The sequence below is a fragment of the Manis pentadactyla genome, chromosome 3 (genome assembly GCF_030020395.1).
Source record: "Manis pentadactyla isolate mManPen7 chromosome 3, mManPen7.hap1, whole genome shotgun sequence".
Classification (NCBI taxonomy): Eukaryota; Metazoa; Chordata; class Mammalia; order Pholidota; family Manidae; genus Manis; species Manis pentadactyla.
In genome coordinates, this window is record NC_080021.1 from 16,648,608 (window position 1) to 16,891,528 (window position 242,921).

Below are 242,921 nucleotides of genomic sequence, written 5' to 3' on the forward strand. Positions count from 1 at the left end.
AAAAATCAATGAAAAGATTTAGCAATTAAAACATTTTAGTTCTACCAAAATAGCGCCATAGTTCATCTATAATTTAAAACCAGTACTGTTTGGTAACAAATCATCGGGTTGAGAACTCTAAGTGGGAGGGAACCAGCCTGAGAGAGGGCCTCCTGCTTCAGACAGCACAAGCACAGCTCCCACATCCTCACCCAGCACAGCCCTCATCCGGGGACAGAGTGGAGTTCCAGGCCCCAGGGCTCCGCTGAAATGGAGGCATGCAGTGATACGCAGCAGGATTAAAGGATGTCTTAAACAGATGCAATGAAATTTTAATCACAAAAATCTTGCAACAACTTTAGAAAATTACACAGCCAAAAAGACTGCTTATTTTCATATAAGCTCAATCAAAACCTAAATTTTGCCAAAGAAGGGTAATAATTTATTAATGAAAAGAGTCAAAAGACCCCTTGCCCGTTGCCCTTATCTTTTAAGGAAGGACAAGATGATAGTGGTACAGGTGGTATAAAACTTGTATTAAAAATTATGGAAGACCAAACAGATGTGTCTTTTCTATTCTGTGTCCATGGTCGTCTTCTTCCTGTTTCTTTGTTGCAGCTGCCTGCCTGAGAACCTACCGAGATTTGTTTTTCCTTTTTGCTTCATAAGTTCCAAAATGAAGTTAAAAAAAATAAATTTTATGTGTGATCACAATATGCTTAATATGATTTTCTATGCTGTGGTGAGCTTCCAAGGTCCCAGTATATATAATAAAGGCTTAAAAATGAGCTTCAATATATGCTTTCAAACTATTTTTTGATAGCCATTCTAGTTTATGCCTTCAAATTCTCTGCATCCAGGTATTGTTTGACACACAGACCCCAGAACCAGATGACAGCAAACAACATTCTGTGCTGCAGATAGCTGTTTTCTAGTTACATCTCTATAGCATATCTGACTCTTGCTGTCTGTAGACTGGTCAGTATCTATGCTATGTAGTTCTTTGTTTTTATGTCAATTACACATTAAGGGAAATGGCAAAGTTCTTCTTACCACTTCAAATACTTAATTCTTTTCAAAGATCACAGTACACATGTAAGCGAAGTACATAGTACAGCAAAGAATAATGTATGCTTAATTTCATACTTACAAAATACAGTAATTTTGTATTTACAAATAAAATTTAATGTGTTTGCACACACTCTTATACTTACCCCTTTTACTCCCTTTTTCAGCTTATCATCAATAAATAATGATAAACTCAGGGGACCTGGAGTTGCAGTTGAGAAAATATTCCAAGTCACCTGCAATAGTTTGTTTAAAGAGCCGGTCATTATTAAATGATTCCTGGAGGAAGTGATCAAACCTACTCTTCAGATCCAATAAGCCCTTTCAAAAAGCAAAAGAAATTTAGGATATATTATTAACAATATTTCTATTAACAATATACTTGTGAGCATGTATGATTATTATCATTTTGCTGATACATGTGTGTATTCAGTGTTAAACTCATAGATTCTGTTTTGTTTTCAACTTCTTTTCATTTCATTGTCTCAACTAATGGGTGAATCCAACAAGAGCTTTAAAAATATTCAAAAAAAGCTTCTTATTTATACTTAAAACATGGAAAAACTGCAGCATAATTTATACATAATACTAACTGAAAGCAAAACCATTTTGAAATAAACAGTAACAGTTTTTCCTCCTACACAGGAGGTGTATGGCCACTAAGGCATGTAAGGGCTTCATCAAATAGGTCAGTAAGTGAAAAGAGCAGCTGAGTCCTGCTACCCGATATAAATAGGCCTACTTTGCAAAATTCTAAAATATTGAGGATAATTTACACATATTAATTTACCCTTGGGACAAAGTCAAAAATACATAATATATAGCTTAGTAAAAGTGACCTTTTAGCACTTGTCAAAACCACTTTGTCATAAGCTTAAAGAGAATCTTCTGTAGTTACTGACCTGAATATAATCAACGGGGTTCTTTCCTTCTCCTTCCTCAGAAACAAGGGCTTTACCTTGTTCCCTCAAATAGGAACTCACACACTCACACATGGTCTTCAAACCATTGGCACACGACTAAATAACTTGTACATGCAAGCAAGGTCTGTAATCAGAAAACACAAAAACCAGCTACATTAAAGATTAGGAAAAATATGTTAATCTCTCATCATGCTGATCTGTGATACTTGAAGAGGCCTTGGCACAGGAGAAACTACTAAAAGGAAAAAAAAACCTCCACCAAACTGGAAAGGGAAAGAAAATCAGGGCTAATGATTATTATTTCAACTCATGAAATGCAGCTTTCATATTAGTGCTTTGAAATATTATTAAAATATAATTAACAAATTTGTTTACATGGAAAAGATGATGCCCAAAGAGTGTAAACAATAAAGCCACAAATAAATGAAAACTGTTTTGAGTTTCTATGTAATTTATCCTATATAATTCTAATCTACAACCTGGTTATTCTACAAAATGTCAATCAAAAAGACAACTTCAATTATGGTAAAACTGGTAGTCAACCTAATAAGGAAGAAATTTAAAAACCAACTTAAAATCTTACAGATATTTTTCAAAATTCCTATCTCAAAAGTACAAACACCAACCAGGACAACAAACCAATAAAAATATACTAAGGTTTATTTCATTATACATCATGGTAAAGTCTATATGAAATTATGAATTAAAGCATAAGTTCCTATTCTTTAATATTTTCCTCAGAGCAATTCCTAGTTATTTCCCAGGTAAAGGCCTAAGCCAGTAACATCTGTTTTTTAAAAAATGGTTTATCTCACTATATTGTTTTTATTTAAAATGAAAACTCTGGACTCTGTCCATGTTTTAAAATCAGTTTCACAAGTTTAAAATATGGAGTTAAAATACTTTTCTATATGTCTAGTGTTTCTCTAAAGTAAGAGCTTACTGGGAGACTATAGTGTCAGAACATGACAATCATATAAAAAAGTTTTACAATCAGGAACTTTTGAAAATGGGAGTTAGAACAGTGGTTACCAGATCAAGGATTTTTTCTATAAAGTACTAGGTAGTAAAGACCTTGACACACTGCTCAAGAGCATGGCCCAGCACAACTAAGACATTTTGCACTTAGATTGCTAGTAGAAAGTTAGGACAACTGGAACTAGGATTTAAAACTTTAATTTAGAATCACAGGCAACTGGTTAGTTGCTGAAAATATTTAGTACTAAATAGAGAACTATAGTAAGTAGCTATGCTGCTATTTCTACATTTATGTACTTACTAAGTGCTTGCCATGTGTTAGGCAAACTCAGTGCCTTTGGCACAAGTCTCCATACAGGTTACAGAGATGCTGTAAATTCAGGCATGTGCAACAACCTCTCCATCAAACATTACCTAGTTTCCTAATCTTCAACCCATTTAATCTTTCCCCACCCAGCTCTCTAAAGTATGTAAGAGAACATTAACTCAATAACCAAAAAGTATATATGAAAATTATTGATTCTCTAATTCTTTAATTGGAGGAAATAGCTTTACATAAAGTCCTAGTCTGCCAGCAAGCACTTAGACTGAGGTCAACTATACAGCCCATGGACCTATGCCCACTGCCTGTTTTTGTACAGCTCACATACTAAAAATAGTTTTCACATGTTTAAGTGCTTGGAAGAAGAAATCAAATAATGTTTCATAGGAACATAGTGAAGATTTATTCATTTGTGTTATTGTGTATGCCTACTTTCTTTCCTATTACAGCAGAGATGAATAGTTTACTGTATGACCCACATGACTAAAATATTTACTATCTGGCCCTTTGCAAAAATTGTGTGCTAACCCAACTTAGACCTTAGACATCTAGAAGAAAACATGACAAACACACTTAAAAATGACTGATTTTTATTTTTGTTTGCTTTTACAAAACAGCAGAAGTGTCTTTGAAAATGTAACTTTCTCTGTTTTAATAAAGCAACAAATTTACATACAACTTGTCAGGAACTTAACACAAATATATAAATAGTAGTCTTCAAAACACAAAGCTAGGATTCCACTAGAGGTACAACCTCTCCACAATTTTTCTTTTCCCTTCTCTTATATACTTCTCTCTTTCTCACTTAACATTTTTATTTTCATTCCCTAGGTATATTTCCTTTTTAAGAAGTGAGTGGCTAAAACAGTAACACTTCATTAAGAAGGAGGAAATGAGTTTAAGAGTATCATGTTTATTTTCTAATACTATACATCAGTGATTTAAAGAGCCACAGTTTTAAAACAAAGCTGTAGAAAATTAAGAATGAAGCCATCCCTGTTAATTATTCTAGTTGAAATTTCTTCTGAAGTACTTGTCACAAAAATATTGTTTTCAGGAAAGTAAAGGGAAATACCCCAAAAGAGTCAAGGCTACAGTTACTCCAAATGTTTATTTTTACATAATTCTCTTTTCTCCTTTTTTAGTCTGTGACTTCAGAGTTCTTCTTCAGGGTTCCCAAAACCAATCCACCAATTTATCTAAATACACTGACATGGAAGACACACATTTTTCCATTTTTGGTGCTCTCATCACAACTAACTCCCAAAGAAAAGAAAACAAAAATGTTAAGATTAGAAATTCAGATTTTAAAAGAATCACAAAAATTACAGGAGCATTACAGGAATGGAGAGAGTCCAAACCCTATGGACTATGAAAACAGAGTACATGAGTAGATGAGGAGCTCATGGGCCTCACAAAAAATACTGGATTTACCTCTGGATTAAAATGCAAAATGAGGAAATATAAGATGAAAAAAAAGAAAAAAAAAAGCACCAATTCAATTCACAAGAAATACCTAAAATTCTCTTAAGTATAAAGCTTTACTGTTAAAACTTATCAAAGTAACAATAGTGAGAAATTAATGATAGGACATTTACAATAATTTTAATTGTAGGAAAATAAAAAAAATTACTGAGAACCTGGTAGAATTATAAGGATTTACTTATGTTCAATTGCCAAAATATAAATGTTAAAATCAGGAACCTGGCAGTGGCCATTACCACTATCTAATTCTCAGAACTCATTCAAGTTTTGTCAGTGATTCCAGCCAAAGGATCTAGTTCAGAAGCACACACTGCATTTAGTTGTCAAGGCCCTTTAATCTCCTTCAGTGAGGAACAGTTCTTCTCTCGACTTCCATGACCTTGGTATCCTTAAAGATTACAGGCAAGTTAGTGCACAGAATGTCCATCATCTGGGTTTCATGTGTTTCCTCATGATATGAATCAGGCGGGGTATCTAGGGTGGAAATATCATGGAAGTATTGCTGTGTTCCTCTCATTGCTGCTGTCAGCTGAGGCGCGACTTCCGTCTGTCCTGCTCCTGCTGATGTTCACTTAGATCACTTGGTCAGGGTGGCATCTGCTGGCCTCTCCGAACAGGGAACTAGGAGTAACTTCCAAGTTACTCTTCAACCTTTTGTAATCTGAGGCTCTGTTCACGTTTGTTCATTCTTTTTCCTCTCTCTTCTGCAGATTGCACACTCTTTACTGAATTATCTTCAAGTTTGCTGTTTCTTCTTCTCTCAGTTCAGAGATAGTGTTGAGCCCCTTTAATAAATGATACATTTCAGTGATTGTACTTTTCATCCCCAGAATTTCCATTTCATTTATAATTTCTAGCTCTTTATTGATAGTTTCTATTTGTTGTGATGTTGACATCACACCTTTACCTCTTTTATCATAGTTTCCTTCAGTTCTTTGAACATGTTAATAATGGCTACTTTGAAGTCTTTGTTAAATCTAACATCTGGTCCCTCTCACAGACTATTTCTGCTGCCAGCTCTTTTTCCTGGGTGTGGGTCACATTTTCCTATTTCTTTATGTGTCTCATATTTCTTTGTTAATAACTGGGCATTTCAGGCAATATGTTATAAAAATTCTGGAATCCCCCCTCTCCTGAGCTTGCTATTGTTTGCTTACTTGTTTAGTAACTGAAGGGACCACTGTAGTGAAGACTGTGTTACCCCTAGAATGTAAAGCCTCCTCTGAGGTTCTCAGCCTTGGGCATGTGTACTGCCATCCTGGGGTGGCTGTTTTTTCAAGCATGTAATTGGGCCAACAAGACCAACACATGTGAAACAGTTAGTGTAAGATGTAAAAGGTGTTAAATTGTTTTCCTAAGGCTTTTTTTCTCCCTCTCCAAATTATAAATGAATCCAGAGCAAAGATTACATTTCCCACTAATTGTATCTTTTAAAATGCTTGGTGCTTTCCTGGGCATAAAGTGAGCACCCAGTATATTGGTGTTAGGAGACAGTGAGTATAGAGGCTGGATAATTATGGAAAAAGTAGAAAGTCTGGACTATTAAGACAAGTTCAGGTTTCACTAAATGCCAGCAAAAGACAGAATCTGAAACTCAGAGGGGCAGTGATCCTCTCAAGATCACATAATCAGAGACAGATGAGGCAGAATCCCCAAATCCTTGCCCAATACATCTTCCCCAGAGCCTGCTGCCTGCCTACAGCCCACATGGAATCCACCTCACAGATTTCCATCTCATGGGACTAAAAGGCTCCACCTCCTTCACCCCAAAACGTACTGCATTTCTCCTTCTAACTGACTCTTACACACAGAAATTTAGCAAAAGAGTCATTTGTTGGAAGTCTGGCCAGAACCCTCTAGTCTGATTGAGATGCCCCTTTTGTCTATCCCTTGGCACTCTGAGTATCCTTCTACCATAGCATCCTGGTATGGGTCACCCTCACTAATTTACTTGTCTGTCTTCCCATTAGATTAGAAAGTTTTGAAGGCAGGAGCCATGACCCCTTTGATGTGGTGAAAACAGTGCCTAACATAGCATTTGGCACATGGATGGTTAGTAAATCAATGGCAGTGATCCAGCTAACCCAGTGTGCAATGTGAGGGTCAAGCTCAACAATAGCTTCTTGGGTCAGGAGGCAGTTGACATGAAATGAAGGATGAGTCCAGTTACCAGGTAGTGGCAGTGAAATAACCCAATATGTTCCTTCATTTCACAAATAAATGGGGGCCTGCAGCAAAAAAATAAATAAATGAAAGAAACACCCGGACCAGTAGGTTTGGGCTTGGGTAGCAGAAAGGGAAATTTTACATCTAATTACAGGTACCCATTTCATTGTATAGGCAGCCCCTTTGTCATATAAAGTTTTATAGCTCAGACCTTTCAACAGTATCTAATTATATTGCCTAATTAACATCTCTACAGCACTTACCAACATGTAACTCACTCTTTCCTTGATTCCAGCATCAGGACCCTACATGGATTTTATTGGTAATAGGGAACCAGCTTGAGGTACTTCAGATGCACTGCTGAAAAGCATCAGGAAAGATTTTATCCTAATAGGTTGTAGAAATTTCTGGACGCAGAGAGACCAGCTGAAAAGCTAGTGTGACAGTCCAGGCCCCAAGTGCCCATAACTTCGGGCAGTTGTGAAAAGGACACCACCAACTTGAATTGGAGGGAAAGAGCAGGTCCAAGGCTCTTCATAATTTTCCTCTAGTCTTTCTACCTGGGTCACAAATACTGCTCTGCACAATTTGAAGGGACATACATATTTTTTAATCTCCAAGTTCATTAATGCCATGTATAGCATGTGATAGTTACTTGGCAGAGGTTATCAAATAATTCTTTGGGAAAGAAATAGACCATCCAGCTAACTGAGTAAGCAAAAATTGGTCATTGAGTGAAGACAGATGGGCTGCCGGCCAGGGCTCAGGAGCCTGCAGGGGGCCACCCTCTGGGACACAGGGCAGTACCCTTATTGGACCAAGTTAGTGAGAACAGCCTCTATCCAAAACATGCTAACCTCATGCAGAGGGAAAGGAGACAGAGAAGAAATATGTAATGACCCTTTAAAGCTTCTGTGTTACATGGCACATTTCACGTCTCAATGTCATTGGCCAAAGCAGGCCACATGGCTGGGCGTGGCATCAGGGATGCAACCTGGGGCAGTTAACAGTTAACAGTCGGCAGTTAAACAGTTGGGAGGAAAACATTCACTCCTGATCCTACTCTTGACAGCAGAGCTAAGCCTGCAGCACAGACAGCAGACAGAAAAGCATCAACATGTCAGAGTTCCTCTTTACTGTCTTTATTGACTGATATTGTAATTAAACCCACAGTTTTTTGTTTTGCTTTTCTGTTTTTCCTGTCTAGCCTTTAAAAACAACCTTTCCTAGAGCTAATATAATGAAAGTATTAGAATTAGTGTCACTCAGTGGTTCTATAATACTGGGAAACCTGCATAAAAATGTTAGCAAATGGGAAAGCAGCTTTCATGACAACCCTATGAGGTACAGAGATGTTGCTCTCCTTTGGGGGTATTTTTGTGGAAAAGCCATAGAGCCTGAAGTCAGACACACCTAAGTTTGAGTCTTGCCCTGCCACTTACTACCTGTATGATTTTGAGGAGTCATTTGGCCTGAGTTTAGTTCCTTCATCTATAAAACAAGGGTGATTGTGAGAAGGGGAAATTGTAAACAGTGAAGCACTATTCAAATGTGCAGTCTTGGTAAAATTGTGATGGAAATGTCATAAGCAGTGGGCAGTTCATTTTTTTTCCATTGCAGTGGGAAGCTGGTGCACAGAATAAGTTGACTGACAGCAACTGATGTGTGCCAAAGCTGGTAATTATCTGTGAGATGGGCTGAGTTCTGATTATAACCGTGCCTGGCAAACCTATCAATGATACTTGTGCCTTGAGATGTGGACAGTCTTATTTATGCAGAGGCAGCTGTGATACAAAGAATGAAAGGTGTGCTGGAGGTCTAAGCTGTTATGGAGGCTATGACTTCCATTTATCTGTGTGGTTGATTGTTCCAGGATGGCAAAAATCTGATAAATATGAGCAAGAGTTACTGAATTTTTATGATAGCCAATATCCTTAGAGATGAATGACGCCTTGGCAGCAAATGAGTCCGACTCCTTGTTGGCACAGACAAGGAAACCGAGATGCAAAGAGCTTAATTAACTAGCTTTTTTTTTTTTGGGGGGGGGAAAGCTTTCTGTTTCATTGGTTCCAAATTACATGATCATTTCATCATGCTGCTTTATAATGTGTATTCATAAAAACAAACAGCATCGGTTATAACAATTATAGTTTTATATCTACAGGATGAAATAACTTACTTTAAAAATTACTATTACCATAAGAGTGTAATATTTGTTATGTATTAAGATTCACCACCAGAGCAAACTATTAATTATACATGGCATAGCATAGATTATTAAATTGTAAGTAATTATTAGAATTTTTCCTTTGCAACAGCTACTCCTAGTTGAAAAGTTTCAACTGCTTTTTCCTGTGCTCATTAGTAGAGATAGTAAGGCTTTGTAAAGTGAAATGCAAGAGAACTGATGATCAGTAATAGAGCCAGAGGACTTGGCTCTACACAATCAAGGTTAATTAGCTATTTAATAAATGAGATGTGCCACTATGGATAAAGACTTCAGACTTCGGCCTCAGATTTGCTTTTGATGGAAATTATGATTTAGAATGTATTCTATTTCATTTATATCCTTATTTTGTTTTGGATTTGATATCTTAACACTTTTTATTTATTTATTTATTTATTTATTTAGATAATTAATTTTATTGAAGGGTAGTTGACACACAGTATTACATTACATTAGTTTCAGGTGTGCAACATAGTGATTCAACATTTATATACATGACAATTCTAGGTACCAGGTATCACCATACCAAGCTGTTACAATTATCTTGACTATATTCCTTATGCTATACATTACATCCCAGTTATTTATTTATTTTACCATTGGAAGTGTGTACTTTTTTGTTTTTTGTTTTTTTGTGAGGGCATCTCTCATATTTATTGATCAAATGGTTGTTGGCAACAATAAAATTCTGTATAGGGGAGTCAATGCTCAATGCACAATCATTAATCCACCCCAAGCCTGATTTTCGTCAGTCTCCAGTCTTCTGAGGCATAACAAACAAGTTCTTACATGGGGAACAAATTCTTACATAGTGAATAAGTTACATAGTGAACAGTACAAGGGCAGTCATCACAGAAACTTTCAGTTTTGCTCATGCATTATGAACTATAAACAGTCAGTTCAAATATGAATACTCATTTGATTTTTATACTTGATTTATATGTGGATACCACATTTCTCTCTTTATTATTATTTTTTTAAATAAAATGCTGAAGTGGTAGGTAGATACAAGATAAAGGTAGAAAAAATAGTTTAGTGTTGTAAGAGAGCAAATGTAGATGATCAGGTGTGTGCCTGCAGACTATGTGTTAATCCAAACTAGACAAGGGCAATAAAATATCCACGGATGCAGAAGATTTCTCTCAGAACAGGGGGGGTGAGGTTCTAAGCCTCACCTCTGTTGATCCCCAATTTCTCACCTGATGACCCCCCTGCGACTGTGCCTGTCTTAGGTTGTTCCTCCCTTGAGTAATCTTACCCGCCTCTGGCTAACCAGTCATCTTCCGGGGCCATACAGGGAAATGTAAAGTTGGTAAGTGAGAGAGAAGCCTTATTGTTTGAAATGGTTAGCTTTTTACTTCTTTGCATATTTATGCCCTGTGGCTTCTATGCCCAGCGTTTGTCTTGAGGTATCTTTACCACTTGGAAGAATTATGATACTCGGTAAATTTGATATGAGGCACGAATTCTATTTAAGGGTTGTAATTAGGAAGGAAGAAGAAAAGCTATAGAAGTAGCAGGTGGAAGAAAACATGGGAAGATTGATTATTTCTTTGACATATCTTCTTGTAGAGTAACTTCAGCATGGATAGGTTTTAAGCTACTACTTAAATTGCGTACACACATTAACATAATAGGAGTATAGTTACATAACCAAAGCATACCTGTAATTACCAGCCATCTCCAGTGAAACCAAGAAAACCAGTTAGGCACCTTAGGCATTTGTGAAAACTTATCTATGATATGGTGGATTTTGTCCAACTGAACTTGAACAGTCTGAGAGAAATCAGACAAATTAAAACAACCCATTCCTGGGGAATGTTCACATCCCATATGTTCTTTAAACAGTAAATAGTCTGTAGTTGTAAGATTTTGGAGCGCTACAGTTTGCACTTCTCCTAATTCTTGATTGAGTTCCAACAGTATAGATCCAGTCAAATTTGTTGTTTTACTGTATGCACAGGCCAGCTTAGATATCTCCTTCTTCATTCCCATGGCAAGTCTAGGAACTGGTGGGATGAGTGCATCTACAGCTGTAGCAGTGCATGGATCTTTGTAGGGGTTTTTTGATTATCATCCTCTGGCGTGAGTCTTCCAGAGAGTGCTGATGTTGGAAGTTCTCTTTCTTATCGTATCTTAGTTCATTTTCGGGGTAGCCCAATTAGGCTTTGATCCTCTGTATAAACACAAACAGACCTTTTGCCTACACTTTCATACGCCCTTTATACTCTTGTGTAGAACTCATTGGAGGTTACCACACAGGAACTGCCCTTTTTTTTTTTTTTTTTTTTTGGTATCACTAATCTACACTTACATGACGAATATTATGTTTACTAGGCTCTCCCCTATACCAGGTCCCTCCTATAAACCCCTTTACAGTCACTGTCCATCAGCATAGCAAAATGTTGTAGAATCACTACTTGCCTTCTCTGTGTTGTACAGCCCTCCCTTTTCTCCTACCCCCCCATGCATGCTAATCTTAATACCCCCCTACTTCTCCCCTCCTTATCCCTCCTTACCCACCCATCCTCCCCAGTTCCTTTCCCTTTGGTACCTGTTAGTCCATTCTTGAGTTCTGTGATTCTGGTGCTGTTTTGTTCCTTCAGTTTTTCCTTTGTTCTTATATTCCACAGATAAGTGAAATCATTTCGTATTTCTCTTTCTCCACTTGGCTTGTTTCACTGAGCATAATACCTTCCAGCTCCATCCATGTTGCTGCAAATGGTTGGATTTGCCCTTTTCTTATGGCTGAGTAGTATTCCATTGTGTATATGTACCACTTCTTCTTTATCCATTCATCTATCAATGGACATTTAGGTTGCTTCCAATTCTTGGCTATTGTAAATAGTGCTGCGATAAACATAGGGGTGCACTGATCTTTCTCATACTTGATTGCTGCATTCTTAGGGTAAATTCCTAGGAGTGGAATTCCTGGGTCAAATGCTAAGTCTGTTTTGAGCATTTTGATGTACCTTCATACTGCTTTCCACAATGGTTGAACAAACTTACATTCCCACCAGCAGTGTAGGAGGGTTCCCCTTTCTCCACAGCCTCGCCAACATTTGTTGTTGTTTGTCTTTTGGATGGCAGCCATCCTTACTGGTGTGAGGTGATACCTCATTGTAGTTTTACTTTGCATTTCTCTGATAATTAGCGATGTGGAGCATCTTTTCATGTGTCTGTTGGCCATCTGTATTTCTTTTTTGGAGAACTGTCTGTTCAGTTCCTCTGCCCATTTTTTAATTGGGTTATTTGTTTTTTGTTTGTTGAGGCGTGTGAGCTCTTTATATATTCTGGACATCAAGCCTTTATCGGATGTGTCATTTTCAAATATATTCTCCCACACTGTAGGTTTCCTTTTTGTTCTATTGATGGTGTCTTTTGCTGTACAGAAGCTTTTCAGCTTAATATAGTCCCACTTATTCACTTTTGCTGTTGTTTTCCTTGCCCGGGGAGATATGTTCAAGAAGAGGTCACTCATGTTTATGGCTAAGAGGTTTTTGCCTATGTTTTCTTCCAAGAGTTTAATGGTTTCATGACTAACATTCAGGTCTTTGATCCATTTTGAGTTTACTTTTGTATATGGGGTTAGACAATAGTCCAGTTTCATTCTCCTTCATGTAGCTGTCCAGTTTTGCCAGCACCATCTGTTGAAGAGACTGTCATTTCACCATTGTATGTCCATGGCTCCTTTATCAAATATTAATTGACCATATATGTCTGGGTTAATGTCTGGATTCTCTAGTCTGTTCCATTGGTCTGTGGCTCTGCTCTTGTGCCAGTACCAAATTGTCTTGATTACTATGGCTTTATAGTAGAGCTTGAAGTTGGGGAGTGAGATCCCCCCTACTTTATTCTTCTTTCTCAGGATTGCTTTGGCTATTCGGGGTCCTTGGTGTTTCCATATGAATTTTTGAATTATTTGTTCCAGTTCATTGAAGAATGTTGCTGGTAGTTTCACAGGTATTGCATCAAATCTGTATATTGCTTTGGGCAGGATGGCCATTTTGAAGATATTAATTCTTCCTAGCCACGAGCATGGGATGAGTTTCCATCTGTTAGTGTCCCCTTTAATTTCTCTTAAGAGTGACTTGTAGTTTTCAGAGTATAAGTCTTTCACTTCTTTGGTTAGGTTTATTCCTAGGTATTTTATTTTTTTTGATGCAATTGTGAATGGAGTTGTTTTCCTGATTTCTCTTTCTGTTGGTTCATTGTTAGTGTATAGGAAAGCCACAGATTTCTGTGTGTTGATTTTGTATCCTGCAACTTTGCTATATTCCGATATCAGTTTTAGTAGTTATGTGGTGGAGTCTTTAAGATTTTTTATGTACAGTATCATGTCATCTGCAAATAGTGACAGTTTAACTTCTTCTTTACCAATCTGGATTCCTTGTATTTCTTTGTTTTGTCTGATTGCCGTGGCTAGGACCTCCAGTACTATGTTAAATAACAGTGGGGAGAGTGGGCATCCCTGTCTAGTTCCCGATCTCACAGGAAATGCTTTCAGCTTCTCGCTGTTCAATATAATGTTGGCTGTGGGTTTATCATAGATGACCTTTATTATGTTGAGGTACTTGCCCTCTATTCCCATTTTGCTGAGAGTTTTTATCATGAATGGATGTTGAACTTTGTCAAATGCTTTTTCAGCATCTATGGAGATGATCATGTGGTTTTTGTCTTTCTTTTTGTTGATGTGGTGGATGATGTTGATGGACTTTCGAATGTTGTACCATCCTTGCATCCCTGGGATGAATCCCACTTGGTCATGGTGTATGATCCTTTTGATGTATTTTTGAATTCGGTTTGCTAATATTTTGTTGAGTATTTTTGCATCTATGTTCATCAGGGATATTGGTCTGTAATTTTCTCTTTTGGTGGTGTCTTTGCCTGGTTTTGGTATTAGGGTGATGTTAGCTTCATAGAATGAGTTTGGGAGTATCCCCTCCTCCTCTACTTTTTGGAAAACTTTAAGGAGAATGGGTATTATGTCTTCCCTGTATGTCCGATTAAATTCCGAGGTAAATCCATCTGGCCGGGGGTTTTGTTCTTTAGTAGTTTTTTTATTACTGCTTCAATTTCGTTGCTGGTAATTGGTCTGTTTAGATTTTCTGTTTCTTTCTGGGTCAGTCTTGGAGGGTTGTATTTTTCTAGGAAGTTGTCCATTTCTCCTAGGTTTCCCAGCTTGTTAGCATATAGGTTTTCATAGTATTCTCTAATAATTCTTTGTATTTCTGTGGAGTCCATCACGATTTTTCCTTTCTCATTTCTGATACTGTTGATTTGTGTTGACTCTCTTTTCCTCTTAATAAGTCTGGCTAGAGGCTTATCTATTTTGTTTATTTTCTCGAAGAACCAGCTCTTGGTTTCATTGATTTTTGCTATTGTTTTATTCTTCTCAATTTTATTTATTTCTTCTCTGATCTTTATTATATCCCTCCTTCTGCTGACCTTAGGCCTCATCTGTTCTTCCTTTTCCAATTTTGATAATTGTGACATTAGACCATTCATTTGGGATTGCTCTTCCTTTTTTAAATATGCTTGGATTGCTATATACTTTCCTCTTAAGACTGCTTTTGCTGCGTCCCACAGAAGTTGGGGCTTAGGGTTGTTGTTGTCATTTGTTTCCATATATTGCTGGATCTCCATTTTGATTTGGTCATTGATCCATTGATTATTTAGGAGCGTGTTGTTAAGCCTCCATGTGTTTGTGAGCCTCTTTGCTTTCTTTGTACAGTTTATTTCTAGTTTTATGCCTTTGTGGTCTGAAAAGTTGGTTGGTAGGATTTCAATCTTTTGGAATTTTCTGAGGCTCTTTTTGTGGCCTAGTATGTGGTCTATTCTGGAGAATGTTCCATGTGCACTTGAGAAGAATGTATATCCCACTGCTTTTGGATGTAGAGTTCTATAGATGTCCATTAGGTCCATCTGCTCTACTGTGTTGTTCAGTGCTTCCGTGTCCTTACTTATTTTCTGCCCAGTGGATCTATCCTTTGGGGTGAGTGGTGTGTTGAAGTCTCCTAGAATGAATGCATTGCAGTCTATTTCCCCCTTTAGTTCTGTTAGTATTTGTTTCACATATGCTGGTGCTCCTGTGTTGGGTGCGTATATATTTAGAATGGTTATATCCTCTTGTTGGACTGAGCCCTTTATCATTATGTAGTGTCCTACTTTATCTCTTGTTACTTTCTTTGTTTTGAAGTCTATTTTGTCTGATATTAGCACTGCAACCCCTGCTTTCTTCTCGCTGTTGTTTGCTTGAAATATGTTTTTCCATCCCTTAACTTTTAGTCTGTACATGTCTTTGGGTTTGCGGTGAGTTTCTTGTAAGCAGCATATAGACGGGTCTTGCTTTTTTATCCATTCTATTACTCTGTGTCTTTTGATTGGTGCATTCAGCCCGTTAACATTTAGGGTGACTATTGAAAGATATGTACTTATTGCCATTGCAGGCTTTAAATTCGTGGTTACCAAAGGTTCAAGGTTAGCCTCTTTAGTATCTTACTGCCTAACTTAGCTCGCTTATTGAGCTGTTATATACACTGTCTGGAGATTCTTTTCTTCTCTCCCTTCTTCTTCCTCCTCCTCGATTCTTCATATGTTGGGTGTTTTGTGCTGTGCTCTTTCTAGGAGTGCTCCCATCTAGAGCAGTCCCTGTAAGATGTTCTGTAGAGGTGGTTTGTGGAAAGCAAATTCCCTCAGCTTTTGTTTGTCTAGGAATTGTTTAATCCCACCGTCATATTTGAATGATAGTCTTGCTGGTTACAGTATCCTTGGTTCAACGCCCTTCTGTTTCATTATGTTAAATATATCATGCCATTCTCTTCTGGCCTGTAGGGTTTCTGTCGAGAAGTCTGATGTTAGCCTGATGGGTTTTCCTTTATAGGTGACCTTTTTCTCTCTAGCTGCCTTTAAAACTCTTTCCTTGTCCTTGATCTTTGCCATTTTAATTATTATGTGTCTTGGTGTTGTCCTCCTTGGAACCTTTCTGTTGGGGGTTCTGTGTATTTCCGTGGTCTATTCAATTATTTCCTCCCCCAGTTTGGGGAAGTTTTCAGCAATTATTTCTTCTAAGATACTTTCCATCTCTTTTCCTCTCTCTTCTTCTGGAATCCCTATAATACAGATATTGTTCATTTTGGATTGGTCACATAGTTCTCTTAATATTGTTTCATTCCTGGAGATCCTTTTGTCTCTCTCTATGTCAGCTTCTATGCGTTCCTGTTCTCTGATTTCAATTCCATCAATGGCCTCTTGCATCCTATCCATTCTGCTTATAAACCCTTCCAGAGTTTGTTTCATTTCTGCGATCTCCTTTCTGGCATCTGTGATCTCCTTCCGGACTTCATCCCATTTCTCTTGCGTATTTCTCTGCATCTCTGTCAGCATGTTTATGATTCTTATTTTGAATTCCTTTTCAGGAAGACTGGCTAGGTCTGTCTCCTTCTCTGGTGTTGTCTCTGTGATCTTTGTCTGCCTGTAGCTTTGCCTTTTCATGTTGATAGGAATAGTTTGCAGAGCTGGGACGAGTGACGGCCAGAAGAACTTCCCTTCTTGTTGGTTTGTGGCCCTCCTCTCCTGGGAGAACAGCGGCCTCTAGTGGCTTGTGCTGCGCAGCTGCGCGCAGACAGGGCTTCTGCTTCCTGCCCGGCTGCTATGGAGTTAATCTCCGCTGTTGCTGTGGGCGTGGCCTGGCTCTGGCAGCTACTCCAAAATGGTGGAGTGGCGTTGGAGCAGGAGCTGCTGGGAGGCTATTTCTCTCCGTAAGGGGCCTCCCTGCTCCCTGCAGCCCAGGGGTTAGGGTGCCCAGAGATCCCCGGGTTCCCTACCTCTGGATTAAGTGTCCCGCCCTGCCCCTTTAAGACTTCCAAAAAGCACCCGCCAAAACAAAACAACGACCACAAAGAAAAAAAAAATTTTTTTTAATTAAAAAAAAATTTTTTAATTAAAAAAAAAAACAAAAAAACGGTGGCCACTCGTTTTTCTTTATTCTCCAGTGCCAGCCTCAGGCATCAGCTCACCGGTCTTGCTGCCCTGTTTCCCTAGTATTGTGGTCCCTATCCCTTTAAGACTTCCACAAAGCACTCGCCAAAGCAAAACAGCAAAAAAAAAAAAAAAAAATGGTCGCTTGTTTTTCTGGTGTCCTCCAGCGCCAGGCCACCGGTGCACGCTCACTGTTCTTGCTGCCCTATTTCCCTAGTATTGGGATCCCTATCCCTTTAAGACTTCCACAAAGCGCTCGCCAAAACAAAATAGCAAAAAAAAAAAAAATTGATCGCTCGCTTTTCTTATGTCCTCCGGCGCCCAGTCTCCGGTGCCCACTCAGTGTTCTTCCTGCCCTGTTTTCCTAGTATCGAGGGCCCTGCGCTCTGGCCCGGATGGCGGGGGCTGGGTGTTCGGCAGTCCTGGGCTCCGTCTCCCTCCCGCTCTGCCTGCTCTTCTCCCGCCGGGAGCTGGGGGGAGGGGCGCTCGGCTCCCGCGGGGCCGGGGCTTGTATCTTATCCCCGTCATGAGGCGCTGGGTTCTCTCAGGTGCAGATGTGGTCTGGATATTGTCCTGTGTCCTCTGGTCTTTATTCTAGGAAGGGTTGTCTTTGTTATATTTTCATAGATATATGTGGTTTTGGGAGGAGATTTCTGCTGCTCTACTCACGCCGCCATCTTCCGCCCATCCAAAACTAGCTTTTTTATCTTAGACTTCTTCTTGTCTAAGCATAGCTATTCTGAGTATCTATTCAAACAGAGAGAAAACTCACCTTCTATTTGGTGAATGTGCAAACTCATCAATCTCTAAAACAGCATTTCAATATTTAGCATTCCCATTTCTAAATATTTATTCACTATTTGCACATAATCAACCAAAGCATAAAACCTTAGCACGTAACATTAAATTTTCCCGGACATTTAGACATTGATTACAAATTCGTAATCAAGCTCTTATATAAACAAATAATTAAAACTACGAATCCAATAAATCATTCTTTTACATGTTCTAAACCCCTTAAGAGGCAGACGACACATGCACAGAATGCAACTTTGATTACAGAAATGATGACACTGTGGGGAAATGGTTTTCTGACATGCTGGAAAGCCAGAGGGAAGACAGTGCTCACGGATGCCAGAGAAACTACATTGTTATCTCCTCCTCCTGGGGGAGGCAGGGCCTTGCTGATGCCATGTAGCTCAACAGCTAGAAGGTGGTCTGTGAACTTAACTTTCAATTAAGTGCATGGGTGGTTGGCATAAGTTCTTCCTGAAATGGTAAAATCCTGTAGCAAAACATTCCCACAGCAGAGGCTGTGGTACCCTGGTAATGAGCCCCTTAGCTCTATCAGTCCCCAACTGGGAGGACAGCACAGCTGACCTTTGAACAACTCAGAGGTTAGGGGCACCAACCCCTGCAGTCAAAAATCCACATACAATTTTTGACTCCTCTAAAGCTTAACTACGACAGGTAGCCTCCTGTTGACTGGAAGCCTTACTGATAACCCAGTTGATTAATACATGTTTTTTATATTAGATGTATTACATACTGCATTTGTACAATAAAGTAAGCCAGGGAAAAGAAAATGTTTCTTCAAATTGTTGCAAATCTCAAAAAAAAACCTTCCAATACATTTATGGGAAAAAAATCCATGTTTAAGTATAGGACCCGTGCAGTTCAAACCCATGTTGTTCAAGGGTCAGCTGTACTCCCAGAGGGGCACACTTCTATTGAGAGCTCTGGGGCCAGGGGCTGTGCCATCCATGTGCTTAGCCACTCCAATTCGTGATGGCCTCAGACTTGTGACCACATTCTGGGTCAGTGGCTAATTCCCTCAGGAACTTAGCAGAGAGAGGGAGGGCCAATGTGAGCCTGAGAAATCTGTTTTCACTAATATGTAGTCCACCTGAAAGCTGCATACACTTCAACCACTAAGACTGGTAATAAAAGGGCTAATAACATGAATTGAACTTCTTTATTCTCTCACTGTAAACCTCATTCTTAATTTTACAATTTTCCAAATTTGCCACCTTTATATCTTTCCAGTATTACACTAATTTTTATAGTATATGATTTCTATACTTCCCAGACCGAGTTCCTGAACTTACAAAACCAAAAGATGAAAAGAATACAACCTGTGGCCAGCTAGTTGGGAGGTTTGGGAGTTGAGACACAGAATCATCACCATCCCTAGGGTTACCCTAGGCTGCATGTCCAAATGATTCCCAAGCCCATCTGAGCTCCAGCAGCACAGTGGGGGGAAAGCGAGAAGAAAGGGGCAGATGTGCCCCTTCCCTGTAAGGGCTTGTTATTTACCTCACTTCTGTTCATTTTAATTTGGGCACTTGGCCACACCTGGCAGCAAGGGAGGTTGGAGATATTCTGGCCAAGTGCCCAGACAAAAATCCAACTGTCTTATTAGCCTAAAAGAAGAGAAGCACTAGCTCTGGGTGCTAACAGGCACTTTTGGCCCCCAAGTGTTTAAGGGAACTCCTCTTCCAAGGCAGACACATTTATCCTGTCTCTGGGGGGGAACAGGTCCCCCATCTCAAATGCTTTGATTGAGATGTAAAGCTAGGAACTCTTGAGTGCTAAGCAATCAGGAGGGTGGGGTTCCTGGTGGTTGGTGGTACCACAACTGGAAGAAACAAGTGGTTCCCCTCACATCTTCCACCGCCAATATCCAGTGGTTCATGGGAACAGGAAAAGTGAAATAGAAAGTCCCCTTCAGAAAGGGAGAAAAGGAAAACACAACCTAAGTTACTGGGCCATAGCATAGATCAGATTCCACTGGGCAGGACGTGAAAAGACCCACATCTCTGTCAGTAAGGTGGACCCACCTGGTCACCCCGGTTCTGCCCCCCACCCCCAGGTAAACAAACCCTCCATGACTGACAGGCTCGATGGCTTTTGACTTTTCCCTTTGGGAGGGTCCTCCCTGTTCATCTGAAGTGGCATTTAGAGAGCCTGGTGGGGGCTGCTGGGCTATCACAGTCCCTTTCTGCAGGCCTGGGGTTGGAGCCTAGATCTGCACCTGGTGTTAAGGGCTTTGCCAGGTCAGACTTGTAGTTCCCTGGGCAATGTAATTCTCCAAGAAACTCCACGTAGGCTTTAAGTCTATTTGCTTCAGATCTATTTCCTGTGAAAAAGAAAAAAAAAATAGACAAGATCTGGTTGGCATAGGTCAGCCTAAAAATGTAACTTACAAACCTCCGTGCTCTGCCCCAGGGTCAACATAAGAGCAGTTGTCTTGAGCCCATCTGAACAAACAGGCTTGGGTTGGGAGGCCCATCTTTAGTTCCATCTCTGTTGCTGCTATCTAGCAGAGAACTCTGGGTGGCAGTGCTTGAGATAGGCTTGGGGATGAAGCCTAAGTTTTTGCTACAACTCCTTAGATCACCCCCTAGGGACCCGAACTGTGTCATCAGATTAGTTCTCTCTCTCCATCTCTTAGCTGTGCTCTGCTCTGGGCGTTTCCTCACTCAGGCAAGCCCCACCAACAGTTCTAAGCTTACAGAGGCTCTGATTTTAGAGGAGGACATATACAATCTCTTCCAGCATCCATATAGAAAATCTCAGGGAAGTTCCTGATTGGTCCGTGATGTCACATGTATACCCTGAAGCAGTCTTTATGCCCAAGAGACAGAGTTTTGTGGTTAGCCTGAGTCATTTAGCCACCATAGTGTGGACCACATCAAAGGCAGAAGAGTCAGCTTCCCAATAAATGAAGGGAGGTGCTCTCTGATGAAAGGGGAAGGTTGTGCTGCAAGCAAAAGTGAAAGACACCAAAGACATCGGGCCACCGGCAGGGCAGCAATGCTCTTCAGGACCCGGAAGGCTTGGTAAAGACAGTGGAACTACTAAGTAATGCTTGCTTCTGCTTTTATTCAATAAGATGTGCTAAAGCCCAGGCCGTACTTTTTAACTGCGCCTTACTATGAGTTCACTGCTACTTCAGACAACTAGGGCAGGCCAGGAGAGAGACCACATGGAGAGAAAGAAGCTACATTTGCTCTTCAAAACTGACGGCAGTCCATCTGAGTGTGGTGCGTTCCTGCCCATGGCCCACGCCTGGTCCTGCCCCTGGCCAGAGGAAACTGAGGACCAAACTCCTCCCTCCTTCCTCTCCTCTTTCTCTTTGCCTCCCTCTCCAAAAGAGTCGTTCTCATACCAGTGTCCTTACCCTGATCGGGGCCATGGAGTTGGGCTCTGAGCAGAAAGAGAGGAGCTGAGCTTGGCAGAAACAAGCAGAGATAAAGTTAAATCCCCTGGAGGGGATGGGGTTGGGCAGAGGCCAGCGCCTCCCACATCAGCCTAGCTGGGAGTGTGCCAGCCTGCACCCACTTCTCTGTGCCCGTAGTCTGTCCACTGCCCCACGCGACCCCACTTTCTCCAATTGGATCTTCCCCTCCCTCCGTATTCGGTCTTACATGCAGCATGCACCCACAAAGCTGTGGGTCTCGATGTGGTTGAGAAGCTGCCAGATGGTAAAGCACATGGACAGCCTATGTTCCTTTGAAGTCATGCCCTGCCGCCCTCCCAGCTCCTGCGCCCACCTGCCCCAGGTTCCTCAGGCACCTGTTATGCTCTAGCTGTCCAGTTCTGCCTCATCTTCCCTTCCCAGCAGGACTGAGAGGCAGATGCGGGCCCGCAGGCAGAGCAGAGCAGGGCAGTGCAGACGCTGAGTGCTTTTGAGAGGTGGGCTCCTGGCCCAGCTGTTTTCTTTCATTGGCAGCCCAGAGGCACCCTCACCGTTGTCCCGCAGGTCAGGAAGACAGCCGGTCCTCTTCTGGTCTGGCGTGTCTACGCTCAGTCTCCCCCATTGCAGTGCTTCTGTGGATTTCTCCTCGGGCCCCCAGTACTGCCCACTCAACCACACTGCACGTGGGGGAAATGGAGACAGGTCTGGAAATCAGGAGTAACTCAAAGTTCTGGAAGACTCTTGATAAACCTGAAAGGGTTGGTAAGCTAATGTCCTGAGGAAAGTGGGCTGGAAATTTTCCATTACTTGGGTCAGAAGCCCTGCTTGTTCCCGGAGTCAGAGGTTATCAGTGGGAAGGCTGGGCCCTGCTACCCGCTCATGCACCACCGCCCTGTGGTGGGCTGTTTTCCGAAGCTGGCCGTCCCGCACCCCACTGTAGGTCCAACCCCTCACACTCTTCCGCACTCTGACCTTGCCGCTTCACCTTCCGGAAATAGCGTCTGTTTTGTCGCCGTGAAGGCAGGCAGGCCTAGGAGCCACTTTGACTAATAGAATGCAGTGGAAGGGACGCTGTGCCCCATCTAGGCACAGCCTTTAACTTGCCTGGGGCTTTGCTTTCCGCCTCGGAAGCCGGTTACTGTGTAGGAAGTTCCTCTAAACCCCTGGGAGCAGCCCGCACAGCCCCGAGGGACAGGCCCTGGACGATGAAGTGCCCTTGGAGAGAAAGGCTGAGGAGCCCTGGGACACCAGGCCCAGCAGTGCTGAGGATCACAGAGTTTTGACTTGATTTTTCACTGATTTTATTCTTGTATCTCTGTCTCTTATGCTCAGAATCTTGAATCTTAATGATATTAACATAACCACTTATTCTCTTTATCTTACAGTATACCTGTACACGTTGAAAATAGCAAGAGAGACGTCCAGATTGCTAGCAGAACATTGAGCTTGTGATCTTGAGAAGATATCTTTAGTTCTTTTTGTTTGTACAATATATTCCTTTATGGCAGGACTTCTCAGTCTCAACCCTACGTTTTGGGCCAGGCAATTCCTTTATTTATTTGTTGTGGGAACACCCCTGTGCATTGTGGGCTCTACTCTCCATGCTGCTAGAGGCCAGTAGCCACCCTCCAGGTGTGACAGCCAAAAACACCAGGCCCTGTGAAATGCCAGCTGGGAGACACCTCTGCCGTGGGCAGACCACTGCCTTAGGCATGACAGCCAAAATACCAAGTTTGAGGTCATTTGAAGTTACTCCTTTCTCTGTATGACTCTGCACCACCTTGGGGTATAGCTAGGTTCTCTTGTTTCAGTGATTTTTAGATTTTAGAGATTGCTTTTTATTTGTTTAATATTCTTTAAACGTACATAAAAACCTTTACATTGTTTGATAGTCAAAATAGGTAGCCTGGTAGTTTTTATTTTGTTTTGTTGAGTTTAATTTTGCCTTTTAATCCTGCAAAACGTAATACTGAATAGCTGGTACTGTCAAAGAAGTTTCAGTTCCATCTCTCCTCCCTGTGCCTGCCTCCCTCTATGAGAGCCACTTTCATTAGTTTTGGGGCTATTCTTTCATTACTGCTTTTTGAAAATATAAGTAACTCTGTTTATATATGCATATTGATGTGTATGTATCTACACCATTTTACACAGAATTTGTCATTACCATGCGTGCTGTTGTGCACACGGAAAGCAAGGTTTCTGTCCGTCTGTAGAAAGTGAAGTACCAGAGGGGCTGCTCTATGCGAAGCTCTGTGCCAGGCACTACGAGCGCCTCCAGTGGAGAGGAAGGGCTGCTACGGGAGATACTTCCTGGGCTCCATGCCAAACTGTCAGAGTTTCAAATCCTATGGCTGGCTTCTCCTGTGTGGTTGGGGGCCACCCTAAATTTGGCCTCTGATGAAGCGTTTGTCTCTGGGCATAAATGTGCCTGCTGAGAAGCTGTCATGAACCGTGAAGGAGGATGTATTTGATTAAGTTTGCCTGGAACACAGAAAATCCCTTTAGAGAATGTTCCTTGACTTGCCTGGAATGTGTTCATAAAGATGCCTGAAGGGAGGCTTAAGCAAGTGTAGAAATGAATGTAGGAGGGACCGAGCCTGGGACCCTTGCCCTTTAATGCTTGTTTTGGCTACTGGATTCTATTCCACGAGGTATCAGGAATCTCAGAGTCAAACTTAGCCACCTAACCTCTATATTTCTTAATTGTCAAAATAACTATGGATGAAAATTACATATGAATAAATCTGTTACTTTTTATTATGAAAAATTCCATCCATAAACAAAAACAGAGGACAACAACCTGGTCATTCCTCCAGCTTCGACATCCATCAACATTTTGCCACACTTGTTTCATCTATCCCAACTATTTTTTCAGAAGTATTTTAAAGCAAATCTCACATAATAAATAACTTCACTCTTAAATACATCTTTTTAAAAAAGTAGGTAGGGAGGCTGAGCATTTTGTTGCATAACTCCAATATCAGTATCACACCTATTAAGAAGAACATTATTTTGTTAATATTACCCAACATTGCAGTCCAAATGTATATTTCTCTGGTTATTGAAAACAAAACAAAACAACAAAAAACCCCAACAACTGTCTGTGCCACTAGTTCAGATCAGGGTTTAAACAAAATCCATTGATTCAATCTGGGGAGCCTGCAATAGAGCATGAACAGACAAAACATGAGGCCAGAGCACTTTGGGTGTTGCAAACAGTTGAGCATATATACTAGTTCCTGGTTGGTTTGATCCCAGAGCCTTGGAGTTGTTGAAAATACCTGCATTTTCCTTCAGACATCTCCAAGTGGAACATTCTCAATTCCTCCCACTGTTTGCCTGTGACATGGTTTCTTCCCACTCTTCTCCTCTTAGCATGCTCCAGTTGGTTAATGTCTCTAGTAGACATAAGGAGTTGCTATCGTCAATTATCAGCCTCCACATCAGGACTGATGTCCTTATTTTAGAAATAGCTTCACAGGTGGATGACCTGGTCTTCAGCCCCATGTTAGCTGCAAATTCCACAGCTGGGCCCAAACCTCAAAGCTTTGCCTGGTTCTCTTTAGAATGTGAACTGACCATTTTGGTTTTAACCACTCTTTGGTCCCTACCACAGTGTGTCTCACCGTTCAGTCACTTGCCAATATTCAGATGCCCAGCCAGCACAGTACGGTTGAGCTTGGGTCCTGGAGTCTCAGAAGCATGGCCCAGTGGTTAAATGCATGTGCTTTGCAGCCAGACTTTCCAAGTCCAAATTCCAAGTCTGCCAACTATAGGCCAGGAAACTTGGACAAAATATTTAATGTTTCTCCATTTGTAGCTCTATAAAATGAGAATGGTGATAATGCCTACTTTATTAGTTTGTTGTGAGGATTAAATAAACTAATATATGTAAAGCCCATGATATTGTGCCCAGCTCAGTAAGTGGTCTATGTGTTTGCTATTATTACTCTGTATCCATCACTTAGGTACTGTAAGACCTCAAACAAGTCATCCAGCTAGAATATGTCTCCAATTCCTCACCTCTAACTTGTTGATTACAGTGAGACCTACTAATAGGACTATTGTGAAAATTAAAAGAGACGATTCACCTAAAGCTGAAAGGACACTGTCTGGTACAAAATAAGCACTCAATAAATACTAGCTATTATTAATTGGGCACTTTGTACTTACTGTGGTATGAATCCCAAGCCAGAAAGTCAAGTGTGTCTGAAATACTGGCATCTCTTTAATTTAAATAAATCAACCTGACTTGGTCCCCAACCTCCTACTGCCTTGGTCATTCTTGAGTTTTGTCCTCCCCAAGTCTTCCAGGGTTTGCGCCAGGGGACTGAGGTCTTATGTAGTGCCCAGGTTTCTGGAGAGCCCTGTGGGTTCTCATCCCCCATCCACTCAGAAGTCCATTATGTCAGCCCTGGAGGTTTCTGTGCTGGTGTGCCTCACTTGGAACCCAAGGTCTTGGCCATGCCTGTGAGCCTCTGCCCAGGACCAAGTCTCCTGGCGCATCCTTTCCAGCCACGGCCTCGGGAGACTCCTGGGAACCACCCACCTTTCTGTTATCTCTTGCCCAAGTCTCTGGAAAGCTCTCAATCCAGAGGAAAATCCTTTTGCTCTCAGACCCTGTTCGTCTCAGTGGACTTTTGGAAACAAGAGTCTGAACATGAGTCTCTGTGCAGGGCCTGCTGCATGCTTGAGTGGGAAGAGAAAAGAGAGACACCAGCAGGAAATTCACAGGTCACCCTCTGACTGAGGTCGTCATCACGTCTCTGCCCATGCGCCATCCCCCAGAGGAGTTCATAGCACCATCCCCGAGGGGACATTTACCAAGTGCCAGGCATTACGTGAAGCATGGAAAGAAACTCAGAGCTGAACTAGATATGAACCCCATGCTTAGAGAATTCTCCCTGGTTCTCAAGAAGGTGCAATTTGGGACCCCCGGGGAACATTGGCCATGTCTGGAGATATTTTTGGTTGTTCCACCTGGAGGGGTTGGTGCTACTGCTGGCATCTAGTGGACAGAGGCCAGAAGGGCTGCTAATTGCTGTACAGTGTGCAAGGTAGCCCCACAGTAAAGAATGACCCGGCCCCAAACGTCAGTGTGAATGAGGATGCCCTTCACGCAGGGCAGAAGGAAGTGATGAGACACTTGTCCAGAGGCTCTTCCGACACAGATCACTGAGGGGAAACTCCAGCCAGGGATCTTTCTGAGAATTCTCCACCATGGAGAGATGAGCTGGGATAGGGAGGAGCCAAGACTGTAGCTCACAGCCCTTCCCACATAATTTCAGATGTCAGTGGTCTAGAAAAGATGTGGAGAGGCTGGCACTACTTCCTCAGGCCTGGCAGGCTGAGCTCGAGCAGGCTACTGTCATGAGGTCTGGGGCCAGAAAAGTAGCTTCTCCCCAGAGACTGGGTCCCAGGACCTGGGGGTGTGCAGCTGGGCCTACCCTTCTCCACCCAAGTATTGGTGCCATCACCCCCTCGGTAAGCAGTCACCAGGCTACTCAGGTGAGGAAAACTGGCTCCTGATGGCTCTTGATCCTGGCCTCACAGCAAGTCCCCTCAGGAATTCTAATAGCCTCACAAGAGATCCCAGGCAGGTGTATCTTTTTTAAACTCCACAGATAATTTCGATTTGCAGACAGATTGAGATATTTGTTTTACTCAAAGTCACATCTCATTGCTTTTGCTGTGGGACATAAGTCAGAATTATTCCCATGTTCGCTGCCTTGGGTGGGAGAGGAAGTGCGTAGAGGAGGGGCATTTGTGGTGGGTCTGAAGAGACAGGTGGGCTCTGGCTCAGCAGAGAGGGGAAGTGCTTCTCTGATGACCTTGACAGCAGAGGGCATGGACTTAAAACCAAGGCACAAGCAACGCCCTGCTTCAAATTTCAAATGTTAGAGTCCTGATACCCAAGATATGAAGATCTGTATTTAGAAAATAGACCACACTAAGAGTTCATTATCCACTTCTATTTTCAAACTCTTCTAGGGCAGGGAAGATGAAGTTTAATTTACAGAAAACCCAGCATTCCTAATGGCCGATGCAGCCAAGAGCTTCATGGGGCTCTTTATTTTCTGCTCTGGTTTCGGACGAGGGAACATCTCAGCCCACTCCCTCAAAGATTTTGGCGAGGCTGTCTCCGAGCCACACACAGTCCCTGAGCCCTTTTGTCTTCCCTGATGTCTTCAGCTGCCGGCTGTGCACTGCTGACCCTCAGGGCTGTCCCCAGATGACCTTTCTCCAGGGGAGGTATATCGTGTACACCTCACTGCTTCCTGCTGGGTAGTCAACATTCTTAAACTGAACATGTCAACAGCTACTATGCCATTCCCAAGCTGTCTTTTCTATCTCAATGACTAGCAGGCAAATCAGCGTTCCTCCTTCTCCTTCTCCACCTCTACTACAAGGGCCACTCATTCCAGAAGGTTCTCTGTTCTCAACATCTCCCATTTAGTCCTGTGCTTTCTCCAGTGCCTCCATGTCAGTTTAGGCCATCATCATTTCACACCTGGGCCATAGCAATGGCCTCGCATGTGGTTCCCTTGATCTCTTCTTGCTCCTTCTACGTTATTCTTCACCTATAAGCTAGAGTGATCTTTCTAAAATGCACTAATGATAAGAGTTTATGACTTGTGGAGCATTTACTATATGTTAGTCATCATGTTGAGCTCTTCACATGTATAATTTCTTTTAAAAACCTCTCTAAAAGCTCCAGAAAATGATATTCTCATTATCCTCAATTCACAGCTAAGGAAAAAAGTGCAGAGAAGTACCTCGCCACTGTCTTGCCAGTGGGTTTCAGCTTCAGACAAGTTTCACTACAGATTCAATGAGACTGAAAAAATGACAGTGGAAGATTCTTGGGGTGAAAGGGTTTATATCCAACTTTATTCCCACAGTGGCAGGTCAGTCACTAGAGTCCCGTCCACTCAGAGTGAGTCTGCATGAAGCAAGCCGGTCTCTGCCTCTGGGCCTCTCCGCCCCTGCAACCATCTCAGTCTCTGTCCCAGCACTGCCACCACTCCAGTCTCTGCTCTCCTGCAGCTGCTGCAGCGGCCCAGAGCCCTGGGCGGAGCTCTTTGTATAGAGTCTATAACAACATATTGCCCACATGTGTGTAGTGAGCAAGCAGGCCAGTGAGAATCCTGGCTATAGGAACCTTCACTTTCTCCACATCGCACATCCATTAAATGCTCCATTGTTACCCTCTGGTTTAGAACACTTAATGACCCCAAATTATGATCTTCAAGGTAAAATGCACACTTTCAGCTTGGACACAAGGTCCTTGTGACCCAGGCTCTTTCTGTCCAGGTTGTCACTTGCTGTGCTTCACCCTGACACCTCCCAAGGCATGAGTCTTGTGTAGCCGCCTATAGCTGTTCAAAGGTGCCCGTGCCTCATGCTCCTCTACTTTGTTTAAGTTGTTTCTTTTCCCAGGATGCCTTCCCCATCCAGCTTGTCTGGTAGACACAGCTCCCAATAGGCAACTTAAAGGATACTTTCTGAATGAAGCTGTCCAGATTGCTCCCGTGCCCACCCCTTGCCGAACTGACTCTTCTTCCCTTGGGCTTCACTGTAACAAGGCCCATGGATTATGACCTTGCAAGTAACTGAAGTTTAATTTACAGAAAACCCAGCATTTCTAATGGCCGATGCAGCGAAGAACTTCATGGGACTCTATTTCCTGCTCTGGTTTTGGGTGAGGGAAGGCCTCCTGCTCCTCACTGGGTGAGGTCAGAGGCTGAATCATGAATCCTCTCCTTGCACCAGTGCTTTATGGATACTGTTACTGTGGATGCTTACAGCCTCATTAATTCATGCTGCCTGGAGAATGTGTTTCTCACTGTTTCCGTGGTGTGGTCGATAATGATTGGGTGTGAACTTAACGACCCTTAGAATGTGCATTGGTGGCTCACTGAGACCCCTGGGTTGTGGCATGTCCTGGGGACCAGGGAGGCCCTCAGAGCCTGAAGAGCAGCTTACCTGGGACAACAGAAAGGTGGGAAGAATTGGCCACTGCCCTCTAGGTTCTCAATTCCTCAAATTCTCAGCGGGCTCTTGCAAGACTACAGCCAGCGCTGTATGCAGTGGCAAGTGCCAGATGGGGCCTCGGGGTCCAGGCTCTGCTGTGGCTCTCCCCTAAGGCCCTGTGGCCTCACAGCGCCTTCCTCGTCGGGTGGGGTCCATCCCTCCAGTCCCTTCTCAGGCTGCTCCTTTGGGATTCCATTCCCGGGCCATCTCTGAAGGGCTTTTCTCTCTGGCTTCAGAAGCCCACCTTTACTCCTTAATTCACTGCTGGGCCAAGGCTGCTACTGCCTCCTGGCTTCAACGTCCTTCATTTTAAAATGGTGCAGTTAACTCGCTCCTCCGCGCAGTGCCCTTGGCAATGGGTGCCGGGGTGGGGGCGGATGTGTAAGAACTATTTTCATTTCCTTAGGACTAAAGAAGCTCAACAGAGAAGGACTAACATTAAGCAATAAATTAAGCCCAGACTGTCGGGAACTGGGGATGGAGAGCGTGGCTGTCCGTTGTCCCCTTTGCCCCCCTGTGCTTCTCCAGCTGGCCTTGGGGCTGCCTGACCCTGAAGGAGTCCAGCAGGATGCTGGGCCAGCCCGCTTTGCCCCGGCCGGCCACGAGCTGCCCGCCAGGCCATCTCTCCCGGAGCTTGCAAGGACGCAGCGGGACTGCCCTTTCCTCTCGGTGGGTCACCAAGACCTGCAGGAAGGGTGTTGAGAAGGACCGGACCTGTCTCTACAAAGAAGTGTCTTTGTTGACCTCAGATCGCCTTGGTCTCTTAGATTTCTCAGGGCCCTGTGTGTGGCCGGTAGTCCCTCCGGATGGCTGCATCAGTGCCCCACTTTGGCCTTCTGAGCCCTTGTTGTGTACCCCTCTCAGGGACTCTGCTACTGAGTCTCCTTATAGCAATTTGTGGGTATGCCTTAGCCTTAGCCCCTCAAATCCTTAGCTGTTTACAAAGAAAGACCATTTATGCTACTAATCTTTGTATTCTCAGCCCTTAGTACAGAGCTTGGCCCCTGATAGATACCCCATACTTGTTGAGTGAGAACAACTATGAGATGTGCAACTTAGTAACACATTTCAGATTTTGTTTTCAATACTTCTCTCATTTTTATTATTATATTACTGATTATCACCATATATATTATGAATTACACCAAAATTACAATAGACACAGGCACTAACAGAAGTTGATGCACATAAAAGGGAAATAAGCATGACTCTGATAACACAGGTTTTTCTCCCCTTTTCGCCCTCCCTTTGGCCATGTCTCCCTCTTGTTGTTTGGATCTTTGCATATGCTGTTCCCCCTTCCTTATAACTTCCTTTCTTTCCTCCCCTGGCTACTTCAACTCACCCTTTTGAATTCAGCCCAGATGTCATCCCCTTTCCCGATCTCTACCTCCAGCTGACTGAATGTGCCTCCCCGGAATTTGTAAACCATCTTCTGCTACAGGACACAGAATTATGTTTCTTTATGTGTCTGTCTCATCCACTAGAATGGCAGCTCCTGAAGGCAGGGCATGAGCTCCTTGCTATGCCTAGTACAATAACATGTACCTTTACTCACAGCTCAGCAAATGCTTTTGAATGCCCACTATGTGCCAGGCACTGGGATTACAGCCATAAGAAACTGTCCTTCAGCAGCCAGCCTCCAGGATGGCTCCTACTGGTCTGCACTCTTGGCATTCATGCCCTTTTATGGTTTCCTCCCAGCTGAATCGAGACCAGACTGTATGACTGACAGAATATGGGGGGAGTAATGACTCCAAGGCCCTGTATCAGAACATTCAGTCATAAAGGTATTTTCAGCTTCCTTCACGGTCTCTTGGATTGCTTGCTGTAGGGGAAGCCATCTGTCATATCAGAAAGATAGGTAATGCAGTCCCAACAAATATCCATGGGGTGAGGAACCGCAGAGTCAGCAACCGTGAGCAGTGTGAGTGAGCCACCTTGCGAATGGGCGCTCCAGACTCCATCCAGCCTTCAGGTGACAATAGCCCTGCTGGCATCTGACATGCAACCTCATGAGAGGCTCGGAGCCAGAGCTGCCCTATTAAGCAACTCCAAAATTCTGATCCCCAAATGCCATGGTTCTTGTTGTTTTAAGCCACTAAATTTGGGGGTGATTTGTTATGCAGCAATAGGTAACAGATAAACAATCCTATTGTTATGGAGTTTACACTCTAGTGGAGGAAGTTAAATGAACAGAATTTATTGGTTCAATTTTTTAAATAACCACCAGCTACTGCTGAGTGCCAAGACTATAGTGGCAAACAAGACACCAGACAAAGGCTTTGCTCCCAGGAGATTCATGTTCCAGGGTGGGAGACACAAAATAGTAAAAACAAGCCAATTCTGTAACAGAGTGGAAAAGCTTGGCATCTCTGCCTTCATGTATTATGTCTGTCTCCTGCCTTAACCTTTTCTTTTTCTATTAAGGTATCATTGATATACAATCTTATATTGGTTTCAGATATACAACACAGTGATTTAACAGTTACCCATATTATTAAATCCTCACCTCCTCTAGTGCGGTTACTATCTATCAACATAGTTGTTACAGAATCATTGAATGCATTCTCCATGCTGTACTACCATCCCTGGGACCAAGTTATATTGTCATTGAGAAATATTGTGCCCGTTTACCCCACTCACTCTCTCTCCACCTGCCCCAACCACTCCCCTTTGGTAACCACTAGTCACTTATCAGTAACTGAGTCTATTACTGTTCCCTCTGTTTTGCTTTGGTTTATGTTCTACAAATAAGTGAAATCTTATGGTATTTGTCTTTCTCCACCTGCTGCCTTAATCTTTGGATCAAAAAGTTTCTGCTCAGCCTTGCAGCCCTGCATACAGGCATGTTAATCATTGAAAGGAGTTTTGCTCCCAGTTTAAGATTGATGCAACCAATCACTTACCTGAAACCAGCCTCTGCCCAAAAGATAAGGAAGGTTGCACAAGAATGGCGATCGGATTGTCAAGGACTTAATAGGTGCATCATCGCCAGATCCATGTCAATAAAATGATTGGAGTCGACTAACCAAGGACAAGAAGTCCTCCTCAGCCCCTTGCTGATATCCAGATGTCTGAGGTCCACTGTCACCTACCGACCCCAGTCCCCTCCTGCTCCCCTCTCCTTAGCATAAAAGAAGTTTGAAATCAACACTGAGTTGAGACAGGGCTTCGTTACATGAGTCTGCCATCTTCTCGGTCTGCTGCCTTTCCGAAAAAATCACTTTCTTTGCCCCAACACCTCGTCTTTACTCATTGGCCTGTCGTGTGGTGAGGGGAGCAAGCTTGGACTTGGTAACAATTCTAGAAACTACTAGGTCGTAAATGCTAAAGATAAGGGAAAGCAAGCAACTTGGATAAAAGGGAAGGAATCGCAATTTTGATTGTCTATTTTATACTAAACACTTCCAACTTTATTTCAGTTAATACTCCAAAATATTTCAAAGTAGGTTTTTCAAAATATTTCAAAGTATATCCCCATTTTACAGATGAGAAAATTGGAGGCCAGGGAAGTTAAATGATACAGCCAATGTCATCCAGGTGGTATTTGGCTCACCCAGAGTGCAACGCAGGCCTCTCAGACTGCAAAGTCCGCGCTCCTCGCAGCTCCCCTGACTGACCATTTTGGATTTCCCTTTTAGTCCCCACCCTGGGGCCCACCCATTGGCACAGCCAAGATTCAGTGTTGACTAGGTGCTTGCGATGTTTTGGCAGATGGAGGGCAGGGAAATGGCCGTTAGATATGACTGCCGCAGACGGGAGGGGGCCTAGGCCTCCTCTTTCTTTCTTCTGAAAATACCTCAGTGCCTACAGATCCACCTGCTTTCTGGGAATACCCTCCCAGCCCTTTAAATCCGGGCTGCTCTACTTGTTTATAAAGTGAGGGCCACTCCAGCAAGCTCCTCCCTGCCCACTTCCCTGTTTGCCTTTCTGTGTCCACTTCATTTGCTCTGGATTGAAGGAGCTGCAGTTCTTCCTGCAAAGCTCACACTGTCTGCTCCTCCTCACCCATCTTCACTCGCCTGAGGGAGACAGTCTTGCCCCTCAGTGGTTTATTTGCCTTCCTTCTTTGCGCCAAGGCCAGTAGGTGAAGACATACTAAAACTTACCGGATGCTTACTATGTGCCCAGCAAGAGTGTATGTGCTTTCCCTGCATCATTTCATGAATCCTCATGACAACCGTTTGGAGAAGTCCCAATACTCTCCTTATTGAGGTTAAGGCTGAAGGTCCTTCAGCTACTAGAGTCGGGATTCAAACCCATGTTTCTCTGAATCCAGACATGGTTCCTTAGTCAAGCTCACACACTGAGCTGGAAGAACTCTAGAATGGGTGATTTCAGAGGTCACTTTGTCCTTTCCTAAGTCTCTGGGCAGGGCCAAAGCCAAATTATCTCCAGAAAATTACAAAAACTCAAGTGCTAGAGAAAAGAAAAAAAAAATCCCTTACAAACTCATTCTTTGTACAAGAATTTGCAGGTTTAACATTCTTATTAATGTTTAACAAATTCATTTGATAAAGATTAAGTGCCTCCTTATGCGTTCAGCCCTGTGTTGTGATATAGTTAGACGGATTGTGATGGAAGTACAGAGAGGGGGCACAGGTACTGCCAGGTTGCCAGGTGAGGCTGAACTGAACCTTCACAATCTTGTAGGTGTCAGGCAGCATAGAAGGGCATCCAGACAGATGGAACAATATGTGCAAGGTTAGGGAGAGGTGACTGAGAATGACTTGGTTCAGCATATGGCTGCAGTTTACAGAAAGTGTTGGGGAGGGTTAAACAATGGGATTAAGAGGCGAGCAGGGGCCAGATCAGGGTCAAGGTAAGGGATTTGGTCTTTATCTGGATAGCAATGGAGAACAATTCAAGGGTTTTAGGTAAGGTGCTGATATAATCAGATTTGCATAGTAGAAAAGTTATCTATCAGTGTGGTATGGATAAGTGGAAAAGACCAATTAGAGATGATATTGCAATGGTTTGAGCAAGTGATGATGAGTATGAGAGAGGGAAAGGTGGAAGAGACATGTAGGAGAGACTTCTGAGTAGACTATGAAGAGCTGGCAATTGATAGGGTCTGGGGGCAGTGAAGAAGGAAGGCACAGAGTCAGAACCATCCAGTTCCCTGGCTTGGACACATGGGTGGATGGTGGTACCATGTGCTGAGATGAGAACCAGGAGGAGGAGCAGAACTGGGGGAGAGATACTGATATCTTATGACTCCTAGGCTCTTTAGGGCAAACCTTATTTCAGATGAGGAACTAGACACTCAAAAAGCTTATGTGATTTGCTCAAATTCACGTAGTCAGTATAATGTCAGAGGTGGGACTCAAACCTAGGTCTTTCTGGAATTATTTTCCTATGCCTAAGAAGATTTGCCTTACAAGGAATGTAAAGCTTAGTACCGAATAATGTGTGTCAAAGCAAACATTTACCTACGTCAATTTGCCATTTGATATTCATTCATTCAAACAAGATTTATTGAGCACCTACCATGCACCATGCTTGTGGGGATGCAGCACTAACCATGAAAGGCAAGGACCCTACCCACAGTGAGCCTATGATCTCACCATTTTTAGGGAGACAGGCAATATACAAACAAGCAAATACTATACAAAATAGACTATCAGAATATGTGAGAGAGAAGCAAGAGAGTGGGATGCTATTTTGGAGGGATCAAGATAGGCCTAAGACATGATATTTGATGAAGACCAGGGTGATGACGGAAAATCATGCAAAGGGTTGAGGAGAGAGGGTTCCCAGCAAGGGACACTTCAAATACAAAGGCCTTGAAAGTTCTTGAATAGTCAAGGAATCACAAGAAGGCCAGTTCCAAGAAGAGCGAGTGAGAGAGAGAGAGAGTGGTGGGAGATAAAATTGGAGGTAGGGACCAGACTCTGTAGGACTTGAAAGGCGCGATTTATTCTAAGCACAGTAAGAAATGCTTGGAGGTTTGGAGCAGGGTTGTGATGTCATCTATTTATTTATACTTTTTATCTCAAGAACTTATAGATCCACATGCAGCTGTAAGAAATAATACAGAGAAATCCTGTGCACACCTTCCCCATTTCCCCCCATTTGTAACATCTTGTAAACTAGGGTACACTCTCACAATCCAGATAGCTCATGGTGGTTTCAGTTTGCATTTTCCTAATGCAAATGACATAGAATAGCTTTTCATGTTCTTATTTGCTATCTGTATATCCTCTTCAATGCAATGTTTGAGTTTTACTCATTTCCTGTTTTTCAGTTTCTAACATTTTGTTGTTCAATTTTGAGAGTTCTTAATATATTCTAGACAAAGCCGTTTGTCAGTTGAGTGACTTGCGAGTATTTTCTCCTGGTATGTGGCTTGTCTTTTCATCCTAACAGTATTTCAGAGGTTCGATGAGTTCTAATTTACTGTGTCAAGTCTAAGAACTCTTTGCTTAGCCACAGAGCCCCTGGTGTTTCCCCCACAGTTGTTTTAGAAAGTGGGAGAATAGGCTGACTGCAGAAAGGCAGGGTTTCTGGGCAGAACGGAGGCCCACTTGAGACTCAAGGGAGGGTGCAAGGGATGGGACAAGGAAGAGGCTTCAAGGCACTGGCTACTCGCCGGAGGGGGCACCACGTGGTAGCAGCTCCCTGCCCGTCTAGCTGGGCCCACATGGGCACAGCGAATGGTCACCTTGGCAATGTGACCAGAGGCCTAGGTTTCTCCCTCCCTTGGGAAATACTCACAGACCCTGAATGAATTGTCTTTTTATTCACCCAGAGCTTTATCCACAGCAATGAGCTTTTTTTTTTTTGTCAATATTCTTTTTATTTTTTATTTTTTTATTTTTTTATCATTAATCTACAATTACATGAAGATCATTATGTTTACTAGGCTCTCCCCTACCCCTGTCCCCCCAACAAACCCCATTACAGTCACTGTCCATCAGCATAGCAAGATGTTGTAGAATCATTACTTGTCTTCTCAGTGTTGCACAGCCCTCCCCTTTCCCCCACCCCCCCACATTATAATGCTAATCATAATACCCCCTTTCTTCTTCCCCACCCTTATCCCTCCCTACCCTCCCATTCTCCCCAGTCCCTTTCCCTTTGGTAACTGTTAGTCCATTCTTGGGTTCTCTGATTCTGCTGCAGTTTTGTTCATTCAGTTTTTCCCTTGTTCTTATACTCCACAGATGAGTGAAATCATTTGGTACTTGTCTTTCTCCTCTTGGCTTATTTCACTGAGCATAATACCCTCTAGCCCCATCCATGTTGTTGCAAATGGTAGGATTTGTTTTCTTCTTATGGCTGAATAATATTCCATTGTGTATATGTACTACATCTTCTTTATCCAATTAAAAAATGGGCAGAGGAGCTGAACAAACAGTTCTCCAAAGAAGAAATTCAGATGGCCAACAGACACATGAAAAGATGCTCCACATCGCTAGTTATCAGAGAAATGCAAATTAAAACCACAATGAGATATCACCTCACACCAGCAATGAGCTTTTACAGCATCATCGTGACTGACTCACTCATAACAACTGCATAAGGAAGACATTATATTATTACCCCTTTTACAGAAGACAAAACTGGGGCCCAGAGAAGGGATAGGACTGAACATAAACCTCTTGATATTAAGAATCGCAATTATTCTGGAGAAACACCAATCTGGTCCCGACTCTTCATCTTACAGATGACCCCATTAGACTTGCCTTTCAGGGAAGATGCCATATATTCAACTTTGTTCTGCCAGGAACTATCACAGTGTCTGGCACTCAAAAGAAGCTTAGTAATTGTGAGGTGTGATATCTTTAAACAATTCATGTGCTTAGGCATTTTACCTTTCCTCTCAGTTCACATGAGCCAGTCATCTCCTCGGGGGGGATATCAAGACTCCTTACTGAAGGACTGCAAAGTGACAGACTAGGGTGATATTTAGCTTTTGTCATTCAAAAATAAGGTTTTGCTGCAAGACAATACTGACATTCTTCGCCAGGCTCTTGTCTTAGCATATCGATGGCCTGGTGTGGTGTTCTGAGTTCTTGCTATGGGAGTTCCAGAAAGATGAAACCCTCTGTCTGAAAGTGAAGAGTTTTAGATTTAAAAAGTGACCCTAGTGGGGGAGTGGAGGTGCTATTACCCCCTCATCCCTTCCCTGGCCACCTAGTCTCATATGATTACCTGGCATTCCATTGTATATGTCTTTATTTCTTTGTGTATTGTTTTCTTCTTTGACAAGATTGTCAACTCCATGAAGAAGTTCTTTATCTATTTAATTACTGCTGTGTTTCAGTCTCTACCCGGCAGGTCAATAAATATGTATTGAATCAATGAATGAGTTTTCTTTTTTCTTCATTCCCTTCCACATCAAAAGAAGGAGAGCATGAAGTAATTTAATTAGAGAGGCTATCTTTAAAGCTTGTGAGCTCATTCACTGGATTTCCCCTGCTTGCAGAGGAAATCCCAAGAACTGGCTCCTTACAATCACATCCTGAAAGGTCTAAGGACAGGCTCATCTCTGACTTATTCCTCATTGTTCTGCACTCCAAGTTATTTCCTCTGCAAAGTTTGTAGGGTGGCAAATGACATCTCTTATGGCACTGAGCTACTAATTCTTCAGAAAATGCCCAGATAAAATAGAGCCAATGCCCTGGGTACTTGCCTGTTTCTGGTAAGCAAACCTAGGAATTTTTGCCATGGATGCTGACCCCTTCTCAGTAGTGAAACCTAATAGGTACTAGATCTTAGCAGACCTGCCCAGAGAAGCACATCACATCATTACAGGAAGTCAGAACTCCTTTCCTATATGGTGAAAAGGTGAACACAGGATTTGGCATTAGAAGACAATTCTATTAGGAAATTTGTGCAGTCAGATCCCTGAGTTTTAGCAACCAATGTTCAGACTTTTCTTGGCCACAGAAGAATACAGGTCCTAGAAAACTTCAGGCCCAGTGACCAAGAATGTACACCTTCACAAAGCATTTGGACCATCAAGTTCTTTGATAGTATGCAAAAATATCAGCCATGTTGCTTTGGGATGAATTCCATGGTGGCCCTTTATTAGGGTGGGAATGGGAAGGAGATAGAATTTGCAAAAGGTGGGAAACCTTACAGTATGACATCTGCACAATGTCAGGTGTAGACAAGTCATTTGTTCTCAGTGGTAGTCTATTCTAAAATGGATTCTTCTCAACTGCATAACAGAAAAACCTCCAAGTAAGTTATTGGATAATACAATGAAATTATGGACTCCTGATCTATAGTGCCATCCTAAAAAGATCTTTCATCTAAATTTAGTGGTCCAAAGCTGATCAAGTGCTTTCATACCAATATGCCACTTATTCCGCACCAAATCTGTGAAGACAACAGCAGGAAACATGTCCATTTTGCAGACAGGAAAGCTGAGAATCCAAGAGGGGAAAGGAGTTGCCTAAGTTCCTGGAGCCAGTGGTGGAGCCAGGTTTAGTGCCCTGGTCTCCCAGCCCCCACTCTCAGTGTGTCTGCACCACCCCCGGATGCAGCATCCCAGAGAGGATCATAAATGGAATGACCACATGATTTATCACCCAAACCACAACACTTTGGAGAGTGGGAAATGCTCTGTGGATAATTATCTTGAGACAATAACTGGACCCCACGACTGATGAATAATCACCTTAATCACAGGGCAGAAGCCTGGGGGACAGGCCAGTCTGCACATTGCTCTGCTCATCTCTTTCTTTGGCAACAGACATAAATCTTCAACTCTCCTTTTGAAAGTGAGTGACTTTTCAGTCTTGAGCCACGCAGTTCAATAAACAGACTTGATTGAGTCAAGTAATGAGGAGCCAGTTCTCTCTTTTGTTTGGTGCCACTGTGTCTGATCAGTTTGGAGACTAAAGCTTGGGAAATATGGTCAGTACTTGGGAGATGCAATCAAGAATAAAGGAAGGAAAGATAAAGCCGTGTGGCTTCTGCAGGACAGAGAGTAATGGGCTGATGAGAATAGTCAGAAACAACCACCTGGGCAATTTAAGGTCTGACAGCTGTGCGTTAGGCAGCTTGTCAGTGTCGTGCGCTTCTGCTGGGGAAGGCAGATTCTATTGTGTGGGTAGGGCCACAAGGCTTCCTAGAGTTAGTATAGCTTGTCCCATCTGCCTACCTAGATCATTTGTTTCCTGGTCACCATTACTATCTCGGTGGTCACTGCGATATCTTGTTATAGCAAGAACCTGCTCTGGATATAATTTCCCATGCAAAAGGGCATGAGAACAATAATTAGTAATTTTATTTCTAATAATCGCATATTACCTTCACAGAATGTTTTTTGTAAGTTTTAATGTTTTACCACTGTTACAAGTTTATGCATGTAAAGTGCTTAAAACAATGCCTAGCATGTATTAAGTTCTATGTAAGTATTTTCTATTATTGTTATTATTATTTAATTTGATTCTTACAAACACCCTACAAAATAGTTTGAATAGGTGAGACAAGGAGAAAACTAAGCATGATTGACTAAGTTTGTTTTCCTTCATTACTCAGTCTGTCTGTTTCAACAATATGACCCTGGTCAGAATTCTTTTGGTTCTGCTAAGAGCAATATCTTCAGTCCCATGATCCCATAATTTCATCATTTAAATCCAGACTCCTTCCTGGTCCATGTCACAAGGTAACATATTCCAGGAATACTTGGATATTTGGAACCTTGAAGCAAGTTCTCCTGCCCCCAAAAGCTCCTGGGCATCCTGAGGCTCCAGTGTCCCTGGGTGATTGGCTGTGTTGGTATATGCTGCACCCTGTCTAACTCCTTCTCCATCACCAGGTGGTAAAGCAACATCTAGTCACAGGGGCCACTTTTTGAGCAAAGGCATCAGTCAGAATACATTTTTGCTGCATTTCCAAAAATGCTCAGTGAGCTAGACAGAGTTGACCTCTCTCAGTCACATAGCAGGGCAAGGGCATTGCCAATCTCTATTGGCTTCCAGCGCTGAAGGTGAAGTGAAAACAGTACACAGGCAAGTTGTAGTTGTTTCTAGGGTATATATGGAGAGTTTGCCAAAACCATGTCTTTAGAGTAAAAGAAGAATCAAAGGGGAAGGTCACTGTGGGTTTGCCCATTGAGAAAGGTCAGATCTGAGTAGGGCTAAGCCACATGGTAGCGAGCCCAGGGTCAAAGCCTTTTGAGAACTAGATGTGGAAACCAGAGTAGTGAGTCTTGTGTTTGATTCGGATGAATTTACAAGGATGGTGACATCTTCTCATGGACTTTTTCTGGAAAGGCCCAGTCCTTGGGCCTGGAGGTAAACCTTTATTGGTGTATAAGCTAATGTTCTGCAGAGAAGAACAAACATATATAATTTCTTATAAGGAATTTACTCATGCAATTACAGAGACTGACAAGTCCCAACATCTGCAGTGATTTTGCAAGCTGGGGATCCAGAAAAGCTAATGGTTTAGTTTTCAGTCTGAGTTAAAATACCTGAAACCTAGGAAAAGCCAATGTTTCTGTTTGAGTCCAAGACAGAAAAAGCACTGATGTCCTAGTTCAAGATTGTCAAACAGGAAAATCCTCTCTTACTCAGGTGGTGGTCAGACTTTTGGTTCTAAGTAGGCCTTCAACTGATTGGTTGAGGCTCACACACATTACAGTCTGTTTTATTCAATCTACTGATGTAAATGTTAATTTCATCCCCAAACACCCTCACAGAAACATCCAGAATAAGGTTTGCCCAAACATTTGGGCTCTCCATTGCCCAGTCAAGTTGGCACATAGAATTAATCATCACAGTTGATATCAAAGGTGCACCAGAAATTACAGTCATTTGGAAACAGCTATAAGCAGAAGTGGATGATCTCGATACACACACACAGGGAGATGTGCAGCTAGCCAAGGCCTCTGCAGAGTGCTAGAACTCAGAGAAGGCATAAAGGAAATGGAGAACCACACATCAGCCCACCAGGGAGAAGTGGTACTGCCAGAGAATATTGCTAGAATCCTTGGGCTGAGAGCTCTTCCTAAATTGGACTGTTTAGAAAGCACATCTTAAAAATGCACTGTGGTTAATTGGGCTACCCCCAAAATGAACTAAGATACGATATGAAAAAGAACTTACAACATCAGCACTCTCTGGAAGACTCATGCCAGAAGATGATCATCAAAAAACCCTAACAAAGATCCACGCACTGCTACAGCTGTAGATGCACTCATCCCACCAGTTCCTGGACTTGCCATGGGAATGAAGAAGGAGATATCTAAGCTGGCCTGTGCATACAGTAAAACAACAAATTTGACTGGATCTACACTGTTGGAACTCAACCAAGGAGAAGTGCAAATTGTAGCACTCCAAAATCTTACAACTACAGACTATTTACTGTTAAAAGAACATATGGGATGTAAACAGTTCCCAGGAATGGGTTGTTTTAATTTGTCTGATTTCTCTCAGACTGTTCAAGTTCAGTTGGACAATATCCACCATATCATAGATAAGTTTCACAAATGCCTAAGGTGCCTAACTGGTTTTCTTGGTTTCACTGCAGATGGCTGGTAATTACAGGTATGCTTAGGTTATGTAACTATACTCCTATTATGTTAATGTGTGTGCACAATTTAAGTAGTAGTTTAAAACCTATACATGCTGAAGTTACTCTACAAGAAGATATGTCAAAGAAATAATCTTCCCATGTTTTCTTCCGCCTGCTACTTCTATAGCTTTTCTTCTTCCTTCCTAATTACAACCCTTAAATAGAATTTGTGCCTCATATCAAATTTACTGAGTATCATAATTCCTCCAAGTGGTAAAGATACCTCAAGACAAATGTTGGGCATAGAAGCCACAGGGCATAAATCTGCAAAGAAGTAAAAAGCTAACCTTTTCAAACAATAAGGCTTCTCCCTCACTTACCAACTTTACATTTCCCTGTATGGCCCCGGAAGATGACTGGTTAGCCAGAGACGGGTAAGATTCCTCAAGGGAGGAACAACCTAAGACAGGCACAGTCGCAGGAGGGTCATCAGGTGAGAAATTGGGGATCAACAGAGGTGAGGCTTAGAACCTCATCCCCCCTGTTCTGAGAGAAATCTTCTGCATACGTGGATGTTTTATTGCTCTTGTCTAGCTTGGATTAACACATAGTCTACAGGCACACACCTGATCATCTACAGTTGCTCTCTTACAACACTAAACTATGTTTTCTACCTTTATCTTGTATCTACCTACCACTTCAGCATTTTATTAAAAATAATAATAATAAAGAGAGAAATGTGGTATCCACATATAAATCAAGTATAAAAATCAAATGAATATTCATATTTGAACTGTTTATAGTTCATAATGCATGAGAAAAACCAAAAGTTTCTTTGATGACTGCCCTTGTACTGTTCACCATGTAACTTATTCACTATGTAAGAATTTGTTCCCCATGTAAGAACTTGTTTGTTATGCCTCAGAAGATTGGAGACTGACGAAAATCAGGCTTGGGGTGGATTAATGATTGTGCATTGAGCATTGACTCCATTATACAGAATTTTATTGTTGTTAACAACCATTTGATCAATAAATATGAGAGATGCCCTCACAACAACAACAAAAAAAGTACACACTTCCAATTGTAAAATAAATAAGTAACCAGGATGTAATGTATAGCATAAGGAATATAGTCAAAATATTGTAACAACTTGGTATGGTGATAGTTGGTTCTTAGAATTATCATGTATATAAATATTGAATCACTGTGTTGTACACCTGAAACTAATGTAATGTAATACTGTGTGTCAACGACCCTTCAATAAAAAATATTTATGTACAAAAAAAAATGCACTATGTTTGCTGGTAAAATGATTAGAAAATTGAGGAAAGGAATTGCAATCAGAATTCTATTAATATGCTGTCTGAAAGCTGCTTCTGGTGAGGTTTCTCCCTGAGTACTAGGTGAAACCTCAACCTGGACAGGGGGGGATTTGGAGGGACAGGAGGTTAGGGGTGTTGGGAGGGGAGGGCTCTTGACTCTGAACAAGAAAGAATTCTCAAAGAGGTCGAAGGAGTGTAGGTAAGGAAAGAACCATTAAAGGGAGAGTAGTAGTGAATTCAGCCGTCCTGCAGGCAATAGAGATCAAGGAAGAGCAGAGGGAGAACAGGGATACTCACTGAACTCCTGCTCGGCATAAGGCAGATCCCTTGCTAACTCGTGAAGCCAGGTTCTCCTGGCATCCAGTGTCTGCTTGAATCTGCACAGTGTGGGAACAAAGGCCCTACCACCCCAGGATTTGGGGGAGCCACGGAGCCATGGATGGACTGAGATTATGTTCTAAGACCTTCCAAAAGTCAAAGATTTTCAGGCAGGCTACTAAAGAGCATGATCATACAGCTGCAGTCCTGTCCCGGCCACCCAGGGGACGGTAACTTGTAAGCCCAAATCAGAAATCTCAGTAGCCTTTCCTTTCTTGTCTGGAGTAGAACAGAGACAGAATGAAGACATGTACTTCAGTCTGGAAAATAGAATGAAATAGCCAAGTAACAAAAACACTTACTACTGGAAGAGCATGAAGACAAGACACAATAAGTTGAGCAGTGAGATGTCTTTATTTAAGGCAAAAAGTACACACTTGAAGAAAGGAGAGTGTGGGCAACCTCAGAGAGGAGGCAGACTTAAAGGCTTATTCTGTCTTTTAAGGCTTTCAAGACTGGGGCAAAGGGAGGTGGGGGTAGGTGGTGCAGGCTTGACATGTGGTCTCATGATGTCTATCTCTGGTGAGTGTCCTCATCTATAGTCTATCTTCTAGATATTCTGTAAGATAAACTTAACACAGCGAATTTCTTAATCCTGTTCTTCTCCAAGGTAGTGGTTGCCCTCAAGCAATGGGGACACATCATTTAGGACTACTTGCCCTGCCTTAAGATAGGGTCAGTTATTGACTGATTACCATAAAATATGTTAGGAATCTCACCTCCTAACTCCCACGTTTAAAAAAAAATGGAATCTTACCCTTAACATACAGTTCCTCCTGTTCTTACTATACTATTTCTATCTCAGCATTTTTAGGAAATTTAATCATGATGCTTGTCCCATATCCCTGCCCTACCTCAAATAATTATGGCAAGTAATACTTCCTCATTGTTTCTCCCAATTTTTATTCTTTTCAATATTGGTTTTTACGTAGTTGTAGTCAAACTATATATAGAATATTGTGTTATATGTCAAATACACAATATGCTTGACCAAAGCAAGCCTGCCCCCCAGGGGATATGTGGCAACATGTAGGGATGGTTTCAGTTATCAAAACCAAGTAGGAGGGTGTGCTGGCCCACTGGTGAAAGTCAGGGAGGCTGTGAAATATCCTGCAGTGTACAGGACAAACCCCTGGCCCCCACGGAAGCATTACCTGATCCAAAATGTAAGTGACGCGACAGTTGAAAAACTGTTATACTTTTTGCAACTTATTTTACTTCACATATAGAGTTCAATATTACTGCAGGGCCTTTGAACTAATTTAGTCTATGTGCTAGCTTGCTGGCACATTGTGGGTACTGAAGGAAACTTATTAATGGATGCATCATAGTCCATTAAGTTAATGTGAAGAAATTTCCACAAGTATTCACCTATTGTGGGACATTAAGGTTAAGAGATTTTGCTCCTAAAAATAACACTGCAATGAACTTATGAAAGTATCTTAATTTTGAATTACTTCCTTTAGATTAACTCCCAGGTGTGAGATAGTCTGCTGCAGAAAAGGAGACTGTGAATGTTTTGTGAGTAATACCACATGTTTTAGGTCTTCAGAGCAGGATTTGCTTTATTTAATGTTTGAATCACTAAAACATAATACAATGCCATGCATATGCTGTTTCTCAATAAGTGTTAATTAAATATAAATTTTTATCATGCAAAGGAAGTACTTCTCAAGATTCAGTTTACTAAGACTTTAAAAACTAGGATGGTCCTATTATTCTCCTTTGATCTATGAAATATACTTCATTAATATTAACCAGTTTTCTAATGTTACACTATCCTTATCTTCTTGAAATTCATCCTTCTTGATAATTCATGTTATTCTTATTATATATTGACTGATTGGAGCTGTTATTATTTCATCTAACTCTTGCTCTCCAAAGAGATTGGTTTATAATTTTGTGTGTGTGTACTAACTTTTCTTAGGCACATAAAAAGGGAGGGGTATGGTGGCAAAATGTCCACATAGTTGGAGTGGGGAAATCACAGAAGAAAGTATGGGAGAAAATCACATGGAGAGGTAAATGTATGGGGAGAAAAAAAAGCAAGAATCATAGCCTCAACACCTGTCTCCTTTTCCAGTATCTTTAAGGTAACAGCAGTATTCACAATAGCCAAAAGATGGAAACAATACAGAGGTCCAGCAACAAATAAATGGATAAACAAATGAGGGTATGTGCATAGAGTGGAATATTATTCAGCTATAAAAAGGAATGTAGTACTGATACATCCTATACAATATGGATGAACCTTGGAAACATGCTAGGTCAAAGAAGCCAGATACAACAGGTCACATATTATATGAAACATCCAAAATAGATAAACCATAGACAGAAAATAGATTGGTGGTTACCAGAAGGGGAGATGGGGGAGCAACTGCTTAAAACATACAGGGTTTTCTTCTGAAGTATTATATATGTTTTGTAACTAGATACGGGCAGTCTTGCAGAACATCATGAATATACTAAGTACTACTGAATTGTTTACTTTAAATGATTAATCATACATTATGTGAATTTTGGCCCTAACAATCCAGTTTGTACATTTTTTCATTATAGTCAGTGTTTTTTGTGTTCTACCCAAGAAATATTTGCTGACCCCAAGGTCATGACAATATTCTGTGTTTTCTTCTGCTGTATGATTCTGGATTTTAGGTTTAGCTCAAGTGACTCTTTTCAAATTAATTTCTATATATAGCATGATTAGGCATTTATTTATTTTGAATACAGAGAACCAGTTGCTACAGCAGGATTTATTAAAAACTTTCCTTTCCTCTTTGAATTAACTTGACTTTTTGGTAGCAAATCAATTGACTGAATATATGTGAGTCCATTTCCAGATTTGACTGTGTTCCTTTGCTCTATTCAGCCTGTCCTTATACCAATACCACACTGTTTAGATTACTGAATTTACAACTACCAACTTTTTATCTGCCCTCAAAATTTTGGCTATTCTAGGTCCTTTACATTCCCATTTAAATTTTAGACCAGCTAGCTTGTCTGCTTTTTCAGATGAAATTTTATTAGAAGCTGTTGAGTGGGATCTCCTACATGAATTACCTACTTAGTTGACAGTAGACTGGTCTAAGATGGTTTTGAAGGAAAAAGTTTTGCTTTACTTCATTCTTTCCTCTCCATTGTTGTAGGTTACAAGGGAAATGCCAGAACATGAGCAGGAAAGTCAGCTCATAGAACAATGTCTGGCTGTAAGAGAATGACACAGCAACATCAGAAACAGCTGGTGAATCTGGAAAAAAAGTTAAAGGCTGAGATGGATGAGCATCGCCTCAGATTAGAGAAAGATCTTGAAACTCAGCTTAACAACTTTGCTGCAAAAATGAAGAAACTTATCAAGAAACATCAGGCTGCAATAAAAAAAGAGGTAGTTGACCAGTATTACTAATGTATTTATTCTAATTTGTGACTATTTCAAAATTAACCAAGATGGCATTTTGATGTTAGGGTATCTGTTCCCCAGAACTAGCAAATCAATTGGGGAAAGGGAGAAATATTTATGTAATAGGTAAAATATCAAGTGCTGAGTTGGGAACCAGTAGATATGGAATTATGTCCTGATAACTTGATACTTTTATCATGTAACAGTGGTTAAGTCAGGTAGATCAGATTAAACATGACGATGTGAGAGGTGAGACAGAGGCCTCCTCCCAAAACCACATATAATACGAAAATATAGTTAATACAACTAACCCTAAAAGATCGACAGGAAAGAAGGCAGCACAAGACTGCTTACACCTGGAGAAAAGAACAGACCTCAAAAAGGGTAACATACCAAAGCCATGATCTGGGGGGACCCATGTACTTCTCCCACCCCAGCTCACTGGCAGAAGGAAGAGAAATGGAGTGGAGGTGGGGTGGAGGCCTAGGACTGCTGAACACCCAGCCCTGGAGATCTGCTGTGGGAGCAAGAACCTATATTGCATGGTGCTCAAGATTAGTGGGGTTGGAAAGCTAAGACAGGAGGAATAGTTGGACAGACTGAGATTCCAGCTGTTGTGGAAAACAGGGATTCACATCCAGCTGCTCTGGGACAAAAGGAAGGCAGGCAGTATGAGAGACTTCCTAACAGTGAGATGGCTACTAAATGGACAAGGATTGCACAGGGCTTGCTGCTCAGGAAAAAGCACAGGTAGAGAAATTGTCGATGCACTGTGCCCAGCAGGTTGGGAACTTTTCAGGAACTTCAGGCATTCCATCCCCCTGACTGACTACAGAGCTCTGAAGCCTTCCACCATGATATGCAGCCTACTGCACCTTCTGGCCAGCTGGCACTGGCTTGCAAACCAGCTGCCCTTCCCTGGCATCAGTCCAGCCAGAGGGAGGTCCTGCCTACAGCAGCTACAAAGGCAAAGCACAGAGGGTTACACCTGTGTGCTTGGCCCACTGGTCTGTTTGTGGAGAGAGGCACAGTAGCTGGGAAGCAGGAAACAGCTCCTCCCAATCCTCAGTCACCAGTGCTGCCCCCCTGTGACTGCTGACATTGCTCCATGGGCTAAGCAGCTCCAGAGAGTAGACCTTCAGGGTCCTAGAGGGTGCCACATACAAATATGAAATGTCAAAGGAGCCTGGTTCAAACCAAAATCCCCAAAACACCAGAAAAAGGGTCAAGTGAAAATGAAATGAACCCATCAACCTTCCTGAAAGAGATTCCAAAAGAAAATCATAAACATGACCATGGAGGTACAGAAAAACAGGCAAGAACTCAGGAAAGAAATCAGCACAGAGATCCATTCATTACAGAGTACAACAGGGGGATTTAAAAGTGGATTAGATATGGTGGAGGAGAGGACAAATGAAAAAGAAAGTGGAGAAGAGGAATACAAAGAAGCTGAGGCACAGAAAAAAGGATCCTTAGGAATGAAAGAATATTGCGAGAACTGTGTGACCAATCTAAATGGAACAATATTCATATTAGAGGGGTACCAGACGAAGAAGAGAGAAAAAGGCAAAGTGTCATTAAGGAGGTAATTGCTGAAAACTTCCACAATCTGGGGAAGGAGATATTCTCTCAGGCTTTGAAGGTGCACAGATCTCTCAACACAAGGGAGCCAAGATAGACAACACCAAAACATATAATAATTAAAATGGCAAAGCTCAAGGGTAAGGACAGAGTATTAAAAGAAGCCAGAGAGAGAAAAAAGATCACATACAAAGGAAAACCCATCAGGCTATCATCGGACTTCTCAGCAGAAACCTTACAGGCCAGAAGGGAGTGGCATGATGTATTTAATGCAATGAAGCAGAAGGGCCTGGAACCAATATACTCTACCCAGCAAGATAATCATTTAACATTGAAGGAGAGAACAAACAATTTCCAGATCAGCAAAAGCTGAGAGAATTTACCTCCCACAAACTGTCTCTGCAGTGTATTTTGGAGGGACTCCTATAGATGGAAGTGTTCCTAAGGCTAAATAGCTGTCACCAGCGGTAATAAAAATACAGTAAAGAAAGCAGAACAATTAATTACTAAGCAAATGCAAAATTAAATCAACTACACCAATGTAGGTTAAGGGATAGAAAAAGAGTACAGAATATGATACCTAATATATAAAGAATGGAGGAGGAAGAAAAGGAAGAGAAAAAAAAACACAACCTTAAGATTGTGTTTGTAATAGCATACTAAGTGAGTTTAGTTAGACTCTTAGATAGTAAGGAAGTTACCCTTGAAACTTTGGTAACCACGAATCTAAAGCCTACAATGGCAGTAAGTACATACCTATTGATAATCACCCTAAATGTAAATGGTTTGAATATACTAATCCAAAGACATAGAGTCACTGAATGGATAACAAAACAAGACCTGTCTATATGCTGCCTACAAGAGACTCACTTCAAACCCAAAGACATACACAGACTGAAAGTAAAGGGGTGGAAAACGATATTTCATGCATCTAATAGGGAGGAAAAAGCAGGAATTGCAGTACTTGTATCAGACAAAGTAGACTTCAAAACAAAGAAATTCACAAGAAACAAAGAAGAACATTACATAATGATAAAAGGGTCAGTCCAACCAGAGGATATAACCATTATAAATATCTATGCACCCAACACAGGAGCACCTATATATGTGAAACAAATACTAACAGAATTAAAAGAGGAAATAGAATGCAATGCATTCATTTTAGGAAACTTCAACACACCACTCACTCCAAAGGACAGATCCACCAGACAGAAAACAAGTAAGGACACAGAGGCACTGAAAAACACACTGAAACAGATGGAGCTAATAGACATCTATAGAACTCTACACCCAAAAGCAACAGGATACACATTCTTCTCAAGTGCACATGGAACATTCTCCAAAATAGACCACATACTAGGCCACAAAAAAGAGCCTCAGTAAATTCAAAAATATTGAAATTGAACCAACTTCTCAGACCACCAAGGTATGAAACTAGAAATAAATTACTCAAAGAAAATGAAAATGGCTACAAACCCATGGAGGCTTAACAACATGCTCCTAAATAATCAATGGATCAAAGACCAAATAAAAACAGATCAAGCAATATATAGAGACAAATGACAATGCTAATTCAGCACTGCAAAATTTGTGGGATGCAGCAAAGGCCGTGCTAAGAGGGAAGTATATTGCAATACGGGCCTGCCTCAGGAAAGAAGAAAAATCCAATATGAACAGTCTAAAGTCACAATGAACAAAACTAGAGAAAGCAGAACAAATGAGGCCCAAAGTCAGTAGAAGGAGGGACATAATAAAGATTAGAGCAGGCCTAAATAATTTGATGAATGGAATCTTGACATTATGTAATGTCTCTCTCTACTCCTTGTAATTTTCCCAGCTCTGAAGCTCTGAATATTTCATGTAGTATTAATATAGCCTTCAGCTGTCTTTTGTTTAATATTTTACATTTCCCTTAATGGAGGTCAGATTCTCTTAGCTTTCCTTCATCTAAGTCTTTCTCTCTCTCTCTCTCTCTCTCTGTTTTTTGCATTCATTCTACAAGACTTTTGCTGAGATAAAGGATTCTCTTCTGGGTTGGCAGTTCTTTCCTCACCTTAATCATTCAACATTCTGTGGCCTCTATTGTATTTTATGAGAAATCTGTGATCATTCAAATTTTAGTTTATCTTTGCTTTTTAGCATTATGACATGTCTAGGCTTATCAGGCCTAACTGTTTGTTACTGATTTTAATTTTAGGCCCTATCAGACCTAAACTCTTTTGAATTTGCTGTGTTTGGGGCTTGCTGAGCATCTTGAATCTCTAAATTTATGTTTTTGTCAAATCTGGGCTCTTTCCTGCTTTTAGGAACAATTATTTTCTCTAAAAAAATAAAATTTTCTTTTCTTTTATAGAATACCTATAATGTGAAATTTAGACAGTTTGATACTGTCCCACAAGTTTCTAAGGATGTATTCATTTTTTCCAATGTTTTTTCCTGTCTTTTCTTCAGTGTAGACAATTTCTGCTGCTCTGTTATCTTCAAGTTTACAAACCCTTCTATCATCTCTGTTCAGTGATTGAGCCCATGCAATTTCTATTGTAATTTTTGGTAATTATATTTTTCAGTTCTAAATTTCTCGACGTGGATCTTCTTTTATAGATTTTATTTTTCTGCTAAGAACTTCAGTCTTTCCAATTATTTCAAGTGTTACCCATTACCGTATTTGCTATGGTTATAATAGCTGCTTTAAAGTCTGATGTGATAATTCCAACATTAGGCATCTCAAAATAGGCATCTGTCCTTTCTTTCCCTTGAGAATTTGTCACATTCTCCAGTGGTGTGTGTGTGTGTGTGTGTGTTGTTTGTTTTAGCATGTGCAGTAAATTTTGGATTTTATTCTGGTCTTTTTGAATATGATATTGTCATTTCTGAGTCATGTTTGCATCTTCTGGAGAAGGTTGATTTGTTTGTTTTAGCAGACAGCAACCAGTGTAGATGACAAGTTCTGTCTCACTTTCTGTGGGTGGTGGTTCTAATACCAGTTCTACTTTCAAAACTTTCCCTGTGCTCTTTGCATTTGCCCTGTGCTATGTCTCTCAGTGATAGTCTAGGACTTAGGCAGTAGTATATATCATACATTATTAGTTCTTTCTCATAGCCTTTGCTATACTTTCTGAGTCTATTTTAAACAAACACAAGTTGTTATTTGTATTACTTTATACCCAGAATAGGGATGTCTTTTCCAGTTTTTTCTTCTCCATGATTTCCCCCATTCTCTTCAGTTTCCAGTGGCCTTTTCCCAGTTACTTTGATCAGAAAGACACAGACACCTTTGGACTTCTGCATTGTACAGTTCCCCCGTAACTGGGGCTGTCCTCGCATAAAGTTCAGAAAGAAGAGAGAAAAGGAAAAAGAACATAATGGTAATTCCCCTCATACTGTTTGGACGACAGAGGCCCTGTTTGTAGCTTTTCTGGCCTGAGAGAAAGGTTTTTCTCATATGGTTTTTCTGTTCCTCTGGCCCTGCAAGTCTAGGAATAAGAGGAAAAAGAGTAGGAAACAATCCCAGCATATTTCTTCACCATCTCCAGATCACAGGGTCCCCTTTGGGATAGAAGAAGGGGCCTCCTTTTAAGGGTTTTCTTGTCATTAGCACTATCAAAATACTCAGGCAACTCTTAGGTCACAGCCAGGAGACAGAGGAAAACGGAATCAGAAAACTCATGACTATACCCATTATGCTTCAGGTTTTGACTTCTCCTCCCAATTATTTATATTACCTGTTTATGGAATGTTGATATCCTTTGGCCATTTATATCTTGGTGGGTTAGGTACTTTCTGAGTGATTTAAATGATATGTATATATTTAAGGAATATTAACCCTTAATCTGGATGTTTCCATTCTCATGTTTGGTTCAAATTTTCTGACATAGAAATTTTTAGAAATGCATTAGTCTTTTGTGGATTAAAAAAAATTTGCTAATAGCTATTTGGGTTGTCTCCCTAATTAGAGTGTGTTGTGGTTTTTAAAATATTCTGTTTTATTTTTCTCAAATTTAGAACAAAATTTCTTAAAATTATGAGTGATTGCTACAAAAATTTAGGTAATACAGATGTCTAGGCTAACAGCTAATGCTCTTCACAGCCCTACTTACTTTAAGAGAGAAATATCAGCATTTCATACAGATCCTTCCATACTTTGTTCATAAGTTTGCATTATATATATATAATTGAGGTATGACTTGTTGGGAGCGAGCCTATGGACTTTAAGCAATACCAGTTATGTAAGTTAAGACAACAGCAATCATTTCTGCAGTATCCTAGAAAAAGCAAAGCTGCTCTCCTAGCCAAATCAATATAGATCTTGCAGTCAGATTGCTAAGCAACGTTTCCTTCTCTGTTCTTTCCACTGGACCCTGCCAACACCCTGCTTCTCAAGAACACCCACTGCCCCAGGGGAAAGCCCCCCCTTAAAACCTCCCTCCCACAAGATGGCGAACTCCCTGCTTCTCTTCCGGGTCCTCCGCTCCTGCCAGCGCCAGCCAAGGCTCAATCACCCCTCTGCACCTTCCCGCCGGCGCCACCTAAGGCCCAATCACCTTCTGACCCACCCCTTCCTCGCTACCTGTATAAATTGAGCCTGCAAACAATAAACTGTGTCAGCTTGATCAGATATCCTGTCTTGCTGTCCGTTCTTTGTGTCCCTTGCCCCTTCATTCTCTCCTCCAGGTCGTCGACCCCCGTTGATAGTCCCGCGGGTCGGGACAATGACTTACATGCAGTAAATGCATGTACAGTTGGAGTTTTGAAAAGTGTACACTTGTGTAATTCACTACCCCAATAATATGTAGAACATTCTATCATCCTGTGAAGTTCCTGTGGTTCCTTTTGTTCTCACATTCCCTTTTCTGCCCCCTACTAGCCCCAGACAACCATAGATCTATCACTTTAGACAAATTTTGCCTGTTAGAGAATTTAGGGAAATTGTATAGTATTTACTATTTTGTTTCTGGATTTGGCTGAACATAATGCTTTCCATAGTCACCTGTGTTGCTACCATGTATCAGTACTCTACTCCTTTTTATTATGATGCATAGTATTTCATTGTGTGAATATACCATAATCCTATAATACATTAATTTATTGATAGATATTTGTATTATTTGCAGTTCTTGGCCATTATGAATTAATCTGCTGTGTACTAGTTCCTGAGTGCCAGTGTTATAATTTCTTTTGAGTAAATGATAACTGGTTAAGGACTTACTCTATCATAGTAAATGTTTATTAAACTTGATAAGCATCTGTTAAAGAGTTTTGCAAAATAGTTGTACCATTTCACACTCCCATCAGCAATGTAATGAGTTTCAGTTCCCCACCTGGCACATTTATCATTTCTTTTTTTTTTCTATTTTAGTTATTATTTTTGGTATCATTAATATATACTTACGTGGACAACATTGTGGTTGCTATACTGCCTTCCCCGTGGCTGCCCCCCCACATTATGTGTGGTAATCACAATGCCCCTTTTTCCCCTTATCCCTCCCTTCCCATCCATCCTCCCCAGTCCCTTTCCGTTTGGTAACTGTTAGTCCTTTCTTGGTAACTTGTGATCTGAAGACTACCATTAGGCCAAATGGTTTCTCTTCCCTTGTATGAGTGAGAATTTGTAAATGTGAATATAAATGAGGGAAAAATCAGTCAACGTGACTATAAAGAGGGCTACCAGAATTCAGTAGAAATTGTAAATGCACAATAAAGGAAGAGTTCTAAGCTTCAATCTTTTTCTAGACAGTGTTCAATAAAATTAGTTTTTCACAAAGAAGCATTTCCAATGCAGACCTATTGTAATGATTTCATAAAAGTTCAGACAACATAACCAGACACACAGCAAAATAGACTTCAATCAGTAGTCCTTGTGCACTAGAGGCAAGTCTGCTAAATGTACAGCACACTCTTCATCCTTTTAAGGAATCTGAGCATGGGAAACTTCCAGTTCTTACCAACTTAGGGGGCCTTTTCAAAGGCAGTGCTACAAACCGGTAGGAGCCCTATCATGTTAGATGAGGAAAAACAGAATAGCGAATTTGTTTTTCTTTAATAATGATCTGTGTTTTGGTAAGCAGCTCAAAGATGGCACCCCAAGATGTGACTTTTCCCCTTAGAGGAATAAGTTTATCTAAAGAACAGAAACCTCCTTACATCACTAATAGAGATTCATACTTATATACTTAAACATATAATTTCCTGAATTGAATACACACTAGACACTTTACATTGGGAGAATGGGACAAAAATATGCAGGACCATATAAAATTCCTAGGAAAGGGCTGCTGTGTTGGGCCAAATCTGTGCTTATATAGTAGTGGCTCAGAAGGGGCAGAAGGTGCATGAAGAACTATTAGCAAGCAAGAAGAGGCAGCTAGAGAGAGAAAACCCCTTGCCAATACCATATCCCTCTCTCCCAGTGGCCATTGCCTGTTGATTTTAGTTTAGGAGAACCTTAGATGCCGTAGCAGTAATTCCTTTCTTGGCTATTTTGGTCCTTAGCAAAATTAATACTTATTAGTATTAATGGAGCACAGAAAGTACAAGGATCAACGGCATCACTAAGAAAAATGTGTAGATAGCATACATGAAGATTATGTGATTGGTTATCATCTTTGCAGAGGAATCACCACCAGTGTTTTTCAATTTCCATGGTTCATTTCTCTCTGCATCACTTATTTTTTACTCTATCACGACACAGACCCATGGAAACACTAACTGGCTCCATCCCCAGTACTTTTTTCTGCATTGCATCTTATGGATCCACATTTTACCCAGCTTTCTTTCCACCCACACAAGTGTGAAGAGGGTATTAAAAAAGAAAAGATAGCATCTAATGACCATCTTTTCATAAATATCAACCCAGAGTACTCACTCTTAAGAAACACATGCATTCTTGCCTTAACTGAGGACAGAAATAACCAAGTAACAGAACCTTAAGTGCCCTGATGGAAATGTACAGTATGAGATACATCCCCTATCTATACACACATATAGGCAATCGTGTATATACAATATATACATACAAATAATAATAGCTATACCAAAAATATGCATACTTAACAGGTTTTTAAAAAGCCAGTAGATCATGGTATAATACAATTTATTTCCACTAGTGAATGGCACAAATGGAGAAATGCAAAAGAGGTGTTTCAAGTACAATAAAGTCATATTTCACAGGTGAAAATGAAAATAAAGAGTATTATTTCGGTGTCCAACACAATGTACTCTATGAAAGTTTAAAATGCCAGACATTTAGTACTTAAAGCAGAAAGTTACTAAAGTCTGCCTTATGGTCTGAAAAAGACACTCATAACAGAGTTTTTGGTTTTTGAAAAGGGGATGAGGAAACAGGCGGGAGTGGGAAGGAGTGTCAAGGACAGTTTCTTAGTGTGCTGAGTGGTGTTTACCTGATGTCCAGGCAGCTGAACACAATGATGATTATGCTAAAAAGTTCAATTTACTGGTAAATCCTTGGCTCAGAGTACTAAGCATATTATACCTGTGGGTGTGGCTTTAAATGCAGGGCTATTCATCTCCAGGTATAGAAATTACTAAAAAGAATGGCAGTTCTGAATAAAAATAATATAAATGCATTTTCCAGCTAACCTTACGTACCAATGAAAATACCTGTAGATACTGTAATTTGGGGATACAGCTGATTTTAATAAAGGGAGAGAAAATATGTATGAAAGGAAGGGAACCCAATTAAGGAATATCTCAAGGTATGAGGTTTTACATTTTCAAAATGTTCACTTAAAAAAAGGGAGAGATAGTGAACACAGAAAACTTTTTACTGCCAAGTTCTGGATACCAGATGTAGCATTTAAAACTTCTGATATGCTGGACAAATTTCCCATATTCTTTATTTTCTTAAACACATATATATTAAGTGAACACCAACACCGGGGAGGAGGTAGTATTAGTTTAAACTAAGGCTGACATTTGTACGCTGATGGAGAAAGTGCCTGCTTCTTTCTTTAGGATCTTTCAAATTCCTTAAAATTTTCCTGCTTTTACTCTTTGATGATTCCTACCATGATTGAGATTCCTCAGAAGTTAATCTTACAAACACACACGAACCAATCTGAATGATTAACCTGAATTAATTTGAATCTTTTTGCAAACTATATATATTTTAATTCAAATTAACTTAATGGAATAATCCAGGTATAGTGATGTAAAACTGGTTGCCACACAATTCAATCAGATTTGTGTGGCAAAAACAACGCCCTACTGGACAGACATTTGGAGTCAGTATTCAATCACGATTTCACAAGTACATATATATAGTCTGCATGAACTCAGTAATTCAGTTTGACTAATTTAAGTCCATTTCGATTTTAGAGTTTTATATGCAAAACTGATCTGCTTCAGTAGTGTAAAGGAGACAGATCTCATAAGAATTTTTTAAAAGGTATCAAATTCCATTATATTTTTGGAAATTTTATAAATTCTAAAGCTTGGTCCCATCATTTTCCTCTAAACATGTAGATATCTCAATTTGTCTGAGATACTGTACAATATTTGAATGCAGAAGAGATATTGAAATAATTAAAAGTCCCTTTCAGTAGAATCAAGTACATGTTATGTCCACCTAAAAACTGGTGATTTCAAATGGCCAAGAGGACGACGGACCAGAGCACTACATGTAACACACCCTATGATTGTGTGTGAATTCTACTGTGATCTTGTTTTTAAAAATATTTACACTAAAATATTAATTTTTCTCCCAGTTCCCTTTAAAGGAATGCTAGAAACTCCTACAGGGGTGGATTCAGGCAGACTGGACTGACATACCTGGAGAAGACAAATTGGTTGAGAAAACCAAGATTTCAGTGGTGATTAGTCTGGTCCAGGTGGAGAGCATCACTGCGAGGGCCTTGGAGAATCTGACCTTGGGGCTCTCTGGGAACAGCAGGAACCTGTCAGCAGCAGGGCTCCTGGTGCTTCAAGACAACTGGGGAGAGGGCAGGACAGTAACCTAAGGAACTTTGAGTGCTCACTGGGAAGGACATTTTCTCCCTTCAAGTCATATTCATGGCTCCCCACCCGCCTGCAGCTCAGTCTCCACACTGGCGGTGGGACCCCAAGTCACACCTGTCAGCATCGGGTGGATTTTTCATTGCAAAACAAAGCAAAATAAAACAAAACACACCCCTCTCTGGAAAAGAGAAGTTAGCTTTCGTCAAGAGATTTCCTGACCACCATAGCTCACGTTAGTTTTTGTTGTGTTTTTTTTTTAATTTGCCAAACTTGCTGGTTCCTTTTCAATAGTACTTTAGCACCGAGGCTTTTGACTTCTGGAAGTGGTGTTTTCTGTCGTGTGATGTTAACATGATGCCAAGCAATCACTAAGTCTCAAGGAACTATAAGTTTGTAAAGTATTGCAGCAACAAAAACAGCAATTAAAAAAAAAAAAAGAAGAGGACCTGCACTTGCAGCAAAACCTACAGTCATGCTGAGGGTTAGTCAGCAGCTGGTAAAGTCACAGGCTCAGTGACTCCTGGCTCACTATGGCAACTAAGCACTTAAATAACAGGCTATTCTACTTGTAAACAGGAAACCCCATAAACCAAAAAGGGGTCATCGAATTATGTCTAAGTAGTGTGATGAGAATTCCAGGAGATGGCGGTCTGTAAATACGGCATCATTCAAATACCTCTGGCCTTTGATTTGTATTGGCTATATGTCTTTGTTTTTGTATAAACAAAGTAAAAGTACTGCTTGGAATCTTGGAAGTTAACAGAGCTTAGCTCAGCTAGGATGACATATCACAGCATAAGCAACAAAACGTCAGGATATATATAGGCTTCATCTCCTCACTCTGCTATTGAACATACCCATCATATGACCTTTCAGGGGCCCCTCTCACCCTTTTTGTCTTCCCCTTTGGAGGCTCACAGGTTTGATGATGCAATTTCCACAAAACTTGTGATCTCCTGAAGCACCTCCATCCCACCATGCCACAAAGAAGGCACAGTTGAATGGACCAAAAAAAAAAATCACTGACAAGCTTGCAGCATTCAGAAAAAGAATTAGGTTGTCTTCTACTCTCTGATAGAGTCAATGCAACCCTTTAGTGTTCATGGATTTCCACTTTTTTCCTACTCCAAATGAGGCCAATTTAATCAACAAAAGTCAGACAGAATACATTTATTTAATAAACAAAATACATAGGTGAGGGGATACAGGTGTGTTTCCATAATAACTTGTTTTAGCATATGCTGCCTGCTGTGAGCGGCTCATAAGAACCTGGGGTATACAGACAAAGGCTTTAGATCTTTTCACAAATTTCTTAGGGTAGAATTGTCCAAAAGTGATGACTCAAGCCACGTTGCTGAATTGTTTTTGCAGTTTTCAGAAAATACCCCCACCTAACCAGTTTCTTTTTACCATGTGCACTGTATGTGTGCATATTTGATAAACACACATACACACCAATTCCCCTTTACATAAAATTTACCCAGAAGTTAAAAACAAAACAAAACACAAAACCTGACAGCTAAATACTATGACATCCCAATTAGTAAACACAAAACAGAACGCTTGACAAAAATGAATAAAATATACCACATGCACTCAGCTTCCAAACGGTAGCACCCAAGCGAGGAGGCCGCTTGTGATGACGTCTATGGGGAGTTTCCTTTGGTGGACTGTCCCAGCGGAATGGCCATTCTCAATTATTTTGATTTGCTTGTTGATCCATTGATTATTTAGGAGCATGTTGTTAAGCCTCCATGTGCTTGTGAGCCCTTTTGCTTTCTATGTGCAATTTCTAGTTTTATGCCTTTGTGGTCTGAGAAGTTGGTTGGTAGAATTTCAGTCTTTTTGAATTTACTGAGGCTCTTTTTGTGGCCTAGTATGTGGTCTATTTTGGAGAATGTTCCATGTGCACTTGAGAAGAATGTGTATCCTGTTGCTTTTGGGTGTAGAGTTCTATAGATGTCTATTAGGTCCATCTGTTCCAGTGTGTTGTTCAGTGCCTCTGTGTCCTTACTTGTTTTCTGTCTGGTGGATCTGTCCTTTGGAGTGAGTGGTGTGTTGAAGTCTCCTAAAATGAATGCATTGCATTCTATTTCCTCCTTTAATTGTTAGTATTTGTTTCACATATGTTGGTGCTCCTGTATTCGGTGTGTATATATTTATAATGGTTATATCCTCTGGTTGGATTGACACCTTTATCATTATGTAATGTCCTTGTGACTTTCTTTGTTTTGAAGTCTATTTAGTCTGACACTAGTACTGCAACACCTGCTTTTTGCTCCTTGTTTGCATGAAATATCTTTCTCCATCCCTTGACTTTCAGTCTGTGCATGTCTTTGGGTTTGAGGTGAGTCTCTTGTAAGCAGCATATAGATGGGTCTTGCTTTTTTATCCATTCTATTACTCTGTGTCTTTTGATTGGTGCATTCAGTCCATTTACATTTAGGGTGATTATTGAAAGATATGCACTTATTGAGATTGCAGGCTTTAGGTTTTGGTTACCAAAGGTTCAAGGTTAGCTTCTTTACTACATTACTGTCTAACTTCACTCACTTATAAGCTATTATAAACACAGTCTGATGATTCTTTATTTCTCTCCCTTCTTATTCCTCCTCCTCCATTCTTTGAATGTTAGGTGTTTTTTTTCGTGTGTGTGTGTGTGTGTGTGTGTGTGTGTGTGTGTGTGTGTGTGTGTGTGTGTGTGTGTGTGTGTGTGTGTGTGCTCTTTTGTGTTTCCTTTGACTGCTTTTTTGGGTAGTTGATTTTATTTTTTGCCTTTAGTTAGTATTTGATTGGTCCGCTTTCTTTGCTGTGATTTTATTTTCTCTGGTGACATCTGTTTAGTGTTAGGAGTCCTTCCATCTAGCACAGTCCCTCTAAAATACCCTGTAGAGGTGGTTTGTGGGAGGCAAATTCCCTCAACTTTTGCTTGTCTGGGAATTGTTTAATCCCTCCTTCAAATTTAAATGATAATCGTGCTGGATACAGTATCCTTGGTTCAAGGCCCTTCTGTTTCATTGCATTAAATATATCATGCCATTCTCTTCTGGCCTGTAAGGTTTCTGTTGAGAAGTCTGATGATAACCTGATGGGTTTTCCTTTGTAGGTGACCTTTTTTCTCTCTCTGGCTGCCTTTAATATTCTGTCCTTGTCTTTGATCTTTGCCATTTTAATTATTATGTGTCTTGGTGTTGTCCTCCTTGGGTCCCTTGTGTTGGGAATTCTGTGTGCTTCAGTGGTCTGAGAGGCTATTTCCTCCCCCAGTTTGGGGAAGTTTTCAGCAATTATTTCCTCAAAGTCACTTTCTATCCCTTTTTTACTCTCTTCTTCTGGTACCCCTATAATGTGTATATTGTTCTGTTTTGATTGGTCACACAGTTCTCTCAATATTGTTTCATTCCTGGAGATCCTTTTATCTCTCTCTGCGTCACCTTCTCTGCATTCCTGTTCATTGATTTCTATTCCATTAATGGCCTCTTGCATCTCATCCATTCAGCTTTTAAGTCCTTCCAGAGATTGTTTTATTTCTGTATTCTCCCTCCTTAGCTATTGCATATTTCTCTGCAAGTCCATCAGCATGTTTATGACCTTTATTTTGAATTCTTTTTCAGGAAGATTGGTTAAATCTATCTCCTCAGATTCCCTCTCGGGGGAGGATGTCTGGGTTAGTCTGGTCTGTATCAAATTCTTCTGCCTTTTCATGGTGATAGAGGTAGTCGTAGGCAGTTGGCATGTGTGTCAGCTGGGAGATCAAAGTCCCTTTCCACTTGCTCCTGGCCTTCCTTTCCTGGGAGAACGGTGACACCCAGCGGCTTTTACTGGGCAGCTGCGTGCAGACGGGGTCTGTGATTCTTGCCCCGCTACTGTGGAGTAAGCTCCGCATGGTTGTTGTGGGCATGGCCACTTTTAGGCTGCTGCTCTGCGCTGGTGGGGCCGCACCAGAGGGGAAATGGGTGGGAGGCTGTTTATCACTGTGAGGGGCTCCGAGCTGCGTTGTCGCCCAGGGCGTTGGGGCGCCTGGACTTCCCCGGGATTCCCAGCTGCTCGGCTGAGTGTGCTAGGATGCCTCCATCCAGCTGTGAGGCCCCTGTCCCTTTAAGACCTTCAAAAAGCACTTGCTTTTCTTTTGTTCCAGGTGCGCTGGCTGTGGGGACCCGCTCGCAGGTTTTACTCTTCAGTTTCCCTAGTATCCAGCACACCACGCACTGTGTGTCCGTGCTCTGGTGCGGATGCCTAGGGCTGGGTATTTAGCAGTCCTGGGCTCCCTCTCCCTCCCCGCTCTGACTCTCCTCCTCCTGCCAGGAGCTGGGGTGGGGGGCACTCGGGTCCTGCCGGGCCACGGCTTGTAACTTAACCCCTTCGGGATGCACTGGGTTCTCGCAGATGTAGATGTAGCCTGGCTGTTGTACTGTATCTTCTGGTCTCTGTTTTAGGAATGGTTGTATTTTCAAAAATATGTATGTTTTTGGGAGGAAATTTCCGCTGTCCTACTCACGGCACCATCTTGGCTCCTCCTCGCCATTCTCAATTATTAAGTTACGTGTGAGACATGTGTGACCCATTGGATATTTGTCAAGTGACACTGGTGCTTCAGTTCATGCCGTGTTCCGTTCATCCTCCGGCAGCTGTCCGCCTCAGAACCCGAAGGCTATTGCGAACTCCCAGAGTGCTACCTCGGGGTACCCCATGCATTGGCTCAGAAGGGTGACCTGCATGGCCGGGGACCCACCTTGCACTGGATGGCCCCAGGCTTGTGGTAGGCCACCTATGGGATGCCCCCTGTGAGGAGCTCTGGGGGAGCTGTGGCTGAATGCTTCAGGGGCAAGGTTAGAATGGATGTTTCTAAAACCTAGTCCCTCACTTTCAAAGTCAACAGCTTTCATCTCTTTTGCTCGACGCTCCAGCAGGCTTCGTATCCTTTCAGTGCACTCATTCTGTGATGTCAGTTTCTCTTCTTCAATCTGTTGTGGGTTGGTGGGGGGAAGGAAAAAGAAAGCTCATTTATTTAAAAAAATTTATAAACTACAGAAACAATAATTATTCTGGTTTAAAGTGAATCATAAAAATGTCCACTCTGGCTATTTTAAAGTATGTACATTTAAAAACCAAAGAGATGTACTGTAGGAATCATATATAAATTATATTGCTAAAATGTGTAAAATCAAGTTCTTAAAAGCAAAGGTAATAATCTCTATTGAAACAATAAATCAGGGCAATTATCATCAATGGCTACCAAATCCATTAGGTAAAAAGACTGAAAAAGAAAATGTGTAAGGAGAATCTAGCCTCATTAGATACACCATAAGGTCACTCTATATAATAAATATGGTATTGGTGTAGGAACCAGTAATTAGTAACATAGAAACAGAATGAAGTTTTTAAGTTTTTAATGCAGGACAAAAGCACTAATTAATTTAATGGGAAAAACAACACAGGCACAAGTGGCTAACCATCTGGAAGAAAATAAAAATGGAACCTCATCTGATACCATATTCCAGGAAGATCAGAGCATTGAGTGAAAAACAAACAAAAACTATAAAATTTCCATTAGAAAGTTAGGAGATGCTATGTACTTAGAAATCAGTGGTTGGGTAGCCGTCATAATCAGTTTTGGACAACTCAAGGTTTACAAATATATATAGCTGACTATAAATAGATTTTAGTGTGAAAAATACACAATAAAGTCAATGACAATGGGAAAAAGTTGATGGAGAAATTGTTAATGAATGAGAATATCTGAGCCCACTCATCAAATATGACTTCAAAGTGGGACAACTAGACATTATATATCTTTTGATGTGATGCAAAAGGAAGTGTAACACAGTAACCCTTATGAAAATTCCTCAAAAAAAATTTTTAAAGGAAAAAAAATTTAAAGTAAATATAATCATGCCCCTAGATCTAATTACCAGTTTACAGGAAATGTAAAGTAAAGAGGAATGCATTAAATGACACCATGAGGATGGAATCAGCCAAATTCAAATGTGAGAATTCCTACAAAGCAAATGACCCAGTCCACAATAATAAAAAAAAGGGCACGGGAGACTAAAAGGCTTAAAAGACAATCAAATGCAATGTCTACACCATGTTTGGGCCCCAATCTAAATAAACCAAGAAGACCTTTTTTTAGATACAAAGAGAAATCTAAGTATGGACTGAGTATTAGGTAATCTTAAACATTTATTATAATTTTGTTAGTTAACACAATGGAATTATGACTATGTTGAAGTAAAAGAGTCCTTATTTCCTTATCTGTGTTGGGAGTGAAATGATTCTATGCTGGGATTTGCTTTAAAATATTTCAGATACTCTGCCCCCTATTCTGCTCCCCTAAAAAGCTGCATGTGGAGTCGGGAAACAGATGAAATATAAACAAGATACTGATAACTGTTGAAGTTGGGTAATGAGTATTTGGGGACTTAATTGTACTAGTTCTTCATAATTTCACTAATACTTTTTCTGTATGTTTGAAAATTTCCATGATACAAAGTTTTTAAAAACTAGGAAATAAAGAGTATTTGTAAAGAAGTATTAAATTAGGTTTCAAGATACTTGAGGACTTAAGCCAATAGTCATTGTTCTCTACACAGAAATCTAGCTCAACAAATGTGCTTAATTTTTATGTATATATTTTTTACTAAGTTATCATTGATATACAATCTTATGAAGGTTTCACATGAGCAACATTGTGGTTACAACATTCACCCATATTATCAAGTCTTCTCTTATGTGTTGTTTTTTAAAGTGCCCTTTTAAAAACACACGATTTAGCATGGAAACACATGCAAATAAAAAACTGCCACATAATATGATAAGATGTAATAACAGATTTATAAGGTAAAGCAGAAATACAAAGGGATGGAGTACTTCACTGTACAGGGGAAGAGGAGTAGGGCAAAGAAGTCTTCTCAGAGAAGGTGACAGAAACTGGATTCGGAAGGAAAAGCACAAGTTTACCAGAAGACAAGGGAAGGGGAAGATATATTCAGCAGAGGGAACATGGGCAAAGACATGCAAAATGATAAAATGTGTGTGGGCAATTACAAATCGGCCAGAATGGACTTTGGTAGGGTGAGTTTGAAAATTATTAAACTCTAAGTACTAAAGTGTTACAAAGGTTTAGAGAGGGCACTTCCTAATGAAGGTTGAAAGAGAACCTAGATTAGACACAATGCTTCTTCTAAGGGAAAGATATCAAATTGTTAACTGGTGATTTCTGAGTGGTGAGATTAAAGACATTTTAGTTTCTATTTGTTTCTCTATAATTGCCAAATTTAAAAAAATATGCATTTGTAAAGTAACTTTTCCACTTTTAATATCTACATATAAACTACCCAATTCTTATAGAATTAAATTTATATATCTGTAAGGATTCAAATAACTTCAAATTTTTCTTTTAAATCTTTTCTATTTTAAAATTTCAAAAATCCATTTATTAAGAACATTTCATTCAAAGGACCTAATAAAGGATAGGCTTGTACTGAGTATTTAACTAATTTGAATGCCCTGTATATTATTTGAAGGAAACTCCTGATAAAAATATTACACACATTAATGCTTATCCACTTTCATCTAGTAAGCATAGCTTCAATTTTCGTTGCTGAATTAGTTTTGTCATTTAAGAAACTCAAAATATTTTTCAATAAAAATTAAAACTAAGATTTGTGATAGGTTATATTAAGCCCCATTTCTTTGAAAATATCTTATTTATTGCTGTAAATAAGAAAGGTGGTTTCACTGGATATAAAACTTCTGAGACTTCTCTCCTAACCTATCTTCTCTGAAATCAAATGTGTGAATATTTTCAGTTCGGAAGGTCCTGTAAGATATTCCAATTGTCAATTCTTATTTAAAAACTACCAACCATCTTGTTGATATTAAGTGAAATATTCAGGGAAAATTAAAGGAAATAAGACAGAGAAAAGCCCATTTGTACTTTGGAAATATTGCCACTTTTTATGCATGTATGGAATGCACATAGAATTTAACATTTATAGTTATGTTGTCATTTTGCTGAAACTTTAACGTAAATGAAGCACAAGGAAATTTGCAGTAAGACCTCATGTGAGCCTCAACTGAGGCATCCTCTGTTGGTGTCTCGACCTGGAGGAAAATTCTTGGTTCATTTGGAGGCTGAAAGCAATCTTCAAACAGAATTATTATTCATCCAGAAAGAACTAACATTCTCTCTGGTTCCACCTCTATTTTCAGATGACTGTTTCTTATCTGTACAACCAGTAGGCACAAAGTACAGAAAATACGGATGTTATGATGTTTTCAAATCATACCATGGGTATATCACTGCCTTGGTAGTTGCCAACTGACTGACCCCAAACTGCTTTATAGTCATGCACTTCACTTGAAATATAAACATGAGCCCTAAAAATCAAGTAGCAACTCAAAGCACTGTAGATTTATTCCACTGTTTTATTATTTTTAATACTAAATAATCTTATGCATGTCTATTATCAAATACAAACCACCTCAACCAATCTACCATGTTAATATAGCCATTATAAGTATTAGTACAACTCACTTTAAGTGCGATTTGTCTTTATTTTATTCAACACCTCATAAGCATTTTTCCACATTAATACTATCTTTATAGCCATTATTTAAATGGTTGAGTAAGATTTTATTAAGTGGCTTGGTCATAAGCACTTAATTATTTTAGATGGTTAGGTGTTTTAAACCATTATAAACCATGCCATAGGTAACATATTGATGCGTATTGCTTTTCCTGTATTCAGGATTTCTTTTCTCTAAATTCTCTAAATTCTTTGCTTAACATTTTCAAAGATCAGTTTATACTTCCAAATTGCTGTCCAAAACGCATTAACAATGGATGAGAGTGCCACTGCACTTCCGGCAATGGTATCAGCCCCATGCCAACATTTTACCTGATTTTGTAGAACATGAAGGCCTTAGTTCATATATTGAAATAAGACTACACCTAAGATACTAATTAGCTCTCTTTAACTCGGAGCCACTAGGTGGAGCTAAAAATACAAATAAAACAGTACCAATATTTCTCTCATAACACTGTTACTGAAATACTATAGGTTTCTCTTTTAGTGATAATTTTGAAGCCTAAGAGATGGAACTTTAAATTAAATTTTAGATATGCAAGTTGAAATCAGGCAGATTTAAGAATTCTGTACATGGGACAACTACATTTTTCTAAAAATTTATATGTGTTTCTGCCTTCCCATCTTAAATGAGAAACACAATTGAGATAGTTTTTAGAGGCAAGGAACTCTTAAAGGAGCCAGTCATAAAGACAGCTGTGCCAGAGAAATAGCAACACCTTATTTAGGTGGAGTTTTTAAGAACATATTTTTTTTAATAGAAATGCGGTATTCTATTTTTATCACAAGAACTGTAGAAAGTAGAGGAAAATCTATGGGCCAATTAGTGGTCCAGAAGCAATGACAATTTTTAATAGACAAAACCATTAGGCACGTGTTAACTCACAGGGGACCTAACACCGTGCCAGCTGCTGGGAACTTATGGCCCAGGAATTCTGGAACATAGCGTTCCACCCTGGATACAACTGATATCCTGCTGCTACTCAGGACAAATGCCTTTCCTCTCCTTCTTTCTCAAAAGCTTCTACCCATTGTTCTTTCTCCAACACACACACACACACACAGCCTCAGTACCTTAAAGGACACAAGTGAATTCAGGGATTCTGGTTCTAATATACATGACAAAGAATAAGTAAAATAAATAAAGCTACAGCTAGAAATAATATTTTCAGCCTGACTCTTCAACTGTGTAAAACTGGTTTCACCTTCTCTTTTCTAGTAATGCATCAATCTGTACAGTTTCAGACCAGGGATGAATGAACAAAGTATATTCCTGATCCCTTTTCCTTGTCTCTCTCAAGCAATTACTAAAGTTTTTTCCTTCACTATCCAAGTTTCTCTCCAATTTCTGTAGGTACAACTAGGTACACAAAAGAAGTGAGGAAGACGGAGCCAGAGCTATCCTTTTACAATTCAACTGTCTTCACATAACTCCACATCATTCCTCTAGCAATTACTACTTAAGTATATTCCTTTAATATATCACACTCATTAATTTTAAGGTTCATTACTGAATCAGTAATTTTAAAGAAAAAGAAAACACTACCAAAACTAGAATTAAGGAAATATGGTATTGTGAAAACAATCTAATGCCACCTCTGTCATGATTTTGATGAAAGCAAATACTGGCACAATTACTTTTTTCTATTACGTATACCTGTTGTTTTAAGAGTGCCTTGCGGAGAGAGACCCTCTGTTCAAGCTCTCGAAGCTCCTGAGCGTCTTGTGCCTCAGCCTGCATTTTGATCTTGCTCTGAAGTTCAGTCAACAGCTCCAGTTCCTGCTGCAGCTGCGTTTTCAAAGCCTGGCACTCTGCCTCCTGTGCTTCATCCAAATGCGGCTGAAAGAGAGAAAGAAAACAGATATATCCTCCTGTGAGCTATCTTTTCATGACCTATGGAAAGGAGGAGGTGTAAGTTAAGACAGACTACTCTTCTACAGGGCACAACTGTTCTCTTTTACATCTTGGAGTAAACATCTCTGGAAAAGGAAAACACAGCAACCAATGACGGCATTATAAGGATAAAGCTATCATAAGCTATTCGGATGATGACTAAATAATCATTATTTTTTAAAGAAAAACAGAGAATCTGATTGATATAAGACTGTGAATCTCTTCTCTCCAATGGAAATAACTACAGAACAGGGACAAGCATGCCACAGCTTATGGGCCAAATCTGAACAGCTACCTGATTTTCTGTTTTTGTTTTTCAATAGTCCACTAATTAGGAATGGTTTTTTACATTTTGAAATGGTCACATTTTAAATGGCTATGTAAATACCCACATAATAACCTCAATTTTTCCTCCTAAAATATTTACTATCTGGCCCATTAAGAAAAAGTCTGTAAACTTACATAGCAACTATTTTGTACCCACACTCAAATGTGACCATCTGGATTCCAGATAAAGTACTACTTTTTGAACACTGCTTAACAAAGTTGCTTCTCCAATCTTGATACACTGTTGGTATATGTACTAAACCTCTGCAAGGCACCAACAGAGAGCCTATGTGGAGCCTCATGTCCAAATGTATCAAAGAGAATTACATATGCATCATGCACATTTCCAAGCAATGCTGAGAACAAGAAGAATATGGACCACCATCACTATTTCCCAAGGTGCAGCAGACTTTTCATTTCCAACTTAATATTTCAATTGTTGGGATTTTATTCAGGCGGTGGAAGGAAAGGGGCACTAAATTTGTTTTGCCTAAGCAAAGTAAACTTACAGCTCGAGTGGAGAGCATTTCATTAATGTTGTGGTCATACTGCTCAGTTAAGATGGCTAAGTTTTGGGTCTGCTTCTCCTTAGGGTTTACTCTTTAGCACTACGAGCAAAAACCTGAAAGTCAGCTAACTAATCTTTCAAAGGTCAAAGAAAAGTTATGAGGCAAGAGAAGGGACAACCCTTCTTGTGGTAATGATACCAGACATGAACTATATAAACACTTTTGAGATAAAATAATTTGAGTTCAGAAACAGAATAACTCTGGCTTTAAATCACAGGTTAATTATTCTATGAACTCAAGTTTCAACAAAACTTAGTAAGATGAGATATATTTTATAAGGTATACCCATCAAGCCTACAAGTAACAACACTCATTTGCTACACAAAGGCAGAACCTATAGTTGAAATTATTTACCTCAATATATATATACTGCCAGATATTGAATGGTTGACTAAGTGTGCAAATGCATGTATGACCAAACACTCTTGTCAAGGAACTAGTTCACACTCTTTGCTCCCATACTGCAAAATCAAATATATATCCTTTTCTGCATTTTACACCAATTGAGGTACTAAGTCATAGTCATGTACCTTTATTCTGTGAAGGGTCAAGAAATGTCTAGCTAGAAAGACAAACTCTTGGTTTAGTTACGCTTAGCACTGCTCTTAAATACTGCCCTTGGTTAATAAAATTCCTCCAAGTTAGGCAGAAATGGAACAATGAAATTTAGAATTCTCTTCTGACTTTGTGAAACAGCCTCCATTCTTTAAAAAACTTTTAAATATTCAAATATATTGCCAAGAAAACTAGAGGCACTCCATATCACTAGCTAATGACAAAAAGGAATACCCTGAAATTTTTTCTCAACAAGATTAATACTTATACCAAGAACAAACTATATTCCTCAATGTTTCACTCAAGTGAAAGCAGGATAAACATGTTCCAGTTGTTTCTTAATCACTTAATACTGACAAAATGTCACCTAATGGCAGACAAACAATAGGTGTTTACCCAAGTCATTCCTCAGAAATGGTGCCCCAATGTCTACAAATACTGTCAGGTTACCTAAGTGTGCAAACTGAAGTCCTCCTATCCCCCTTAAAGTCTTGGAGAAAGTTGGAATAGTTGCAACTACTGAAGTTGAAGTACTACTTAGCAAGTACAAATTTACCTAAAAAGGTTGCAACTATTACTTACATAAATGAAATGACATGATGTTAAAATAGAGTCTGTTTTCTCCAAGAAGGGACTAGGTTACCAAAGGGAATGGGTTGGGGAGCGTGGGTGGGGAGGGAGGGAGAAGGGGATTAAGGGCACTATTATTAGCACTCACGATATAGTGGGGTCATGAGGAATGCAGCACAGCACGGAGAAGACAGTAATGACTCTATAGTGTCTTACTACGCTGATGGACAGTGACTGCAGTGGGTTGGAGGGGACTGGATAGTAGGAATGAATGTTGAAAACACAATGTTGCTCATGTGAAACCTTCTTAAGATTGTTTATCAATGATACCTTAATTTAAAAAAGGAATCTGTTTTGTTCAAGTTGTGCAAGTATATAGATATATACAACTAAGAGGAACATGGTGATTTTCTTTCCCACTGAAGTAACAGAACAATTTCTTTTACAGAAAATCTTGAGCTTATGTATCATGAGAAGGATGCTTTCTATCTGAAGTCTGACTACGACTGTGAGACATCATTTTTCCCCTTGATTTTTTAACAGTATCTGTGAAAATCAGACTAGTGTCTACAAGCTTTCAAACTGAGAAGGCTGCCACAACAGGGAACAAAAAGGAAGGGTTAAACAGCAAACAACTAACCTCTTCCAAGCCCCAGAGAAATGAAGTCGTATCAGATTTATGGTCTGACCAAAGACACTAAACAAGCTTTCAGTTTGGTTTACTTCTGGGTGCTGCTCACTTTAAAACTGTAATTCATTTTATACACATGCTTTAAATATCTTTTGGTGGGAAACCCTACTATGTAACCACTACAAAGACAAAATAAATCTGGAAAATCATTATGAATTCTGATTGTGATAAGCATTAACTAATGACGGTTATGAGGGTAGTCAACGTACGAGCCACTCTGTAAACGATGTTCATTAGCTGTTTTGAAGATACAGCAAAGTATAAAATTTTACTTAGATTCACAAGGAGAGGGTGAATCTTAGCTTTGCTTCTGTGTTTTGTTCAGGACAACTTGTATGAATGGAGTTGAACAGGAATCAGAGATACCACTAGGTGAGGTTTAGCTTCTGGTTTGGACACAGATTACTTGTGAGTGAATTTCACTTCACTTCAGGAGAGTTATTCAGGTAAGTGTTGTTACCTGATAGTTTTATAGTTAAATGGTCAAAGAGTTTGAAAAAGGGTATAAAGAAGATAGTGTGGAACCGGGGCCTTATTGGATGTAAATACAAGTTTACAACGTGCAGACGTGTACAGATTAACTGAGGTACTACTGTGGGTGACAACATATATAGTGGGTCATTTTGGGTTTTTGTTTATTAAGATTCATGTGATTATACTTCACATATTCATTACAAGTGATAAAATTTGAAAATTCCTTGGAATTGTTAACTCTGGTTGATTTTGGTAGAGGGGGCTGGACCAGGTAGCCTAAAGAACAAGGAAAGGGAAACCTTTAACTTTATAATAAATATACTTTGGCATCTTTTGAATTTTGTATCATACAAATAAATTTCTCTATCAAAGCAAATACAAAATTTAAAGTCCTTTGATATTATATATCACCAACACTTGTCTTTCCTTATTTGTCTACAAGACAGCATATAATACCTTGCTTCACTCTGATGTACTAATTAAAAAAATACACTCCAACTACACATGCCCTGGTCTTACCTATGTTATCAAACACAGAAAGAATGGGAGTAACAGTGTGATAATTCCACTATTCCTCTAAAGATGAGTATTGACAATGAAAGGAGAGGGGGTAAAAAGGCATTTTTCATTCACTGGTTTCTGTACTAATTAAGAACTTACTGCCTCTTTTGGATACAAATCACATTCAGAGGAAATAAGATTCCAAAACTATAAAACTTGGAACAACAGAGAGAAGCCAGCAGGTTAGTATGTTGATATGTAGATTATAGTACCAACACTGGACATTTGGGTGCACTTAAAATGAGAATTTTGACTCTTATTTACGACACTTTCCACAGTTAAAAAGTTCTGGCCAGTTTTTGGTACTCTGCTGAGAAATACACAAGCAGAAGTCTGTAGCCATAGACCCTCTACACCAACACTAACCCAACATGCTGAAAATGAAAAGAAAAAAAGCTTATTCAATTTCTTGATGACAGACATCTGGCTTAGACTTTTACTGTTTACATGATGCCTTTTATCTGTCCTCCTTTGCCAAGAAGCTTAGGCTAAAGGTACCTTCAGACTCTTCGGCTGCTGTCGAACCTGCATGACATGCTTCCGCCTTAGTTCTCGCTCTCTCCGTTTATTACGCTCCAGCTGGTCAGTGAGCTCGGTTTGATGCTGCAGACTCATCAACTCACAGCGCATCTTCTGCACTGTGTTGAGGTGGCGGAACTCCAGTTCTTGTGTGGATTCATGCTGTCGCAGTAGCATTGCATGCTCTAAGTCCTTTTGATCCTTTCTTTTATTTAATTCCTAATCCATAAAAAAGACAAAGGTGTAATTTGCTGATGTACAAGGCCAGGAGAAAAAAAATCCTAAGAAACAGAATAACCAGGATATATAGATGTAATCCTCTGATTTAATAATGGCTGCACAGTGAATATTAGAATTTTATTACTGGAACTGTAGAAAATGGGCAATTAGTAGTACAATTGCCTTATCTGTTCATTTACTATTTATACTACTTTTAGCAATAAGCTTAAGACATATCAAATCTGTCCCAAGAGACTTAATGTCCTTTCTACTCTCTTTCCATCATTTATGTTTCCTAATTCTGTATTGAACAGGATTTCTAAGTCATCCTTTGAATTTCTTCAGAGTATACTTTCAATTCTATTACATGCAGTATACCCAGTATAGTGCAGTGGTTAAGAACACAAGACTCCAGGGCTAGGCTGCCTGCTTTCTAAATCCTGGCTCTGTTACTGACAAGCAGTGAGTCCTTAGGTTAATTACTTAAACTCTCTGTGCTTCCATTTCATTACTTCTCAAATGGAGACCATAACATAGCTGTTTCATAAAATTAACCTGAGGGTGAAATGAGTTTATAAGTGGAAAGCTGTCAGAATACCTACCTCATGATCAATAAATGTTACTACAATTTTTTTCAGTTTAAAAGATCAAATGTACAACACACACACACATACACTCACACACACTCTCTCTCTTTTTCTATGTAGAAGGCAGTCAGACGTGCCCCCTTTGCCTCTGCTGCCCCTTCTCGAGGGGCCAACATTTGGTGCATATGTTTCCCAACCTTCCCCACACTTATCGTGACACAACTATTACACAAAAACATACAGTTTTAAAATTGAATAACAATATATATTATAGGCATGTAATATGCTTTCTTTACCCAAAAATATAATGGACAAATACAGATTTAAAAAAAATTTTTATAGGAAGCTTGTGCTTTCTGATGCCATAGTTTTTCTATTTTTTGTTTTATGACAAATTTTCAATAAACATCTACACATGATACACCATGTAATTATGTTACTATTTCTTTAGGATAGAATTCTAGAAGCGGATTCGATGGGTAGAAGATACATGCAAATTAAATTGTTAAAGCTGATGAATTATGCTCCAAAATGGCAGTGTCAATTTATATTCTTACCAACATTGACCACTTTCCCATGCCACTACTAGGACTAACCAATTTTTTAGACCGATCTTATCTAATTGATGCAATTGTTTTCATTTGAATTTCTTTAATTATTAGTGAATTTGAATAATTATGTTATACTTGAAGTTTATTTTAAGCCACTCTTGGAAATAAATTGATCTATGCTCATAGGTATACCTGATAATGAGAACCGTTGTTTTCATTGGCTAAGTTTCTACATATTCCCAATGAATAATTTCATGATTATAAAACTATGTTAAATGGTAGTATATACCTTCATGGCACCCATTTCGGATGAAAAGGCATAAGTTATCCTATTAATTTTCTCATATTTAAAAATTAACAGTTCTTCCATTCATGGAATTAATATTTATTATATATTTACTTATTACATATTTATTGAATACCTATTATGGGCCAGCCACTAGCTACAAGGCCTGGATATATCTAGCCACTGGATATAACAGCCCTGAACAGAACCTGGGACTTCATCTAATTTCCATTCTACTTGGGGAAACAGAGATCCCCATAAAAAGTGTGTGCACGTATGTGTGTGTGTGTGTGTGTGGTGTGTGTGAGAGAGAGAGAGAGAGGGAGGACTGCAAGAATATTTACAGAAGGGAGGAGGATTTGGAGATCAGAATTGAGGAGATATGAAGTGAGGGAGAAGGTGAACTGTGTGGGTTGGGTTTCCAGGGAAGAAGGACTTAGGCAAAGGCAAGCAGAGGCGCTCTAAGGCCCTGAGGGTGGGATGTGACTGACATATTTTCAGGAAGATTCTGATTTCACACCATTTACACATACCTCCCTGACAAGGTCCTGCTCCAAGTTGTGGCACCCAAGTAACAACTTTCTTTCGAAGAGACGGCATTGCAGCTCTAGGTACCGGCTCTGATGCTGAAGAAGATTGGTCTTTTCCTCTTCTTGGAAATGCTGTATGTTCTCTTTCTGCTTTGAAAGCCATTCCTCTCTTTCTTTTCTTGGGGTGCTCTTGTTTTCATTCAGCTCCTGGCAAGATAAAGAACAACTGAGTTCAGAATACATAAAAATTAACTACATGAATATACTATTTGGTAGCTGGTAATCTTCAGTAAAAGTACTTAATTTGTGCCCTCTCTCATGGGCAGGCAGGTCAATTACCTTAAAGGAGGTAGGTAGTATTTTTCTGTTTCTGGAGTTATCCATGAAGTAGGACAAGAAAAGAGAAAACATACACTAGAAAACATGCATACTTTTTAGCTTTGCACAGCTATATTTCGGACGGCTCATAGCTTTGAAAGCACGCAATGATTGGTAAATGAAGTAAAACATCTTTCTTTAAAGTCCTTCCAAAAAGGGGAAGAAGACAGTGCTTTCAAGTAAAAATCACACTTGAATTAAAATTAAGGTTAAAATATAGATAGGTCTCACTTCTTGGTTTCAACAATAGAAATACTAAGTTTTTGGCAAAGTTAAGGATGGGTTCAGTATAAAAGACCGGAAATTAAATGGAAAATCAACAAAACCAAAGGAAAATAGAGACCTTTTAGAATAGATTTAATATTCAGCATTATAACCACTGAAGGCAAGACCAATGTTTTTCTACAGCATTTTAAATATCATCTCACAAACTACCTAAAAAAAAATGTATTTATACTGGACAAGATGAGAATATTGACAATACATTCAATGATGCAAACCCGAGGATGCTAATTAATACTAGCATATTGCAACCTAAAATGCATCAACCTTGCAGAGAATATAAATCAGCCATCATTCCTAGGTCTAAGATGATTTTTTAGAGACTGTTAACCTATGGTTCTTCATCTGTTGTTCAAGAAAGAAACCAATTATTCATTACTTTCATTGATAAGATATTCAAACACATAAAAATCAATACACAAAGAATCATTTGACTATGTTTTTCAAAATCTTTTGCCAAGGAAATTCCCCACCCACCAAGACTTCCCCAGTTTACACCCTCTTTTACAGACTGATGGACTGAAATTTTTAGTCCATGTAATTATTAGCACATAGATAAACTAATCTTGATAAAATAATCATAATCTCTTTGGTATAGTGCTTTTTTTGTGTTTAGGAATTTGACCTATAATTAGACATATAAGTCTTATTAAGGACATTGGTGGCACAAAGCCTTGCTATATATACCCTGCCGAGTGAGGTTCATTGATAAGATTTTTCCAACTTTAAAGAATATAACCTGCTATGTATTCCCATTACTATAATCTAAAAGCTAAACTCAATACTAGAACATGGGATTTGAAAAGATGGTAAGTAGGATTCCCAACTGCAAATAAATATACAACAAAATGCAGTTCTATTGTTGTTTCCTAGTGAAATCAGGTTTTAGTTTTATAAATGAATATGTTGTTTTAGATAATCCTTTAAGCATATAATTCATAGTCTAACTAATAAGTTCGTTTTCTGTTAGAAGGTAGTTTTGTGTCTGCGTGTGTGTGTGTGTGTGTGTGTGTGTGTGTGTTCATTTAGAATGATTATCAGTATAGAGGAAGGGACATACTATAGTCTTTGTAGGTAGGAAATTTCCTTGGCAAAAAATTTTGAAAAACATAGCCAAGTGATTCTGTATATGCTTGTATTATCCCTGTCTTCTCATTGACATTCTTAAGTTGAGAACTACAAGTTTATGTGCTTTTTATATTTATGTGTTTGAGTATTTTATCCACAAAAGTAATAAAGAATTGGTTTCTTTCTTGAATAACAGACGAAGAACCATAAGGTCAATAGTCTCTGAAAAATCATCTTATACCTACAAAAGATGGCTGATTTATATTCTCTGCAATATAATAAATATGCTATAGTTGACACATACCATTTTCCTGTCCTGACCACTATCTTGAATAATAATCCCCTTTCAGAAATTGCCTTAGGACAACATGGCTTTCCTCACAGTTAGACTAGATCTGCGATAAAAATAAGTTCAAGAAAGCAGCACATAAAGGGCAAACACACATGAAATCCTGTAGCCATAACGACATAATTAGCATGCTTTCCTATTAAAGAAAATGGGATGAGAAGAAATGCCTCTTATCCTTCTTCTGTGTTAAAATCAGAATAAGAACAAATTATTGTAATCTGAGCCCAAAGTAAGAAGGTATGATTTACTTTTAAAGGAAGAGATGTACGGTTCTTTTTCACAGCTAAAATATTTTTATTTCTAGTGACTCAATTACTTAAGAAGTGCTTAGGAAAGCTACTAAATAACAGCTTTATAAAATAATTCACATTTTCAAGAGATCACTCTTTTTAGATCCCACTCAACTGAGGATCTCAGCCATTGAAAAGTAATAGGTTATAATCAATGTCCTCACTTAAACTGATATATTGTTAGTGGCCACAAACAAAAGAAAAATTTATCTTAATGGTTCTATGAGTAGATCAATATTGGATATAACCAGTAAGCAGGTAAGTGGCTTGAAAATTTTTATAAAGTAAATACCTCCTTAAGCTGTTCCTTTCGAAGTTTGTATTCTCTCTTCTGGGTCTTCAAAAGGCTATCCAGTTCTTTCTTCTGCTCAGCCTGGATACGCTGCTGAAATTTTTTCACCTCGTTGCACATCACTTTAGCCTATAGGAAAATTTTTAAATGGATCAAATTAGCTAAGTAGATAAGCTTCAAAGCAGCAGTTTAATACACATTAGCAAGGATATTTCCTCCCACCTAAGATTATAAAATCAGTATAATCATTACCAAAACAAGAATATCCAATAAATTATTAACAAGTATTACTCAGTACCCTTATGATTTGAATTTCAGAGAACCACTAAAATGGAACTCATCTTTAAAATGCTGATCTTTTACAGGGTCAGTGTTTTCACCTTTTTTCCCCCATTTAAGTGGAGTATGCTGCCCGACACCCCCCACTAATAAAACAAAACAAATGTAATTAAGTTATGACCTTTTATCTAGCTTGACTTGTGTATTAAACAATGTAATACGTTCATCTTCAAATTAAACCCTGACTTTTAATTTGTATTTTAAATAATATGAAAATGTTAAATATTAAATACCTGTATATTATTATTTTATTTCTGATGATACATGCAATAGTTGACCCTTAAACAACGTGGGGATTAGGGGTGCTGACTCCCAACAGAGTAAAAAAATCCTCCTATAACTTTTCATTCCCCAAAAACTTAACTACTAAAAGCATACTGCTGACTGGCAGCCTTACTAACAACATGAACAGATATTCACACATATTCTGTATGTTGTATAAATTCTATACTGTATTCTTACAATAAAGCTAGAAAAAAGAAAATGATCTTTTAAACTGTCTCCCAAAACATTTTCCAAGACCTTTATTGAAAAAAAAGTGTGTATAAATGGGCCTGTGCAGTTCAAACCTATGTTATTCGAGGGTGAACTATACATATCCATTGTAGAACATTTAGGAAATACAGAAAAACACAAAGAAGAAAAATCTTGCATGATTTTACCACCCAGAGATGACCAATATAAACATTTTGGTGCATACCCTTCCTAATTTTTTCTAGGCATGTATAGATATTGATATAAATATATAAAACAAATCTAAAATCATATTGTACATCCTGTTTCATGAATTCCTTTCCTAAAAAAGTTAGTATCTACCTCTTTACAAAGTATTCAAGAAAGTACAACACCAAACAGGATTCTAAATATTTCTACATTCTTTCACCAAATTATTTCAAAATCAAAGAGTTCATTTACACCAGAAATTATTTTGCTAAATTCTCTGTTCCTGTGAGAGAGTGATTCTTCTTTTCTTTGCAGGGAAGGGTGAACAGGGTAGCTATAAATGCCCCAGGGCAGACTAGCCAGACATATTTGAAGATACGGTGTAAATTTATTGAGAAGTTTACATTTTACTTGACAACTGTGATTATCAAAATAAATTGAAACTAATGGGACACCAAGGAAATTAGAAACCAGTTTTCACAAAAGACTCCTAAAAATTACACCTTTATCATACAGTAGAATGATACTTATTTGTAGTAAACAAATGGGCTAAATCTGAATCTGAAACCCTCTTAATTCCTCTTAATTTAACATTCTCTGTATATTACAGTACTCTTCAATTCTTCTGATATAAAAATGCTACTATAAATTTAAGGTTTCCAAAAAGTACATAGAGAATGATGAATGTTTTTTTGACACCTAAAACACCTACTAACTGATTTACCAAACTTCTCAGATAACCAAAGTACCCACGGCCTAGAACAGAATACTTAATGACTTTTTTTTTCATGAAGGTATCTTTGATATACACTCTTATGATGGTTTCACATGAAAAATAATGTGGTTACTACATTCACCCACATATATCATCGAGTTCCCCCCATACCCCATTGCAGTCACTGCCCATCGGTGTTCTAAGATGCCACATCACTACATGTCTTTTCTGTGCTACACTGTCCCCATGATCCCCCCAACACCATGTGTACTGATCGTAATAGCCCTCAATGCCCTTCTCCCTCCCTCCTCAACCACCCTCCCGCACCCCTCCCCTTTGGTAACCGCTAGTTCCTTCTTGGAGTTTGTGAGTCTGCTGCTTTGTTCCTTCAGTTTTGCTTCATTGTTATACTCCACAAATAAGGGAAATCATTTGGTACTTGTCTTTCTCTCCCTAACTTATTTCACTGAGCGTAATACCGTCTAGCTACATCCATGTTGCTGCAAATGGTAGGATTTGTTTCTTTCTTATGGCTGAATAGTATTCCATTGTGCATATGTACCACTTCTTCTTTATCCATCCATTTACTGATGGACACTTAGGTTGCTTCCGTATCTTGGCTATTGTAAATAGTGCTGTGATAAACATAGGAGTGCATATGTCTTCTTGAATCTGACAACTTTTTTTCTCTGGGTAAATTCCTACGAGTGGATTCGTGGGTCAAATGCAATTTCAATTTTTAGTTTTTTGAGGAACCTCCATATTGCTATCCACAATGGTTGAACTAGTTTACATTCCCACCGGCAGTGTAGGAGGGATCCCCTTCCTCTGCATTCTAGCCACCATTTGTTGTTCCTAGTCTTTTCAATGTTGGCCATGCTAAATGGTATGAGGTGATATCTCATTGTGCTTTTAATTTGCATTTCCCTGATAATTAGTGATATGGAACATCTTTTCAAGTGCCTCTGGGCCATCTGAATTTCTTCTTTGGAGAAGCGTCTGTTCATATCCTGTGATCATTTTTTAATTGGGTTATTTGCTTTTTTGGGTGTTGAGGCATGTGAACGCTTTACATATTTTGGATGTTAATCACTTGTCGGATATGTTGTTTACAAATATATTCTCCCATACAGTAGGATGCCTTTTTGTTCTCCAGATGGTGTCTTTTGCTGTACAGAAAAGCTTGATGTAGTCCCATTTGTTCATTTTTGCTTTTGTTTCCCTTGCCCAAGGAGATGCATCCAGGAAAAAGTTGCTCATGTTTATATTCAAGAGATTTTGCATATGTTGTCTTCTAAGAGTTTTATGGTTTCATGACTTACATTCAGGTCTTTGATCCATTTTGAATTTACTTTTGTGTATGGGGTTAGACAATAATCCAGTTTCATTCTCTTGCATGTAGCTGTCCAGTTTTGCCAACACCAGTTGTTGAAGATGCTGTCATTTCCCCATTGTATGTCCATGGCTCCATTATGGTATATTAATTAACCACATTTGCTTGGGTTTATAACTGGGATCCCTACCCTGTTCTATTGGTCTTTGGGTCTTTTCTTGTGCCAGTACCAAATTGCCTTTGCAGTAGAGGTTGCAGTTGGGGAGGATAATCCGCCCCCTGCTTTATTCTTCGTTCTCATGATTGCTTTGGCTACTTGGGGTCTTCTGTGGTTCCATATGAATTTTAGAACTATTTGATCTAGTTCACTGAAAAATGCTGTTGGCATTTTGATAGGGATTGCACTGAATCGGTAGATTGCTTCAGGCAGGATGGCCATTTTGACAATATTAATTATTCCTATCCATGAGCAAGGGATGTTATTTCCATTCATTAGTATCTTCTTTTTCTTAAATGTCTTGTAGTTTTCAGTGTATAGGTCTTTCACTTCCTTCGTTAGGTTTATCCCTAGGCATTTTATTCTTTTTGATGCAGTTGGGAATGGAATTGTTTTCCTAATTTCTCTTTCTGCTAGTTCATCATTAGTGTATAGGAATGCAAGAGATTTCTGTGTATTTATTTTGTATCCTGTCACCTTGCTGAATTCAGTTCTTAGTACTAGTAGTTTAGGGGTGGATTCTTTAAGATTTTTTATGTATAATATCATGTCATCTGCAAACAGTGACAGTTTAACTTCTTCTTTACCAATCTGGATGCCTTTTATTTCTTTGTGTTGTCTGATTGCTGCAGCTAAGACCACTAGTACAATGTTGAATAAAAGTGGAAAGAGTGGGCATCCTTCTCTTGTTCCTGACTTAGAGGAAAAGCTTTCAGCTTCTCACTGTTAAGTATGATGTTGGCTTTGGGTTTGTCATATATGGCCTTTACTATGTTGAGGTACTTGCCCTCTATACTCATTTTCTTGATATTCTTTACCATGAATGGATGTTGAATTTTGTCGAGTGCTTTTTCTGCTTCTATGGAGATGATCATGTGCTTTTTGTCCTTATTTTAGTTAATGTGGTGGATGATGCTGATGGATTTTCAAATGTTGTACCATCCTTTCACCCCTGGAATAAATTGTACTTGATCATGATAGACGATCTGTTTGATATATTTTTTACTATGATTTTGTTGAGTGTTTTTGCACCTATGTTCACCAGAGATATTGGTCTAGAATTTTCTTTTTTTGTGGTGTATTTGCCTAATTTTGGAATTACAGTGATGCTGGCCTCATAGAATGAGGGTGGAAGTATTCCCTCCTTGTCTACTTTTTGGAAAGCTTTAAGGAGGATGGGTATTAGGTCTTCACTAAATGTCTGATAAAATTCAGCAGTGAAGCCATCTGGTCCAAGAGTTTTATTTTTAGGTAGATTTTTATTACCAATTCAGTTTTGCTACAGGTAATTGATCTGTTCAGATTTTCTGTTGCTTTCTGGGTCTGCCAAGGAAGGTTGTACTTTTCTTGAAAGACTGTACACTCCTTCTGGGTCATCAAGTTTCTCAGCATACAATTTTTCACCATATTCTCTAACAATTCTTTGTATTTCCGTAGTGCCCATAGTGATTTCTCCTTTCTCATTTCTAGACACTCTTTTTTTCTTGGTAAGTCTGGCTAGGGTTTTTTCTATTTTGCTTATTTTCTCAAAGAACCAGCTCCTGCTTTCATTGATTCTATGTTTTATTCTTCTCGATTTTATTTAAGCCTGCTCTAATCTTTATTATGTCCCTCTTCTACTGACTTTGGGCCTCATTTGTTCTGCTTTTTCTAGTTTTGTTAATTGTGAGTTTAGACTGTTCATATCGGATTTCTCTTCTTTCCTGAGGCAGGCCTGTATTGCAATATACTTCCCTCTTAGCACAGCCCTAGCTGCATCCCACAGATTTTGCATTGCTTGATCTGTTTTTATTTGGTCACTGATCCAGTGACTATTTAGGAGCATGTTGTTAAGCCTCCATGGGTTTGTGGGTCTTTTCATTTTCTTTAAGTAACTTATTTCCAGTTTCATACCTTTGTGGTCTGAGAAGCTGGTTGGTTCAATTTCAATATTTTTGTATTTACTGACATTCTTTTTTGTAGTCTAGTATATAATCTATTCTTGAAAACGTTCCATGTGCACCTGAGAAGAATGTGTATCCTGCGGCTTTTGGGTGGAGCATTCTGTAGATATCTGTTAGGTCCATCTGTTCTAATGTGTTGTTCAGTGCCTCTGTTTCCTTACTTATTTTCTGTCTGGTTGATCTGTACTTTGGAGTGAGTGGTGTGTTGAAGTCTCCTAAAATGAATGCATTGCATTCTATTTCCTCTTTTAATTCTGTTAGTATTTGTTTCACATATGTAGGGGCTCCTGTGTTGGGTGCATAGGTATTTATAATGGTTATATCGTCTTGTTGGACTGACCCCTTTATCATTATGTAATGTCCTCCTTTGCTCCTGTGGCTTTCTTTGTTTTGAAGTCTATTTTGTCTGATACAAGTATGGTAACTCCTGCTTTTTCTCCCTATTGTTTTCATGAAATATCTTTTTCCATCCCTTCACTTTTAGTCTGTGTATGTCTCTGGGTTTGATGTGAATCTCTTTTAAGTGGCATAGGGATGGGTCTTGCTTTTTTATCCATTCTATTGCCCTATGTCTTTTGATTGGTGCATTCAGTCCATTTACATTTAGGGTGATTATCAATAGGTATGTACTTATTGCCATTGCAGGCTTTAGATTCATGGTTACCGAAGGTTCAAGGGAAACTTCCTTACTATCTAAGAGTCTAAGCTCACTTAGTGTGCTATTACAAACACAATCTAAAGATTCTCTTTTTTCTCCTCCTCCATTGTTTATATATTAAGTAACAGATTCTGTACTCTTTGTCTATCCCTTAAGCTACTTTGGGATAGTTGGTTTAATTTTGCATTTGCTTAGTAATTAATTGTTCTGCTTTCCTTAATGTGGTTTTATTACCTCTGGTGACAGCTATTTAGCCTTAGGAACACTTCCATCCACAGCAGTCCATCCAAGATACATTGCAGAGACAGTTTGTGGGAGGTAAATACTCTCAGCTTTTGCTTATCTGGAAATTGTTTGATCCCTCCTTCAATGGTAAATGATAATCTTGCAGGTAGGGTATTCTTGCTTCTGTTTCATTGCATTAAATATATCATGCCACTCCTTTCTGGCCTGTAAGTTTTCTGCTGAGAAGTCTGATGATAGCCTGATGGGTTTTCCTCTGTATGTGATCTTTTCTCTCTCTCTGGCTTCTTTTAATATTTTCTCCTTATCCTTGATCTTTGCCACTTTAATTATTATATATTTTGGTGTTGTCTTCCTTGGGTCCCTTGTGTTGGGAGATCTGTGCACCTCCATGGCCTGAGAGACTATCTCCTTCCCCAGATTGGGGAAGTTTTCAGCAATTACCTCCTCAAAGACACTTTCCCTTTTCCATTCTCTTCTTCTTCTGATACCCCCATAATATGAATATTGTTCCGTTTTGATTGGTCACACAGTTCTCTCAATATTCTTTCATTCCTAGAGATCTTTTTGTCTGTGCCTCAGCTTCTTTGCATTCCTCTTCTTTAATTTTTTTTCATTTATCGTCTCCTCCACCATATCTAATCTGCTTTTAAATCCCCGCATTGTATTCCGTAATGAATGGATCTCTGTTCTGGATTCGTTCCTGCATCCTTGAGCATTTTTCTGTACCTACATGGATGTGCTTATGATTTTTAAAAAATCTCTTTTAGGAAGATTGATGAGTTCATTTTCACTTGACCTCTTTTCTGGTGTTTTGTAGATTTTGGTTTAACCAGGTTCCTCTGGCATTTCATATTTGTATGTGGCACCCTCTAGGACCCTGAAGGCGTACTCCCTGGAGTTACTTAGCCAATGGAGTGATGTCAGGGTCTCAGCAGAGCGACACTGGTGACTGGGGGTTGGGAAGAGCTGTTTCCTGCTTCCCGGCTACTGTGCATCTCTCCACAGCCAGACTAGTCAGCTGAACACACAGGTGTAACCCTCTATGCCTTGCATTTGTAGCTGCTGTAGGCAGGACCTCCCTCTGGCTGGACTGACACCAGGGCAGGAGCAGCTGGTTTGTAAGCCAGTGCCAGCCTGCCAGAAGGTGCAGCAGGCTGCATATCATGGTGGAAGGCTTCGGAGCTCTGTAGCCAGCCAGGGGGATGGAGTGCCTGAAGTTCCTGAAAAGTTTCCAACCTGCTGGGCAGAGTGAATCTGGACAATTTTGTCTACCTGTCCTTTCTCCTGAGCAGCAAGCCCTGTGCAATCCTTGCCCATTTAGTAGCCATCTCACTGTTAGGAAGTCTCTCATACTGCCTGCCTTTCTTTTGTCCCAGAGCAGCTGGATGTGAATCCCTGTTTTCCACAACAGCTGGAATCTCAGTCTGTCCAACTATTCCTCCTGTCTTAGCTTTCCAACCCCACTAATCTCGAGCACCATGCAATATAGGTTCTTGCTCCCACAGCAGATCTCCAGGGCTGGGTGTTCAGCAGTCCTAGGCCTCCACCCCATCTCCACTCCATTTCTCTTCCTTCTGCCAGTGAGCTGGGGTGGGAGAAGTGCATGGGTCCCCCCAGATCATGGCTTTGGTATGTTACCCTTTTTGAGGTCTGTTCTTTTCTCCAGGTGTAAGCAGTCTTGTGCTGCCTTCTTTCCTGTCGATCTTTTAGGGTTAGTTGTATTAACTATATTTTCGTATTATATGTGGTTTTGAGAGGAGGCCTCTCTCTCACCTCTCACATCGTCATGTTTAATCTGATCTACCTGACTTAACCACTGTTACATGATAAAAGTATCAAGTTATCAGGACATAATTCCATATCTACTCGTTCCCGACTCAGCACTTGATATTTTACCTATTATATAAATATTTCTCCCTTTCCCCAATTGATTTGCTAGTTCTGGGGAACAGATACCCTAACATCAAAATGCCATCTTGGTTAATTTTGAAATAGTCACAAGGGAGAATAAACACATTAGTAACACTGGTCAGCTACCTCTTTTTCCACTGCCGCCTGGTGTTTCTTGAGAAGCTTCTTCATTTTTACAGCGAAGGTGTTACGCTGAGTTTCAAGGTCTTTCTCTAATCTGAGGCGATGCTCATCCATCTCAGCCTTTAACTTTTTTTCCAGATTCATGAGCTGTTTCTGATGTTGCTCTGTCATTCTCTTACAGCCAGACATTTGTTCTCTGAGCTGACTTTCCTGCTCATGTTCTGGCATTTCACTTGTAACCTACAACAATGGAGAGGAAAGAATGAAGTAAAGCAAAACTTTTTTCTTTCAAAACCATCTTAGACCAGTCTACTATCAACTAAGTAGGTAATTCATGTAGGAGATCCCACTCAACAGCTTCTAATAAAATTTCATCTCAAGAAGCAGACAAGATAGTTGGTTCTAAAATTTAAATGGGAATTTAAAGGACCTACAATAGCCAAAATTTTGAGGGGGGATAAAAAGTTGGTAGATGTAAACTTCAATAATTAAAACAGTGTGGTATTGGTATAAGGACAGGCTGAATAGAGCAAAGGAACACAGAAAAATCTGGAAACGGACCGACATATATTCAGTCAATTGATTTGCTACCAAAAAGTCAAGTTAATTCAAAGAGGAAAGGAAAGTGTTTTTAACAAATCCTGCTGTAACAACTGGTTCTCTGTATTCAAAATAAATAAATAAATGCTTAATCATGCAATACACAGAAATTAATTTGAAAAGAGTCTCTTGACCTAAACCTGAAATCCAGAATCACGGAGCAGAGGAAAACACAGAATATTGTCATGACCTTGGGGTCAGCAAATATTTCTTGGGTACAACACAAAAAACACTGATTATAATGAAAAAAATGTACAAACTGGATTCGTGAATAGAGGCAAAATTTAGATAATGTAAGATAATCATTGAAAGTGAACAATTCAGTAGCATTTAGTATATTCATGATATTCTGCAACCACTGCCCCATTGTAAAGAAAAAAATGTACAAACTGGATTCTTAGAGACAAAATTCACATAATGTATGATTAATGATTTAAAGTAAACAATTCAGTAGTATTTAGTATATTCGTGATGTTCTGCAAGACTGCCTGTATCTGGTTACAAAACATATATAATACTTCAGAAGAAAACCCTGTATGTTTTAATCAGTTGCTCTCTAAGCTCCCCTTCTGGTAACCACCAATCTATTTTCTGTCTATGGATTTACCTATTTTGGATGTTTCATATAACATGTGACCTGTTGTGTCTGGCTTCTTTCACCTAGCATGTTTCCAAGGTTCATCCATATTGTGTAGGATGTAACAGTACTTTGTTTCTTTTTGTAGCTGAATAATATTCCACTGTATGCACATACGCTCATTTGTTTATCTATTTATTTGTCGCTGGACCTCTGTGTTGTTTCCACCTTTTGGCTATTGTGAATACTGCTTTTATGAACATTTGTGTATATGCATTTGTTTAAGTACCTCCTTTCAATTGTTTTGGGTATATAACTAGGAGTAGAATTGCTGAGTCATGGGGAACGCTATGTTTAACTTTTTGAGAAATCATCAACTATTTACCACAGCAGCTGATATTTTACATTCTTACCAGCAATACACAGCAAGAGTTCCAATTTCTCTATGTGCTCCCTAGTTGTTATTTTCCATCTTTGTTTTTGTTTTTCTCTTTAAATAGCTAGCCATCTAACAAAACAGCACCAGACTCACAGAGTCCAAGAAGGGACTAGCAGTTACCAAAGGGAAAGGAGAAGAGGACTAAGGAGCATTATGATTAGTACACATAGTGTAGAGGGGGAAAACAGGGAAGGCAGTAATAGCTCAGAGAAGACAAGCAGTGATTCTATAGCATCTTACTATGCTGATGGACAGTGACTTCAATGGGGTGTTAGGTGGGAAATAGTATGGGTAAATGTAGAAACCAGTATTGCGCATGTGAAACCTTCATAAGATTGTATATCAATGATACCTTACCAACAACAACCAAAAAATAACTGGCCATCTTAGTGGCTGTAAGGTGGTACTCATTGTAGTTTTGATTTGCGTTTCCCTAATGACTAATTATATTGAGTATTTTTTCATGTGCTGTTGGCCATTTGTATATATTCTCTGGATAAGTGTCTATTCAAGTCTTTAACACATTTTTTAAAACTGAGGTATAGTTTATATATTAATTTGAATAGTTTTTTGGTGGAGTCTTTAGGGCTTTTTTTATTTAGTATCAGGTCATCTCCAAACAATGACAATTTCACTTCTTCCTTAGTAGTGTGGATGCCTTTTATTTCTTTTTCTTGCCTGATAATGTAGCTAGGAGTTCCAATAGTCTGTTGAATAAAAGTGTTGTGAGTAGGCATCCTTGTCTTAGTCCTGATTTTAGAGGAAAACTTTTTAGCTTTTTCATGGCCTTTACTCATTTTTAGTGGGTTGTTTGAATTGGATTTTAAAACTAAAAATTTTGATTTATCACAGATGGAGAAAAAAATATTTGCAGGACATATCTGAGATAGAATACCTGTATGTTTCTTATGAAAGTTAAACATACATATGCCCTATGACTCAGCCATTTTATCCTATGTATTTGTCACAGAAATTAAAACATCATGTTCAAAGACATATACATGTTTGTAGCATCTAAGTATGCTGATGGACAGTGACTGTACTGGGGGAGGACTGTAATAGGGGGAGTCTAGTAACCATAGTGTTGCTCAGGTAATTGTACATTAATGACACCAAAATGATAAAATAATAAATAAAAGTATTTATTTCATCTTCCACTTGTCCCTTAGCAACCTCTAACCTACTTTCTATGAATTTGCCTATTTTAGATATTTCCTATAAGTGGAATTCTAATAATATTTTTCCTTTTGTGTCTGGCTTATATCATTTATCATTTTTTCAAGGTTCACTCACATTGTAGCATATATTAGAACACCGTTCCTTTTCACAGCTGAATAATATACCATTGTGTGTATATATATATATATACATACTATGGTTTGTTTATCCATTCATGTGTTTATGAACACTTGGGTTGTTTCCATCTTTTAGCTATTGTGCCGAGTAACTTTTGGTAATACTGAAAGCAGTGAAGTTAAAAAGGAAGCATTCTTATCAATTGTGAAAAGGAGTTACCTGACCTCCCAATGTTTTCAATAAAATTTAAAATCTTACATGTGAAAGTGTAGCAAACATCCACATTTCCCAAACTGAGAAGATGTAATTTTCTACAATTACACCCAGTTTTATTTTTTAAATGTAAACATTATGGAAAATGCAAAAAACACTTTTCATCATCACCCACCTTAAAACTTTCTCCATGTCCCAAAGGCAACCATTATCATTAATATCATGTTGTATACTTACTATTTTTAAATACCTTCGTTTTCATCTAAGTAACTTCAAATAATACATTATGTGGTATTTATTTATTTATTTATTTATTCTAAGATTTTAAAAATATTCTTTTTGCATTCTCAAAACATGTCTCCTAAATGCAGACATTAAACTGGGAATTAAAAAGCCTTTTGCCATTTTAAAATAAGTTGCCTAAATTATGTTCCAAACTTCTGATACATCAAAGAAAAAAAACCCAAACTCTTAAACTAACCAGACTAGGAAAATTAGTTACCAAAGTTGAAATTTTTTTCACTGAAATCCAAATACTCACAGGTCTTGAACGGATGGCAGAATCATTAGACGTAATTGTTTCGATTCCCTCCATCACGGGTAGCTCATCCTTGTTACCCGAGGCATCCTGAAGAATGTCAACCCCACCGCTTTGACTCCTGGTCCTGCTGCACATACGGGGAACAGACTGATGACTTCCAATATTGTGCACTGCTCCTGCCTGTCCAACACCGTGATCTTGGTCCTGAGGGAAAGGAGTATTAGATTCAAATATCTTTATCTCCTGAATTCTTGATTATTAGCACCTAGCACACCGCTTGGCACACACAGTCTTCAGAATGTTAGTGGTCGATTTTGAGAAATTCCTTGTATTTGCCAAGACCAGAAAGTTTATCAGTTGTTAGTTGACAGATTAAAAATGTGACCAACGAGTAAATACCAAAAAGCCAAACCAACTCTGTGAAAAAGTTAATCAGACTTATTTCCAAAGTGTAGTCTTTTTCTAAAATTTTTGACATTACTTTGAAATCCATTTCTGCTACACATCTCATGGGGTATACACAGAGATGCTGCTCATTTCTCAATGATTCCAATGGTGAAAAAAAACCCCAAACTTTTTCTTAATCCTATAAACATCCCTTTTAGTTATTTTTTATTGAAGCCTTTTATATTTCTTTTCTTCTCAGAATACAGTCTTTAGCCTAAACTTCTTCCACTAAGTAATTTAATATTAATTCCTATCTATTTTTATGTAAAATTAAAAATTGTATATATATTTAATCATAACTGGAAGACTGTTCTTCCCAAGAAACCCGGCAAGCTTTGGTATCCGGGCACCAATATTATAGTCTTACCATACCAAACCTCTTTAAGATAGGCAGAATAATAATAAATACAGACCCATGGAATATGGAGGATCCTTTCTTACATCCACAGCCTTAAAAAGTTGCTGTTATTCTAATGTTTAATGACATTAGAATTTTATTAATTTCACTTTACTAAAGCATTTCATATACCTAAAGTAGCCCCAATTTTCTAGTGACTACTGTTAGAACTAAAAAACAATATAAAAAATACCAAAACTGTATGTAAGAAAGTCTTCTATTTTATAGTTCATTAATTATGTAGTGTTATTAAAAAGAAAAGTAACTACTACTCCTGTTTTCAGAATGCAAGGATCTTTCTCAATAGAAAGCAATAAAAAAGAATCAAAGCTTTGACATTGGGACATGAGCAAAGAAGAAAACAGAAAATACTTAGACTAAAAAAGATAGCTCCACAAATCATAAGCTTTATATTTTCCTTTGAGGAAGTTCTGTAACATTTCTACTGCAAATTTGGAAATATGGCAACTTGGAAACAACTCGGTCTCAAGAGTAATACATGAATCCGAACCCATATGCTTCTACAGTAAGTTAGTTAACCACTCTGAGCATTACTTTCCTCACCTATGAAATGAGTATTTTAGAACCATGTAGAGGAATGAATCCCTATATACAACTGAAAAGAATGAAGTGTTCTTAGTAACAGAATAAGAATGCTCGGTAATTTTTTTCCCCCAGGATAAATTTAGCTAAGTCACATGTTTATTTTATTTATTTATTTAGTTATTTTTTAAAAAGCAAGAAATTTCCAATTTAATAAACATATGTCAAACATTACACAAAAGGCACTGGGGGAAAGGTTTATACAATAAACAAGACAAGGAGAATGGTTGGTAATTCTACTGACTTCTCTGTGAGCACCGTCAACTTCCAAAGCCTGTAATTTCAAATACTTCCAAAAGCGTGTCCCATGCCATCAGACAATCAGGCAAAAAAGTGTTCAGTAGACCAGAATTTTGAGAGGGACGAGATTAAATAAAAGTTGAACAGGTTTCTCTCATGAAAGACTTCACAGAGCTTTCTAGCTAATGTACACTACCAAGAGGTTCGTTTAAAGAATGCAAAACCTTTTTCTCCACCTGGGACCTTAGAGAATCACTGTGAAGACACAATCTGGAAACCAATGATATAAAAGATTCTTGGCAAGAAAAGTTCCATAAGGAAAGAAGCCAATAAGGAGACCCCAATACTTGAGCCGTTTCTAAGTTATTACCTTTTCTTCCTGTGCTTCTACCGCTGGCCCTTTATGTGCCTCCTGGGAAAGGACCTTCTTCGTCTTTCGATTGCGCAGATTGTCCAGCACTCCGTTTTTTTCTTCCTTTGCCCTTTGAAGGAGATCTGCTAACACTGTTGTAGGACGCTCCCGAAGAAGAAATGGGTGCTGGTTAAGAGTAGAAGGCAAAAGTCAGGTTGAGACCTATATATTTTTTCATTCAGATCAAATGAATCCCTTCTTGGACCCTAGAGTTACTATCCTAAATAATTATAGATAATGCATGTAATCTATAGTTATCTAATTCTGCTATGCTTTTTACTTCTTAATTTATAAAATTTAATTTACATGTATACACTCTGTGCCTACATAACTTCCCCTGTACTTTTTACGAAAACTTTGAACATGGCACCTTTGTTGGCCAAATGAAAAGGCAGAGTTGAAATAATCAGAGTCTAAGTAAGCATGAAGAATTAAGTCCAAATAGAGCCCTAAGTAAACGCTTACAAATTCTTAGAACTGGTTTCATAGCGGAGACACTATCAGTTCTGAATTACATTAGATTTCAACAGGAATGTATATACTGATGGTGAATTACATAACATACTACTTGGGTATAATGGGTTCTTTATGTTGCTTAAATGAAACTTCATAAAACACTAGCAGTTGATTAAAAGACGTTATGCATTAGTGATTTTTACCATTAATATTTAATAAAGCTTAACATTATCCAATACAGAAAAGTAGAAAGAACAATTGAACTATAAGATTATCATTGTTACATTTGGTATTTTTTGGGTATTTATTTCTTCTCAGAAATTTTCCATGTATAGATTTTGTTTTGTAGTTAGCACACAGATTGCAGAAAGATGACTTGTGCACTGGAGTTCAGGAGATGATCATGAATTCTTTTAAGACTTTTACCTCCTTTATTAGCTCAAATTTATTTCTTCTCTGAAGAGTTGTAACTATATATTATTCTCTTTTTATTGCTGTAAGTATTATGTTATTTCAACTCATAATGCCTACAGATAATTTCATCAAATGTTCATGCCAAAATTACATAAGCATTACTCTAATTCTGGATAATTATTTTCAATTTTTCATTCTGAGATAAATAGCTTCATACAGTAAGTCACTTTTTTCCATTTTATTTTTTTTCCTTATGACAGACTGCAACAGAAATGTGATTAGGCCAAAGGGAAGGATGCACTTGACAGATTCTTCCTATCACTTCCAATAATGTCAATATACAAAATGGACCAGGTACATGAATACATATGCACGTTTGGGATCACCCAAGGTCAAGTATCCACTCCTGGTGGGTTGGGTTATTACCAAAAGAGCTTCTTTTGCCTTCATTAGGCAAATGTAAGAAGCCAGTCACATTCTTCCTTTTCCTGAACCTTAGCTTGGTATGTACCACTATTTATAATATTTGGTCTTTTTTATCCAAAAATAATATATCTTGTAATTCTAAGTTATTTAATAGTTTTCTACAAATGGATCCTGCTTGTTTTTCACTTACATAATTCATAGCTATACTAAACCTTTTGTTGCTATTGTGAATACCTAGTTTTTGGGCTTTCATTTGAGACTGTAAGTGTGCTTAGGGACTAGAATTCCCTAAGTGTTACTGAAACTTTATACTGCTCTTCTACATACTGTAGTTGCAAATAACCCTACTGAATATGTACATGATCCTTTCAATAGCCTTGCATATTGAACTGCGTGTTGGTGAGAATAAACTGAACTTCTTTGAAATTCTAAAACATTCATGCTGAAAGTCTAATTTTCTCGTGAAAAATCCACAAAATTCCTTAGGGTCACAAAAAGATAGTCAACTGCTACTCACTAATGCCTTATCTAGATGTTTTTAAGAACTATATTAAATTGAACAATACTATTATTGCTATCAATAAGATGTCAACCTCAAAATGAAAACATTTTTGAGAACAGAAAGCATATACTAATAATTTATTTAAATTAGATAACCAAACCTATTGAAAAATGAATAGAATTCACATTACTTTTAAAATATTTTCACTGCTAAGTTAGAAAAACATATTTCTCAAAAGGAAATAAAAATGTGATATCCATTTTTAACAGTTCTTTTGAAATCTCTTTTCTCCCAAGGTATTTATGTAAATGTATTACACATCATTTCTCTTCCTTTCATATTACTTTATATAGGACAGATCGATATATAAAGTATGGTAGATACAAAAATTAAATCCAAAGTTAAACTATGCTTTGCCACCTCTGAAATGACATTGTTCCACGTGAGTTAAAATTTGTAGTTGTAACTCATGAATATATTCTTGCACATATAAAAATCAAGTAATTTAGTACTACTATATTGAATATTTAACTATATATTCTATTCAGACATGGTAAAAGCAGTTAATTTTGAAAAACAAACGAAAAATTTAGCAACTAAGAAAATTTCCAAGAAAGAATGCTATTATGAAATTAGTATTTTAGCAAAACCCAGTACAGCGTACTTAACACTGATTCGGAATCAAAGAAGGATAAAACACATTCTTTAAAATAATTTCTTAGGTGTACATAACAGAGTAGAACTGACCTTTAAAAGTGTCTTTGATGTAGGGCGATCTTTAGGGTTTTTCTGGAGGCAAGCCTCTACAAAGTTGTGAAAAGAACTGGACCTATTGTAAAGGAAAGTATTAAGTGAACATATTGCTATTTCCTTTAAAAACACATCTACAAATCAAGGCATGTCCCTATGGGTGGGAGGGAGAATAGAAATAATAAAAAGAAAGCAGACACAACACACTATATATTTCATCATGTAAGTCTATAAAAAGCTATGCAAAGCAACTAATGAATCTTTACCATTTTCGAAAGATAGATTTGCACACATTATTTTAAAATCCTGCTCTCACATACTGAAGTATCACAACTCATTCTACCTTGCGGTAAATTAGGGAAGTCAATCATTTTCCTTTTTGCATTCAAATCTAAGATAATATGCTTCTTAGTATTTTTTTTTCTTTTCTCTAGCCACGTCTCTTTCTTGCTTGACCCTTGGATCATCTTCCATATAGCATGTTTCAGAACATCACGCTATTTGTTTTGGAAATAACAATTTTTAAACCTAAGTATTTAGTGTCCTTGAGCAAATGGACAAAAGTTCCAGAAAACAGTAAAATTTTTTTAAAAAGTAGAATTCTGTAACATACTATTATATAGTGTCACTGATGAGAGTTCAGGAAGGCAGTAAGTAAAAAATATTCCATCAATGTTTGTCATCAATATTCAAATAAGATTTAATTCTTTTATACAAGAATTCTTTTTTGAATCCCCAAAGTATCAACCAGTGTAGACAGCCTGTGTTTCGTGTATTTATTATTCAGATGTACCATAATAAACTCTGAGCCAAGATTTCTTCAAAACATCTCTACAGAAGCAGCAAAGACCTGTGAACTTGCCTTAATAATGTAATGATAAAAAATAAATTATTGCTAATTTATGCATCTTACTTGTGAATATTAAAGTATTTGTTAAGTATAGTAGGTAGTCCCCTAGAATTTTTCAAATGCTAGATACACCTGAAGACTTTCCCATTAAAATTTTCTATCACTGATAAAAATCCTTCTTTCCTAAAATTGTCCATTTGTTCTCAACAAACTTCCTTACATGAATAACAGTATTATTAAAGAAGCACTAGGAGATGCAACATCAAAGCACATTCAGAATAATAAATAACAATTAGAATCAGCCAAAAATTATGAATTATCTGGTAATTCTGATAAATTATCAAATTATTTTTACATATGTTTATATCACATCAATTATAAACCATTCCCCAATTAAACATCTGTACAGGTTGTGGCAGTCTATATACTGCAGTTTTAAAATATGAGTGTTTAAATCATGCTATTTATTATATAATCAGGGTTGTATGTGTCGCTAAGGTACAAAAAGTATATTACTTTTTATACAAAAGCCATCCTTTTTGCTCCCATGTAGGATCATCTATCTTTTATTTCTGAACTGAGTTACATACATGCTATGAAAAGTAGAGATAATAAAGGATAAACATGATGTAAGGATAAAATTAAGCTATTTTAATATTTCTTCAGGTTATATACACTTCACCTCATTGAAATGAAATCCTTTTGATAAGATTATGAAAAAGTATTTAATTTTTATCATGTTGAACAATATATCTCTCAGCCATACTCACCATTCATTAGACTGTAGTGTAGGGGGGTTATTTCTGGTAATGAGCTTTAAGGCACGCTTTGCATTCAGAGCAAATAAAGGAGGCTCCCTTTCCGCTATAAAAGAAAGAAAACTTCCTGTTAAATATGTGCCTGTTATATAGGAGCATGGAAGCACTGTTAGTTTTTTTTTTTAAATAAACCCCAAATTAGGAAAAAAGTTGCAAGTAGAGTTCAAAGAACTTAGTTAAGTGAGTCAATAGAGAGGAAATTGCAGCCCTGATGCACAACATCTCCAAATAGTGTATTTTTCCAATAAACAAGAACATTCTAAGAGAACCTAACACAGTCATTAAATCAGACCATTAATATGAATACATGACTATTATCTAATCCTTAAGCTCCACTGTAGTTTCAATCAAATGTCCCAATAATGTCCTTTGTAGCAAAAATGACCTTCAACCATCTGCATCCTTAAAGGAAATTGTCCATTTTTTCTAAGTTTTAAACTTACATAAAATTGTTCATAAAATATCCCTATAATCCTTTCAATATGTGTAAAATCTGGAGTCATGTCCCCTGTCATTCCTGATATTGGTTGTTTGTATCTTCTTTCTGTTTCATCTAGCCAGAGGTTTATTAATTTCATTAATTTTCCCAAAGAACTAATTTGTGATCTCATTGATTTTTCTCTATTGTTTTCATTTTCTATTTAATTGATTTCTGTTTTGATCTTTTCTGGGTCTCTTTGTTTTGTTTACTGTGGATTGAATTCGCCCTTCTTTTTCTAGTCTTAAGGTGACAGTTGAAGTCATAACCTTGACAATTCACAAGCATACAATTTTGACTCTCAAATATCCCTCAGTTTGGCTTTGTGCTGTTATTAAATTTAGTTTCCACATCTCTGGCAGGAAAATCACGGAAGCAAGTGTCTCGCTTTTCTCAGTGTATTCTATGATGATCCTATAGAACAGGTCCATGGTTTCAGACTGTCTTGTCATTGATGGTGTTCACTTTGATCACTTAAGGCCATTCCACAAGGTTTCATGGTGAAGTTTCACTTTTTTCCATTGTAACTATTAAGTATTCGTGAAAGATACTTGAGTCTATATAAATATTCTGTTTTGTATAAAGATCATTTTATTCTCTTATTGTATAGATTTAGATTCTTCATTTAATAATTTATAACCTGCTACTATCATTTATTTTGATGTTGAAATCATTTCATTTTTGAGCAGTTGAGAATCATTTTAGCCGACTTCTGCCTTTCCGGCATGGCTCCATCATTCCCTGCTCAGCTCCTTGCTCTCTGGCCCACTAAGATGTTCCAGGATCATCTTATGCTTTCCCTACTGTAGACACGGCTCCAAGGAGCTGTGGCAGGCAGTGTGCTCACTGCTACTGCCCGTGTCACTTCTCTTAGATCCTGTCAGTGGACAAAGGAAGGGAACACACACGTCCCTCATGTATTTGTATTCATACTTGCACATTAAATATCTTTAGTTGTTTACTGAAAACAACTGAGTTCACTACAATATCTCAAATCCAATGCTATAGTACTATTTATTCGAGCCTTCTCTTTCCATTATTTGTAGCACTCTTCTCTGACAGTAAGAAACCTCACTCTCATTATCCTTAATATATTTGATGACTCGCCCCTGTACATAGCCAGTCTCCCATCTTGGCCACCACCCTTTCCCCTTTTCCCCATCAAGTTTTCAAACCCCATTCCAAGCCTGTCTACAGTGTGAATGTCCACTTCATCCACTCAGTTTCTGACACCCCATCTAAACTGGATCACTTTCTGCAGTGAGGCCCTCCTCATCAGCCCTCAGGAGGGAAGCCCCCTTCCTTTCAATCAGGCACTGCCACTGTGTCAGGTGACCCACCCCCAAATGTGGACGTGCTCCTTGGCCTCTGACACCCCATGCTGGGCTACTTCCAGGTCTGAATGCTTTGGTTACCCCACCACGACTCTGAATCTCCAAACTTGACTGCCGCCCTCCCTGGACAGGTTCTGCTTCCACATACACGGCATTCTGACTGCGGGAACTCCCTCCTCTCCTCACAGGACCCTGACACGCCACGCCGGGCTACCATGGCTCAGCAGGTGACATGGACACCTACTTTACACTGTCCTCCCAACAGCTTTAAGAATGAGTAGTTTGAAGATGGCGGCGTGAGTAGGACAGTGGGAATCTCCTCCCAAAAACATATATATTTTTGAAAATACAACAAATACAACTAATCCTAAAAGAGAGACCAGAAGACACAGGACAACAGCCAGACTACATCCACACCTGCGAGAATCCAGCGCCTGGTGAAAGGGGTAAGATACAAGCCCCGGCCCAGCGGGACCCGAGCGCCCCTCACCCCAGCTCCCGGCAGGAGGAGACGAGTCAGAGCGGGGAGGGAGAGGGAGCCCAGGACTGCTGAACACCTAGCCCCAGCCATCCGGGCCAGAGTGCAGACACAGTGCATGCATGGAGTGCTGGAAACTAGGGAAACAGGACAGCAAGACCTGTGAGTGGGTCCCGAAGCCAGCACCCCTGTGACAACGAAAAGCGAGTGCTTTTTGAAAGTCTTAAAGGGACAGGGATGCCACAGCTGGACGGAAGCATCCTGGGTCACAGTCCAGCAGCTGCAAATTCCAGGGAACTCCGGGCACACTAATACCCTGGGAAACAGCTCTAATACCCCTCACAGAGGTAAACAGCCAAACAGCTCCCGTCCATTACTCCTAAAGGGCCCCACCACAGCATAGCAGCAGCCTGAGGCTGGCCACTCCCACAGCAAGGGAGCTTCCTCCATACCGGCAGCGCAAGAGAGAGAGACCCAGTCTACACGCAAGTACCCAACACAAGCCACTAGGGGTCGCAGTTGTCCCAGTAAAGAGGCCAGGAGTAAGTGGAAAGCCTTAGCTCTCCCACCTGACAGAAGGATATCCAATAGCTCACCACTGCACCTATCAACAAGAAAACGCAAAAAAATTTCATCCAGACAAGACAAACCCAGACAGCTTTGACATCTGCTACATCTTCCCCTGAAAAGGAACATGGGGGGATAGATTTAACCAGTCTTCCTGAAAAAGAATTCAAAACAAAAGTCATAACCATGCTGATGGACTTGCAGAGAAATATGCAAGAACTAAGGAGGGAGAATACAGAAATAAAACAAGCTCTGGAAGGACTTCAAAACAGAATGGACAAGATGCAAGAGACCATTAATGGACTAGAAAACAGACAACAGGAACGCATAGAAGCTGATGCAGAGAGAGACAAAAGGATCTCCAGGAATGAAAGAATTTTAAGAGAACTGAGTGACCAATAGAAATGGAACAATATCCGCATTACAGGGGTACCAGAAGAAGAAGAGAGAGAAAAACAGATAGAAAGTGTCTTTGAAGGAATAATTGCTGAAAACTTCCCCAAACTAGTGGAGAAAACGGTCTCTCAGACCACAGAGGTACACAGAACTCCCATGAAAAGGGATCCAAGGAGGGCAACAACAAGACACATAATAATTAAAATGGCACAGATCAAAGACAAGGACAAAGTATTAAAGGCAGCCAGAGAGAAAAAAAAAAAGGTCACCTACAAAGGAAAACCCATCAGGCTATCATCAGACTTATCAACAGAAACCCTGCAGGCCAGAAGAGAATGGCATGATATGCTTAATGCAATGAAACAGAAGGGCCTCGAAGAAAGATTACTGTATCCAGCAAGATTACATTTAAATATGAAGGAGGGACTAAACAATTCCCAGTCTAACAAAAATTGAGGGAATTTGCCTCCCACAAACCACCTCTACAGAGCATCTTACACGGACTGCTCTAGATGGAAGCACTCCTAAAAAGAGCACAGAACAAAACACCCAACAGATGAAGAAGGGAGGAGGAGGAATAAGAAGGGAGAGAAATAAAGAATCCTCAGACCGTGTTTATAATAGCTCGATAAGTGAGTTAAGTTAGACAGTAAGATAGTAAAGAAGCTAACCTTGAAACTTTGGTAACCAGAAACTTAAAGCCTGCAATGGCAATAAGTACATATGTTTCAATAATCACCCTAAATGTAAGAGGACGGAATGCACCAATCAAAAGACACAGAGTAATAGAATGGATAAAAAAGCAAGACCCATCCACATGCTGCTTAGAAGAGACTCACCTCAAACCCAAAGACATGCACAGACTTAAAGTCAAGGGGTGGAAAAAGATATTTCATGCAAAGAACAGAGAGAAAAAAGCAGGTGTTGCAATACTAGTATCAGACAAAATAGACTTCAAAATAAAGAAAGTAACAAAAGATAAAGAAGGACATTACATAATGATAAAGGGCTCAGTCCAACAAGAGAATATAACCATTATAAATATATAAGCACCCAATACAGGAGCACCAACATATGTGAAACAAATACTAACAGAATTAAAGGAGGAAATAGAATGCAATGCATTCATTTTGGGAGACTTCAACACACCACTCACTCCAAAGGACAGATCCACCAGACAGAAAATAAGTAAGGACACGGAGGCACTGAACAACACACTAGAACAGTTGGACCTAATAGACATCTACAGAACTCTACATCCAAAAGCAACAGGATATACATTCTTCTCAAGTGCACATGGAACATTCTCCAGAATAGACCACATACTAGGCCACAAAAAGAGCCTCAGTAAATTCCAAAAGATTGAAATCCTACCAACTTTTCAGACCACAAAGGCATAAACTAGAAATAAACTGTACAAACAAAGCAAAAAGGCTCACAAACACATGGAGGATTAAAAACACACTCCTAAATAATCAGTGGATCAATGACCAAATCAAACTGGAGATCCAGCAAATTATGAAAACAAACGACAGCAACAACACAAAGCCCCAACTACTGTGGGATACAGCAAAAGCAGTCTTAAGAGGAAAGTATATAGCAATGCAGGCATATTTAAAGAAGGAAGAACAATCACAAATGAATAGTCTAACGTCACAAATATCAAAATTGGAAAAAGAAGAACAAAAGAGGCCCAAGGACAGCAGAAGGAGGGACATAATGAAGATCAGAGAAGAAATAAATAAAATTGTGAAGAATAAAACAATAGCAAAAATCAATGAAACCAAGAGCTGGTTCTTCGAGGAAATAAACAAAATAGATAAGCCTCTAGCCAGACTTATTAAGAGGAAAAGAGAGTCAACACAAATCAACAGAATCAGAAAGGAGAAAGGAAAAATCACGACAGTCCCCACAGAAATACAAAGAATTATTAGAGACTGCTATGAAAACCTATATGCTAACAAGCTGGGAAACCTAGGACAAATGGACAACTTCCTAGAAAAATACAACCTTCCAAGACTGACCCAGAAAGAAACAGAAAATCTAAACAGACCAATTACCAGCAATGAAATTGAAGCAATAATCAAAAAACTACCAAAGAACAAAATCCGCAGGCCAGATGGATTTTTATCAGACATACAGAGAAGCCATAATACCCATTCTCCTTAAAGTTTTCCACAAAATAGAAGAGGGAATACTTCCAAACCCATTCTAAGAAGCCAACATCACCTAATACCAAAACCAGGCAAAGACCCCACCAAAAAAGAAAATTACAGACCAATATCCCTGATGAACGTAGATGCAAAAATACTCAACAAAATATTAGCAAACCGAATTCAAAAATATATCAAAAGGATCATACACCACAACCAAGTGGGATTCATCCCAGGGATGCAAGGATGGTACATTTGAAAATCCATCAACATCATCCACCACATCAACAAAAAGAAAGACAAAAACCACATGATCATCTCCATAGATGCTGAAAACGCATTTGATAAAATTCATCATCCATTCATGATAAAAACTTTCAACAAAATGGGTATAGAGGGCAAGTACCTCAACAAAATAAAGGCCATATATGATAAACCCACAGCCAACATCATACTGAACAGCAAGAAGCTGAAAGCTTTTCCTCTACAATCGGGAACAAGACAGGGATGCCCACTGTCCCCACTGTTATTCAACATAGTACTGGAGGTCCTAGCCAAGGCAATCAGACAAAACAAAGAAATACAAGGAATCCAGATTGGTAAAGAAGAAGTTAAACTGTCACTATTTGCAGATGACGTGATATTGTACATAAAAACCCTAAAGTCTCCACTCCGAATCTACTAGAGCTATCTTTCCTATACACTAACAATAAAGTAATAGAAAGAGAAATCAGGAAGACAATTCCATTCACAGTAGCACCAAAAAGAATAAAATACCTGGGAATAAACCTAACCAAGGAAGTGAAAGACCTATATCCTGAAAACCACAAGACACTCTTAAGAGAAATTAAAGAGGTCACTAACGAATGGAAACTCATCCCATGCTCTTGGCTAGGAAGAATTAATATCGTCAAAATGGCCATCCTGCCCAAAGCAATATACAGATTTGACGGAATCTCTATCAAATTACCAACAGCTTTCTTCAATGAACTGGAACAAATAGTTCAAAAATTCATATGGAAACACCAAAGACCCCGAATAGCTAAAGCAATCCTGAGAAGGAAGAATAAAGTTGGGGGGATCTCACTCCCCAACTTCAAGCTCTACTACAAAGCCACAGTAATCAAGACAATTTGGTACTGGCACAAGAACAGAGCCACAGACCAATGGAACAGAACAGAGACTCCAAACATTAACCCAAATATATATGGTCAACTAATACTCGATAAAGGGGCCATGGACATACAATGGGGAAATGACAGTCTCTTCAAAAGATGGTCCTGGCAAAACTGGACAGCTACATGTAAGAAAATGAAACTGGATCTCTGTCTAACCCCATACACAAAAGTAAATTCGAAATGGATCAAAGACTTGAATGTAAGTCATGAAACCATAAAACTCTCAGAAAAAAACATAGGCAAAAATCTCTTGACATAAACATGAGTGACCTCTTCTTGAACATAGCTCCCCGGGCAAGGGAAACAAACGTAAAAAATGAACAAATAGGACTATATCAAGCTGAAAAGCTTCTGTATAGATAAGGACACTATCAATAGAACAAAAAGGTATCCTATAGTATGGGAGAATATATTCGAAAATGACAGATCCAATAAAGGGTTGACATCCAAAATATATAAAGAGCTCACACACCTCAACAAACAAAAAGCAAATAATCCAATTAAAAAATGGGCAGAGGAGCTGAATAGACAGCTCTCTAAAGTAGAAATTCAGATGGCCAACAGACACATGAAAAGAAGCTCCACATCACTTGTCATCAGAGAAATGCAAATTAAAACCACAATGAGGTATCACCTCACATCAGTAAGGATCACCATCATCGAAAAGACAAACAACAAATGTTGGCGAGGTTGTGGGGAAAGGAGAACCCTCCTACACTGCTGGTGGAAATGTAAATTAGTTCAACCATTGTGGAAAGCAGTATGGATGTTCCTCAAAATACTCAAAATAGACTTACCATTTGACCCAGGAATACCACTCCTAGGAATTTACCCTATGAACACAGCACTCAAGTTTGAAAAAGACAGATGCACGCCTATGTTTATCGCAACACTATTTACAATAGCCAGGAATTGAAAGCAACCTAAGTGTCCATCAGTAGATGAATGGATAAAGAAGATGTGGTACATATACACAAGGGAATATTACTTAGCCATAAGAAGAAAACAAATCCTACCATTTGCAAATACATGGATGGAGCTAGAGGGTATTATGCTCAGTGAAATAAGCCAAGCGGAGAAAGAGAAATACCAAATGATTTCACTCATCTGTGGAGTATAAGAACAAAGGAAAACTGAAGGAACAAAACAGCAGCAGAATCACAGAACCCAAGAATGGACTAACAGGTACCAAAGGGAAAGGGACTGGGGAGGATGGGAGGGAAGGGAGGGATAAGGGCGGGGAAAAGGAAAGGAGGCATTACAATTAGCATGTAGAGTGTGTGGGGGCACGGGGAGGGCTGTGCAACACAGAGCAGACAAGTAGTGATTTTACACACTCTTACTACGGTGATGGACAGTGATTGTGAAGGGGTATGTGGGGGGGACTTGGTGAAGGGGGGAGCCTAGTAAACATAATGTTCTTCATGTAATTGTAGATTAATGATACCAAAATAAAAAATTCAAACTGTACAATAAGGTATGCAAGCTGATAACCTAATCCTCATACCGAACATGAAGTATTAAGTAACCTTAGTAGCGGTACTACTACTCTAAAGCATTCATGAATCTATAACCATAGACATATTCTAGGTGTTTAACAAATACTCATTAAATTTTAGACACAGATACCTCAAAATTAATACCACAGTAGAAACTATTTTAGACCTAATTTAATACAGCAAATGTAATATACCTAAACTAGCATATATATATATACAAATTGCCAAATAACCAAAGTGACAACCTTGATAGATTTATTGCTCCCCTTAAACACTGACATAAAAATGAAAAACTGTACTTTGGTACAGAAATTGAGCTGAAACATTGATCGAAACTTACTACACAGTAATAAAGAGCAATGCTTACCTATTTCAATACATGTTATCCCCAGAGACCATACATCTACTTTGCTATCATATTGTTCTTCATTCCTGCCTAAAATTATTTCTGGGGCCATCCTAAAACATAAAATGTTACTTAAAGTTAAAAAAGAAAAGAAAAGTATACTATTCTTTAAAAACATAATGACTGTCCACATGGAGAATACCTGTGTGAATTCCAGATGATATGTCTGGACATAAGAATTCTTATAATGGGAAATGAATGCATTATGGGTTGTGAGGTGAATATTTACCGTTGCGTACACAGTGTTAGACTTATTCTCACCAGTTGTCATGATCACGTACCAGCGTCCTGGAGGAAAGACTCCCCCGAGCAGGGGTGCGTTCTGCATCAGTTCAAGTTTGCAGATTGTAATATTGTATATCCTTTATGCCAGCGGTTCTCATACATTTTGGTTTCAACATCTTATTACAAAAGTCTAAATTTTTATCACTGGCACTTGTTTTCTTGAAGTAAACAAACTCACTACATTTAGCTGAGAAAATATGTGCCACAATAAGCAACAATGAATAAGCAGTTTGTCAGACTTTTCTGCAAATAGAAGTACTTTTCTGTGATAAAAGTGGCTAGGACCGCCACTCATAACTAAATAAATCATACAATTATTAACTTTGGAGGCATCTTGGCTATAAAATGAAACGCTAATTCGCATCTTCAGCTAGACTAATGTTCTCACTCTTGCTTTACCTTATACTTCCTTTCTACTTGTTAAGCACAGACAAACATTTAGAACAGTTTCTGACTGCCTAATATGATTGTCACCAGGCGTATGTGAGTTCCTGTGTGTAAAAATATGTAAATATGTACATAGTGCTGTGTTCCTAATATACCATATACAAATTTCAATTGCCTATAATAGAGGGCTTCTAATGTGTTAAGATGTTGAAGTAAGCTTGGGGAGTCACCAAGTTCAACAAAGTTAAAAAGGTAGTTTTGTTTTTAATGCACAACTTTCTAGCTCCTTTCTAGTATCTAATATTGATCACTGATTTGTAAAGAGGGTGACCATTAAGAAGCATTATTTGTCCAAAGAACCCTTTTTTTATACAGGGGAAGAGGATTCTATCTAAACTAGGGTTCTACATAAGAAATTTTTGGTCATACAGAACAGTGGTCTTCAAACTTTTTATTTTCTTACTTCCAATGAATTTATTTAAAAAATGTATCCGCTTGTACATTTTTGAGTTGGCATCTAAATTTTATAAACTTAATAGTTGCAAAGGATATAATGCACACATATGTATATGTGCTTTACAGATATTTACAACTTGGAGCTGAGGACCTCGCTCATTCAATTCATTAAAAACACTGCTGTATAATAACCTAATTAGCAAACCCAGTCTGCACGGTCATATGAACCATTCAGATCAGAATTATTTTCTGTCAGGAAATGCCAAACTTCATTTCTCATTGTAAATAACATGTTAATGTGTCCTCACAACGATTGTCCCAGTTGTAAATGAGATAATTTGTGATTCACTAGAAAAGAAGATGGGAGGAAAGATAATTGGGGAAAAGAAAGAGCAAGGAGTAAAAGGAACTGAAGAGAGATGACTGTGAAGGCAGAAGGCCCTTTGCCAAAACTTGGTGTCCTAACTCTTCAATATTTCTGATGCTATATATTCTAGATGTTACGTTTTCTCAGATTGTCCCTCTGGTGATGGTTTGAGGCTTTTAATTCTCAGAACAATGCATCACTCTACTCTTCAGGATGGGTGAGAAGCCTTTCTTTAACAAACTGGGAGTTGGGAGATTTGAAAGGTAGGTGGAAAAGAAGATGCAGTAGACCTAAGACACTTCTCAACATATACAGAGAGAGGACATCTATGGAAGTTGAAGATGTGGAAAATTATACCCTTCAAACTTGCTGACATTAATATGGAATTATTTATGAATAAAATTAGATGATGTCTAGAAGTCGCTTCAGATAACTGGAGGTGGGAGGGAGGGCAAGAAGGTCAAGTACACAGGGAAGCCAGGCCCTGGGGTAGTGCTGTTAGGCTGAGCTGACCGCTGTGTGAGCCTTCGTTATATTTTTGGCTATTTCCCTGTATATTTGAAATTCTCCACAATCAAAAATGAAAACAAAAAGTTCCTAATCAGCTACCAGTCTTCAGGTACTCTTATTCGGAAAATACTGACACACAGTAAGTATAAATCTAAAGAAAATTTCCACTTAGCATTTCTATCTTCTCCCTTCTTAAAAATTTAAATTTTTTCACTCCAACCCCCAATACATGATGTAGACGATAACAGGAAAGAAACGTAGGGGGGACAAATGATACAGTAGGAGATACAAGGGCAGCACTCCAAATCTGTATCTGAAACTACAGTGCTTAGAGTAATATCTAAAGCAGCACTGTATTTCCAAGAGAAACATAAAGCACCTGATAAAAGTACAAACACACACTGCCTATTCCAATTATGAGGATCAATACCAGATAGGACTACGCTTACCAATGCGGTGTTCCCGCAAAAGTCTTGGAATAAGAGGCCATGGAAGCAAATCCAAAGTCAGCAAGTTTCACCTGGCCTCGTGGTGTCAGAAGGATATTTGTTCCTTTGATGTCTCTGCGTTTAAGGAACAAAGAAAATTATTTTTCTCTCCTTTGTAAGATTATACTGAAAATGATAAAGATCATATAAAAATTTATAAAATAGGGAAGGAGAAATGAGAATAATTAAGGCCTTGGATAATCTCTCAATTGGGATAATGAGAATTAAGATCCAAACTAAGAAATGAGATACACAGAATTCCTATAAGTATATAGTAACAATTTTCTAAAAGAGAAGATAAAATAGCAGTAGAAACAGAAGAAAAAAATTAGGTAATTAATAGCACAGACTCGATATTTGAGTGCCTGTTTATTGGTACAAATAATGGTTTTAAAAATTTAGCTGAACATTCTTATATGACTGGAAGATTTCTGAGTAGACCCTTAACAATATAATGGAAAAAAAAAGAACCTGATGCCCCAAATTTGTTTTTTTTAATTACTCATATCATTCCAAATTTTTGCATAGTTCTCCTACCTAAATATGAAATGAAAACTGAAACACATGGGTAAGGTAATATTAATGATCCCAAATTTACTTTTAAGCTCTTTTCCAAATCAGCAATGTACATGTGAACTAAGAAAATTATAATGGGATTGTATTCCCAATGGGCACCATAACATTCAAACAGAAAGAAATTTCTAAGCACTTGTCAATTCATACTATACAGTATTATAATGGGTGTAACATTAAGTCAATCTATTTTCTTCCATTTTTTTTTTTTAAAAATGGAAGGTTCTTTGAAGTTGAGAAGACCTTAGGTTCTGCTTCCAACTCTTTCATTCTCTTATTTACTATGCATGTGGATTTCTCTTGGACCTTACTATCCTCATCTAAAAAACTGATAACCCATTAATTTGCAACGACTCTACTATACAAGTTTACTATGTATTGTCTGGTTCACATAGATAATTTTAAAAATGCTACCTTCCTTCTAAAAACAGACAAAACCAATACCAATGCTAAAAATGTAGTTTATGATGGTTTAATCTTTAAACTACTATCCATTATCAGGGATTATCAAGGATTATCTCAAAAGCATAGAGTGTTAAGTAGCTTCTACTTGTCTATGTCATGGAATCAATGGAACAAATCTGGCATTATGAGTCACCAGGAGGACAAAAGATCTAGGTTAGTTCTAGTCTAATCTATCTTGCTTCATCAGCTTTGAGAAGTGAGTCACAAATTGGGGCAGTTTCTTCATCTGTAAAATGAAACAAGTAAGAATACATAATCCCTATCGTCTTTTCCACTTCACAAATTAAACTTTTCTATAATTAAATTTCTATCACAAATCTATAAAGTGCACATACTTCAGAAGGCCCAGCAGCATGTGTAGAAAAAGATAAAAATTATTCTCAACAAAGAGATCAAATAAATTAGTATATTCATTTTAAGACATGGATAAGCTAAAAAAATATGAGTTTATAGAACTCCAGAATACTTTTACTTAGCTAAAACCAACAAAGCTTTCAGGATTAATAAATTCTAGGTCTGATAAATTTGCTTATTAACATATGGTAATTTTTAAAGTACTTACCTATGGATCATGCCATGAGAATGGAAGTAGGCTAATCCCTGAAGAGCACCGTGTATAATTGCTGCTATTTCCATTTCTTGTAATGGCATTATGGGAACTTAAAATAAGATTTTATTTGAAAATAATTATTCTATAGAACATTTTTATTTAAAATACATATATGCATATCTAATATATGGGCAAATTTCAAAAAACTAACATTTAGCAAGAAGGAATTTTTTGCTTTCCAAGATAAACAAAGCAATTGAACCTAATAAGTGTGCAGTTGTGCCTAGTTATTATAGTTCACAGCCAATTTTCCTCTAAGTTAACATTTAACAATTATTTCATGATTATAAAAACAATGAAAGAGAAGCTTTCCCTTTTTATATTCCTACATATCTTCATTCTGAACAGAAGGAACAAATCAAGTTTAATGATAAAGAAGGCAGAAAAATGCCTGTTAAATCATAATGAAAGAAAACTCATCTGTTATGCTAAAACGTAGTATTTAATGAGGACAGTGCATACCACACTGAGACTCTAGAAAAGACAAAGGTTTTTACTCTTCCTGGAAAGTTTTAACATTATTAAAAAAATCTCTTAGTGAATGAATTCTCATTTTATTATACTAATACTTTTCTTTTCTTAATAAATAAAGGAAACTTACATTCCAGCAAATCTGAAACAGATTGTGAACAATATTCCATTACAAGCTACAGGGGAAAAAATGATAAAAACATTAAAATACACTATTAAAATAAAAAGATTCATATGAGATAAAATAAATTCACCAAGGAGATTGAGAAGATAGTTGAAGTGAAACAAACTCTACTTATCAATTACCTTTAAATATAAGTATACATATTGAAACTTGTTAAATGCATACATGAAGTTAAGCCAATGCTACATTAATCTTTTATAATGCCGACATATAACTGCTTGTAGAAGATGTGTGTTTCATATAATTACTAACTAAAGCTATAAAGGAATATACATATTCCATTAATATTAACCTATAGTAGCAATACTGGTATTGTTAGGAAGCAGAAAATCGTCCTCTGGTACTATATATATATACAAAGTTTAGGTTACAGTTTAAATCTTTCCTATAAAGCAAACAAAGAGCACCTCTTATGTGCCAGGTATTTTATATATATTAACTAATTTAATCCTCATAACCACCTCTGGAAGTAGACCCTATTGTCATCCTTGTTTTACAGATGGAGAAACTGGAAAGACAGAGAGGCAGTCTACCCTCTCTGCCACTGTTTTTTCTTTTACCACAGCCTCAAATTTAGGAGTACCATCACCATCAAATTAAACCAAACATTACAAATCTAAATAAATCTAAGTTCTGTATACTAAAATGATAATCAGCTGTAGCTTATTAAAAATAAAACGTCATTCCTGTTTAAAGAAAACTTAGCCTTTCTCCAAAAAGACATCATTACTATGCGTAAACCGTTGTAAGATTACTACCTTACCTTAGTTTCAACAATAGGGCAAAATTAATTTCCATTTTCTGCAATAAAATGCCCCAATTTTCTACCTTTAGTATTATTCAGCCAAAGAATCACAATCAGCTCAGATTTCACCAGGATTCACCACCAATATTCCAACCAAGATCCTTGTGGTTAAATAGCTTACAATACATTTATGTCAAAAATAAATGCTGATTTTCATCCTTTGATAGGATTGTTCTCAGCAAATGTTTGATAAAGCATTTGAAGAATGATACTGCTAACAAAAATCAGAACATTTTCCCGTGCACGTGACGGTCAGCTGAATCTCTGGAGTCAACCGGCAAAGGTTCTGTTATCTCTTACTGCCTAAGAGTCTCAGGAAAAGCTGCTCCTCTTTTCTCAGTATGAGCTCACATTTCAAGGTGTTTGTGCGTGGCTTTACACAACTATTTTGAGACATTTTTGAATTAATTATAAACTAAACCTACTAAAATTACAGCCAGGGGAGAGCAGATACCTACCCATGCTCTGTGCTCACGTAAATAGCAGCCTTTGTATTCTACAATGTTGGGATGTTTTAATGTTCGTAGGCACCTGACTTCCTTAATAATACGCTGCCAACTCTGTGGGGAGAAAAAAAAGAATAAAGGAAAGAATTAGGAACAGTTGCCTTTCCTTAGAAAACTATAGAAGTACAAAAGTAATTATTAGATTAAAAAGTTAACAAGAACATACAACTTTGCTTTATTTGTAATATTTAAATGTCAAACTAATATATTTTAAAGAAATTACATTCATATAATTTACAACTCAATAACATAAAATTCATTCCAGGTAGGACACATTTTTATTTTCATAAAATTTATTATCAATGAGTCTTATAAAAATTTTACAACCACACACCAAGCCTGTTGAAAACTATATACTATATTTAGTGGTTTTTCTTCAAAAGTTCAACCGCCCCCTTCTTTTTTGCAGCTTTATTGTTGTATGATTTACATACCTTAAAGTTCAGCTGTTGTGTTTTTTGGCTTATATTGTCTACCAAATTTTAAGTTTTTTGTGCTGTTTAAACTCAAATCAAGTAATTACCTAACTTCCTAAATGCACATATTCTAAAATGCTAGTGAACACTGAGGTTATAACAGAGGGAAGTTCACAGAAAAACCAAGCAGCACGGAAACATTTTCCTACAGGATTTCCCGAAGAGCCTTCCCATTGACGCCTACTAGTAAACAACAGATAAACCTTCAGCAATAAAAGCTACTCTATGACAACTTCAGAAACTTAGGCCATATCCTAAATATAGTTACTTGTCAGAGCAATCAGGGAACTGAAAATACCAGAGGCTTAGTAGATGTGGGATGGGAACTTGGAATCTGTTTTTTGTTCTTGTTTCAGTTTTTCCAAGCTTTACCGCTGACTTGTACCATATTTCTAAAGGTAGGGGAACTAGAATACAGAACTTTAAAAAATGTTTTGCACTAGAATTTAAGATCCTGTATCTCCTATGTTAAGCCCTCAAGAAAATAGAGCAAGATATTCACAGTGTAAAATGTGTAAGCTGTAAGATGCTAACTTCAGAAAGTGTTTTATGGGCTTTACATTTCAAATTTGAGTGCTCTGGGAGGCAAACTCTCAAAACAAAACCAAGCTAAAACCTGTATTCTTCAATGTAAAAAAACTTCCAGGAAGGATACAATATTAGATGAGAGAAGATGATGCTCTAGGTGAAACTTTTTGTTCTGGGCATGACTAATTAAACAGACTCCAACACAAGTCTGCTATGAAAGCTGGTTCTAAAGTTATACTGTAGAACGGCAAATTAAATTAAACTTGTAAAAAATGGAGGTTTTTTTAGGGGTTTTAGAAATTAAGAGTTTTTTTAGGTATCGACGTAATGGAACAGTGATCAATCACAACGGTGTTGTCATACCCATAAGTATGATTATCACAAAAAACAACATTTACCACAAAACAGAGATTACAGAAATGTAGAAAGCCAAAACCTTTAAAACTTAAAGACTGATCTAGCAGTTCTACCTCTGGGCATATACCCTAAAGTTTAAAAGCGGGAACTCAAAGAAATACTTGTGTACCTATGTGCACAGCAGCATTATTCACAATAACCAAGGGGTAGAAGCAACTAAGTGTCCATTTACAGATGGTAGATGGACAAAATGTGGTGTTTTTACACACACACACACACACGGGAATATTATTCAGCTTTAAAAAGAAAGGTAATTCTGACACACTACAACATAGATGAACTTTGAGGGCACTATATTAAGTGAAACAAGCCAGTCACAAAAGGACAAATGGTGCATAATTTCAATTACATGAGAAACCTAAAGTAGTCAAATTGATAGAGACAGAAAGTGGAGAGGTGATTTCCAAGGGCTGCGGGGAGGAGGGAATGAGGTGTTACTGTTTGATGGGCGGAGAATATCACTTTTGCAAAATGAAAGAATTCTGGAGATGAATGGTGGTGATGGTTGCACAGCAATGTGAATGTCCTTGACACCACTGAACTTACACTTAAAGTGGTTAAGATGGTAAATTTGTTTTGTGTACTTTACCACAATTAAAAATAAATAAATTTTTTAAAGAATTAAAGAGAACAGACTTAGAAAGTAATTTTATAAAATTATGCAATTAAAGAAGAACTAATCAGAACACTGATGAACTAAAGTACATGCAACACAGTACAGAAATTTTATTTTTCAGATTATTACCCACTGCCTTATTTTTCAGATTAGATATATTGCTGCCGATGATTATTTGAAACAGCTGTTAAATAATTTCTCAACCATTAAAAATTTATATCCAGTACACTTACTGTCAAATGCACCTTATTCTAGTGTACTTTCTCAGACATGATAATCCCTCTATTATAGAAAAATCTGCTGAACAATTTAAAAAATTAAATGCGTGTCAGCAGCACATATCCAAAAAAATTAAAAGTAAGGGATGTAGTTGGGAGGTTTCTGGGATGTCAGGAATGTTGTTTATGGCTCTAGGTACAGGTTAAATGAGTACATTGAGTCTGTGGAAATAAATTCACTGAGATAAACCTTAGTATTTGTATATTTTTCAACATTTTTTGAAAAAATTTCCACCTATCCCCAATTAAAAATGGTATGGCTTTCTTTAACATGCCAATACAAACATATATATTTCACCTACCGTCATAGCCTTCTTTCCAGTAAAAGGTATTCTCTTGATAGCCACCTCGTCATGGGTGTGCACATCTCGTGCCTAAAAAAGACAGAAGACCACTGTAAAAATTAACATTTATAAACTACCATGTCCAAAAAGATACCAAAACTGATTTTAAAGAGCATTAAAAACATAAGTAAATGGATAGCAAAAAGCATATCAAATTGTCAAGGAGCTGGTACTTTAGAAATAAAAATAATGCATGTTTATCTTTGAATCAGCTAGTTGAGAGGAAAAATATAGAAATTTGAACAGAACTATAAACAAACAAATAAGTGACTAGTACAAGTCTATGCTAGGCCTGTAAATGTCAAAATTTCAATGAATGGACAATTCTCTAGGAAAGAACTACTAAAATTGATCTAGAGAAGAAAATTTGAGTAAAACAGTGGTGGAAGATTGAAAAGAATACTAATTGTCTTTAAAACTGTGAGTGGAGCAGTTTCACTAGGGGAACTTCGCAGGATAAAAGGGGAGAAAAAGGAAAGCTACCCCATTAACTGTAAGGAGGCAGTCTAACCCAACAACTAAACCCTCACAAGCAGCGCAAAATAGAAAGTTAGGTACCAATCTGACTTATAAATGTAGACAAGGGAACTCTAAATAAAATTTTAAAACCAAATATTACCGGGCATTAAAAGAATATTTCATTTGGATAAAATATATTACCACAGAAATGCAAAATTATGATACAGGAAAACATTTCATAATTTGCCGTATTTTTTTACAAATCAAAGGGGGAAATATATACTTATACATATAAATGCTTAATAAATATTGAAAATGTAGAAAGAGCTCAACTCTAAATGTATCTAATGCAGGGAAGACCAAACTCTTAGAAAACCCACATGGGAAAGGTAATTCCTCAACATGATAAATCATGTCTATTGTAAACAACTATTAACTAGAATTAAGACAAGACAGCTAAAATGCTATCACCGTTACTATTTACCACTGCTATGGAATTTTGATAAAAAAATAAAAGCATAACAGAAACATAAAAGTTACTCTTTAGAAAATAAGAGCCAAATTCTCATTGTGTGTTAAAAAAAGGATGATGTATAAAGAAGGCACAAGAGGATAGCTGCAAAACATTTCAAATGAGTTCAGTAAGAAGGGTTAATCATCTCTAGTCATCTGTGGAAGAATTCATCTTCAATTCAGTCTTTAATGAATTCCCAAAGATAAAATGTTTTAATATTAGATTATGGTGATGGCTACAAAAATCTAACTTACTAAAAATCTATGAAATGCACACTTAAAATTGGTGAACTGAGAGTATGTAACTTAAATCTCAAAAAAGCTGTTAAAAAAATTAGACAAGCAGGTATGTAAATTATACCTAAATAGAGTTCCTTAAAATATATACATATATATATATTCTTTTAAGTGGGTCGTGGGAACAACTAATGACCTTCCAATTTCAATTACTAGCAGACTGGTTAAGGAAAACGTGCACCGCCTAACATAATGGGTGAAGTGGATCTGTCTGCATAAGACCTTGAATATGAATTTATTTTTCCAAAATGTTCTCTACTCATCAATCTGTGAGCCCCTTGATTTCAGTCAATAGGTCTAACCAGCTACATTCTTTTCTAACAGTTTTAATGAGATATAATTTACATAGTACACATTTCACCCACTTGAATGTGTGTAATTCTATAGGTTTTAGTACACTGACAGATGCATGGCAATATTGATCAATATGATACATATATGCAATTTACTGATAACTACAATTTTAGAACTTTCATCACCTTAAAGAGAAACTCCAAATTGTTTCATTTAAAAATGGTTAAAATGGTAAATTTTAGATTATGTGTACCTTACCTCAAATTTTTTCCCCATTAAAAAAAAGAAAAAAGAAACCCCACACCCTTTAGCTATCACTCTCCTATCCCTATTCCTCACCCCTTCAGCCCTAAGGAACAACTAATCTACTTTCTGTGTCTCTGGAGATGTGCCCATTCTGTACACTTTGGAACCATATAATATATGGTCTTTTGTGACTGGTTTCTTTCACTTAGTATAATGTTTTCAAGATTTGAGACCAGTGAATGTTGAGCATCTTTTTATGTGCTTTTTGGCCATTTGTACATCTTTGGAGAAATGTCAATTCAGATTCTTTGCCCATTTAAAAATTGGGTTGCCTTTTTTTATTGAGTTGTAAGAGTTCTTTATATATTCTAGACACAAGTCCCGTAGCAGACATATGATTTACAAATAATTTCTCCTATTCTATTGTTGTCTTTTCAGTTTTGAAGCATAGAAGTTTTACATTTTGATCAAATACAATATCTATGCTGTTCTTTTGTTCATGCTTTTGTTGTCATTTCTAAGAATCCTTTGACAAAACCAAGGTCATGCAGTTTTACCCTAAGAGTTTTATAATTTTAATGTTCATATATGTATTGAGGTAAGGGTCCAATTTCATTGTTCTGCTAAGGAGCTGCATTTCTAACTAGCACAGGAAGTCCAAAAGAGGGTATACTAAATGCAGTGTAGTCACTTGGAGTGGATTCCAGAACAGAAAAGAGCACAAAGATTGGGAAAATCAAAATAAAGTGTGTTGTTTAGTTAATAGTATCAGTGTATCAATGTTGATTTCTTAGTTTTGATAAAGGTTCTGTGGTTATGAAACTTGTAAACTTTAAAGGATCTGGGAGAAGATTATAGGGTAAACTCTATTATTATTGCAAAATCTGCAGCTCTAGTATTACTTTAAAATAGTAAGTTAAAGTGACTGTAATTTATTAAAATCCAAACTCATTAGTAATGATGATTACATTAAAATTAAATCAGATTAAAATGAGATTATTTTTGCCTATCACACACACAAAAAAAACCAACAGGAAAGTATTTAATGTCCACAGTCATGTTTCTCTGTCCCTTCAGGATTACGAGTTGTGCTAAATTTGTGTTTGTCTGAAGCTTCTTCAAGATTAGATTCTGGTTACATATCTCTGGCTGAAATATTGTGTCCTTTTCAGGGTATCATATCTGGACGCATACAATGTCTGTTCATCACTGGTTACAAATTTTCATCACCCACTCAAGGTGTTTGACTGTTTCTTTCCAATGTATATAGTTATAACCACTGTTTCCTACTTTGTATCTAACAAGCAATCTGTGGAGAGATACTTTTAAACTATATAAATATTCTGCTCATCAAACTTTCCCCCTAGTTTTAGCAACCACTGAAGATTCTAGCCCCAAACAATCTTTGCAATGATGATTTCAAAATGCTGGTTTTTCCCAACTCTACCATTCCTTTCACATTTATCAGTCAGCATTCTATTATAAAGAAAAGCCCTCCCTTTCTAACTATCTATCCATCCTATATCTGTCATGGAAATTAGGAATTCCTATTTTATTCAATGGGTTATGATCAATAGATGTCTATATTGATGCTCAAATTGTTCCAGATGTGGCCAGTGGGAGCATCTTCAAGCTGGTTCTAGCATCCTCTTGAAAGGTCCTATTTTTCATTTTAAAAGCATTTTTTAAATTTCTGGTTCAAGTTATTCTAAAGCTTATCTTTTATGATCCTTGTCCCCACAGTAGAATGAACCATTACTGCAAGAGCTCTTGATCCATGTAGTGAGGAAACCAAGATCTGAGTGCTAAGTGTGCTGCTTGCTACTAGGATATCAACGCAACTAGAATCTTACAGAAGAGAGATAGGAATATATATATTCCTATATATAGGAAATATATATGTCATGTAATTAGTTCATGTTAATGTCACAAATTCCTATCCAATACCTATCTAGTCCCACGTGGTTCTTCCTTACATTTGCCAATTTCCTATTTCTATCATTCTTTTCAGTTAGGATGTGAGTCCACAATGACATCAAAATTATTCACTGCTCAATCTTTTAACACACAGTTTCAGAACTGTCACACCCATACCAATATGAAACAAGTTTACAGAGAAGAGTTCAAGATTTGTTGGCAGTTTCCTCTTCCCAACCAGACAGAGGGTATACACTTAAAATACTGTGTATGAAAGTTACTCGCATTAGTTTTGGTTTTTACTCCAATGTGGTTATAGCCCAAATACAGTTGGATTCATTGTTCCTGCTTGCCTATTAGTGACTACCCCCATACATAATGACAATTTTAACTTTCAAATATACTAAATATTTATTATCAAAAGAGGTAAAACAAGTTATCATTCTATCCTCTTTCTACTTCTTTCTATTCCCCACAACTATCACCATTCTGTATCTTGAATTGTTGGTTGCATGGCATATAACTTGTCTAATTTCATCAAACTGTACATTTAACATATCTGTATTTACTGTATATAAATTACACTTAATAAAACAAGTCAACTAAAAAATACTACTGACACACATTGAATGGCTACATGACAGGGATTTTTTCAACAGGGTTCTCTTATTGGGCCCATTTCTAAGAGGCTGTATATTTTTTTCCTTTTTTATTCTATATTTCTCCACAGTAGTATTAAGGAGAACAATGGGAGAAGCTTACATTCAGACAAAACTGTAACACAGAAAAAAGGTTGTTTATGAAATACCTGTTTTCTGAGTGTCTCTTCCCTTATTCTGTGTCCAATCCAGAAATCAAACAAACATAACCTACATCACACACATACATAAAGCATGCGTAGACAAAAAGACTCTGCAAGGATGTTTATCTAAACAGCAGCTGTCTTTGGGTAGGAAAATTGCAGAGGGAGTTTCTACTACCTTATTTTTACCTCTAATTTACAAATGAGAATTAAGTGAAAAGTTCAAACTGTTAAGAATTTGGAACACATTTTCTCTTTTATTCTTAAGGTACCCATTAAAATGAAAAACCTAAATCTGTAATACTACCAAAATATTAAACATCTATACAAAACTTGTTGCTGAGAAAAAAAAGCATTCTTAATAAGAAGAAATAATGAATGAATAGTAATGAAATATGTGTATGAGACTATACCTAAGTCAGTGTTTTGTTACATTTGATTCAATAACAATGTAAGTCATAGAACTGCTAAAGTAGTGTAAACAACATGGAAATTAAAGCCGAATATCTTTCCCATTTTTTCAATAATCTAAGAAGCTCAATAAATAAAATGATCTTTTTATATTACTGATTTTTACTCTGCCAGGACTGGATATTAAATAAATGCTGGTCACTGACATTAAGCCTTTAACACTTACAAAGAACACTGTTCCATAGCCTCCCTGGCCAACTTTTCTGAGATCTGTGAAGCGCTTCCCTGGATCTTCTTTGGAGAAGAGTTTTGCAATCTCAGGGTCCTTCAGGCTCTGTGCTTGGATAGTTGACGACATCCTGCTGGGCAATCAGCTGGCTGATTCTAATTTTATGCTGCTCTCCCAACCCTTGGGAAATCGGTATGAATGAAGCCACGTTGGCATAAACAATTGGAGATAAAAAAGAAAAGAAAAAAGGAAAAGCAAAAGTTGTTAAGGACAATTAGTGTATCATTTTCTGACTACATATATACAATTATCTTAGACGTGGAATTTCACTGAAAAAGTGTTGCCTACCAGTGCAGGACTCTTAAACCCAGCTCATCATCACAATCACCTGAGCTGCTTTAAAAAAAAAAATTCCCACTATACATAGTATGTAAGTACATACTATACATACACTTCTAAAGATTAGATAAATCTTTATGTACTGGAAGGCTTTCTGTAGCAGTACTTAAAGATTTATCTAACTCTGATGCAATAAGCTCATCAGCAAAAGAGATAATACAGTACGAAGACCATTAAAAACATGCCCAACAACTCAAAATGTACCCATAATATGTTTCTAACAACAGGAAGATTCCCATCTATTAAGGACCTTCAAATGCAAGAAAATAGATAATAGATTTAATTCAGTAAGATTTCTTTTCCTTTCAGATACCACATGGCAGTGTTTAATCAACTCTAACACAGACATTCCTAAGAAAAATGCAATGGAAGAAAATAATGAATTTAACATAGATAGCTAACTGTTTCCTCCATAACCTGATTCATATTAAAATATGGCCTTATCATATCTGCTTCATTATGTAAGTAGATACACTACAGAATTCCCTGGTGGTTCTGGTATCAGTTCCTTTATATCAGATTAACAAATTTAAAAAATGGCTGCTATAAACGAGAGGCTTCAGAACCTGGTTCTAGAATGACACTGTATAGATAGGAAACCTGACAACAATTATTTACCAACTATGAACTTGGGTAGCCTCCTTTTCTAAGTCTATAAAATGAAAGAAATAACCTACCTCCTACAGTAGCTGTGAGGGTTAAATGAGTTAATAAATGTTAAGTGTAGACTAGTACTCAGGAACAGTAAGCAGTACATTAAATGTTAGTTAACATGTACTCCTTAAATTTACCAATTAAAATTAAAAACTACAAAAATTGATTTCATTAAACTCATAAGGTAAAATAAAGCTCTAGCCAGTTTTCTCCATGCGCAAAGCATATTTTTAAAATTTTTTAATGTTTTTAATTTTATTAATTTCAAAAATTTTTTAAATGACAGAGAATTTTTTAAGCCTGTCTCCTTTTTACTGATGTCAACTGAACCAACTATAATGCTTATTAATAATTTCAAACTATATAAAACACATTTACATATCTTTTGCACTTCCCTAAACTAATACTACATTGCACTAAAAATTCAAATTACTACTTTGTATTCCTTTTCTAACATATTAAAGGCTTCAACAATATTCTTCACTTTTACCAATCACACGGCTCTGGAAGTTAGTTCCCTGGAACAATGCTTCAATTAAAATTCTTCCAAGTATATGTGACAACAGGAAAGTCATATAACTTATCACTCCTAAAATGAGGAGATTGAACTAAATTCTATATAAACTGTACCTATTTAACTAATACACCTGCGAAAAACAAAAAGCCTTCAATGTACCTAAGACCTTATTTAAAAATTTGAAATATCACATTATAGTACCTTTATTACAAGCATGACTTAACCTAAAATTTTGTAAAAATTTTGAAAAGAAAGAAAAAAACATTACAAAAAAAGAATACATCCTTAGAAACTTGTGGAACAGTATCAAATTGTCTAAATTTCACATTATAGGTGTTCCATAAAAGAAAAGAAAATCTTAGTTTTTAGATAAAACAATTCTTACTAAGAGCAGAAAAGATCTCAGCTTTGACAAAAACTTAAATTTAGAGAATCAAGATGCTCAGCAAACCCCAAACAGAGCAAATTCAAAGAGTTTAGGCCCAATAAGGCGTAAACTCAAAATCAGTAACAAACAGCTAGGCCTGATAAGCCTAAGCATGTCATAATGCTAAAAAAGCAAAGATAAACTAAAATTTGAATGATCACAGAATTCTCATAAAATACAGTGGAGGCCATAGAATGTTCAATAGTGTCTTTAAAGTGAGGAAAGTAAAGAACTGTCAACCCAGAAGAGAATCCTTTATCTAAGCAAAAGATTTGTGGAACGAACTAAAAAATAATAGAGAGACAGAGAGAGAGAGAGAGTTAGATGGTGGAAAGCTAAGATGATCTGACCTCCATTAAGGGAAATGTAAAATATTAAAGAAAAGAAAGCTAAAGGCTATATTAATGCCAGATAAAATATTCAGAGCTTCAGAGCTAGGAAAATTACAAGGAGTAAAGAGGTACATTACATACTGTTATGATTTCATTCATGAAATTCTAAATGTATACTCACCTGACAAGAGCTTCAAATTACACGAAGCAAAAATTGATACAACTGAAAAGAGAAAAGTCTGTAACTAGAACACCACCACCACAGACCAACACTACCAACCAGCAGGTCCTAGTGACATTCCAGTATGCAGCCTGGCCACAGAATGCACATTCTTCTCAAGGGTGCATTATGACATACACTGTGAGATCATATACCGGGTCATAAAACTAATCTTAACAAGTGAAAAAATTTCAATTCACAGAAAATGTTTTCTGATAAGAGGGTAGTAAACTTAAAATCAGTAACAAAACAGTTATAAAAAAACAGAACCTCAAGTGTGGAAATTAAATACACCTCAAGGTAACCCACGGGACAATAAAGACATTTCAAGGGCAAAGAGAAAATATGAAATGTGTGAAAACAGAAATAGAACATAAAATTTACAGGATTCTTACACAGAAATTAAGGCTCTAAATCATAGAAGAAAGAAAACTCCAATGAATACTCTAAGCTCCCATCTTAAAAATCTAGAAAGAGAAAAGCAAATAAAATGGAAGCTAAACATAGAAGGAAATACTAAAGAACAGAATGGAAATCAATGAACGTAGACAACAAAATCAGTGAAATCAAAAGCTAGTTCTTTGCAGGGAAAAAAAGTCAATAAAACTGAAAGAACTCTTCCAAGCTAACCAAAGAAAACAAGAGCAAATTACCCAAAAGAGGGCATATCACTATATTCCTAAAGACATTAAAAGGATAAGGAAACACAATAAACAGCTCTAAACTAATAAATTTGACAAAATAGCTGAAATAGGCAAATTATATGGTAGTGGTAGTTATAAAATGCCAAAACTCACTCAAGAAGGAATAGAGAGCTGCCTCTCCCATCCAGATGACAAACTGTGGTGGCTCAAGCTCAGACCTCGAGGAGGCACCGGCCTCCACTGCCTCAGCCCCTGCAGCACGGCCCTCAGCGCACTGCTGCCAAAAAGAACAAGGCAGTGACAGTACGGGTGTTGGGGCTGGAGGCGCAGCAGGGGGCATGGGATGCACGGCGGCGCAGGCTGGAGAGCTGGCTGAGCTGAGCGGGGAAGCTGTCACTGGGCGGTGCGGCATCCTCAGAGGGGGCCGTGTCTAACGGCGTTTACCCTCTGCTCAACACTGCCCATGGAGCAGTGAGGCCGACGGTGTTCAGCACACCTTTCGTGGACTTCCTGATTGCAGCTGGAGGCTTCCACATCCCTATTCCCGGATGTAATGACTGGATACTGCCTGAACCGTGCTGGCTTTGAGGCCTTGAACACACATGGAATTCAGCTCATCTCCCTAGCTGCCCATAAATTCATCTCAGATATTGCCCACGATGCTCTGTCACACCACAAAATGGAGTACACTTAACCATGGAGGAGTTGACCCCTGCCCTCAGTGAATACAACATCAGTGTAAAGAAGCCACACTACTGACAGGATTGGTTTGCAGATGGCAGCGTGACAGGTGAGACAGAGGCCTCCACCCAAAACCACATATAGTATGAAAATATAATTAACACAACTAATCCTGAAAGAGCAACAGGAAAGAAGGATCTCTAGGAATGAAAGGATATTGAGAGAACTGTGTGACCAATGTAAACGGAACAATATTTGTATTAGAGGGGTACCAGAAGAAGAAGAGAGTGAAAAAGGTAAAGTGTCTTTGAGGAGGTAATGGCTGAAAACCTCCCCAATCTGGGGAAGGAGATGGTCTCTCAGGCTGTGGAGGTGCACAGATCTCCGAACGCAAGGGACCCAAGGAAGACAACACCAAAACATGTACTAATTTAAACGGCAAAGATCAAGGATAAGGACAGACTATTAAAAGCAGCCAGAGAGAGTAAACAGATCACACACAAAGGAAAGCCCATCAGGCTATCATCAGCCTTCCCAGCAGGAACCTTATAGGCCAGAAGGGAGTGGCATGACGTATTTAATGCAATGAAGCAGAAGGGCCTCGAACCAAGAATACTCTAGCTGGCAAGGTTATCATTTAAATTTGAAGGAGGGATTAAACAATTTCCAGATAAGCAAAAGCTGAGACAATTTACCTACCACAAACCGTCTCTACAGTGTATTCTGGAGGGACTCCTATATATGGAAGTGTTCCTAAGGTTAAATAGCTGTCACCAGAGGTAATAAAAATGTACAGAGAAAGAGTACAGAATGCGATACCCAATATATAAAGAATGGAGGAGGAAGAAAAGGAGAGGAAAAAAAAGAACATTTAGTTTGTGTGTGTAATAGCATACTAAGTGAGTTAAATTAGACTCTTAGATAGTAAGGATGTGACCCTTGAACATTTGGTCACCACGAATCTAAAGTCTGCAATAGCAATAAGTACATACCAATCCATAATCACCCTAAATGTAAATGGTCTGAATACACCTATACAAACATGACTCAGAAATGACATGATCATGTTCAAAATGGCCAGAATAAAACCCTAAATTTACTGCACACGCTAAAACAAACAACACACACATACACACACCACTGGAGAATGTGACAAATTCTAAAGGAAAAGAAAGGACAGATGCCTATTTGGAGATGCCTCATGTTGTAATTGTCACATAAAGACTTTAAAGCAGCTATTATAACCATATTAAATGTGGTAATGCTTAATACTCTTAAAAATTGTCTAAAAGTCTAGCAGAAAAATAAAAGTATAAAAAAAGATCCACGTTAAAAAATTTAGAACTGAAAAATATAATTACCAAAAATTACAAAAGACATTGCATGGGCTCAACCACTGAACAGAGATGATAGAAGCGTCTGTAAACTTGAAGATAACAGAGCAGCAGAAATTATCTACACTGAAGAAAAGACAGGAAACAACATTGGAAAAAATGAATACATCCTTAGAAACTTGTGGGACAGTATCAAATTGTCTAAATTTCACATTATAGGTGTTCTATAAAAGAAAAGAAAATCTTAGTTTTTAGATAAAACAATTCTTACTAAGAGCAGAAAAGATCTCAGCTTTGACAAAAACTTAAATTTAGAGAATCAAGATGCTCAGCAAGCCCCAAACAGAGCAAATTCAAAGAGTTTAGGCCCAATAAGGCATAACCTCAAAATCAGTAACAAACAGCTAGGCCTGATAAGCCTAAACATGTCATAATGCTAAAAAGCAAAGATAAACTAAAATTCGAATGATCACAGAATCTTCATAAAATACAGTGGAGGCCACAGAATGTTCAACAGTGTCTTTAAAGTGAGGAAAGTAAAGAACTGCCAACCCAGAAGAGAATCCTTTATCTAAGCAAAAGATTTGTGGAATGAATTCAAAAATAGTAGAGAGAGAGAGAGAGAGAGAGAGTTAGATGGTGGAAAGCTTAGAGAATCTGACCTCCATTAAGGGAAATGTAAAATATTAAAGAAAAGAAAGGTAAAGGCTATATTAATGCCAAGATAAAACATTCAGAGCTTCAGAGCTAGGAAAATTACAAGGAGAAAAGAGGTACATTACATACTGTTATGATTTCATTCATGAAATTCTAAATGTATACTCACCTGACAAAAGAGCTTCAAATTACACGAAGCAAAAATTGATACAACTGAAAAGAGAAAAGTCTGTAACTAGAACACCACCACCACAGACCAACACTACCAACCAGCAGGTCCTAGTGACAGTCCAGTATGCAGCCTGGCCACAGAATGTACATTCTTCTCAAGGGTGCATTATGACATACACTGTGAGATCATATACCGGGTCATAAAGCTAATCTTAACAAGTGAAAAAATTTCAAATCACACAAAATGTTTTCCGATAAGAGGGTAGTAAACTTAATATCAGTAACAAAACAGTTATAAAAAAACAGGACCTCAAGTGTGGAAATTAAATACACCTCAAGGTAACCCATGGGTCAATAAAGACATTTCAAGGGCAAAGAGAAAATAATATGAATTGTGTGAAAATAGAAATAGAGCATAAAATTTACAGGATTCTTACACAGAAATTAAGGCACTAAATCATAGTAGAAAGAAAACTCCAATGAATAATCTAAGCTCCCATCTTAAAACTCTAGAAAGAGAAAAGCCAATAAAACGGAAGCTAAATACAGAAGGAAATACTAAAGACCAGAATGCAAATCAATGAAACTAGACAACAAAATCAGTAAAATCGAAAGCTAGTTCTTTGCAGGGAAAAAAAAATCAATAAACCTGAAAGAACTCTGCCAAGCTAACCAAAGAAAACAAGAGCAAATTACCCAAAAGAGGGCATATCACTATATTCCTAAAGACATTAAAAGGATAAGGAAATACAATAAACAGCTCTAAACTCGTAAATTTGACAAAATAGCTGAAATAGGCAAATTACTTGGTAGTGGTACTTATAAAATACCAAAACTCACTCAAGAGAAATAGAGAGCTGCGTCCCCCACCCAGATGACAAACTGTAGCGGCTCAGGCTTGGACCTCAAGGAGGCACCAGGCAGAAAACACGTTAGAAGACAGCAAAACTTTGTACAACTAACTTGCCACAGGGGACTTTAGAGTGTGAAAATGGGGATGAGGAGGTGAAGGAATACAACAACCAGTAAAATCTGGCGATGAGATGCAAGGAATGAGGGGCCAGGAGGAGTAAGATGATAACCAGGTTTTGGAGGTGGGAAACTGGTGGATGATACTGCCATTTACTAAGAGACTAATCCCAGAAGGAAATCAAGGGGAAAACCTCTCTCTAGAATACACTGAATTTAAGCAGCATAACTTATGTGGACATGTCGAATAGATGACTGAATTCATGTGTGTGATCTCCGATGAGCACTCTGGACTAGAAAAAAGGATTCGGGACTCTGGCATAAAGACAGTAATTCGTTATAACCAGAGACGTCATCTCTAAGAAAAAGAGAGCGCATTGCGAGAAAAGAGTCACAGAACAGTGGGAATATCAAGATTTAATGGGTAGAGAGATGAAGTCCAGTCCCCCAAGGAGACTAGGAAGTGCCAGAAACTCAAAGGAGAAGCAGACATCTGTCATCAAGAGAGTTAAAGGAACACAGCAATCCAGAAAAGAGGGAGTTATCAATAGCAGAGAAGTCAAGTAAGAAAGGACTGAATAACATCCTCTGGATTTTTGACAAGTGTATAACCTCGGGCAATTCGCATAACTCTGTCAGCCTTAGCTTACTTGTCTACACAAGCATGTTATACTATCTACTGTACCCAGTTCTGAGGACACATGTTAATGTGTATACAGTACCTAGTACAGTACTAAGCACTAAAAACTGCTCTATTTTTATTGCCACATAACTTATGAATGTCAGACAGCCAAGTCATGGTAACAAAAGCACAGGGGTTGAAAGCATGAAACTACATGGAACCAATGGCCATGAGGCACAATATGCAGTCTGGAAAGAGAACCAGCATAAAAGAATGATAGTCTTTCTCCTTGTCTTCCACCCCTCCAATGTTTCCTTTCTTCTTCCTTTTAAATGCAGCTGATAATGCATAAGTTCCCAAGAGCCTATCAAAAGGCCTTTTCAATCATATCTAGTATTTACACAAAGAATTTTTTTTGCAGCCTTTTACCACAATCATGAGTTGGTAATATAGATGCTATGTTCTTAAGAAGGGCAGCTTAAATTCGTAAGTGGTCCACAAATAAATGTTATATAGAAATTAAGTCTATCGATCAGTGATTTCAAAAATTCTTCCAACAGTTTCTGAAACGATAAGCCAGGTAATGTTTATCAAATGATATATTCTAACTGCATAATTAAAGAGACCTTTGAACAACCGACCTGATTTTCAGGTTGGTTTTCACACTGGCACACTAATAGTCACAGAGAAATTTCTCAGATGTATGTGGATTCCTGTCAAGGATTAGGTTCTACCCTTTCTTGCTCTCACCTCCTCAAAGATGTGGGGCAGGCAGAACTGAGAAAACTGTTTCCAACACTTGGATTTCTAACATAAGAAACATTGTGTTTCATATAAAAGAGTTGCAGTCATTTTGTTTTCCATATCTAAACTATTCCCATCGCTCTAGCATATTTCTTTCATAGTTTCTTTGCTTTAACATTGACTTTGCAACTCAATGCACAAAGCCTACATAATATTCCCTTCCCTATCCGCTTATTCTGTGTTATATCCATCAAATTCTAGGTTCCTAGGAAAGTCCTAACTATTGAGGATCTTAGTTTTCTTATGCATATTTAGATAATCTTCTCTTTTCTATACAACTCAGCAGTGGCTGGTGATACAGAAGTTTATCTGGTGGTAAAGAAGCATCTTCCATTAGAATCTAAACAATCAAAGAAATATTTCTTGCTCTAGTCTTTGTGTGAGAGCATGTGTGGAAGGGAGACAGAGGGAGGACGGATACACATACTTGGCAGTACCTATCCTGAAAAAAGCAAAGCCTGGAGAGGAGAATGGGCAGAGCTAAGCTTCTGGAAGCCTTTTCTTTCTGAGCATTCTGGACCATTAAGACCAGCCTTCAGCAACTGGTAAGTGGCCCAGCTACAGGTGGCCAAGGAGAGGCTCTAAGAGCTCCTCTTCTAATTCCATGTATTCCCTGGGTCCTGGATTCTCACCCACCATGAAGTAGAGGACCTAAATAACCAAAAGAATAAACTCACCACTTCTGTTATAATTGGGAAGAAAGGGAAACGCTAGTTGTTTCCTTCCTTCTGTTCCTCAGTATTGTGGGGTAAAATTGCAATATTTCCAGAATCCCTTGCCTGGCCTTAGTCCATTTCCATATTAACAGGTATTTCTTCCCGCAGCCTCCAAGACAAGGGGTGGAGAGAAGCTGTTTTTCCCTCCCCTCTGCTGCTATTTGGTCTGGTGCCTATCAGTCGCTGGGGCTCCAAACTCGCAGGTACCCCGGGACAGGGTGTGGGGGAGAGGTGAGTGCACCGGGGCGGGAGAGGCACAGGGAGTGAGACCAGCTGCCTGGGAGTCACAAACGGAGCCGGGCCTCTTGTGACCAATAAATGGGATTCTCCCACTTTACCCTTTCCCTAGAGTTCTTTCGGCTTCACGGGTTTCACAATTTTATTCATCTGGGCCGGGAACACGCTTTCCCTGGATTCACAAGTATCCATCAGAAAACCTACTTAAGATGACTAGGAACTTAAAGAAAAAGGCAAAATATCTATTTTGGGAGTACTACGTAATTGTCTATATCCATAGGCTAACTTCTAATGTTTCTAAGTGCACCATGAGGATCCTAATAAATAGTAAGTGTGCCTTCAAATAATCCCTCATCTTCATACCACACCACAAATCTACAGGAAAGAATGAGGGCAACCCGTGAAGATGAGGCGGGACCGTTCCTCAGGTATCACGCCTCACCCCACACAATGCAGACTACGGGATGACTAACACTCAAACAGGTTGTTAGTGCTCCTTGTCCTTCACCTGTTCTTTCCTCCAGGCTAGCTGCCTATCACTCTCTGATGCTGCTCAATAATTAATATGGCTTCCTCATATTTGAAATTACTTCCCACTGCTAAAGCTATCAAGTTGCCTTTCACCTTCCAATTCATATCCTATGAGAAAGGTTTCCTGACTAAATGAAAATGAATTCTACCCATCACTAGCCAAATCAAAAAGCTGTTGTTTCACAGGAAAATTAACAAAATAAACAAAACAAAAACCAGTTACGTGCTTCATAGTTTATAGAGCATGTTTTAGAATAATTTATGTGATTTGATTAACTTACAGAGCGATTAACTTCCTCAAGCTAAACATCTGAAAACATAAGTAATACTATTTCACAATGCAGTGTAACATTACAGCATTAAGCCATTTATTGTGTGTTCATCTACATTTCCACACTTGGTAGCCACCCTGTAAAATCCAGATCATCTAGTCATGACCTATTTTCCTTGATTCCCGCCCACATTTTACTCACAAGTGCTAAAGAAGGCAGAAGCCAATGAAAAAATACCATCTTATATTGGGGTGATATTTTAAATATTATAAATCAGCTTTCATATTGCTTTCCAATTTTATTTCACAACAACCTTGTGCACGGAGATTCAAAGAAGCAATATTATCTAAATGCTTACTATGCAAAGCCTCACGTCCTGTGATTGCATGAGGTAGTCTACCTACATTATCTCACCTAATCCTCACAATAGTCAGGCCCAATGTCACAAAATTAGACAGGGTGGGGAACAAAGATGAGACTCATTCGGATTCCAACTGCAATCTTCCTTCCACTACCTCTGTGAGACATTCTTCACATGTTCCACAAAATGCCACATAGTGACCATATCACTGCCTTTTTCCATGGGCAGACTTCTCTCACACTGCTTCTAAAAACTGATCATGAACAAATCTGTAGGCAAACTTGGCAAGAAGAAAAAAGTTACTCAACCTGTGTTAACTAAATGTAACTTAGAATATTGCCTGGTGCATAGCAATCACTAGAAAAATATCTGCTAGGCTTAATTATTATGGAAAGGACTGAATATTTTAACAAACATAAAGCATCTTGTTAAAACTAGAAAAAAGATTTATTTCATTATCATTTTATTTCAAATCCTTAAAATTCCTTCATATTCATACCATTTCTACTTTAAAAATATACCACACAGGAAGTTTTAGAAGGTCAATAATACTGGCTCCTCTAAAGTTTCCCTTCTCTCTAATATAACAGTTCCATATGCTAACATTCTTTTCCTCAAGTAGCTCTTTAACACTAACATGTTAAATGTTATAGAATCTAAGCAAATCACAATCATTTTTACTTTATTTTATTTTGACACCCTTATGCATGTCAAATCAGAATGAAGAGTCACTTTTCATGTAGACTAAATGTCCCAGAATTTGGGAGATTTATAATAAGATGTGTAAAAGCATAAGCCTACTTATAACTGAGGCTTGATGAAAACATTTTTACTCCCAACTGAAAACTACAACTCAAAATAAATTCAATATACTACTACTGCCTTGAGGCATGGAGGTGTCATGAAAAGAGCCTTGAATTACGTCAGAAAACTGAGGTTCACGTCCTTCTCTTGAAACTAACCACGTGACCTGAGTATGTCCCTTAGCCTCCCTGAGGCTCAGAGTCCATCATACCCATCTTACCTAACTTGGAAGGTGATTATTCAAGAGGGCTTCTCAGCCTTTACCTGGAGGCAAAGAAAACTGGTTAAAGACTTTTAGTCAAAGGACCAAGGGACCAAAGTAGGAACTGATGAAATTTTTGGATCTCCTTTTAGTAAACCACCAAGAGCCTCAGGAAAATTATCAAGTAAGTAGGGAAGCCAGAAAAGAAATGAATTCACTGTCATCCAGACCAAGGTTAAATCCTCCAGAACATTTCAAACACCAAACTGATACCCATACTACAAATGAGCTTTGTTACAGTTTTACAGAAACTGGATCACAATGAACTGTTTATGATTAAATTATTTTTTTTAAATTAGCTAGTCTGGAAAACTACCTGCCAAACATTTTTTCTATAGGAACTGTGTTCCATTCAGTTCAGATATCCAAACACTGACAATGTATCTTCCAACTCTCAGCTCCCAAAGCTAACAAGAAACCCCTTTCCATCCTCTCTGGCAAAATCAAGGAAGGCTTCTTCACTCTTCAGTCTTGTGCCACTCAGACATGAGATGTCAGATAAGGACTGTCAGGATGTAATATACATATATGCCTGATATACTTTTATATATATGTGTGTGTATATATATATATATATGTGTGTGTGTGTGTGTATATATATATATATATATATATATATATATATATATAACTACCCTTCACTTTAATTTTTTTGGTTGCAACTCATTCCTATTTATAACCTCATTTAACCTACAATTGTCCAGAGAGGTATGTAAGACAAAAAGTATTATTACTCCCATTTTGGAAATGAGAAAGGTAAAGCACAGAGGTAATGTGACTTGCCCAAGGTCATAGCCTGGCAGAAAAAGGATTAGAAGGCAGATCTTTATTTCCCAATGCTCTTTTCAATCAAACACCAATTACTAAGAAACTAGAGTTTGGTAGGAAGGCAGGGAGGGAATAAAAGTAAAAGTGGTTGTGATTTATTTAGATTCTATTTTTTCACACTGACTTTTGTCTAACTTTGTGAATTTTCAGCAATTTCCTTCATTGTTGCCTGATGAGTTAGTCATAAAAACCATCAGAACAGAAAGTATAAACTGTTTTCAATTATTTCCTCATTTTTACATATAAATGTTCCACTTTAAGTGTTTCATAATAAAACAACTCAGGGACAAAGCTAGCCCAATCTATATTAGTCACTTGTTGAACTGTTACAGGAAATTTATGCAAATGGAGGTGGGTGGGGGGAGACAGCAATAAACATTTACCAAAATGACTAAGGATAAAAGAAAAAGTGAGTGTAAACCTTAAACACTTTTCTTTCCAGTTTAAGCTGTGAGATGGGAAAATAAATGTGAGGAAGAAGACACAAGTCACCTCTTAGCACTGATTCGAGTTTAGGTGGTTTGGAAGAATTCAGCCATTTAAATGAAATGCGGTAGACATTTATGTGTAAGACAAAGAAGTTGAAAGTTGACAGAAGAGAACACTCAAGACCATGATTTTATACAGCACTTTTACCTCTCAAGTACTTTCACGTATGTTATCTCATGTCTTAATCAAGAAATTACTGAGAGAGATAGGAGCAGATATCACTAAGTTCATTTTGCAAACTTGTTTAAGGTCACACAGCTGTTGAGCAGATAGTGCAGAAGAAAACTACATTATTAAATTAAACATTAACACCAAACACCTTACTATTGTAATGGGATCATACAGGCTTTTTTTTTTTCTCTCATATTTATTGATCAAATGGTTGTTAACAACAATAAAATTCTAACAGGGGACTCAATGCACAGTCATTAATCAACCCCAAGCCTAATTCTCAACAGTCTCCAATCTTCTGAAGCATAACGAACAAGTTCTTACATGGTGAACAAGTTCTTACATAGTGAATAAGTTCTTACATGGTGAACAGTGCAAGGGCAGTCATATCACAGAAACTTTCGGTTTTGATCACGCATCATGAACAATAAACAATCAAGTCAGATATTATTCATTTGATTTTCATACTTGATTTATATGTGAATCCCACATTTCTCCCTTATTTATTTATTTTTTAAAATAAAATGCTGAAGTGGTAGGTAGATGCAAGATAAAGGTAGAAAACATAGTTTAGTGCTGCAAGAGGGCAGGTCTGTGCCTATAGACTAAGTATGAATCCAAGCTAGACAAGGGCAACAAAACATCCACGGATGCAGAGATTTCTCTCAAAACAGGGGGGGTGAGGTTCTAAGCCTCACCTCTGTTGATCCCCAATTTCTCACCTGATGGTCCCCCTGCGACTGTGCCTGTCTTAGGTTGTTCCTCCCTTGAGGAATCTTACCCGTCTTTGGCTAACCAGTCATCTTCCAGGGCCATACAGGGAAATGTAAAGTTGGTAAGTGAGAGAGAAGCAATATTCTTTGAAAAGGTTAGCTTTTTACTTCTTTGCAGATTTATGCCCTGTGGCTTCTATGCCCAGCATTTGTCTTGAGGTATCTTTACCACTTGGAGGAATTATGATACTCGGTAATTTCGATATGAGGCACGAATTCTCCTAAAGGGTTGTAATTAGGAAGGAAGAAGAAAAGCTATAGAAGTAGCCGACAGAAGAAAACATGGGAAGATTGATTATTTCTTTGACATAACTTCTTGTAGAGTAACATAAGCATGTATAGGTTTTAACAAACTACTAATTAAATTGCGTGCACACATTAACAGAATAGGAATACAGCTACATAACAAAAGCAGACCTGCAATTCCCAGCCATATCCAGTGAAACCAAGAAAACCAGTTAGGTACCCTAGGCATTTGTGAAAATTTATCAATAATATGATGGATATTGTCTAACTGAATTTGAATAGTTTGAGAAAAATCAGACAAATCATACAGGCTTTTATGTTACAAAAGCAAAGCACTCTAATTCCATATTCTGGAAGGACAATCCCACTACTATTACAGAAAATCTGCTAGGACATTCAAATTTCATCCCTCTTATTTCTAGACGCTTTAAGTAATATATTAGGAATTTCTTCTATGAAAAAACTGAGCATACAATGTTTCTGCCGAGGCTTTTTAAAACACAGTGTAACTACACCTTTGCGTCAAAGTTTATTTCTGATTTTGCAAGAAGAATGTTCTCAGTACACCAGGACTTAGTGCATTTAGAGTTCCTATTCAGTATTTCACACGGCATTTTTGGCTTCTCTTTCTTGTAGGGTGCTAAAATAACGTCAGGATGACAGAGAGTAACCTGATGGGTAGAGAGGGTTTGCTCCTGGTACCAAAAACATTCCAAGAACCACAAATAGCTGGGCAATCGGAAGGCAAGTACTGTAGCGTGGGAGGCCCCCAGTGTCAGTCAAGGGGAAGGTAAAAAACAAGCAAGTCAGGATGTCTGGAGATCAATCCTGTGATACAATCATATTAAGCTATTTCTGGTTATTGTTTCCAATTTTAAGTAATACTGACTTGGTCTTTTAAGTATCACTTTCTATTAGAAGATAATAAAATGATTATTTTAAGGTAAAATAAGGGATTGAAGAAATAATTAGAAATTGCTCATAACTGATTATACTACTCTAGCCTATGAAAAACTAACAAGGATTTTTCACTCTTTTAAAGAATGCTATATTATACGACATAAATTGTCCTTAAAAAAAGAAGCCCAGAAAGAAATGAAATCCAAAAAGCTCCGATGGCTAAAATATCAGGTTCACCATGACACCAAAGAATGAAAGATTAAGTGTCACTATTGCCAGATGCTGGAAGCTTCAAGAAAGAAACAGAATAAAAAGAGATCCTCTCCATTTCTCTCAGTGACAGTTCCCCAGGCCTGGCTGTACCTCAGAATGACAGAGCTTTTCCTTACTGGTACAACCACAGACACACAGGGCCTGAAAAACTAAACTCCGTTTAGAGTCTCTCCACTTAGACTCCTTCTATTCTTTCACTTGTCAACAATTTATACACAGTGCTCATTTAAAATATAGCTGGCAATTTGCATATGGTACACAAGAGGAATAAATCCAACACATTTTTCTCCTATTTTTCATATAGATGCTAATAAAAATTACTTACAGATGGAAATGTAGCTCAAGAAAGATTTCTCTGTGTGCACCTGGATACTATAATTATGCTATTTATTGAACTTTTTTGCTTACATCTTTAAGTAATATTTGTTTACTTTACCTAAGAAAACATCACAAGTTATTCCTGAATTATCAAAGTTTTGCCTTAGTTGTCTGGTTCTTACCTCTAGTGTGACACTCCTCATAGCCATTAACTAGCACATGGTAAGGAGTACTATCTCTTTCTTGTTACTACTGACACAAGGAGACTCACTGTTCAGGGGACTTTAAGCCAGCTGGCCAGATGCCATGCTGCTCACTTGCCTCTGCACTGGCCCATCTACCACAATCCTTTCTGCTTATAGAACATGAGTGCTAAGTTCCCCCCAATACCTCCTCTTATCAGAACACTCCTTCAAAGGAATGAGGCTCTTCCTTCAACCTGTCAAGGAACGTAATCTCTTGTCTTTCCCAAAGGTTTCCTGCTGCCTGCTCTACTCTCCAAACTTCAACTCAAATTTCCTTTCAGATATTATTTAAATTTAATCAAAGAAATGACTTCTTCTTTACAGAACGCCCTGGGCAACCTTATAAGTTGGTATGACAGAACTGTGTGGGTGCTTTCAGGCTACCACTTTTCATTGTTACCAGAACTCTATGACCTATACTACCACCCCCACTTTAAGAGAAACTGAGGCTCAGAATTAGAGTGCAGAAAAGCCAGAACTTAAGTAAAGGCTCTTTTCCCTTACTCTGAATTTCTTAAGCAGGTTTGTATTGTCTCTGTCAAACTGTCTCACTGTTAATATTATCTTGTGGTCATTGGATGCACACATGTCAAGAGGCTTGGTATCTTCATTACAGTATTGGCACTACCTGGACTATTTAATTATGAAACAAGCAATCACTTTCAACTCCACACACTGAAAATGCACTCATTTTAGAGTGAACGTTAACATTTGGTGATCCGTTCCCCTATCCAATCTACCTCCTCACCTCTCTTTGCCCATGCCCGTTCACTGCCCTCAGCACATGGCCTTGTCCATGCCCTTTCATGGCTCAGTGGCACCACTGCTAGATGGTGGGGAAAGGCCTATGTCTCAAGCTCTGTATTACTGATCTATTATGGAGAAAAGTTTTATATGGGAAGAGGCTAAAGTAACTCTCTAAAATAAGGGTTTGATGCTATATGTGAACTATGCCCAATATCAGATATAAGCTTGAGTTGGCTACATTAAAGAAATTTCACATCATTTAAATAATTTAAATAATTGACTACCATGATTTCCTGATGCCACTGAGGCCAAGGTGTTCAATACTCCTGTTAGTACCTTAATGTAGTGTTGTGGTGAATAAAATCTGTCAAGGGTCTGGGTGCTTTTACTGCCCATATTGGGTCCTTTCTGTCTATTCTGTACCCTCCTCTTTCTCTTTCCTCAAAAACATTCCCTTCTCCTTCTCTTCGCTCTCCTGAATCAACATTCCACATGGGGGTCTTGTTTACTTCAGAGACTGAGCACCAAGCAATCAGTGCATGTTTTTACAAACACTTCCTTCCTCTTTTTCAGTGTTGGAAAACTGCGGTCTTTTCAGAGGCCTGGCCCTCTGCTGATCTTCCTTGTGGAAACATCTCTTAGGCCATTTTGGATAGGGAGGTTGATGTACTCCCCAGTTCCCGGAATGCCACAAAGACTCTACCCCAAACTGCTGGGCCCATCTCTCGGCCTCCTGTGTAAGGTAAGGGGGTGGAGACCATACAAAAGTCATTTTTAAAGTAGGTTCTGTAAAGCATTAGGCCTTCCCCCAAAGAGGTTTGCTAGTTAAATTAGTTTAAAAAATTACTAAATATAACTCCTTTGAACAATCACAAAGCATAAAAGCATATTAAAGGTTTTAGAATCTTTAAGCAAATTCTTTTAATCAAGCATTCCTCAAATTTATCTGACCACAAAATCCTTTCTTCTTATTATACTTATTCACATCCTGATTAATTAGTATTACAGAGAAACTTTTGAAAATGCTGCACTAGAGGCACCTTAAAGCTCAGTAGAGTGTAAACATTTTATAATTCTGAATACGACCCAACACTTAATACTTACAAAACACCAGGATGGATTTTTATAAACTACCCATGAAAATTGGTCTCAATATAGCGTGGACCAGAATGTTCACCTATTAGTAGCTATATTACTTGGTAACCTAAGAGATTTAAATCTAGATTCTTTCCTACTGAAGCAACCCAATTAGTGAAATACTATATCCAGACCTAACTCTCTGTGTGTGTTAGAAAAAATGCTACCAAACACAACCTTAATTTGGGAAGTTCTAAAGCACGTAATGAATGGAAATTAATTACCAGTAATCACAGAAACAGACACATTGGGGGGCCAAGTGGTCCTGAATTCACCTGAAGAGTGAATACCTAAAGTCAATAAATTTTTTTTCCGGTTAATTTCTATACCTGGGCAATATTCCTACAGATATCAAGGCTCACATATGGAGCATTTGTAAACTTTTGACAAGAAAGGTGGTGACCCCACACCACTCTGGAATACTGAGCATGGGGGTGGGGAGTAGAAGAAAGGGTATTCTCTAGTACTTTCCCATCTGGCTCCAAGAGATTTTCACTAATTCCACTGTTATTTCTTACCATCTTGCTACTTCCCTGACAATAGTAGTTTCTCTCATACTCAGAAATCTTTTGTCCTTAAATTTTATAACTCCCAAACTCATTTCTCCTCCTTCCTCTTGTGCCAGTGATTCACAGTGTGGGGGGTAGTCTGACATTTAGTCAGTAGATGATCGTATCTAATAAATTATATCCTCTGGCCTAGAACTTGTTTTAGATACTATATAAATTAGCTAAGTGAGATGTGCTCCCTAAACCTTGTTTAACTAAAATGTAACTCCCAACTTGCAAGATACCCCGTAAGATTTCATGTCAAAGTAGTGGATGTTAAGGTAACTTGAAATAAGACTTACAAAAGGCAATGCTTACCAGCTGAAGGGTGAAGGGTGAAGGGTGAGGAAGCATAGGGAAATGATAATGTCAAAAACATTCTAAACTAGTTGCATAATGACAAGACTGAGGTAAGCTACACCTTTGACCCACCTCGTTCTTTTATTATATCTGAGATTGTATTGGTTTCAACAGCTTACATGAGGTGAGGTACATTTCCACCTTTCTAACTCTCAATATCTTTAAAGTCAGACAAAATGTGCAGGTTAGCTTATCAAGCAAAAAAACCACAGTACACAAGGCACACCCATGAGAAGATTCATAAGGAACAACACAAGTAAACCAACCTAGCATCTAATTGTTCCTATTAGGTTAAGAAGAAATATTCTCCCTCCCAGGCTTTCAGTAGGAACTGTTATAAAACACCATCTTAAAAAATATATATATGTGGCACCAATCTGATTTAAAATTGCACACAGCACAAAAGACAGCAGTAAAAGAAAGTAAAGAAAATACCAGTGGTCTGCATTTTCCAATAAATTAACCTGTGGATGCGGCACATCCTAAAAGAACAACATATTGGTAAAATCTGCCAATTCTTTTAAAATTTAAAGTTTGTTAAGTAAAATTACACAATTAGGTATCATGATAAAATTAACACCAAAGTATAATGTGAATCTCAAGCTTCAGTTACTTTTGCTGAACTCCAGGACTAGACTGCTCACCAAAAATCACAGAGGATGTATATTTTACCACTGACTGCTAATAATATGTAACTAATCTGACCTGTCAAGCCATTTGTCATTTAGCTTTGTGGCACCCATCCCTTTTCACTACGAGAATTGAGATTGTAAAAAAGTTGGACCACTCCCCGATAGCGACTGGAACTCTTTATCATCTCTTATTTGAAAAACACATACCTGAAAATGGATTTGAGGATTCCTTGAACTAAACTGGTACCCACCCCCTGGAATCTGAAACCACAAGATGGGACTTCAGTTTAAAACAATCACATAAATACTGAGTCAGAAATATACAGTATTACCACTGTTTACTCAGTACACTGTACTGTTTATTCCTTAAGAGGGATTACCCTATTTTACTAGTGAAATGGCTTGAGAAGCACAATATCAGTAATGCACTTATTCTTAAATCTGCTGTCACCATGACTTGGATCACTAAGCACAGGTGCTGGCACACAGTAGGTACTCGTATTTGAATGAAGGAATCAGTGACCAACCCTAGGTAAATCATTCAACTACTCTATAGACTTTAAACTTTCCATATATAGAAGTAGGCTGTCTCTGGCCTGCTTTCTCAAGGTTTGATTGGGCTTGATGAAGGCACTCTGAAACTTTGACATCAAGACAATCAGAAAAAAGGATGCTTCCACTTCATGCAAAAGTCACACAGAGAAATTATATGTCATGATCACCATGTTCAGGCTCATCTGACTTTCACTGTACACTAAGTATCACTTCTTCAGAAAAAAGTCTCCCGAACCCCAAGTTAGTAACTCTCCTTGAGCACCCTATTTTCCCTCTGTGGTACACACAATAGTCATTATAGTATCTGTTTTTTTCTTTGTTAAACATTTGTCTTCCTGTCTAGACTTCAGACATCCTGAAGGTGGGAGTCCCGTGGGCTTTGGTAACAGACCTTCTGTTTCTTGCCCCTGGAAGTACCTGGCACGTATGTTTAGTAAATATTTATTCAATAAATATTTGAGAGCAAAAAATCCAGCCAATGGCACTCCTTCAATACACTCAAACAATAAAAGCTTAGAAATTAAGGGAAAGAACATGAGGTCATCAAAAGTTGAATGTTCAGAACATCACTCTTCTCTCAACTTGAAACCAAGTTTCTCCCTGGCAGTAACAGTGATAAAAGAAGTAACTGTGCCGTGGTGCATCCGTGAGCCATTTTACAGCTTTCAAAACGCTTTCATCACATATGTGGTCTCATGACTGAACGTCTTCAAAGAGCTCATACAGAACTCTCTGTGGTTTGACAGGAATGTTTTAAAGCACGGTGACAGGTATATAACCTATCTATCCTGAGAGATTTTCTAAATGACTTATAGACTTGTCTGGAAATTTTTTTTAGTGCCCACTGCATAATACTCCCTCTGCAAACTAGCTGGAACAAAGCCCTTTATTTTTTAAATTTCAGAGCACTGAAATAAATACTGGTTCCAATTCAAGTCTTCAGGCATCTTAGAACATAGTAGCCCTATTTTCTCCAAGGACAGAGAAAGGCAATCTGAAGCTGCTGCACGCCAAAGGGGCTTCCGAAGGATTGTTGGTACATTGAGCTGCACATGGAAGGTTCCAAAGTGAACACCTAACACCCTTCCAGAGGTGTGGAAAAGAATAGGAGAAAGACTTATATTTAAATTAAAAAACTTAAATGCTCTTTGGTGATTAATTTTGTTTTTTTTAGTTTTCTATGACTATATGAAAATTCATAAACAGTAAGATGACACAGTGGATCAGAATTCTGGCAAATGTTATAGTAATGGAAGTGCTGTAGTTCTAAAAGTCTCTGACAAAACAAAAGTTAAATGGGACACATACAGCTTCCTATTATCTGTATTCTTTCTTAATAATCTGATTTTAAAACAATTTCATCTTAGAGGTCATGAACACCGCAAACCATAACTTAACTAGCTTATATCTAATCCTACATCATTTTTGGATTCCAACAGGTCAAAGCCCAAAAGAAGTTCTTTTTCAAAGCTTTGACACAAGTGAGCAAAATAATTGTCTTTAAAAAATATCTTGTTCTTTCTATCTAAGGAATATGTTTGGAAATATGGGTTTACAATAACACAGTATCTTATATCTCCATCAAATTTTATGAACGTCAACGTGTTTGATACACAGTATCTAATCCAATTCACACAATAATCTTGTGGAACAGGCAGGCCAAGAGTTTTATAAATGGAGAACATGAGGTTCCAAAAGGTTAAGTTTCTTGACCCAGGGTCATAAGTTACAAAATGGAAGAACTAGGGCTAGAAGACTTTCTGATCACTAGACCACTGCTATTTCTAAAGAACTCTACCATTCTGGCCCCTATCAAGCTGTTGTTCACTTTTTATCCCTCACCAAAACAAGCAATAAGATAGCAATATCCATAACTTCAAGCATGTAGAATACATAAAGAGAGTGTAAGATATTTCCTTCTAAATAATGATCATAACCCACTACGACCCTGTATAGTTTCAGGTTTTAGAAACATTATAAAATTATGAGTTGCTATTACTTGGTCTTGTATCAAGCCTATACAGAGAGCAAAACTTTGCATCAGTAAAGGACAAAAAGCATGTTTTCTTCCCTTATGAAAGACAAGGGAGTTTCCTGACAAGCATTAGAATCACTAAATCCAAGTTGCTCTACAGTCTAGGGTAAGGTGAGGACTGAAAAGTGGGATAAAACTCAGAGTGTCACCTTTCCTGTTTAGCAGGGTGGGGGTAATGGCAAGAGGGCTCAAGATGAAAGAATGCTGTGAACTATAGAATGTGGGTGAGAGAGGGCTTGTCTTTTTATAAAACTGAGTGACTCAGTTTTTTAAAGGGAGAAAAGTTGGATTCTTTATGTAAAAATACCTTGAACATCTGTGAATCCTAGAGTTTTATAGGAAAAAAATCCATCTTAAGTTCTTTAATCTGTTTTCTTATCTATAATGTACACTGGGCTGTTACATTTGCACAACACCTAAGTAAAGCTACAGAAAGGCCTATCAAATACCCTCTGTAGAATATAAGGGTCAAAGCAGGATTTATCTATACAATAGGCCTAACTCTGATCTTTGGTAGCAAACACACTATTCTATAAAGTCAGTGGTCTTCAACCCTGGATGCATATTAGAATGAGTTTTTAAGAAAATACTGGTGCCCAACCCTGCTCCAGACCAATGAAATCAGAATTTCTTTAAAGTAGCGACAGGCTGGTTCTAGAGTCCAGCTGGAGTTGAAAACCTCTGGTCTAAGCACTTTGTAATCCAGTTTCAAATGCCCCAACATGACATCATTTTCATATTTTCCTATGAAAGAAATATTCACAGTACCAGGACCAATAACCTCAATCGCTAGAAACATCAGAATTTCATAAGCTGAATGAGTTTATTAGTTGGATATAAGGGGACATTCTTTAGTTAGTCACAAATACTACACTTAATTAATACAAACCATTAAAAAAAGCAAAAATTCTTAAACCAGAACAAAACATTAGAACTTTTTTTGAAAACACAGGAAAACTTTATATAATTATGAACATGTAATTAGGTAATGCTCATTTAAGTATGGCTTAAGTATTACACCATATTTTAAAATTTATCTTCAACTGAATAGTTGTATTCTACATTGAAAAATATTTGATTTTTGGAATTTTCCCACAGATATTAGAAAAGGCAAATAAAGAAACCAGAAGTACAAGACACCCTATTACACAGGTATATGAAATCAGTTCAAGTTTCCACTGCTCAGAGTACAAAGGACTTCTCAGAAACATTACTGCAATCATATTGCTCATTTCTTACTCAACACAGTACTACTGAAAAGGATATTGCTAAGTTCCCACCTTAACTGCCTTATGTGTTGTTCCTGTGACAGCTGGAGTCAACAAAGATAAGTTTAGCTTCTGGAAAAAACGAAATGCCAACCTTCTTTATTTTTAAACTTGCCCTAAAACTCTTCCATATAATCTGATCTTACAAATTTTGCAATAGCTATATATTAGTTAAAGCTGGAGAATGAGTAACTAAACCTGGTCTAAGTTGTATGCTTAAGCAAAAATAAAAATAAAAACAAGTGCTATGCAATTTTTAGCATTTTATAAAAATCTATTCATATTCAAAGGGGGCTTAGACGAAAAATTTCAAGACAAAAAAAAATAAGACAGTCTAAAACAGATGTACTATCCTAATTAAACCTAGGTGGCCTAGCTGGGAAAATATTTAAGATTCCTATTCTATAAACTTCCTAATTTAGAAGAAATCAATAGCTGCTACAGTAAGGATAAAGGACTATGAAAGGTTAGAGAAGAATTTTGTTTTTGTGTTTCCATTTCTAGGTCAGTGAGTTGTAACCAAATATATCCAGGAAAATGGTATAAACTTACATGACTTATCATAGATTCAACAGCTTTTACATAATGGTTTAGTTCTCGATCCATCATAGCAAATTCAACCATTGCCTTGTCCATACTGTATTCGCTACTCACTTCAGCTGAAAGAAAAAGAAAGCAATTATTGTTTTCTATTTAAAATGCCATATCTGGAAAAAGTTGCACCAGTATAATAAATAGTCAGTCTAAACAATTTTGTAAAGGTATTATATATTTTGTAAAGACCTCCTTAACATATGGCTGCTTCATGCAAAATTCTAAGAATATGCCCAGTAGAAGAAGGCTCAAAGGCACTGTTGTGGGTGGAAAGAAAAGAAGCCTCAGACTCAGGAGTTCCAGGCTGTGCCTTACTTGTGTGATCTTGACCCAGTTCCTACACATCCTTCAGCCTCAGTTTCCTTATCCGGGAAAGCAGCCTGTCATACATCTGTACACAAACCTCACAGGATTATTAGAGATCAGATAAGGCAGATTTTCACCTCTAGTAGGTTAGGGCATGTGGACCAATCCTCCTGTTGAAAGCAACTGAAATGACTGGATAAATAGAAAAAAAGGAAAGAAAGAAAGAAATCCTAAAAATAAAAGAGCATGAGATAGTCAGAAACAATCAGGGCAAAATCTAGGGAAAACCAAAAAAGAGAAACAGCACAGAGAGCTAAAGCCGCACCCCCTCCCCCAGTCAGCTGGGTCTCCACTCCTCTAGGTAAAGAGCCGGAATTCATCCCACCTGCTCCTCCTGGCTGCAGGGAGGCTGGCCTTGGCCACTCGCGGAACAGAGGGAAGAGGGAGAGAAAGCAGACCTGCTTCTGAAAAACTGTGGCCACAAGCCAGCCCTCTGGATTTGCAGCCCGGATTCCCCTCACTTGAGTGGTCCAGGGAACGTGAGCTCTGATCTTGATGTGAGGTGGCCTTACATGGCCACTACCCACAGGTACTCCCCTCTGGAGAAGAGACTTTCATCCTAGGCCTCACATAATCCTTACAAATAATTGTGAAGGCTAATGCACAGATTATAGAAGAAAAAAATAAAACACACACACATAAAACCTTATAAACCCTAAAAAAAACCCCACAAGAAAACAAGCCATCAAGGTAAGAATCAACAGAAACAGATCCACAAATATTTCAGATATTGGAATTATCTATTAGTCCGAGTGTGAAACAACTATGCTTACTAAGTTTAAAAATTAAAATACCTACAGGGAAAAGGAGACTATGAAAAGTGACTAGCAAATTGAAAAAGCAAGGTAATGTTCTTAAGTGCTTTTCAACTGTTTTTCCAAGCTCCCAAATGAGTTTATTTTTGAAAGTACAGAGAAATGTGACTTTGGCATGAAAAATGCTATGAAAGTCTGCAAAATAAATAGGATGATGGTTCTCATTATCAAGGTCCCATGGATGCTAGCAAGACTTGAACCAGATAGCAATTTCAAATAACACAAGGCCAAGGAGACCTTTCCTGCCAAGGAGAAAACAAGCGATGGCTGGGTCAGTGTTTGATGGAATGAAGCCTAAGGGAAGACTCTCTGGAGGCCATTTGTGGTTCCCACGCCGCCTCATCTGAGGCTCTAGGACCCAAGGATATGGGGACAGGCTGAAGGACCTAAGTGATGAATAATGCAGCCTTAGGCAACAAAAGGAAAACACTAGAAGAGATCAGGCAGCTAGTCCTGAAAATTGACAATCACACCACACCTGGAAGTGATGCCCAGGCAGGTAACTTGTAGCTGAGGTCCGTGTCTTGGCCTGCTGCAGAAAAGGGCTAGAGAACAGAGACCCAAGACAGGAACTGGAAGAGGCTCCCTAACAGTTCTGGAAGAGAGGCCATGAGAAAGGCCACATCAAGTAGCAGCCCTCCATGGCTACTTCAAGGTTCCTTCTGTGATACTTCTTGTGCTTCTTGTTAACACTTATTCCCCTACTGCAGTTCTAACCTCTTTCAAAGCTGTGATTTGTGTTCATGTTTCAGAAACACCAGGCAAGGGAAGGCACAGGGAATCTGTGCCTCGTCCTACTAAAGGATTGCAGTGAGGAAAGAAGGGCACAGTGTTGCACGAAAAAAGGGCAAATAGACCAAATAAATCACTGAAGAATTCAGGAGGAAAAAAGAGATCAACATATAGGGAATTGGCTGCTGACTAAAAAGGTCTGTGAGGGGGGGAGTAGTGAGGGGCGGGGGAAAGACACGCACACTGACCAGCCAGAAGGTCCCTGCTCCTTCACTCCTCAGTATACAATCTCAGCTGCAAAATTCTCCCTCTCCTGCAGAAAAGCCCTTCCTAAAAATTGACAGCAAATTCTATCCTACACATCCTTCAAGGACTGAACACAGGCCTTTCCTGCTTTGAAACTATACCAGCCTAGAAGGATCTCTTCCTTCACTTAATTTACCTTAACTACTACACCTGATACTTGGCACTTTTAGCCACAATCTTGTCTTCCTATATGCATTTGCCTCATTTCTCCAAACAGATTTTAATCCATTTGAAAGTAAGAAAGTGGCCCTAGCCTTCTTGGGATTCAACAAAGAACTGTAACAATTCTTCCTTCAATATTCTTATATGGCCATTATTTAACACATTTGAAAATTAGTCCTTTGCCAAACTGTAAATTGTTCTGCGTCAGATATTCAATTGAATTAAAATGTAAAAAAGACATGTGATAATTAACTCATTTGCCTATTATATTTTCATTGTGGTTTTTCCACAGGAAAAAGGATGGCCCCAGTGCTTGGTAGATTTACACAAGATGTCAATATTCACAGAGTGACAATCCCAGAGAGTAATGTATTTCTGCACCACGCCTTTCTGCAAGCCTGGCATTAGAGAAGATCAGTGCAGATGATAAAGCTTAGAAAGTTAAGGACAATGATGAAAAAAATATACAATAATAGCTGTTGCTAAGAATTAGTAAGCACTTCGTTATGTGCCAAGATTATTCCTTGCACACATATTTACATTAAACCCCACAGCAACATTAGGAGATAGCGAGTTTCATCTCTACTTTACATATGAGAAAACTGCGATGAGGTAAGCTGCTGAAGCAACTTGCTCAAGGCCACGGAAGTAGTGAATGGCAGACCTGGTCTCCAACTCAGGCTTTCTATCTGCAGTTTGCACACTTGCCCACCTGTGCTAAAAGGTGCTCAAAGATGAGAAGGACAGGCACCTCCAACTCACCCAAGAATAACTTGGGAACAAACTCTCCAGATGGGAGAAAGTCAAGGCCCTGAGATGCTCTCAGTTCCCTGGTGATTGTTCCAAGTAGGACACCAGCCAATGCCACTCAAATGCTATCAAAACTGGAAAAGCTTTTCCAATACCTTAAGTATAGGAAGATCGTAACAGAAGAAAGTGATTTTCCCCCTTTTCAAAGATTACCAAATTTTAATGGTGAAGGTAACATTTCACATCAGCAAGGCTGACTGGATGGGTTACAAAAGCAACCAAATAACCCACTGGAAGCTACAAGAATAACTAAATCATCTCTGGCTGCTAAGACGTCAGACCCGCACCAGGCCAAGAGCACTGGCAGCAGCAGACGGAAGCAGCAGCCGCACTCGGGCAGCGGCAGAGACATGGCCAAGGGGAAGGGAGGAGCCCTCGGGCCTACGGTGCAGAGATACTTCTAAGTAGCGCCCCCTGACCGAACCATTCCTGTTACCCACGGCTCTGACTGCCTCTTCCTTGGCCAAGCAGCTCGGGAGTCTAGGCATATGCACACTTCTTTACGTGCCATTTGACGGTCATCTATTTATTATAACCAACCCTTGCTGTGTTACTCAGATGAACCTGTGATAGACTTGAACATTCGCTTACAAGGCAATAAAGGCACAGGGAAGGGTCCTGGGAAGAGTCTGGTGTCTCTGTGAAAACTGCACTCACAAATTCAGAAACCGTCCCTTGTATAATGTTAGAAAACTAGGTTGGAGTCAGTTTATGGGGATCTTAAATGCCTAGTTAAGAGGTTGAGACAGGGTTTAATTCTCAGTGAGAGTGACCAAAAGCTTCCAAACGAAGGTCATTTTTAAATCAAGTCATGAATTAAGATGATGAACTCAGTTAGCCGTAGTATATGGAATGAACTGGAGTTGGAAAAGGCTGACTTATAATAATGGGTGGAAACAGAAGAGAAGGTATGGGTGACAAACATTATAAATCACAGAAGGGAGGGAGGGAGGGAGAGAGAAGGAAGGAAGGAAGGAAGAGAGGAAGGGAGGGAAGGAAGGAGGGAGGGAACTGTTCCAAGAAGTTGATACAATAACTAGCTGAAATATGCCCCCCATCCCTGCCCCAGTAAATGAACTCCAGAGGGCACAGTAATCTGATTTACATTATGAAATTATAACTGTTTCTGTAAGTATGCCAGTATGAAGGCTATCCCCCTACAAATCTGTGTGCCTTGTCCCAGTGATCCTGGTCAGCACTATCTCAAACACTGTGGACTGACTGCTAATAATACCTGGAGAACTTTTAAAGTGTTACTTAGACCAGGAAGAGCCATAGAACTAAACCCATTCTTTAAAGACAGTTTCTGTTTCATTTTGTTTTTTTCAAACGAAAGAGTTGCAAATCCTAGATAATTAAATAATTTTATTCACTAAAGGAAAGGCTGCTTTTTAGACTAAACAGCTCTGATATTTATATAACATAGAAAGTATCTGAATGGATGTAGTTGGCCTGCATATAATTTTCCTCAAGTTAGATAAACCTATAATTATGCAATCTAAGCAGCCACACTATTCATTAGACACGTCATTTGTTACTCAGTGTCAAAATGCACTAAGAGCATATTATAACTATTACTATTCTTTTTGAATAGGCACTAAAGTTACACGATTAGTTAAACATTAAGCAGAAATTGGTGATTTCATTTGAAGATTCTACTTAAAACAAAATTCATGAGACTTTGATGAAAGGAAGATGATGGCTGAGAAAGAAACAAGTAGAAAAGCAAAACAGTGACAATCAATGCCAGTTGTCTTGAATATAAAATACTCGGGTAAAAGAAAGAAGTCTGGAGAAAAATGAGGGCAAAGAGGTCTGAGAAAGGAAAGGAAGGGAGGAGATAAATAGCTATTTTTACAGATGTAGCCTCATGCAAGAAAATTTCCATGTTGTTTTTTCATGGCTAAGAGATGTAGGTAGTAAGCCTGTAGCAATATAGTAATCCTTACATAACACAGCATGGACTCCTGAGAGTTTATCCAGGGTGGGTTCCAAGATTGTCTAGGGTCTATTCACACATTATTTGCTCAATATAATGCCATTTTCTAGGCTAAAGGTTAAAAACGGGGGAGCAGATTCTTTATCTTGCCTTCCCCAAGGTATTATCAGTACACCAATCAAGCTTTTGTTCCAGACCAGCGACCAGTTCTGCAAGAATGGAAAGTAAGTGATGCAGCTAAGAGATGCAGCCTCAGGATCAGCTCTTCTCAATAAGGCCCTCCCTGGCCATAGCTGCCCTGTAGCCACAGCCTCAGGCATGCATTACAGAGAAATAAACTCTCTTCCCAAAGGCCCAGCCCCGAGGTTTGGGAAGCAGGGCTGAAACAGGAGCCAGAGCACACAGTACCTAGAGCCAGGTAAGTTCCCTCATCATCCCTAGGTCTTCAGAAGAACCGCCTTCAGTGACACAGACTTTAAAATGAAGACACTCCCCCTCCTCTTTCCCCTGGCAGGTCCAAACACATCTCTATACTAGCTCATTACTCTCCCAGATGCCTTTTTGCTCTGCTCTGCTGTTCCCTATGATCTCAGCTACAAAGATCCTTTTCCAGAATCCTTCCTAATCCCCAGAGTAGAACCAAATGCTTCATGCCTTATAGATTCTTAAAGCTTTTTACCTTTTACAACTAGGGCACGTGTGCATGGGTGAGTTAGGGAGGCATGCCCTCAAAACAAATTGCACCTAGTTACCCCTTCCAACTTTTTGTCTCCGGTTCAACTGTAGTTTTGCCCTTGGCCAAGTTGTTTCCTGAAATTTTGTCCTTAACAAATAAAAACTGCAGAGTCAGATGTTTTTTATTCTACAAAGTCATGTACAGGCATGTCTGGACAGGAACAATCCCAATTATAAACAGTTGATTAAATTCAACTCCAACGCATTTCATTAGTAAAATACCAATCTGAGACAAAGCAGCCATTTAGTGTTCTTAAGGGGTTGCTGACTCCAATTCAACATGAATCATATACTCAGAAGGTCTGATAAATATTCAGTGCCATTAAGCATGTATGTCCATTTTCACAGGGAGGAAGGAAGGAAAGGGGGCAGGTATAATCACCTGACTGTATTTTAAATTTCCTAAAACGGATAGGGTATAGAGTAGGGAGGTTTTACTTTCTGAACCAGAATATTTCCTCATCTCTTTAAATTAAAATTTGATTCTTCTGTATTTTGAAAACAAGAAATGTCTTCTTTTTGGATAAACTCAAATAAATGACAATATAAAACCATAGTGTTCCTTTCCTTCCTTCCACAAAACAAAAGACAAAACAAAAAACCCTTCCTCTATTAAAATATAGCTCCCACTATCTCTAGCAACACTTATCCACATGCATACCTACCTCGATGAGTAGGTGTGTGTGTCTGTTTTTCCTGGCAGCCAAGTATTAAGCAATCATTATTCATTCATCAAGAGTCAAATTTAATGACTTACTCACTGCTTGAGCAATATTGAGTAGAAACTTGGTTACTCCTCACCGCACTGTACTTTAGTCATAATTATTCCTCAACAAAGATATTAGTGTGGAGAAAAAATTAAAATTGAATCCATATTTTATAACTGCCTCCCACCAGAAATAACAGTGAAGAATAGAACAGTGCAGGACACAAACTAACAAGCAACTGGTCCTTTTATAAACAGAATATGGGCAAAATCTTCAAGAAACAACGACCTTTATAATCATCTTTGCCCACCTATGTAACTTTCTTATCATAATAATACAGAAAAGGGAAGCTATATAATATGGTATCTCAAAGCCAGCAGTGGAATAAGATTACATTCAAATCTAGGCTATATTACTGCTAGCTATATAGTCTTTGACAAGTTACTTTATTAGAGTCTCAGTTTTCTCCTCTGTATCATGAATACAGTATCAGTTACCAAGCAGATATGCAGACTAAATGAGAAAATGTAGATAAAATGATCAGCACAGGGCCTGGCCCGCGGTAAGCACTAACAAAATATTTCCTGTCACTATAATGTTTGCAGAATGGAGAACTACTCTGTAAATGTAATTAGTCTAAATGCTGAAAGCATTTTGCTCTTAGAACCAATATCAAGTGAAAATCATCTCTTAACACTCCACTGTTTCTACTACCTTGAGATCAATGCTCTAAATTGAACTTCCAGGACTGCAAGGCTCAATCTAAAGCTCTGTAAACCACCCCCACAGCACACTCACACACTCATGTCCAGAAGCTCCCTACCTAGCAAATGCCTACCAAGCACTTACTACATGCCAGGAAGAGGGAAAAAGTGCTTTAAATCAAGGAGCAGCTAATCTTGCCCACAGAAGAAAGGTTTAGCAGGTGGGCGGGTACACACAAACTGTGTCTTGAAGGATGAGTAAGTGTATCACCAGACAGGGGCAGAGGCTAAACCAATGTCCTTACTCCTCTCCTCAGAGGCTGACTTAAGAATTTACATCTGCAACCAAAGCACTGGGGGTGAACAGAGGAGAAAGATTAAAAAAAGGAACAAAATCTCACTGAATGCTGACAGTGTGTAGGCACTTTGAACACAGTATTCAACCCATCCTTGGTTACAATCATGTGAACCAGGTGTTATTACACATAATTTCAAGATAAGGAAACTGATCATCACAGAGGCTCAATCATTTGCCCAGGTCACATTGTTAATAGACGGCAGAGTTAGGAACTGACCTCAGGTCTGACTGAAAGTTAGCATGGAAGACACATGCTACAGTATCTGAACTACCACACAGAAATAAATAAAACACACTCATGCAAAAGTCATGGAGGAATGACTACTGGGTTGTCTAGTTAAAGGAATTCTCCTAAACATTACCTTCTTTTAAGAGAGAGAGACAAGAAGTGCAAGAGACTGACTGACTGACGTAAATAACTCTACCCCAGAGAAATGGAGACCAACTTTCACTAAAGAAGCAGATTAATTCCTTAGGACGAGTAGTTAATATTCTATAAACAACCACAGTAAGCCTATAGCTCAAAATATTGCTTGGAGAAAATTCTATGAAAATTTAAGTTCCCAAAAATCACAGAGATTAATCTCTGGACACAATGTAGTCTCTACCACTCATCAAAATCACTATGAATCCCAGGCCAAGGGCATCTATCACTTTGAAACATAACCACAGAGCTCTTTTGGGTAACAAGGCCCTTGAATCTTCAAAGATCAAGTTTATCTTTTATGTGACTTAAATCCTTATTTTACACTTTCTTGCCTATTTCTTCCTATCTAATCCCTGGTAGACTGGAAAGATAAAGTCAAGGCAGTAGCATTTCCATCTAACATAATTTCAATGACTGCCATTTCTCCCTGGTTTTCAAGTCTTTGGCTTTGTCTAAGTTCTAGTTAAAGGGTGAGGCCTGAAGGCCCAGGAGGCTTAAGGAAAAAAGCCTGGCTTTGATTTCTGGCTAAGCACCAAAATTTTGGCATGAATTTGTGGCGGCAAAGACAAAAAGAAGTGAGGCTTAAACTTCATGTGATTATCGAGAAAATTAAATGGGAATGTAGGCAAAGCACCTAACATGATGTCTTCAACACAGCAGGTGCTTAATATATGGAGTCTATTTTACTGTTAACTAAGTGTACTTTGCAATATTCCCCAATACAAGTCTTTTATTTCGCTTAAGCTAGGACCTATTGAATCACAGATTCATCTTACCTACTTTCTAAAATTAATAAAGCATATGGTTAGGAAACTAAGCATATGGTTGAAAAACTCAAACAGTACAATAATGTAGTTTCTCCAATTCCAAACTCCCTCCCCAGAGGCAACCACTGTATTGAGGTTCTTGGAAATGTAATCCCATGGACATATTCTACATATAAGGCACCCTCTTTTAAAAAGCAATACAGAGATTAAAGTGCTGAAGCGCCAGAAGGAAGGAAATAAAAATGGCCAAACCTGAGGGAAAACTACTCTCAGAATCCTTTATATTGAAAATCCTATCAATATTCTCTCTGTGCCTGTCTTCTGTAAGTGCACATGAAGAGGAAGAACAGCCAGTGACTGCTTCGGTTTAGTGTTAGAATATCCACTGTAAAATAACAACACAAAGGCAAACAAACACATCTGGGAATACTAGAAAACAGGAAAGGAGTGATGCTAAACAAAGAATAAAATATGAGTGTTAGAGGAGAAACTGCTATTCACCCAGTGAACAAATATTTACCAGGCACAGCCATACGCCGGGCACTGTGCTGGGTGCCCAGGAGAGAGCAGAACAAGGTAAACACTATACCTTCTCTCAGAGAACTTCTGCAAATTTCTGTCCCATGCTAACATTTCTACAAGCCCTGATACAACTCCCAGGCCTTTGTTTGGCTGTTGGTATGATGGGAAAGCTTGTTCTACTGAGCAGCTCTAATTATTAGAGTCCCTCCAAACACAGAGCTGATTCAGCACCTCCCTAGGATAATTACAGGCAATTACAACAATAAATCAAATTACTCTTCCCACTTAACTTATTTATGCCTCACAGCCTCCGTATAGTGCTTTTACTCTCTGTTTTATGTTTAGGTTTAGGAAACTGAGGCTCAAGGCTCAAGGAAGGTAAGTGATTCCACTGAAATCATGCCTCAGTGTCAGAAGCAGGACTTGAACCCTAACCGTCAAGTCCAACTTGAGCTACAGAAGAGGCTCCCTGCTGGGCCACACAGAAAGATCAGCTTCAGATCACAGCCCTTCAAAAGATCCGAAGGTAACTATTAAATAGCTCCTACCTGAGGGTCTTTGCTTCTCTAGGATATATAATTTGTCAGAGTCCTTTTTAAAAGATGGGCTCCAGAATAAAAACCATTGAGTACAGCAATAGTGTCAACCAAAGAAGACTATGATAACACTGTCATCACTATGATCATGCATTGACCTTGGCAATAAAAACAACAACAGCAAAAAAAAAATCAACAGAAACTGCCATTAAGTCAGACCTCTTCTTTCCTATATTAGTACCACTGAGATCTTCAGTCTAAAATTCAATACCGGAAACTATCAGATCTCATGGTTCTTAACTCTGGCATTCCATTTCATTCAGGAGGTAGAGGTCTTTCTAAATTTCAGTATGTCATCTAATTACCAGCTACCCTTTCCTATTTTCTGTGATCCATCAATTTAACAGCCTTAACTTTCTTAGTTTTCTGTCAAGACATTAAATAATAGCTAACATTTATTGAGCACTTACTGTGTGCCAGACACTATGTTATGCAACTCACATGCATCATTTCATTTAATCTTTACAATAACTGTGAAGAAGACTGTACCATCTCCATTTGATAGAAGAAAAAACAGGCTCAGAGAGGTTAAATACTTTGAACCAAGAAGCTCTTACAGCTAATGAGCTGTAGAGGGAAGACTCAAATCAGGGTCTGTTAAATAACAGAGTCTAATCTCCCAACTACCTCAATAATCATCACCCTTTGGGCATAACCCATTTCCATGCCATAAAACCTTGCCAAGTGCCTGCCTAAGATCTATGCATATTAGATTAGAAAGCATTCCTACTGTACCAGGGCAATCACCCTACCTTAAAAAAGGCTGGGTGGGAATAGAGAGCAACTAGGGTGATCAAGAACAAAAATAACAAGCTCATAAATGAGACAGTTACTCAAGAAAAAGCTAATGACCTTTTATGCTTGCACACGGATAGTAAGTGCCTTAGACCAGCATATCTCTGCATTCATTTTAAATAAATTTACACCAAGAAAAAGATTACAAATGGGGTCAGAATACTTAAAAATGAAAAGTTAACGAAGGAACGCTTTAATTAAATAGAAATTAAGTCCTCAAAAACTATAAACATAAGCTTGTAGGGAACTGAAATGATGTAGATTAGATTATAAAATCTATGATGGCAGTGCCTACAATCTCTGTTATTTACCTAACTCTCAAATGCTGGTCTAAAGGAGAAGCATTTGGTTCTAGGAAACATTTCTTTCTTTAAGGAAAGAGCAGAAGTGCAATCACAAATGGAGGGAACAACTGTATCTCATATCCTTATCTTTCAGAGGATAATTTCTATGCTAATTTTGGAAAATAAATTTGATTTCATGGAAACAGTGACAAATCAATTCATTAAATCTTAAATCACTGACAGCTCCAGAAAATAAGTCATAATTTACTATAAATATTATAGTAACTATTTCCATCTGACACAGCATGTTCCCTTATATTTGTACCTCCACACAGTGAAAGTTCTTGAAAGGGTGTCTGAGATTCTATAAGGTAATATTTCTTCATTCTTTTTCATATCATTTCCAAGATGTTTTACTTTCATTTTATCTGACTTTAATCAGCAGGGACTCCCAATACTGATTCTGTCTCGCCTCCTTTAAAAACCTCTTTATCAAAGAAATTATGATCCATAAACACTTAAATCTGCTAGAAATGGCTCAGAGACCTCTTTCTCCGTAAAATAAACTACTTCGGTAATGGGAATTAGCACCTACTATGTATCTGTTCTGGATTGCAATTATAATGAACTGCCAAGTGGTATAAAGAACTATTAATATTCAATGAGTGACTAACTGGTTCGGTAACACTGCGGCACCATGTATAAAATGGAAGGTCCCAATCAATCACATCGCACATGCAAGCACCCACCCTCAGCAACCAGTCACAACTAAAACAGGCAAGATCTCAATCCTGAGGTCATCTCAGCCTTCTGGGCATCCTCCACATCTAACTGTTCACCAGGTGCTATCTGTATGGCCTGCTCAAGACAACTACTACCTCCTTTCCTCCTTAGCAACTACAGCTGCCCTTTTCCAGCGTTGATGTGTTACTTCCTCAGGTTATAGTTGTCTTCCTGAATGATTTCCTTTTCCAATCTTTTTTCCCTCCAATCCTTTTTCCATGTCGTTACCAATTATCAAGAAAAAGTCTGATACAATCTTTTGTATCAAAAACCTACCATAGTATTTCCATTTCTGGTCACGATAAAAGTACAGGGATCAAATTTATTCTCCTGCCTGAGAAAACCAAAAATTTCAAAATGCAGATAAATAAATAAATTAATTAATTAATAAATTAATAATAGTTTGCAAGACACTAGACATAAAGGAAGGAAGAGGAAGGAGAGTGACCGGGAACACAGGAGGTGAGCCCTGTAACTGCCCCATTTCACTGTCTTGAGAGAGTTTTCAGGCCACAGGGCACACAACACCAATCAAAATCTCAACTGACTTTTTTTGAAGAAATTAACAAACTGATTCTAAAACTCATATGGAAATGCAAAGGAACTCAAATAGCCAAAACAACCTTGAAAAAGACAAAGTTGGCGGACTAATACCACCCAACTTGAAGACTTACTAGAAAGCTTCAATAATCCAGGTTGTGTGGTATTTGGGTAAAGACAGACAAACAGACCCCTAAAACTAAACAGAGTCCAGAAATACAAACAACTATATGGATAACCAATTTTGATAACAAGCAAAAGCAATTTAATGGAGGAAGATAGTCTTTTCCACAAACAGTGCTGGGGCAAGTGGGTTATCACTTGCAAAAAAACAAAAAACAAAAAACAAAAGCAAAAAAACCTTTGATTTATACCTCATACTTTTGTGTCATATTCAGAAATTTAGTCAGAATGAATCACAAACCTAAATGCAAACCTGAAACTCTAAAACTTCCAGAAAAAATTATAAAGAAAATCTTTGGGAACTTGGGTTATGCAAAGGTATCTTAGATAAAACACTATAAGTACAATCTATAAGAGAATAAAATCAAAAGTCAATAATAATAATAATAATAATAAAATAGCCCAATGACAAATGGGAACAATATTTGAATAGACACTTCACTAAAGAGATGAATGCCAAAAAAGCACATGAAAAGATATTCAGTATTGGTCACCAGGAAATGTAAATTAAAACACTATTAAGATATCACTGCATGTTTATTAGAATGGCTAAAATTAAGAAGATGGCTCAGATCAGGGTTGGTAAAGACGTGGAATGACTAGAGGATTGTCTTAATGTATTCCATACATAGATTCCTATTTTCAGACAACTATATTACTAAGAAAGTACATTTTACCATATAATTTAAGCCATGTTTAATATAATCTAATCTTATCATAATGACTCAGAAGGGACTTCAAATGTTATATGTCTCTTCATGTCATCATTATGGTTTTACTGTACTAGTAAAGTATGGAAACATGAGTCAACAGAAATTTTTTATGTAACAGATTTCAAAGACACCAACTTTTAGTCTATAATTATATCACAAGAGTATAATTGCTTTTTATTATCATTTGTTTTCTTCAATCCAGTGGTTCTCAAAGTATGGTCACTAGACCAGCAGCATCATCGTCACCTGGGAACTCAGAAATGCAAACTCTCAGGCCCTATAACAGGCAACTCTGAAACCCTGGGTGGGGACCAGCAATCTGTATTTTAACAAGTCCTCAAGGTAATTCTGAAACTTGGTAAAATTGGAGATCCACTGTTCTAAGGTATGTTTTAAAGTTCAAACCATAAACTGCCTTATATCTGAGATTCTGAGTTACAGAATTTTAAGATGAAAAGGAGCTGATACTTCAGATCAATGTTTTCAGCAAATCTAGAACTCAACCAGCTGTTTCCCTATTTGTATAATCCCTGAATTAATTCAGGCCTTTTATTAAGCTATAACACTAAACTGATCTAATGTCCCGTAAATAATGCATTCTATAAAAGCCTTTGTTTCAAAACAAACTTTTTTACTTAAATATCCTGAGTCATTTACTCACATTTATTTTTGTAACTGTACCCAACATGCCTTCCAAATTTACTAGATTTGCTTCTAATTTCAGCTACAAATTGTCATCCTCCAGTGAGTATCTGTGCAACTTTTAATTAGGCTCATCTAAGTGGAATGGATTTTTAAAATAATTCTAGTTATAAATTTTAATTGTTTCAGAGAGATACTTCAGATAGAGGCAGAATGAAAGTGGAAATGGTAGTGGACTGAATCAGGATATTTGGGGCTGTTAACAATTTTCTCAGAGACTTTGAGTTAATAACTTAATCTTTCTGGGGCTCGGTTCCTTCATTTGTAAGAGGAAATGAAGAGTAGATGGCCTAAGTGGCCATTCAGGTCTGAGCAACTATAAATCTGTATCTTAGTCTTACTCTATGGTTCCTTACTTTTATTATTATAAGATTGTTTAGTATTTATTAATATGATGTTGCCAAACTATTTTCAGTATTATATCTGTTTTTACCAATTAAAAATTTTTTAAAGATATAAGAACATCACTACACCACTGCTACTTTGAGTTGCTGAAGCATCAAAATAACAGTGTGACTTTAAGTCTCTTACTTTCTCTTCAACTGGCTAGTTTGTGTCTGAAACTATGAGAAGGCATAGCATGAACTGCCAAAAGCAAAGATTTCACAGTGTCATAAACACCACAGACTCTGGAGGCAGACTGCCTGGGCTTGAATTCCAGATCTACTACTTAAGAACTTCTTGTGATACTGGGCAACCTGCACTTTCTAAACCTGAATTTTATCAATCTTCTGTTAAGAGAGAATAACAATAGTATCTTCTTCATAGAAATTAAATGAGCTAATTAATAAAGAACACTGAACAAAGAGCCCAGTACATAATAAACACTCAATAAGCATCAGATATTTTTATTACTATTACTTACAAAACTGGCCCTCTAATCAGAAGCTACCAGAAATGATCTGCAATTCAAATTAGTAGACACACACACATACACACACAAACACACACACACACACACACACACGCTTTGTGCAAGGTACCTCACTACCCACCATAGGGGTAAGGGTTCTTAAACTTCAGGATGTATCAGAATTACTTGGGATGCTTATTTAAAATGCTGATTCCTGAGAGATAAAAGCACCCTTATGTTTCTTGCTACATTATTTACAATAGCCAAGATATAGAAGCAACCTAAGAGCCCATCAGTAGATGAATGGATAAAGAAGATGTGGTACATATAATATACACAATGAAGTATTATTCAGCCATTAAAAACAAAATAAATCCTGCCATTTGCAACAACATGGATGGATCAAGAAGGTTTGCTCAGTGAAATAAGGCAGGTGAAGAAAGCCAAATACTGTATGATTTCACTTATTTGTGGAATACAAAAGCAAAGCAAAACAGAATGAACAAAACAGCTGTAGACTCAGAGACACAGAGAAGTGACTGGTAGTTATCATAGGGGAGGAGTTGGGGTGGGTGGGTGGGAAGGTCGAGGTTAAAAGGGCACAAAAATTCTCAGTCATATGTAGGTTGATCATGGGGTATAGTAGTTAAAGTATGGAGAATACACTCAATGATTTTGTAGCATCTTCTTATGTCGACAGATAGTAGCTGTGCTACTTGGAGGGAGGATTTAATAATATGGGTAACTGTTAAACCAATATGGCACACACTTGAAATTCATATGATTGTATATCATCTATACTTCAATTAAAAAATAATAAAATCAAATAAAATGCTGATTCCTGGATCCTATTTCCAGAAACTCCAATTCTGCAATTTTTAAATAGGCATCATAGGTGTGTTTCTAAGGTAGGCTGTTGAGGACCGCAGTCTGAAAAACCTTTCTGTAGGGGTTTCAAAGAGAAGGAATCTTCCCTTCAAGTACTCACAATCTCCAAGCATTTTTTCCACTTCAGAACTTGCTGTGACCACCAATGTTGCATCTCCTGGCTGTGTACACCTAAGACGGTCCTTTCACATAGATTCCATTTGCCATTACGTAAGTTCCAATATCTATATCCTAATGCAATGATATAAGTCAATTCTTTGCCCTATATCTGAGATCTGCCTAATCCTCTATACCCCAACACTCCCTAACCCTTAACTACTGAAGGTTCCTGATATAAGGGCTATGCCTGACCTCTAAAAGCAGAAGATTCACTAACCCTGCCTTCTGATCTCTAAACCTGACCATGGTTTCATTCATAATCCTGTTCTCAGCCTTACATTTTCAACACTGTTCCCAGCAAACATCCCAGTATATCTTCAGCATAATACACATTTTCAGAATGAGACTGCATGATGTCAAACCCATCTCATCAAGAATGTTAGAGTATTCAAAAACACCAGCAACAAAGCAACAATCAGGGATCAAGTGATCCTGGGTCAGAAAGCAGACTATGATGAAGGAATTTAACTGTATTATGAATGCTTGACATGAACCTACTGACAGGAGTGGGGCAACAAAGGAGCTGACCTAAGTAACCTTAACAGTGTTTGACTGGAAGCTGTAAAAATGAAGACAAAAGAACGGCACATAAACACCATGCTGGCTGATGAAGTTGACTGTCATGCAGGGACGGGTTAATAATTCTGAAACTGCTTTACGTGTAAACTGGGGTCAAATGGAGGGTAGATAGTGGGAGCCTCTATTAACATGGATGCTTAAGACAGAAATTTGAGTACCACCACTGACTTCGTCCTTTCCCTCAACAGCCATGTTCAGTCAGTCACTGAGTTTCATCAGTTATCCCCCTTTGTCTTGTATGAATCTGAGCGCTCCTCACCAACCCCACATCGCTTTCCTAGTCCCAGGCCCTGTCCTATCATGCTCAGGGACTACTGCAAGAGATTCCCAATTGGGTTGGCCTATCTTCAGGCTCATTGCTATGAAGCCATTTCCCACATCACAGTCAGAGAATTAATGCAAAACATAAATGCTCTTATTCCTATTTTTTAACCTTTTCAAAGCTTCTCTCTGCCCTAAAAAGTCTAAATGCTTAATTTGACTTAGGAGAGCCTAGTAGCCCTCTCGAGGCCCTTTGCTATTCTCTCCAGCCTCTTCTCAGTACCCCGGGCCACGTCTGTGTTAGTTACTGCCGTATTTCCAACACCTAGCACAGGCGGTATTAATCCTTACGATCTCTATACGAATGCTACCCCCTCATTGAAAGGCAGAGTTTATTTTCTTTACCCATGAGTAGAGGGTAGCCCTGTGCTGCTTTGAATAACTGGATAAAGTAGAAGCAACGTTCTGGGCCTTCTGAGCCCAGTTCTTAACAGGTCTGGCAGCTTCTGCTTCCTTCCCCTTGGAAGAGCTACCAAGCTGGGAGAAACCCAGACCACACGGAGAGGCTATGGGAGGGAGAGTCCCATGGCCCTGATCAGCGATTCCAGTGAGCAACCGGACAAGTCAGTGGCAATTGCCAGCCATGATGTGCGCCAGCCGGCAAGTTCTAACCCAGTCAAGTTCCCAAATGGCTTCCATTTTAACAGACATCACATGGAGCGGAAGAACCTCCTAGCCCAGTTCAGTCACCCACTGAAACATGAGCTATTAAAAAAAAAGGGGGCTGTAGTTTAAAACATTGAGTTTTAAGGTAGTTTGCTCCTCAGCAATATGGGCGTATGCCAACATGGGTGAAACCCCACTGCTGGTACCAACTTCATTACTGCTACTTAACAAATAACTCCAATAAGCACCATCTCTTGATATGGGGGACAGCACTGCAAGCACAGTCATGGGAGGACTGGGCTGGAGGTGTCACTGCAGGGTAGTTATGACTGCACGTGATAAATACTCAGTACCTCTAGTAAATATATTAGTGCTGTCCTCTACCTTAGACCTCATTTCTTTTCCAGATCTAGATGTAAAAATGTGTTCTTAATGAAAAGGAGAAGTTAAATCAATCACCTTTTAATGTGAAAGAGACAAAATCAAATTTCGGCAAAGGTATTTTCCCAAGGTTCTTTTGAGAAACCTATTCCCACACTGCTCAACAGGGACCAAACAAAACCTAGATATATAACAAGGTACATTAAAGTCCCTGTTCACATGGCAGTCATTTGCTCTGCTTATTCTTTAACTATATTAAAGTGTAAGCGGCAGATTAGGTGAAGAATTTTCCTAATATTTTCACAGGTTTCCCTACTGGTAATATGGCCAAGAGTTGTAAGGATGGGAAACAAAAAAGCAATCTCATTGGAGTGAATATGTAAATATTTGTTAAATACATGAAGGAAAAGTAAATTACTGGAACACACAATCAGTTAACCACAAATTAAGAGTGGAAAAGAAAGAAACTGTTATACAGTTGAGCACCTGAAATTCCTCTTAGACCGTGCATGGTCATGTCTGCCATCCATCAGGGTCTAAGAGGTTTCTGGGTATCATGGGGATTTGATACATGAATCTGGTAGGGTTCACTACAGGAACTACTATCTGTATTTTGCTTTCCAATTATTAAGTGCCAAAACACAGGTGTACCTTGTGCTTTGAAAATTATAAAATCAAAAAGAAATTGCACATCACAACACTACCCATTTCAATATTAAGGTCCAGCCATGATCAAAATGTTCTCATAAGTTTAGCTTTGATGGAACAAAGATAAGGGAGATACAGAGTAATCCTTTCAAACTTGATAAATTCCAAAACTACCTGAGAACTCTGGAATGCTCTATTTCAAGAGGATCGAGCACACCAACAAAACTCCATCTTCTATGTGACATATTATATAATCCTTCTCTGCTAATTGGTCTAAATGTCTATTTTAGACCATCCCACAGGAGCTCGGATCCTTTTCATTTGCAATTAAATCCCATACTAATTTTTCTGAAACTAGAGCATATTTCTCTTCTTAAACCATATCAGAAATGTCACTTTCATTACTATTAAGAGGATAAGGCATAATGAGGGGGGGACATGGGGGGAGGGCTGGACAACACAGAGAAGACAAGTAGTGACTCTATAGCATCTTACTACACTGATGGACAGAGACTGTTATGGGGTATGTGGGGGAGACTTGGTGATGGGGGGAGTCTAGTAGACATAATGTTCCTCATGTAATTGTAGATTAATGATACGAAAATAAAAAAAATAATAAAATAAAGAAGATAAGGCCCATCCCCCCACTCCTCTACACACAAACACGTTTGACCATCACTCAACACACACATTCTCCATTCCCATCCCAAAAGGAAGGTACACATTTTAAGTTGTTTGTCCACTAATTCTTTTCATGATCAAAGCAAGTGTTTACAGGCTGACCAGCCAAGGCGAGAAATAAGTCCAAAAAGAAATGCACAACAAGACATATAACTATTTCAAACTAGGAACAACCATGAAAAAGTGACATTACTCATATTTAACATGCAAGGAAAAGGAAGCTCAAAGAAGTGAAGTATGGTTCAACCACACAGCTGGTAGACAACAGAACTTGGGATTGTAATTCATGGCTATCTGTACAATGGTACTTTTGTATAACACTATTATGAGCCAAGAGCTCCAAAGGAACATCTCTCTCCTCTGCAAAAAGGCCCAAATAATTAATTATTAGCAAAAACAAAATAACTGACCAATAACATGTAAGTACTACATGCCAAGGATTGGGAAGAACATTTTATACACATTACTTAATTCTCACATCTACCCTAAATAAGGTGGGAGAGTAGAAGGGATGTATGTGGGCACACAGTTAAATATTCATTAGTTAGTAGTTGCTATTTTACAATAATATCCCCATTTTACAGATGAGGAAACCAAAACTTCAGCTTAAAGTCACAATACTGACAGTTGGCAGAGCTGAGTTTGAATCACTTGATTCCACAACTAGGTCTTAAAGCCCTGATATTTTGCCTAGCCAACCAAAATATCATACTGCTCTATTTGGCAAAAAAGGGAAAGAAGAAAGGAATCCATCAGCAACCACGGCCTTACTCCACTAAGAGATGTACAACATCTTGATGTAGTAAGTGCTGAAGCTGTAACATGTGGTAGTGAAAATCTTAGGCCCAAACTGAAGCTCATCTTCAATATGAACTACCTGCAGTTCTCTAAATCTGCCAGGTGTTAGGAGACAATTCTTCATGGGTTTCGTACAGCTCTGAACATCTTGGGAACACAGGCACTGAATGGCCCTTTTGTTCCAGTCCATCTTTTCAAGGATGCTTATGTAATGAACAAAACTTTGGAAGACTGAGATAGTGTCTTCCCCCAGAGCAAAGAATAATAAAGATAATGTCTTCCTCCAGGACAAAAGTCAGGCAGGTTTACTGCCTATTATAAACACCTGGGTTCCCTAAGCTCAGGGTTTCTCAGCTGAGGCACAAACCCACTGCAGTATTACCCTGGCCCCTTCCATATCATTCCCAAATAACTTGGGGAGGGAGCAGCAAGGTGAACCTACAGGAACCTGACTTCACATTCCTTACATGCAACAAGTGAGAAAGGCCTCGTCTTGACCCAGGAGTCTCCTCTTCTGCCAGCGTCCATGAAACTGTGGCAGGCTAACTTGTTAGCTTTCAGGAAGGGTAAAACCTCAAACCCTTCACAGATCTTGAGACCAAGCTCTTCATGTCTCTTCTTATCTTTGCTTCTCTCAGCAATATCCTCTCCTACTCTGTGGGGAACATCTACTTATCTTTTTGGCATCACCTCCTGTATGAAATTTCTCCTAAAGGCCTCCAGCTAGAATTGACTACTAACTCCATGGCGCCTCCACTGTTTCCTGCAAATGGTCTCCTATCACAGCACCTTTATGACACTGACACGCTACCAATTTATTGTTTTCAACTCAAAATTCACCTCTTAATATACATTCTGTGATAATGGATGAAATTGCTTTAAGCATTTATCATTACAGTGAGCATAATGTTAAGCTTTCTCAATAGAGGGTGCTAGAAGGACACTGCAGGAGGGAGTTCTCTTAATGCTGAAAGACTGGATGATTTTGTCCAAATATCAGGAACAAAATAAGGATGTCCATTCTTGCCACTGCCACTCAATATTGCACTGAAGGTTCTAGCCAGGGCAATTAGGCCAGAAAAAGAAATAAAGTTAATGATATTGGAAAGGAATAAATAAAACTCTTTATTCACTGATATGATCTTGCATATAAAAAAATCCTAAGGAATTCATTTTGAAAAGATTAGAATAAACAAATTTAACAAGGTTACAAGACACAAGATCAAGATATAAAGTTTTTCATACAACTGTAATGAACAACCTGTAAGTGAATTGAAAATTCCATTCATAATAACATCAAAAAGAATGTTTTGAAAGGAATTAACAAAAGAATAAAACTAATACTATGAAAACATTGTTGAAAGAAATGAATGATCGAAATAATGTAAAAAAAAAAATTCCTATGCTAATGGATCAGAAGACTTAATATTGTTAAGTTGGTAATATTGAAGGTACCAAGGTACCTTGGCCATTCAACAAGATACCAAGACCATTCAGTGGGGGAAAGAATGGTGCTGGAACAACTAGAGAGCCATATGCAAAAGAATGAAATTGGATCCTTAATTCAAAACATACATAAAAATTAACTCAAAATAGATTTAAATGTACTCGCTAAAACCATAAAACTCTAAGGAAAAAAAATTGGGATACATTTGTATGACCTTAGATTTGGAGTTGGGTCCTTGAATATGACACCAAAAGCACAAGCAATAAAATAATCATTGGACTTTATCAAAATCTAAAACTTCTACTCTTCAAAAGAACAGTATCAAGAAAGTCAGAAGACAATGGTGAAAAACTTTGCAAATCATATATTTGGTAACTGACTTGCATGTAGTATACATATAAAGAACTCTTACAACTCAAAAATGGAAACAGAAATAATTCAACTTGAAAATGGGTGAAGGACCTGAATGGACATTTCTCCAAAGAAGATGTACAAATGGCTAGTAAGCACATGAAAAGGTGCTTCACACCATTAGACATCAGGGAAATGCAAATCAAATCCACAATGAGTTACCAACTTGTACACAAATGTTCATAGAAGAATTTTTTGATATACAAATAATAATTTATTTAAAACAATCCAATGTCCATCAACTGATGAATACACATATAAAATGTGGCAATTAAAGATGGTGGTGTGAGAGGAGAGACAGACGCTTCCTCCTAAAACTGGATACAATTAGAAAATATAGCTGGCACAACTAATCCTGAGAGAGCAACAGGAAAGAGGACAGCACCAGACTGCACACACCTGGAGGAAAGAGCAGCCCTCACGAACGGGGTAACGTACCAGAGCTGTGGCTCCGCGGGACCCGAGCCCTTCCCCCACCCCACCTTAACGGCGGGAGGAAGACAAACAGAGCAGGGAGAGAGTGGAAGGCTTGGGACTGCTGAATACCTAGCTTCGGAGATCTGCGCTGGGAGCACAAACCTACATTTCATGGTGCTTTCATCATACTCTTCTGATTATGGGGTTGCAAAGCTGGGACAGGCGGAGTTCCTGGGGAGACTGGGATTCTGGCTGCTTGTGGAAAGTAGGGATCCATATCCGGCTGCTCTGAGACAAAGGCTTCTATCTATATGCTCAGCCCACTGGCTCAGGCAGTGGAGACAGGCACAGCAGCCGGTAGGCGGGGAACAGCTCTTTCCCCCCACCAGGCACCAGTACGGCTCCCCTGTGACCCCCGACATTGTGTCAGGGGCTGAGCAGCTCCAGAATAGAGCTTATGGACACTAGAGGGCGCCATATACAAATAAGAAATGCCAAAGAAACCTGGTCCAGAGTAAAATTATTAATACAACTCCTGAGAAAGATTTAAATGAAATGGACTTCGTGACTCTTCCTGAAAAGGAGTTCAAAATAAAAGTCATCAACATGCTAATGGAGGTACAGAAAGACATCCAAGAATTCAGGAATGAATTCAGGTCAGAGATCTAATCGTTGAAGGGCACGATGGAGGGTATTAAAAGCAGGTTGGATATCGTGGAGGAGACGATAAATGAAATAGAAACTAGAGAAGAGGAATACAAAGAAGCAGAGGCACAGAGAGAAAAAAGGATCTCTCAGAATGAAAGAATATTGAGAGAACTGTGACCAATCCAAACCGAACAATATTCACATTATAGGGATACCAGAAGAAGAAGAGAGAGAGAAATGGATAGAAAGTATCTTTGGGGAGGTAGTTGCTGAAAACTTCCCCAGTCTGGGGAAGGAGACAGTCTCTCAGGCCATGGAGATCCACAGATCTCCCAACACAAGGGACCCAAGGAAGACAACACCAAGACACATAGTAATTAAAATGGAAAAGATCAAGGATAAGGACAGACTGTTAAAAGCAGCCAGAGACAGAAATAAGATCACATACAAAGGAAAGCCCATCAGGCTAACATCAGACTTCTCAGCAGAAACCTTACAGGCCAGAAGGGAGTGGCATGATGTATTTAACGCCATGAAGCAGAAGGGCCTGGAACCTAGATTACTTTATCTGGTAAGATTATCATTTAAATTTGAAGGAGGGATTAAACAATTTCCAGATAAGCAAAAGCTGAGAGAATTTACCTCCCACAAGCCATCTCTACAGTCTATTTTGGAGGGACTGCTATAGATGGAAGTGTCCCTAAGGTTGAATAGCTGTCACCAGAGGTAGTAAAACCACAGTAAAGAAAGTAGAACAGCTAATTACTAAGCAAACACAAAACTAAATTAACTATGCCCAAAGTCAATCAAGGGATAGACATAAAGTACAGAATTTTATACCTAATATACAAAGAATGGAGGAGGAAGAAAAAGGAGGAGAAACAGAAAAGAACCTTTAGATTGTAACAGTATACTAAGTCAGTTAAGTTAGACTCTTAGATAGTAAGGAAATTAACCTTGAACCTTTGGTAACCACGAATCTAAAGCCTGCAATGGCAATCAGTACATACCTATCAATAATCACCCTAAATGTGAATGGACTGAATGCACGAACCAAAAGACATAGAGTCACTGAATGGATAAAAAAACAAGACCCATCTATATGCTGTTTACGAGAGACTCACCTCAAACCCAAAGACATGCACAGACTAAAAGTCAAGGGATGGAAAAATATATTTCATGCAAACAACAGGGAGAATAAAGCAGGTGTTGCAGTACTAGTATCAGACAAAATAGACTTCAAAACAAAGAAAGTCACAAGAGATAAAGAAGGACATTACATAATGATAAAGGGCTTACTCCAACAAGAGGATATAACCATAAATATATATGCACCCAACACAGGAGCACCAGCATATGTGAAATAAATACTAACAGAACTAAAGGAGGAAATAGAATGCAATGCATTCATTTTAGGAGACTTCAACACACCATTCACTCCAAAGGACAGATCCACCAGACACAAAACAAGTGAGGACACAGAGGCACTGAACAACACACTAGAACAGATGGACCTAATAGACATCTATAGAACTCTACATCCAAAAGCAACAGGATACACATTCTTCTCAAGTGCACATGCAACATTCTGCAAAATAGATCATATACTAGGCTACAAAAAGAGCCTCAGTAAATTCAAAAAGATTGAAATTCTACCAACCAACTTTTCAGACCACAAAGGTATAAAACTAGAAATAAATTGTACAAAGAAAGCAAAAAGGCCCACAAACACATGGAGGCTTAGCAACATGCTCTTAAATAATCAATGGATCAACGACCAAATTAAAATAGAGATCAAGCAATATATGGAAACAAATGACAAAAACAACACAAAGCCCCAACTTCTGTGGGACGCAGCAAAAGCAGTCTTAAGAGGAAAGTGTATAGCAATCCAGGCATATTTAAAGAAGGAAGAACAAACCCAAATGAATAGTCTAACGTCACAATTATCGAAATTGGAAAAAGAAGAACAAATGAGGCCTAAAGTCAGAAGAAGGAGGGACATAATAAAGATCAGAGAAGAAATAAATAAAATTGAGAAGAATAAAACAACAGAAAAAAATCACTGAAACCAAGAGCTGGTTCTTTGAGAAAATAAACAAAATAGATAAGCCTCTAGCCAGACTTATTAAGAGAAAAAGAGAATCAACACACATCAACAGAATCAGAAGCGAGAAAGGAAACATCACGACAGACCCCACAGAAATACAAAGAATTATTAGAGACTGCTATGAAACCTATATGTGAATAAGCTGGAAAACCTAGAAGAAATGGACAACTTCCTAGAAAAATACAACCTTACAAGACCGACCAAGGAAGAAACATAAAATCTAAACAAACCAATTACCAGCAAAGAAATTGAAGTGGTAATCAAAAAACTAACCAAGACCAAAACCCCCGGGCCAGATGGATTTACCTCAGAACTTTATCAGACATACAGAGAAGATATAATACCTATTCTCCTTAAAGTTTTCCAAAAAATAAAAGAGGGAATACTCCCAAACTGATTCTATGAAGACATAGAATGTGTTGATGGTTGCATGTAACTGTGAATACACTTCAAACCACTAAATTGTACACTTTAAATGCCTGAATTACACAGTATGTGCACTATATCAATAAAACAATTATTTTTAAGAAGTCACATACAAAAAAGAATGAAGAGCTAACGGAGAGCAGAGAGTGGTGATTAACTGGGAGGGGTTGAAAACTAGGTTATCATAAATAAAATCCCATTAAGGTGAATTTAAGGTGATAAACACAAATGGCTTAAATAAACGCATGGCAGCAAAACTGCAACCTATAATGAGGGAATCTTTATTCAGTGCACCAAACTTACATGTACAGATATAAAGGCAATTAGGGCTGGCAAAGGATATGTTGACATACACAAGAATGGTGTGTGTGTGCGCGCGCGCGTGCGTGTCTGCGCGCGCAGATTAGCATAGCAGAAACTGTGTTGGATTTGAGCACCATCCAGTCAAACTAAACTTTGTGATGTCAGGCACGTCACTTAATCCCCCCCAAGCTTCAGTGCTCTCTGTCAAATGCCCGCTTCATTTTCACAGGATTGTTAAAAGAGCAAATATGTGTAACAAGATCTATGAGTTTGTCAAGGATCTTCACGTCTTAATATTTCTTGCATAGTGCTTGTCAGATAATAGGTGCTTCATAAATACTTGTGGAACTAAATTTAAAAAACTTGATGGGCTTTTGGAAAGAAGGAATTTACAACACAGTTATGTAAATGAACTTAAATATAGACGTATCTGACTCTAAAATAAATTTACAGCTAAAATTTTTCACAAGTCCATGATACAGAAGCTGTCAAAGATGACATTATGCTCTTTTACGTGAAATCTGAAATTATTTTCTACCATTGATTTAATGAATTCACCAGAAAAAGAAAGTTATTTGCAAGATCATTTCTGCTATTTTCTACGATCACTTTTCAGGCATCACGTTATACTTTGATTTTACAAAACTTAACCCATTCTTAGCCTTATAAAGAGGCTTTCACAGAATAATTTATCTAGCCCAGAAGTCTGTAAAATACAGCCCACTACTGGTCAAATCACTGCCAAATTGCTTATATATTGTTTACGGCAGAGTTGGGTAGTTGCAACAGAGACCGAAGTCAAAATTTTTTTGGGAAACAGGATATCTCTTCAAACTCCCATACCTAGTGCTGGGAATGTAGACTTAAAAACAATTAAATACAAAAAGTGCTCCATTGTTTTGTTGAACAAATGCACAGCCAACACAGAGGTCCCAAATTAACAATCAGTTTGGTCTGGCTGGGAGAAAGATGTCTGCACATAAAAATGGTGTTTAAGCTGAGCCTTGACAGGTGAATGAAGTACCCTCCAAGAAGTCAGTGGGGAGAAGGCATTTGGGGGAAGAGGTCAGGTGGGCCAAGGTGAGGAGGCTCGGCGGCACCTGCCCACGGGAGAACCCAGACACGGTCTCTGTGACTGCAGCACGCAGAGTGGAAGGAGGGGTGTGGTTGATGACATCGTGAACATTCTTGTCAACGGGTCTCAGAGGTTTAAAATGAGTACAGAAATTAATAGTTCCTATTTTTCAGAGAGTAAATACCAGATGCTTTGGTCATGGCTAGAGACACAATCAAACAAGCATAACTGATGGAGGCAAATGTTGGTAATCAAGAGTTATAAATATAGTCCTAGGCAAAGCTTTTTATTCTTAAGCCCAGCAGGGGAAACTTGTAAGTCAAAAATGAGAATCAGCATAGAATGGACTGTCCAAATTATTTTAATGAGCAACGCCGATCTTTAGGTACATTGGGGACAGAACACAGCAAAAGCGCTGTCTCCACAGTGACAGCAAGGTGCAGTCAGCACTGAGTAGGTAAGAGGACTTATCTCTGAGCTTACTGCAACTGCGAAGTCACACTTACAAGAACGATGGGCTGAGAATATAGAAGGAATAAATAACTAAAATGTGTATACCCACTCTGAAATACGTTATTGTAAAATAACCCCTTCAGACCTGATACAGTCTTTGGTCAACCTCAAGATAGTAATTAATTATGCTAGCTCCCCACCCTACAGCGCTGGTGGAAGGATTAAATGAACGAACACCCAGAAGACATTTAGAACATGGCAGGCACACAGAAAGCACTGCACTTGCTACTATTAGATTGCCTAGTAAGTATAGTCTATAAAAGACATGTGCCAACTGGATACAAAATCAATCTGTTAGTTCAGAATGTAAAAGCCATGAATGGGACAGACATAATCTCCTCATAATCTCATTTAGAACATGTAATTTATTACTGTGTAGTTGTCCTTATCTTTGCATATATTTATCTTATCTGCTAACTAAATTATTAGCTTTCTGAGGGCATGGGCCAATAAATAACTGGCGACCGATCAACATAAAGTGCTAACGATTATTTAGGAATTGTGAAAAACAACCAAACTCAAATAAATGTTTTGAATCAGTACTGTATAGTAAAGGGAGAGAATTACCTTGCCCAAGCACTGACCCAAAGAGAAGGGAAGCTAAATCTGTGTCTGGAAGTAAAAGGCACCACTGCTGCCACCACCAGTTTAGAGACAGTAACTCTGAACTTCCTAAACATTCTCCCCCCACTTCGCTGTCTGCTGAATATTGCCTGTACCTTTTCACTGAGGATAGCTTTTCCAACAGCTACCGTCTTCTGGATCTGACACCACACCAGTAGTAATAAATACAAAACACCAAAGGAGTTGATGAAAGATGCCCTCTGTGTCCTCTTTCAATAAACTTGAGAAATCCAATGAAATTGTGATGAAATCATTTTTAATCAACCATCGTTCTGTCAAATGGTACTAGAATAAAGAGAGGGTAGATCCAAAAGCAAATGAAGCTTCCTCTCACCTACAGCCCAGGCATAATTCTACAAGGCTTAATTCATGTGAGGAACATGCCTCTTGCAACCTGGACATGCAAAAATGAAGCAAAACACACATCTGTTTGGAGCTTGACCCAAGACTGTCTAGTTCTCCAAACTGGTTCACATCTCCTACCCACAGAGAGAAAGCCAGAGGCCAAAGCAGCACCCGGGGACAAAGAGCAACTGCTGACAGGCCTAATTGTTCTGAAATAGTCTGGCTGCTGAGGTAAAGAAGCTTAACCTCTCTGGCTTGCCCAATACTATGAGAACCTAATTTACCACATCAGCTACAAAATAGGAAAGTGTGGATTCAAATCACCATATGACATTTCAAACAGAGGCAAATATTAATAGGATCCCCAGAAGCAAGTAATTTTAAGCTGGTTAAAAAATTGGGGTAAATATTTAAAGTACCAATCACATGAGTGGTAAAGGAGTGACAATTCCAAAAAAATAAAAATCACTAGGCAGTATTATCTTATTTTACCAACTGGTCCAGCTTGTATACACAGCAAAACAGCTATGGAGCTATAAGACTAACGACCCTTACAATTCTTGCCCTACTGTGAAAGTCACTGAAACGTGGGATAGCCTGTATACCTGCCGCTGTAGCCATCAGTCACATGCGGTTATTAAGCATATGAAATGTGGGTAGTCCAGATTAAGATGCCCTGTAATATTTTTCATTTGGTATAAAAATGACACTACTATGAATATGTAAAAACTCATTAATTTTTATATTGATTACATGTTTAAATACTTCAGATATATTGGATTAAATAAAACATTACTACAATTAATTTCTCTTTCTTCCTACTTTTCATAATGAGGATAGTAGAAAATCTTAAATTACACAAAGGGCTCACCCTGTATTTTTATTGGGCAGCGCTGCTATATATAAATGACACTTTATTCTTATATACAATACAAATATATAATTTCAGGTGTAAAGTACAGAAAAAAGAGGGAGAAACAGGTCTGAATAATAAAATAATCTTATTTACAATAATTAAATTGGTTTTAACTGTTAATCACCAACCTAATAAAAGCTTTCTGCTTATCTCAAGACAAAGTTTTGTTTTTTAAAAAGGACCCTGATATTTCAAAAACAATCCTCAAGTCTGTTCTACTACTGCGATGAGTTGTCATCGTTGCCTAGCATTAAACTAGTCTTAATTCTCTCCAGTGATCAACAATATGATGAAGTGCTAGTCTAATTTTTAAATCTGATTGATTCCAAGTCATTTTTTTCTGTTGTGGTCCTTTTCATACCCTACTAAGTCACTGAAACCTAATCCATGCCTTTGCTCTGAAGATAAAAAAGTACAATTAACAGAAAGATTATTCTCAAGAGTCTAGAAAGACCCAGGTGGTATTCAGACATGATACATACTCTGTTTAAAAAGTAAAATCTGACTCATTTACTATTTAAAAAAAAATGACATCCCACTGTGAATGGGAGAGCTTAGCAAACAGGAGCACACAGCAAACAATTATTTCCACAAATTCCATCAGGTGGGGAAACCATGCTAACTTTCAGATTGTTACAGTCACTGGAAGAAAGAAAATCTGGAGGTGTTGGGATGGTTGGAAAATTGTGGAGTGAGACTGTGCAGTAACAGGAGGTAAGATGAGACAAACAGCAGCCAAAACTTTCCTCTCCACAGCTCTTAAAAAGGAAACACTCAGCCTTCTGACTGAGGAAGCCAGCAGGAAAGGAAAGCACATTCCACACTTTTTAGTATCTTAAAGCTGTCCCAAACACGAATGGCCCTCTGGTAGAAGGACAAAATGACAGGTATGTGAACAGTATGTGCAAACCCTTTTAAAGTGGTTTTTAAGTGTCATCAGTAACAACAAAATAGAGATCCAATAACTTTAAATAATAAATAACAAATATGAGGTGTATCTGCTTTTTTGTGACAAGGCCTGCATCTATCACTGGTAAATGAAACTGAGTAACCTGATAACTGAAAATGAAGCCAGTGGAAATGAGACTTACTGCATATTCCTCATTCCTGGAAGAGTTCATATAAAAACAGTGTAATCTTAACAGTCCTAGAGTTTCTCTGGTCTTACATGGCAAACACATTTTCGTTTCTTTAGACATTCGGAATAATTCAGGCTCCTAGCTACTAAACTCCAGTAATTTAACGTTTGTTTGTACCTTCTACACAATTGTGAACTTTGCAACCAACAAACGCATCACTAAGATCAACGGCTGCCTGATAAGAGGAGTTCTGGTGCCACCTGGTGGCGCGTATTTCCTATTAAACAGAAAACAGTGACCTGACCAGGGTTCTCAAAGTGTTTTCCCCAAACCCAGCACCACCACAAACTTGTTAGCAATGCAAATTCACCCCAGACCTACAGAAACACCAGTGGTGGGGCCCAGCCCTCTGTTTTCACAGGGTCTCTAGGTGATTCTCTGGCACCCTCAAATTTGAGAAATACAGCCTTAATCAGTCCCTACATAGAAAGTAAGTGCAAAGTCTTAAAATATTAAGTTGATAAATTAACAAAAGTGCTCAATGTCTAATTTTGGAAAACAACTTATTTCTCTACATTCTGGATCCACATATCTGTATTTAGAGAACAGTCTTAAAAGCCACTTAACACATTTATATGTATTCAACACCTGATGAATATCAAATGAGTCCCAGCCTCTGAAAATACGAGATGAGCAGCAGCCTGAAGTCTCTGCCCTGAAGAAACCCAGTTCAAAGGGAAGACCATACTCATTTACCAAGCAAAATATGATATAAACGCAAAAAGCTCCAAGACACAAAGAAAAAAGCATTAAGTGGATATGGCATTTTATTTTATCTTGACTCACCTGGGGAGATCTGAAAAGGTAAGGAGGTATAATATTGGTTATTTTTTAATTAAGAGTCATCTACTCTAATGATAACAGACATCGAAAAATCCACTGTCTACATCTGCTCTGTGCAACCACATTACAAAGTAATCAAGAGAAAAATAGGTCTGATGAAGCCTTCTAAGTTGTTTATTTTCTTTTTTGGTCTTAGAGGATATCCTGGTAACCTTATCTAGCAACTTAGAACGAGGATTCAGGTAAAAGAAGTCCCATAATGGATCTAGATAGAGGTTTGCATTTTTTTGAAATTCAGCATGATATTATGCCCCTCTTTGAAAAAAAACTTGAATTTTAATAAGTATCTATTTACTCATAATTAAAGAATTACATTCTGGAAGTAACTGGATCAAGAGCTATATCCCCAATATGGCCACTGGTCCACAAAGTCACAATTAAGTGCCATCCCTTCATTATTATATGGTTCAAACTGCAAGCTATTCACTTAAGGGGAAAAAAATCAACTCTGAAAAGCTAACTTTAAAAACCCAAGCTTTTGACAGGTAACATCATAGACATTAATAGGTAGCTTAGAAAGAAATTTCAAAAAACTTACTGTATTGGTTGGTTTTGATTTTGTCCTTTTAAAATACAAACTTAAATATACAAGGAACCAACTACTTCTAACATTAAGGTATCGATATACACTCTCAAGGATTCACATGAAAAACAATGTGGTTCTTACATTCACCCATATTACCAAGTCCCCCCCATACCCCATTGAAGTCACTGTCCATCAGTATAGTAAGATGCTACACAGTCACTACTTGTCTTGTCTGTGCTACACTGTCTTCCCCATGACCCACACACACACACCATGTGTACTAATCATAATACCCCTCAATCCCCTTCTCCCTCCCTCCCCACCCACCCTTGCCTACCCCTCCCCTTTGATGACCTCTAGTCCCTTCTTGGAGTCTGAGTCTGCTGCTGTTTTGTTCCTTCAGTTTGCTATGATATTTTACCTCCAACCATGTTGTGGCAAATGGTAGGATTTGTTTCTTCCTTATGGCTGAATAGTATTCCATGGTGTATATGTACCACATCTTCTTCATCCATTCATCTACTGATGGACACTTAGGTTGCTTCCATATTTTGGCTACTGTAAATAGTGCTGCAATAAACATAGGGCTGCATATATCTTTTTGAATCTAAGAACTTGTTTTCTTTGGGTAAAGTCCTAGGAGTAGAATTCCAAGTCAAATGATATTTTTAGTTTTAGTTTTCTGAAGAACCTCCATGTTGCTTTCCACAATGGTTGAACTAGTTCACATTCCCACCAGCACTGTAGGAGGGTTCCCCTTTCTCTGCATCCTCACCAGCATTTGGTCTTCCCAGTCTTTCAAGTTGGCCATCTTAACTGGTGTGAGGTGATATCTTACTGTGGTTTTAATTTGCATTTCCCTGATAATTAGCAATGTGGAGCATCTTTTCATATGCCTGTTGGCCATCTGAATTTCTTCTTTGGGTAAGTGTCTGTTTATACCTCCACCCATTTTTTAATCGGGTTATTTGCTTTTCCGATGATAAGGTGTGTGAGTTCCTTATATATTTTGGATGACAATGCCTTGTCATATATGTCATTTACAGATATGCTCCCCATATTGTAGGATCCCTTCTGTTCTGCTGATGGTGTCCTTTGCTGTACAGAAGCTTTTTAGCATGATATAGTCCCATTTGTTCATTTTTGCTTTTGTTTCCCTTGCCCGAGGAGATGCGTTCAGGAAAAAGCTGCTCATGTAAATATTCAAGGGATTTTGCCTATGTTTTCTTCTAAGAGTTTCATGGTTTCATGACTTACATTCAGGTGTTTGATGTATTTCGAGTTTACTTTTACATATGGGGTTAGACAATAATCCAGTTTTATTCTCTTACATGTAGCTGTCCAGTTTTGCCAACACCAGCGGTTGAGGAGGCTGTCATTTCCCCACTGTATAGTGATGGCTCCTTTATTGTATATTAACTGACCATATAAGCTTGAGTTTGTATCAGGGCTCTCCATTCTATTCCATTGATCTATGGGTCTGTTCTCGTGCCAGTAACAAAATGCCTTGATTACCGTGGCTTTGTAGTAGAGCTTGAAGTCAGGGTGCGTAATACCCCCGGCTTTATTCTTCCCTCTCAGGATTGCTTTGGCTATTTGGGGTCTTTTACAGTTCCATATGAATTTCAGAATTATTTGCTCTAGTTCATTGAAGAATGCTGTTTGTATTTTGATAGGGATAGATTGAATCCGGTTTAGGCAGGATGACCATTTTGACAATATTAATTCTTCCTGTCCATAAGCACGGGATGTATTTCCATTTATTGGTACCTTCCTTAATTACTCTCATGAATGTCTTGTAGTTTGCAGAGTATAGTATAGGCCTTTCACTTCTTTCATTAGGTTTATTCCTAGGTATTTTATTCATTTTGATGCAATTGTGAATGGAATTGTTTTCCCGATTTCTCTTTCTGCTAGTCCAACATTAGTGTATAGGAACGCAACAGATTTCTGTGTATTAATTTTGTATCCTACGACATTCCTGCTTTCAGATATTAGATGTAGTGGTTTTGGAATGGATTCTTTAGGGTTTTTTATGTGCAATATCATGTCATCTGCAAACAGTGACAGTTTAACCTCTTCCTTACCAATCTCGATGACTTTTATTTCTTTGTGTTCTCTGATTGCCATGGCTAGAACCTCCAGAACTATGTTGAATAAAATTGGGGAGAGTGGGCCTTTTCTTGTTCCTGATCTTAGAGGAAAAGCTTTCAGCTTCTCACTGTTAAGTATGATGTTGGCTGTGGCTTTGTCATTTATGGCCTTTATTATGTTGAGGTACTTGTCTTCTGTATGCATTTTGTTGAGAGTTTTTATCATGAATGGGTGTTGAATTTTGTTGAATGCTTTTTCTGCATTTATGGAGATGATCACTTAGTTTTCGTCCTTCTTTTTGTTGATGTGGTGGATGATGTTGATGGATTTTCAAATACTGTACCATCCTTGCTAACCTGGAATAAATCCTACTTGATCATGATGGATGATCCTTTTGACGTATTTTTTTATTTGATTTGTTAATATTTTGTTGAGTATTTTTGCATGTATGGTCATCAGGGATATTGGTCTGTAATTTTCTTTTTTTGTGGTGTCTTTGCCTGGTTTTGGTATTAGAGTGATCCTGGCTTCATAGAATGAGTTTGGAAGTATACTCTCCTCTTCTACTGTTGGGAAAACTTTAAGGAGGATGGGTATAGGTCTTCACTAAATGTTTGATAAAATTCAGTGGTGAAGCCATCTGGTCCAGGGCTTTTGTTCTTAGGTAGGCTTTTTTTTTTACCACATCAATTTTGTTGCTGGTAATTGGTCTGTTCAGATTTTCTGTTTCTTCCTGGGTCAGTCTTGGAAGGTTGTATTTTTCTAGAAAGTTGTCCATTTCTTCTAGGTTGTCTAGTTTGTTAGCATGTAATTTTTCATAGTGTTCTCTAATAATTCTTTGTATTTCTGTGGTGTCTGTAGTGATTTTTCCTTTCTCATTTCTGATTCTGTTTATGTCTGTAGACTCTGTTTTTTCTCTTGATAAGTCTGGCTAGGGGGATATCTATTTTGTTTACTTTCTCAATGAACAAGCTCCTGTTTTCATTGATTCTTTCTATTGTTTTATTTTTCTTGATTTTACTTATTTCAGCTCTAATCTTTATTATGTCCCTCCTTCTACTGACTGTGCGCCTCATTTGTTCTTGTTTTTATAGTTTTATTGTGAGTTAGACTGTTCACATAGGATTGTTCTTCTTTCCTGAGGTAGGCTTGTATTGCAATATACTTCCCTCTTAGCACGGCCTTTGCTGCATCCCACAGATTTTGCAGTGTTGAATTATTGTTGTCATTTGTCTCCATAGATTGCTTGATCTCTGTTTTAATTTGGTCATTGATCCATTGATTATTTAGGAGCATGTTGTTAAGCCTCCATGTGTTTGTGGGATTTTTTGTTTTCTTTGCATAATTTATTTCTAGTTTCATACCTTTGTGGTCTAAGGAGCTGGTTGGCACAATTTCAATATTTTTTAATTTACTGAGGCTCTTTTTGTGGCCTAGTATATGATATATTCTTGAAAATGTTCCACGGGCACTTGAGAAGATTGTGTATCCTGCTGATTTTGGGTAGAGTGTTCTGTAAATGTCTGTTAGGTCCATCTGTTCTAATTTGTTGTTCAGTGCCTCTGTGTCCTTACTCATCTTCTGTCTGGTTGATCTGTCCTTTGGAGTAAGTGGTGTGTTACAGTCCTAAAATGAATGCATTGCATTCTATTTCCCCCTTTATTTCTGTTAGTATTTGTTTCAAATATATAGGTGCTCCTGTGTTGGGTGCATAGGTATTTATAATGGTTATATCCTCTTGTTGGACTGACCCCTTTACCATTATGTAATGTGCTTCTTTGTCTCTTGTTACTTTCTTTGTTTTGAAGTCTATTTTGTCTGATACAAGTACAACTCCTGCTTTTTTCTCCCTATTAGTTGCATGAAATATATTTTTCCACCCCTTCACTTTAAGTCTGTGTATGTGTTTGGGTTTGAAGGGAATCTCTTGTAGGCAGGATACGGACACATCTTGTTTTTTAATCCATTCAGTGACTCTGTTTTTTGATTGGTGTGTTCAGACAATTTACATTTAGGATGATTATCAATAGGTATGTACTTGGAATGATGGTTGTAATTAGGGAGAAAGGATAGAAAAGCAGATCTGCTATCTAACTCTGTAAGCCCAGTGTGCAGGTAGAAGCCTCTATGCTTTGCACTTGTAGCCGATGTAGGCGGGGCTGCCCTTTGGCTGGCCTGGTGCAATGGCAGAGGCAGCCGATTTTCGTGCTGGTGCCGGCTGGGAGAAAGGCACAGCAGGCTGTGTATCACAGTGGGGGCCTCAGAACTGGGTAGCCAGCCAAGAGCATGGAGCACCTGAACCTCCTGAAAGGTCCCAACCTTCTCAGCAGAGCGCACCCGGACAATTCTGTCCACCTGTCCTTTCTCCTGAGCAGCTCTGTGCAGTCCTTGCCCCTTTAGCAGCCCCCTCACTGTTAAGAAGTCTCTCAGACTCTCCACCTTTCTTTTGTCCCAGAGCTTCCAGATGTGGATCCTGTTTTCCACAAGCGGCTGGAATCTCAGTCTCTCCAAGTATTCCGCCTTTCTTAGTTTTCCAACCCCACTAATCTCCATGGCACCATGTAATGTAGGTTCCTGCTCCAGAAAAGATCTCCAGAGCTGGGTGTTCAGCAGTCTTAGGCCTCCACCCACTCCCCACTCTGTTTCTCTTTCTCCCGCCAGTGAGCTGGGGTGGGGGAAGGGCTTGGGTCCCGCCGGATCATGGCTTTGGTACTTTACCCTCTTCCATGAGGTCTGTTCTTTTCTCCAGGTGTATGCAGTCCGGCACAGGCTTCTTTCCTGTTGGTCTTTCCAGGATTAGCTGTATTACAGATATTTTCATATTATATGTGGTTTTGGGAGGAGGTTTCTGTCTTACCTCTCATGTCACCATCTTGAATCCTCTCTGTGCTTCTAACATTTTAAGAGCAACTGCCCATTAGGGTGAGTTCCTGAAAACTCTGCTTTCCTTTTTTCTTTTCAAACTCTCCATCTATCCACAAGTGAGTTAGTAAAAATATGTCAGAGTGGAAACCATGGAGTCAGACTACTTCTGCACAAATCTTGACCTACCACTTACTAATTCTGTGACCTTAGGAAAGTACTTAACTTTGCTCAACCTAAATCTCAGTTTGCTCCTGTACACAGTGGGGAAAACAACAGTCCCTATTTCACAGGACTACTGTTAGACCAAATTCAGTATCACATGTAAAAACAGAGGAGGAATCTCCTGCCTCCATACCATTGTCAGTAACGTCATAACAGTTATCTTTTTAAAACTGGATCTTAGCAGATTCCTTCTCCACTTTAAAATGTGTAACAAATTCAACGATGATTATCATTGTCATTATGACCACTGTCACTATCATCATCATCATACCTTAGTACAGTTCAACAAACATCACATTACCTCACTATCCATAATCACTGAAGTCTTTCTGTTCTGTGGCTCCACTGAGTAAGAGGGGGAAAAAAAGCAATATATAGAGAAAACTTGAGATGCCTCCAACAAGGTTTTGTCATCTCCTAGACATTTGGGCAATTTAAGTGTATCCTTTTATCCTTTTCTTCCAAGTATTCCTTACAAGTATTTGGCAAGAATTTGATAAAAACTTTCAATTCTCATGCATATATATTTTCCACAGGATTGCAGAGCATTAACCAAATGACTGAAGTCCACTGACAGTCATGCCCTGACACAGAAGCATGAAGAGAGAGGAACAACTCTGAGGTCCATTAATCCTTTAGGGAAAGGGCATTCCTCAAATTTACTTAACTAAAAGGGCTTACAAAAATCCAAATACATAAAGATGATGTTAATAACAAAAGTATTGGTAAATTAAGTCAGTATATTCTGCTTAAGGAGAAAAGTACGAAATAAATTCAAATTTCTGAAAAATAAGCTTCAGCTGTCAAAAAAATCTAATGTAACAAACATCATCTTCCAATTGGCTTAAATGAGAAGGTATTCCTAGATTACCAATGAATTTAGAAAAGAATAGACACAGTGGCAGTAAGAGCACAGTTGCCTAGACACCATGTAATGTAACCTAATTCAGAGAAAGATGACCATTTTAAATAAGCTAGAAAGCTGAATAGGGACAACCACCTGTTACAGGAATATGCAACCAACAGGACACAAAACACATCACTACCCTCAAGTTCTTGGGAAGAATCCCCTTTACCTCTAATTTAATAACATAATGACAAAAGAATTGCAATGCAAAGTGAGAAAACAATACCTAAGTGATCACAACCACCTATTTTAACAGAGCTCATCACAGTGATGAAACTGAGAATCCCAAAAGGCCAACAAAAACTATGCCTAATCTTAGAAGGCTAAGAGAAAGAGGGAATATTTCTACTCTGAAAATAGTTCAGGGACTTTCCCCACATGCTCTTCTACACTTTAACTTCTCTGAAACCACTCATTGTTGTCCAACAAGACAGTCAACTCAAACACAAATCAAATGACTAAAATAATTTGAGTTGTAAGTATCAAGTACTGCTCTATGTAATATGTAAGTATTATCTCATTTAATCCCCACAGTAATGCCTCTTACAAATGAAAAATCTAAGACAAACAAATGTTTCAGAACTTGCTCAGGGTCACAAAAACAGATAAGTGATGGAGCTGGGACAGGAATCCAGGCACTATGCATGCAAAGCCTTCAATCTTACATTACACACTATCCTGCCTATATCACAATGTGGGTATTAAGATACAAACACACAAGTCAAATCCTCTTCATCTAAACTACATGATTTTAAACTTTTCTTTTCACCCATTGATTTTAAACTTATTTTCTTTTCACCCATTCTCCTGAAATAATTTCTTCATTAGACACTTGAGGAATCTCCTGCCTCCATACCATCCTCAGTAATGTCATAACAGTTATCTTTTTAAAACTGGATCTTAGCAGATTCCTTCTCCACTTTAAACCTTCCAGTGATTGAATAACATGTATATATGTTTTTCTTCCCAGCCAGGCAGTAAACAACTTGAAGAAACCCTTATTAATTTTTATAGTTTTAGATAACACATTTGATGAATTACTGATTTGGCTGGGCTCAAACCTAAAGCCTTAAACAGACCTCCAAACTCATCCATATTTGCTCCTCTATTCACATCACAGACCCTTCTAAGCTCTGACACTTAAATGTATTAACTCTTAGTGTTTATGACAGGTATTGAATGAACACTATGCTAAGAGGATTTATATATTTGTTTAATCTCAACAACCTAAAGAAATGGGAATTTTTATTCCAATTTCACAGATAAGGAATTCGATTTTCAAGGAAAGTTATCTACCTTTGAGCACGTTACAGAACAATCAAAATTTACACCTAAAATAACTATATAAAGGAGAATAAATGAAGTCGATAGTAGAAGGAATGAAATAATAAAGATCAGAGCAGAAATAAATGAAATAGAGACAAAAAAAATAGAAAAGATCCATGAAACTAAGAGCTGGCTCTTTGAAAAGATATTTAAAATAGACAAATCTTTAGTAAGCCTCATAAATTTAAAAGAGGTCTCAAAACCAAACTGAATGAGAAGTTACAATTGACCCCATACAAAGGATCATAAGAGACAACTAAGAAAAATTATATGCCAAAAAAACTGGACAACCTAGAAGAAATGGATAAATTCCTAGAAGCATACAATTCTTGAAGGCTAGATCAGGAAAAAGTAGAAAATCTGAACAGACTGATTACTAGTAATGAAATTGAATCAGTAATGAAAAAACTCCCAATAAACAGAAGTCCAATTCCATATGGCTTCACAGGTGAATTCTACCAAACATTTAAAGAAAAGTTATTATCTATTATCATCAAACTATTCTAAAAAATTGAAGAGTAAGGAATGCTTCCAAACTCATTCTATGAGGCCAACATTACTCTGACACCAAAACCAAAGACACTAAAAAAAAATTAAATTACAGAAGAATCTCCCTGATGAACATAGATGCAAAAATCCTCAACAATGTATTAGCAAACTGAAATCAACAATACATTAAAAGGATCATTCATCATGAATATTTCATGGATGGAAAAATGATGCAGTAAGTACTAATCAATCATCAGGATACACCACATTAACAAAATGAAGAATAAAAACCATATGATCACCTCAACAGACAAAGAAAAAGCATTTGACAAAATTCAACATCCATCCCTGATAAAAATTCTTAACAAAGTGGGGACAGAGGGAACACACCATAACATAACAAAAGCCATATGTGAGAAACCCATATTTAACATCATACTTTATAGTGAAAAACTGAAAGCTTTTCCTCTAAGGTCAGAAACAAGACAAGATGTCCACTCTCACACTTTTATTCAATGCAGTACTAGAAATCCTACCCACAGCAATCAGGTAAGAAAAATAAATAAAAGGAATCTAAATTGATATAAATAAGAAGTAAAATTGTCACTATTTGCAGATGATATACTATATTCAGAAAACCCTAATTACTCCACCAAGAAACTATTAGAACCAACAAATGAATTCAGTAAAGTTCAAAATCAATACACAAATATCATGCAATGTTTTTTATTATTTTACTATCACACAAAATACAACATACATTAGTATACAAAATCAATATATAGAAATCTACTGTTTCTATATGCTAATAATGAACTCACAGAAAGAGAAATTAAGAAAACAATCCCATTTACATCTACACCAAAAAGAGTAAAATACCTAGGAATAAGGTGAAAGACCTGTACATTGAAAACTATAAGACAATGATAAAAAAAATTAAAGATGACTCAAATAAATGGAAAGATATAGTATGCTCACTGGATTTAACAATTAATATTGTTAAAATGTCCATAATACCCAAAGCAATGTAAAGTCAATATAGTAACCATCAAAATACCAACAGCATTTTTCACAGAGCTAGAACAAATAATCTTAAGATTTGTATGAAACCAAAAAAAGACCCCAAATAGCCAAAGCAATCTCAACAAAGAACAAAGCTGGAAATACAACTATCCAAGATTTCAAACTATACTACAAAGTTATAGTAATCAAAACAGTATGGTACTAGCCCAAAGTAGACTAATAGGTCAATGAAACAGAACAGAAAGCACAGAAGTAAACCCAACTTATATGGTCAATTAATCTGTGACAAGGGAAGCATGAATACACAATAAGGAAAAGACAGACTCTTTAATAAATAGTATTAGTAAAAGTGAGCAGTTACATGCAAAACAATGAAACAGGACCACTTTTTTATACTATATACAAAAGTAAACTCAAAATGGATTAAAGACTTAAATGTATGACCTAAATCATAAAACTCCTGAAAGAAAAGATAGGCAGTAAACTCTTAGACATTGGTCTTAGCAATACTTTTTGGATATGTCTCCTCAAGCAATGACAACAAAAGCAAAAATTAACAATTGGGACTACGTGAAACTAAAAATCTTTGCAAAGTAAAACTATCAACAAAAGAAAAGGGAATCTACTAGATGAGGGAATATATATGCAAATAATGTATCTGATAAGGGGTTAACAGTCAAAATATTTAAGAACTCATACAACTCAACACCAAAAACACAATCCAGTTAGAAAATGGGCAGAAGTTCTGAATAGGCTTTCTTTCAAAGAAGACATACAGATGGCCAAAGAGACATGAAAAGATGCTCAACATCACTAATCATCAGAGACTACAAATAAAAACCACAATGAGGTATCACTTCAAAGCCAATCAGAATGGCTAGTATCAAAAATACAAGAAATAACAAGTGTCGGCAAGGATGTGGAGAAAGGGGAACCCTGGTGCATGTTTGTTGGCAGTGTAAATTGGTGCAGACCCACTGTGGAAAGCAGTGTGGAAAAATAGCAAATAGAATACCATACAATCGAGTAAGTCCATGCTGAGTATTTATCCAAAGAACATGAAAACACTAATTTGAAAAGATAAATGTTTACCACAGCATTAGCTACAAAAACGAAGATATAAAAGCAACCTAAGTATCTGTTGATAGATGAATGGATAAAGAAGATGTGGCATATATACTATGGAATATTACTCAGCCATGAAGAAGAATGAAATCTTGCCATTTGTAACAACATGGATAGACCTAAGGGTATTATTCTAAGTGAAATAAGATAGAGAAAGATAAACATCACATGATTTTGGTTGTATGTGGAATCTAAAAATAAAACAAACAAAACAGAACAGAAACAGATTCCTAAGCAGAGAAAAAACTGGTGGTTTCTTGGGAAGAAAGGGGTACACAGGATGGGTGAAATAGTTAAAGGGTATTAAGAGGTACAAACTTCCAGTTATAGAATAAATAAGTCATAGGGACATAAAGTACACCATAGGGAGTGTAGTTGAAAATATTAATTTTGTATGGTGATCAATGCTAACTACACTTATCCTGGTTATCATTTCCTAATGTATATAAATGCCAAATCACTATGCTGTAAACCTGAAACTTATTTAATATTGTATATCAACTATACTTCAATTAAAAATAAGTAAATTTTTAAAAAAGGTAGAAAAGCAAGAAGGGACTTGCCTACAGATTTCAGATGGTTTTTAATTTACCTATATCCAAAAAGAAAAAGGCATTAAGAAAAAAAGAAACAGGATACAAATTATTTAATTACTTAATTACAAATCACTATGTCAAAATACAAGTTTAAAATAGAAATAAACTGAAATGTTAACATTGTTTTGAAAAAAAAAAAACTGCTCTCCTAACAAGCTCTTGCTGAATTACTCCAGTGGCGGTCATCCTAGATATTCTCTCTGTAGGGAATTTCCCATGTCATCTAACTCCTGCTAATAAGTACTCAAATTCAACTTCATAACCAGAAGTTTCTGAGACTCTTTCATGAGGTTCATGTGGTCAAAATTTAATAATTGTAAAAGATTCAACAGAGTAGTTGCAACAGAGACTGCCTGGCCTACAGAGCTGAAAATATGTGCTATCTGACCCCTCAGAGAAAACATTTGCCAACTGCTGCTTTAGAGCATGAACCTTTCAAAAACGGATGCTTACATTTCTTTTTAAATTACACAGAGTATGTTATATCTTGCACCATATACTTATTTTTAAAAATAAAACAAAAGGGAAAAAAGGAACTTTGTAGCAAAACCACTCAGAAGCCTTCAAAGCAAATCCTGATACAGTCTTCCAGGAGGTTTATGTTCCAGCTCATCTCTCTTATGGTTTAAGATTTTATTATGACTTTTGTCCAGGGCTACCTACCAAAGCCAAATACCCAAAAGTAGGCTACAAATCAGGCTGCATAGGGTTAAGAGCTTTAGAAGCCACCCACTAAAGATTTTTGGTGACTTCTGCTGCCAGCCATGAAAGAATAACTGGTATAGAACTGGCCCTCCTACCATAAACAACTAGAAAGCTGGACAAAATATATGAAACAGCACTTTCAGAAAGTGGGACAATAGGCAGAGTAGAACTGTGAGCCCTGCAAAATGGGAAACAACTATGGTAAGCCCTGCAATCGCAGAGCACAGAAGTCTTGAAGGACCCAGGAGATGTACTGATGTTCACAGAGGGTGAGGCAACATGGCTTTCCATGACATAGCACTGAGAGAGAGTTATGCAGAAAAAGTGCTCTAGGAATCTGCATAGAGATCCCTTTGGCTCTGATGCTAAATCCTAAACTGCTGAGGAACAACTCCTGGGAGCTCTAATGTGAATAATTCCTGGAATTCCTGCAGGACTGGAAGACATTCAAATTCCATCCAGCAGAGTAGAGCTATCTAACTGAATATTCTGGGCAACCAAGAGACTCCAGAAAGGCCAAGCTTTGTAACAAGGTTAAATTAGCCCTAAAGTAATGCTACACTACAACCACCCTAACAAAGTTTAACAACAGGCCTGGAAAGGATCGGCCTAATCCACATGTACTTAGATGCCTGCCAAAACAAAGGTCAAAACTCTTCAAAGGAAGACAACAAAATCCAAACATTCAACAACACAATAACCATGTGAAGAAGCAGCAACAGAGGTTATATAATAGGCAGACAAGGATATTAAAACAACTATTATAAATATGCTTCATATACTCAAGAATATAGAAAACAGGAACATACTGAAGAGAGAAATAGAAGACAGAAGTAAGATTCCATTCAATTCTTTTTTATATGTTCTGTAGCTGAAAACCAGTATCTGAAATTTAAAATTCACTGGATAGAATTAACAACAGATTAGCCACTACAGTAGATAAGACTAATGAACTTGAAGACACAGCAACAGACACTTTTAGACCAAAGCCAGAGAGAAAAAAGACTGGAAGAAAAAGCAACTGAACCCCAGTGATTTATAGGACAAAATCAAGCAGTCTAACATACATGTAACTGAAGTCCCAGTAAGACAGGGGAGAGGAGGAACAGAAAAAGTATTTGGAGAAATAGAAGCAGAAATTTTTCCAAATTTGATCAAAACTATAAGCCCAGAAATCCATAAAGCTTAAAAAACACCAAACATAATTAAAACAAAAAAAAAATCACACCAAGACACATCACAATCAAATTGCAAATAAAACAGTGATATTAAAAACAACCCAAAAATATTATAATGTTCTCCTGTCTCCATATATAATATAAAGTAAAAACAACTCTAATCGGAAGAAATCAAGCAACATCTTTCAAGGTCTTTTGACTGAAAAATTTTAATAGACTTCACCAAAGCTGAACTTTCTGCTTTTGTAGGTCTTCTTCTGCTGGTACCCCTAATGTAAACTTTGTCTATTGAGTAATCAAGCATGAACAAAGTACAGTTAAATTACTGTAAAATAACTTGATCAGAATGTATTTGTCTACCTCATAGTTCAGTGTCACATACTTTATATTGTATGCTGCTTGAGGCCGGGAACCTTCATATTTTAGCCTGTACATTTCTAGTGCAATTTCTAGTGGCACATAACTGTAGGAACACTCATGAATGAGTCAATTTCATTTCATTCTCAGTGCATCGCTATGTGGCATGTAGAACAAGATGGGAAAACAGATGCCCAGAGGGATTAAACAACTGTCTCAAGGACACTCCTAAGGGAAGCAGTATCTCACATCCCCAGAGTAATGCCTCCACACAAGGTCACCTCAAAGTAGACACAAAAGAATGTTTTAATTATTACTTACTTTGAGTTTCGACTAGATCCAGAGCAACACTAGAGGCTGTGTCCATTCCGGAGCTGATACAGGATTGGAAGTTTTTCAGCGAGGAGAGAGCAGATTCTATACCACTGAAGGATATAAAACCAGTTGAACATGAATTTGAACTGGAACGTCCTGGCATCTTGAAATTATTACCTAAGTTTTCAAACACAATGAAATAAGATTTATGAGTCCAAGTAATAACTACATAAGAAAATAAACTGCGGTAAATGTTCCTATGAATGTACCCAATATCCCACAAATGACACACTATTATCTACAATCTATATCCCTTGAAGGGGCACTGAAGCATTTGTGCCCTCATCTGGGCCAGCAAACAGATGCACTCACAACATGGGAAAGGTAACTATCTTCATTATTCAAGAGAGGCAGAACACTCTTTTCTAAAATATTCCTTAGTTTTCTGAATAATTCAACAACAGCAGTGGTCTTAAAAAGCTGAAATATAAATGGGTTAGAAACAGCAGGTGATTCATTTTTCTAAAAAATGAAAATAGCCATAGTAAAATGGTTTAACAAGGGAAAACTTCAAAAACCTGTAATTTTTAACTTATCTGACATATATGCATATTGAATGCTGAAAACTAAAAATATATATATATATATGAATATGTATGTATGTATAGATGTATGTATGTATATATATATATAGTGTGTGTGTGTGTGTGTGTGTGTGTGTGTGTGTGTGTGTGTGTATCCCTGATGGTCCTCTGGGTTCTAACAGATTTAAACACTTGGGGAGATCCCAGATTCTGTTTTCAGTAAAAGCAGAATTTCCCTATAAATTCTTATCTTCTGGTAGCTTATCCACTATAACAGTTTCAGTTATTACCTTCATATTAAACACTCCCTAATCTGTATCTTCAACTACCAAATCTTTAAGCTTTGGACCACTTAGTAAAGCTCCCTCCAAAGAGCCATCTTTGCTTAATTCAGAAGCTACCTGAAATTCAATCCACTGACACCAGTTAGAAAAGTGGGGAGAAATCACACAGGCTTAGAGGGATGGGAAGGTGGTTCTTCAGTCTGTACAAGTTAGCAGAAAGAAGGTACTTTCTTAGAATCATACAGACAGTGCTTGAATTCAGGCCCTGCCACTTAACTCTTGAGTAACCATGGGCAGATTGCTTTAGCCTCTGAGAACTCAGGTTTATCATCTTTTAAGATGGAAGGGGCATCTCACTGTGGACCAGCACACACTGCACAATTATGTAGCATTGGGACCTGCCTCCTGCCCTTACTTTCCCCTGTGGAGAATTGTCCAGGATCTCTGGCATTTCTATCCTCTCCATAGCTACCACCTTAATCTCACACCGGGACTACTACAGTAGTTTCTCAATTGTTGATTCTTTTTAATTAGATTCACTTCACTGATTCAATGGACAGGTACGGAGCACCTTACTGTGTCAGTCATTAGACTCACTAAAAAAGACACAGGGTACTCAGAGAAGATGCCTAAGATGCTGATTTCTATTTTTGACAGGTTAATCTACTACAGACAAACATCCACAACTCATCAATTCAAATCATTCATTAACAAATATTCAGTAAATATATTTTGGAGCATAGTGTAGACAGTCTTAATACAGGGTAAAAAATTGGTCCAGTTGGGCCTAGGGCAGTCAAATGGGATTTTCAGCTTTATCTATTTTTTAAATTTATATTAAAAATCAAGACCTGAAGCAAATATAGCAAAATGTTACAGACGTTAAAATCCAGATGACGGGACAAAGGTTCTCAGTATGTTATTTGGGGGACTTTTTGTGGTATTAAAATTTCGCACCAAGAGACAAAATATGACTATGAATATGAATGAAAAACCAATGATGATTTTTGAACATTTGCAGTTTGGTGAAATAGAGTATTCATTTACAAACTCACTCTGCCTTTCCAAATAAGTTGAGACAGTTACACAATATGTTACAAACATATGCAGTAAGACGGAAAGATATAAATTCATAAAAATCAGGATCAAAAAACAGATTAAAGGGAAAATCAAGTACCTGAGAAAATTAGAATGCAATCATGCAAGGGTTAGAATTCTTTAGGATTCTACACAGCTATGAGTTTCCTGATTAAAAAGTGAGTTATAGGATTCTCGTTCTCCATAAAGATGAACTCAGGAAAAATAAATCTTTCCATGGCAATCAAGGTTGCATGGGTCATCATATATGAGATAATAAGAGTCATAAAAGATATCCTCAATAATAGCCTTACAATGGATGCAATAATAAGCTTCCTAGGACTGTTTCTTAAGTTATTCCTCAGGGTAAGCTAACAACAAGATACTTGTGGCAGATACTAGCTCCGTGCCCATCAAACTCATTTCCCCTTCAACCATATAAGCCATTTCCAGGCTCAGTCCATTAAAACCACACACTTTGTCAATAATAGTTCCCATTTGATAGCTGGAAACAAGCAGCACAGTGACCTCAGAGGCTATAAGTGAAGATGGAGGATCACTAGGATACTATATCACTGCTTGGTGCAACACTCCCACCAATCAGGCTCCACACATGAAAGATATAAAAACTTGAATTGTGCAAAGCCAAAAATGAAAGCAAGGTCATTTAGATTTGGGGCTTACTTGTTACGGCACCAATTGTTAGTCATAAAACACAGTCCTGCAAGGATCAAATGATATGGTTCAAGTATTCAGTTTTCTAGTCAGTCTTGATTTGGGTGTTACTCTAAATTGTCTAGAACAGTGCTGTCCAATAGAACTTTCTGCCATGACAAAAATGTTCTATAATCTTCACTTTCCAATATAGTGGACACTAGGCACATATGACTATCGATTACCAGAAATGTGGTTAGCATGACTGAGGAACTGAATTTTAAATATTATTTAACCGATTTAACTTTAAATAACCACACGTGGCTGGTAGCTATTACCCTGGACTGCACAGTTCTGGAGAAATCATTATCAAAGTGTACTATTTCTATGAACTAGGAGGAAAGCAAGACGGGGGCAAGCCATAGTATAAACAGGGCATATCTCACTGGAATATCAATTTTACTTAACGGTAACATGAAACATGCTTACACTAAAATAAATGCTAGCTACATGATTGAGTAAAACATGGAGGCAATATAAAGTAGGGATTAAGCTTGCAGCCTCTGGAGCCAGATTTCCTGAGTTCACAGCCTGACATTGTCACTTGAATAACTGAATGGCTTTAATCAAGTTATTTAATATCTTAATGCTTCACTTTTCCCTTCTATAAAATAGGAATGATCTAGTGTGTACCTCAAGGATTACTGTGACAATTGAATGCGTTAACAAGTATAATAAAGCATGTAAGTCTTTAAAAGTGGAAATGAACATTACCATCAACTTCATCATTATAATGCTGTGAGCAACAATACAGAGCAGTGTTAAGAAAGTGGACACTGGAAATTCTGTCCTGCCCATGCCTTTTAAGGCTGTATGGCCTTGGTTAAGTTGTTTAACTTCTCTATCTTCAGTTTGCTCCTTTGTAAAAAAGGAAATAATCATATTTACCTCACAGCATTACTAAGGACTTTCTGAGGAATGTGTATTTTTATGAACACCCTAATGTTCCTTAGGGCCAAACAAGTATGGAGAACATTGAGATCATTGAGTCCTCCCCAAAATATGTATGTTGAAGCCCTAATCCCAATGTATTTGGATAATATTTAGAAAGGTGGCTTTTAGGTTCAGATTATGTTATGCATGAGCTTGGGGCCCTCCTGAAGAGGTTAATGTCCTTATTAGAAGAGGAAGAAACAACATGGCTTGCTTGCTCTCTACCACGTAAGGACACAGTGAGAAAGGGGCCTTCTGCAAGTCACAAGGGCCCAGATCCAAATGTGCCAGCACCCTCATCGCAGACTTCCAGTCTCCAAAAATGCAAGAAATAAATTCCCGTTTTTTAAGCCACCAATCTATGGTATTTTTTTTAAAGCAGCTCAAACTGCCAAGGCACAGTGTATGTAAGAATTAATACGATCCAGTAAAATGCAAAGTGTATACCACATGGTAGCTATCCTTATTATCTGAATGCAAAATTCACATTACTCCAATGAAACTTTCCACTTGCAGAGATCTGGAGAAAATTTCCTTCTGTAATTCTGGAGTTTTTCAAGGGAAAAGATTCAGCCTGAGAAGTTAAGAGAATGGATGGAAAGGAAAGATGAAGTAGACCCACTTTTCCCTATTTCTCCCACTAAGTATAGCAGAGTACGTAATTCATAGGACAACCCCCTCCCCCAGCAAAGAAATACCTGACCTCAAATGTCAATAGTGCAGTGGTTGAGAAATCCCGGTTAAAATCAACCTCCTCTTGAAGCCTTCCCCAAGTAACAACAATCTTTTTGTTCCCTGTACCTATGGTCTCCAGTAATAAAACAAGGTTATGTATTTGCCGAGTTTTTCCCTAGCATTTTATTGTGCCTCCCCTTACAGGCCTTGTCTTAAGCCATTCAGGCTGCTGTAATAAAATACCACAGATTGGTTACCTTATAAATGGACATTTATTTCTCATAATTCTGGAGGCTGGGAAGTCCAAGATCAAGGAGCCTGCATGGTCACATTCTGGTGAAAGCCCTCCTCCTGGTCATAGCCCATGCCTTCTTACTCTTTGTTTTCACAAGGTAGAAAGGGAAGGGAGTTCTCTGGAGCCTCTTTTATAATGCACTAACCCCATTCATGAGGGCTCCATCCTCCTGAACTAAGCACCTCCAGAATGCCCCATCTCCTAAAACCCAGAAACTGGCGCTAGGATTTCAACGTACCAGATGTGGGGTGGGGAAGGGACACAAACATTCAGGCCGTAGCAGGTCTGTAAGATTTTTCTGTAAGCAAGACCAATTACCAGCTATTGTAAAAACACTTCTCTACTGTTGCCTCTTCTCATCTTCCTGTACAACACAGTAGTAGACACACAACAATTTATAGACCCTAGGCTGACCATCTTAAGTCTACAGGGGCCTATCCAAGTTCAGCCAGAGCTGTGTCTTCTTTTTCAAAACACAGCTTTCTTTGCGAAGACTTCTCTTATCTGCACAAGCGACCGCTCATTCCTTGCCTCCTGCTACCACTATGCCTATCACAATCACATGCACACTTCTATTATAAAACTCAGTAAAGCTTATCAGAAGTATTTGCTCTTATGTCTGCCACTCCTTCACCCTGGGAGCCACAGGAACTAGAACTCTGACATATTCTCCAGCATATAAAACCGCTCCTTACACTAAATAGGCGTCAGTAAACATTTGGCCAGTTAAAACTGTAATGGCAAGCACCCTTTCGGCTCCCTGTGCCCATAAACTGGTGCCCGGAAACTTCATTCTCATCGCTAATCCTCACAACCATTTACAGACGAGAAAAGGAAACTGAGGCTCAGAGTGTTTACTTAAACGCGCTGCCCAAGGCCCTGATTTCAAAGCTCAAACCAGATTAGTCCGCACGAAGAACTCGTGATCTTTTCCCCACACACTTGGGCTGAAGGATGGAGAGACGACGTCCCGGAGAGGTAGGTCAACTGCCGCAGCCACACTGCTAAAGGTGAAAAAGAACTAGGCCCAAAGCCCACGTCCAGAGAGCCCAGCTCAGGGCAGCTGCGGAGCGCACGAGAAGGAGGAGACACCTCCCGCCACACCCCACATCACCACCCCCCGTTTCTGACTTACCTGGCTGCTCGACCTAGATCCGTCTGGCTGCACCCCGACTTCCCACACCAGACCCCAACTCCTTCCTTAACTCCTTTCCCTTGTAGCTGAAACGCCGAGCGCAGGCTCATGCGTCATCAGCTCTCGCAGCCAAATGGTCACATGATGCTCCGCCCAGGTCTCCGCCCCTTTGGTCATGTGACGGCCAGGGGGCCCCTCCCCACCGGGGCGGAAGCCGGGTCCAGCCGGCAGAAGATCCGGGGCTGGGGAAAAAAGGGTAGTCCTGCGAAGACTGAAGGGTGAGGACGGGGCGCCCACTCTGCGCGTGATCGCCGGCCCTGCGCGTGCGCCCTGGCGCGGCCCGGGTGACAGGTGAGTCGCGGCGGGATGCACACGCCGCCTCCTTTATACACCCTCCCGGGGCCGGGCCGCGCTGGCCGAGGGGGCGTCCGCTGTATGGAGTTGGGTCTGGCTGGCGGCACCCGCGGTGCAGGACTGAGGCGCCTACTTGGGCTGGGGCTGCAGTCCTGGCTCTGCATCGCTACTTGGCAGTGATCTTCCACGACGTTTTGGCGCTTTAGGAAGTCATGCACAGCTGTTTGGCCCGCATCTGGTCTTCCAAGTTTCCGGAAGCAATGTGTGCACATCGTTATACCTCCACTTATTCGTGAAAACTGAGTGGTTGGTTTTACTCGGGTTTGAATTCAAGTTCTGCTGTAGGCTGTGAGTTTGGGCAAGTCATTGCCATTCTCTGCACAGAAATTCCCTCCATGGTCGTGCCAAAGACCTTTGCAGTTCAGATACAGTTCCGAGCGTCCTGACTTGTCTATAGTTGCACAGGAAGGAAAAAAAAAAAAAAGGCAGAGCCTGTAATGGAGCCAAGTCTATTTCTACGGAGCTCCTCCAACATAGGCTATGGTGGGGGCGGTGGGAGGCGTTTGGGGAAGAGAGGGAGAGGTTTTGCCATCTCTGCCCACAAGTAGAAACACCTTGTAGCTTTCCTTCTCCTGTCTTTTCGGGAATTCATGAATCAGAACTTCTCAGGAAGAAGTATGCTGGTCACTTTTATCTTGATCAACGCCATTATGTTTTGTTCCTGATAATAGATAAATGGAGACCAGTGCTTCCTCCTTTATGGAGCTGAGGTTTTATGAGAGGATAAAAATAGATTTATCTTCTTTTGTCCTCTGAGTAAGGTAAATAGTAGCTCATCCCAGGACAATTTAATAGCCTTCAGAATTCAGTTTTGTACTTACTGGGTAATTGCTATGATGCTGTGCTTCATTCTTGAAATCATGTTATCTTTTGTCTACGGTTACTTTCCAAACAAACCATAGTTCCTTACCAAATTTTCAAAAATAAAGTTACCACCACTTTTCTGAGTGCTTTGTGAAAAAAAATGGGGAAATCGATTGGGATCTCTGGTTTCATTTCACAGCCTTTATTGAGAAAACTGGCCTTTATGAATTTTCTTCATCCCCTATCATTTAGAGAACCACTAAATGGAAGATTTAATGTAGCTTCTTCTACAATGTTTGTTTGTACATTCTAGAGTGACTTTTTAAAGCTCAACTAAGTCTTAATACTTTTGATAAAGCCACCTACCCCTGAGATTACTGCATCATGATTAGGCATCTTTAATAATCATTCTTAGATTCTGTTCTTTAGGGCCAGTTTTTCAGCCAGCAAAAGGGTATTTACCATATACTCTAGCCAAATATTTTGAACATTGTCTACAATGTTAATTCTTGAATAACAATTTAAGGATTAAAATAAGAGATGGACACACAAAAGTCTTGACTTAGTATCTCAGGCCTAGGCTAACCTGACCATGTGCATGCAACACTGAGTGTATCTGCCCTTCTTTTTTGGGGGGGAAAGGAGACAGATAATGTTGTTTTGCTATAAGCTGTTTTCTCTATGGCCCCATTGTCTGTGCTATATTGATATCCAAAATCTGGTGGCAGTTACACCTGTTAATCATAGCTTGTCCTCCTCTCAGTTGAGTCTAGAGTTTCATCCTGCTCAGACCTGGATTGGATTGGTGGTCTTTAGAGGACCTCAGTAGGTGATTTTCTTTTTGCCCATTTTCCATTACTTTCCACCTTTTCTTATCTCACTTTCCAAGCGAGACCATTTCTGTGCAAAAATTGGAATGAAATTATATGAAATTCAGCCTATTAGAAAGAAGTGTAGTTTAGCATCACAGAGAAAACAGAAAGGACTTATTAATAACTTATGCCTTAATGTGTGTTATAGGATACCCTCATGACAGAGAGTTCTAGACAACTACAGCAGCTTCTCAGCAATCCTTGCTGTCGGAGCCCACCCCCCCCACCTCCTCTGATGTGTGCTTCTACCCCTTGCTCTCTCTGCACCAGCCACTGCAGCCACTTTGCCATTATTCCTTAACTGCACCTAGTACATTCCTGCCCTGGGGCCTTTGCCCTTACTTGTAACCCCTGCCTGGACGCCCTTCTCCCAGATAGTTATCTATTGTAAAATAACACATTGCCCCCAAACCAGTAAATATTTGTTGTCTTTTAGTTTCCTGCAGTCAGGAATCAGCATTCTTGCTTAGCTGTGTGCCTTTGGCTCAAGGGCTCTTGGGAGTCAAGCTGTGGTCCAGGTCAAGCTGTCATTTTATCTGAAGGCTCAGCTGGGGTTGGGGGATCCATTCTCAAGCTCACTCAAGTGGCTGTTGGTAGTCCTCTCCCTCCTTTGTCACATGGATCCCTACACAGGGCTCTCTCACAGTATGACAACTTGCTTCACCCAGGGCAAACAAGTAGAGGGTGTCCATCTTCTGTATCCATTCATCTACTGATGGATGCTTAGGTTGCTTCCATATCTTGGCTATTGTAAATAGTGCAGCGATAAACATAGGGGTACATCTGTCTTTTTCAAACTGGAGTGTTGCATTCTTAGGGTAAATTCCTAGAAGTGGATTTCCTGGGTCAAATGGTAAGTCTATTTTGAGCATTTTGAGGAACCTCCATACTGCTTTCCACAATGGTTGAACTAATATACATTCCCACCAGCAGTGTAGGAGGGTTCCCCTTTCTCCACAACCTCACCAACATTTGTTGTTGTTTGTCTTTTGGATGGTAGCCATCCTTACTGGGGTGAGGTGATATCTCATTGTGGTTTTAATTTGCATTTCTCTGATGACAAGCGATGTGGAGCATCTTTTCACGTGTCTGTTGGCCATCTGAATTTCTTCTTTGGAGAAGTGTCTGTTTAGCTCCTCTGCCCATTTTTTAATTGGATATTTGCTTTTTGTTTGTTGAGGTGCATGAGCTCTTTATATATTTTGGATGTCAACCCTTTATCGGATCTGTCATTTATGAATATATTCTCCCATACTGTAGGATAACTTTTTGTTCTATTGATGGTGTCCTTTGCTGTACAGAAGCTTTTCAGCTTGATGTAGTCCCACTTGTTCATTTTTGCTTCTGTTTCCCTTGCCCGGGGAGATATGTTCAAGAAGAGGTCACTCATGTTTATGTCTAAGAGATTTTTGCCTATGTTTTTTTCTAAGAGTTTTATGGTTTCATGACTTATGTTTAAGTCTTTGATCCATTTTGAATTTACTTTTGTGTATGGGGTTAGACAGTGATCCAGTTTCATTCTACATGACATATATGCTAACAAGCTGTCCAGTTTTGCCAGCACCATCTGTTGAAGAGACTGTCATTTCCCCATTGTATGTCCATGGCTCCTTTATCGAATATTAATTGACCATATATGTTTGGGTTAATGTTTGGAGTCTCTATTCTGTTCCATTGGTCTGTGGCTCTGTTCTTGTGCCAGTACCAAATTGTCTTGAATACTGTGGCTTTGTAGTAGGGCTTGCTCCTTTGAATGTTAAATTAATGATCTTTTTTAATGCTTGCTTTGGCATTATTTTCTAGGGTGTGGAAACTTCTCATTTGGAATTAGTAGAATCTATTTGGACATATATGCCACATGTTCACATTTTGGGGAAATTTTGTAATCATAATGGAGCATTTCCAATTCCTCCTGAAAATAAACTGAAAATTCCTGTAGGAGCCAAAATTCAAACTTCACATTTAGTTGGTGAGTACACATTTCTTGGGTCACTTGTGGTTCTTTGAAATGCCATATAACAATATTCACTGAAGGAATAATGAGAATTTTAGAAATGGTTTTGCTGATTGCTAATGGCAAAAGAAATGTCTGAGACTTGTATAAAAATTTACATTTCCCATTAAAGAGCCCTGTGTCAGTGGGTGGATGCAGCAAAAAAAATAGTGTTTCATGACCAATCTCTTCCCTTTTTGAAGACAGTTTTGAAAATCATTGGGTTTTACTCGTTTTGTTTATGTTTTTTCCTTAGTGCCAGAATCCTGCAGTATTATCCCCCATTTTACCCACCATCTGTTGCCGTAGCATGTGTATACAGAGTTGAAAGCTAAAGTTGACTATGCCTTTTTGGGAGGACCAGGTTAAGAAGTAATCCTTACAGTGGGAGTATTCTGTAGAATTTAGCTTTTAAAGAACAACCATTCAAGTACTAATTTTGCTTTCTCTGCTTGCTGTTACTGGCAGGGCTTCTGCTGACTTAGGTTTAAAAGTTGCATTAAACTCGTTTGTCAGCTACTGTTTGTTAAATGCCATCACCCTGGGTCCTTGGATTTCTCTCAGAGTCTCATGTCACTTCCTTGGCTTCTCTCTGCTTTACAGTGTTCAGTGTCTTGGGCAAGTTCCTCAAGCTGTTTCCTTCCATTTGGAATTTAGAAGTTACCTGTCTTCTTTTATTTTCCATATCTCCTGACTTTTCCCCCCTCCTAGCCTCTCCTATATCTATGGTCCTCTGCTGGTATGATTCTTGGTGTTAAGCCAGTTATTCCTCCTGAAAATAAACGGAAAATTCCTATAGGAATTCTTGGTGTTATATGATTCTTGATGTTAAGGATAAAATACCTTTATCAATTTTAGATGTTAAAATAAATGAATGACCAGTTTCCCAGTCATGCCAACTGGCTTCTGCCACACATTTACAAATACTTAAGATTCATACATTTGTAGAAACAGCTTTAGTCTCTCTCTGGATACCATCCAGAAGCTATGATATTTAAAGCCAGCTAGCCTACCATTGTTTTGAGAAATTTAAATTTTCCCACTAGTGTAACAGTGGGTATTGGTAGTCAAATAGTAATTTTGTGTACCTATTCCTTTCACAGCCTCATAATTTTGCTCTCAGTAACCTATTTTCATTTTATATTTACTGGGCAAATGTATCCTGGAGAAGTTGTAGAGTTATGAGAAAGACTTGTTAAAACCCGTCTTCCCATATGCCTCTTCTAAAGAAAGAGCAAAGTATAAATTGTCAACTTGAAAAACAGACTCTTGAGCTTATACACAGAATACTGTCGTGAGTGATTTTGTTTGTCCTGGTGGTAGTGGAGACAGAAGTAGTATTGTATTGAGAAGTGCATTTCCAGATTCAAAAATATATGTTAAGATGTATACTGGGGAGAGGAGACAAAAGAATATAACAGAGCACGCTTGATTAGAATTAGCTTATTTTCTTTTTTGTGTTTTGGTAGTTTGAGTTCCTGTGCATTCCTTTATGATTGGGGGAGGGGAAAACCACATCCTTTAAAATTAATGTAAAATCTTGCATCTTTTTATTTAAAAACACATCTGCCAGTGTTAAAGGTATTTATTACCAAGAAGTTACTTGAAACAAAAAATAATGTATTTTACAGTCTTTTCCAGATGCACACCGCACAACTGATAGTGACTGGCAATGTTAAAGCTGTAGTCTACTAATAATTTTATTTAATCAAACACTGGTGAATAGTTTTCTATTAATATAGCGTATCATATTTATTTTCTTTTTAACTCTGACCCTATTGTGTGAATGTTCTTGTGCAAAGAAGAACTGGATTGAAAGCTCAGCAACATAGAAATGTTGATATGTTGAGCCTCTAACAAGGTTTATGGAAAAGATCATGGAATTGAGTTATTAGACTCAAATTTAACCCAATGATGTGACCTTCAAGTTACTGAATTCCTTTGAGCATCAGATTTACCATGTGGAATCAATCTGTATTATATGATTATTGACAAGATTAAATAGGATATATGTTTAGTTTGGGAGCAGCTGCTCAGCATAATCAGTTTAATAGTTTGTGCTGTTTTTTTGCAAATAGGTTATTTTGGAACTTAAACTATTAACACTGTGGGTTCTAAATTTTTTCAAAATATATATTACATTTTGAAAAACATATCAGAGACAAAAGTTTGTTAAAATTTTACCTCTTTAAATCAGTTACTAATATACCAATAAGGAATAGTTTTCCACTAAATATCTTCAAACTAGATAAACTTTTCTGTCATAGATTTTAATTTACTAATGGGGTCAGTGAAGATGTTTCTTTGAGTTCTATATGATTACTTTCTTAGTTCAACTGGCATGATTTTGCTTTTTTTGACCCTGTGATGTATGAGAGTTTGTGGCAGCTTATCCTCACCTCTCAAAGTTCAGATGCTGATGCTGTTTTCTCTGCAATGGATTTGGCATTTGCAATTGACCTGTGTAAAGAAGAGGGTGGAGGGACAGGTAAAGCAAATATGTAATTTTCTGATTCTGGCAAAAGAATTGTCTGTTGTACTTATCTTACATAGAAACAGTTTAGATAGATTGGGACCAAGAGAGGGAGAGACACAAGTAGATGAAGTGGAGGAGGGGGTGGTGGTGGGGTTTGGAGATGGATGGAGAGTTAGTTCTTTTGTGCTTATTTAGGCCAAAAATGTTTGTATTTCCTAGGTAAGGTATAGAATTGTCTTTAGATTTAAAAATTTCAGAAAATTGTTACTAGTGTTTTGACAAAATTGTTTTTCAATGGTACTGCTAAATTTTTTACAAGTTGAACTTATTCCTAATGGTGTAAATATACCAGTCACGCCCCAGAATGTCTATGAGTATGTGCAGAAATATGCAGAACACAGAATGTTGGTAGTTGCAGAACAGCCATTACATGTAAGTGTGTTCTGGAAAGTGTTCTAATGAGGCTATTTGTGTCTTCCTGTGTGGTTAAACTAGCTCAGGAGCATATTCAGCTTGTCTATAGAAGGTCAAAAATTTTAAACCAAAATGTATTTATGTACAGTGTAAATTATACCTGAATGCAAACCGAGTATTTATTTTCTTTTGAGCAGGCTACTTGGAAAAAATCATATAATCATCAGAAAGTAAGTTTGGGAAGGATGTTTATGGGACTGAAATGATGACTGTTTGGGGTCCTACAACTAACCATACTCCTAGTGACCCAGTAGAAGGACTCCTAAGATTCAGATGCAGTTGTACTCATAGGTATGATAATAGCAAAAGGACTCTCAACAAGGGAAAACAATGCATCAGACCAAGTGTGGAGGATCCAGATGCAGGCTTCCAACGTTCTCTCTGGGGGAATGGGTTGTCACAAAGAATACACTCACCAGCAGTGAATTACAGCAGAGTGCTGGAGTGTTTGTGCATAGGGAAACCTGCTTGATAGTCAAAGCCCAGGGTTTTTACTGGAGTCCAGTCCCATAAGCATTTTCTGCCTGTGCAGCCAGCCATGATTACTGAAATTCAGATTCCTAGAAGAAAGCACATGTTCATCATAAAACAACATTGTTTGCACAAGTAGTCTAGGCAAGCTGGTACAACAAGGTTCATTACCTCAGGCATACAAAATAGCCACATCAATTAGTAATATAGGGAAAATACAAAAACCAATTTCTAGGTGCCAGGCAAGGACCATCCCCTCAGTCAGGCCCTTCTAAAGAGCCTAACATCAGGCCTGGTCTGCTATGTTAACTTTCTCCTATGGTAAAATATTAAAGTGTTTCTGATCCATGTAGGGTCTAGAATCATACTGTCAGGGCTCAAATTATGGCTGCACCACCCTCTAGCTGAATAACACTAGTAAACTGCTTAAGTACTTTGTGCCTTGGTTCCCTCCTCTGTAAAATGAGGATAGGATTAAGTGCATTAATACATGTAAGGTGCTTAGAACAGTTCTTGGCATTTGGTAATTTCTCTGTGAGCTTCTAGATTTGGGGTTTATGTCTGGGACATTTGTTTTTGTCATTATCATACCTTTCCTAGGATGCTGACAAGATGATAATGTTTTTGACAAATTAAAACTATTCTTATTTAATGACTAGCCTGTTATTAACATAATTTTTAAAATTCAATTAATTCAATGTATCTTCACTTTTGAACCTATAGCCTATTTATTTATTTATTTATTTTTTAGATAATTATTTTTTATTGAAGGGTAGTTGACACAAGAACCTATAGCCTATTTACAGTGTGCTTTTTTTGCCACCTCTTTTGAATCGGTCAATAAGAAATCCAAAATATAGAACTTTTAAAATGAGAATTAGTAGTATTAGGCTGCTAAAATTAGATATTAGACTTCAACAATAAATGCTACATGGAAAATAATGTACTGATAGTAATAAAAGGGTAAATTTTGAAGTTCTCTAGGCAATGAGGAAAGGTCTATTGGATGTGCTTCCCAAAAATTCATTAGAAGATTTAACAGCAGAAGACTTTAGGCTTTTGGTAAATGGCTGTGGTGAAGTTAATGTGCAAATGCTGATCAGTTTCACCTCTTTCAATAATGAATCAGGTATGATTTTTTAAAATGTTTAAGGAATAAATTACATAGATTAGGCATTTTATAAGTTTCTGGTTCTTAAATATGTATAGGGCTTAGGAAATGCTGTATTACTCAGGTGTTAAAAATATTTTTTTAAAACCATTAAACTCTTATGGCTTGGCATTAGGTTATTTTATTGCTTAATTTTTCAAGGTTTTAAAGGTTTTAAATAATAGACGGTTTGGTGTAAATATAAGTAAAAAATTTTTGTGGTAAGCAACTATAAAAGGTATTTTTATATACTAATTTTAAAAAATCCATGTGACAGTTCTGTTTGTTGGTCCTTCCTGATTTTCATTAAAGAATTTGACTGCATGATGTTTGCTTTGTAGAGCTGGACCCAAAGCACATAGACACATGGAGACTCTAGAATAACCAGAGGTAGGGGTAATCCCCCTAGAATAACGTCTACCTTCAATGCTTGATTTACTGCAGTTCTTTCTTTTCAAAGTCCAGTAGTTTAGGAACAGACTTGCTAGCTGTGACTATACAGTAGAGGTACAAGCACTCATAAGAGTATTTTGCCTATGGCCCAGATTATTATATACATGAAGGTACTAGTTTTTCTTCCCCTTTCTCTTTTATGCTTAGCAAATAGCACAAATTATAGTTAAATTTGGATAAATTGTTTTTTCTTCATGCTTGACAACACAGAGACATCATTGTATAATAGTTTTTATGCTTTTAAATAGAGTTTTCAATACTTGTGAGGTAAGAATTTATCTCATACCAAAAGTCTTAAGAGGAAAAAATATCTGAAGATACTCCAGTGATGATCCTCAGATAATAAGCAGTATTGGCATCATCTGGAATCTTTTTAGAAATACAGAATCTCTGGTCCCTTCGTTCCCCCATACCTAGTGAATGAGAATCTGCATTTTTAAGAGATTCCCAAGTGATTTGTAAACTCATTAAAATTTGGGAAGCAGTGGATTAAGGTCATGAGAAGAATCATGATTTATAGAAGAATCATAAATTACAGGTGGGGTTAAAGTCATGATTATCAATTTGAGGCTGGTGGTTAACTCTTGTTTTGGTTATCTTGAGTCAGGACTGATAATTATTGATATGGTTTTATAATATGCAAATTGTCTTAATTTCTTGTATTAGGAATTAAAAATCCCCATCCTAAATAACATTTTAATTTTATATTTATTTTTATAAAAAATATTCTAAATAAAAACTGATATATTATGTTGGATTTGTATTCATTCTTAGGAGAAAATGCTGAGAAGCTCTTGCAGTTCAAGTGTTGGTTCTGGTCAATAGTGGAGAAGATGAGCATGACAGAAAGACAAAATTTTTAAATTTCACAAAATTTGTAGAAGAACTGTGTATGATAACAGCTTTTTAAGTTTGTAATGTTTTGTCATTTTAATTTTGGCTAAGGAGATTGTAGTTCAGAAATAGAGGACAGTTTTGGTTTTCTACTCTAGAATAAAACACCTGAGATATTAATAAAGCTGTAAGTAGAATGAAGTACATCTTAACTATTAATGTGCTGTCTTTAGTCCCAGAGTATAATTCCAGCTTATTGCTGAGACATGTTTTTTCCCCCCTATAGTGCTTGACACATGCTGGCTGCTCCTGTTAGACATGCTTAATTCCATATTAATTAGACTTTATCTCAGTCTTGTGGACCCTAGAGTTCCTACCAGTTGCACATTCCTTATCTCTCCCTATTTAGGGTTCTAACACCTACAATCAATCTTTGGATTCATTGTGTTTTCTTAAGATAAAGAACTACCAAACAGCAAATAGAAATGATTGGCTATTGGCTAATATACATTCTAAGATATATTTTTGTCTACTCCCTAATTTTTAGCTGTATGTAAACCGGTACATCCTTAGTCCAGTCAGTCAAGTTAAATCTTACAAATTAAATTTTCTGCCTTCTACTGGAAGAAAAATTCAGTCTTTTAAAATCTCCCTTTGTAAGGGCCTCAACAGATTTAGTTGGTGAGTTTCATTCCTTAAACTCTGATAGAAAAATCTGTCCTTAGAGTTTAGGCAGTATTTTGAGATGTCTTTTGCCCTCTTTCTCCCTTCTTCTGTTGGTAGGTTATCCTTCACGTATTGTTGGTTTTATCCTGCTGTGTCTGAGGGGAAGAGCTGAAAGACATAAGAATATAACAGGGTTTCCCACACTGTTCTCCCTTGAATTTAATCATGCAAATTACAGGGTTTCTAAGGTTAGTGGGTAACATTGCATAGTTTATTTCCCCCTTGGAGAGTTACAGTTCACTCATAAAAGTTCTGAAAAAAAACCCGGTTTTGTTGGGGGTCCAGCAATGTAGTCATCTGCCCTGTTTAATCCCACTTGCCTCTGGAGAAACACACCTCTAAAGTGAGTGGACTGGACCAGTGGATACAATGAGCTTTATCTTTTGAGTACCTTCTAGCCCTTTTATAGTTCTTTGACGATTTTGAAGATCCTGACACTTAGCAGGGCTTCTTTTTCTGCCCTCTTTGTGGAATTCTAGATGAGAGTTCTCTTAAAACTATGCTCAGGGAATAACAAATTTTGTTTTTTGGTTTACTAGTTACTTTGGGATATTGCATATATATATATATATTAATGTACTATAGATGCATTAGACTTAAAAGGTTTTATCTTAAGAGCTAGGCAGTATCTTACTATTACTGAAGAATGGTATATATGTATGTATGTGTATATATATGGATCCATGAGGAATGATATGTAGTAGTAAAAATATTTTAGGAAAGTGTATCCTTGGTTATCATAAGTAGAAGTTAAATTAACATTCTTATTTACACTGTACCATACAAAATAGCTGTGTAGTAGAACTCAATAGCAATATGATTTCTTGCATGGATTTAGATTATAATAGATTCTCCCCAACACTTAATTACTATAGTAAAATGTATATCACAGTGCAGCACAGACAATACTGGGTTATTTTGCAATAGATAAAATGCAAAAAACTTGTTTGATAACTGTGCATGAATTTTGAACCTTTTTAGGGGGAGACTCTGTGCCTTATTTCCACTAAGATATACTCTAGGGATTTTGCTACTGGAAAGGCCCTTAGAGAAGAACATTTGGTCCAACAGCCTTCTGTAACAGATGAGAAACAGACCCAGAAAGAGAGTCACTTTTCTATATACCTGGTAGCATTTTTCTCTTTGACCCTGAACCTTCCCTTTTCAGTACAAGAAATAAAATTTAAAACCCAGTTCGAAATAATACCCCTTTTAGGTTTTAACACAAGAATGGGGCTCTCTATATGTAATTACTAGAATTAAGGGTTGGATGTTAATATATTCAAAGCCAGAATTGTTATTATTATACTCCTGTTTAGGTTTATTTTTGGACATCAAGCCCATCATTACCAGCCAGTGAAGAAGGATTTCAGCCTATGCCCTCAATCACAATAAGACCAGCAGATGACCAACATCTTCCTATTGCAAATACTTGCATTTCTCGACTTTATGTCCCACTCTATTCCTCTAGATTCTCAAACAGAAGTTGCTACTTGCCATTAAGACCAAGAATTTTGGTTTTGTGTAGAGTATAAAAAGTGTGTATTGATGTGTAATATTACTAGCTAATTTTGTAGATTTCTTTCCCATTTGTCTATAAAAGTTTATGAAAGTTAATGCTGTCACACCCCCTGGTGGTACTTTAAAGAGATTAAATGCAAACATTCCTTGCTGAGTTTGTAGCTTAAAGGCCAGAGAAGCACTGGCAACATTTGACTATAATGGTTTGCTAGTCAACAACTTCTGGGTCTAACCCCAGCCAAAGATGACAGCAGAACAACATAATTTACATTATGATTTATGTTTGCTGAGGGGAAAAAATGTAAAATGTTATGAAAATTCACTGCTGCCTTTGTGTAAAGTGTTTCAGAAAAGGTTCTTGTATAGAGGGAATAGGGAATTTCAAAATAAAAAGTTAAGTATGTTTTGTGTTTTCATTTTAACTTTTTTTAATGGTGTTTAATTTGTGGTTGGCTGCAATTGTGTATCACGTATATGGAACTTGTGAAGAGTTCTGGACTTTCAAATCTTAGAGATGAAATCACTTTTACCTATAAAAACCACTTTTATTGCGGTTTATTCTGGCTGCATTGAGCTCTAGAATATTAAATGATATCAGTAGTATTTGCATGTAATTTGTACCTTAGAGTGAGGGCACTTTTTTTGTACATATGGGGCCAATGCACAATATTTTATCACAGTTTTTTTTCTTTGTATCCCTATTTCAATGAGCAGTCAGTCAGGAGGTTACTGCACTTCAGTTCTAACTAGACATTTGTACTAAGGTATGTCAGTTATGTAAACTCTGCCTGGGCACTTTTTGATAACTGTAAAATGTTTTATAAGATCCTGATTTATTGAAGATACATTTTGGAAAATTTTAAATGTTCGTGAGCAGCTGAACTACTTTTGTATCTAGCCTTTTTTAAGTATCTTGTTACATTTACTTTTTTAAATAAAGAAATTACAGAAGAAATGTCAAGTAATATTGAAGAAACAATAGTTTTTATTTATGTAGTTGTACATTTTTAAACCAAGGGTAATACACTAACACTGTTATGTGCATAAAATTCTTTGATTTAAAGAACTGAAAGTTTATATATACACATGGACTATAAGAAACATAGGAAAATCAGTTTACATTTTACAGTTAGCAGAGAATCCTGAATGGCAATGGCAGGCCACCTTTTCTTTTTACAAATGGGGGAAGTGAAGTGTGACCCTTACTTGGCATAGGAAGTTAATTCACTTACTTATAATTATGTGGCCTAGGACCAATCTTTCTAAATTCTTGTGGTTTTAGTCCTTTATTTAATAGCATAATAAAGAACACTGTTTTCTTCACTAATCTTCAATAGTGACTTAAACTGGTCACTTTACATACTAAACATTATTAGAGAAAGTCTTTGGAATCTCTCCTACCTTTCAGTTCCTTTATAGGACTCCTAGCCTTTGGGATGTTTTCCCATGTTCAAAGGCACTGTGCTTTTATTTTATAACTTCTTCAAAAGACTGAACCATGTGATACTCTAAGCCCTGCTGACACAATATTAAAAACTAAAATGATAATAGTGAAACTCATTGTATTACTTAAAATACACATGTTGTATTAGATTTGTGTAACTTAACCCAAGGTTATTTTACAAAGTGAGGCATTGGTTTTTATGTCTAAATGCTATTTCTGAATAAATGAAATAGTAATTAGATTAAGAGCTGATTATTATCAGTGTGTCTGAAAGATAAAATTTCTATATCACCTTAACTTCTGTATGCACATGATGGGACTGAAAACTAGATATGATTAGGACATTTGAAACCCTAATGGTGAACATATTTTTAATAGTTATTGAAAGAATGAAAATATTTAAAATATGCACAATGTCTTAAGTCTTCCTAAATCAAGATTTTGGTTAAAATGCTTTTAGGAATATTAAAAGCAGAGTCTTTTTTTTTTTTTAAGTAAAGCATAAAATGGTTCTAAATGTAAAATAAAATAATAGAAAATAAAATTCTCTTTTGGTCTTGTTTAGTGATTAAATCTAATGGAATTGAAAACAAATTTAGGAAAAGAAGACCAAGAATGAACTTAACTGAGGGTTTTCAAAGTTTTGCTACTTTTACTTTTTTTCTCTAAATCATCCAAATATCAAGACGATCCAGTCTAATGGCTTAGTGGGGCAGACTTGAGAGGGATTTTTGAATATATGATTTCACTATTTAAGACTTGCCCTTATATACTTCTCTTCTAAAGTTAGGATTATTTCTGTGCGTTTAAAGGTTGGCAGGAATTTCTAGGTCTAAACAGAGATCTTCCCTTAAAGCAGTTCTCATGCTTCTATATGCATACGATTCTCTTGTGGATCTTAATGCAGTCTTAGACTTTGCTCATCCCCTCAATCACATTCTGATTCAGTAAGTCTTAAGCGGAGTTCAGAAATCTTTTTTCTTAGAGCATTTTGACATGCTTTTTAAGTTATGAAACATTGCCCAAAGAGATTTCTTTTTTTAATTAATACAAATCCCCCTGTTGGTAACATCTCCAGAACCAAAATTTTCTCCCTATGTCCTATGGAAAATGATTAAGGTTAATCATCTTGTCCTGGTTTAAGTTTTTCCTCCCGATAAAGGGCTTGCTTGACCAAGCCCTTGATCAAGAACAAGACAAGTATGCCCCCCTCTCATCACTTTCACCTCGCCATGTCAATCACAAGAAAAAGAAAGAAAAGGCAACCACATTGGAAAAGAAGTAAAAACTGTCACTATTTGCAGATGATACCATACTACATGTAGAAAACCCTAAAGACTACAACAAAGTATTACTCAGCCATAAAAAGAATTAAATCTTGCCACTTATGACAACATGGATGGACATAGAGGGTACTATGCTAAGTGAAGTAAGAGAGAAAGACAAATACTGCATAATTTCACTTAATATGTATATTCTAAAGCACAAAACAGAACAATCTGGTGGCTACTAGAGGGGAGAGGGTAGGGAGATGGGCAAAATAGGGGAAGGGGATTAAAAAAAGAAACAGTTGTAAGTAAGACACAGGGATATAATGTACAGAATAGGAAAAAATAAAAGCTTGAACCTAAGACGTGAAACTGTAAAACCAGAGGAAAATATTGGTGATAAGCTCCTTAACAGTCTTAGTGATGATTTTTTGGATCTAACACCATAGCAAAGGCAACAAAAGCGAAAATAAGCAAACATTAAACTAAAAACCTGCACAGCAAAGAAAACCAGCAACAAAATGAAAATGCAACCTAATGAATAGGAGAAAATATTTTCAATGACATACACAGTAAGAGGTTAACATCCAAAATGTATAAAGAACTCATACAACTGAACAGCAAAAGAAAAAAAACAAAAGACACTAATCCTATTCATGAAGGTTCCACGCTTATGACCTAATCACCTCCCAGAGGCCCTATCTCCTAATATCATCACTTTGGGCATTAGGTTTCAACATAGGAATTTTTTGGACACAAACATTCAGTTCACAGCAGAAGGGGAATAGGACTACACTTTTTGATGGAAGGAGCATCAAGGTTCTGGAACAACATGTGGGCTATTTTGGGAAAAAATAATATGCTACAGAGGTTATATGAAGACACAAAATCGTCTTACTCCCAGAGGTCTTTCAGTTACACATTTAATGTTTTGCATTTGTTCTCCCTAGTAACTAACAATCTTGAGGGAAACTAATACTTGCTGCCTACTATACACCAGGCACTGTTAGAAGCACTGTACAGTGTTTTGCTACACTAGTTAAGATTTTTCAATTCTGCTGTTAACAATTGAAAGAAACTAAGTATGGGAGCAAAAAGCTTGTCAGACATAAGATTCATAAAATGTAAGTATAAATAGTAAACAAGTTACTAACCTGTAAGGCATGTTAAAGACAGAATAAATGAAACACATCTATGTTGAACATAGATAAAAATACTGGAACAAATGAGAGCATCACAGATAGAAAAGGCTGGAAGGATCAAGTAAATTTTAAATATTCACAAGAAAGGATCGTGTCACTTGTGGTCTGACAACTAATGTTATTCCTAAATCAGCCACCAGTTGGTGACATCCATTCTGGCCCCACATAGGCTCTTCCCAAGAAACAGATAAAACTCACAGCTGCTCAGCAGGCTAATCTGTGGCAAGTTACACCCATGACCAGGCCTACTTGCTCCTGCATCTCACTATAAGAGCAAGTGTGCTGGCTCTTCTTTTATCTGCTGAGACCCCTTGCTTATTCTCAACTCTGGTCTTCATAACTATACCTCCACCCAGGAAGGCCAATGCAGAGAAGACAGGATATATGAATTGAGCAACAGTATGATTTGGATAGTAAGGTGCTTCCACTCTTTCCCCTCTTTATATCTTATCTTAAATGTTGGTTAACCCATCACTTTCCCTTTGATGTATGTTTTAAATTAATAAGCCGTGCAATTCAAGCAACTCAATTTGATCTGAGCCTTTCTATTCCATAGCCTCTAAAATGGCCTGATTCATAGTATACTTAGAAGCTACCATTGTAATCCGCCCCCCAAATAAGTGCTTTACAGTATTATTAATAATCTACACAACAATCTTATGAGGAAGGAATTATTATTCTCATTTTACAGGTGAGGAAACTGAGTCTCAGAGAGACTAAGCAACTTGTCCAAGGTAACAGCTAATAAATGGCAGAGCTGGAATTCATTCCCATGCTGATATGCTCCAGGAGCCACGTTCTTTTTCACTAAGCCCGTCTTTGTAACTTCAATACCAAATACGATGCCTGACATATAGTTGACATATTATATGATAATTCTAAATGATAGAAACCTTGCTCTTAGTTCATTTGCCGTGTGGCCTATGATTAAATATCTAACTTAAGGCTGTTTCTTCCTGGAATTAACAATTATTTAAAATTAATGAATGCAAAAAATTTTACTCAGCCCCTGACCCCTACTAGTCACCTAAGAAAGGATCACTGTCATCCCCGACTAGGGCAGGTTTTTGAAAGAGCTTTCAGTCATTTTCAAAGCTTATTTTTCCCATCCTTCTTTACCATTCTTTACACAGCCCCACAAAACAGGTGCATGTTGTTCAAGGCATGACGAGCTCCCTCCCTCCATATTTCAGTTTCAAGCTGCTTAAACAAATCTTTCACCTCATTTTTGTTTGTTAAACCAAACTTTTTTCATTCTGTTATAGTTATCTTTAGATAGTTCCCCTGAGAGATGGGTTTTAGTTGTTCAACCAAATTATTGTGACCATCAGTAACCATCACACAGTATTTCCTCTCTCCATTTCTTCAGCTTTTGGCCCTGAAAAGAACATTCATTCAGCAGGGAGACTGTGGAATCTATTACTTTTTAGCTGAGTAATCTTATTTATACTGAGATTGAGTTTCTTCATCCGTAAGACGAAGAACATTGGCTATGTCTACCACACAGGGATGTTCTTAAGATTAAAGGAATTGATTCATATAAGGTGCTTAGTAGAGAGCCCCACACTTTGTAAGAGCTCAATAAATATTTTGATAATATATATTATCAAATATAAATATTTGATTATCATATTTGATATAATTTGATATTATATCAAATATAATTTGATATTATATCAAATATAAATATTTGATATAAATATCAAATACAAATATAAATATAAATATATATATTATCAAAATATAAATATTTTGATAATAAAATAAATGCTTAGTTTGTTGAAACAATTTCAGAGAACTTTCACATTATTTTCCTGAATTTGGTCATTTTTCCCTTCTCACTCTCAAGCCCACCTAACCCATTCCCACATTTTACCCTCTACCACTTCTTTTGGGTTGCTTAAATACAGCACAAGACAGCTTTTCCTCATTAATATTTTAACGGTGCGGCTTTTTCCATCACCGCCTCACACACGAACAGCGACTTCTCTCATTCCGCGTGCGGTCTTCCCGCCATCTGCAGTCTCTCAGGACAGGCCCAGTTAGAGCGACAGACCGTGCTCCCGAGGCGGGGAGACGGCCAGCTGGGGAATCTCGTCCTGGAGGGGTGACCGGGCCTGTCCGGGTCCTCCGGTATCAGGCGAGGAGGGGCCGGGGCTGGCGAGGCGGACGGGGCCGAAAGCCGCAGACACGGTCTCTCAGGTCGCAGGCGGGGAAGCGAGACCAGCAAGCTGCGAGCGAGTCCCACACACGGTGGGAGAGAGGCGGGGACCGGCGCGGAGGGGCGGAACGGGCGGGTCTCTGAGGCGGGGGAGGCGGGGCCGGCGCAATCGGGTGGGCGGAGTTAACCAGGGCAGAGAGGTGTTCAGGCTGCAGGCGGGAGGCGAGGCAGGCGCAGCGTTGTGGGCGGGGCCAGGCGGAATAGGCGTGCCCCTGAGGTGGGGGAGGTGGGGTCAGGGCGGGGTCCCGGCAGTCCCTCAATCGGCCCGCGGGAAAGCCGGCCGACCAGAGTAGGAGGGGTCTCTGCCGCTGTAGCGGGGCGGACTCCGCGGACCGCCAGGCCACCTGGGTACTGTCCCAGTTGGAGGTGGCCTGCTGCGCCCGGTTTCCTCAGCGCCCGTAGCTCTGGCGGAGTCTGCGCGATGGGCGATGCGGAAAGGCCGGAAGCGGCCAGGCCCGAGCAGGATGAGGTAAAATATTGCTGCCGTTTCCTCTCGTTTTCCACAGTTACGTCTGGCACTCAGATTGCAGGTTGCGGCGGGCACCTTGCAGGTGCAGGACCGCTGTAGAAAATTTTACCTTTTGCTGTCGGAAACCCAGGGCGGGCCGGGCCAGAAGCCCTTGCCGCGACCTGGTTTCGACATTGTACCAAGGAGGCAGTCCCCGAGGAAGGGTGAGGAGGGAGCCGGGTTTCTGCTCCACTGCTCTGCTCCGCAGCCACCCAAGGGCGACGCTGTGGGGCTTCAGGCCGGGGCGAGGCTCACCCCCTCCTTTATCCGCCCCGTTCTCTCCTCCCGCCCTTTCCTGCCTGGGAAAACCGAGGCGAGGATCCAGGACTGGTGGATCTACTGGAGAAATGCATCCCATCTCTGGGATGGTTGAAAGGAGTTGGAGGACGCGTGTGGAAGTTGACACAGGTGTATGGGGTGGAGATGATAGGTAGAAGGGCGAGGGGAGATCCTCAACAAAAAAATCAGGTTAAGAGGCCAGATTTGTTCATACCAGGTTACTTAATTAATTGTAAATCTTTGGGGGTGTCGCTTTATACAGTGAAAGTGATACTTCTCTCATAGAGATTAAGGAAAATGCTTTCTGCAAAGTGCCACGAAAGTTGTGGGTGCCAAATAAAACCTAAGAGAACATGTTCATCCTCTCTGCTTCTGTGATAATAGAATTGCATAATAGCAGTAAATAACCCGGGATTTATTAGTTCAAGTTGTTGCTCTGTGATTTTCATAATACTGTTGTTTTGCAAATACTTCTAAACTTTTTGTGTACAAGAAGAAAACTTTTTGTATTCACCTTGAACCTGTTGCTGTGAGTGGTGTCTTTAAGAGTTTCAGCTTAGAGACCCATGGTTAGCCCTACCTTTCTTTAGAACAGACTTGAGATTTGATTTGGATTTTACAAACATTTAATTACCAAGTTGTAAATATCCCTCAAACTTTTTCTTCCCCTTTTGAAACAAATACCTTTAATACCAATTTCCCCACTCAAATAGGACAATTCAGGTCTTTCTGTTTGTGTTAATGGCACTAGGAATCATTGAGACTTAAGACCTGAAAGTCAGCTTTTATTTATTATCCTGTCTCAGTGACACAGGCCCATGAAGAAAGAGGCAGAACTTAGGGTCTAGAATGAATTTTAGTGAGCAACTAGTCCAAAAGTTTTTAACTTGAGATGCAAGCATGCCTTAAACACTTTGTTTCCTTACATCATGGCAGAATCCTCCCCTTACCTGCTATTTTGTCTCTCTACATATGATGGTGTGGCGTGGGCCACCTACATCAGAATCACCTAGAGTACTTTGTAAAAAAATGTGAATTATTGGGCCTAAATCCCAGACACACGGTAAATCAAAACCTCTTGGGATGGGTCTGGGACAAGCACTTGAGGTGGTCTTGTACACATTTTAAGGAACACTGCCTTAAAATGTTCATAGATGGGCTTGAAAGGAATTTGTGAATCTCTTGAAGTTTATAGGTTTTGTATGTGCAGATTCTAATCTGAGAAATGGGCCCATAGTTTTCATCAGTTTCTCGAAGTTAACTGTCATTAATATAACTGATAGTCCCCCTTTTCAAGGTAAAAAAGTTTGGGCCAGAAAAGATTAAATGACATATGCAGGACCACACAGCTCAATAGCAAAGCTAGGTTTAAAGCCAAGTTCTTGCTCCTGGGCCAGTATCCATCTGTTTTGGTAGATTTGTTGGGAACAGAAGAATGAAAATGAAAATGATACCTACAAATAATGTATGACTATGACAGCATCCAAATGTTCCACTGCACCAGGAGTAGAAGAGAGGTGAAGGCAAACAAAGTGGTAGAATTGGGGCTGGGTGGGAGGGAGGGCCATGTAGAATGCCAGCCTAGATCGGGACCATGTTGAGTGTTAGCTGGGGAATCTTTTTTTTATTTTTATTTTTTATTAAGGTAGGATTGATATACACTCTTATGAAGGTTTCTCATGAAAAAACAATGTGGTTACTACATTCACCCATATTATCAAGTCCCCACCCATATCCCAATGCAGTCACTGTCCATCAGTGCAGCAAGTTGCCAGAGATCCACTATGTGCCTTTTTGGTGTTACACTGTTCTCCCCATGGTCCCCCACACCATGTGTAGTAAGCATAATACCCCTCAGTCCCCTTCTCCCTCCCTCCCCACCCGCCCTCCCACACCCCTCCCCTTGGTAAACAATAGTTCATTCTTGGAGTCTCTGAGTCTGCTGCCATTTTGTTCCCTCAGCCATACTCCACAAATGAGGGAAATCATTTGGCATTTGTCTTTCTCCGCCTGGCTTATTTCACTGAGCATAATGTCCTCCAGCTCTGTCCAGGTTGTTGCAAATGGTAGGATTTGTTTCTTTCTTATGGCTGAATATTATTCCATTGTATATATGTACCACATCTTCTTTATCCATTCATCTACAGATGGACACTTAAGTTGCGTCCATATCTTGGCTATTGTAAAAAGTGCTGCGATAAACATAGGGGTGCATATGTCTTTTTGAATTTGAGAAGTTGTATTCTTTGGATATATTCCAAGGAGTGGGATTCTGGGGTCAAATGGTATTTCTCTTTTTAGTTTTTTGAGGAACCTCCATATTGCTTTCCACTATGGTTGAACTAGCTTACATTCCCACCAGCAGTGTAGGAGGGTTTCGCTTTCTCCGCATCCTCGCCATCATTTGTTGTTCTTAGTCTTTTCCATGCTGGTCATCCTAACTGGTGTGAGGTGATATCTCATATCTCATTGTGGATCTAATTTGCATTTCCCTGATGATTAGTGATGTGGAGCATCTTTTCATGTGTCTGTTGGCCATCTGAATTTCTTCTTTGGAGAACTGTCTCTTCATGTACTCTGCCCATTTGTTAATTGGGTTATTTGCTTTTTGGGTGCTGAGGTGCATCAAAGACCTGTCCTCCAGGCCCACTGTTCTGTCATGCAGGGCAAACACGGCTCAATTCTTGCTCTGGGGCTTCCTGCCTTTGACTGTCTCCACGTCTTGGTTCATACAGTCCCTTCAGCATCGTCATGGAGGAAGAAAGCTGGGTAGCCTGTAGTGACACTTCAGGTCATGGAAAAGCCTTAGGCACTACACCTCATAGATTCCCTGCATTTATTTCTTGTTTTCTTCACCTCTTGCCATATATTCTCCACAGAGCAACCACGATGGTCTTTTAAAAATATAAATTAGTATATGTATGTAAATTAGTTCAACCATTGTGGAAAGCAGTAGGAGGTTCCTCAAAATGCTTAAAATAGAAATACCATTTGACCCAGGAATTCCACTGCTAGGAATTTACCCTAAGAATGTAGCACTCCAGTTTGAAAAAGACAGATGCACCTCTATGTTTATTGCTGCACTATTTACAATAGCCAAGAAATGGAAGCAACCTAAATGTTCATCAGTAGATGACTGAATAAAGAAGATGTGGTACATACACACAATGGAATAATTCTCAGCCATAAGAAAAAAACAGATCCTACCATTTGCAGCAACATGGATGGAGCTAGAGGGTATTATGCTCAGTGAAATAAGCCAGGCGGAGAAAGACAAATACCAAATGATTTCACTCATATGGGTAGTATAAGAACAAAGAAAAACTGAAGGAACAGAACAGGAGCAGAATCACAGAACCCAAGAATGGACTAACAGTTACCAAAGGGAAAGGGACTGGGGAGAATAGGAGGGAAGGAAGGGATAAGGGCAGGGGAAAAGAAAGGGGGTATTACGATTAGCATGTATAATATGGAGGGGGCATTGGGAGGGCTGTGCAACACAGAGAACACAAGTAGTGATTCTACAACATCTTACTACACTGATGGACAGTGACTGTAATGGGGTTTGTGGGGGCGCTTGGTGAAGGGGGGACCCTAGTAAACATAATGTTCTTCATGTAATTGTAGATTAATGTTAACAAAATAAAAAATAAAAAATAAAAATAAAGAAACTTGTTTGGAAAAGGACAGTATAATCTAAATAGCAACAGCTTCTAGTCAACGGGAGGAATCCAAAGAACAAACATTTAGCAGCATTTTCCCAACATTATACAGAGATCTGGTGGAAGGGGACTTGATCTTCACAAATCCTCTGGTGACAGGAAGGGGCGCTTGGTGAAGGGGGGAATCTAGTAAACATAATGTTCTTCATGTAACTGTAGATTAATGATGCCAAAATATATATATATATATATATATATATATCATATATATATATATATAAATTAGAGCATCTCACTCTCTTGCTTTAAAACAGCAACAAATAGCAGACAACCATCACCACCATCACTGTACAAAGGCTTCAACATGTGCTGAAGATAAAACCGACTGCCCTCCCATGGTCCATGAGGCCTGGTGGGGTCTGGAAGGTGGCTGCCTCTGCGACTGCAACTTTACCACCTCTGGTCCATTTCCCCAGCCTGCCTCCCCATGAGGTCTCTGTTCTTGAGCAGGAGGAGCTCATTCTTTCCTTAGGGACCTCACACTCTATTTGCCCAAACGTGACCCTTCCCAGCATCCTCTCCTGGCTGGCATCTCGCTGTCACTGTGGTCTCTGCGGCAAGTCAGCTAATCCTTCTGCACTCGCTTGTTTAAAGTGACCACTCCAGCTGGCATCATGGCACTTTATCACTTTTTTCCTTCATAGTGGTTATCCCTAACTGAAACTATCTTGTGTATTTATTAGCTCAAAAGCCTGTTTTCTCTCTCCCTTCACTAGACTGTGAGCTCTCTACCCTATTCTCCACTCTGTTCCTCGTGCCTGGTACACTGTCTGACACAGTGGAGGCCTTCAACACATTTTCCTCACATAATTAATGAAGGAACGGTTCCTGTCACCAGAGGATTTGTGAAGATCAAGTCCCCTTCCACCAGATCTCTGTATAATGTTGGGAAAATGCTGCTAAATGTTTGTTCTTTGGATTCCTCCCGTTGACTAGAAGCTGTTGCTATTTAGATTATACTGTCCTTTTCCAAACAAGTTTCTTTATTTTTATTTTTTATTTTTTATTTTGTTAACATTAATCTACAATTACATGAAGAACATTATGTTTACTAGGGTCCCCCCTTCACCAAGCGCCCCCACAAACCCCATTACAGTCACTGTCCATCAGTGTAGTAAGATGTTGTAGAATCACTACTTGTGTTCTCTGTGTTGCACAGCCCTCCCAATGCCCCCTCCATATTATACATGCTAATCGTAATACCCCCTTTCTTTTCCCCTGCCCTTATCCCTCCCTTCCCTCCTATTCTCCCCAGTCCCTTTCCTTTTGGTAACTGTTAGTCCATTCTTGGGTTCTGTGATTCTGCTCCTGTTCTGTTCCTTCAGTTTTTCTTTGTTCTTATACTACCCATATGAGTGAAATCATTTGGTATTTGTCTTTCTCCACCTGGCTTATTTCACTGAGCATAATACCCTCTAGCTCCATCCATGTTGCTGCAAATGGTAGGATTTGTTTTCTTCTTATGGCTGAATAGTATTCCATTGTGTATATGTACCACATCTTCTTTATCCATTCATCTACTGATGGACACTTAGGTTGCTTCCAATTCTTGGCTACTGTGTAGTGCTGCGATAAACATAGAGGTGCATCTGTCTTTTTCAAACTGGGCTGCTGCATTCTTAGGGTAAATTCCTAAAAGTGGAATTCATGGGTCAAATGGTATTTCTATTTTGAGCTTTTTGAGGAACCTCCATACTGCTTTCCATAGTGGTTGAACTAATTTACATACCCACCAGCAGTGTAGGAGGGTTCCCCTTTCTCCACAGCCTTGACAACATTTGTTGTTGTTTGTCTTTTGGATGGTGGTGATCCTTACTGGTGTGAGCTGATATCTCATTGTGGTTTTAATTTACATTTCTCTGATAACTAGCGATGTGGAGCATCTTTTCATGTGTCTGTTGGCCATCTGAATTTCTTCTTTGGAGAACTGTCTGTTCAGCTCCTCTGCCCATTTTTTAATTGGATTATTTGCTTTTTGTTTGTTGAGGTGCCTGAGCTCTTTATATGTTTTTGATGTCAAGCCTTTATCAGATCTGTCATTCATGAGTATATTCTCCTGTCCTGTAGGGTACTTTTTTGTTCTATTGATGGTGTCCTTTGCTGTACAGAAACTTTTCAGCTTGATGTAGTTCCACTTGTTCATTTTTGCTTTTGTTTCCCTTGCCGGGGGGGGGTATGTTCATGAAGAAGTCGCTCATGTTTATGTCCAAGAGATTTTTGCCTATGTGTTTTTCTTAGAGTTTTATGGTTTCATGACTTACATTCAGGTCTTTGATCCATTTCAAATTTACTTTGTGTATGGGGTTAGACAGTGATCCAGTTTCATTCTCTTACATGTAGCTGTCCAGTTTTGCCAGCACCATCTGTTGAAGAGACTGTCATTTCCCCATTGTATGTCCATGGCTCCTTTATCAAATATTAATTGACCATATAAGTTTGGGTTAATGTTTGGAGTCTCTATTCTGTTCCATTGGTCTGTGGCTCTGTTCTTGTGCCAGTGCCAAATTGTCTTAATTACTGTGGCTTTGTAGTATAGCTTGAAGTTGGGGAGCGAGATCCCCCCTCCCACTTTATTCTTCCTTCTCAGGATTGCTTTGGCTATTTGGGGTCTTTGGTGTTTCCATATGAATTTTTGAACTATTTGTTCCCCTTCGTGGAAGAATGCTGTTGGTCATTTGATAGGGATTGCATCAAATCTGTATTGCTTTGGGCAGGATGGCCATTTTGAAGATATTAATTCTTCCTAGCCAAGAGCATGGGATGAGTTTCCATTTGTTAGTGTCCTCTTTAATTTCTCTTAAAAGTGTCTTATAGTTTTCAGGGTATAGGTTTTTCACTTCTTTGGTTAGGCTTATTCCTAGGTATTTAATTTTTTTTGATGCAATTGTGAATGGAGTTGTTTTCCTGATTTCTCTTTCTGTTGGTTCATTGTTAGTGTATAGGAAAGCCACAGATTTCTGTGTATTGATTTTTTATCCTGCAACTTTGCTGTATTCCGATATCAGTTCTAGTAGATTTGGGGTGGAGTCTTTAGGGTTTTTTATGTACAGTATCATGTCATCTGCAAATAGTGACAGTTTAACCTCTTCTTTACCAATCTGGATTCCTTGTATTTTTTTGTTTTGTCTGATTGCCGTGGCTAGGACCTCCAGTACTATGTTAAATAACAGTGGGGAGAGTGGGCATCCCTGTCTAGTTCCCAATCTCAGAGGAAATGTTTTCAGCTTCTCGCTGTTCAATATAATGTTGGCTGTGGGTTTATCATAGATGGCCTTTATTATGTTGAGGTACTTGCCCTCTATTCCCATTTTGCTGAGAGTTTTTATCATGAATGGATGTTGAACTTTGTCAAATGCTTTTTCAGCGTCTATGGAGATGCTCACGTGGTTTTTGTCTTTCTTTTTGTTGATGTGGTGGATGATGTTGATGGACTTTCGAATGTTGTACCATCCTTGCATCCCTGGGATGAATCCCACTTGGTCATGGTGTATGATACTTTTGATGTCTTTTTGCATTCGGTTTGCTAATATTTTGTTGAGTATTTTTGCATCTACATTCATCAGGGATATTGGTCTGTAGTTTTCTTTTTTGGTGGGAACTTTGCCTGGTTTTGGTATTAGGGTGATGTTAGCTTCATAGAATGAGTTTGGGAGTATCCCCTCCTCCTCTATTTTTTGGAAAACTCTAAGGAGAATGGGTATTATGTCTTCCCTGTATGTCTGATAAAATTCCGAGGTAAATCCATCTGGCCCGGGGGTTTTGTTCTTTAGTAGTTTTTTGATTACTGCTTGAATTTCGTTGCTGGTAATTGGTCTGTTTAGATTTTCTGTTTCTTTCTGGGTCAGTCTTGGAGGGTTGTATTTTTCTAGGAAGTTGTCCATTTCTCCTAGGTTTCCCAGCTTGTTAGCATAGAGGTTTTCATAGTATTCTCTAATAATTCTTTGTATTTCTGTGGGGTCCGTCGTGATTTTTCCTTTCTCATTTCTGATACTGTTGATTTGTGTTGACTCTCTTTTCTTCTTAATAAGTCTGGCTAGAGGCTTATCTATTTTGTTTATTTTCTCGAAGAACCAGCTCTTGGTTTCATTGATTTTTGCTATTGTTTTATTCTTCACAACTTTATTTATTTCTTCTCTGATCTTTATTATGTCCCTCCTTCTGCTGACCTTAGGCCTCATTTGTTCTTCTTTTTCCAATTTCGATAATTTTGACATTAGACCATTCATTTGGTATTGTTCTTCCTTTTTTAAATATGCTTGGATTGCTATATACTTTCCTCTTAAGACTGCTTTTGCTGCGTCCCACAGAGGTTGGGGCTTAGTGTTGTTGTTGTCATTTGTTTCCATATATTGCTGGATCTCCATTTTGATTTGGTCATTGATCCATTGATTATTTAGGAGCGTGTTGTTAAGCCTCCATGTGTTTGTGAGCCTCTTTGCTTTCTTTGTACAGTTTATTTCTAGTTTTATGCCTTTGTGGTCTGAAAAGTTGGTTGGTAGGATTTCAATCTTTTGGAATTTTCTGAGGCTCTTTTTGTGGCCTAGTATGTGGTCTATTCTGGAGAATGTTCCATGTGCACTTGAGAAGAATGTATATGCTGTTGCTTTTGGATGTAGAGTTCTATAGATGTCTATTAGGTCCATCTGCTCTTCTGTGTTGTTCAGTGCTTCCGTGTCCTTACTTATTTTCTGCCTGGTGGATCTATCCTTTGGGGTGAGTGGTGTGTTGAAGTCTCCTAAAGTGAATGCATTGCAGTCTATTTCCCCCTTTAGTTCTGTTAGTATTTGTTTCACATGTGCTGGTGCTCCTGTGTTGGGTGCATATATATTTAGAATGGTTATATCTTCTTGTTGTACTGAGCCCTTTATCATTATGTAGTGTCCTTCTTTATCTCTTGTTACTTTCTTTGCTTTGAAGTCTATTTTGTCTGATATTAGTACTGCAACCCCTGCTTTCTTCTCGCTGTTGTTTGCTTGAAATATGTTTTCCATCCCTTGACTTTTAGTCTGTACATGTCTTTGGGTTTGAGGTGAGTTTCTTGTAAGCAGCATATAGATGGGTCTTGCTTTTTTATCCATTCTATTACTCTGTGTCTTTTGATTGGTGCATTCAGCCCATTAACATTTAGGGTGACTATTGAAAGATATGTACTTATTGCCATTGCAGGCTTTAAATTCGTGGTTACCAAAGGTTCAAGGTTAGCCTCTTTAGTATCTTACTGCCTACCTTAGCTCACTTATTGAGCTGTTATATACACTGTCTGGTGATTCTTTTCTTTTCTCCCTTCTTATTCCTCCTCCTCCATTCTTCATATGTTGGGTGTTTTGTGCTGTGCTCTTTCTAGGAGTGCTCCCATCTAGAGCAGTCCCTGTAAGATGTTCTGTAGAGGTGGTTTGTGGGAAGCAAATTCCCTCAGCTTTTGTTTGTCTGGGAATTGTTTAATCCCACCATCATATTTGAATGATAGTCATGCTGGATACAGTATCCTTGGTTCCAGGTCCTTCTGTTTCATTGCATTAAATATATCATGCCATTCTCTTCTGGCCTGTAGGGTTTGTATCGAGAAGTCTGATGTTAGCCTGATGGGTTTTCCTTTATAGGTGACCTTTTTCTCTCTAGCTGCCTTTAAAACTCTTTCCTTGTCCTTGATCTTTGCCATTTTAATTATTATGTGTCTTGGTGTTGTCCTCCTTGGATCCTTTCTGTTGGGGGTTCTGTGTATTTCCGTGGTCTGTTCGATTATATCCTCCCCCAGTTTGGGGATGTTTTCAGCAATTATTTCTTCCAAGATACTTTCCATCCCTTTTCCTCTCTTTTCTTCTTCTGGTACCCCTATAATGTGGATATTGTTCCTTTTGGATTGGTCACACAGTTCTCTTAATATTGTTTCATTCCTGGAGATCCTTTTGTCTCTCTCTATGTCAACTTCTATGCGTTCCTGTTGTCTGGTTTCAATTCCATCAATGGCCTCTTGCATCCTATCCATTCTGCTTATAAACCCTTCCAGAGTTTGTTTCATTTCTGCAATCTCCTTTCTGGCATCTGTGATCTCCCTCCGGACTTCATCCCATCTCTCTTGCGTATTTCTATGCATCTCTGTCAGCATGTTTATGATTTTTATTTTGAATTCTTTGTCAGGAAGACTGGTTAGGTCTGTCTCCTTCTCTGGTGTTGTCTCTGTGATCTTTGTCTGCCTGTAGCTTTGCCTTTTCATGGTGATAGGAATAGTCTGCAGAACTGGGACAAGTGACAGCTGGATGAACTTCCCTTCTTGTTGGTTTGTGGCCCTCCTCTCCTGGGAGAACAGCGACCTCTAGTGGCTTGTGCTGGGCAGCTGTGCGCAGACAGGGCTTCTGCTTCCTGCCCGGCTGCTATGGAGTTAATCTCCACTGTTGCTGTGGCCGTGGCCTGGTTCGGGCCGCTGCTTCAAAGTGGTGGAGGCGCTTTGGAGGGGGAGCGGCTGGGAGGCTATTTATCTCTGTAAGGGGCCTCCCTGCTCCCTGCAGCCCAGGGGTTAGGGTGCCCAGAGATCCCCGCATTCCCTACCTCTGGATTAAGTGTCCCGCCCTGCCCCTTTAAGGTTTCCAAAAAGCACCCGCCAAAACAAAACAGCGACCACAAAAAAAAAAAAAAAAAAAAAAAAAAATTTTTAATTAAAAAAAGTGGCTGCTCGTTTTTCTTTATTCTCCGGCACCAGCCTCAGGCATCTGCTCACCGGTCTTGCTGCCCTGTTTCCCTAGTATTGGGGTCCCTATCCCTTTAAGACTTCCAAAAAGCGCTCGCCAAAACGAAACAGCAAAAAAAAAAAATGGTCGCTCGCTTTTCTTGTGTCCTCCGGCGCCAGGCCTCCGGTGCCCGCTCACTGTTCTTGCTGCCCTGTTTCCCTAGCATCCAGGGCCCCCTGGGCGCGTACTGTGTCTGCGCTCTGGCCCGGATGGCTGGGGCTGGGTGTTCGGCAGTCCTGGGCTCCGTCTCCCTCCCGCTCTGCCTGCTCTTCTCCCGCCGAGAGCTGGTGGGAGTGGCGCTCGGCTCCCGCGGGGCCGGGGCTTGTATCTTACCCCCTTCGCGAGGCGCTGGGTTCTCTCAGGTGCGGATGTGGTCTGGATATTGTCCTGTGTCCTCTGTTCTTTATTCTAGGAAGAGTTGTCTTTGTTATATTTTCATAGATATATGTGGTTTTGGGAGGAGATTTCCGCTGCTCTACTCACGCCGCCATCTTGGCTCCCTCCTCTCTAGGTTTTTTCATGTCTGGCTTTCCCACTAGAGTCTGGCTTATTACACTATATAATCTCATAAAAGGCAGGGACTTTGTTTCGATAATTTTGTACCCAAGACTAGTAAGAACTTTCAGAAATAGATGCTCAAAGAGGATTTGTTGAAAGGAAGAGACAGAGCAAGAAAAAGCAGGTGGAAGAAGGAAGAGTAGACAGTTGGGTGCATGACCTGGGAGCACGGAAAAGACTCACCAGATATCTTGATATGGGGCAGGAGAGTGACTTGCCTCGGAGGAGACCGTGATTGGAGTGAGAAAAGCAGAAGACCTAGAGGAGGCACAATGGGGAGCAGAAAAATTGGTGGAGACTTTGAAAAGTCCATTTTCTTGGAAATCACTTATGAGAAAAGATACAGTAAAATAGTCCTTTTCAGGGAATGTATCCCTGAAGGGGAATTTTTTTCTTATTATTTATTTTTTTTTAATATGAGATTAGTAATCTTAGCTTTGTAGGAAAAATTCTCTCCAAAGAATAAAGTCTACAAATCATATACTCCAGGGCAGTATTTTTCAAATTACACTTTACAAGGCAGTAGCACTTCTAAAATTTTAGCAGCCCCCTCAAGAAGAGGTTAATAATCATAATAATTGATTAATACTTACTGAATTCTAGTGGAACAGTGGGCCAAGCCTATGCCAATGTCTTGGTCTGTATTATCCCATTTAATCCTTCAAGTTACCCTTTTACATGGGTACTGTTACCATCCCTGCCTCACAGATGAAGCTGATGCTTAAAGGTGTCACCAGCTAGTACATAGACAAAGTGGGATTCAGCCGCCTGGCTATTTGACTCTGGACCCTGGGCCCTTCACAGACAAGGCTATACGTACACCCCTCCCCACCCCCTTGCCAACCACACCCTCCCTCCACCAGAACTGAAATTCAGATTTTGACATCATGGAGAACAAATGGTTGGGGCGGAGGACAGGAACTACACTGTTTGTTGGGGGTTGGGAGAGATTAAAATGTGCCGCACTTTGATCACTTTCTCTAAAAGGTCTTGCTTTTCAGCTGTGCAGGGGAGTTTTAAAATCCATCTCGGTGAGTGCATTCTGCTCTCTTGGTACACCAGGGGGAGCATGTAGCACAGGAATGGGAATGTGTTTGCTGCAGGGAATGAGTATTCTTGCTCTTTGCAAAAAGAGTTCTTTTTCTCTCACAGTTGTTTGCTGAACCATTTGAAAGCAAGTTGCTGACATCATGAGATTTCACCTGTATATATGACTTCCTGATAATCACAACATTATCATGTCCAAGAGATTTAACATTAAATATAATAATATTATATAATACATAGTCTGTATTCAGATTTCTCCAAATAACTCCAAGATGTCCTTTATTTTTTCTTTTCAGTCCAGAATCACTTTTGTGTTCTCTTAATATTAGATCATGGTCATTTTTCTGGACTATTTTGCTGCAAAATGTTCATAACTTTTACCAGCTATTTAATATTCCATGAAGCTGACTTACCATTATTTATTAATAAATATTTATTTGGTTATTCCTATTATAACATGGTGTTAAGTGGGACTTTTCTTCTCTCACTCTTGACTCAGGCACTAGTTCAGTAGATATCAGATTCCAAACAGTGAGACTGACTATCATCTATGAATTCTTCAGATGTCACAGGTCAGGTTCCCTGGAACCTCCATCGGGTTCTCTGTGATGAAGATTTGTGTGCAGGAAGTTTACTGAGGAGTGTTTGGGGATTAACACCTGCGGGGCAATAAGGGCAGTAGGACTGGGCGGAGGGAATAGTTGAGCTTCAGTGCAGTCACTATAAAGGCCTCAGCTGACCCTCCACTAACCCTGGAGCTGAGATGGTCTTGTAGAGTTGTTTCCTACTGAGGCAAGGAGGCCGGGTCTTTATGCCTCTACATGGACCAGTCACTGGGTGCAGACATGCCTGGGATGACGTAGCTTTCTCCAGCTTAGAACAATTTTTGAGAGAGATTCAGCATGTGAATGAGGGCCTCAGTCCTGGGTATAACTACTTACCTCTCTGCCTTCCATCCATTTTGACATGGGCTCCAAAATGGCAGCTAGTGAGTGGGGGAGGAAATGTAAAGGAATCGTGGAAGAGAAAAGAAATTGTCTGCATGTGGACTCCCTTCTTTCCCCCATCTCTCAGTCAACTGCTGGCTCTAGCTGACAAGGGGTAGAAATCTGGAATGCAAACTGAATTGTTGATTAATATAATGAACTGACACAATGAATTAGTCAGTTAAGACCATGTTTGCGACCATCAGACTGTCATTACCCAAAAGTGACCAGAGCAGGCAGGGTCTTGCAGTAGTTTCATCTAGAGTCAAGGGCAAGCTCCTTTCCTCTTCCTCCTGCCCTCTCCTACTGCCAAAAAAAAAACAACAAAAAAAATACCACCAAAACAGTATATTTAAAGGGATGGTGGGAGAAAAATGATAAAGTATGTTTTGATTATGTCCACTCAGAAGTTATGTAAATAACCTGGAAATAAACATCTTCTATGCATAATCCTTTTTTTCTTTTATGGTATAATTTCCTTAGAGCAAATTCCTGGAAATGGGGTTAATAGACCAAAGGGCATGGATATTTTTATGGTTCTCAAAACATATTGCCAAATTGCTTTTCAAAAGGTTTGTTCCGGTTTACATTCCCACCAGATATTGTATGAAAGTTTTACCAGTTATTCACTGGTAGAGGATAGTGTTATAAGATTGTTAATGTAATGCGGCTTAAATGCTATTTGATGTTTGGGATAATTTTTAAAGTGCTTTTATAATAAGACACTTTTTGAATTAGGTGTTTTATCAATCTCTTTAAACCGGACATTAATATGTTGAGGATAGAAAATATTGCTAAGGGTCTAATTTTATTAATTACTAGCTATTCATATATAGCTTCCAGAAGGTTCCCTGGAGCACTTGGAGAAAGACCAAATCCTGTAGAATTTGTGGGCAAGGAAAAAAGTGAGAGGTGTAGGCTAGAGGATTAGTGCATGCAAGGGACAGGTTCAGGGGCTACTAGTGAGAGGTAAAAGAAGCAAGGGACCAAGAGCAAGAAGATGGCCATGAGGTTAAGAGATGAAGTGGGAAAGGACCTCAGGAGACACAGACAAGAGGCCCAAACAAGCAAGCAGGGTAGGAAATAGGCCTTCCCCCCAAATACCAATTAATTGTTAATTAATAATTAGTAAATAAATAAATAAATTGTAAATGTATCATCTTAACCATTTTAAGTGTACTGTTCAGTAGTGTTAAGTATATTCACATTGATGTGCTATAGGTCTTCAGAACTACTGCTTTTTCATAAGGGCTAATACCTGATGAATCCATTTCGTAGCTTGGTGAATGAAAGTGATGAGGCCTTAAGGCTGAAGGTAATTTCCAGATGTGTGAAGGAATCAGTGTTCCATTTGAAGTTGCTCTCTGTAGGGCTGTTTCTCAGTGTCTCCCAGACACAGCCTGCTCTGGTTGAAACCAAAGATTCTGTCATTTCAATAACTTAAGTGTTCCACTCAACAAACACAGAAAATAGGGTAAAAAGAGATATTTTTGCAAGCCACAGACTAATAGAGACCTTCAGTATGCCCTCATCTGAGATGAACAATGGCTATTGTGTACATAATACTTTGTTTGTGGTTATTCGGCGAGTTGTTCTATTTCTTCTTAATGGAGTGGGTGTGCATGTGGGAACTGGACTCTCTTTGGCATTGACTGTTCCCTCAGCACAGCTCTTCTCAGCTCTGTGTGATGAAAAGTTTTCAGTATCATTAGAGAAGGGTATCAAGTTTATGTAAGAAACCCGGTGTGTAATAGTCATTGTTGTAAACAAGTATTTTACGGTTAAGTTGACTGTTCCTTAACCTGTATTTAGTCTCACTCCATACGTAGGTCCAATCATTTATTATTTATTTATTTTTTTCCCCAAAATTCTTATTTTTTTGTTTTTTTTGTATTAAGATGTCATTGATATACAATCTTATGAAGGTTTCACATGAACAACTTTGTGAATACAGCATTCACCCATATTATCAAGACCCCCCCACACACACACCTCATCTCAGTCACTGTCCATCAGCATAGTAAGATGCTATAGAGTTACTATTTGTCTTCTCTGTTCTATATTGCCTTCCTCTTAACACCCCTACATTCTGTGTGCTAATCACAATGCCCCCTAATCCCCTTCTCCCTCCCTCCCCAACCTTCCTCCCTAACCCCTTCTCTTTGGTAACCACTACTCCCTTCTTGGAGTCTTTGAGTCTGCTGCTGTTTTATTCCTTCAGTTTTTACTTTGTATACTCCAATCATTTATTTTTAAATCAGATTTTTACTTGGGAATATTTTAGATTAACAGAAAAGTTACAGAGTTCTCATATATCCCCTACTCAGTTTTGATTTCCCCTGATGTTAACATCTTATATTATCATGGAACTTTTGTCAAAACCAAACTGACATTGGTACATACCATTAACTAAACCTCAGACTTTATCTGGATTTTACCATTTTTTTCCACTAATGCCCTTTTTCTGTCCTCCACTTCAATTTAGGATACCACATTGCATTTAGTTGTCATATCTCTTTTAGTCTCCTTTAGTCTGTGACAGTTCCTTGATCCTTCTTTGTTTTTCATGACTGCAACAATTTCGAGGAGAATTGGGAATATATTATGTAGAATGTTAGGTACAATAATTTTTAGTACATTATTTTGTGGTCTTCCAAGAGCCCAGCGTTAAAGCACTGCTCCAGTTACTATTAAATAATAGTGGTTTTCCAGGTTGGGTGAACCTGAATGGACCTTTGCAACTATTTAGTTATTGTAGTTAAGAATCCATTGCCTGGAAGGGACAACTGCAGGTATGAATCGCTTTGATAGAGTCCAGTCTTGGCGAGGTTTGTATCTTTATGGTTTTGTAACATGGCCGCTCTGTTAGTCAGGGTCTTGGAAGGAGATCTAAGGCACACTCAGCTGGAATTTTGAAGAGGATTTAATGAAGTTTAAGTGGCTATGAAAAAAAATACCATACATAGACTGGATGGCTTAAACAATAGACATTTATTTCTTACAATTAGAGAGGCTGGGAAGTCCAAGATTGAGGTGCTGGCCAACTGGGTTCTTGGCCGGGTCTTCCTGGCTTGCAGATGGCTGCTGTCTCACTGTGTCCTCGCTGGACAGAGAGAGTGCTTGTCTCTCTTCCTCTTCTTAAAAGGGCACTCATCCTATCATGGAGACCCCACCCTGATGACTTCATCTACACCTAATTACCTCCCATGTGCCCTACCTCCAAATACCATCTTGTGCCTTAAAGCTTCAACATGTGAATTTTGGGTGTACATAAACATGCAGTTTGTAAAAGGCAGAAATAGAGGGAACCAATAGGGATGTTGAGGCTCTTAGGGACTGGCAGCATAGGGAAACTCTTCCACCCCAAGGGCTGAAGGAGTAAGGGAGGAAATTGTGTCATGGAGCCCAGAGAGAACTGCAGATGCCAGATGGGCAAGGGAGGGGTGCCCGACAGGAGCTGTAGTTGTAGAGAAATGAAGACATGCCAAAACACTGAGGCAGGGAGAGAGCAAGAAATATTCAGCTTTGCTTCTCCTACTCTCCAGTACCCAATTGTCTCCCATTAGCCAAACCCAACCAGAAGATAAGGGCCGAAGAGCCTTAGTTCCCCAAGGACTGGATGCTGCAGTCCTGCAGTCCTTAGGAATCAGCCTCCAAGCCACAGAGAAGGGTAGAGGATGGAGCAGTAGGTGTGTAAATAGAGAAAAACCAGCACAGACACTTCAAATTGTACCATTGTTGACTGTATCCATTTATTTCATAACGCAGACTTTCAGAGGGCAGGGTCACCACCTTTTTAACTTAGCCTTGTTAAAGCAATTGTATGCATTTCCTAGGGCTATGTAAAAAGTACCATGAACCTAGTGTCTTAAAACTGCAAAAATGTATTCTCACAGTTCTGGAAGGTAGAGGTCTGAAATCAAGATGTCATCAGGACCAGGTTCCCTCTGAAACTGGTAGGGAAGAGCTTTCTTGCCTTTTCTAGCTTCTGGTGGTTACAGTCCTTAGCCTGAAGATGTATCCCTCTAATCTGTCTCCAAAGTCACACTGATGCCCCCTCCCTGTGTGTTTCTGTCTCCTCATCTTATAAGGACACCAGTCATATTGGATTAAGGACCTAACAAACTCCAGTATGACCTCATCTTAAATGAACTAATTACATCTGTAATGACCCTATTTCCAAATAAGGTCACATTCTGAGATACTGGAGAATAGGGCTTCAACATATCTTTTTGGGGGACACAATTCCATAATAGTAACCATCATGCCTAGAGAACATTTTTTAGCTGATGAGATAGAAAGATCAACTCAAATCTGTATTTACTGCTCTATCATGTTATTACTTGATAGGGGTCTTATCTCACTCCCATCCCTGGATGGATAGCAGAGGCTGTTTTCCAGAAGTTGAGTTCCTGGTAGCTGACCAGTGACTCAGAGTAGTTGTACTTAGGGAGTGTGCCAGCTAGTGCTAAAAAATATCCCAAGCTAAGAAACAGTGTAATCAACTCTGACCACCCTTGTTCTTTTTCCGGGTGAGATGGCTCAAAGACTATTAATTGCCCTCATTGCCTCCTGTTATTGCTTACTCTATTAATTTCGTAGGGCTGCCAAAACCAGTGATCATAAATTTGGTGGCTTGAAACAACAGAAATTTATTCTCTCACAGTTCTGGAGGCCAGAAGTCTTGAAAGCAAGGTGTCAGCAGGACCACACTTCCTCTGAAGGCTCGAGGGAAGAATCCTTTCTTGCCTCTAAAAAGCTTCTGGTTGTTAGTGATCCGTGGTCTTCTTTGGTTTGCATCTGGGTCACTATAATCCTCTGAGATTCTCTACAATTTCACAGGGCCTTCTCTCTCTTTCTCTGTGTGTCTTTTCTTACAAGGACACCAGTCATTAGACTTAGGGCCCACTTTAATCCAGTATGACCTTATCCTAATTTATTTGCTTCTGCAGTGACCCTATTTCTAAAAAGGTCTGCCATTGTGGGTAGATGTGAATTTGGGGAGATGCTATTCAATCTACTACCCTTACTAAAACTCTTTTTCAGGTGAGAAGAAAGAAGCAGAAAGAGTAACTTTCCCAGGTCATAGTTAGAAGGTGGCTGAGCTGAGCTTACACGCCTACTCTTAACCATTCATTAGCCAAAATGTCTTCCTTTTCTCCCTCTGCCTTCCCTCTCACCTGCTACCACCCCTGTACTTTCATTACTTATTTTCTCATTCAAGGATATTCTGGATGTTAGTTTACCATAATTTCGAAAGACAGATATCACTGATGTTGTTAGCTGTTGAATGGGGGGTGGGAAGATCTGCAGGCAAAAACCTCTCAATCTCCTTGAGATTTAGTTTTTTTTTTTGGTAAATTGGTGAAAATAGAACTTACTCATTTGGTGGATTTGAGGATTAAATAAAATCAATGAGTTAGAAAGTACTTGGTAAAATCTTCCAAGGCATGCATGCAACCCTGAGAAATTTTTATAAACAAATTTTCAAAAAGGAAAGGGAAACTTACTCATCTAGGGTATTAATTTATATTCTTGAATGTCTGCATTGTTGATATGCCTTCAAGTCTTGGACAAATGAACAAGAAACAGAAATAGTGTAGCACAGACATTCAGCATTGCCCATAATTTTAGGTAGCTGTTTGGCCTCTTTCAAGAAGTAAGTAATTTACTTTCATCCTTTCTGTGGTTATAATAGAAGTTGATGTCACAGCTCTGACACTTACTAGCAATATTACCTTGGTCATGTTATTTAACTTTATTACCTTAGGTTGTGAAAGTTAAAAGAAAAAACACATATAAGCTCTTAGTACATCTTCTGGTACATTGTGGATGGTCAGGAAGTGAAATAAAAAAAATCATATTGTGATTATTATTACTATTAAAATTGATATCATTGGTATACACAGGAACTGAGTTTTAAATACTTGGGTAGTGAACATTTTTTTTTAACTTCAAAAACTTTGAAAAATAATTTTAGACTTAAAGTCATAAAAATAGTACAAAGATTCTTCAAATATAGCTTCACCAGCTTCCCTTACTGTTAACAACTTAAGTAACCACAGTAGGTTGATCAAAACTGGGAAATTAATACTGATACTATACTGTTAGGTAAACTGTAGATCTTGCTTGAAATTGCTTGTTTTTCTGTTAATGATCTTTTTTTCAGACTCAAGATCCAATCCAGCTGAACTTAATTATAGAGGGACATGAACTTGGTCTTCTTTTAGTTTTTCTTTGTCTTTCATGATCTTGACACTTTTGAAGAGAACTCATCAGTTACTTTGTGGAATGTTCTTCAATTTGGGTTTGTCTGTTTTCTCTGATTAAATGGAGGTAATGCAGTTTTGGCAAGAATACCTGAGAAACAATGTTACGTCCCTTCTCCTTGCACCCTGTCAGGAAGTAAACAATGTCAATACGTCTTATTACTGGTAATGCTAGCCTTTTGGTTAAAGTAGTATCTTTCAGGTTTCTTCACTGTAAGTTACCATTTTTCCTTTTGTAACTAACAAATACCTTGGGTAGATACTTGGAGATTATGCAGATATTCTGTTTCTCATATTTTGTAGAGTGATTTTAGTCTCTACAGATGATTCTTGCCGAAGCAATTATTACTGTGATGTTTACTTATTGGGGATTTTCTATTTCCTTCATACTTTCTTCATTTATTAATTGGAATTCCTCTATAAGGAAGAGTTATTCCTTCTCCCTCACTTATATTAGAATGGGCTTATGAATATTATTTTTGTTCTGTGGGTTGTAACCTAATACTATCATTATTTATTTTGTTGCTCAAATTGCTCCAGCTTTGGCCATCAGGAACTTAATTAGCTTGGCTTCTGTATCCATCCCTTCAATACGCTCCATCCCTTGTTAGTACCTTCTTGCTTTTTGGCATTTCCTTTTTGTTCTAGGCTCAGCTTGTTTTTCTTGCTCCAACCCTGGAATTAACCTTTTTTCCAAAAAGAACTAGTTCCTTTTATTGGATAGTGGATTAGAAGCCAAGGTCTTGGGAGAGGTGTCATTGCTTCTAGGATCCCCCAGTGGACAGAGCCAGGAAATATTTACATATATACTAACACACATCTGTATTTCAGTATTTGTCTGTATAAATATTAAAAGCCATAATGAATACATTCATTCTAAAGCAATTGCATGAATATCTATAAGGCAGTCTTCTTTTTGTCTCCCAATAATACAGAACAGATCCATTACAATATTGCAGAGTCAATAGTACTTGTTTACTTTCAATTTTATATTGTGATTCAGATAGCTGAGATTGTTAGTGAAGAGACATAACCTCAGGTAATTCTGAACCGGAAAACAAAAATCATAGAGGTATCCAATTCATGTTTCCTGAACTGATATTCCAGTTTGAGAGGTGTTGATAGTCCTATCACATTAAATGGTCTCTGAGGGCCAATAAATCTGGGAAATTTATTATGGTAGATCCCCCACACTTGTGTAGTACTGCCCAGGGAGTTTAAAAAATTTGTTTTATGGAAAAATTATGTGTTCAAAACAAAATATTTATCAGATAACTTTATGGAACCAGAAGACATAAGAAAAAGTAAATATCACATTTCTATGTATTTTCTATTGCATAGATTTATTTGGGACTAAATGTTGGTCTTCACAATAACTTGAGATTTTTAAAGTAAGTGACCACATTCCTTGTTAAGGGAAGCTACCGTAAGGTATGCCTTCAAATGCTTTTAAAACCTAGGGGAAAAATTGCATTTGCTTTATCGAAGGACAAAAAAATTTTTTAGTAAAAATGGTGTTCTGTACTCCTGCCATTGAAATACAGCTTCACAGACCTTATGGGAAAGCTAACAACAAAGACAAAAAATCCTGTTTCAAAGTAGTCATTTTGTGGATGAAGGTAGAAACCTATGCTCTTTTCTCCACCACAGCATTTCATATTTAAACCTTCTATTTTTAACCTGATGGTGGGATTCATGGCTAATGCTTATGAGATCTGTGTCTAGACAGTTGAGAAAAACAGGAAATGAGTTACATTGTAGCTTAAGAAAATTTAACCTTTTGTCTTCTAGCTCCAAGCTTTGCCTGCTTTAAAAAAAACATTCCTTCTCTCCTGAGAATTTCAGAGCATTTAAGGAACTATAATAACCCAGGCCCTCTTCAGGGAACAGAGCTAGCTATTTTTGTGGAAAAGAAAATGAGAACATGGGTTTGCTGTGCTTGGACCATAAAATGAACGCAGCCATTTGGAGGCACACGTTGGCCGTCTTCTGAATTATCAGTACATGCTTGCAGCTGTCTCTGATGGTGTGAGGCTAAAGGGCAGGAACTCATCCCGGGTAACTCATTCGACTCTGTGCTGGATGCATAGTTTGACGCTACAGGACATGCAGGGCCCCCAGAAGAGCAAGTTACAAAGCAGCAGCTGGCATTTATGGAATGCTTCCTGTGTGCCAGGCACTGAGCTAAGCCCGTCATATACATGATCTCATTTAATACTCTCAGCAATGCAAAAATGTGGTTACTGCTTTACCCCCATTTCAGCCAGAGAGAAAAGGAAGCCCAGAGAGGGTAAAGAACCTATGAGAGTCTCAGAACTGGCTTTTGAACCCAAATCAAGGTGATTCTAGAACCTGTGTTCTTAGTTGGTATGTGATCCTGTTGAAGATAAATGAGATGAGTTATGTAACAAACTTACCACAGTTCCTGGTCCATAAGGATCACAGTTAATACCTGCTATTATTTACGTGTGTAGGTAAAATAATCTGCTCTTCAGTATTAAGTAAATTATACTACTCACTCACTGCACCCCCTACCCCACCCCCAACCATAGTAAGACACCCAAGTGCTTAGTGCTCCTAAGTAGCTATAGAATGGAAATGAATTGAATAGTGGTGGTGAGAGTCTGTACTCAATGTATTTATTACAAGTGATATCGTAGTGGGGCTGGAGATACAATGGTGGTGACAGCTGGTCAAATTAGAGGGTTTGTAAACAAGTAAAGGGAACTAACTGGCTCACACCGCGATAAACTAACATTTTGGCTTTATTAACCATTGCTTCTCAGAATCTAAGAAATGACCATATACTACATACAACAAACTATCTTAAGGGCCTGCTTTGTCAGACTCAAAGGCTATAGGGATACAGTATTTAGGTAAGACATAATCATTGCACTAATGGAGCCTACAATCTAGTAGGAAATACATTAAAAAAACAAACAAATGAAATCATTACAAACTGTAATAAGTGCCATTAAAAAATATTAAAAGTTGAGATCTAGAGTAATGGAGTTGGGATGGGGGAGGAGGGTCAGCTCCTACTTGGTAAAGGGTAGTAAAGGAAGTAAGGTATTTCCATTAGTAGGAGGAGACATCTGAGACCTGATGGTAAGGAAGAACCTAGAAAGAGAGGACAATACAGACAAAGGTTTTGAAGTAGAAAGAGGTTGACAGGTTTAGGTGAGTGAAAGAGGATGAGTGTGGCTGGAGTAAAACAGGGAGAGGGGGATAAGCTGAGACTAGGAAGACAGGCAGGACCAGATTGTAAAGGGCCATATCAGCTTGGTAAGAAATTGGGTTTTCGTCAAAAGTGTAGTGGAAATCCACCCAAGGGCTCTGCGTAGATGAAGAACATGCTCTGGTTTGCTGCTGTGTGGACAATGGAAGGGACAGGATAAGGACGTCACTGGGGTTGCCTGCATAAAAGACAATGGTGGCTGGGAGCAAGCACTCCTGACAAGAGGGAGGCTGGATGGTCAGAGACAAAAGGACATGTGAAGATGGAGGCAGAGGTCAGAGTGATGTGGCTCCAGGCGCCGAGGAATTTGGATGGCCCCTTGAAACTGGAAAAGACGAAGAAGTGGATTCCCCCTAAAGCCTCTGGAGGGTACGTGGCTCTGCCAGCTGCCCATTATAGACTTCTGGCCTACAGAACTCTTAAGTAATATATTTGTGTTACTTTAAGCCATTAGGTTGGTGGTGATTCATTACAGCAGCAACGGGAAAACTTTACAGCCCATAAGCGTAAAGGAGTGAAGGGAGGAAGGGTGTGACCGGAGCCCATCGGGACACCTCCCTGGAGAAGGTCAACTGATGGCTGCTGTGGCCCTCCGGCAGCGCTGCTGGCAGGAAGAAACAATCTGCCTTTGCTCTGCCTCACCCTCCACGTCTTCCTATACCCTTCCCCTGGCCAGCACTAACCAGAAGCTGCAGGCAGAGGGCCCATGGAGGCAGTTCCCCTGGGTTGGCCTCCGGGTGACAGAGAGAATAGAGGAGGATGGAGAGTGGATTCAGAGCAGCAAGTGGAAAATATCCAGCCCAGTGCAGGTTGCCAACCTAACGGGTTAGCTCTTTATCTGGAGCTTATAAGAAAGTGGGAAGTTTGGAGTGGTGCCCTTGCTTATCTCTACCCTCTCTTTGGTTTTGCCTCATATTTTCACAGTGCAGATAAATGATGTCAGTGTACCTGTTTCTAGTATCTCATTCACCCCTCAGTTGCAGCAAGTTTCCAAAGTAAAAGATATAAATTAAAGTTAGCCATCATTTACTCTAAGACCAAAAAGCATATTGACATCACAGTATCATGAATGGATTTACTTAAAACTTTTTTCATGTTTTAACCTAAAATAGAGATTCCAAAACTCTGAATTGACTACATCAGCACTCCTGGATGTTTAAAGATTTTATAGATTTGGAGATTCCATCCTTACAGATTCTCATTTAGTAAGCTTGAGTGGGGAATGAGAGTCTGTTTTCTTTTTAAAACATGCCCCCATAGGTTTTCATGAGCAACAGATGCCTTCAATCTCAACTATTTTTTAGGCCAAACTGCCTTTAGACTTATCAGTTACATATTGCATGACAGCAGAGTTTTTATTAATCTCTTTTTTCAAATTAGAGAAATTATTTATTTCTGCTCCTTTCATACATCTTATTGTTCAGGAAGCAGTCTTATACGCACATCTAAAATAATGTACCATCGCACACACTGTTTAGAGACAGAGCATCACAGGTAAAGCTGATCACCCATCCAGAGTCCACAGCTTTCAGGGTCTCACTCCTTGATTTTACATTCATTTCTTAAAGTCAGAAATGTCATCTCCCAAAAGCATTAAGGGGGTTGTAAAACATAATCACTTTGTTCAATATTGTAGTTGCAAAAATGGAGTATATTTTCTTTAAGAAATGAAAAACTAAGAAAAAAATGCCACTTACACATGTTTGGTATGTCAGTATAGGCCAGCAGCAAAAAATACTGTGATAAGCTTGTCTTTATGATACCAAGAAGACGTTCTAGTCCAAGCTTTAAAATGCTTCCTGTATTTTCACTAGGTGCTTCTTTTCTGCTTTTCATACTTTTCCATATTTCATATCAGATGATTGGTAGAGCCTTTAAAACTTCATTAAGAGGAGTGAGTTCAGTATCCCCTGATTTCTTCTCAAAACGCACTCTAACCCCTCAGACACCCTGGCAGTTTCATTCTCATGAACACTTTAGCCATGAAAAAACTCAGTAAGACACAGTCAAACCTAGTGACTAGAAGAAGTCTACTGAGTTTTGGAATGTTTGGGACACTGGATCGGTCTAGATTTATGAACCCTAAACCTCCCATTGTAAACAGGAAGCTGGATGCAAGTCCTTCCATAATATATCGTCCATTTACTCTGTAGGCAAAGAAAGCTACTGGTCTCTGATGCCCATGTTCATCAGTCATAGAGCCAACACTTGCAGGTTCAACAATAACATCGTAAATTATTCCTCCGGTGATAAGTAAGACACCACCACCAGAGCGTACGCCCTCATGGCTGACCGCACACGCACCCAGGGTGGCTTCTTCAGCTTCAGCTCGGGGCATTCGAGCATGAAGAATAGAACTTGTATGGTCCGCATGTTGGTGGCGACAGGAGCAGCTCCTGGCCTCCAGCCCCACACGCTACCCATTAATCTTAAGACATTCTTTAAAAAGTTCTACTTCCAGTCAGCTGGAATGTGATTGGAATTAAATTCACCACATACAGTTTTGTATGAACAGAAAAATCCATTTTATTAATATCAGCTACTCTGTATAGGTAATGAACTACTATGATGTGACAGCCACTGGACTTGGCACTGTGTCTACAAAAATGAATTATAATTCAGATTTTCAAGAATTTAGTTTGTTGGGAGGGACATCTCTGCAAACAAATAATTGTAATACAGTGAGATCAGGGCTACGATGGGACCGTGAGCATAGTGTCTCAGGAATTTCAGGGTGATACTCCAAGAGGTCTTTATGAAAGATGTGTCATTTGAGCTGCACCTTGGGGGGAGAGTAGGAGTTTACAACACAGGGAAGGTCCTTCCAGACAGTGAGAACAGCACATACAACAGAGGCATGAAGCAGGTGGCTGGCTAAGGGAACTGCATGTGGTTTGGAGGAGCTGGAGCAGAGGATGTACAGCTCTTGATGAAGCTTTGGGGGAGGCAAGGGCTTTCATATCACCAGTCCTGCTGCCAATGACAGTGAGCTTGTATGTTAGACCAGTGTTTATGGGAAGTCTCGCAGTGCCTTGAAAGCTTTGGTATAAAAATTGCAAAAGTAAGTCTTGTCAAACTTTCCAACAACCCAGAATGATTTTATAGTGAATGAATGAAAGTCCCCTTTCACTGCTCTCTTCTGTGTCCACCCAAATCACATCTACCCCCCACCCCCACTACAGAGTTGGCCATTGTTAATAGTCTGGGGCATCCTCACTGATGTGTTACAAATTCTATTATTTATTTTCAAACCTACTGCTATGGGCTGAATTGCACCCCCCTGAAATTCATATATTGAAGCCTAACCCAACTGTATTTGGAGTAGGGTCTTCAGGAGGAAATTAAGATTGAATGAGGACAGGTGTCTCCCCTGCAAAACCACAGTGAGAAGATGGCCCTGTGCAAGTCTGGAAGAGAGCTCTTGCCAGAAACAGGACCTTGCCAGGCATTGTTCTTGGACTTTCCAGCCTCCAGAACTGAGGAAAATGAATTTCTGTTGTTTAAGGCTCCAGTCTATGATATTTTGTTATGGTAGCCAGAGACCAAGACACCTACCAGAAATAGAAAAAAACAGTAAAAAGAATCTTCATTTATCTGAAACCAAGATTGAAAAATTATCTGTTGAATGATTATGAACAGGAAAGGGATATGATTAGATATGTGTTCTAGAAGGATCTCTTGGGCAGCAAAATGGATATATTGGAGGGATTCGGGCTGGAGATGGGGAGAAGGGTTATGCACTTCTTACAAACTTCCAGGCAAGCAATGCTGAGGGCTCTAGTTGCAGGGAGGTAGTGGAGAAGGAGAGGAGAAGCTACATATATTGCGGTCATAAGTCTGAATTTCACTGAATCTAAGATGCCTTGGATAGTAAAAGCCTGAATTCAAAGATATTAAAAATGAAAAGAATGCTCACCTTAGAATTGATGAAATGCAGAATTAAAACCTGGGAACCACCAATCCCCATGAACACTGGACACAAGTTCTTAATTTATTAGTGTGTACAAGTGAAGCAACATTTTGGTATCTGGAATCCTGATGCACAGTGTGGCTTAATGAGCATGTCTTTTTAACACTTCACAAGTTGCACTCTTGCTGTTCTTGACTGAAGAACGTGTTTTGGTGAGGGATTAATGAGGATTGGAACTTTATAGGAGCCTCTCAAGCACAATGCTACTCAGGTGTGGCTATGTCATTTACAAGGCCACAGTCATGCTCAGTTTGGGGGCAGGAAAATTCTGTGTATTTAATAAAAATGGGTGTTTTGAGTGGTGGCGCTGGGAGACCTGGCCTGCTGCTTCCTTTTCCAGGGAGCTTTCTTGGGCGTCTGGAGAGCAATTGGGTTCCACAGGCAGATGGAGCTATTACCCGTGTTTTTTCTCTCCCCAGTGACAGGCCTGCCAGCCAGTAATTACAGGGTACCAGCATCCCTTGTTTTGGAGCTGGGATAGTTATGTAAACAACATGATCAAGCATGGCTTGCCCAGGCTACCCTTCGGGGACCTGAAATTCCCCTTTGGAAGGCATGGCATCCAAATCAAACCAGGCACCTGGATGAGGGGCAGGATGCAGCTTTCTGCAGAAAAGCTGGATGCAGGGTTGAAGGATCCACGCCCCAGGAATGGGCCCCAGTAACATGAGCTAGTAAGCTCATGTGCGCATGCCCAGGACCCCACAGTGAATTTTTGCCTTTCCTAATTTGAAATTGGATTGAAAAACTCATGTGAAGGTTGAAAATCCAGACGCAGACTTTTTTGTTGCAAGTTATTTTAGGACTACATTTGATTGGTTGTTTTGGAAAAAGTACTTTGCCTTTGCGTTCCCGGAAGTGCCCAGCAAAGTTGGCCACTGTTAACCCCTACGTTACATGGTGAGTGTGGGCTCTGGGTTTGGACAGCCTAAGTTTGAAGCCCAGTTCTGCACCATGTCCCTGGGCAAGCTGCTTATCTTTCCTGTGCCTCAGTTCTCTCCTCTATGAAACGGAAATAAAAAATAGCATCTATTTCATAGAATTGTCGAGGTAATCAAGCACTTAGCATGCTGAGTACCCAGTTATTCTATATAAGAACAGTACCCAGCTATTCGATATAAAAGTAGAATTAATAACTACAATATTGAACATTAACAAGTGTTGAATTTACTCGGTGCCAGGCACTCTTCTACAAAAAATAGCTCATTTAATCCAACCAACCATCCTATGGTGCTATTATTATATTCCCATTTGATAGATGAGGGAATTGACACACAGGTAAGTCTATTTAATATGTCTTATTGTGTTCTGCTGAAGCTCATATGTACCTGATTGTAGATTATTAAAATTACTCATTTATATGCCTGGCTCTCCCCCCATAAATACGTGGGGTCCTCATATGTGATGGCTCTAGCATTCTTTTTTGACTTGGTAGACCTAGTTGCAGGCACACAGTAGGTAAAAATGTTGACTAGATTAGCATTAGCTCAATAGGAAGTCTGGGGTATTTGGGATATTACCAAGAAAAAATATTAAGTTTGGGCTATCAACGTGAAAAGAGTTTTTTCTGTATTGGCTCCCAACCATGCTACATGGCTCTTCCTGCGGTGTCCTGGGAACAGCTCCCTTGTTGACCTTCAGGCCAGATTCTATAGCTTTTCAGCTCCTGTTGGGTATTAGTAATCTCATGACAGTATCTGAGCCTCAGCCTGGTTTATTTTATAATGCCTCTCAGATCCAGCGCGGAGCTCTCCTCTCCTCCCCCGCAATGCAGGGGAGGCTGTGGTGCAGTGGCTGCTGGTTTCCCATGGCCGGCCCTCTTCCTGGAGCTGGGGTGGGGTGGGGGACAGGAAGGTGGGAATGGGGAGTGGGCAGAGGTTCCTCCTTATGCAGCAGTCCAAGGTGAGGTTCCCATCCTCTCCCATTGGGTTGCTGCTTCTCTAGTTAACTGGTTGGTGGCTGGTTCTCTCTGGGGCAGGTGTCCAAAGCTGGCTATCCCATGGGCTGTGGGAGCAAGTCCTTTGGAGACCCCTGTGGAAGTCTTTCTCCACACCCTTCCCTACATGGAGATCTGGCTCCAGGGCAACCTCTTCTCCTGACCTCACTTCAGTCTGGCATTTTAGTAACTGCTGGGGCCAATGACCTGGGGACATCCTCTTAGTGAGATTCAGGAAAGATGGCTCAAGCTCAGTTACTTTCTTACTGTCCACTCCACTCACGGGAAGCTTGCATGCCATGGGGGACAGTGCAGGCTGCCTCACTGCCCTTCCAACTCCTAGGCCAATGTCCTCTCCAGTCTGTCTTCCCCTGCTCCCGGCAACATTTGTAAGCCTGTTGCCCACCAGACATCCAAAGGGGAATGAAATGCCTGTCTTTCATATCACTGGAAGTCCTGGGCTTTATGAATGATTCTCCTGGAGTTCCTGCTCTGACTTAAGGGAAGGGATAGGCTCTTCCCATGAAACTGCCCTCCCCTCCCCGCTGACCCCCTCCTTTTCATTTCTTTTATATTGATTCAGGGGATGGAGGGAGTAAGGTCGATTCTGGCCTCTCTGTAAGCCCTGCAGGGAGGTAGCTGGATTTAACTGTTGAGCTTATTCTGTCAGGATACTTGTCCCCTGCATTGTGTTTTATCCAAAGCTCTGGGCTTTCATTGCAGCATTATTCACAATAGCTAAGACATGGGAGCTAAGAAAAAATGACACACACAAACAGGAATATTATTCAGACATGAAAAAGGAGAACCTGCCGTTGATGATGACATGGGTGGACCTTAAGGGTATTATACTAAATAAAATAAGTCAGACAAAGAAAGATAAGTAAGTCTATATGAGTTCACTTATATGTGGAATCTAAAAAAGCTGAGCTCATGAAAACAGGGACTTGAATGGTGGTTGCCAGGGCCTGTAGGGAGAGGGAAGTAGGGAGCTATTGGTCAAAGGGTACAAACTTCCCGTTATAAGATGATTAAGTTTTTGAGAGCTAATGTTCAGCGTGGTAACTATAATTAACAATACTATATGATATACTTGAAAGTTGCTAAGAGAATAGATCCCAAAAGTTCTCACTATACATATACATATGGTAACTGTGGTGATAGAGATGTTAACTAACTTTATTGTGGTAATCCTTTTACAATATAGACACATATCAAATCATCACATTATATACCTTAAATTTACACAATGTTAAATGTCACTTATATCTCAGTATAGCTGGGAAAAAAGCAAAACAAAACTAGGAGCATTTCCAAACCTAAAAACTTTTTTTCCAGGGGTAATTTAGGAGACATAACATTTTTTAAATTCATTTTATTATCATTAATCTACAATTACATGAGGAACATTACGGTTACTAGACTCTCCCCTTCACCAAGTCCCCCCCCACAAACCCCATTACAGTCACTGTCCATCAGTGTAGTAAGATGCTGTAGACTCACTACTTGTAGGAGATATAACATTTTACTGCATAAGTGATTATAATGAAACAGGTCACAAAGTTTAATGTGTATCTTTTTATTTTCCCTTCACACCTGATGCTATAATTTTGTGCATTGTGTATCTTTGAAAATTAAAGAGTGATTGGAAGTTTTTTTCAAAATTACAAACTCAGGCCATTTCTCTCTGGGCTAAGGAATATAGCCCATGTTAGAAGTACTGGAAAGAGACCAATGTCCATAGAACTAGGAAGTGAGGTGACCCAGGGTAGTTAAGCTGGTTAAAATTAATACATAATGAAAACAAAACACAAAGTTCTGGGACAAGAGAAACCCCATTCAATATCCTGTTACAATAATTATCAAATTAGAGAGTATGATCCTCTTGTTTTTTGGGCAGATCATGAACATTTCTAGGTCTCAGTCATCTCATCTGTGAAATGGGGTGGGGGAGGGTATATGCTGATAAGAAGTTAATAGAAGCTGGACCAGATCACCTCTTGAGGTCTCTGTCAGGTTTAATGTCTTTAAGTCTGTGAAGGTCATAATTTTTGGGTTGCCTGAATTCAAGGGTTCTGTCCTCTCCTTTGTTTTGTTTCAAGATAAAATTGCATTCACATCAAAGCACTTCATGGTTGTGAAATGCCCAACCTAGAAAGAGGGACAAACCCTGACTGGGAGAGGGGAAGAGAGCATTGTGTTCATACATATGAGGGAAATGGAAACAAAGAAGTGCTCTGTGTATAATCCACTTCCATCTTCCAGTGGCAGGGCTATAAGCACAAGCCAAAAATTCTTTCAAAGTTATTTGTTGGCAAATCTTCATCTAATAGAAAGACTGTTTGGATGGCAAGGCTAATGAAAGTTTATCTTAGAGACCTCTGGCTATCTGGTGCAGAAATGTGTGTTTCAGAAAGACTCTTCCGAAGGTTTTGTATTAGGTGCTGTGTGGGAAAGACATAAAATGAACAATGGGTTTAGGACCAGACAGATTTGAACTTAAACCCTAGCTCTGTGGTTTAGTAATTGTGTGACCTGAGTGTGATGGTATGTTTAAAAATCAGTTCTCGAAACACCATCAACAACAAAACTCTGATTTGTAGCTGAATTCTGTAGTATAAATAATTTACATCGCGGCCAAGTTATCAACCTATTACTGAATGAGGAGCTGGAAAGAGATACATACATTCAGCTCAGCTGTCCTGAGCTAGCTCCTGCATACCATACTGTGTGATCCTGGACAAATCGTTTAATTTCTCTGAGCCTCCTCAGTTTCTGCATTTGTAAAACTAGTATAATACTAGTATATACCTTACAAGGTTGCTATGATAATTAAAAAAGTAATATATTTGAAAGCACTTGGTGAAGAGTATGATTCAATTTATTACTGATATTGCATCTGGGCTCTCTTATTTCTTATTGCCTATTATAAAATTTAAAGAATTTTGATCCAAGAAAAACTTGACAGTGTGTATGGGCTTGTTATAGGGTGGGGGTGGGGAGAGTGTTGAAGAAGAAAATCAAGAAATAAAACAAGAATACTAAATAACATAGTTTCATCTGAACTCAAATGTGGCTTCCTAAAATCACAAAACGATGTTTGAACTAAAAGGGACCTAGAGACTAACTAATCCAATATATCTTCATGTTATGGATGAGAGACTGAGTCGGAGAGCTGGCGCAGCTTTCCCCCGGGGTCAGCCCAGAGGGGCAGAGCCCTGAGTAGAAGGCAGATCTGCAACTGGCTACCCAGGGCTCACTCAGCAGGTATTTGTTGGCTCAAGTGAGAACTTTCCCCAAAGAATGGTGGGAAAAAGGGAAAATGTTTTGGCTTAATCATCAGAATAGTTTTTTAAACCAGTGGTTTAAAAAGTGAAGTGCTGGAATTAAAAAAAGAAACCTATTGATTTCTTTACTAAGGAGGAAGAAATAAAGCAATTATCAGTGAGGTTTCTGGCAGGAAGTCATCTCCCTGTAGTTCCAAATGAAGGGACAT

General features: G+C 38.6%; 1 protein-coding gene, 1 long non-coding RNA gene and 2 pseudogenes across 2 annotated transcripts; 2 read left to right on the forward strand and 2 right to left on the reverse strand.

The window, feature by feature from the left end:
- Positions 1-4,717: 4,717 nt before the first annotated feature.
- LOC130682814 (serine/threonine-protein kinase TAO1-like) lies at positions 4,718-192,014 on the reverse strand. The gene is made up of 20 exons (XM_057497752.1): positions 191,865-192,014; positions 186,174-186,344; positions 141,321-141,427; positions 117,627-117,809; positions 112,420-112,491; positions 109,755-109,856; positions 108,438-108,483; positions 107,789-107,885; positions 106,150-106,263; positions 103,657-103,748; positions 95,159-95,252; positions 93,536-93,617; positions 90,949-91,116; positions 88,892-89,095; positions 85,229-85,465; positions 77,078-77,206; positions 74,422-74,625; positions 72,225-72,464; positions 67,743-67,925; positions 4,718-5,540 (listed from the first exon to the last, which is right to left on the reverse strand). Exons 4-20 carry the CDS (start codon positions 117,756-117,758, stop codon positions 5,478-5,480), a joined length of 2,259 nt encoding a protein of 752 aa, XP_057353735.1. The 5' UTR covers positions 117,759-117,809; positions 141,321-141,427; positions 186,174-186,344; positions 191,865-192,014; the 3' UTR covers positions 4,718-5,477.
- LOC130682812 (transcription initiation factor TFIID subunit 10-like) lies at positions 120,625-121,596 on the forward strand (annotated as a pseudogene).
- Positions 192,015-192,047: 33 nt separating the features above from the next.
- Positions 192,048-200,853, forward strand: LOC130682815 (uncharacterized). The gene is made up of 4 exons (XR_008996171.1): positions 192,048-192,215; positions 195,758-195,923; positions 198,279-198,855; positions 200,353-200,853. It is a non-coding gene; the product is annotated as an uncharacterized LOC130682815 (long non-coding RNA).
- Positions 200,854-233,479: 32,626 nt separating this feature from the next.
- On the reverse strand, positions 233,480-236,719 carry LOC130682813 (oligosaccharyltransferase complex subunit OSTC-like; annotated as a pseudogene).
- Between the last annotated feature and the right edge of the window lie 6,202 nt (positions 236,720-242,921).

What these genes read in the sequence shown, in the direction of transcription:
- LOC130682814 (XM_057497752.1), bottom strand. Translation starts at nt 117,758, where the DNA reads ATGTCGTCAACTATCCAAGCACAGAGCCTGAAGGACCCTGAGATTGCA. An exon ending in CATCAAAGACACTTTTAAAG is followed by an intron (nt 91,117 to 93,535) that starts GTCAGTTCTACT and finishes ACTCTTAACCAG; the next exon opens with CACCCATTTCTTCTTCGGGA. An exon ending in CTGCCATCCGTTCAAGACCT is followed by an intron (nt 85,466 to 88,891) that starts GTGAGTATTTGG and finishes CCATTGTTGTAG; the next exon opens with GTTACAAGTGAAATGCCAGA.